The 288358-nt window shown below is 40.7% G+C and overlaps 3 protein-coding genes across 8 annotated transcripts; all 3 read left to right on the top strand.

The window, feature by feature from the left end:
- The first annotated feature begins 13146 nt into the window (after positions 1 to 13146).
- LOC117720009 (glycerol kinase-like) lies at positions 13147 to 15005 on the top strand. Its single transcript, XM_034518483.2, has one exon. It carries the CDS (start codon positions 13182 to 13184, stop codon positions 14829 to 14831), a length of 1650 nt encoding a protein of 549 aa, XP_034374374.1. The 5' UTR covers positions 13147 to 13181; the 3' UTR covers positions 14832 to 15005.
- A 67059-nt stretch (positions 15006 to 82064) lies between these two features.
- Sncaip (synuclein alpha interacting protein) lies at positions 82065 to 222100 on the top strand. Of its 6 annotated transcripts, none has more exons than XM_076912654.1 (12): positions 82065 to 82256; positions 150079 to 150181; positions 163641 to 163713; positions 182049 to 182920; positions 184726 to 184905; positions 192116 to 192229; positions 201398 to 201523; positions 204807 to 204976; positions 211843 to 211935; positions 212460 to 213519; positions 214686 to 214756; positions 221453 to 222100. In XM_076912654.1, the coding sequence occupies exons 2-12, from the start codon at positions 150125 to 150127 to the stop codon at positions 221535 to 221537; spliced, it is 2901 nt and encodes a 966-aa protein (XP_076768769.1). In that variant the 5' UTR covers positions 82065 to 82256; positions 150079 to 150124; the 3' UTR covers positions 221538 to 222100. The 6 variants fall into 6 exon arrangements, with proteins under 6 accessions (XP_076768769.1, XP_076768768.1, XP_034373977.1 ...); XM_076912653.1 differs by lacking the exon at positions 82065 to 82256 and adding an exon at positions 82392 to 82442; XM_034518086.2 differs by lacking the exon at positions 82065 to 82256 and adding an exon at positions 82524 to 82762 and having other exon boundaries at positions 182052 to 182920.
- On the top strand, positions 137385 to 138486 carry LOC117719785 (uncharacterized). Its single transcript, XM_034518089.2, has one exon. It carries the CDS (start codon positions 137481 to 137483, stop codon positions 138450 to 138452), a length of 972 nt encoding a protein of 323 aa, XP_034373980.1. The 5' UTR covers positions 137385 to 137480; the 3' UTR covers positions 138453 to 138486.
- Positions 222101 to 288358: the final 66258 nt, after the last annotated feature.

Genomic DNA, 288358 nt, shown 5'->3' with positions numbered 1-288358 from the left:
AGTGAACATTAGTTTACCATTTCCCATTAAAACTTCCTTCTATGGCAAGGCAGAGGGATTGGGCCAAGGTGTTCTGCTCTGTGGAAGTAGGATAGAGAATAAGGGGTGAGCAAAGAGACCCAGCGGAGGGCATGGAGGTCCTTACCTAGGCTCAGGCTACTTTGTATCAGTGGCTTTATTTCTAAACTCTAGTGTAAAGCATGGTAGAGGATTAAGGGGAGCTTTCCAGGCCTCCCTTAAATCCGGCTGTGGGCATACTATGTGAAGAAGCATTGCCTAATTAGAGGTCACAGGCCAGTCCTACATTTCAGTGGAGTAAAATGTCTTGCTTTCTCTCAGGAGTATGATGACTGACTTGCTTGCTCTATCAATCTCCACCTTCAATCTGTATAGTCGCATACGTTTCCTTTTAATGATTTTACTTTTTATATTAAATTCTTAACTCACATGAGCTTTTGATTATCACACAGTAGAAATATAACTTTAATACCCAGTGAAGTTTACAATTATGATTTCAAATATCCTCTTCTCAAATGGCTCCGTCTGGAATGTTCTACTCTCTTCTAATCTATATCTTTGCATCCGTAGCATCACATTAAATACCCACTCATAGCCTTAAGATGTATTCTGATGCTTTGTTCTATTTTAAATGCTTTTTTTTTGAGTATTCGTCATCATTTCTTCTTCCAGGCAAAATTTTGTGTCAAACTTGTCAGATAGTATAGACAGTTCTGCTGGGATATCGGCATCTGTTGACTCCAGCCACGACTCTAGGAATTTCCAGCTTTTCCACAAGGGGAACCCCTTCCCCTTGGGGACACGGCATGGGATTTGTGTTTAAAATCATACGTTTTCAATCCTAACCTCTCTCTATTCAACCATGCTTTAGCCGTATTGTTCAGTACATAAGTAGGAGTCTGAAGATGATAAAAAATTCACATTCAGATAATTTCTGAATATTAAGAGCCTATGTTGAATGTTACTGAAATACTTATTTTTTCAGATGCTTTAGGAAATTCTTGCAAAGTTTCATCTTAGACCACAAATGTAGTCTTATCACTGTCCCCTTCGTATGAGCACAAGGTACAAGGGCATATGAAATTAATAGTGAACATCATTGGAAATCAATATGTAGTTAGCATGTACCTCATTTCTAAAAAAATAAAATAAAAGGAAACTAACACACTCAACAATATCTGTCTGTAAAAATAAAGATAGTCCTTTAAAAATGTTTTAGTCAGTTCACTTATTCACTGTCCAAGACTAATCATATCATATGATTAATAATACATCATTGCCTTAAAATTGTATCCTGGGAAGTGTTTTCACTTAGGTTTAATGAAAAACACTTGGCAGCCACTAAGCATCGTAGAGAAGTGGTTAGCTATTATCCTTGTTTATGAAGTAGGGTGAGTTGAAAGAGTCATGGATGCTGAAGGCTATACTCTTTTGTTTCTTTTCCGTCGGTGTTTTTCCATCCAAATTGAAACTGAATCATTGACAAACGTCAGCAAGCTAAAGTTAGCTGAAAAAAGAAGCCAGAGGCAAACATTTGGACCCAGAGAGACGGTTCAGCAGATAGCCTGATGAAAGCATGGAGCCCAGCAGGTGGCAATAGAGGTTCTTCTCTTCCCTCCATGTCCAGACTTCTCAGCTCTTCAGCTACTTAACCCATCATTAAGGAAAACATAATTTGAATTTTTTGTGGTCCCCTGGTTCTCATGGAAATAAGGATGAGAAGAGTCAGCACTGGATAGGAAGAATTCAATACATAAAATATAAGCCTGGGAATAATTCACCCTCCCAAGTCACTGAGCACACCTTCGAATAGGCAATTCGGGTGGGTATTTTGCTACCTGTACAGGCTAGCCATTGAAAAAACTATTTTGGTTGGGAGAGAGCAGTAAACTTTAATTGGAAGTACCTTTCAGCTTACTGGTTAGGTTCAGCTTATTACTTCAAAGGGAGCTCATGGAGATGTTTGAGCTACTAGTGATTATTACTTAAAAAAGAAAAATTCCCAAGTGTTTTTATTCAAAGGAGAGGGAGGGAGGGCTAAGATGCTGCCTGGGGAAGAGATATGGAGGAAGGAAGTTCTCTGGTAGGACAGAGTGGTATTTCTGGGCCATTCAAAGGAAAGGAAGAGATTATCCTGCAGGATGTCTTTCTTGATTTGGCCTGAGAAGAAGCAGGCATTTCTCCCAGCTAGGGGTTTTAGTTTTCATTTTATTTTATTTTTTAAATACAGTGAGTGTAAACAAAGTACACTTAGACATATAAAGCCTGAGATTAAAAGGGGAAAAAATAATCCCTAGCCTTATCTATAATTATATGTAGTGTCTTTAAGAAATGATTCGTTCTTTCTGGGGCTCAGTTTTCTGGATCCATAAAGTCGATTGGTGGCAGCACTTAACCTCACAAGATAATCGGTGTAAAGTGCTCAGAACAGTATGCTTGCAAAGAAATACTCAACTAATATTGAGTGTTATTGGAAAAACCATTGGTGTTTCTGTTCATTCATTCATTCATTCATTCATTATCATATATTCCCCAGGATTCCTAACAGTTCATTTAGGTCCATGTGCCTGACATTGCCATGAACACAACAGAGACTGAAATGGGAACTGAACCAGTATTTGCTAAACATCTTCCCACATCTGGGTATGAAGAGGGTGAGAGAAACATGTATAAAAGTCACTGAAATTGTAGAGCTCTTCCTACACCACAACACAGCACAAGTATGAAGGAAAATGTGGGCTTTGACTCTTTCTTTGAGTTTCTTTGAGTATTGCTGCTAGATAGTGACCAACAATATGAACAGCAGGACAACTTCTAGCTCTTGTAATTACAATGCTTTCAGCGTACATCCTTTGTCTTGCCATTGAAACGTCAGTGCCAAGAACAAGTGTTGGCACAGAATAAATGCTTAAGCACATTTCCTGAGAGTTCTGTTCGTGCACAGCCCTCTCCATACATTGCAGAGTATACTAGAAAGTCAAGACAAGATCTTTGCCCTCAAGGCAAAACAAAAAGACAATTACTCCAGTCTCTTCTCTCATCCACTCTGTAAAATATGCAAATCAATGCCATTAAGGCTTCAACGAAGAAATATTATATTTAATTGCTAATTTATGAAACAGAATGTATGCATATTCAGATACAGAGTGCTTCCTGAGGTCTGCACAAACTGAGAGAGGGAGAAAGGATATCTCAAGAGATTTAAATAAAAAGAGAGAGACCCAGGGCAGTGGTTAGTTAGATAGAGAGGCTAGTGAAATGGCTATGACAGAACTTAAATTAATTTTTATTATATTCCTCCCCTTCCTTACTTCCCTTCATTCCTTCCCTCTCCCTCTTTCTCTCTTCCTCTCTTTCTCATTTCTCTTTCTGTCTGTCTGTCTGTCTGCTTGTCTTTCCTTCTGTGTGAGCCAGTGTGGCTTCTATGTAGAGTCAGAGGACAGCTTGCATGAGTTGGTTCAGTTCTGGCTCTCCCATGTGATTCCCATGTATCATTCAGGTCATTGTGCTTGAGAGCAGATGATTTACCCATTGAACCATCTCGATAACTCCGTAATAAAAAAATTTTAAGCATGCAGATATGAATGCTTATGAGTGTCAGCACACACAGTCATGTGTACACACACATACACATGCACACACAAATACAGCTCTCATCCTAAAGAGAATAAAATTATTCATCATATTCTCTCTTCCTGTTGTGGTTGCCATCCGAGTTAAGAAGCCATGACGCCCATGGCCATGGACATCAAAGGGGCTACAAGGTGACTATACTGGCTGGTTTTCTGTATCAACTTGACACAGGCTGGAGTTGTCACAAAGAAAGAAGCCTCCCTTGAGGAAATGACTCAATGAGATCTAGCTATAAGGCATTTTCTCAACTAGTGATCAAGGCTGGAAGGACCCAGCCCATTGTGGGTGGTGCCATCCTTGGGAAGTGTTGAGGCTTCGTGCTCTATGCCATACAAGTGGCACATCATGGAGATGCTCAAAGTGTCCAATGTAGAAACATTTTCTTGATGTTTTATAGTTTAACAGAACCAAGTCATAAATCAAGGCAAGTGTAAGTAAATTGGAGGGTACATAAGAGAGGTAGCTACAGAGAGATGGCAGAAAGCCAGTGGGACTGCTAAATCACTAGATTCCTGTCACTTATTTTTTTTTTTTAGTCAGTTAGTCACAGGATGTTAGTTCTGACACACAGATGGACAGGGATTGGCTGTTCTAAGATCTAAAATTAGCCCAAGATGAGATAATTCTCTTCTAGCCTTAACATTCCAACCTCTGTATAGTCCAGAAGTTCTAATCAGTCAGTCTGTCTGGTGGCAGTTTCTTCTCAGGAGTTTTCCTTCACTGGCCCTGTTGTAGTTGAAATGTGAAATCTCCCCTGTGATTCATGTGTTTGATCACTTAGTCCCAACTGTTGGTACCATTATGGAAGCTAGGTTCTGAGAGGGTGTCTTGCTAGAAGAAGTGGGTCTTGAGGTTTTGTAGCTTGCCTCTACTTCCTGCCTTCTCACTCCTTCCTTCCTTGAAATGTGGCCAGAAATACAGTAAGACCAAGAAAAAAAAAACCTCCTACATATCTACAGAGCACATCACTGCAGTTCCACAGTCTATGCCCCAGCATTTCTGCCTGGAATGTGTTTAGTATTTAAAAGTCCACTGAGGATTTTAAAGTGCCATGAGCTAAAGGGGGTGAAATTTCTTCCTTGGCTGTACTAAAAGTGGGATCATTTGCTGGGAGGTGAATTTGGTAGGAAAACAGTTAAGAGTGAACTCCTGGGACCATGAAGAAAAATCTCAGTATTTTGCAACCCTTTTCAAAAATAGCACTGAGACTCTGAAAGAAGGAGCCTTGGAAGGAAAGAATCATCTCATGACAAGCAGAAAACAACAATTCATTCTTACCAGTCAGATCCTAGCATTCAAGAACAGTATTGGCCCCAGAATTGAATAGGAGCTGACAATCATGTTCCATTGGGAGTAGGAAAAACAGTGAGAGATGGGTAGAGAAAGAAGTAGTAAAAAGAAGAGGAGGAAGAGGAGGTATAAACAAAAGCCAAGACAGTCAAGTATGTCAAATAGATCTGAGAATTGTGGTGAAGATAAGTCACTGGATATTATTATTATTATTATTATTATTATTATTATTATTATTATAACAACTTACTTGTTATTATTATAACAACTTACACACCATGCATGAATTTTCCTCTAAACTTGTAATGAGACCTTTCTTCTTCCTAACATTCTTTTGATTTCTTATGTGTTGTCACAATGGTGTTTCTAATGACCTGACAAGGAAAGAAACAGTGTATCACCTATTCCATACCAATTGCTTTGATGATGGTGCTAATTTGAAAAAAAATCACCTGCAAATCTAATGAATACTTTTATTCAATCTTGTCAGAGGATGAGGTTAGTTGGAATAATTCTAGGAGTACTGGTTTACAATGTAAATTAAAGCTCAGGGTCGGGGGAATGAATCTTCCAAAATGTTCTTATAACAGGGCTATTAGTTCAAGTGAGCTTGGCACAGCTTATCAGTGACCAGGCTAGTGGTCTTATAATGTATAGCTGTGACAGATCTTATAATTTATAGAGATGGAATCTTACTTAGCCAAAAGAAATAAAAGAGGGGACATCCTAAGGCGAGATGTAGGTAGGCAATGGGTGCTTTTAACACTACTGAGCCCTCCGAGACAGGGATCATCTAACTTAAGAGCAGAACCAACAAGCATCCTTTAAGATCTCTAACATGTGTCAAGCACTGAAAAAAGGCACACTAGAAGATTTAGGAAAAATTAGAGCTCGTAAACTCAGAAACATGGGGGAAAGGCAGAAGAAACAAAGTGGTGAAGGAAGACTAAAATTTGTAATTGGGAAAACAACAGCTAAAGGAGGATTCTGTGTCTATTGTGAGAAGTAGCCAAGTTCCTAGAGTCATCAGCCCCATCAGGTGATTTTGTAATGTTTTGTAGCAAAAGCACATGAGACACTGAAGGGTAGCTAGAAGAATCAATCTGCCCTAGATGCAGACTGTTGGATGTATAGTGCATATCTATCTCTAAAACTGGAGGACTTTGCATAGGTTCATTTAAATCCTCCAGCCATTTCTACATCTGCACAATGAGATTAGTAATGCCACTTCAAAGAACAGTTGTTGACAATTAATGAAATAACTCATGCAAAGTATGGCACACAGTCAGTGTCATTCTAAAAAAAAAAACATGGAGTATATATTCATATATAGCACAATGAAGGGAATATCATGGAGGAGCATGGGAGGGCAAGCACTGTAGAACTTAAAGGGACACTTGTCCCTGAAATATAGTCTTTGCACAAGAAACACCTCTTAGTTCCCCATAGGTTGCAGATGGGAAAGCGCCCAGCAGAAGCAGCTGGGATTCATTCTCTCTGGACTCCCTCATCCCACAGCAGACATTCAGATCAGCAAGCAGTTTTGTTCCTCTAGGGTTTACAGTTCATAGAATATCATATTGGCTGATAGACTGCAGCTACCTTCTAATGAAACTTACACAATTATCTTAATTTTTGCTTAGTAAGAATTCGCTGGACATGCCAAGTCTGAATAGTTTCTGATGGATGAAACAGTTTATTATTCCCTTAAAAGCTTTATAGCATTCCTTGAAAAAAGACCTTTAAACTTATTTGTCTATGTGCAGGAGTTCCTGCTGCATGGAAAGAGTCTCCAGTCTAAACAATGAAAGCAACTTAGGATTTATATTTTTAAAAATACCAGACCATAATCTTCCTCTATGACTGACGCTCTCTTTATTCCAAATGCTAAAACTACTGTTTGTTTTTAGTATAGAGAAAAATGCAAGAACAATGTGAGCCCCACTCATAATCCATGTCAGCATTGCAGGGCCCATGCATGAGTGACAAAGAAAGGTTTTTCCTTGCCCTTTCCCTTACAATTTATTGCATGTCTGACTTCTTGATTTTGAGTCTTCTCTGAACTATGAAAATAACTAAACAGCTGCGTATTAAGCAGAGTCAAGTATCCTTTGAAAGGGTTATTTGGCTTTGACATGATCTAACTGACAGTAAATGAAAGTAAGGAGAAATAATTTAACTTGCTCCAAATGACAGTGAGAGATCACATGTATCTATATATCTACTCATCTATTTCTGTTTTCGGCATCGACCCTTAGATGCCATCAGACATGCCAATGGCCACTGGTAGAAGAGGTATTGGCCTCTGCCTTCTTCTTTCTTAACTGATTGTTTTGCTCTAGGTCTTCAAATTTTTATCCCATCCTCCTATCAGTCTCATAAGTGAGCCATGGGAAACACTGAAGGATATTTTTGGTATTATTTTTATGTGCATGACCAATTAACATAATAAAGCCCCTAGACATGACATTGAGATAATTCTCCATGTGTCTCATGTTTCTGTATGTCTTACAGATAACAGACCTACTGCCCCATTTTTCCAGATCATTTTTAAGGATGATTGTATGGTGAGTAGCCTTAGAACATATGGTAGCTCCCTCATGAGCAGAGATCAGGGAGGTACTGTTATTGTGAAAGATCAAGGTTCCCTGAGCTCACTATTTCTATTCTACAAGGATCCACCATGGCTTTGGGAGCATCGTGGCCCTCCTTCAACTGATCTGGAAGCCTGGGGCTCTACTACCAGCACAGAAATATTTTTCTTACTAATGTGTGCAGTAAGCTCTTCACCTCTAATTGGGAACCTATATCTTCTTTCAGTAGTCATAACATTGTCACATTCAATGGACTTGCATGTAGGCTAACATTGTAGACTTTCCCCACCTCTGGGTGTACAATTCCAAACTGAAAATGATCCCAAAATACCTTCTGGTGTTCAAAATCCATGGCAACAATCTTCACACATCGACCAAGACCAAGGCAATGCTTTACAAAACCACAAAGGGTCTCTCTCTCTCTCTCTCTCTCTCTCTCTCTCTCTCTCTCTCTCTTCAGAAACAATCTTGATACTAGTATACAAAAATAGCTGCATTTAATTGTGCTCCCTTAAATCCTTATTCTGGAGCCCTCTTAAGATGTGCCAAAAAAGCATTCAACACTTAAACCACTTTCTGAATGTTATCATGTACCAAGGATTAAATCGCTATAAATGACTAAGGCTATTCGTGTTTAGCAAGAACATGAAATGTGTTTGTGCTCCCGTTGTAAAGACCAGCTACCCAACCTGGCTCATTCATTTATCCAGATAAGCTTATGTGTTAACATTAAAAAAATATTTTTCACAGACATGAATAAAACAGGTGAGTTTCTTGATTTTAGGTAACTTACCTACTAAATTAGGCCAGGAAAATATTAAAAATTATTATATAAAATATTTCACAAGTTATGAATACTAGAAAGCTACAAAGAAAATAAATGCTCAGAAATACTATAGAAACATGATATTATATAGGATAGGTAATTTTGGTTTTTGTCTCAAATATCAAAAGTTTTGTAGATTAACAGGACTACAAACCATTTTTTTCCACATGTTTGTGTGTGTACCTATATGTGAGTATCACGCAAACGAAGAGGAAATAAAGGCTAAATCGGTGGAGTGGTGACATATGCCTGTAATTCCTGCACTGGGGAGTTGGACTCTGGAGGCTATGGGGATTAAGGCCGTCCTTGATTACATAGGCAGGTTGAGACCTGACCAGCCTAGGAATATATGAGACCTTGACTCAAAAAAAAAAGGTGCAAAAGAAAGAAAAAAGTAGTAAAATATATGTTCTTCATAAATTTACCCAACTAAAATAACACTTCCCTTGAGTAAAGTGGGTCTGGAGAAGGATTCTTTCTCCAGAGAGAGAAAACATTGTTCCATTGACAGTCTGGGAGAAGAACGATTTGTTGGTTACTACATGGGAATTAGAAGCTGGAGAATCTGAAAACAAAAGAGACAAGCTTCGTGTCCCAAAGCAGCAAAGTACATTTAAACACAGAAGATTCTTTCACTTTTCCCAGCAATGTTTGGACCATACTCAGATGACTGAAGCCTGTAATGACAAGCATTTAACATAATAATTATAAGACAAGCCCATACAAATGTGAATTGTTTTGAAAAACTAAAACAGAGGTTGATTATAACTTAGTAAATTTTTAAAAGTCAGAAAAGAAGGAACCTATCAAGTTTCCTAGGTAATTCAATTTCATATGAATATGTAGACACTACTTTAGCAGAAAACTCACTAAATAGACTGGATTGCCTTATGTTCTGGAACTACTCAGAATTTTCTAGTAACCATATCTGTCTGTCTTTCCCCTTTCTGCATGCTTATGAAGAAGTATAAGTTCGTACCCTTGGTTTTCTAAGTAATTAATTTATTTGTATTTGGAATCTTCTAAATTATGCCTGTACATTGCCAAAATCTTTACGTTGGCAAAGCTTTGCCATAAAATTTGAATATAAAAAGCAATCTCTGAGTATGGATAAAGAAAAGATGAGATAGAGGGATTTGACAAAGTCTTTTTAGAAGCTATTATTATGTGCATGTGGATTAAAGGAACCTAATCTAGTTGAAATTTTTCTTTGAAGGTGGTGCCAAAAAGGAATTTATTTTTCTTTGTAGTAATGCTATGACTTAAAATAACTTACCTAGTAATTAGTTACTTCATGGGAAAGAAAAGTCTCACTAGTGTTTGTGTTACTAGAGACGAAGGCAAAGAAGCCAAAATGTGGTAGACCAGTTCTCTTCATCCGTCAGCAATGGAAGATGTTTATCTGCTTCTCCTTGATCACTCCGTGTGTATCTGGATGAGGCCAAGGCTTTCTGCCAAGTGTGCAGAGCTGAGTCTTGCTAGCCAGAAAACCACATCACTTGCAGCTATTGCTCCTGGCTTGATGACCCTCACTCTGTAGCTCATTTTGAACAGTGATGGGGCAGTATACTTTTCTGGCTGCTAAAAGTAAATACAATGCACCTAGGTTTAAGATTCCTGCTTTTCTGTCAGAGCCCAGTGAGGTGAATACATTTTTTTCTAACTCTCTGTCTCTACCTTTCTTCAATATTTTAATTTTATAAAACCTTCAATCCCATCAAGGTCAAATGAGAGGTTAAGGGGCTACACGATGTTTTGAACCACTTCTGTATCCTTGAAAGAGATGACAGCATAGGCACAAAATTCTAAAAAAACAAAACAAAACAAAAAAACCCAAAACTACTTCTCTATCTTTAAAACAGAAGGCACCATGGGCCTGGTGCTTGAAAGGCCTTTTCATGTAAGAAGTAAGCTTTTATTATTATTATCAGCATTTGGAAATATCCACAGTTATTTATTCAGTTTTTTTTTTTCACACCCAACACTGGCTGCTTCTACTATGTAACAACAAAATCTTGGTGTTTTCTGTAGGATTATTGAAGACTGCTGTGTTTTCCTCCCTCAGTAACCTCTTGCAAAATAAAGTAAGCAACTGTCTCATATTGTATTAATGAAGGAGCTTCTTCTGCTGTGTCCAAGTCAGGCTCCTGTCACCTAATAGCACATTAAGAAGGCTTTCTTACCTACTTCTAAAAGAATGGGTCAAAGGCATACTGCCTTGAAAACGTTGTATAGAGTAAGCTGTTTCCACTTAGGTGAACGTAAGGCAAATATCTTCATCTTTAGAGAGTTAACCTAGATAGACTTAAATTTCTCCATTGACAAAATGAAATGTTATGGACCAACTGTTCATGTTTTGTGGCTGTGCACATTTTAACTGAGTGGAGTACAGCAATTCCTGATGCTCTATTGCTATAAAAAGTCTTTTACTCTGAGTACTGATTTTTTTTTTTAATTTATGTCAGATTCAAGTTGGGGGCTTTAAAAAATAAAGGTAATTGTTTCTTGAGCTTTAATTCTACTGTGAAGTAGTTTATTTCCTTCTTGGTGGTAGATAAGTGAATAAAAATATATTTGGCAGTTATACTGCCTGGTTTTGTGTATCAACTTGACACAAGCTGGAGTTATCACAGAGAAAGGAGCCTCTGTTGAAGAAATGCCTCCATGAGATCCAGCTGTAAGGCATTTTCTCAATTAGTGACAAGGGGGGAGGGCCCACTGTGGGTGGTACCATCCCTGGGCTTGTAGTCCTGGGTTCTATAAGAAAGCAAGCTGAGCAAGCCAGGGGAAGGAGCAAGTCAGTAAGCAGCACCCCATCCATGGCCTCTGCATCAGCTCCTGCCTCTAGGTTCCTGTCCTTGTGAGTTCCTATCCTGACTTTTTTTTTTGGTGATGAACAACAATGTGGAAGTATAAGCTAAATAAACCCTTTCCTCCCCAACTTGCTTCTTGGTCACAATGTTTTGTACAGCAGTAGAAACCCTGACTAAGACAGCAGTGTAAGTGTAAAACCCAATATGCAGTTGTGAACTTTATCTCCTCAGCCTAGATATGCTATACCTGGTAAACAGTTTTTGAATCGATAAGATACTCAGTTACTTCTCTCAGAATGATTATTCTGGAAACATGAAAAAAATAGGATAATAGTCTCTGTACTAAAACAAATATTCTGGTGCTTTGGTTATTTTTAATGTTGGAGCATCAAATGTTGAAGTCATAAAGTGCTAGGTTGCTAGGAAAAGACAGCTCTGGCAACCTATGAGATGTGTCAAATTGTTGGGGATTGCCAAACCCCACCTTCTCCTGTTGTTGCCTAACTATACCAGTCAGGACAAATTGGGTTATAACTGTATAAACAGTCCCTAAATCTCAATGGCTTAACATAGCAAAGTTTATTTACTACATATGCTGGGATAGACTGTGGTTTTGCTCCACAGTGTTTTCTCTGATCCCAGAGTGACAGAGCAGCCCCTGTCTCCAACATTATTAGTTCCTTCAGGAGAGGTGCAGAGGAGGCATTGTGAACAGGCTCTTCTGTGTTTGCCTGTGAGAGTCATACAACTGTGCCTGAATTGATGGGTTATATGTCTGATTCTGTCATGGGGAAAGATGCCCAATAATTGAGAGAGTATGCCCCATGGTGCTCTAGAAATAAATAGTGATGATCTTAAACTTTAGAAAACAAGCTGAAACATGTTCATGCCAAATATAAAACATGCTAAAAGATTACTTGGTACCTACCATCTTGCCAACTCTGCTCGACATTGAGAATATGGCTGTACAAGGAAAACACACTCTACAAACTCTTGGGGCTCCCATTGAAGGAATGAAAGGCAAAGGAGATAAATACATTTCCTTGAAGAAAAGCAAAACAGATTAAAGAATAAGTGTGGTGGGAATGTTGGGACTTTAATTCAGACACAGTGGGCAGAGAGGTGTCTTGGGAGATGTTTGAGCACAGAATTATAAAGGGAGTGGAGACCATTCCTAGTGATAGTGTGTGTGTGTGTGTGTGTGTGTGTGTGTGTGTGTGTGTGTGTGTGTAGGAAGAGGAGGAGGAGGAGAAGAAGAAGAACAGGCTTTGAGACAGAAAAGCAACTGCTGATGTCTTAAAGCAAGAACACAATTGGTCTGAAGTAAAGATAGGACATCTGGTCTAGAAGGAAAGGAAGCAGAAGATGTAACTAAGAATCTCATTAGTCAGACCACTTCAGACCATCAAAAAAAAAAGTATTGAATTTTTCTGTAACAATGAGAGGTATTTGAACAAGGAACTATATGATCATATTTTCATTTTCAGGAAATCTTGCCATCCTAAGTTTGAATACAGACAGATTTAGAACAGAAGACTGGAGGATCGTCGGCCAGGAGGACACTGTGACAGGTCATTGAAGAGAAAGGTACTGGTAATTTGTACCAAATGATGGCAGTAAATTGGGCAAGCAATAGTCATTTAGACAGAGAATTGGTTAGATTTACTGGTGAGTTGTGTGCAAGTCTTAAGAGAACAAACAATGTGCTAGGATGTTGGTAGAGCAACTGGGCGATTTAAAACAAAGTGTTTACTGAGCATAGAACACAGGACCACTGAGGGAGTGACTTGGGTTAACTTTTGGACAAGGAAGTTTAAGATATCTGCTTTATATCCAAAGTTGGGTTTATGCATCTGGAGACCGACCGGGAGAGACCCTGGGTGATGACATAGTGGCCAGGAAGTCGGAGGTTCAGCCAATCACCTATGGTCTCGTGCCTGCCCCTCCTCCGCCCACTGTCGTCACCAAGGAAACCAGACGCGATAACCCGCCACCAAAGCTGGATTCATGGCAGACGCTCCGAAAGCGGTTTTGGGGCCGTTGGTAGGGGCAGTGGACCAAGGTACCAGCTCAACACGTTTTTTGGTTTTCAACCCCCAAACAGCTGAATTACTTTGTCATCATCAAGTAGAAATAGCACAGGAGTTTCCAAGAGAAGGATGGGTAGAGCAAGACCCAAAGATAATCCTGCAGTCTGTGTACGAGTGTATAGAGAAAACATGTGAGAAACTTGGACAGCAGAGCATTGATATTTCCAACATAAAAGCTATCGGTGTCACCAACCAGCGGGAAACTACTATAGTCTGGGACAAGTTCACTGGAGAGCCTCTCTACAACGCTGTGGTGTGGCTTGACCTAAGGACCCAGTCTACTGTGGAGAATCTCAACAAAAGTATTTCAGTAAGCAATAACTTTGTCAAGAACAAGACAGGCCTTCCAATCAGCACTTACTTTAGTGCAGTGAAACTTCACTGGCTCATTGAAAATGTGAGAAGCGTGCAAAAGGCTATTGAAGATGGCAGAGCTTTTTTTGGGACAGTTGACTCGTGGCTTATCTGGTGTATGACTGGAGGTGTCAACGGAGGTGTCCACTGTACAGATGTAAGTAATGCAAGCAGGACCATGCTTTTCAACATTCACTCTTTGCAGTGGGATGAAGAGCTCTGTGAGTTTTTTGGAATTCCAATGACCATCCTTCCCAGAATCAGGAGTTCTTCTGAGATCTATGGCCTAATGAAAAGTGGGGCGTTGGAAGGTGTGCCAATATCTGGGTGTCTGGGAGACCAGTCTGCTGCTTTGGTGGGACAACTGTGCCTCCAGGACGGACAAGCTAAAAGCACATACGGAACAGGCTGTTTCCTACTATGTAACACAGGCCAGAAGTGTGTAAATTCTGAACACGGCCTTCTGACAACAGTGGCTTACAAACTTGGCAGAGAGGAACCTGTCTATTATGCACTGGAAGGTTCCGTGGCCATAGCCGGCGCTGTTGTTAGCTGGTTAAAAAACAATCTTCAAATTATTAAGTCTTCATCGGAAATTGAAAAACTTGCTGAGGTAGCCGGCACTTCTTATGGCTGTTACTTCGTCCCAGCCTTTTCAGGTTTATATGCACCTTACTGGGACCCCAGTGCAAGAGGGATCATCTGTGGGCTCACTCAGTTCACCAATAAATTCCACATTGCATTTGCTGCATTAGAAGCTGTTTGCTTCCAAACCCGAGAGATTTTAGATGCCATGAACAGTGATTGTGGAATCCCGCTGAAACATTTGCAGGTAGATGGAGGCATGACCGCAAACAAAATTCTTATGCAACTGCAAGCGGACATTCTTTGCATTCCGGTGGTGAAACCTTTCATGCCAGAAACAACTGCCCTGGGGGTAGCCATGGCAGCGGGAGCAGCAGAAGGAATTAGCGTGTGGAGTCTGGAGCCTAAAGATTTATCAGTTGTCCAGATGGAGAAGTTCGAACCCAAGATCAATGTGCAGGAAAGTGAAGGTCGTTACGCCATATGGAAGAAAGCCGTGATGAAGTCAATGGGTTGGGTTTTGACTCAGTCTCCTGATACTCGCGACCCTAGTATTTTCAGCAGCCTGACGCTGGGCTTTTATGTAGTGAGTAGTATGATGATATTAATTGGAGCAAGGTACATGTAAGGTGCCCCTTAAATCATGCCTCCTTGTGGATTCCCCAGTCGAGAGCTCGTTGCCTAATGAAAGAATCCAGCAGTTATTTCAGTGTAATGCCAATATTTGGACTCTGAAATTGTTTATGTGCCCCTTGTTGCATGTATCTCCAAGAAGACCTGAGATGTGAAATAAAAAAAAAAAGCAGCAGCAATATTGGTCTCTCTCTCTCTCTCTCTCTCTCTCTCTCTCTCTCTAAATATTAACCATTTTCACTGAGGATGACCACGTGTGGGGCAGAATCCCTCCAGAGTACTAACAACCTTCCCATTTCTTATTTTTATTTTGTTCCTTGTGATCTTTGATGAAACGAGATACTGGTGGGTCAGGGTTTGTACCTCTACATAACACATGTCTGAGGATGGGTCTTACTCCCATACTACAATGATTAACTCTTTGTTTATAACAGAGCCTCAACAGGCATTCTCTATGAGGCCATATATGATCATATATTCTATTCAGCTTTTGTGACCTACTGAGCTTCTAATCCTAACTTTTGAGTCCTCCCTTTCTTTCCTGAGATGTGTGTTTTCCTCCTTTCACTAACATATTATCTAGCTCACTTACTACTTCTTACTTTTATTAAATATATTAAGCGTGCCTTGTAAATCATCCTTCGTGCTTTTGCATTTTCGAGTGAACTGATTCCCTTATTGTTGCTCTCTGTCTTGCCTTTAGGAGTTTTTCAAAGTTTATTTGACCAAATTTTAGCTGGAAGGTGTGACACTATGGTTTCTGATTGTAGAATTTGTTAGGAGTTTATATTCCTAACAACCTGCCCATTTCTTATTATTTCTTATTATCTGAATAGTCTATTATCGAGAGTGAGTCATATGTTTGAGAAAATACTCTTTTTTGCAGATGCGTGCCCCCATTTTCAGGCATTTTATTAGATCCCCACATGTATGCCAATTTTCTAACCACTTGCACTTCTGAGAGTGTTGTAATAAAAATCTCCTACACTTTCATCCTTTTCTACCCCTGACTACACCTTTCAAAGTGTCAGCAGAGCACCTCTCCTCACTTTGCATAACCAGCTCAGAGACCTAGAGGGAGAGAGCCAGAAAGATGAGACCCAAAGATCCTGAATTCACTGTCTCTGGCATCATGAGTTTGCTCCTGTAGATAAATCCAGATTGTCAGACTTGGCTAGACTCTCTGGAGCTAAGTACCTGTAATTAATAAGCAAAGCAGGCTCTTTATGATGTAATTTTTAAGAATCTCTTAATCTGATGAAAGAAATTGTATAGTCCCTAGGGAAAGTCTTTGACTATACTCTGGGCATTTATTTTCTTTCATAAGATACAATTTTGAAAGCAATTAAATGAGCAAATGACTTTGACAATTGTACTTCCCTTTTATGTTATATATATATATATATATATATATATATATATACACACACACACACAAATTTGTAAAGCCATTGAAAATGCCTCAGCTTCAGAGACATTTTCCCAAAGCAAATTAAAATTAAAGTGTATTATAGTTCTCGGGATATTCTCACATGCACCAAATAATTTTATAATGGCAATAATCAAATACAAAAGTAAATGACTGTCAGCACCATTCTGATAGATGCTACCAATTGCCAAGGATTAGAAGTGACACATTCAAAGTTTCACAACTCATCTGTGACTAAGCCAGTGTTGAAATACGAATCTTAGGACAGCAACTTTCAATGTTTTCACAATTTAGATTCTCTTTCCCCGACCCAGAGAGTTGGTGTCTATGGGTAAATTCTTTCTGGGTTCCAGCTCATGCATAAAATGAACTTTTGGAAATGAAGACTTTCTCAAAAGTAGTTACTAAATAAACCTTTGTTGATTTATTTCTAACATGCTCCATTCTTCCTGCTGTCCCATGTGTAGCAAGAGGCTCTCCTGCAGTATCTTCTGGCTCTCCTGACTTCTAAGACCTGGTAAGTCTGTCCCAACAGAAACCTGAGAGCTGAACACAGCTCCCTCCATCTTCTCCTTACTGTTTTCCTACAGGATAGCCATACATCTTCACTGAGGCTTGTGGTTCCTTATCCAGGTCTCTCAGTTCCAGGAACAATGTTCATTCCTTCCCTCTCAAGCTGAGAGCGCTGTGAAACACTATGCACTCTCCATTTTGTTTGCCAACATCCTGCTCACACCTTTGTGAATATTCTCTAATTAATGCACACACTACCTGGTTTGGAGGTGCTATCTGTCTGTTGCAAGGACCCTGATTGATAAAGGAAACAAAGCATTCTTAGATTGTACAACTCAAGTTTTAAAAGATGGGATAAGAGTAAGTGTCCTAGCCAAGCCAAAACTATTCATACACAGGCATCTGATTAATGCTGTTTTGGAAGGCATTGGTTCCTTTAATATATTTTTCATTGGGGATTAAACATTTTCTGGATCCAAATTATAATCAGATCCAAAAGAGCTCTAATAGTGAGTGTGCTTGTGTGTGTGTGTGCATGTATTTAATAAAGTGTAACAATAACAGAAAAAATAAAAATTAAGAAAGCAATTCTTTGTTTCCAAAACTGAAAGACCAACATACTAATGCAGCCTGTTCCTGTGAAAACCTCTCTGTCCCACCACCTGAGGAAGGCTTTGGCAGAATTAGACTCCTCTGATCTGCAGTCTTTGGCTAATTGGGGTCTAGTTTGGGGTACTGTGGAGGCTCACTGTCCAGAATTCAGTATAGGACAGTGGAATGATGGTTATGTTAGAGAAGGGATTTTAAACAACTCATTTCCAGAAGTTTCTGTGCATAGTTGACTGTCTGTACATCCCCCTTCACACACACACACACACACACACACACACGCCCCCTTGGAGAGAGGGAGGAGAGAGAGAGGTGGGAGACAAAAGGCAAACTTTCAGAGAAAATGTGTGACTCTAATAATTCATTTTTGGCACTTGGAAAGTAAATGAGATATGAAAGTTATTCTCCTTCTTAGCCAGAACAGGGCAATATGCTGACATCCTTGGTGTTTTCTGCCAGTTGATCACCATTCAGGTGGGATGGAAAGATACTCCATCTCCCTTCTCCTCCTTCATTTTCTTGCATGGGCTAAGCTTTAATACAATGTAAAGGAATTAGGTATCACTCAAAAAATAAGAAAGGAACAAAGTTACATAATTGCTTGATAAATATTGGTAGATTTCCGCTGTTGAAATGCTCCATCAACTACCGGTGGTTTTCCTGCTGCTTATATAAGAATTAGACTGGCCACATCTGTTCTTTCTTCTGCATTTAATGAAAGGAGAATTTAAAAAAAAAAGACTTAAAGTACTAATGGCTGAAGTCACTAAAGAGCATGAGGCAGAGCAGAAAGTGGTTCCTGTATTTTAATATTTTCCAGGTTTTAAAAAATCTGCATGCCTTTATCTCGGACAATGATGGCTTGCTTGACATATCCACACATGGATACATGCTTTGCTCTTATTGGTGACCAGACTTTCTCACTTTTCTTCTGCTGGTTCATTCCGTCTCCCCTTTCCTTTCTACTCCTCTGTTTTCATGGCATGTGTGTACTTTCATGTCTGTGTGAACAATCTAGGCTCCACACATGAGAGAAAACAGACAGCAGTTGCCTCTCAATCTGCCTTGTTTTGCTTGCAGGATGATCTCCAGCCCCATCCATTTTCCTGCAAGCCACACAGTTGTGTTCTTCTTTGTGGCTGAATAAATAAATCTCTTTGTGCAACTATCTTACATTTTCCTTACCTTTTCCTCTGATGGTGTCTATGTAGGTTGATTCTGTTACTTGACTCCTGTGACTAAGGCAACAATAAATGTGAATGGCAGGCATCTCAGTGGCATGCTGACTTATACTCCTTTGTGTTTACCAGAGGTAGCACAGCTACATCATTTCATAAAACTATTTTTTTTAAGTTTTTTTGAGAACTTCAATGCATTCTCACTGTTGTCATTCAAGATCAAGACATACAGTAAGTAGTCTTGTCAAATTGTCAACTTTAAGCTTTGTGTCTTTGGACAATTACTGTGGGCAGCAGAGAAGTCTCGAGTGAATGTGTGTGATGAACATGGGTAGGGACTTGACAAGGACCCCTCTCTCACATCCATGGGAAAATGACAAAGGATCTCCGACCCCAGAGTCCCTTCCTCCAGGTGAGCTTCAGAAAGATACCTAAGCCAACATTCCTCTTGAGTCCGAATGCTGATAGTAAAAAGTATGGCCATCATAGCTAGCATCCTCTCTGGATGTTTATGGCCTGAAGACAGCTTCCCTACAGAGGCTTCTCCTACCAGGTTAAGCTAAGCCTGTCTTCTTGACCCATTTTGAGATTATAAACCTCACTTCCTTGTTTATCTGTGATATAGTAACCCTACTGCTCGTTCAGCTGCGAGCAATAACTCCAATTCCCTATTCAAATCTGAATAACAAACAACACACTGAGTCTCCTGTGAGCTGAGACTTTTCTGTCAGCAAGCCCAGTCCTTCTGATGCCAGCTTTTCTGTCCCTATGTCTATCTGTCTAATTCTTCATTTCCTAGCCATACCCTCTCTGTCCCAGTCATGCAAGTGCCCGAGGGAGCTCAAGGACCCCGCGATCATTGTGGATTGCTAGTCCCTTGGTTATATTCTGAAGGATGTAATAGGTATTTACTCATATCACCAATTTAAGAGGTGTAGTTATGCTACAGAATATCAAAACAGTTTGTGGATCCTTTATACCTGGTCTAAAATACAGGAAATGAAAGTAAGCTCTAAGAAACTAAAATTTGAAGTGTTTTGTGAGAAAATAAACCCAGTATCCCTTCATTTCTCAAAGATAACAGAAATAACAGGGAGTGGGGGAGTCTTTTGAGACAGAGTCTGTACAAACTTGGCTGTCCTGGAACTTTCTCTGTAGACCAGGCTGGCTTCAAACTCAGAGATCTATCTACTTCTGCCACCCAAATGCTGGGATTAAAGGCGTATGCCCCCATCATCTGCCTAGAAGTAACAATATTTTAAATCCAAATTTCCATTAAGCAGTGCAGGTGGAAAAGATAGCCAATTAGAAGCTTCTAACACACACTCTCAAGGCATAATAAATAACAATTGCCTTTGAACCAAAGCAAATAAAGAAAAGCACTGAAAGAAAGTGTAGCTCCTGAAACCCAGGAAGGCCTTGTCTCTTCCTTCCCTCCCCTGAGAGAAGATCAGCTCTGAAGCAGGAGGGATCTGACAGTGAAAGGTAATAAAAAGATTCTAGCAATCTCCAAGACCCTTGTGATCATCAAAAGCTCAAAGCCTGGCTGAGGGTGCTCTCTAGAGTCCACAAACTACATTCTCCCTAGAGAAGATGCCAACCCTGTGTTCTGCATCCTCAAAGCCCCACAGCCTGTGTTATAACATCTTGGAACCAGGGCATTCCTTCATATACCCCAGTGGACCGTGTCCATTGGCAGAGCTGCTTCTACACCCTGGTTCTTAACACCAAACTGAAATGATGACACATGCTTAGGATCCTAGACTCTTAAAGTACAAAAGGTGGTACCTGCCTGCTATGAACATCCTACTCCCTGGAGGTTCCAAGCCTCGAGTACATCTGAGCAGTTGTATGTCCAACTCCAAAGCTGCTGTGTCTCCACTCCATCAGCAATGCTCTGGAATGACCCACACAGTCCAGCATCCAATACTTCATTTCCTAGAAATCAGCTCAACTGAGCTGTGTTGAGCATTCAGTGATTGCCTTGTCTGTTGGGAACTGCACTGGCTGGCCATTTGCTGTTCAGAATGCCAAGATACCCTCTCTCAGACCCTGCCATGCCATTCCTCATCCCCCAAAGTCCACATCAGCATCTTGGTATTCCATATTCTTTCCTACTGAGAAATTTCATCTTAATGAGCCCAAGTTCCTGCCATGTACCTCCATTTTAGGGTTCACAGGCACCGTTCAGTAATGTACCATCTCTCTAGGCTTACACTGTTGCTGGACCCTATTGTTTCTAGGTCCCGAAGTTGCAATGTGCTCTTCCCTCCAGGGTCCCAGCTTCTGGAGCATGGAGAGCCATGTTCAAGCTGTTCCCTGACCCCGAAAATCAGAACCACAGTCACATACCAGCCCCATCGGTTTATGCTAGTGGGATGTACCACAGAACAATGGGTCCCAGCTTAGTGATAGAATACATCTACTCATACTTCAAAAACTGATCCTAGGCCTCAAGCCTCACATGGCACTGTAGTTTCCTAAGACTCTAAGCGCAGAAGCCTTGTTTCATTTCGATTAAGATCCATGCCCTTGACTTCCATGCAACTATGGCTCCCCGTGGGCCTTATCAGAACTATCACTTAAGACTCCCCAGTGAAAGAAACAAAGTCACAGCAGATTCCTAAAGCCTTTGATCCAGTCATCTATGCAAATATGGTCTATACCTGGAACTCCTAATAGCCTAGAGCACAGAAGAACCAGGGAGGTGCCATCACTAATGCTGATCACAGCCGAATCAGCTGTGTGAAACCAATGTGACCGCACAGAAATACAGCCACTGCACCCTGCTCAACTGAAGTGTAAGTGGGAGGGTCCCCTCTACAACAGCCAATTAATAGTTTGGAAGAGGTAACTGAACTACTCAATTCACAAGCATCAAGACAGAGACAAAAGAAACGTGAACAAGGCAGAGGTCCTGAAGCTACCAAAGGAACACAGAACCTTCCCGGTAACTAACCCCAAGGCATGCAATTCACGAGCTGCCTGAAAACACTCAAAGTATTGTCTTGAAGAAATCCAATAAGATACAAGAAAAATAAAAATTGTCAGGGCTCTAAAATTAGGAAAATATTGATCGTCAGTAGAAATTAAGTAAAAGCATAGTTACGAGGACCGGAAAGAAATAATAAAGTTCATGAATCCATCAGTGAATGAAAAAAAAAAATACATAAAATTCCACCAAAGTCTAGGAAAACAGGATGCATAATTTGTGAATTTGAAGACACACCTTTTGATATGATTAAATCAAATGAAAAAAGAATGTAAAGTATGTGAAGACAGCCTTGAAATAATTTCTTAAACATTCTCAAGACTTAGGAGAGACATGGGCACAATTCCTTAAAGCCTTCAAGTCACCAAGTAGATTCTGTTTTAAAAGATCCTCTTTGAGACATGTTGCAATAAATTCTCCAAGTTCATGGTGCCTTATGCCTGTAAGTATAACTTACAGAAGCAGGTGGATTGCCATACGCTAGAGACTAGCACGGCGTATATCATGGGTTCCAAGCCATCCTGAGCTACTCTATAAGAACCTGACATTAAAACTAAAACAAAACAAAATGAACAAAGATTCAAATAAATGCTATTTAAAAAGTCTAACACCAAGGATTTTAAAAGCACCACTTGAAAATAACACTCAAAGCTCGACTTGCAGATTTCTTAGCAGAAATCTTGAAGATGGGAAGAGATTCTTCTCTTTCTATCCAAAATGCTGGAAAAAAAAAGGCTACCAATTATAAATTGCTATATCCTGCCAAGCAGCCTTTCAGAAATGGAAGAGGAATACAGGCTTTCATTGCTTTTCCCCCACAAAAGTTAAAAGAAATCATGACCACTACACATGTCTTATAGCAGATGCTTAGGGAGTTTTAAAGGGTGGTACCCATTGTCATGAAAATATATACTATTATCGTAAGTATGATGAGGAGAGTTAAGAACATAGTGAAATCCAGAATACCCTAAATGTAGTTATTACTTACTGCTTACATGTACCCATCAACAACACTTGTATGGAGAAGGCTTATGTACTGTAAGCAGTGATTAGAGCCAAGGCTCTTGAGAAGTGTTTGAATCATGAGAGCTCTGTCTTTAACAATTTACTAATCTATTAATGGATTTGAAGATCCGAGCAGATGGCTAGCATGTGCTGCAACTGTGGAAGGTGAGGCCCAATGGAAGGGAGTGAGTTGCCCTTGAACAGGTGTGTATATGGATCCTGGCAAGATTTTTCTGCTCTCTTGGGTCTTTGCTGTTGTGAGGTGAACGGTCTAACCACCATGGTGTTCAGCCTCACCTAAGGGCCATAGCAACAAATCTAACTTATTTGGCTAAAATAAGGCAAATTACTTATCAAAGAGGTGAAAAATGACCGAAACTGTAAGGCTAGCATAGAAATCACATATATCTCTAATACGAAGGTAATAAGTCAAACAGTCAAAAACAACTAAAGCTATATTGATTTGTTAAGAAATATTCAAAACAAATATGTAAGACTGTGTCATCACAAACACAAATTATGTTGGGCTGATACAACTCTAGAGGTTTTTGTGTGTAACAGAAGCAGACTTCTTGTCAGCCTAAAATGATACATTGTGAGTTGCAAGCCACAAAACAAAATGTACAACCGATGTACCAACGACAGAGAAGGAAAGGAAAACAGTGCTGTGGGCCGCCATCAAGTCATACAGGCACATAAACGAAGCCAGAAGAATAGAAGCAAGCTATAAAGCAAGCACTAAACAGCCAAGGTAGTGGTAAGTTTCTTCTGTCCATCCATGATCATGACCATCTGTACTAAATTCTAAGGTTAAGGTATAAAGAGTAATTTAATGAATTAAAAAGATCAAATGGAGACCCAGTTGTAACCTACAAAGCATCCACTTATGACTTACAGACACGAGTATGACGAAAGGGAAGGGATGGAAAGATGTCCATGAAGATGGTATCAGAGAACAGGATGGCTGTGCCTGTATCTTATGAGATGGCCTTAAGTTAAAAAAATCAAATAAGATTATGGTTAAGGGGCTGGAGAGAAGTCTCATGCAGTGCTCTGTCAGGGGACTTGAGTTCAGTTCCCAGCACCTAGGCCAGAAGGCGTACAAGTACCTGTAACTCCAGTTCACAGGGGATCTGATTCCTTGTTTAGCTTCCACAGGTATGCACATGTGTTATACACACACACACACACACACACACACACACACACACACACTAATGGGTCAAAAATGTTAGTATTTAATGAAACTGCAAATTCATAATATATAGATAGCCAAATTTGAGGAGTAAAATTCATAGTTGGTATTAACAAATGTGTAAGTAGAGATGTAGAGTGAGACAATACAAAGTAGGTGACTTAAAAACCTAATACCTGCCACTTTTATTTTTCAATTCAGTTTAAGTCCCAATCACAGCCTCTCCTCCCCGGCCCACCCCTACAAACCTCTCCTCCCATTGTCCCCCTCCCCCTTTTCTCAGAAAAAAGAAACCCTCCTTGAATACTACTCCACCCTGGGGCATCAGTTCCACCTGGTCTAGGCAAATGCTATCTCACTGAGCCCCAACCAGGCCTCCAAGTAGTGTGTGGGGGGTGGGGGGGGATCTAAGGGCAGGGAACAGAGACTGAGAGAGCCCCTGTTCTCCTTGTTTGGGAAAGTGCATGAACATCGAGCTGCACATTTGCTACAGATGTGTAGGAGAACTGGGTCCAGCTCCCACATGTTTCCTACTTGGTGGCCCAGGCTCTGTGAGCCCCCATTGTCCCAGATTAGTTGACTCTGTGAGTCTTCCTGTGGTGCCCTTGACCACTCACTTGCTCACTTCTATCCCCGACTCCTCAGGCTCTGCCTGATGTTTGTTTGACTTGTGGGTCTCCGCATCTGCCTCCATCTGCTGCTGGCTGAAGCCTCTCAGGAGACAGTTATGCTAGGCTCCTGTCTGCAAGCATAGCAGCGTGTCATTCATACTGTCACGCTTCTCACATGGAATGGGTCTCAAGTTGGAGCCGTCTTTGTTTGAATGTTCCCTCAGTCTCTGCTCCATCTTTATCTCTGTGCATCTTTCAGGCAGGACGAATTTTAGGTTGATGGTTTTATGAATAGGTTCTCTGGAAATCCTGCCTGGCTATAGGAGGTAGCCTTTTCAGTCTCTATATCCCTCTCTGGTAGGAATCTAAGCTAGGGTCACCTTCATAGACTCCCTGTATCCAAGGCCTCTAGCTAGTTACCAGAGATTCCTCCCAATTTTCATTCTCACTCCCAGGCCTCTTTCACACCCACTACCCCAACCCCTGCTTTCCCTACACCTGATCACCATCCCTGTTCTGCTCCTCACCTCTTTTCCTACACAATTCCCTGTCTTCTTGCACATCAGATGACTGTTTATTTTTCCCTTCTGAGTAAGATTCACACATTCTTCCTCGAGACTTCCTAATCACTCAGTTTACTTAGGGTCTGTGGGTTGTGGCATGGTTGTCCTGCACTTTCTGGCTAATTGTCCGCTTATAAGTGAGTGCATATCACAAAGCAAGCCTTCACAAATTCACAAGGATTGAAATCATACTTAGGATTATCTCACACCAGGATGATATAAAACTACAAGCTAATAACATTAGGAATCTTGGAAAATCCTCAGATATGCTTAATCTTAATTGAGAGACACTTAAGAGAAGCAGTAGCACCAGACAATTAGGGAAGCCTCTTTCCAGATGTGCCTGTTTCTAGACAGAATTTGCTAAGGAAGAGAGACTTGCCCAGAATGTGACAGTGTGGGGATCCTGGTAGAATAAGAGGGAAAAGGAGCAAAACCAGGGTTCAGCCAGCCACACCCTTCTCCTCACAGCGAATTCAAAACTGAGAGCTAAAATAAATCTTCTCTCCTTTAAAGCTGTTTTGCCAAGTATTTGTTGTTCTGTTAAGATATGGAATAATTAATAAATGGAGTAATTATATTCACACCCCTGTATAATCAATGAATCAAAGGAAAATATCAACACATCATGTGACAACCTGCAATGGAGTACATACTAAAACCTAAGCACACAACAAAACCAGCTCCAAGACATAGGTTCCAGCAAGAAATGCCTGTATTAAAGAAGCAGTCAAAATAATTCCTCTTAACAGTTTGCCTCCACGAACTAGAAAATAGAGCAAAAATAAACCCAAGACTGCCAGAAAAAAAGAAAAAGAAGAATCAAACGAGAAATTAAATGGAGGGTAGAAGCATAAAAAGACAGCAATAGTGAGGGATTCGCTAAGTGAATGGAAACAACAAGCCTTGGCTACTCTACAAAAACCAAGGACACAGACACAAAAATGCAAGTGAAGAAATTACAAAATAATCTCAAATAAAAGGATCAAGGAAAATTACTATAAATGATTACATGCTGACATTAGATAACAGAAGGAAATAGTTGCTTTAAAGATGTCTGATTCAACAAGAAACAAAAACATGAACAGATCCTAACATACAAAGATTAAAGAGTAATTAAAAAAAAAAAAAAACCCAGCTCATCAAAGAAAAGTCTAGAAGTAGATCACAATTCACCTGAACTCTACCAACCACGAGGATAAATATCAATCTTTCTTAAAGTCTTTATTAAAAATAAAGTTAGGAGAATATTTCCAAATGCACTCTATAGCACTTTGATGTCTAAACTGGACGAAGACTCAACAAAATGTAAAGCTACTGGCTAATGTGTGTGGCCAGTGTTAATGGACAATTAAAAACATTCCCACATTTAATGAAGTGACATTGTTTTTTGTCCAAACCTCATGACCAAGTGATATATATCTCTAACATGCAAGGCTGGTTTTCTATACACACATCAATGTAGAAAAAAACACACTCACAGACTGAAGGGCAAAACTTAGAATAACATAGACTATGTTAGAATAATATAGAATAATATCAGTTGGTGTAGAGAAAGCACTTTTCACAATTCAATGTCTTTTTTTTTTAAAGAACTCTTTATTAGTTTATGTAATTGAGGCACAAAAGGACATTTCCTCAACATGATAAAGACACTTATGAAAACCTCATAGCTCACATCAAGAAATAAAAATCTTTATTAAATTAAATTAAATTTAAAAGAGATTAAATTCCTCTATACAGATATCATCATCTTTGATGAACAGAACTCCAAATGCTCTGCCAGAAACCAATGGTAGCAGCAGCTTTTACATCTGATGAATGAATTCGAGATTTCAGGATATGAATCAACATTCAATACTTGATAGCATGTCTACTCACCAACAATGACCAAGCTGAACAACTGCATTTAAAACAACATTAAAATAAATTGCTTATGGATCGACATAATCAAGAATGTGAAATATAAGTTAACACTGAAAAATATAAAATATTGAAGATATGGAAAAAAATAGTCATCCCATGCTCATGGATTGAAAAAATGCAGACTGTTAAAGTGCTAATGACCCCATGTGCATGCACATGCACATATGTAAACACACACATATATGTTTTATGCTACATATTATATATTTTATCTATAGTATGTACATTATATAATATATGCTAGAATCAATCAAAATACTAAATACCAAAGAAATTCTGAGTATCACAGAAACAGAAAAAAAAAATCCTGAAATTTTCATGGAACCAGAAAAGACTGTGACTAGCAAAAGCTATTCTAAAAGTGTCTTAGTCAGGGTTTGTATTCCTGCACAAAACATCATGACCAAGAAGCAAGTTGGGGAGAAAAGCATTTATTTAGCTTATACTTCCACATTTCTGTTCATCACCAAAGGAAGTCAGGACTGGAACTCAAGCAGATCAGGAAACAGAGGCCCTGGAGAGATGTTACTTACCTGCTTGCTTCCCCAGCTTACTCAGCTTGCTTTCTTATAGAACCCAAGATTACCAGCCCAGGGATGGCACCACCCACAATGGGCTGGGCCCTCCCACCCTTGATCACTAATTGAGAAAATGCCCTACAGCTGGATCTCATGGAGGCATTTTCTCAACAGAGGTTCCTTTCTCTGTGATAACTCCAGCTTATGTCAAGTAGACACACAAAACCAGCCAGTTCAAAAGAGAAAAGTTGGTGGTATCACATGCACACACTGCATTAAAACTATACCATAAAATGGTGGCAATCAAAACCACTGGGTACCTGCATAAAGGCAAATGTAGAAGCCAGTAGAATAGAACAGTGTTCCAAAATAAGTTCAAATCTATTGCAGCAACTCTATTTGGAAAGGACACAATAAGAAAAAGTTAATTTTTTTTTCAATAAAGAGCACTGAGAAAATTAGATATCGACATGAAAACTAATGAAATAGAATCTTTATATACAGACTCAAAAGTGGATTAAAGACCTAAATATAAGATCAGAAACTATAAAACTCTTGAAGAGAACACTGAGGGAAAGCCTTCTAAACATTGGCCTTGGCAATGATATGTTTGCCTATAACACCAAAAATATACTGGCTATAAAAGCAAACATAAAATTAATGGAACTGACTCCAACTATAAAATGTCAGCAAAGTAAGTGATCAACAAGATTAAATTGCAGCCTCAGGCTGAGAAAAATATTTGTAATCCACATATTTAATAAGCACTCAATATCAAAAAGATATAAGAACTCACATGACTTACAAAGAATTACCCAGCGAAAAATGAGCAAAGTAGAGATCCTCTTCAATGAAAGAATAACAATTGCCAACAGGCATTGAAATTTACTTATCATTAATCCTTAGGCAAATGCAAAATGAAATTACTGGGAGTTACCACATGACAACAAATACAGTAGCCATTTCCCTCAAATCAAACAGAAATGCTGTCCAGGAAGCAGAGTAAAGAGAGTCTAAGTCCAGTGGGGATAGAAATGCAGACTGGTACACCCATTATAGGGAAAAGGATGAAGGTTTCTTAAGAAATTAAAGCTATGTGCTTTCTTTTGGTCATCCACCCCCAGGAAATATAAACATCATTTTGTTAAGCTCTCTGCAGTTCCCAGGGATCCACATCTGCCAAGATCTAGAAACTGAGCTTTCTCTTCCCTCTCCCTCCTCCCCTTCCCCTTCTTTCTCCCCTTCCCCCTCCCCCTCTCCCTTCCTTTTCCCCTCTCACCCCTCCCCCTCTCTGTTTGTGTGTGTGTACATGCGCTTGCATGCAATTATTATTAACAATAAAGAAAAACAGGGCCTTCCCATTTGTCATAACATGAGCTCGAGTGGAGGACATTACGCTAAGTAAAATAAAACAGACGCACAAAGACAAATGTCTTTCTGGAGACTTCCAAGATGGTATGGGATCTGTCTCATAAATATAGGGACACCAAAATGGCAATGGGCAAGAGACTTATATTACATCCCTTGTAAGATGGGATTTTGATGGACTGTGACAGCAGTCATATGGCTTTGCTGTGGATGTTAAAACATACAACTGAGGCTAAACTGTCCGCTCAGAAGGAATGTGAGTGTGTGTATGCATAAGAGAGGAATTTCAGTGGGGAAGGGAACATGTGGATGCTATCTTCTGCATTAACTTCACTTTGGCAGGAAAAGCAGAAACACGGGAGGATGAAACGGGGGTATTGGCTTGCCATTTTTAGAGCTGGCACAATGCAAGGGAAAGAGTCCAAGTTACATGTGTGCTAAAGATCCATTTCTAAGATTGAAGGAGAAGAGTCGGGCAATGAAGAGGCAAAGGGTGAAGTACAGTAACACTGGCTATCTCTCCAGCTCCACCTTTGATGCAGAGAAAGGAAAAATCAATGATTCAGCATGTGGATGGCAGCCTTAATGATAGCCTAGTAAAGAAAACTATGATAATTAGGGGCTACTCTGCATCAGGACCATTCAAATTGAGGAAGATTTTAAAGGGAGTGAAATATCTTCTCACAGCTTGCTTCATGCAGCAGAGGAACTCGGGGAGGGATAGGGTCAGTCTGCATGCCATAGAAGGAAAAGCTGAGAAATATAACTACCTATCCTGCCTTGAGACAGAGGCTGCAATCATCTGCAGCAACATTGTGACAGAAAGAGGTCCCTTATAAAGGCCTGTATGGATGCTTGAATATCACTGGCTGAGGTCCCCATAAATATCAAGGACTGGAAGACAAAACAGAGAGAAAATGGGCCTTGCTGAGAGAAATGGACACAAGAGAGGTGGCACTTTATGCTCACTGAGTCAGACAGGATCGTGTGAAAGCTAATTCACACTGTTTTGGGGGCACTGGTGGCTTTTCTGGGCCCCATGGTGGAATATGGTCATTATGAGGTAGGCAGATTGGAATGAGTTAGACTGGTGTGTGAATGCTAAAGGAGTCAAAGGTGAATAGCAAAGAGAAAAAGCAGGAAAGGGGTCTGTCCCCGTCACTTGAGGACAAATGTGCCAAAGTTTATGTGACTCAAGTTCCTAGGAAAAACTTAATGGAAAGCCAAATGGCTACCTCCTTCAGGTCATCTGCACTCCTGTAAGTAACCCCATATCTTACCTACATAAGCTCTTTGGTTCTGGTCTGTCATCAACAGGGGAATATACAGTTGTTCAAGTTAGCACAGGAAAAAACCGTGCAACTGAATCAAATATGTGAATGAACAGAAGCTCTCCTTTCTTTCTGATGGGAATACAAAACAGAACAGACACTTTTCCCATTTTTAAAACAAAAGCAAGGATTTCTCCTCCATCCAACACAGAAATCCTGCTCAATAGTGTTCACCCAGGTGAGCAGGATGTGTTTCCACACAAAATCTTGCATGATTTCTGCCTCAGTTCCTATTTCCAGGCTCTTACCATGTGTTCCTGCCCTACCTTCCTTCAGTGATGAACTGTGATGTGGAGGTGCAAACTGAAGCAAGCCCTTTCGTCTCCCAGCTGCTTTTATTTTTATTCAGGGTGCTTTAACACAGCCACAAAAACCCTTGTCAACAGTATGGTTTGTAGGCGATAGCAAAGTGCTGTGGACTCTGTTCTCTGAGAGCCCTGGGCAGATGACTCAGTAGGTAAATGCTTACCTCTCAAGCTTGAGGAACTGAATCTAGAAGGAAAAAAAACCCAACCAACCAAACAAGCAAGCAAACAAACAGGCACAGCACACAGATCTATAATCCCAGCATTGAGAAAGCAGAGACACGAGGATTCCCTAGGGAAATAGTTCCTTTAAAAACTTCGGTTCTCACTTATGCAAAATGGTGCCTTATTTTCCTTGAGGGTCTATGTGAACTTAAGCATTAGACAGCCTGACCTTAGTTTTCAACATTGATAATATCTGAAGGCCTTTTTGGTGGATGAATACTGAATTCACTTTGCGTTACAAATATCTTAAGTGATTTTTACATTTTTAAGCTTCGCATGCCCTCTGTAACTCCAGGCCCGCTGCCAGATGAACTTGGCTATCCTAAGCTAAGTGGAATTTGAAAAGCAGGGTTATGAGCAAGACATTGGTTGATTCAAGAGAAGGAGAGTGACAGGGGAGTTGAAGTGAGGAGAGAGAGAGGGGAGGGGGAGACAGAAAGACAGACAGATTCTTTCATACTTCCACCTTGTCTATCACATTTTTTCCTGCACACACCCTCTCTGCTTCCGTTGCTCTCTTTCCACAGTTGCTCTTCAGACGCCATTGTTTTGAATGCCCTTCCTTCAGCTTGCCCTGAGAACAAGCATTGCTTTAAGGGGCTCTGGCAGGCAATTCCAAAGTATTAATTAACTCTGATTTCATTTTTTTTAACATAGTAAAACTCTCACACTAACCTTGAGTCTCTGCCCCTTGGCAAATGTGACCTATCTGCCATGATGCTGTCTCCCTCCATCTCTCGTTGATGTCCTGACTACATGCTCAGGTCTCCTCGTGCTTGGGATTCTGTGTAATTGGAGCCTCACACTGCACTCAGCTTCTACAACTATCTGCCCTTTGACTTTGGCTCTTGATGAGGGTTACTGGATATGTATTTTTGCTATCCACACTTGTTAGAATAGAATTTCGCCTACTCTTCTGAACATTCCAGATGCTTGTAAAGAAAACAGTGTGGTATCAATAACAGATATTTCTCAAAACAACAACAAAAAAGCTGGTTTGATTACTTATCTCATTTCTGTAACAAATGGACCCAATGAAAGTAAACCAGGGAAGGAGATTAAAGATTCACTTGGCTTTAAATTTGAGGAGATAGACTCAATCACCACTAAGAGGCCCAATAGTAGGAGTATGGGGTGTCTGAACACATTTAATCCAAACGGAGACAGACTGAAGCTGATGCTAAGCTTGCTCTCCCCTGTTTCAGTTCTCTGTTCCGCCAAGGATACCAGGTCCTGGGTTGGTGTTGGTCACAGGTCCTCAATTAATCTGCTCTGAGAATGTCTTCATAAATATCCCATACATTATTTTCCCCAGTGCCTTAGAGATTTCTCTAAATCCAGTCCAGAAAAAAATTAGCAACCCAAATTAGCCAGCACTGTTGATGAAGAATAATACAACAACCTACAATTAATTACATTCGGCAGATTTGCTGAGCTCTGGCAATCAAAAGTTCTCCTTTATAAATGCATACACACAGTAAACAGTATTTTATTGTGAAATACTGTGTGTTTGGTGTTGAACACTGGCTTGACTCTTAGTACTCACAGCGGCCTGTTATATAGACCTAGCCACTATCTTCTTACCAGTTTAGATTGCTTCTGGTGGAGGCAGTCTTGAAACTGAGCTTCCCTCTTCCTGGCTGACTCTAGTTTTGTCAAGTTGACAGACACTAACCAGCACAGCACAGTATCCTCCTATGGCTTACCAGCGGGCTTCCCACTTTCTTCTCTTGGTTTCTAACAGTTTAGTGACACATTAGTTTCTTGTGAGAATACTGGGGAGCCTGCAGTCACTTTAGACTTGATGCCTATAGCATTTTACACACACACACACACACACACACACACACACACACACACACAGAGAGAGAGAGAGAGAGAGAGAGAGAGAGAGAGATACACACACAGATACACACACTCACACTGAATGACAGACAGAGAGAGACAGAGAAAGAAAGACAGAAACAGAGAGAGAGAGACAAAGACAGGGAGGAGAGAAAGAAAGAGGGGAGGGTACACATGTGATTTTTTTTTTTTTAATTCCTAAGGTAAAAACAATGTTTTAAGCTTACTGGTTTCCACACATGAAGCTTTAGGTAAGGAAGAAAAGAAAAGAAAAGAAAAAAGCAATCAAATAAGTTTTGAACAAGCACTTACTCTAGCGTATCTGGCAACCATAAACTTGGAAGTAAGGAAGAACTTCCATGTTAACAATGGCCGATCTCCAAAGAACAGTAAGAGACTTATATTAAAAAAAAAAAAAAAAAACAACAACAACAACAAAAAGGCAAACCACAGTCTTCTGCCACAGGAGTGAAGACGGCTGGAGTCACAGAGGACGCCGATAATGAGAGCGGGTTATGCCTCTGAGTGCTGCCTGTAAAATCCAATTTAATTAAGCAAAGGTTCAATTATGAAAACAAACACGACTTTCACATCTATCTTTAATTTTATGGATGAAAAGTAAAGCCTTGGAAATATGAAAGAACCAAATAAAGTCATCAAATAATCATAACTTCAACTGGGTTTCTGGTCCTGGTGTGTGGAGCAATAGAGGAGCATAGTGCCATTTGGCAGGCAAGAGATAAATACAAGCAGGCTGTGCGTCCTTGGTTTTTTGCCTTAAGTGGCAAAATGCAGATGAGAAAAAGACTCAAAGAGCTCTAGTTGATAAACAGAGATGCAATTGTTTTTCTTATTTATTGGCTTTGCGAGGACATCTTGCTTAGCACAAGGTGCTGTGTTGAAAAACAGAAAGGCCATTACGACCCTCAAGTGGAGACAGTTGAGGGTGGGAGCCGTGCAGAATATACTAATGCCCTCCAGAAAAGAAAGTATCTTGTTTAGAAGCATGTGCATGGACGAGTTTAACTAAATAAGGAAAACAGATCTACAGTGACTGCTAGACCGTCTGCCAGGACGCCAATAACAGGCTGAACCTAAGCAAAAGAATCTTGGCCAAAGCCCTAAAACACAGTAAATGCTTAAAATCAAATTGATTAGCATTAGTATCGATATATTTTAAGCTTCTTTTTTTCTGGATGAAGGATTGTGGAGGCAAAAAGAATTTTAGGAGAAATGCCACAACGACTGAGGTTGTGTGTGTGTGTGGGGGGGGGGGGTGCTTTTTAAACTGATCCAGAGAAACTCAGTGGGAGGTCTATATCATACTTTTTACATCTTGAAATATATCCAAAATTGTGTTGGTCTTTCCCCCGCTAAGCTGGTAGTGTTATGCGGTTTTGTTTGTCTGTACAAGCTAAATGGGCATAAGCGCAAACCAAAACGCTGACGCTGACGACAAACCCCTCGTCTGTCTCCAGTACATCTTTAAACTAATTTCTTTTCCTTTCCATCATCATTAAGGAAGATTATTTAAACAGAGGCATAGTATACTTGGTGAATATCCTACCCTGGGACTAAAATTAGCAACTAAACCCTCGAATTTAAGCCTTTCCAGGTTTGAGATCTGATCGTATTAACCTTTCTACCAGGTTTCCTGCTCTGCTGAATCTGATCGTCCCAGGAGATGGCTTGGGAAGGAGAGCCTGTGCTGCGGGGGGAGGAAGTGGTTAGGAAGGAAGACGCACACGTTTGGCAGAGTGTCTGAGCATGCAGTGGCTCTACTCAAAGCTGGAGCGTACAGAGCCTTGTTATCACATCGAAAGGTGTAATTTCTGAGTAGCAAAAGGCTTATCTGTGCAGAAGAACACAATAACCTTGCAGCAAGTTCACGTCCATAGGAAAAACACGCCAACTTAGCATTTGGAGGAGCACGGTTTGTGTTTGGCATTTATGTATGGGGTAGAGGGAGAATGGAATCTGGCCTTTGATTTTTATTAAAAGACCCATCTCTCCTTTGCCAGGTCCTGTCAGAAAGATAAATGAAAGCCATTGTACTATACTCTACCACGTATACCCTCTAACGCGCATCCCCCGGGACTTTACCATCCGTGGAATATAAAACACGAGTCGGGTGTATCTGCAGAAAGAGGACTTTTACTCTTTATCACACACGTGGGAAAACTCGGAAGGGCAGAAGGGCTGAGCTGAGGAAGGGGCTTGGCTTAAATACAGTCTAGAGTGACGTATTCACTTCTGATTGGTTGTTTGCTCACCACCCAACATTCAGTGACTATGGCACGCCTCTCTGTCTAGCAACTACGCAGATCAATGTAGCGCCAACTTGGGGTGGCAGATTATATTGCGGCTCCTAACATTATACATTTAAGTATTTAGGAGCTATAGCTTAACTTTAATTCCTGGTTGATTGGTATAGATGTTTTGAGTCAAAAATCTCCCTCTGTAGTCTAGGTTGAACTAAAACCTACTGAGCAACCCAAGCCAGCCTTGAACTCACGGCCATCATCCTGCCTCAGCCAAGTAAGTGCCATAATTGTAGCCATGGACCACTGTGTTTGACTTCTGTAAGTCAGTCTGTGTGTTTGAGTGTTCATGTTGGTGCACATATGTTCATGTGTATATGCACATGTATGTGTATATGCCTGCAGAGTCTGGAAGACAACCTCAAGTACGGTTGCCTAGGAGGTAGTCACCATTTTTTCTTTAAACAAGTCTTGATGGACCTGGGACTCACTGAATGGACCCTGGCTGATGAGCCATCCCCAAGGATCCACCTATCTGGGTCCCTCCAGCACTGAGATAACAAGCATGGACCACCATACTGGGCTTTAAGACAATGAAAACAAACAAACATAAAACATGAGTTCTAGAATTGAGTTCAGGCTCTCATACTTGTGTAAGCAAACACTTGACATATTCAGCGGTCTCCACAGCTCACTAAACAATGTTGTTTCATAACAATATTTCTCTGTATAGCCCTAGCTGTCCTGGAATTTGCTCTGTAGACGAGGCTGGCCTAGAATTCAGAAATCTCTGCCTGCCTCTGCCTCCCAAGTGCTGGAGTTGAAGGCATGTACCAATATGCCTGGTTCATAAATTAGTTTTTTTAAAAATAAATTTTACTTAAGTGAAGTTGAAGGTGTTTAAATTTTGAAAACAATGAATGTCATTAAATAAATTTGTAAAGTAAAACCTTTTTACATTTCTACCATTAAGTTTCAGGTTTATTGTCAATAGAAAGAGTTAGTAACATATTCCATGTTTATTCCATTTATAATTACATACGTCATGTAATTAAAAAATATTTCAGTGTATGTTACAACTATTATAGGGAACTATCTCTGGAGACACCATTTGAAACACAAAGTAGGAAGGAAAGGAAAGGAAAGGAAAGGAAAGGAAAGGAAAGGAAAGGAAAGGAAAGAAAAAGAACAGAAAAGGCTTTGGGTACTGCAGGAAATTTTCTATTTGATGTACAAGATCCTGGTGCCCTTCTGCTATAGGAAAAGGAGGATTTATCAAAATTTACATTTTTGTCCTTTCTATCGCCTGTGCTACTTTTACTTGTAACATTGATATGATCTAGAATCACCTGGACAAATAATCTCAATAAGGAACTTTGTGGTTCCAGTCGGGCTGTGTGTAGGAGGTGTCTTGATTGACTTCATTGATGTGGAAAGACCTAGCCTAAATGTGAGCAGTTCCAGTCCTTGGTATTAGAGAGGTCTGGCTGAGCACCCCGTATGCCTTCATTGGTTTCTCTGGGCTTCTGATTACAGGTATAATGTGACAAGCTCTTTTGAGTTTCTGCTGCTTTGGACTTCCAATGACAGTCTGTAGGCTGGAACTGTGAGGTACAGTGGACCCTTTTTCCTTTTTTTGCTTTTCATTGGGCTTTTCATCACAGTATCAAAAATGAAAGTAGTCCATCAGCCCAGCAGCTCTTTCTCACTTCATAAGAACATTTCCTTCTGAGACCAACAGGAGCACAGCCAATAAACCCTCACCACACCGAAGTGCAGTCATTTTGTTTTGAGGACAGAGGACAAGAAACACAAATAAGGAACACAATGGCTTAGTCACTGCTGGGGCAGCATGATACATCACATGCATATCCGCAGTAGACTCTCTGGCACTGTGTATTCCTCAATAAATCTAACGTCTTGCTATTTGTGATATTCATGACCCATCACTAAAGCATGTATCCTGTAGGGATGGACTGCTGTTGGCGTTAGTCCAACCCAAGGGTGGTACTCACATAGGACGTGCAATGCTGCAAGGGAAATAGACACATGAAGATGAATTGCAGAAGGAAGCAAAATGAAAGGGTGTCATTGTAGATGCACAACAATAATCATGGCCTCCTAGAGCCTCCCTCACTGGGCTTTGTAAAAGTTTTTACATTTTTCTCTCAAAACAAAAAATACCTGAGTTGCAAAATACAGACTAGAGGTGATATCAAGTAACTTACCATGTATGAACATCAGCGGCAACATTTTTGTCATTTTTTAAATTAAAATATAATTACATCATTTCTTCCCCACCCCTTCTTTCACCCCCCCTCCCGACCCTCACTCACTGAAATCCATGGCCTCTTTTAGTTTAATTATTATTGTTTCATACATATATGTGTGTGTGAATATAGAAACATAGTTTACTGAGTCTATTTAGTGTTGCTTGTCCATATTTGATTTCTGGGCTTGGTATTGCATAAACAACTGGGGGTTGGGGGAAGATTAATTCTCCCCCTCTCTGTATCCTTTAGTTGTCCTTAGTTCTTTATCTAGGGTGGGGCCCTGTGAGATTTGCCCCTTCTACATTAGCGTGCCCACTGGCATTGGCATTTTCTAGGTCTTGTTTAGGCAGCCATGTTACTGAGGTATCATCAGTATAGCTTCCCTGCCATTTTTAGGAGACACAATCTCACAACAGCCTTTCTGGTCCTCTGGCATTTACAATTCTTCTGACCCGGGAACACAATATTTCTGGAACCTTGGGTGTGGGGGTTTTATTATCCATGTTTCATTTGGAGCTGGTTACCTCCTGATGGCTCGTTCTCTGATTTTCAGCACTTGAGCCTTTCTATGAGGGTGGAGATTGAAACATTCTAGACTGCAGGGAAGCTCTTCAAGAAAGGAGATAAACAACTAAAAATAACTCCAGGAAGTCCCTGAAACCAACCAAATTTGCTTGGACCCTCAGTCCCAAAGTAAGCAATAAAACACTGAGAGTTTCTCAAACAAGCTAAGCTGCAATGATTCTCAGAGGTACCAAGATGCAGAGAAGACGCTCTGAAGACAAAAATGCCAGCAAACGATCAAAAGAACACTCTCTAACCTGATGAGCTGTCTGCAGGTTATGCAATGTAATTTTCAAGCTATACAGTGTGTGTTAGATTCCCAGCTTTTGTGACATGTCACCTATGTTGTGGTGGCCTTTGGAAAGGCCTTTCTGTTTCTGAGTTATTTCTGCTCCTCTAACTAACCCCCTCATTCCTCTGCCTAACCGCAGTAAAATTCATTGGTTTACCAAATTGGTAGCAATTTCTTTCCTGATGAGTGGAACTGAAGTCCAATCAGGCAAGTGTTGGTTACTACCAAGATAGGACTGCTACTATTGCATCTTTAGGAATCATGTCATGTTAATTCTTGTAGTGACTCATGCTTATCATAGGTGACTGTAGGTTGCTTCCCTGCCTTGGCAGATTGCACAGCACCTTCTGGTATTATGAAATCTGGCCTTTGGGCGTGAGGTTTTAAACATAAATCTGATAAATATAGTGAGGTGCCAAATATTGTAGGTTTTTAAAAGTGTTCACAGATGACATTGTGATTTTATTATCCTGATGCTTTTGTCAGGCTTAGAATTTAAATAGGTCACTTTCTCTCTCTCTCTCTCTCTCTCTCTCTCTCTCTCTCTCTCTCTCTCTCTTTCTGTGTGTGTGTGTGTGTGTGTATGTATGTATTTTAAAACAACAAAACTGTCTAAAATGTATATGGACACATCAACATACAAGAGGAGCCCAGATAATATTGTAGAAGAATAAAGTTGGAAAATTGATGTGCGTGGATATCAAGATACACCATAAATCTGCAGTTACTAAACAACTTGGCGTTTAAAGAACAGCAAAAGAAATAAAAAATAAATAAAAACAAAAAACATTGAAGAGGAATTGAAACCAAGCCCATATCCACCTGGACATTGATTTATAACAAAAATGGCACTGCTTAGAGCTGGAGAAAGAGCACCCATTTTCAATCATGATAATGGCCTAAAGTGAGTAGAAATTAATTTTCATCTCATATCAAATTCAAACATCAAGCCTAGGTGTGTTGTATATCTAAATATTAATACTTCTGGATGATAGAATGAGAATGTATCTGGAGGAGTAAATATGTATATACTTTTTAAACAGAACATAAACATACTAACCAGAAACAAAATATGGATACATTGAATTGCATAAAATCAAGTTCTACTTATCAAAATATATAATGAAACATTGGCTAGAATGTAGCATATGTGTGCAGTATGTGTGTCTTTCAAGGATTCATATTCTGAATATGTAAATGTCCTTTACAAATCAGAGAGGAAAAAATAGGTAACACAGAAGAAAAATGAGCAAAATACTTGAGCAAGAACTTCATCAAAGATAGAATATCTAAATGGAGGATCAACATGAAACTAGACTAAGACTTTTTAGTAGTTAGAGCAGTGCAGGTCAAACCACAATGAGCTGCAATAACATACCCACTATAGTGGATTTAATTTCATTTGCTCACTACTAGGTGTTGGGATGGGTATAAGACTCTCAGACTTGGGTGAAATATTAAAATAATTCAGCCATTTTGGAATAGTTAAGTGTTGTGCATATTAAATATAAAAATGTTTATCCTGTAAATTATTGAATGATTCCTAGATATATAGCCCAGAGAAATGCATATTTACACATATTGTGTATTGAAACACAGGAACAAGTGTGTTCCTTAGCAGCATAGTCCCAAATTAGAAACATTATTCATTAACAGTAAGAATAATAATTATATTACAATTTATTTATAAAATGAAATCCGTTGCTGTTTCTCAGCAATAAAATAAAATAAAATAAATGAGCCACATGGAACACCACAGTAATAAATGAAACAAGAAAGTCAGGCACCCCAAAGCAAATATCATTCCACAGAATCTTTTAAAAAAGTATAAAAACTAGTATATTGTACATACACTAGGACTGTAAATGGCTTTGATGCAGAACTTTGATGGATGTTCTCTCTGGAGCCTTTGCAAATGTCCCACTTCTGAACCCAATGTATTAACAAAATGCCATTTGTCAGATATCTATTGAGATATACAGTCTTGCCTTATGTAATTTTGTAAACATTATCTGTTACTTAAAATTTTTAAGCAAACACTGGTGGAATAGGCAATCGAAGAGAAAGAGCCAAGAAACTCTTTTTGTGGAGGTGACACTTGAAATGAGAACTAGAGAATAAGAGCCAACAGGGCAGGAGGCAAGTGGGGACTTAATGCTTTCTGCAAAACTGAATACATTCCCTCATTTTCATGCTGAAAGGGAGTGGTTTTTAATTAATTTCATACTGAACTTGTCAGATGCCAAGGAACAGGACTTTATGACACAAAGCTGATGTGCCTTCATGGACTATAGGACTATAGAAAATTCAGAAGTATGAGATGCCATGTGATGCCGTAGACATGCCTCTGGTACCCATTGTTCTGCTTCTTCTGCATGCTTGACTTTTTTAATAGTGCACACAAGAGATCTTGTAGTATTTTCCTTCCTGTGTCTCATTTATTTTTTTTCAGTGCAATCCAGGAAAAGGTGCACAACCTCCAACTCAATGTGTTCCAGAGTCACCCACATCACATCAAATGGCAGAATCTCTTTCTCTTTAAGGTTTAATTTTATTCCAGCATGCATGTATTTTCTTATCCTGTCATCTGCTGGTGGACACTTACATTGTTTCCATATCTTGGCTCTTGTGAATAATACTGAAATATAAATTTGCTCTGCCGGGCAGTGATTTCATGGTATTTAGATATATAAGCAGAGGAAGAACACCTGAATTCTATACTAGTTTTGTTTTGAACTCTTGAGGTTCTAGCAGGTGAGAGCAGCTACTCATAGCCCCTTGACTGAAGACTGGTCCTTCTGTATCAGGAAGTTTGTCCATTCCAACCATAGCCATTGCCTCATGAGGGACACAGGTGCAGCCAGATCACCATCACATCCATGGTTAACTCTTATGAGAACACCCCATCTGTTTGCCACAATGGCTGAGCCATTTTGTTTCCACAGATACTATCCCAGGGCTCTCTTTTCTTCCCCTTATCATCATTTATCTTGTCTTTTTGACAGCTTCAAGGTGGGCTCCCATGTGGGTCAGGTTTGTGTCTTTCTCATGAGTTGGAGGTTGTGCGCCTTTTCCTGGATCTGCTAAGCTATTTTTATGCCTCACTTGGCAAATATTTACTCAGATTCCTCACTCATTTAAATATTATTTTCAGAAGACAATTTTGCCATTGAGTTGTGAGAGTCCCTTGCCGATTTTGGAGATTAACTCCTGAGTCCACGTTTGCTTCTGGTCTGTACACTGCCTTTTCATTTTATTGAGCACTGCCTTCGCTATGAAGGAAATTTTATTAGCTTGACATTGTTTTTGTTGTTTGCATTTTGGATGTGAGCACCAACCACTTGTCTATAGAACCTATGTTAACTGTTTCTTGGTTCTACTTAGTGTTGTGTGTTCAGGTCTCTGTCTCAGGCTTTCATTCCACTTGGAGCTGAGTCTTGTGCACTCTGTGAGCTGAAGACATGGTCTCACTCTTCCATTTGGAATCCTGATTTTCCCAACAGCAATGTGCCAAGAGACCATCTGAAGTGGAAACTTAAGAGTTCTTTGGAAAGTCTGTTGTGTTAGATGGTGTTTTGTTGGAGGAAACACAGGAAAGAATGTTTTATTGAAGTAGACGTAGGTGAAAAGATATTCTGTTAAAGTAAACGCATGAAAAGACATGTGATAAAGGATATTTTGTTAATGACACACACGTATTACATAGTTGAGCTCTATTTGTCAGAACCCCATAGAGAGAAACACACCAAAAAGCTTCTGGTGGTGTGCTATGGCTTTTTGTTGCTTTTATGGACTTGGAAAGATTGGGAAAGTTGTGTTAGCTGAGACAGACTCGCATTGAGTTTTATTAAGACTCATGTAGTGAGACAAGACTGTGGAGGACATTGTGATATTTAGAGGGAATATAAATAGGACTTGACAGAGAGTGAAGAAGGTTTAGTTTGACTTGTTTATACAGTTAAAAGCTTGTTGGTCTCGTGTCTTTGTTAATCTTTGCTTTGTTGAGAGAGACATAGTTGAGAACTTTTTCTGGCATTTCTGTTGGCCCTGATCTCTCTTGTTGACTCATGTCAAGGTAGAAGCATGTCTGTCTCTGTAAGGTAGTGTCATCATTATTGATTTATATTTATTGTCTCTACCCTATCAAACTAGAATCTTGGTATATCTGTAAAGTGTTGTGAGTAGATCAAGTTGTCATTGTTGATCTGTGAACTGAACTGTTGAGTTTTTGACACTATAGATGGGATTTGTTCTTAAAAATCATTTCTAAACAGGTCCACTTCCCTCATAATCTTTCTTTTCCACTACCTTTGGTGGCTAGTGGGATAAAAGGGAGTTTAAAGTGTTTAAAAACCCATCATTAAAAATAGGCTTTAAAAAAATTAAAGTTACAACCATCCTTTTCGTATTATGTCTTTTTGGTACCTCTTGTCAAAAATTAGCTGACTTTATAGGTTTCAGTTTATTTCTGGACTCTCTATTTGACTTCACTGGGAGTCTTGTTATTTTCACTTGGAAAATAATAAAACATTATAGAGTTCTGGAACCTCTAGGCTTGAAACAGAATAGCTGAAAAATTTTAAACTATTAAAATAGATTCATTGTATTTTGCCTTACAGCTAAGAAAATGGAGTGAAAATTTAAAAAGCATCAGTAACTTTTAAGTTCTTCAAGAATCAAGGAACAAAATACAACTACTTGCTACTAATAAGTGAAGGCTAATTAAATCATATTTTTATAGTCTTTTCTGTATGCAAGCAGAAATTTAAGTAGAAATCATATGACATTCTAGAACTCATATCCATAATTCAATGATAATAAAGTATTATTTAAAATATACTATAATCACACCACTTGCAATTATTGAGTTCCCAATATGAACACATGAAATTATCTCTAAAAATTAACACATTCCAATTTGTAAAACAAAGAAAAGATAAAAGAAGGAGATGATGTCTATATTTAATCTATCTGTAGATAGTATGCAATTGTGGGGAGAAATAGTCCAGCAGTACACAGGATTTTAAAAAAATGAAAATTATCTAATCTTCACTATATCACACTGCTTGACTACAGCCATCACATGGCAGAGGAATGGTCTAAGTGTTAAGAAGAAATTAAGCAGGAAAGAAAATCTGGTTATAACTGGTTGCAAAATGCCTGGTGATTTTAATTGAATGGTGTGTGTGTGTGTGTGTGTGTGTGTGTGTGTGTGTGTGTAAACCTGTTTATAAGGTCACATGGGTAGAGAGCTGTGAAAGAACAGAGTAGACAAGACAAGCAACAGTGTGAGGTTTAGAAAGAAAGAACATAATCAATGAAGGTATTATTAGCAGATTTACAAATTCCTATGACTTCATCTGGAAAATTAAGTTTTGTAGATATTTATTCCTTAAAAACTATCATGGGGCTAGAGAGATGGGTCAGTGGTTAAGAGCATTGGCTGCTCTTACAGAAGACCTGGCTTTGATTCCCAGCTCCCACATAGCAGCTCGCAGCAGTTTATAACTCTGGTTTTAGGGGATCCTACGCCCTCTTCTGGCCATCATGCACACTAGGCATGCACATGATATACAGATACATGCAGATAAATTACTCATACATAAAATAAATCTTTTAAAAAAGATAGTTAGTGATGTTACCTTGGAGTCTATAAGGAAGTAAACCAAGAAAAAGCAGCAGGTATATTTTCATTGATAAAATACTTACCCCTTATCATATTAGTCAGCAGATACTGTATTATGCTAAAAGACTTTCTCTTGGAAAAATAGGAATGAAACACCTTGGGAAAGAAATTTGATATCATACAATGCACTAATAACAGCCTTCATTGTTTTCAATAAGTTTATATGCAACCCCAACATCATACAGAGACTAATAAATACATGACACAAACTTTATGAGCAGGTTGAACAAAAGTAAGTTAAGCTTTATGACACCATAAATAAAACTAAGGAACTATTTGGACACTTCTTTCCCCCAAATTTCCCAGTAGGCCTACATCTTAAAAGTAGATATTAGAAAGCTACAGTTCCTATATGTCATCTAGAAAGCACGAGGCTAATTGTGTTTATCATGCTCAACACAAAAGGAAGAAAGCCACCATTCTGTCCTGTGACTACACACTATTGTTATTTGCTAAGTAATAAATAAGAAGTTTAAAAATTGATCAGTCAATTTAAAAAGAAAAACATAAGGTTGTAAACAAGGTTGAAGGGCATCTTCAGGTCACAACAGTGAGAATCTTAAGCCAGGGGCAGGAGGGGGGTTGGAAACCTGATGTGAGCATCCGACAGGAACTGGAAGCCCATTGTGAAAAAACCAAATGGGAAAGCTGGGCATTTTTCTAGCCTAATTGGAATGTGACTGTCTTAGAGCTCAACTGTCCTTCTGACTATCCTAGAATGCAATCTTCCTTCTAACTATTCTAGAGCTCAATCCTCCTTCTGACTAGCCTAGAGCTCAATCCTCCTTCTGACTAGCCTAGAGCTCAATCCTCCTTCTGACTAGCCTAGAGCTCAATCCTCCTTCTGACTAGCCTAGAGCTCAATCCTCCTTCTGACTAGCCTAGAGCTCAATCCTCCTTCTGACTAGCCTAGAGCTCAATCCTCCTTCTGACTAGCCTAGAGCTCAATCCTCCTTCTGACTAGCCTAGAGCTCAATCCTTCTGACTAGCCTAGAGCACAATCCTCCTTCTATCTAGAGCACAGTCCTCCTAACTGTGTAGTAGTTTCTAAACACTACAGCAGAGGAATCCCACTGTGCAATTCTTTTCTACTCAGGGAAAACAGTGAGAGTAAGGAAATTCATCCTGCTTCTCAGCTGATTTTGCCCATAGTGGTAATGAACTTACATATGTATATGGCTCTCCACCTGGACAAATTAGACAAATTTCAAGAGTCAGGTCCCTGACTCTCTGGGGATCCTTTGGAGCAGATACTTTGGGATGGATGCCTCTTGGTTTATTTACCAAAAGTCAGTGTTGATAGGTTTCCTTGTCTCCCTGTCTGTACCACAATCCTGACCCTTGGCCCAAGCTGACTGTAATTTATACATATGCCTTTGAAGAGGTATTATGGTAGAGAAACAAACACCTTACAGATAGTAAAAATCTGGCTGACATATCCCATTTGGACCAGAATTTAAAAGGTTTTTTGCTCTTTGGAGCTTTTTACTTTTAAGGTATTTCTTTGATTTATGCTCAAAGAGAGTAGTGTTGTCTGAAAAATAAGAGAAGAAAATCCATTTGCCTTCCTAACAACTGTTCTAGTTGGGTTTCTGTTGCTGGAATAAAACACTGAGCAAAAACAGGGCAGAAAGATTTTATTTTCATCTCTCAGGTCATAGTTCACCACTAAGGGAAGACAAGGCAGGAACTCAAGTCAAGAACCTGGACTGAGCAACTGAGGCAGAACCACTGAAGAATTGTGCTTATGGGCTCATTCTCTCTGGTTTGCTCAGCTACTTATTTTATACAGTCCAGGTCCACTTTCCAGACGAGCATTTCCCACAGTTGGGCAAGCACTCTTGCATCAATCTGTAATCACGAGATGCTCCACAAATGTGCCCATAGGCCATTTTCAAGGAGGCTATTCCTCAACTGAGGTTCTGTCTTCCCAGGTGACTCTAGTTTGTGTCAGGTTGACAAAACTAACCAGCACAGCAGTGAACACTGTTCCTTCAAACTCTAGCCTGGAAATTCTTTGGGATTGTTCCATTTACAAACTACGGCCTAAAATGAAGAACTTTAGAAGAAGACCACAATATATGACTGGGCTTAGGCTCCTACTCAGAGATTTCACAGAAGCCATCAAGAGGTGATTGTTAGCATTTTGTCTATGCTCTGCCCCACAGTTGCCTGGCAACAGCCAGGTGTGCCTGACTCACTATAAAAGGGGCTGCTTGCCCCCTCCACTCTCTCTTGCTCACTCTTGCCTTGCTCCTGCTCTGTCCTCTTGCCCCTTACTCCTCTCTCTCCATTCCCCTCCCCCTCCCTCTTCATGTACTCATGGTCTGCCACTACTTCTCCTCTCCTCTCCTCTCCTCTCCTCTCCTCTCCTCTCCTCTCCTCTCCTCTCCTCTCCTCTCCTCTCCTCTCTGTTCCTCCTCCTCCTCTGCCGCCACCTCCTCCTCCTCCACTTCTTCTTCTTCTTCTTCTTCTTCTTCTTCTTCTTCTTCTTCTTCTTCTTCTTCTTCTTCTCTCTCTCTCTCTCTCTCTCTCTCTCTCTCTTTCTCTCTCTCTCCCCCATTCTCTGTCTCTACTCTCTCAACTCCCCTCCCCATGCCCCGAATAAACTCTATTCTATACTATACCATCCTGTGGCTGGTCCTTCACCAGGGGAAAGGGGGATGTTTCAGCATGGGCCCACCGAGGCACTCCCTTTCCCCCATACCTTACCACACATCCACCAAAGCATATCCCCGCTCTCTTTATCTTTTTATAAACCCAACAGTAACAACTGACTACACTTACTACTACCAGAGCTTCTCTACAGAAATCAAATAGTTAAAAGTAAATCAGAGCAAGGCATGCAAGTGTATCACCCGCCCCCCTCTGTTATACTTGGAAAGAGTCACAGTCAGATTATGGGGAGAAGCCCCCTGGAGCTGTGCTGTGGCTCTTTCTTCTTGGAGGGAATGTAAACATGACCTCACACGCAGTCCCAATCATGGAATGTACTTGTTTTCCCCAACAGCAACATCAACAGTCTGGCAGTAAATGGAATACTGGATTCTGTACCCACAGTTACTCCCTTTCAGCATTCTAACGGCCGGATACTTATCTTATGAATTGGCCTATGATAAAAGTAAGGGTTAAAATAGTGCTTGACTGTTATTCTGGACAAAGTTTCCAAATGAAAGAAAATTCTGTCATTCTATTTGATCGAGACCCTACTGAATCTTGTCAGCTGTCTCCTGATCCATACTTCACCGTACACTAATGGCATGCTAATGGCGTTTGGATAGGTGATAGGGCCAAACCAATGTCTATATTGCTTTTTCCAGGTTTCCTTATAGGATCAAAGAACCATCATTGGTATTCAATGGAGACCATGACAGTGAAAACAACTAGACACCTATTACTTAAATATGTGTGGCTTGCTAATTACAAGAAGGAGGGAGCTATTTTGTCATATTCATCCCTTTATAGGAGGCTCGGGGGTGCTTTGTCTAGAGTAATTTTCAAGTCAATTCTTCCCTTTGTGTCCAAGGATTCTGCTTTTTTTTTTTACTTGAAAATAACAAGTAAAGTATCATAGAAATATATGATACATAGAAATAACAAGTATGTATCATAGAAATATATCTGAATTTGCCTAACCCTTTTATTACACCAATAAAAACCCGCTACTCAATACAATCCTCAATGCTAAAAAGTATATATATGATTAGTCAGATTTATTTTTTCTGTGACAAGATAACCTGAGAAAGACAACTCTAGTGGTCACCGATAAGCCTACATATTTAAACATTTGGTCTCCAGTTGGTGGCACTATTGGGGAAGCTTAGAAAATAGGGCCTTGTTGGAAGAAGTGTGTCACTGGTGGCTGTTTTGGGAGTTTAAATACTCAGAACACTTCAAGTTCCCACTCTCTGTTTTATACTTAGGATAAAGATGCACACTCAGTACATCCTGATCCCTCATTCCCGAAGGACTCTCATCTCTCTGGAACCATAAGCCCAAATAAATCAACTCTTCTATAAGTAGCCTTGGTTATGGTTTTATCATTGAAACAGAAAAATTGTCTAATGCAATAATTTAAAATAGGAAGGCTTTATGTTGAGTCTTGATTTAGTGGGTTTCAGCCCAAGGTCAGAGAGGTCTATGGCTTTGGTGTTAAGAATATGTGATAAAGGAGGCTACTTAGGATAGTCAGGGAGGATAGTCAGGTGGGAGGGAGAGGGAGAGAGAGAGGGAGAGGGGGAGGAAGAGGGAGAGGGGGAGGGAAGGGGAGGGAGAGGGGGACAGGGAGGGAGAGGGGGAGGGGGAGGGAGAGGGGGAGGGGGAAGGGAGAGGGGGAGAGGGGGAGAGGGGGAGAGGGGGAGAGGGGGAGAGGGGGAGGGGGAGGGGGAGGGGGAGGGGGAGGGGGAGGAGAGGGGGAGAGGGGGAGAGGGGGAGAGGGGGAGAGGGGGAGAGGGGGAGAGGGGGAGAGGGAGAGGGAGAGGGAGAGAGAGAGAGAGAGAGAGAGAGAGAGAGAGAGAGAGAGAGAGAGAGAGAGAGGAGGAGAAACAGAAATATAAATGCCCTTCCAGGATTAGCATTCTTTAATTAAGCGATATCTTCAGATAGTCCATTCAGCTTTGTATGAGTTTGTGACACATTAATTTAGAGCTCCCATGACCTTGTAACCACTCAAGACCTCACCTCTGAATACCACTGCATGGAGGATGAAGGTTTAAGAATCTTCAAGAAATATGCCCTAGCCCAGTGAATTCACCAAAGTGAATATCACTGAAGTAGAGAAAGCAGCTGGATATCCTTGGACATAGCTTCATTCCTGGTTTTCCACACCAAAGACTTAGAAAACAAAACAAACAAACAAAAAAACCCACACCGATTTTTTATGTGAAGGAATGGACTGAGTTTCTATGTTTCAAGCATATTTGCATAGACTGTTTTTAAGGTGGTCCAATGACATAGTGTCAGTCGCAAGGTCCCTTGCTATGCTATGCAGTATTGCTGACTTTTAAGTACTCACACTCTAAAACAATGTAGGGAAAATTGTTTTTCTAAAATAGACCTTGGGAAAAACAGCTTTGAGTTTCCAGCAAAAGTGAGATTTTTCATATCTGATTCTCACCCCCACTTCCTGTTCCTCACCACTGTCTGTACCACTCACCCCCACTTCCTGTCCCTCACCACTGTCTGTCCCTCGCTAGCATTCTCCTTTTGTCATAACTGATGAGCCTGTGCTGCCTTATCCCTTCAACCCAAAGGCCATCACTTACACTACAACATAGATTCTCAGTCTTTTAGCAAATAATGACACAGACTCACTGAAGTGAAGTTTCTGGTTTCATTGGAAACTCGGTTATGCCATATGATGCTTTACTGGGGCAGACAGGTAAAAGGACATGTGATGTTTGAAAGGGGTACAAGTTAACCCAACAGACAGTACACAGTGCTCTCACATAGGTTTGCCTTGCTTTCTTCACTGATCATCACTTGTGATGACTTCATAGGGAGAAACTCACCAAAGAACTTTCTGGTGGTGTTCCTGGTGGTTTCTTGCTGCTCTCACAGACTCAGGCGACTGTCAGAGCCTTGTGGTTTCTTCTGGGTGGAACTGCTATTGCTGATTCATGAATTTTGGGAGGGAGTGGATGGAACTACTGCTGCTGATTCATGAGTGGTGATTGCCACATGAGCTGAACTGCTTATATCCTGACAACGAAGTCTACAATCACCGTCAAAGAACTATTTCTAAACAGGTCCACTCTAGCCCACCACTACAGCAACACAGGGAAGAACTGCACTCTCATTTTCCTTAAAACAAACAAACAAACAAACAAGTTTTTCATCATTTTTCTCCCTAACCTAGTAGTCACTGATCTATTCATAGTGTTCATAGAGTTTCATCTTAAGTTTCATCTTAGCATCTAACAGTATACACCCTTTCAGATGCCTTTCTCTAGCTTAGTAGTATGAGATTTTAAGGTTCCTGTATGCATTAGAATCTACAGAGATCCATAGCTCCACTGCTCATTTCTCTTTGCTGGTGAGTATTTCACCATTTGGCCATATCACGGTTTACTCATTCACCAACTCTTGCTTTTAAGTTTTGGCAGTAGTAAGTGGAGCTGCTGTAAATATCTGGATCCAGCATTTTGTGAGAACACAAGTTTCTAACCCATTTGGATAAACACCAAAGGTCATGCTCGGTAGATTGTAAGAGGAGTGTACGTTTACTTTTGCAGGGAAATGAAAGAAGGAAGACATGCTGCCAAACATACTCTAAAATGAGGATTCCATTTTGCATTCCCACTTGCAATGAAGGAAAATTCCTTTGCTTGCTATCCTTGCCAACATTTGATGTTGTCAGTGCTTTGTGTTTTAGCACTTCTAATAGCTGCGAGCTAGCATCTTGTTGTTTTGACCTATACTTTGACTTATGGAGTGATATGTCTCACCATGTGGTTATTCAGTATCTGTATATTTTCTTTGTGAGTTATCTGTCCCTGCATCTGACCATTTTAGAAATCAGATGAGTTTTTATCTTATTATTAGTTTAAATAAATCTTTAAATATCTTAGATAACGGTGCTTGATAGCATTATTTTTTTTTCTCTTAAGCAAAAGCCTTAATGTCTTTCTTAGGATTTTTAATTTTATTTCATTTGTGAAGCAGTTTTGCTGCCAGTTCTGAACTGTGTCATGAAAGTGTATGGGTTATTCTGATTTTAACTTAGTTTTTAAAAGACGACCTGAAAATGCTGAGTATTCTGGTATTATTTAAACCACCTTGATGAAACTATCCATTTGGCATCACTTACTATGAAGCACTTTCTAGGAGCTCGAGAGTAGAAAAGCTGGAAACTTACCTTCTGCCAACAAGACTACTTAAGAAGGCAAGAATAAAACAAAGTAGTGTGTTCATGGTGAGCAGAATCTAGCTTCACATCAATGAGAAGATTCCGAAAGGGAGAAGTGACCTCTTAGGAGGGTGGGGTTTGAAAATGTACACCAGAGTTGGACAGATTTTTAAGTGGCTAGAAGGAGGGAGATTCTGAGATTCTAGACTGTGATGTGTAATTTAAGAATAAAAGAGGAAGAGCCCGAAGACAAAACATGGAGGAAGACTTATACTTGTAGAAGTTGAGGAAGAAGAGAAATCAAAATAAAAACGGACAGGGTATCTTCAGAGACTTGCTCCATGCACGCTAACATCTGGAGTTACCTTGAAAACTGGGCTAGAACTGCTCCTTGACTGCTTGTGCAATGCAGCAGACCCAGACAGTGAGTCCACATTCCCAATCCAATATTTAGTCTTTGGGACTAATTGTTAACACAGATGCATTGTCTAAAGTCTGAGGGTTTGTATAACTTTCAAAGTTATAATATTTTAAAGTTGCTATCTCTTTTCAGTAAATAAGATACAAATTAATAGATGAACTTTAAACCCACCTTAAACGTAATCTACTTTAAAGTGAACCAACAAACATCATTAACTGTTTAGATCATAAGGGGCAAGAAAGTAGAACTGTAAATTGAACTAATAAACTTCTAAAGATTTGTTGAATATTTTACTTCCAATATTGTTCTTTACCTCCTTAAAATCATATATATATATATATATATATATATATATATATTAAATGAAGGTCTTCTTTTCTCTCTACATTTTTTTTCTGCCATGGTTCTGCTACAAATCCGAGCTCTTTTTTGGCAGCACAATTCTCTTCAGGGAGCAATCTTTCTCTGACTCAAGCATTTCTGCCTTTCCTCTTCTCTTGTGTATGACCTCTACCCAAATTCTCCAACTGTTTTTAGTTGAAAGTTCCCTTCTTTCCTGTGTGGGTAATTCATTTCTCTTCAGTTTGCTCTCAGCTCAAAGGGTCTCTGTCCCTCCTTAGAAGAAAGCCTCCTTATAAAATGTTTTAGCTCTCAACATATTTAAGCATAGTGATTTAGATATGTGTTTCAATTTTTTTTTGTTCTGAGTTGTAACATTCTTGGTTGGAAATGAATACTTAAACATATCCAGAATTACTCAATGTGGAAGTTTAAATAAGATTTCAATTTATTGTGTGTCAATGAGGTAATTCTTATTTGGTATCAAACTTTTGTTGGCATCACATACAGCTAAAAACAAAACATCGTTAACCCACACAAGTGTTATTCAGGATTTAAAATAGTTTAGATTGTGTTGATGAATTATCATGCCAATTCATAAATAAATGTCCCTTAAGAGGCAAATATAAATGTTGAAACATGAATCTTTAACACAATAGAGCCAAAGGAAAGAAATAATAAAGATAAAAGGATTAAACAAGGAAGTCAGAATCATGAAAACAACAGAAGAGAATCAATGGAACAAAAAGCTAGCGCCCAGAAAATAAAAAAATCAATAAATTGATAAATCTCAAGTAAGACAAGAAAAGAAAAAGCAGCATTTTTTAATATCAAGTCTAAAAGAGAGGTCATCACCATGCAGCCTGTAGAGACAGGATATCAGAGATATAGGGCAAGACTATTACACAGTATTAAAACATTTTTTAATGCTCATGAACTTGACAACTCGGAGCAAATGGGCTTGAAAATCAACCTTCCCAGACTGAGCCAAGATGAATTAGAGCAATGAAATAGCACTGTGAACACAGAATTGAATTAATAATTTGAAAACTTGAGAGAGAGAGAGAGAGAGAGAGAGAGAGAGAGAGAGAGAGAGAGAGAGAGGAAGGAAGGAAGGAAGGAAGGAAGGAAGGAAGGAAGGAAGGAAGAAGGAAACATCTAGGCACAAATGGCTTTATTAGAGAATACAACAAACATTTAAAAGATAAAACCCATTGTACGCAGCCTCAACATGAAAACAGAGAGAAAAGCAGGCTTCCAGTCCCGGTGTCTATTTGTAGTGCTAACACAAGAATAGATAGGATTATACAGAGATAACAAAACACCACCGAACTGCAGGCTAGTATCGCTCATGAACTTAGGTAGAAAAAAACAATAAAAGCAATATTAACAAATCAAATCCAGTAACAAACAAAATAAGTATAAACTCCTATAGTTTGGATTTGAAATAACTTCCAAAGGTCCCTTTTAAAGGCTTGGTGCCTGATTGCTGGCATGTCTCATAAGGGAGAGAATCTGTAGAAGACAGAAATCATAAGGAAGCTAGGTCATGATAATTTCCCTGTCTCAGGTTCAAAGCCAATGTAGTCAAACCAACATGGGCTCAAGCCTCTGAAATCACAAGCTGAAATCTTTCTTTCTTTAAGCTGATTTATTTCTGGTATTTTGTCATAATAATGACTATCAGATTGACATGTATAATATAACCATGTTATACTTATTATAAGTTTGTAAAAATCAGTTTAACACAGAAAAATCAATATAATCCATCACATACCTGGGCTAAAGAAAAAAGTTATCATATAAATAAATACAGAAAAACAATTGACAAGACTGAATATCCAGTCACAGTAGAAAGCCTTGGTGTATTACTTTTCTCATTGCTGAGGTCAAATACCTGCCAAGAAGTGAGGTAAGGGGAAACGTTTATCTTGGCTTACAGTCCAAGGGGATCCAGACCATCTATGGTAGGTAACACATGGCAACAGGATATGAGGCAGCTGGTCATATTGTTTCCACAGTCAGAGAGCAGACAAAAATGAATACTGGTGTTTGTCTGGTTTCTCCTTTTAATTCTGGCTAGAAATGCCATAAGGTGTGTTTCCATGGCGATTCTAGGTCCAGACTGGTTATGAAAATTAGCCATTACAGTTAGTAAGCTACAGACCACTTCTAGTCAACATCATGTTTAATGGTAAAATAACCAAAAGTCCAGTTGTTATCACTTTTGGACAGGACAGCATCCAAAATACAGCCGCTGCAGTAAAATGATGAAAGAAATAAGAAAATTAAATGCATACATTTTAGAATGCAACAAACAAAATGATTCCGACCACAGATCACATCTTTGTGTACATAGAAAATCCTAAGGAATCTATAGGAAATACACCTAAAGCTACGTACTCCTAAAGGGAAGTTCTGGGTTGCTGAAGAAAGCAAGAGCAACATGAAGACACCCATCTAGTCTACATGCAAAAAGGATTATACAGAAACCAAAATTAAAATCTCATTACTACTATCAGTTTTTCTAAATAAAATAAAATAGGCATAAACTTCATGGAGTTGTGCACAGTAGACACATGCCGAGAGCTACAAGATGCTGGTGGGAGAAACAAAAGACAGAAGCAAGCAGAAAAGACTACATTTATTATTTGGAAGGCCAATATAAAATAAAAACCCCCATATTCCTGTACAAACTTAGTTCCATCTCATGAAAATTCCAGCAAGATTTTTCTTTTCATCTTATTTAATTTTGTTTTTCTTTATTTTTAATAAGAAGAAACAAGACAAACATATCCTGTCATCTACAGGCGAAAGCATTTGTCATTAACATAGCTAAAGCAATCTCCAAAAAGTAATGATGTACAAAGAATTACTCTATCCAATATTCAGGCCTATGTGCAGATAAAGTCTAACCAAGACAGAATGAAACTGAACAGTAGGACTAAAGGGTCAATGGAACAGCACAGAAAAAGCATCAATAAACACATAAAATATGCACAAATAGTAGTTGACAGAGACACAAATCAATTCAATGAAAGAAATCTAGCTTTTTAACTTCTAGAGTGGGAGAATGATGGGCTTAAAGTAAACTTTAAACTGTTAGATCCGAGACAGAAATTAACTCAAAATGGGTCAGAGACTTATAGCAAATACATAAAGCTAAAACTTTTAGGGAAAAAACTGACAAAGTTTTGAGATTTTAAATCAGGCAAAGTTCTCAGACTTGACCCTAAAGTAAAAATTTATTTTAAAAAAGAGAAAATTAACAAATAGGTCTTCGTCAGAGTTGGAAATCGTGTCTCATAAAAGGTCTCTTGAAGAGGATTTGTAATATGATGCAGTTTACAAAAAAAAAAAAAAAAATCAAACTATCTTCTGGTGAAGGACCAGTGTGTAGAATATATTAAGAATATTCAAGACTCAATGCTAAATAAATAATACAAGTAGAAAAAAGTCTTTAAGAGGGTTGTTTTATTGTTAATGTTTTGTTGTTTGTTTTTGCAGAGCTAAGATTAAATCTTAGTATGTGCTCACACGTACTATACCACAAGCCACACCCCAAATTTTTACCAGAAGCTTAAAGTCAACAAAATAAGCCTGTGAAAAGATAGATCTAGTCACTTGTTAGGTAGAAATTATAGCTATAGTAAGATAGCACTACATGCCTATTTAAATGACTAAAATTAAAAAAAAAAAAAAATTAGCAACACTGCCAAACATTGGCACGAATACAGAAAAACAAAATCTGAATCACTCAGACATTGGTGATGGGAATGCAAACATGGAAACACCACACTATAGGAAAGAATTTAGTATTTTCTTAGAAAATTAAGCATGCAACCACCATATGACACAGTAATTGCATGCTTCAGCAATCCCAGAGAAATGAAAATTTAGTGTACAAAGAAACCAATAACATGTTTTATTCATAGTAGCCTGAAAACTGAAAACAACTGCATGTTCTTTAGCAGGTGGATGGTAAAATAAACAGGTCCATTCATATCATAGCATACTTCCTAGCAAGCAAAAGGACACTGAGGCAATTTGAATGGATCTCTGGGTATCACACTGAACAAAAAAAAGTCAACCTTAAAAGGTTGTGTGTCATATTACTTAATATACATGGCATTCTTAAAATGTTGAAATTATAGAAGCAGAGACTATATTAGGTTGTCAGTGCAATGTGGTTGATGTAGATGTATTTTTAAAAACTCGGCAAATAATGAGGCCTATAAATCAGCAGTATAGGGTTTGTCTAGCATGAGTAAGATTTGATGCCTAGCATTATAATATCCAAATAAAAAGGGGGATGTATCTTTGTGATGATGACTCCATCCACTCTTATATCTTGCCTGTAACAATATCAACATACAGTTATAACTATTATACCATAGTTTTGAAGCTATTGCCATTTAAGGAAATCAGGTAAAGGGTGCTGTGTTTAATCTCATTTCTCAACTAGATTAGATTGAGAAACATCTAGAAGATTAGTACAGCATAGCTGTGGGTGTGTCTGTAGGGCATTTCCAGGGAGGATTATTAAAAGCCCACTCTCAGTGCGGGTAGCAACATCACACACACACACACACACACACACACACACACACACACACACAAAGGAAGATGGCCATAACTCTCAGACAGTCTTCCTCTTTCCCTTCTATCAAGAAAGCTGCTTTACTCTCCCATAACCTCCCACCATGATGGATAGAAACCTCTAAAACTAAAATCTATCCTCTTGTTTAGTTGTCTTGCTAAAGTAGTGATAGCAACATAAGCTAACACAACAGACATGTACAGTTTCTATATGATTTCTTAAAAGAGCGTGCAAGTCTCTATCTGAAATTAAAAAGTTTAATTTTAAAATCAATCCTTTTATTTTCTTTTTCTGTTTTCTAGCTGATTAAGATTTTCTGGAGATAAAAGACAAAGAAGTCAATTTGTCTTGGAAAAAGGTAATAGAGAAAGTTTCATCTATTTTATGAAATACTGAGTAATGCTTGTACATTAATGATCTATATTATACTTAAATAGCTATTGATATTCACATATGAAGTGCTGAAAACCAGACAGAAGATATCGTATCCTCAGATATTATAGAAAATAGAGCAGGGTATGGGAAACCAAAAAACATTGGTATGAACACATCTCTGGCTTTCCATGCAAAAGATTAATGAAGCATTACTTCTGTCTTAATCCTCCAAATTATGGATGTATGCCATGTTTCTTCTGTTATCTCGGCTCACACTTGTTAATGAGTTTTATTCTCTGGAGATAACACTATTAACCAGTGCATGTGAATCGTTAATTGGATTAATTCTATGATGCAAAGAAAAAATATTGTTCCTGTGCAAAGAAATGAATTGTAAGTGTACAGCTTAGAACTGAAATTGATGATGAGTCTCTGAGGGAGTGGTGCTGGGTCTTTGAGAAAAACTGGGATGAAACAAGGAATAATATCAGCCTTTAGATAAAGTGTAAGTTAGAGAGATGAACAAAACAAGAGCATGAAAGTAAGGTTTGAGAGTCATTCTAGGAGAGAAGAATTACTTAAGGTCCTTTGGTATGGTGGCTTGAATGTAAAAGTGTCCCCGCATGGGCTCATATATTTGGTCCCCAGTTGGTAGCAGTTTGGGAAAACCATGGAACTCTGAGGATGTATGGAGAAAAACCATTACTAAGGTTGAGCTTTGAGAACATATGACCTCATCCCATTTCCAATGTGCTCCCTTGGCTTCCTGAGTGGTGAAATGTGACACAGCAGTTTCTTGCTCTGGCTGCCTACTGCCATTTTTTCCTTGACATTATGAACCCTGGAACCATAAGTCAAAATAAACTCTTCTTCGAGTTGTTTTGCTCATGATGATTCTCACAACAGCATTAGAGTAACAACACACTGGGAGAGAGTAAGGAGGGGGAAAGGAACTGGTCCTAAAGAAATGATCCCAAGGTCAGCTGACCTAACACAATTAGACTTAGAGGCATTATATGTCTTTGCAGTTTTGCATTAAGCTAATGTTAAAAAAAATTTCAAAGGATATTGATGGATAAGGGGACTCTGGATAAACAATGGACCAAGTTATCAGGCAATGAGGCAGTTCTCTCTTCTGCCCTTCTCCACTTTGGGTTTGTTTCCTGGAAATGACTTGTCTCAGGAATGGAACACAGAGAGGGGAGCACTTAGCTCTTGGGAAAAGCTGAAAATGGATTAAGACAGAAGTGGGTGTGGCTGAAGTGTGAGAGACATCACTGTAGTCAGAGGATCTGTGACCTCTCAAGGATCCTTTATCCTCGTTATCACCATGTGTGCACCCTGATTCCATAGATGCTATGTTGTGTGTACATGCTGACTTTTTTTGTTTAATTATTTAATGAGTCTTTATTGAAGACATAATAAGTTTATAGAGCGGAAAGGTAAATCCAGTTCTGTTCTCAAACAGACTTCAAAGTAGTACAGAACAAAAGCCATCATGCATAAAGAGCTGTAAAGCCTAAGGTACATGGATTCGAGAAAAGAGCAATCAGCTGTCAGAACAAGTGTCTATCTGACCCAGAAAAGAAGAGGAAAGCTTCATGGAGAAAACAGTAGTAGAGTCGGCCAGGCTTAAACAGACTGTGACAGTGAAGGGCTGGGACAGAACACCTGTTCTGGCTCTCTGAAATTACAAGAATGTTCTACTTGTCAGTTTTGTTTGTTTGTTTATTTGTTTGTTTTGTGTGTGTGTGTGTGTGTGTGTGTGTGTGTGTGAATCTGACACAAACTGGAATCATCTAGAGAAAAGGAATCACAATTGAAAAAATACCTCCATCAGATTGGCCTAAAGAAAAGCCTGTAGACTGTAGAGCATTTCTTGATAAATGATTGATGTGGGCTGGCTCGGACCATTATGGGTGGTGTAAGACAGAGACCCTAGGTATAAGACAGTGATGAGGAGCAAGCCAGTAAGTAGCACTCTTGTATCTGCTTCTGTTGTGCCTCCAGCTTCCTGCTTGGGTTCATGCTCTGACTTCACTTGATGATGGCTTGTAGTAGGGAAAAGGAAGCCAAATAAACCCTTTCCTCCCCAAATTGGTTTTGGTCACCATTTTATCACAGCAATAGAAAACAGACTAGGACAGCTATCTAAGCCTACTGATGCCCATCACGCTCACTTTCACTTCACAGGGTTAGGTCATGGCTATTTCCCAACGAAGGCTCATTAACCATCAGTAAAAGTATTAATGCCTAGTTCCATTTTAGCACCTAAAGTGAACTTTATAGAGATTAAAGAAATGCATACAGTATCTAAGGGGTCTTAGTCAATATTTGTGTTCTTTTCATTAACAATGGAGATGCAGTAAGAGAAAACTTACAAAGGGGTAGCAACCTGGAAATCACCAAAGAATGACGTCTCTGGGACTTCTCTGTAGAGAGCGCAATTGGAGTAAGAGGGTAATCTGGAATTCTGAGGTGGTGGCTTAGGGAAAAGGAAAAGAAAACAAAAAAGGAAAAGAAAACAAAGAAAAAAGAACAAAAGAAAACCCAAGGTTCTTCATTGTAGCCCAGTGTCAGGTAGGGGCTGTCTTTCTACCATATCCCTGGATAGTGTCTAAATGTCAAATAAAGTGTTATCTCACAAATGTGAACTTTCTGTTTCCCTGCTCCTCCAGAATCTCGACTTGAAACCACAAGGATCAATTTTTTAAAAACAATTTCAAGATAAACTGATTATACAAATGGAAAAATTCTAGCTATTATTCAAAGCACTTCAGAGGAGTCAACGGTAAACATAAGCACTTAAATTATTTCTCAGCTCAAGTCTCTCCAGGCACCACCAGCAGGAAGCTGAAGGGAATTCATATCTGACAAATCCTCACAGGTAATTGGCTGGTGTGTGTGTGTGTGTGTGTGTGTGTGTGTGTGTGTGTGTGTGTTGGACACTAGAGGACAGAATGAGTTAATAAAGGAATATATACGATATACAATATACGAACTGTTGAAAAACTAATCTTAAATTTTCTTGGGACACTACAGTCACTTCTATTAACTGCATAATGGTTTTTATATTCATGAAAAATAGCCAGATTAAAATTAATGAGTCCTACCATTGTAGCGTTCATGCTATTAGGCTTTTGAATGTTGTTAAAGGCTAATAGATATCAGTTAGTTCTTGAAACTGCAGGTTAGATTTTGAAATTTTCTTAAACATTCAAATCATTGCCCTTTATCATGCCCACCTCCAGTAGTATTAATTAATAACCTAATTAAACTACTGTACATAATAATTTAAATGTAAACATACAGAGCTGCCATATCCAACCTTACTCAGCCTAGTCTCTGATTCCTAAGAGACAGTTTGAATTTATATAACACACTTATTCTCAAACATTTAAAAACAGGGGTGGGGGGGGCAAGGTGGGTCCATCGATGCACACTATGATCCCAGTATTGGGAAAGTAATGGGTGGAGAACCAGCTGTTCTGGACCACGCTGGACTACACAGAGTTCTAGGTCAGTCTGGGCTACAGGACATCTGCCTGTAAAAGGCAAAAGAGAAAAGGGAAGAAGAGATAGATTCAGATCAACAAAAAGTGATTTTATCTTAGCCTGACATGCTGTATTTCAACCACACACACAGAGGAGTCTTAAGAGTCATTTGTTTACACACACACACACACACACACTGTGGTCCATACACTGATGTAGTCATGTTCAACACCACATACCGTCACAACCATCCTTCTTGTGAAGGTCCAGTTCTCTCACCTGCATAAACTAGCCTGTGGTATACATCACCCCATGAGATCAGAATTTTTCTCCTTGAATAAGACTAAATGTGGAAACATGGGACTCTTGTGTTTCTCTGCATAGCTGGAGTTATAATTATTTCAACACATGAGAATTTCAATGCTTGAATATTGTTGAGTAAAGCATAAAGCACTAATTTCAAATTATGAATTGTTCACATTGGAGAAATCACTCAGGCCTGGGGTCTTGACATTTGTTCCCAGAGATCAATGTGCTAACTCTTTTCCTGGGTAATTAGGTTTTCTCATACAATCTATACTTCCCCTGATGTCCACATAGGATTGAAAGAAGTTTCTTTTTTAAAAAAATCACAGAGTTACACAGGATACTAAAGAATTAAAGGAAACCGGTTGTTCTGAAAGTACCTTTGTCTTTTATAAGTGTTAACAGATTGGAACTGCAAGTTTGTAGTTTTTGGCAAGCGTGTTTATTTTGTCCTGACAGAAATATTTGGCTTGGCAAAATGTGTTTTGGTCAGGTAGACCCATGACCCAGGCTATATATCACTGGGGCAACGACAGGACTGCTCAGAAAGTCTAAGAGAACATGATCTGACTAAACATGCAGTAAGGAGTCGTCTTTAAATGAGCCAGTGACCAAGTGCAGATGACAACTGCAAATGCTGTGTAGACCTGAAATGGCAGAGTGGGTCAGACCTGCTCTTGCCTGAACAGCACATTGCGGGCACAACCACCTTAAAGAGTGAGGAGAAGTCTCTGTGGGTCTACGCTGACCATCCTCACTCCTCATCTGCCGTGCTTGCTCAGTGGCTTCTTCTTTTGTTGTTAAATAAAATAGTACAGTGCAGTATATCCAGCTACGTGGCAGTTGTGAGAGGGTGGGGGAGGGAAGATGCTGAGGATAGAGTCTTACTCCTCTTATAGATGAATACCGATGCCCCTCTGTGGGTTGTTGCCCCAGTCAGTGTAAACTCTGAAATCCTCAAGTTGTTCCTTCAGTCTGCCTATCATAACTCACTTACACTGAGACTGTCTACATACTTAAAGACAAAACGAAATAACACACACACACACACCCCTTCCTATTGTATGAATGAACTGGGAGCCAGGCCAAATGGGACATATTAGGAAGCCCCACCAAAAATGCACTCCCTCATGACGCTCCAGGATTGGTGTGTGTGTGTGTGTGTGTGTGTGTGTGTGTGTGTGTGTGTGTGTGTGTTTATGTGTGCATTCCTTGCTGGGATATAAATATCCAACATCAAGTAGGAGAGTGACTTACACACCCTGTTCAGTGTGAACATAAAGCTGGTCATCATCTGGACTGCCACACTGCCATGAACATTAGTAGAATCTAATGTGACAGCCTCTGAAACATTTTCATAATTTCTTGATGCTGTATATGTTTCCTTGTGCTTAAAACGTGCTTGGCCCTTCAGTTACATACTGGCACCATTAGAGATAAACTCCTGACATAACTGTCCAGATGTCTTGGCTTATAAAATCCCCTCAGCAGGTGTGTTGCCTTTTTCAAAGGCGCTGGTTTTTCACCAGTCTAGTGTTTTATCTAATGTCATGGCAGATTTGTGTTTTCCAGTTTATGGCTCTCTATTCCACACTGATGGCTCTAGTTATTAAAACACTACAGAATAAGAATTCTATGCCATCCCCCCCCCCCCGAGACTTGAGGCTCTTTGTGTGTTTAAGGGGTATGAGGGGAGGTGGCGATCTGATGAGCAAATGAAAGATGAGTTCCAGAGATAGCCTGCAAGCTGCATGCAAATCTAGGTGACATTTCAGTCCTCAGTTGGGCCTATGGGGAGGAAGAGGGACGCTGCAGGCCTCACTGCTTATTGTCTCGCCAGGAAAACATTCCCACGCTGAAATGCCTGCCTTTTCGGTGTCACGTGATTCTTGCAGCTGATATCATCCTTCTGCAACTTGGCTCCTTTACATGCAAAATATTTTTTAAATCTGATACCCACTAGTTTTACCTTAATTCCATTCTCAAAGATAAAATTAACAAAAGACTTGTTTCCTTTATCAGGACAGGGAGGGGCTCCCTACAGGGCTAAAGGAATCCAAATGTTTAATCTCCGCGTGATACCGAGTTCATTGCCTTAATTGTTAGACAATTTTTCTTTCTGATTAGTCTGTGTTTCCAGAGTCTAGGCAGATTTATATGTGAGAAACAGGGATGAAAGTGTGCCTAAAACATCATACTAGAAAGAAAAGCAATCCTTGTCTAAAGCTAAAACACTGATTTATTCTCCTAATTTCTCGGTTGTTTACAATGGAGCTGTTCAACAGCGCACCCATATTTGAATTAGGTTAGAACAGTGTTCATGGCCTACACTGTGCTATTGGACAGAAGGAGCGAGTCTAGCTTTTCCTGCTGAAATTAAAGAAGGGGAGGAGCAAATTCCCAAGCTGAGATTTATTAGTGACTGCCAGGGCCACCGTTTATTGATTTACCTATGCCCAGGGAGTCTGAATCTCTTTCATCCTGGGTAGGTTTGTCTGTGTGTAGCCTGTATGAGAACAACAGTTCTGATCCATTTCGATGCACACCTAGAACATGTGTGTTGTGGAGAAATATATGAAATGCAGGCTTAGGGTTACCTTTAAGAAGCCAGATTTCTGGAGCTGATCTTCTTACTAGCTAAATAAATCACATCAGACTCCATGGCCTTCTTCTAATTTTCTGATTTCTTTTCTGCTTGTCTCTTTCCCAGAATACCTTTGCCTACCCGGGCCTACTCTTTGCACGCTGCCCAACTCACTAGACAGCACTCAAGTCCGGTCACTTCACAACACTAGGGATATATCCTGCTTTCTGTGTGCAGAGAGCACTTTCTAACACATCCAAAGATAAGCAGTGTCTCCGGAATCAGGTAACATGGCAGCTCAAAACCAAACATGTGAACAACAACAACAAAATAACCTTTTTTCACTTGCCAAAATTCCTACCAGTTGAAGTGTGGCGTGTGTGCTGGAATTCTACAGAAGGCACCGCACTGACACGTAGTAAATACATTGCAGAGTGGAGAACTCTCTTTAGGCCTGGGTGACAAGACGGAAGAAGCTCCACTTACATAGCTCCAATCTCAAAACATTAGGGAATTAAATATATATATATATATATATATACACATATATATACATATATATAAATATACATACATATATATAAATATATATATATATATGAAATAAATATATATATATATATCAAGTCATTCTACCTCCTTTTTAATCCTTAGCTTCAAAATGACGAAGGGGTGGGTATTTATATCGCCTTTACACAAGGTTGAAAGAGAAAGGAGAGCAGATAAGCTAAGACCCTATGGATGATTTGAGGCCATGGCAAAACCCCTTGCTGAAACCCTGGAAGCCCTGGGGTCACCCCCTCTGTGCTGCTTCACAATATAGATTCGTCCTCTGAGACTGAGAACAAGGGGAAAGTTTGGCTCTCAGCCGGTTGTGTAGAAACTCATTGCTCTTATCTGTCCGGTGTCAGGCAATTGTTTACTCTATTGATTTGAAAATCTCCTTCCCACCCAAGGTCCTGCTTATATTGCCAATTAGCTTGTTCCTAATGTTCCGCCACCAACATTAAGATCCCTGATTAGGGGATTTATAACCACAATCTCGTCTTTCTTAAGATGTGAAGTCTCCCAGTGTGTGTCAGTCCTCTTGAAAGTGATTAGTAAACACATCTTCAGTGCTTAGAAAATAAGTCCATTTACCCTTTCTGGCCGATTCAGGAGAAGTAACACAATCAAAGTTGTCAATTATCCTTTTAACCCTCTGAATCACCACTCTGTTGGGTATAAAAGCCACCAATATTGTGCCTATAAATTTTGTTTATGTGGTACTAAAGCTAAGTAAATTGAATGTTTATTTTTGGAAAAATTAGAGAGCACTGTGCTTTGATGGACTCAAACATGTCCAGAAGAGTTAAACAGCCAGGAAAATCTACTCCTGGACACTAGTTAGCTATTCCTAATCGCCATAGAAAGCTGAGCAATCTGAAACTGAAGGCTTGGCCAGAGAACCAATTACCCACTGAACTTAAGGAAATATTGTCATTTCTTTTCTTGCACTCTGAAAATAATTTTACTTATATTTAGGAAATGACAGTATACCATGATTTTTTTTTTTTTAATGAGGACCATAGACTGATTTCTTCTGCCTATTCTCATTCTCTTAATTGGAAATTACACCAAGTGCTATAAGTTTGAGTGGCCACTTCAAATAGATGTCCGAGGAACCACGCTGGTAGATACTGTTAGAGAGGGTTACAAACAGTAGCTTGAAATGGAGAATGTGAAAGCATCTAAAAACAGGTGCTTACGAGGGACGACAACAGAAGCATCATCAGGAAGTCATCTGGAGCAGTGCTCGCTTTCTTCTTAGTCCCATCTTGACCCAGCACGTGTCTCCTCTGAACTGTCTGGTTGAACTGCGCATGAGCTTCTTGGGAAGCCGCAGTCACATTTTGTCTCGATTGCAGGCAAGGGCTGACCATCTGTGGAGGAAGGGAGATAAAGTGTGGGGGAACTAACTGAAATCTGCACATTTCAGGCAAGGTCTTTCACTCTTTGGTTCCTGAGCATGACATCGAGGGGCCGCCTCCAGCTAGAGCCTGTTTCCTGGCAGAGCTCTTTCTGCCTGCTGTGGGAAGGAGGGGGGAGCCTTGCTGCACCAGGAGGATTGTTGATCTGCACAGTCAGGATAGCGCATGAAGTTTCCTGTCAGAATGGCAGAGAGCCAGAACTAAGTCAGTGAGGCAGGGAGTGGCTTCTAATGTGCTTTGAGAGGTTTTTAAAAACACCCCTGTCACCAAGTACTTCCCGGAGAAGGTGCTTGAAAATTTCACTTTTATTTTTTATTTTTTTTTCCCTGCCATAAAGGAAGTCTGAAGCAGACTCGGGAGCTTCTGGCCATGGGGTTTGCTCAAGGAATGCATCGCTGGCGACCATCACTTGCACAGACTAAGCAAGTGCCACAGCCTACTAGAAGGCTGAGGGGTGGGACAAAAGATAAGTATGTTTTAGTGGCAAATACTGTATGCCCGAGAAATGGTATTTATAGCGGGTCTAACACTAGAGAAAAAGAGTGTGGTCCTAGGCAGCTCAGCCCAAAGTCAGAAAAACAATGGGTTTGTTTTCTTGGTGGAAAAAGAAGTGAGTGACTGTTTCGAGAAGTGGAGGGTAGCTCAGGCACAATCTCACAGGCAATGCCTGGCCTTTAGTTAGACGTGGACCCACTTTGCTATAATCAACTACGCTATAATCACGGTAGACAAAGAAACCAGTCGTCACAGAAGTCAGGATAACATGGCTTGCAGGCTCTCTCCTGAGTTTCCTTTTGGAACAGGAATCTGTCTTAAGTCTTCCTTGTCAACAGAGTCGGGGCTTGCTGTTTTAATTGACTAGTACGTTATCCAGCCAATTCTCTGCCTCACCTGGAGACTTCTTTACAAAATCACCTCGTGTTATTTCCATGTTGTCAATCGGACCTAAGAGGGCAATAACACTGAAACGAAAGTGGGTCTTGCTGTCACTCTGTGGTCACAGGCAAGCCACCTCACAGGCAAGCCAGATCTCTGTACACACAAAGGGACAAGCAAGCACTGCCACCAGTCAACACATCTGATCCTCCGGCTGGTGGACATAAAAATGCCAAAGTAACGAAAACTCAGCCTGATGATAAGACACCATGGGGCGGGATGGTTTTCACAAGTTTTCTTGCCCAAGGAAGGTAGAGGAAAATATTACAGGTAATTGGGTCAGGCTTCAGCAACCTTAAGTGTTATATTCCGCCATTAGTACAGTCTATGGGCTTAATGATGATCCCAAAACAAGCGTGAAAGAACTGAACATAGATTGGATTCTAGAAGTTCCCCCTGGAAAGGGATCCCCGAAGAACGTAAAATAAATGATTCCTGTCTACTGGGCTGATTAAAGAACAGCGATTGTATTGTCAGTCTGCCAGGACTCAAATGCACCAACAGAATTCAGAGTCGGAGATGTTTGTAAGCCTCTTGATCCAGACAAATGGACACCAGACATCTGCCTGAAGGTGAAAGACTGTTTTACTAACTGCCTCATTGGATAACTGACAGCAGCTGACAAGGAAAACAACGCAGATGTAGGGTAAGAGGTCAATTCTCCACCAAGACCCGTCTTGCCCTGAGCATGACTTAAGTGTTACACACCAGAAAGAGGCAAGGCAACTGAGCATGTGCAGATGTGAGAGTAAACCCGCTCGCCTGGAGTCAGTCTCCACGATGATGCTTCTCTCGCATCACAGTCTAAATCAGGCCTCAAAGGCCCAGTGCATGCAAGGATGTGTGCAACACCAAGTTCTCATTAGTTTATCGTTTGTGACCAGGAAACCATTGCACAGGCATAACAAGCATCATAATTCCCTTAAAAGGAAGAGCATAAAGAATATAGTGTAAGGGCCGACGTGACTGAGTTCCCGCCCTCTGCATGTATATCTCTGGTCTAATAGCAAAAGTCAAAGGAAAATAAAAAAACTAGAGGCAAACTAAATTCCTCAACACATCAAAATATTAATTAGCTACTAAATAAAAGGAGCCAGATCTATAAGTACTTATGTGAAAATATACTTAAACACCCTAAAGTGTTTAAAAAATTAAGCTGAGAACATCTAGACTTTGATCCCCATTTTCTGTTATTAAAAAATGCATTGTATATGTGAGTAATAAAATTTAAAAGAGTGGATAAGAATGACCGTGGGGAATAAGATTTCAACAGTAAGGTTTGTTTGGTTATTTAAATTTTACCAAATATACTTCTTTACTATTTAAATTTTATGTGAATATGAATTTATTAATTTCAAAAATAGACATCCTAGGAAGATGACTTAGTGATTACAAGTACTTAACCTTACTGTTTCTCTTTCAGAAGACCCAAGTGCAGCTCCCAGCACCCACACGTTGGCTCACAACCATCCATAACTCCAAGTTCAGGGCATCCAATGCCTTCCTTCAAGTTATTGTGGACATCGTGCGTGCACATGGTGTACATACATACACGTGGGCACTCACATAGACAGATAAAATGTTTTAATTAAATAAGTATTTTTAAATAGACTTTTATTTAAAAAAAAAAAAAGAAATCATGAAACAACAACAATAATGGAAGAAAATTGGAAAAGCCAATGGGAAGAGCTGAGAAACACAGCTCCAGCCTGCACTTTCAAGCACAGACCATATGCACTGTGAGGAGTGGGGATCTTATTGCTTCTGTTTGGTTTGAAGTATTTGCTCCATTGTTCATTTGTTTCATGATACATGGGTCTTGCTGACTAAGAAATTGCTTTATAGAACAGACTGGCCTTGAACTGACAGCAGTTATTCTGCCTCTGCCTCCTAAATGCTGGGATTACAGGCTTACACCGCCATGCTCAGTCTAGGCTTAATTTTATTGCAGCTGCCCAGCACAATACTAGCGGATAAATTAAAATGGCAGAACATGCCAACAGGATTGTATGTTTAAAGTCAGTTAAGATACATGGCAAGTCCAAGGCCACTTCTGGCTACCTTACAAGTCGTAGCCATCTCAGAAAAATTCTGTTTGTGATCAGGGTATAATTTCTACATTAATAGAAAGCAAGAAACAACAATACATTTCTTCTTTTCTTATTTTTGTTCTCCACTTCCTCCTCATCTTCTTTCATCTTCCCTTCCTCCTCTTCCTCCTCCTCCTCCTCCTCCTCCTCCTCCTCCTCCTCCTCCTCCTCCTCCTCCTCCTCCTCCTCCTCTTCTTCTTCTTCTTCTTCTTCTTCTTCTTCTTCTCCTCCTCCTCCTCCTTCTCCTTCTCCTCCTCCTCTCCCTCCCCCTCCCCCTCCTCCTCCTCCTCCTCCTCCTCCTCCTCTTCCTCCTCTTCCTCCTCCTCCTCCGCCCCTCCCAGAGACCTTGTATATTTGAGAATGGAATATAGTAGTGTACTATAGGACACATTAACTTAGAACACTGTGGAGTTCAGGCTGACCTCAAGTTTGTTGTGGCCTTCCCTCCAGAGTGCTGGAATTGCAAGCCTGCAGCATGGTGCCTGGTTTCTTTCCCTTTTGTTACACAGTTTTTCCTTGCAATCAAAATCATGTATTAGTCATGAGTCTTGATTACAAGAGGCAGAAACCCAACTCAAAGACTGACTTATGCCAGAAAGGGAAGCCGGATGGAAACTGTGATCTGGAAGTAAGAAAACCAAGGCCTGAAGTTTTTTTTGTTTTTTTTTTTTTTTTCCATCAGGATTGTCTCTCTCTTTCCACTTCTCAGCACTGTTTTTCTCTCTCTATTGATTTGATTCTAAACAAGTCTGTCCCATCAAGGTTGCAAAGATGGAAACCACAGCTGCCTTGTTTTTTCATCCTGTTATGAACTCACAAACCTAAGAGAGTAGGAAATAATGTCCTTCTTTCCCAGAATTCCTCCATCCCCATGAAATCATGATGGTCAGGAGGATGAGACTCTGATTGGTCAGTCTTGCTTATGTGTCTATCTTTGTGGTAAAAGAAGCACTTCAAGTAGTCAAGAATAGAATGGGAGAGAAGGGAAAACCTGGATGAGAGACGCAGCTGTACCAAAGGAAAGTAGCTGGACACAGGACATGGGATTCCACTGTCTTGTTCTGCATTCAAAGACAGACTTCTAAATTTGTTAAGGTTTTCCTGCCCTGCATTTTAACAATTTCTTTCCAGATTTCTCCATGGGTTGTGAGCCCCAGCTGCTTGTGTCTTTCTTCTACTGAGTATAGAGTTATGAACAAAAGCACGCTCTTTCCTCCGGTTTGTCCAATTGGCCTGTCGCTTATTTCATAGTGATTTATCGCTCAAAAGGAAATTCAGAGGAAATGGAAATTTTTGACTTTTAAAATACCATATTTGATCACGAGGAAAGAAAATACACCATCTCAGATAGAGTTTTTTAAACTCTTGAGCCGGTGAGTTATTTCATAAAAATAACTTATGTTTCGTTTCCTGAGCCAGCAGTCCTTGGAAAAAGCAGGTGTTCCGGATACTCGAGATGATGAACAGCTTTATAACTAACTCAAGGAAGAGCAGAGGACACTCGGCTCCTCTGCCAAGTGTTAGAGCCAAAGAGAAACTTTCCAAACCAGGCTTTTCTGTAACCATCCCAAAACAGGGGAAGCCAGTGGATTAGTCAAACAGTAAGCTCTCGGACTGATCACTTTGAAACATGACGTGTTCCTTTGCTAAGAGCAAGTATTTACTCAGATCTTTTCAAGGAAAAAGATGTTCCTTCAGCCAGCTGTTGAGGATGTAATGGTTTTTCTGCATCCAGTTCTCATCAAGTCCCATTAACCTATTTTGTAGCCTACCAGAGAGAGGCTCTTGTTGGGAAGCCTGAGCATTGTATACAGAGTGCTTTAACTAATGACTGCAGCAGAATCTCTCTCTCTCTCTCTCTCTCTCTCTCTCTCTCTCTCTCTCTCTCTCTCTCTCTCCCCTTTGGAGGCAGAAGGAGAAAAAGAGAGAGACTGGTTACAGTTGTAGAATATGTATTCACGCCTGTGCTTCAACCTGAGAAAGCACAATACATCCGCAGGTCAATATGTATTCTGGAATGATCAGTCACTGGGTACCAGGAAGAAACAATGTTTCCTTTTGCTCTGTTTTTAAGACTCCCAGTTCCCCTGCTGAAGCAGTCACAGAATACATCGGTAATTTCCTGATGACATTTATTGATGTGTTTTCTACCAAACATCATTTTTTTCCCCAAGACTGGGTAGCAGTCACATCCATCCATTACTTTCCGTGGAAACTTGTAACGGACTAACACTCGTTTTCCCCTGTGACAACGCTGCTATCCATTTTGACAGGGTGGTTTGGGATGGATGTTTAGGGAGAGATGACTTTACACATTCCCTGCTGTCCAGTAGAAACACAGGGAAAATAAAGTATATGATTTTAGTAGCTTTGGTGAAAAACTAATAATAGGTGAAATTAGCTTGAATGTTTTATTTAACCATATACATATGTACATATATGTGTGTGTGTGTGTGTGTGTGTGTGTGTGTGTGTGTGTGTGCAACTAGTAATGATATTTTCTACATTTTTCCCATACCAAGATTTTGGATTCCAGTATGTATATGATGTTTGTAGTACATCTCAGTGTAGACTTTCAAGTACTCCAAAACTATGTAGGCAGGAGGTATGGTAGAGAACATGTTGTCATACTAAAAAAAAATTTCTGCTTCAGACTTGCACTGTTTTTATATAATACTGTACATGTCTGAGTAGTTCTGGATGCTGTGAACATAGAATTGATTTTTTTTTTTAAATTATGTTCTTTCCAGTTTGTAATATAACTCCAAATTCTTTCTTTCTAGTCTGTGTAGTGGTTAATAGCCATTTCCAAAGCATGTCAGATTTTAGAAGGTGAGCAATCTAGTAAAAAAAAAAATACTTTAAATTTGTGGGTCATAATTCTAATTTTAGATAATATTGTTTCAAACCCTACCTGATTATTGATGATGCTCAAAGACATCGTCTTGCCTTTCATAATTTTAGGCTACCCATTTTGCTCCTAGAGCTGTGTTCTAGTCTCAATACTGTCAAGTATAATGGCACTCACTTACAACATTGTTTGATTTTCACGACAAGGAGGGGACCTTGGGAGTTCACCCTGTCTATAGACTTTCTATGGACACCTTGTCAACAGACTTTCTATAGAAACCATGTCTGTAGAAATTCTATAGACACCCTGTGTCTAGACTTTCTATAGACACCCTGTGTCTAGACTTTCTATAGACACCCTGTGTCTAGACTTTCTGTAGACACCCTGTGTCTAGACTTTCTGTAGACACCCTGTGTCTAGACTTTCTGTAGACACCCTGTGTCTAGACTTTCTGTAGACACCCTGTGTCTAGACTTTCTGTAGACACCCTGTGTCTAGACTTTCTGTAGACACCCTGTGTCTAGACTTTCTGTAGACACCCTGTGTCTAGACTTTCTGTAGACACCCTGTGTCTAGACTTTCTGTAGACACCCTGTGTCTAGACTTTCTGTAGACACCCTGTGTCTAGACTTTCTGTAGACACCCTGTGTCTAGACTTTCTGTAGACACCCTGTGTCTAGACTTTCTGTAGACACCCTGTCTCTAGACTTTCTGTAGACACCCTGTCTCTAGACTTTCTGTAGACACCCTGTCTCTAGACTTTCTATAGACACCCTGTCTGTAGACATTCTATAGACATAGCCTGGATTGTCCACTCAGAACTTCTTCATGTCCTTCACTCTGCCACATTTCCACGCGTGTTTACCAGCTCTACAGTTAGCAGTGGTAAGGATACTGGCTGTGGCTTGTGGACATATGTATGCTAATCCAAGACCCCCCTAAATCACTTGGCTATCTGAGAGCAACTCTGAGCACTGATTTGTATTATGAGTGGGTAGCAGGTAGATGCTCAGTAATTCCAGCTGCTTTCTCCGAGCAGACTGAGCTTCTTTCCACGTTCACTCCCACTGTTCCCTTCTCATCCTTAACAACCTGACCATGCAGACCCTCTCTTCCCCCATCCATCAGTTATCTTCTTCCTGCCTTTACAGTGCTGGGACCACTTGAATATACTTGTCTATTAACTCTGCTTGAGCAGTCTGCTCTGTTTTATTTTATTCACCTTCCCAGTTCCTAAATAATGAGCACATACTGAGTAATACTGAGTACCCCGCACATTGCAGGAGTCCAGAAATATTTGCTGAGTAAATGCGTAACAAAGTATTTTATATTTTCCCATGGACCATGTTTTTCCATTTATATCACATTAATGGAAAACATATCGAAATCATATTACATTCTATTCTACCCTTGGGTGAAAAATGCTGATGATGCTTCTCTCATTAAAGATGCTTCATTTTTGAAAACTCTTCCTTTTCATCTGTTCCTGAACGCCTAGTCAACGTTGGAACTCTGGGTAGAATGCTAAACACCATTTACAAGCTAAAGTTAAATATCAAACGAAAAGATCTAAATGTTCTAAAGTCTTGAACTGCCAGAGAACCAACATCAATATTTAAACACAAACAAAAAAGGTTTTCTAAACAACATTGCATATAATCTAAATGGCTGCAGTAAATGGATTGTGAGTGGCTTTGTACACACCGCAGATTAATCCAAGGTATAACCTCATGAGGTGACATACTGTAATCCTGTTTTGTAATCACTACATCCAAGAGGCTGAGGCAGGAGGATCAGAAGTTTGAAGCCAAGCTAGGCTATATAGTGAGATCCTGACTCAAAATAATCAACCAACCATGTACAATCCAAGGTGAACTATAATATATTTTAAGAATAATTTGGGATCTAGAGAGATGCTCAGCCAAGCGTATTGCTCTTGCAGAAGACCTGGTCCAGTTGTCAGCACCCACAGTGGGTGATTTACAACAAACTGTAACTACAGTCCCTGCAAGGACACTGGACACCCATTTCTAGACTAGTAGGGACCTGTAAACCCACCACACACACACACAGAGAGAGAGAGAGAGAGAGAGAGAGAGAGAGAGAGAGAGAGAGAGAGAGAGAGTTAAAAATAATAATAAATTTTTTAAAAGAGAGAAAAATTCTGCTTCTATTTAATGATGCCACAATACAGAGAATAGAGGTTTGCAGCCTGCCAGGCTCCCTGAGCTGGCATCCACATTGGCAGTAGATTCACCCAGAAGGCTTTATGGTCATTTACTAAACAAACATTTTAAATTATCCTAATATGTACATTTTCTTCAATAATTACAGAATATTATGCTATTTAAATCTCCTGCGATTTTGTAGTAAGGCCTATGAGTATCCTATTTTGTAGTCTAGGAGACTAAGGCCTGGTCACATTAAATGTTCTTGAAGACAGTGAAAAACCAAGTCTCAACTCAGAAAGCGTGGCATGTAAGTCAGTGAGTTTGACTTCTAAGTTATAGTGTTAGCCTGAACTTTGAATTTTATGACATATACTTCTTTCTTTATTCCCACAACCTACCTTTAAAAAAATCCTTCATCATCTATAAGGAGAACTTTTTTCTTTGAAAATCTGCTGTCACTTCTTTTCATCCAGCTTAATATGTATTTAGCATTCCCTAGCTGTCTTCTAGAGAAGACCATCTGTCCTCAGGCCAGGAACGTGTATACTGAAAGCTTTACATGTGGTCAAGAAAGTAAAACACAGAACAGCAATACCTAAAAGACCAAATGCTTTACTTCACTTTAGAAGCAGTCTTTCTTTCTCCAGAACTGTTTGGAGATTGGATTTCTTCTGCTTTGGAGCAGTGAGGATGAACATGACACATTCCGTGCACTGGTGCTTGTCTGCTGCTGCTTAGAAGTGAGCAGTTCCAATGCCTTTGCGTGGCTCACTCAAGGGGGAAATTGCTTCTATTAACCCACAAAAGCTGCTTAAAGATAGAGACAAGACCAAAGTCGGTTACAGTTTTAATCCCCTTAAGATCTAAATCGCCCCCTTTTCATTTCATTGCCACCTGCGTCATCTGTAAGCCTACTGATGATGTTGAAACACACCTACTTAGCCTGAAGGTATTATGGGAGAGGAGGGCAAATTACTCATAAAGAAAGCAGAATCCTATGGAGTTGGATATATATTATGATACTATTTGATATATATTATACTATTATTATGTAATATTGTATATTGTATAATATTACAATATTATTACAGGCTAACATCACAACTGGGGGCAGGGGAAACCCTCTGAGGTTGCTGATTGCACCATGTGCAGCTGAGTATGTAGTTATCAGCTACTTGTCAGTCTGTAGCCACTGTCTGCTTGACAGTGTCATGGCTGACTTGTCTTCCTTTTCACAGGGATTAACCGTATTCAGATGACCTGCATTCCTGAAAAAAAAAAAAAAAGAATGTGTGTGACTGTGTGTATGTGTGTGTGTGTATGTGTGCAATTAATTTCAAGTTTTAAAACCTCCCTTTAGAGACTTATCTATTTAGGCACATGTGCAAAATCTGTAGTGTCAAACACCTGCCCCAGAGTGTCCCATTTTCACAAATGACTTCCCAGCCCCAAGTTTTCTGTCTTTAGTGATTTTTCCCTCCCCTTTATTCCAGCTAATGCAAATGGAAATCCACAGTTCACAGTCAGGGTAAGCTTGCCCCCAAATAAAGCTTGCATTTACACACACTGGCCTGTAATCATCAGCCTCAAAGAAAACACCTGGGTGCTGCCTCTAAAAATATATCTACCCCACTTTTCCTCCCTCCCTTCCTCTTACACACTCCTCCTGTCATCTCATCTCTCTTATTTCCTCCTACTTTTTTCCCTCTGCCCATTCTTCTTTTAGTCTCTCTGTCATCCATTTAAGCAGTCCTTAGTCTGTGAAGTCTGCATTGATGAAATCTTCCACCCTAGACCTGCATCTTGAAAAACATTTATCCTGTTGGTATTTACTATTAATTATGTTGTAATACAAATGTTGCCTTAGAAGAGGGTCAGCAGCCATTTAGCAAGTGGAGAGCAGTTAAATCTGAATATTGTGATATAGGAGGGCTATTTGTTTTACCAATAGAAAAAAAACAAAGAAAATATTGAATAAAGCTGCATAATTTGAAGAATTTTTAAAATTCATGTTATATTTCTGTAGAATGTGAGGAATTTCCTTCATAGCCAAAATAATTACTTGTAAAACTTGCTTAGGACTAACAATTTTATAGAAAGAGGATATCAGTTCCTATTGGTGACTAAAATAGAAAAGGACTCAATCTTCTCAAAGGGGGATGGCAAAAATCAGCCACATAGGATTGCTTTTATTCATATTTTTGCAATAAGAAGGTCCAAAACCTGAATATCAGCATCTCTGTTTGTTAACTTGAGATTTACATACAGAAAAGACTAGTTACATTTGGGATAATTCTGCAAGCAGCAGATGCTTAGACTTGTTTAGCTGACTAGGAGAAGTTTATCTCTATCTTGAAAGATCTAGAGCGGCAAATCTTTTAAGTATTAGCTAATCATTCATGGGACCGAAATGGGAAGTGGGAAAATCTGTCCAAACTGGTTATAACATTCTGGCCCAAAAGGAAAAAGTCTGTTTTCATCCTTTTTCACAGGTAAATAAAAGAGTTATCTACGACAATAGTAGGAGTCATGAGAGAAGAGTGGCTGAGGTTCCCAGATAAGTCACGTGGGCAAAGGTGGCCCCAAAACATGTGGGAGATTGGGAATTCCAAACCACTGATATTTCTAGGACAAGGCTGCAGTAGCTACCCTGAGAAGTCTTTTAAAAAAGAAAAGGAAAGAAGAGAAAAGAAAAGAAAAGGAAAGGAAAGAAGGAAAGAAAGATAGATAGATAGATGCAACCTGGTAAAGACAACCAATGTCAGTGCAACCATAGGAAACAAGAGAGATGCCAATGAGGCCTCATGTATCTCCAAAATACTACAAATTCTCGTCAGTCTCTTGTGGATATTCTCTTTGCCTCAAGCAGCCTCTAAACTGTCTGATTCAATTGTGCACAGTCTAATTGCCTCTATTTAAGAATATTACTTAAAGAAAAAAGAAAAAACCCCCATCACCACGCGGTTGTACAAAGCGGGGTAATATGAGTGACTGCAGATTAACAATCTGTAAAACTTCTACACCAAATCTTTTATTAAGGATTCTTTTTTTAAAATGGAGCTAAACTCTCAGATTTGGGCTCCATCTTCTTCACTGTGGTGGTTACTGCTAAGTGTCAACTTGACATGATGCAAACTCAGTTGTAGGCAATCCTATAAGAGTGCCTAAAAAACCTGCAAAGATTTAAGTTGATTGGGTTAACTGAGGTGGGGAGACACGACTGAAAGCACATGACACCATTTTGTGGACTTAGGTTCCTAAATGTATAAAAAGGAAGAAGCTAACAGAGAGGCTCCCGTCATCCCTGTTGGCTTTCTGATTGGGGATACAGGGTGACCAGCTCCTTGGAGAGCTTGCTGCCTTGACTCACTTCTAAATCATGTGCCATAAGAAGCCTTCCTTCTTGAGTTGAGTTTGTCAGGGTATTTTATCACAGCAGCAGGAAAAGAAATGAAGAAAACTGAACAGAGAGAACTCGGGGGGCATTGCTGTCATAACTTGACCGTGTGGTTCTTGCTTAAGTGTTTGGAACTGGTTTGTAGGAGGAATGTGGAAGAGTTGGGAGCTGTGGCCTTGAAAAACCTTTGAATGCTGCCAAGAGGAACCTAATGAGTCATTCTGATGGTAACCTGGAAGATGCGATGGGGTGGGATATTCCGATAATAGAAGCCTAGCTTGCGAGGTGAAGAACTGGGAGATGTGGCTATCAATGAAGTCCTCCACGGACCGTGAGCATGTGTTGTTGACATAAACACAACCATGTCACAGACCCTGATTCTTCAGACAGGGAAATGGCAAAGCCTTCCCCAGGTGAGACTCAGAGGGAGTGTAAAGCCTTCTTCTGGTCTAAGTAGGAGTGTTACAGCTGACCAGAGTATGTAGAAACTACGGACCACAGCTTCCTCCTCCCTATTTACAGCCTGAGAGTGATCCCCCGAAGAAGCCTCTCACTGACACTAGCTGACCCCCCCTTTCTGTGCTACACATAATAAGCACGCTGAGTTTCCAGGTTATGTGGTAGATTCCCTCCATCAGAACAAGCCCGGCCTTCCCTGCCCTACCCCAGCGTTTCTGTACATGTGATCGTTACTCCTTAAGCATCAGGTCATTTCATCATCCCCGAGTTACCGAAGTCGGTTTCCCAGGCCCAAGCTATGTGGGATACAGGAGGGAGGAGGGCCATTTTTGTGATATTTTGGCCAGGAATCTGGTCTCATTCTGCTATATCCTGATAACTTGAGTGAAGTTGAATTTAAATGTAATAGACTAATTTGTCTGGCAGAGGAGATTGCTGAGAAAGCATCTGTAAGAGTTAAAGAGAGAAACATTCTGTGCTACGCTTGAACAATAGGAAAACTGCCCCCCAAACAAATGTCAGCCCATTAGAGGCTCCATCCTGCAACAATCCAAATTCACTTGAGGAAAGAAAGCCTAAACCGAAGGGGTTTCCTGCTTCGCAAAGACAACTGCCCAGGGAAGTATTTCCCCAGGGTCAGCGCAGCTGTGGTCCAATGAGGCCAAGTCACATCTGGTAGCAGAATTTGGCAGCGCTGTCTACATGATAGTGCTTTTGCAGGCATAAATGATTCAAGATTGACAGGGTAATAGAGTTCTACTCCAGACTTTTAGAGAGCAGTTAAAGCCAGACAATGTGCATCCGGGTTGGAGTCCCTTTCAAAGATGCCCTGGGAGCCTATTGTGCGAAACTGGAAGGAAGTCTAAATTTGCAGTGCAGATCCTAGGATATTAGAGATTCCTGGACCATGGGCAGCTCTGAGGATAGCTGCTATCATGTAATGGAACTTGCCTAAGGGAGGGGCTATATGTGTTACTGCAGAGATTACAGGACGGGTTGGCTGAGCTGTTGGACAATTTCATCCTGAGTCCCAAATGCCAGACATGGAGCAGTCAGACTTGGTATTTACTCTGATAGATATTGTTCTTCTTTTGGTTCTACAATTCCTTACTGCGGTCCAGTCCTTCTCTTATTTATGTATTCTGTTTATTCTGTGACATTGTGTATTGAAAACATGTAGCTTGATTTTTATTTTATGGCTCACAATTAAGATATTTGCCTTGAATCTCAGATAAAACACAGGCCTTGAGCTCTTTGTTTGAACTGTTAGGCTAGGGGATATTTGAAATTGGATTGAGTATGTTCTTGCGTTATGAGATGGACATGGGACTTTGAAGAAAAGGAGTGGAAGGCTATGACTTAAAGTAATGCATCTGGTTGTCAAGTTGGCAAGGCACAGTTGTGTGGTGGTTACAGTTAACTGTCAACTTTGTAAGACTGGGAATTAGCAAAGAGAAGTCTCCAGACAGTGTAAGGGACTATTTAGCCTGTGAAGCATGTGGTTGATCAAGTTATTGAGGTGGGAAGACTCAACTACAAGTGGGCAGCACCTTTCCCTGGGCTTGGGCCTTGGACTGTAAATGGTAATGGGGGTGGTGGGATAAGAGAGGGTCAGCATTTGCCGTGAAAGGAAAGGAACCTGATTTCAGATCCCCCAAGCACCCACATATAAAGCCAGGCATCACCACATGTGTCTGTAGACACCATGTTGAAGGACAGAGATAGATCCTGGAGCTTTCTGGCCACCAGCCTAAAAACAAACCAACCAAACAAAAGAAACAAAGAAAAAAAAAAAAAACAGTGACCTTTAATTTCAGACAGAGGGTCCTGTCTCATAAAATAACAGTAGTGAGAAAAAAAAAAACTTCTATATACTCTTCTGGCCTTTGTATAGAAATGCATGGCCACAGAGAGAGGGAATGAGGAGTGGGATAGGGAGAGCTGAGAACATTATCACTTTCTGCTTCCTGATTCTGGATGGTATGCCCTGCTGTCTCATTTCCTTTTCCTTGAGTTCCCTGTTTTGACGGACTGTACCCTTGAATTGTGAGCCAGTATTAACTCTATCTCCATTAAGTTGCTTGCATCAGGATATTTTATCATAGCAACAGGAAAAGAAACTAAGATGCTCAGAATTTTGTTCAAGGTGCTAAGATGAAGCACACAGCTGAAACTTGAAAGTAAGAAATGCTGAATGAAATCAACCTTGATAAATGAATAAAAAAAGAAAAGAGAGGGAGAAATAAAGAAAAGAAAGAGAGGGGAGAAGTGAGTCCATCGTGGAGACAAGATGATGAATCTCTTTGAGGCTTGGCTCAGGCACACAAAGCATGTGATATATAGAAGTAAGAGTAAGAGCTGGACAACCATGCCACGTGACTTGATTCCAGCACTTGGGAGGCAAAGGCAGGCAGATTTCTGAGTTTGAAGCCAGTCCCACCTACAGACTGAGTTCCAGGACAGCCAGGGCTATACAGAGAAGCCCTGTCTTAAAACAAACCAAAACAAAAAAGAATACGGGATAAAGGAAGTATGAAGAAAAACGAGCATGTCCTATAGCTTGGCACAAAACAATGCAATACCATTTCTGTCTGCAGTTATCCCTTTCTCTGAGAAAACAAAACGAACAAACAAAAACTAAGCAAAATTGGCCAAATCACCTTTTCCTCTAGCTTCTCCTCTAGTGGCTTTTGGTTCAGTAGCTACTTTAGAAGTTAACATGACTACAGAATATATCTGTAAAGTTCTTCCTCGTGGTTTACATTGACAGGATATGCAGTGTGCTCATAACTCCTCGCAGTGTTTGAATCAAATTTTTTGGGTGCACTGGAAGATTGTGCTCCTTTATCTTCCTGTCATTTTGTAGAGCTTCGTACCTAGTGGTATTCAGTGAGTTGTGAGCCGAAGCAGCTGGAATTAGGCCTTTCATCTCTAGTGTGCGATGCTAGAGATTTCTTTCCCCTGTTTGAGTAACCAACCTCAACCGTGAAACAGACTTGCCACTGATCTGAAATTGCAGTATACTGAGAATGAGAAATACACTCTTATTAGTCTATGGACATTTAGGGTGGTGATTTGTATGACTGTTCATTACCATATCACTACCTGACCTATCTATTGATAAAAACACTTTGGCATAAGATCATCAGATTCCCGATGTAAATAATTTGGGACCAAACATACTGAAAGCCAAGCAAATGGAGCAAACTTGGATCCAGAAGTTTAAAAGTAGCCCAATGCAACCAAACTATGTTTCTCAAGCAGAAATCAGAGAGGACTTCTAATATGTCTCTCTTTAATGAGACACACACACACACACTCAAAAGCCTTTACTACAAAGCTGAATATTTTATAAATAAAACATGCACTTAAAAATAGAAAACCCTTTTCTGTCTGATCATTAGCTGTATTGTGGTACTTTGATCTGATCCTCATAGACCAATAAAGATATATCATGGAAATCGGGCCAAAAGATAGAGGAGGCAGATGTTTAATTGTAATAATTGAATGAGCAGTTACATGGCAGCTCTTTGGCAGATGATCTACAGTGAAACACACTTCTTCATTAGTTATTTTCAGTAGCTAACTCTGAGTATAAGAATGTGCTCTGTGCTGAGGATCCAAATGTGAATAATGGGAGCTTGCTGTCATTGCGACAGGAACTGACAGTTGAATGGTAGGAATAAGAAACAACAATATACGATCACTAAGTGAAGCCCAGCAGATGCTATGATGGGTTATGTTAGGTAGGGGCTATGGTAAGAGGGATAAAACGGTCTGTTGACTGTGGCTTGCTGAGACACTCTTTCTGCACTACACAGAGCAGATGGTCTTCTTAGGAACTGGAATACCAGAGGCTGGATGTTAGTAATGTGCAATTAGAAAGACTAGGCATCCAGTGGTTAGTTTAGCTAAAAAGAAGTCAACTTGATGCTGAGGAAGCTAGCATTCTTGCCATCCAATCTAAAATCTAACAGCTGTTTGAACTGAACTACTTCATTACTGCCTCACTTTGGTGTATCAATTTGTGGTCTGGATTTGGCAAGGATTTGCATAGGAGAAGCAAACCAGCAAACAGTCCAAACAAAAGCAAACACAGTCTATGTGGGAAAGTGTATACAAGCCTAGATTTAAATCACAGCGTAAAAATAATCACATGGAAACAATGGTAAGTATGTAATCAAAAACATGTTGGGAATAGAAGAAAAAAGTAACAAAAGAACTATAAAAAAATAGTACGGGAAATAAGTGAGGAAACATCACAAAGATTTCTGCCTTACGCTGCGGCATGCTGGTTGCTGTGGTCAGGAAAACTTCTTCACCCCAAGGCAATCCATTTTCTCTACATACGACAAAATCCCGTCTCCTCTTATTGAATCATGTAAACGCTGGGATCAGTACAAGAACTGCAGGATGTTCAGGGCAACTAGAAAGGATATCTACTTCTCACTGTTTATTGATTTCAATAAATTCAAATCTGAATTTTTCCAAAAAAGGGATTCAAGGAAGTCAGGAGGGCAGGAATCGGCATTTCTATTCTTGTCTAGCACCACGTCAGAGAAAACACCAATTCCATCCATATCTACTGGATCGAAGCAAGATGTGCTTTTCTCCGAGTTTACACCAGGAAAAAAAAAAAGAAGTTTTATTCTAACCAGATGTGAGAAAATTAAAACCAATATTCTAAAGTATTTTTAGTGGTGTATGATGTCATCTGATTTCATATTTTCTACCAGGGGATAATACGTATTTTTAAATTGTGAAGCCAGCCACTTTCCATGCATGTACTTAAGACATGATAAGTTACAATAAACAAGTGACAGAGTGGTATGATACACGCTTGACTGTTTGGTCAAAACCTGGGGAAGAAGTTTGGTCTGAGTAGGGAGTAGGATTGAAGCATATGAAGCTGTCTTCTGCTGACATTCAAGGCTGTCACTTCTCGTGGTGACCTTTGGGTCTTCGAGGTAGGATTCCAGTTGTGTGCAGGACAAGGATTGCTCTGATTATCTTTAGTCCTAAAACCGACTTCTGTATCTCATAAGAACGACTTACAGCTTCACTCTAATTAACTGGGGTAGCTTAGCTTTTAAATATCCAGGTCCTTCTTTCTTCCTGGCAGTGTATTTTCTGTAACATGCTGGCACACATCCCATTTGCCAACACCCAGGTAGCCCTGAGATTTCCTGGATCTGAATCATTGCCACCATTCAGAACTGGCTGAAAGGGGGGCAAGATGACCCTAATTTGACCAGCACTCAGTCCTTCCTTCATGCTTTCCTTTGGACAACCCCAAGCAAGCAGCCATGTCCTGGAACAAGAATGTAGCCCACAATGGCTTTCCTTTGACACTCTCCAAATCTTGTCCCACTCCTGGGACAGAGATTTGTCCAAAGTCATTTAAAGCTGTCCAAGGGGGCAACAGAGAGCCAATGCTCCTGTTCTTTCTGGATTTTGTTTCGGAAATAAGAAAAAGGCGGACACCCACCGCTGCAGGCATCACCATAAGGGATGCTAGAAGTTAAGTTACTATTATCACATGGTCCTGGGTACACTGCTGAATTAACCAACTGTCATCTCAGACCCAAATCTCTAGCGCCACCCACCCAGAAGCACAAAACATTCTGGGTAAAAAATCCCCCAGCCCTGCCCCTTTACTCCTTGGCTAAGTCTTCCAGGGTGGGCGAGACTTGGAGAGGGGAAGGTTGGGGGTTGAAGACGCGGTGCCAAGGCACAGCACTCTTCGCCAAAACGCTTCTCAGACACAACAGTTTTCCCAGGACCGTGTCCACCTTCTTTTTCTCCGAGAGTATCATTTCCCGGTTTTATGCTGGAACCTTGGAATGGTTTGGGGACCAATGAGGTGGCAGCGGTTGATTCACGGATCGCGGTGAGGGGAGATTTCATTTCCAAGGAGGAAAGAGAGAGCAGGGGGCGGAGGGGGGCGGGAGGAGGAGAGGCAGCAAAGCCAGAGGAGAGGCGGGGGAGAAAGTGGGAAGAGGGGGCCAAAAGTGGGAGGGGAGGAGGAGAGAGAGCCTGCGGGGAAGAGCCAAGGCGGCGGAGGTGAACGCGCGAGGTAAGCAGAAGCAGCAGGTTCGCTGGCCGGGGACACCAGGGAAGACGACTACTGCCGAGGGGCGTGGGCTGGGCTGAGGCACAAGGGGACGGTCACTGTCGGTCCTGCCCGGTGGTCGCGTCCCTGAGCTCAGCGTCCCGCCGCCCCGGGTGTCCCCGCCCGCGCGCGTCCGTTGGGGGGCCCGGGGTGCGGCGCCGGCCGCCCGGCCGCATTGTGACGTAGCGGGGCCGCGGCAGCGCCTCCGCCGCCCGCCAGGTCTCTTGCGCCCGCCGCTCTCGCCGTCTGTCCGTCCATCCCTCCCGCCGTCCTCCCGCGCTCCGGTGAGTCCAGGTCCCCCGCGGGCGCTGTAAGGAGGAGAGGGACACTGGCGGGCAAGGCTGAGCCCGTGCAACTTTGCACCGGGCGACACCCTGCGGGTTCCCGGGACCCCGGGGGCCCCCTTTGTGCCTCGGGTCCCTTCTGCTCGGGGCCGCGCGGTGCCGCTGCAGAGAGCCACAAGAGGAGATCGCTGTGGTAACCCAGGCAATTTCACCCCGGGGGACCCAAGTCGCTCCCGCCTCGCAGTCTTAGGCTCTGGTGCAGGGGATTGTTCTTTTCATTGGCCCTTGCTCTGGCTTTACGTTTGCTGCTACCTCGGATAGTCCCGGAGGCTGGGATGGGCTAAGCCGAGGCTCCTAGGAGCTCTCAGGGAGGGGCGAAGGCATGGTGATAGCTGTACTAGTAACCAGAACAATAACAAACGTGAAGGGGATGCCGGGTGGTGTCGCTACCCGAGGGGAGCCCCTGGTCCATCATCCCCGCGGCGCCTAGGCTGTCCCGTCCAGCCTCGGCTCCTCCTCCCGGAGCTGTCCGGTGTCCCGGGATTGTCCGGTGTCCTAGGAAAGGCTTCTTTCCCGACCATCTCAGTGGCGGTGACTTTCGTCTGCAGGTGGTAAGTGGAGATGAAGCCAACGTTGGCTATTGTCAAATGCCACGTTTTGTTTATTTCATTTTTTTTTTTTTTTTTACGAAAAGAAAAGGGGGGGGGGGTATTCTGAGCCAGTTCTGGCAGCCATACAGTTTCCACAGGAAATACTAGCATTCTTTGAGGAACACGCTACTGCTTGCAGCAAAGAAAGTCTTCAGGAGACAAAAAGGCAACTGCATTGTTGCTCATTTCCAACTAGCCGCTAGGAGGGTGGAAACGTGTTGTTTTTTCCTGCGGGAACATGGCTTTCCTTGGGAAAGTTAATTAAGGAAGCATTGCTGTCTGTGCCCCTTTTTTTCACTTGCTGGAGGTGGGGCGACACTCCTTGTGATTGTTACTGACAAGTGTCCATCAAATAGCCCCTAGGAAGAAAGAACCACGGCAACACAGTCTCGCCACACACCACGTGCTGTGGAGCCCTGCCAGGGTACAGTTTGCAAAATGAAATAAGGACTATCTGGGGAGGTTTATGGGGATTGCATTTGCGCAGACGTCAGTTCTCCAAGGTGTCAACTCTAAACACGTTATGGTCAGGCAACAGTTCAGCGCTGAATCTGCAAGCAGGCAAAAAACCTATTTCTCATTATGAAGCAGACATCTCAGTTGGGAATAAGTTCAAATCTGTATTTCATTTGTACATATTGAAAAATTCAAAAGTCAAGAGAGCAAGTTGTAGAAAGGCCCATATGCTAATGTGTACACACCTGGGAAGCAGAGTCTATTGGCTGATTCTGATGTGACTTGTTATTAAATTACTTCCTGCATAGCAAAATGCAGAGAGACACTTTTAAACTGTCCTTACAACTAATAGAAGAATGCGTGACATTTGGGGACTGATCACAGAAGTCTCTTTCTAAGGGAGTATTAGGAGAGTATTGCCCATAATTGAATATCATGAGTTTCCAGGTCTAGAATCAGAAAGCAAATGACAGTGCTTCTCTTAAGGGTCATAGAACATCAGTAATGTTAGTAATGTGGTTAAAAGAAAGGTTTATAAAGAGGCTTTATTATTTTGAACATAACCTTTATTGTCCCTAAGCGGTTCATGAAGAGAGTTTACAAGATAGTACATCTGAAACGGTATTCCATTCATTAATTCGATATGTTCTGTTTGTCCGTGTCTGAAAGGAAGTGACTAAAGTCCATGGATTTCTGTGTGCCATGTCATAGCTTTGCTGAGTCCAGGCAGCTGTTCAGTGCAGGTGTACAGTGGAAACAGAATAGAAGCCAAAAACATTGTGAGCACTGTTGTTTTGGAAAGACTTGGAGGGACTTCACTGTGCCTAGGAGGAGGGAAACCCACAAAAACATCTAAAACATACAAGTGCTCTTTGATATCATCAGAGAAAGCCTGGAGCCATGTTTCTTGCCAGATTTAACTTGTTTCTTGTGAAAAAAAAAAAAAAAGAAAGAAAAGAAAAGAAATCTCCCAAGTAGCAGGTGCATCATTAGAAGCAACACAAGGGACTTTCTCTTTTAAATGCAAAATCTAATTGAAGAGCCACAAGAGAATCCGTGACATTCTTAGAGAAAGAGCCTAGTTTTTGGCAATCTTTCAGGTTACAGATGCAAATCCCATAGGAGAAATGTGTGTCTTTGGAGACAAATAATACGTGATGAAAATCAAATAGTTGCTTCTGTGAAACAGAAACCTTTATAATACTTGTTTACTTTCGCTCTTTGACTTATATGCAAATTCACTTGCAGAGTAAAATTTCCTGAAATGAATACATAATTCTGTCTCTTAGCTATACACTATACATTAATTTCCAGTTAGTTAGATAATAGACTTTATACTTTATGGTTGGCAACTTGATTCTTTTATTAAACCTTTAAAATTAATGGTCAAAACTGAACCTAGTGACAGGTGGGAGTGGGCAGGAGGATGACTACAAGGTCAAAGGTCACCTGGTATCCTTAGTGATTTTCAAGCCAGCTTGCCTCAAGGGAAAAAAATTGAATCAAAACTAAAATCAATGACCAAAAGAGTAATTACTCATTGATGCCTGGGTCCTTCAAAAGTCTAACTTGACTCTTAAATAGTTATTGTATATTTGTGAATATGGGGAATATAAAAGTACAGATTTTGAGGGCCCAAGAGATGGCTTAGGGGTTAAGAGCACCCTGAGTTCTGTTCTCAGGACCTTTGTCAGAGGCTCACAACTTCTCTAACTCCAGAGACTGAATATTCAGTGCCCTCTTCTGGCTTCAGAGCTTGCACACGAGTGGAATCCACTCACTGAGATGCGTGCACATAAAGAAAACAAAACAAATCACACACACACACACACACAACACAACACAACAGACACACAACATAATCTCTTCACAAGGGGATTAAAAGCAGAGAATAGGAGACCTAAAATTTTAAATAATGTTGCAGACCATGCAGGAAACAAGACATGTCAGTATCGAGTTCCCTGGAAAACCAAATAATAACCATGAAAGAATTTGGAGAAAGTTAAACATACCTGTTTGGTTCTCTTATCAGTTACCGATGACTGGTTATTAAGTCATTCCGTAATGCAGTTGCTTAAAACGACTAAAGCTCATGGTTTTGTTGGTCAGCAGTTTGGACTGTGTTCTGTTAATCTAATGAAGGTTCCCGTAGGTGACATCATCAGTCAGCTGGGAGGATGACCTTGGATCTTGGATAGCCTTGACTACTTGTCTTGCTGTTGTCAGGCTGTTATCCAAGTGCACAGGTGGACGGGGACAGGAACCTCTCTTTCTTTAGCAGGCTAGCCTGGGTCTTTTCACTCAGTACCTAACCTATATATTCAAAGAGCAATGGGAGGAGGGGCAAATGAGCGCTCGCCACAGCAGAAACAGGTGCTGAGTACCTGTTCACATCATGCTGGCTGTTCTCCCACCAACTTACCAAATTCTAAGGCCACCCCAGATTTGAGGGGCTTAGAAAGGCAATAACTGAGATGAGAGGGAACTGCAGAAAAATTAATTTAAAAAAAAATAATAAATCCATGAGACCTTGCGTACACTTGATTGTAGAGGGAACATCCTGCTGAGGTCTAACTCAGGAAATCCAGAAATGTAGAGCTTAGGTGCTTACAGAGCCCTCGGCATATAAAATGAGAAGTGTCCACTGCTTCTTTGGCCCAGGAGACTCCAGATTTAGGATTATGTGACTGATAATAGAGGTAGAGAAAGCAGAGAGTCAAGATCACCCTGCGATTTAAAGGAGCTTAAGTGACTGACAGAGGATTATGTGCTTAGGAGACATGGAGAAATCACTAAGTGATTTATTGGGGGTGGGGGTGGGGGGAGAAAAAAAACTCAGTCCCAGAAAGCCTTATTATAGGTGGCAGAGTGAAGGCAAAAGTATGCTATAAGCTACAGAGCATGCCAAGTATTAGCTATTGCTTAGGTTTGTATCTCACTGACTACTGTGCATAGACAAGTTGCTTTGGGAAAAAAAAAAAAATAGCACCAGAAAACCAACCATGATATCCCTGGTTACCTTAAGAGGTTAAATGGAAGTTAGAAGGACCTTGTTCAGGAGGGAACAATAATTCTAGGTTTGTGGGGCCTTAGAGCACTGTTCCTTATTTAGGTCGGGCCTAGCAGGCCACTTTGGCCTAGGAAGGGTGGCATGCACGTTCCTGAGCTAGAAGCATTGCTTATCAGCCTGCCCAAGGGGGCATGCAGTAGGGTGGGCATCCTCAAGAGCACCCACAGTTGCACTGGAGGTAGACAAGGGTGGTACAATCAACAGCTGCCCACTGCTGAGGAATACTTGAAAATTGAATTGGACAGTGAGGCAACAAGTGAGGCACATTTAGGTGAACTGTAGGTGCACTAACAAAGCTAGATCCATGGTGTAGTCTGGTCTCCTTGTGGAAAGCAGAGAGAGAAAAGGTGGGCCGGCAGAGTGCCTCACTGAGATCCCTTCACAAATGTTAGCTAGAGGACATTTTGCTAGGAGAGAGTGGAATTCTAAACACGTTCTGTTCTGACTTTCTCCTGAAGAGTTATTCAAATTGCTGCATCGCCGGGCTCATTTATAGATAGCCAGGTACCATCAGGTGCAGCTGTTGGTCCAGACGGAACACCTGGCCTCAGTGCATCCACGCAATCATTCTGAGCATCACATACAGATGTGCTTTGTGAACGAGCCCTGGATGGTCCAGCTTAAACCTGAGCATACAGTTTTATAGTTTTTCTTTTTATTGCCCAAGCCTAAGAACCCTGAAGATACTCAATAAATGTTAATTGAATGAATGAACGTGCCATTATCTGGTGCAGTAACATTTTCTAAAACAGTCTGGTCTGGCTTTTCATTATTCAGGGTAGAGTTGGCTGTAAAATTCCTAAGTGTCTCTTGTGGACTTAAATGTTTCAGGGCACTCCTGTCATAGTAATGTAGGTTTTCTTGTTTGGTTTTTTTTTTTTTTTCTTCTAGTCTATCACTTATTAAAAAAAAAAAACTTTTCCTTTTGTGAAATAGAAATTGTTAGGGATCATGCTTTGTTGAAAGGGACAGAAACCAAGTCACAGTTTGCACCTACTCAGGTAAGAAGGAACAGATAGGGTAGTAGAGACATTTGAAAAATCTCTTTCTGAGTCCCTGTCCCTTTCATGATGCTAAAACTGGCTTAAAAAGAAAATATCAGAAAGAGGAGAGAGAGGGGGTACTGTCAATGTACACAGAGAAGGCATCTGTCTCATCTGACTTTTCTGAAAACTGTCTGCTCACTGCATACTGAGCCCCCAAACCTTGGCACTAGGTCTGACTTCTTCACTATCTTCTCCACCTTCTAGTCAGCCACAGATGCCTCCTACCTCAGCTTTGACTCTTTCCCTCTTCTTTGTTTGAGATCATCAATGTTTCATTTCACAAGTCATCCAGAGAAGGTGCCTCAAGTCTCCAGTTCTAGTCAAACCTCTCCGCAGCCAGCTGTTCTCTTTCTAAAGCGGTCAAATCATGGAGTTCTGTTTAGAACCGTCGTGACCTTGTCATTGTCCTGGGAACAAGTCCTAGGTGCCAACCATGAGTCCCAAAGCCGTGTGGTGTGGGCTTTGCCTTCTTCTGATGGAGTGAGAGAAGAAAAAGAAGGATGTGTTGATGCTGGGTCACCTGTATATTTTTAAGGAACTTGTTGGCGTGGCTTTCTCTCATCTTCATGCTTTCATGAGAGCTGTTGGTTGCCTCAGTGGGATACTATTGCATCCTTCCTGATCTCACAAGAGCCCTTTGATGACTACCCTCTCTTCTCTGTTCCCTGCATCTCACTTCACCTTGTGATATGGCCTTCAGGATACAGGACAGTCCCCTGCTCTAGACAGATGGCTGAAGACTAAGACTGCACTATCTACTTCTCATGGTAGCTTAACTTAATGCTGTTCACACTGTGTATGTCCGGAATCTTTCATCTTTGGAGAATTTTTTTAGAAAGGATTTTTTTTCTCTTAGTTTTTTTTTTTTTTTTCTTTTTCTGGTTTCCTTTAACTTGAGTCTCATATTTGTAGCTCAGAATATTGGACATAGAGAGAGATTTCTTTTGAAGTTATGTTCAGATAGTTTATCAAGGTTTTTTTTTTTTTTTTTTTGATTGCCTTTTAATTAGTCTCCAATGACCACATCAAGATAGAGTTTGAAAAAGAAACAAACCAAACTTTCTGGGCTGACATCTATGGCTTGGGGAATCAGAAGAACCATTTCTGATACCATGAAGGACGACAGTTAATGGCTACGTTTGTGAGCCCCAAGGTGCTCTGTTCTAGGTGCTTCCTAGATGCCTTATGATTGCATTGTTTGTTCAACTCTCACAGCAGGCCTATGAATGAAGTCTTTTGTTTCATGTGAGGAGACAAAGACTGAGAGTTATAGTGTCTTGTTTCCCAGCGAATGTCTCTCAAGGGATGGCCAAGCTGCAGGAGAATTAACCTGTGTGGCTGACCAATAAAAACAAGCTTAGACTTGGGACTCCCATTTCATCACATGTGATGTTTTCAGTGCTGTTGTAAGGTTAAATGACGGCTCTGGAGAGGAAAACAGGGTGCTAGAGAGATGGCCACTGGTTAGGAGAGCTAACTGCTTTTGCAGGGGACCCTAGATCCGTTCTCAGCATCCACTTTGGCTGGCTCCCAACCAACTTTAACTCCAGCTGCAGGCATTCAATGCCTCCTTCTGGCCTCCACAGGCAACTGCTGTTACATATGCATATACCACACATTCCCATAGGGACGAATAAAAAGAAATCTTTTTAAAGGGGAAATTGGAGCTGGGGTGTGCAGGCAGAGGAGTTAATCTCAGTCTCCTCTTTGCAGATGAGAAGGCAAGAGTGACCAAATGAACTCACCACAGATGGAGTGAAGATAAGTTACCTAGTTGCTCTGCCCCCTAGTAGAGAATTGCTCTGTTTAAGCCCGGAGCTGCTCTTAATTTGCTTGAGATGTTATTTTCTTGGATCTTCTTCTCTGGCTCCCTCTGCTGCAAATGACTGCAGCAGACAAATTACTCAGAAAGCAGTAACATTTCCAGTCTCTCCGTGTCTTTTCTTCAAGCCATGGTTACTTCTCTTGTTGCTGACCTGTTCCTCTCCAGAACCTTTCTAGAATTTTCCTTTAAGGGTACACACAGAAAGGTAAAACTCTATAAATGAGCAAGCAGGTGTTTTCACATTTTCTCACAGGCCTACCATAAGTAAAAGCAAACGTGGAACACTGATGTTGATACTATGTCTCCCTTCACTCAGTGCGTCTAAAGCCTTAGCATTTCCATGTGTTCCAAATCATTGAACAGATACCTTACATTCTTCTTGTTTTTGCACACTAAGTCACTGAAATTTGATGTGCATTTTATACTTAACCACATTTCCAATGCTCACCAGCTACTTGTGGCTAGTGACTCCAAAGCAGAATACAGGTTTGGACTCTAGATTCCCCTAGTTGACTCCTAGTTGATTCAGTCAACACTTAGCTCAAACCTCAGCTCTTGCCTGGACTGGAGGTTTCTGTGGCTTTGTATGCCCCCCAAACCGGGTCAGAGGGTAAGGAATGAAACTTTGCCGTTCTTCTTTATCCTGCCATAGTATGTAATGGGCATTCAGATAAGCTGGCAAATATTAGTGAATGGAGGACTTTGTGTAACACTAAGTTTGATATATGGAGGCTTGCCTTTTCAGACTTAGCATACTACATTCAAAACTTCTAGTTTCTACCTCCCAGCTCTGTCCAGGGAGTCACAGAGCCCTATTTGGGTCAGACTGAGTGACTGGGGGCCTCCATAGTCAGAAACTGATGGGTGGCACTACTGTGTATGGAGCCTACACATGTGTTGCTTGTCTTTTGATTTCAGTCTCTAATGTCAAGTAATACTATGTTAAACCATAATACCCATCCTAGGATAAGAAAACAAACAAGAAAGCAGACCAAACACAAAAGAGTCATCCACTAGATATACCTCTTACTGAGATTACCAAAAGGGCCCGTTGACGTACAGAACATTGGTGCACATGGAGAAAGCAAGCTGTAGCGAGCTGCTGGAATCATCATGAGCTTGCTCTGATTCCCTGGTACTTTCAATTCAACTCCCCTACCCCGGAGAAAATGGGAGATTTACATCCTGAGTACAATTGCCTTTGCATGGGCAACAGTGTTTTAATTTCTGCGAGTGCTTCTCAATGGCTAAGAGCATGTTTTTTCACATGTCTACTTTATCTTCAATGATAAATGTCACTTCAAATAATCCATTCAACCATGTCTAAAAGATTGCTACTCTCAAAAAACCATACTAATCACGTACATAAAGAGAGAGAGAGAGAGAGAGAGAGAGAGAGAGAGAGAGAAGCTTGAAAACAAGAGAAGATACCAGTGCTCATCTAAGTAATATAAACACTAGAAAAACAGGATGAAGACTATGATTAGCTGAAGCCCATTTACAGAGTGCTCGAGGGGAAAGAGAGAGGGCTCAGCCGTTAAAAGTACATACTTCCCTTGCAGAGGACCCCAGTTCAGCTCCCAGCACCTATATCCAACCACTTCCTACCTCCTGGCATTTCATTTCCAGGGAATCTGACACCCTCTGCTGGCCTCTAGAGAAACCTTCACTCAACTGACTGGCATACACATAACCTATACTCACAGACACGCACTTGCGCATGCACATACACACACACATACACACACACAAAATCTTCAATAATAATTTTAAAATACCTTGAAAGACAGCAGGATAGCTTGGTGGATAAAGGTGTCTCCTGCCAAGCCTCATGTCTATCCTCACTACCCACATGGTTAAAGGAGAGAAGTGACTCCTGTAAGTTATCGTCTGTCCTCTATACAGGGTGCTGTTGCACATGAGACAGCATGTACACACACACACACACACACACACACATGAACACAGGAATAAATGGAGAGTAAAAAAGTATGCTGAAATCAATTAGAATTAGGCTTAACCTCAGTTTGACCAACATTTGCCAGTTTCACCCTGGAGAGCCCCTTGACCTGCTTGAAACTGTGCCTGATCCATACAGGAAAAGTAGATCCTGCTGTTCCATGCTGTATATCAGGAGGATTAATGAAGTCAGACAACATTTTGAGCAATTTCACAAGGAAAGCTATATCTAGGGCAACTGGGGCATGAAGTAATATGCCAACATTTAATTTTGCAAAGTAAATTTCCAAAAGCTAGAAAAATCATCACATATACCATATGGTAAATAAACACTATCCATGTTTAAGTTATCTGACAGCGGTGTCAGTAAGGCACGAACAGTTCAAGACAGACAAAGCTTTCATCCATCGGCTCTAACTTGGGGCTTTCATCCCAAGTCTCTTAAAAAAGAATTCATGTTTCTCTGCAGCTCGCATACAGTTCTGCAAACACCACAGCTCTGGGTTGCTGTGCTGGTGTAATTGAAAACCTATAAAAAGGCTGAGAGCTACTTTTGAATTGGCTCAGTGAACTTGGACTGGATTTGTCAAAGTGGCGAAAGGTTTAAAGGAATTTTCATAAATGAGGTCTCCAAGCTGTGTGTGTTAACCATAGAATTCCAATGCACTCCAAAGCACATGAACTCAGCACAGCGCCTCGGAGAAGGGCGGTCATAGCAAGATGGAAATAAATGATTCATTTTCGCTCCCGGAGTTGTGCTGAGGCAAGCACACTTAGTGGCTGATCCTCATACTTTACCAGCCTGCTGTGTGCTAAAACTACAATTGAGAAGTCTAATCTTTAATTGAATCGAGTACCTACAGATTAACATGATAAAATTCTTGGGTACCGGATGTCGTGCAGTGTTTACCAGTGTTGCTAAGAAATAGAGCAGAGATCTCTGAAAGTTCCAGATTGATTTGCTGAGGAGGGGGGAGTTCTGCTTCTCCCTGGTGAAGGATTCTTTACTACCCGTCACTTCCACAGTGTCTGTGAGCACATTTCATGCTCAGGAGCCCTGTGTTTTCAAAGCTTTCATTGCGATGGTTGTATGGGTGTGTGTGCACAAGTACACCGTCAGTCAATGGCTATTTGAAAAAAGCGTCCCCAATCCCCAAACCAGCATGAAATAAACATCAAGAAGGATTGGGATTTTAGCGAAATAAAGTTATTCTATTTGTTAGACTTATCGAGAAAATAGAAAGTTTCTTGAAATTTAACTATCACCAGACTTTGCATTCTGGCCTCAGTGGAAAATTGTCAAATCATTTTTTTTTTTTTTTAAATTTGATCCAGGTTGACGATTTTCCAAAATCATTAAAACGTGCATGTAGGAAGCCCATTCTATTCTGCTTTTCTTTTTTTTCCTCCCCCATTTGGCAAGCCTCACTGCATGCTGCATTGTGTAATAGTTTTGTTTTGTTTTGTTTTGTTTTAATGCAAAGCTGACATTTGCACAGCATGAGGAGGAGAAGCTATGCCATTTCACTTGCCTTGTCCCAGAGAACAAGAGATTGCTATGTGCAATTTCAGTTGGGACCAGGCATTTTTTTTTTTTTTTTAAAGTGTCCTCCCCAAGCTCAAAAATAAGAAAAGAGGAAAAAAAAAAAAACCCACAGGGACAAATTCTCATTTGATCTATTTGAGGCAGGCTGTTGTACTCAGGGTCTGGTATTTCAAAGCAGGGACCTTCTTAAGAGAAGGCAAACCAGCAAAACACTTGACTGGCTGTCTCATGGATCAGAGTTGAGAGAACTTGGGCTCATTACCAGATTCTATCTTATATCCAATCTCAGAACAAGCTGGATAGAATTAGGAAGGGACTGCCACTGATTGCCAGGGGCCAGGATCATGACTATGTAAGCAAATGTCCTTAGCTATCTTTAGCAGTTATTAGAACACACTCTTACCCACCTTTGGGATAATTGCTGGCGTGCTACAGTAGAAAGCCGGTTGTTAATTTTGGTAAGAGTTGATTTCTCAGCCTGTAAAACTATCTAGCCCAATGTTGAAGGGTATCACATGGTCGGTGTACTCTAGCTGGAGAACCGAATCTTTCAACATGTCTTGAAAAGTGAATGTGTTTATAATCCAAGACCTGAGGCTAACTCCAATGCAATTAGCCAAAGTTAGGGGTTTTAATTTACAAAAGAAAATCACGTATTTATACCCAGAGCATCTGAATAAAAGTCCTATGAAATAAGTAGGCAAAAAAAAAAAAAAATGCTGTTACTGGCAGATGTTTGGCAGACAGTTTTAAAGGTAAATGAAATCATAAGAGGTTAAATCTGGCTTTTCTAAAACTTTTGATGCTGGGAAAGAATTTGGAGCTTTGACAATAATGAGATAGAAAAATAAGATAATAAAAGTAGTCATATAAATTACAAACTTGTTGAGAGTGCTAACTCCTCTCATCTCTATTATCTGCCCAAAGGACTATGAACCCCATTGGATAATAATGTTAGACAGGATGGTAGACATCACGCTGGTTCTAAGCATGGTATTGAAGAACAGAGCAAGGGCTGGGTTATCTAGCTTCTGATAAAGCCATGTAGTTTGGGATGGTTTATGAAACTTTTCAACATTTTGATACAGTTTTATCCTTTCTCAAGTTCACAAGTGTTTATTAATTACTCCACATGTGAGCTTTAGTGGTAGCTTTTAAACAGAAATAGTGGTATCAGATCCATCCACTGTGTGCTGAAGCATATGTTGGATGCTTTATAGAATGAACTGATGGGTTCTTTGGATCTCTTGCTTCTGGTTGGGTTTCCACTAATCAGAAAGATCAGCTGAATGTTAGCAAAGAAGTGCAGAGAAAAACCAAGTTTTTTCAATGAACTTCTTATTGCCAAGCATCTCCCTGTTGGCCATAGATGGTGGCTGCAGATCTCTCTAGGGCTACTGTCTGAGTTGTGGCACCTGTCCCCTTCTCCAGACACTTAAAGCTGGGAATTGCTCCTTGAAGTCTTAGGAGCTCAGAGTTCTACACTATCACGTGGCCTTCATGTTATAAACGATCGTCAAATTGCTTTTGTGTCTATGATCTGTTTGATTGACAGAGTGAAAACCTGACTCAAAAGTCACTATAAGAGTGACATAATTTTGGTAGGTTCAGTACAATAATTGCTCTTTAGTGTGCATCCAACAAAGTCTTCCATAATGAAAATTCCTTCATTGGATGGTTTGGTTCTTGTATGAACATTGTGGAAGATACTTACATAAGCTAAAATTTAAGCTGGAGAAATGGCCTAGCGGTTAAGAGCACTGACTGCTCTTCCAGAGGTCCTGAGTTCAATTCCCAGCAACCACATGGTGACTCACAACCATCTGTAATGGGATTTAATTCTCTCTTCTGGTGTGTCTGAAGACAGCTACAGTGTACTCATATAAATAAAATGAATACATCTTTTTAAAATTGATAGATATGTAATATAGTCTTACAAATGTCACATTCATATTACACTTCTGAGGAAAATGTAGAGTGTAAAGCTGCTTTATTGACATTCCGGCATTATCACCATTGAACCACCAATGAGAAACACCGAAAACTGAAGCCACAGCTATTTCTTCTAGGCTCTTCTGCTCAGCTACACTGCCAACCCAGCTTCTTATTATTAAATAATGAACTGGGCATGCAAATTATTATCCAATTGTTAAGATCCTTCAAAGTTTAAAAGTAAAAGAATTATTATTTTGCAAATGAAGTGAAAAAAGAGAGCAGTTAGGGCCAAGGTCATTCAGTGCTCCCTCGGCAGAACTGAACAGTGAAGAGGTTTCATCTTGTTTCTTAGTACAGGTTATACAGTCATGACATTTCTGGAAGAGAAAGCTATGATTGCCAAGTATTTATTAAATTAAAACAAAATCCACATGGGATAATTGAGAGTGTCTAAAGTAATAATCTCCAGTTGTGACTTCTAAATAGCAAAAGCATTGAATCACGAACACTTCAGCCTCTTCGGGTTAATTATATAAGGTCTGGGATTAAAAGCACTTCACTTTCTATCTTCTTGGTAGTTCCAAAGTACGTGACATCAGGGTGGGATCTCTCCTCAGCTCATGCTGAGTAGAAGACCAGCATTGAGATGCTTGGTACATCTTTGGCCTCCCCTCTTAAAGGGCTTGCTCTTAAGCCCTATAAAGTAAATTGTGTTGTGAATGTATCCTTCAGTGTCTTGGGGGAAAATATCCATATATCCTCCCCTCTAATGATGTAGGCTGGGGAAGGGAATATCAGAAATGTTTCTTTTTTGTTTTTGTATTTTACAATTAAGTAGAGTTAAGTTGAAAGGGTTTTTTTTTTTTTTTTTATGTCAACGCAAAGAAATATTTATATATCATCCCTCCTGAGGAAGGAGCTGAACAGACAAAAGCAAATAGCCCATTGCCAGATGACCTAGTGCTTCAAGAATGCAGTATTGCCATTTGTTACTCTGGGGTTCCTTTTCTCTCTCTCTCTCTCTCTCTCTCTCTCTCTCTCTCTCTCTCTCTCTCTCTCATCTCTCCCTTCCTTCCTTTCTTTCCCCACTAGTATTTTCTTTAAGGTCTTTTCCAGGTAGGATTCCTTCTTGCTATTTTTTTTAAGAATATGTTTTTATATGTTGAAAATTATATAAATATTAGCTTTCTCAAGTATGTATTAATTATCTTTGAACTATCCATAATCTTCAGATCTGGTAATCAAATGCACGTCCTATATTTGATAGGCAGCTGCTCTGTTAAGTTGTACTTCCAGGCCAAGTTATCCTGCCCTGAGATGTTGTACCATAATTCTCTAAAGCAGTGGTTCTCAACTTTTCTAATGCTGAGACCCTTTAATACAGTTCCTCATGTTGTGGTGACCCCCAACCATAAAATTATTTTCGTTGCTACTTCATAACTGTCATTTTGCTACTTTTGTGAATCATCATGCAAATACTTTTGGAGATAGAGGCTTGCTGAAGGTGTCATGACCTACAGGTTGAGAACAACTGTCCTAATGTCTCCTTGTCCATCCTTGTTCTTTGTCACTGCCTTTCGCTGTTTCAGTTTCTTCTTTTATTTTATTTTTTCCCTTGAATGAAATAATCACATTTTCATTAAGAAGGGAGTATGTTCTTAGTAATTACTATAAATAATGACTGTTTTCAATTCAGTTTGTACTGATTCAAGTGGCAGAAGTCTAAGAACACAATGAAATCCTTAGTGGATTGTACTGAAAACATTGCATTATTCCTAAGAACCTTCCCTGACTGTTTTCCAAACAGTAGTCAGGGACTGTTAGTGGTGCCATTGATGTTATTTACATAGGGAGGTCTCATCATTCCATGTACTCATTCTATGAATACATGGTTTAGTCCCTTTTTGGGTATAAAGTTTTTCTCTTCTAGGAATTTTCTAGCCAATGAAGGAAGGTGTCTATCAATAGTAAGGACAGGGTCTCAGGGCTCTAGTAAGAAGAAGTGAACAAGGGACCTTCTCTACAATACAACGGGCATGATGAGATTACCACAGGCTTCCCAGAAAACATGACATTTCATTTAGAGGTAAAGGCTGAATGAGTGATCACTGGGCAGGAAATTTCAAGAAGAGCATTAGAGTTTGACAGAACCTGGAAATCATATTTTGATGTCATTTTGCGCTAAAACATATGGTGAGGGAGTGGCTGCCATTAAGGTTCAAAGGATGACTGGAGCCAGGTCTTGATCCATTTTCCACTGAAGAGGAAGGGGGTCTGTGTACCACATTCACTAAATGATACTGATATATAATCCGGTGTAGACTGTGCCATTCATTCTTGTCACCTTTGCTCCTGATGTCTACACTCTTATCTCTAATCCTGGGCTAGCAATCCTCTTTGTCTTCTCGTCATCTGAACTTCTGTGTTCTCTTTAAAAAGTTGGGCAGGGGAGGGGGGAGAGATGTGTCTCACAAACCTTATACTCTCAAAGAAAATCTCCTTTCTTTCAAGATCTTGGCTTTGTTCCAATTTCCTAGCTAGTGAATAGTTCCAGCTTTCAAGGAAATTGTCTGTAATGGTTCCTGGTCTCCAACCATCCCCCATCTCCTAGCATGCAGAGACTCAAAAGGTCTTGCTTTTTATATTCTTTGTTACTCTCAATATTTTTCTTTCTTCTGTCCCCATTTATCTTGTCTTTATTAATGTTGCCATCACCTTCTCCTCTGATTGTTGTAGCAACTTTCTTTCTCTTTGTCTTTTTTTTTTAATTGAAAAAAAGTTTTTTGTAGAATATATCCTCTTCACAATTACCCACTCTCCAAACTCTCCCAAGATCCTTTCAACCTCCCCACACATAAACTCCATTTTCCTTCTTTCTCTCTCTCTTTAGAAAACAAACAGGCAAACAAAAACATGCTTTAAAAAAAAGAGAGAAACTCACACACCAAAATAAAACAAAATTTAAAAAACCCACTAAATTGGCTATCATAAGACCGAGAAGACAAAAACTGCCCAAACAAAGCAATATGAGATAAAAGTCTGCAGAAATACCGTTGAGTTTGCTTTGTTTCGTCTTGACCATCACTGCTAGGCGTGGGACTGTTTTTTACTTGGGCTTAATATTGTAGCAACTTAGTTGTATACTTTCTGCTCTGTCCCTGTATCATTCCTAAAAGTGATTTCTCCAAAGATTTTTGCTGGGAAATGTGTGCTGGGTCTTCATTAGGCTTGGGTTAAGAATCAAAATCCTTAGAACAGCACATAAATCCATATGATTTTGGTCCCATCCACATGTTTGGCTTCATGGAATCCATGGCCTACCATTCTTTACTCAACACTGTGATTGCTATGATTGCTGAATGACTTCAGGGTCCCAGACATTCCCAGAGACTGTTGGTCTCCTGGGTGTTTTTCTCCTCTTGTTCATTCTCAGTCTTCTTGCCCTGTCAACTCATTTCCTCTGCCCTCTGCCCTCACCTCTCTATCTGTGTAGTAGAAGATTATTTACTTTTGTCCACAGACACCTCAGTGCCAGACATCGTGTTTCAATCACATCTGCTGTACTCCTGCTTTGTCTGGCATGTAGCTATGGCACAAGCGATAGCATTTCCTCGGGGATCAATGCAGACCAGGTGGTGCGCTAATTTATTTACATACATTTTCTCTTTTAAGGAGTTAAAACAAGATGGCAGTACGCTCTTGGATGTGATATGGCAAAAGAAAAATTGAAGGTTGGGCATTGAGAGTTTTCTGACGGTGAACTCTCAGAATAGTATGTTAGTAAAACAAGTTAATTTTTAGGCCTATCGTGGTGTAAAGGTAATAGAGCAAACAAAACACTTATTATAGTGTTTCCCAGTGATGTTGGGTCGCAGGTACATGAGTGGCTGGGATGCCTAGAGAACTCAGCACGGGTTCCTTAGAAGTCACCAAGGAACTTTATTCATCGTACAAAGTCAGTAAAAATTCAAGAAAGCAAGCTTGTTAGAATCAGAAAACCAACCAACTGATAACAAAGACAGAAGTGGAATATGTGACCAGAGCCTAAAAGGGAAAGAGTAGGTATATCATGAGACAGAGAGACACCACATAGCTTTTAAGCATAAATTGGTAAAATTATAAAGATACATGAAAATTATTAAATTAGAATATATGACCAGAACCTAAAAGGAAAAGAGATACATGAAAATTATTAAATTAGACTCAATGTTTTTAAGCATAAGTGCTATGTATTATTTTTTTATTATTCTTTGAGATTATACTATAATATTATTTTTACCTCCTTGTCCCTCTAAACCCAGGAATATGCTACTTGCTTTATTTTCAAAGTCATGGCCTCCTTTCTGTTAATTGCTCTCACAAATATATACATATATGTATATGCACATATATTTTAAAGTACATAGTATTTAATTCATGCACACCCTGCTCAGTGTATATAATGTTATTCATATTTATGTTTACAGGGCTGACCATTTGGTACTGGGAAGCCATTTGCTGTGCTCTTCCCTGGGGAAGACTATTTTTCCCACTGTCAGCATTCAATTTCAAGCAAAATAATTCTAAACGTAAAGGCTCATTGTTAGGAAAGAATAATGGTTGACTATATGGAAACTTGAACATGAGTACCTGTGTTAATTTGTACAAGCTGCTATAACAAAATACAGAAAGCTGGGTAGCTTATAAATAGCTGAAACTTATTCTTATACTCCCAGAGAAAGGCCGAGAAGCCCCACGTTATGGACCACCAGATTCAGTATCTAGTGTGGAGCCACATTCTGGTCTGTAGATGTCATATCCTCAGTGAGTCCTCACATGATACAAGAGCTTCAGGGAGCTCTCCAGATCCTCTGTGGAGAGAAATCACTCCTATCCCAATCACCTTTCAAGAACGCTTACCTGCTAATATGGTCCTGATGGTGATTAGACTTTAACAGGACACAAAGTTCAGACTATAACATTGTCTAACAATCAGAGAATTCATGATCTGTAACATTAACCCACTGAGACTCAACTTTAAAAAAAAAAAAAAAAAAACTGTTTCACTTTTTTAGATTAAACAGACATGGAGCCGGGCGGTGGTGGCGCACGCCTTTAATCCCAGCACTTGGGAGGCAGAGGCAGGTGGATTTCTGAGTTCGAGGCCAGCCTGGTCTACAGAGTGAGTTCCAGGACAGCCAGGGCTACACAGAGAAACCCTGTCTTGGAAAAAACAAAAACAAAAACAAAAAAAACAAAAAAAAAAAACAAAAAAAAAAAACTAAACTAAACTAAACAGACATGGAACCTCCTCCCAACACAGCATCCCTTCTCAAAACATTCACCTTCTCCATCATAACACTTATCCCAAATTCAGATTCTAAGTTATAGTGTATATCTATTGTATTTCTTCATTAGCAGAATTCATTTTCCAATGCTGTCTTCATGAATCTTTGCATTGTCTTTGACCCACAGCAGAAATTCAGCAAACGTGTTGAATGAGTAAGTGTGTAGACATGTTTTATTTTCTCTCCTGTTGTTGGGATAAAATACTCTGACAAAAACAACTTCAGTGAGAAGGGTTTTTTTAGGTATATCATGATGGGGAAGCCACAGTGGCAGGAACTTGAAGCAGCTAGCTACTCTGCAGCGTTGGTCAGAGGAAAGTAGTAGGTATATTGGGTGCTGACGCTCAACTCCCTGTGTTTATGCAGTCCGGGAGCCTCAGACCGGGGATCAGTCCTGTCTGCACTTCATATGTGTCTTTCCACACCAATTAATGTAGTCAAAGTAATCCTCCTCAGACAAGTTCAGAGGCCATCTCACAGCTAATTCTAGATTCTGACACTGACCAGCACAAATAGCATCCTACAGAGACTGCACTGCCATCTCAATGTGTTTCTGTAGACATTGATTGCTGAATGTTAAAATGCAGAACTTGTTCACAAAAATCCAAAATAGAAACTACAAAGCTATATATCCGTTGGAAAAAAAATCCTCCAATTTGGAGACAAATATTTACCATCTTGGTGTGTTTTCTGAGTTTGTTTACTTGATATCATAGCTATTTATAATCTGGATATATGATTTTGTATTCTTTATGGCTTTTAGTAGATATTCAAAAATCAGCCTGGTTTTATACTCTAAAAAAAAAATATTTTTATCCTGACTTCTAGTTTAAAATAGAGTAAATGCCTTTTAAAAGAACAAAAATAACGAAACACAGAGAAGAATATTCACATCTGAAGCAAGTCATTGGCAGCAACCCCAGAGCACAAACCTTACAATTCATGCCAACTCTATAATGTGTAGATACAGGTGAAAGAGGATGTAAGAAGCTACACTTATCTCATCTCCTTGGACCTTGAGCAAGATACTGGTTTCCCTCGAATTAAGTGCATTGCCATAAAGCCATCTCCGGTGCTTCCTGGTGGATGTGTTAAGACTTAGGTCTGTAGCAAGACTCTGGGACAGGTTAGGACTGACACTGCGAGCAACCACTTGTCATACCACTTGAAGGTGAGCAAGATGGAAGCAGAGAGGAACCACTCTGTGCTCACTTTGTTTTCTTTCCTTAATCTTCTGGCTGAGGGAGCCTGCCGAAAGTGAACCAGGGAAAGGAGGGGGCAGGCAAAAATTGCCTTTAAGAGCAAGCAGAGGGAGAAGCTGGGGCCAGAGAATCAAAGGCTTTCTGGAAAAGCGAGTCAGGCTGTTAGGGAAATGCCTTCCTTATTTCTGCCTCAACACATGGAGACACTCAGTAGTGCTGGGTGAACTGAAAGGGGTACCTACTTTCTCCCTAATCTCTTTGTTAGGTAGACACGGCCACTGTGGAGAAAATAACCCATTAAGATTAGAAATAAGAATGAAATAGCTGAGCTTGGATAAACTTTGTGTAGTTCACAGACTGAGGTTAGCACCAAGATAGGTGCCATAAATCAAGGATTGAGCAACACAGCACAAAAGGGCACGTGTTTCTGTAATTGTGAAATGAGCTTCACAGCAAATGGTGAAGCTGCGCTTTTCAAATTGCTGAAGTGTCACCGTTTATTTATGAGCCAAGATAAAACTCATTTCTAGATAAATGACTAAATTGAAATACTATAATGTATACCATTCAAGTGCTGTTATGGTTAAAAAATGTGACCATAAAAATGTCACATTATTACAGAACCTATTTGTTGGTTGGGCATTTTCTGACTTCTATCTCACAGTTTATTGACTCCCACTAGGGTTTTACTGCTTGCCTTGCATAGCCTATGCACAGTAGCTGTTTTGAAAGTGGGAGACTGCCCTTTCTATCTGACACAGCCTTGAAAAACTCAGAAACTTAAACCAGAACCTGTATTCTTGCTGACTTTGGATGAGGTAGCCACAAAAGTATTTGTTGGCAACCATCATACATCATTCATAGAAAAATCATTGTGCCCTTAACACGCATGAGTTCGTAGTTAATTGGAAACTATATAATTTCTCCCAGTTTGTCTTCCATTGCCTGTAAGTGCTTAAGCTATCATGGTGAATCTGCTCAACTGAAAAGAGTAAATTCTTTTTCCCTAATCTTTTTGGTGGAGCGATACAGCCAGTAGGGCTGTTATGGCAAATGGAGCAAAATGCAGCCCATATAATCAACAGAGAACAGGCATCCCATGTCACAGCAAAGCAGTCCTGTTTAGTGTGTCTTGAAGGTCACAGGTTGTAGTCCACTACAAGGTTACTAACACTTTGGACTTTGATGTGATTAGGCCACATTGAACAATGTTTGGAGATCCAAAGACTGCAAGTCATTTAAACACTGTAGAAATGAAATACACACTGTAGTAGACCTGAAGGAAGTAAAAGGCTTAAGCAGAGGGAAGATGGGTCATGACTTTGTGGAACAAGCCTGGAGACCCAAGTTCAAAACTCAGAACACACATAAAAGTAGAAGGAGAAAACTGACTACACAAAGTTGTCCTCTGGCTTCCTGTATACATGCTGCATGCTGTATCAGGACTCTCTGCTCTTCCCCTGCCCTCCATCATATGAACACATACACGAGAAAAATACCAATTTATTTTTCTTAAAGAGTAAATAAGTACAGTACGGAAGACTGTGCTCAGGGAGAGGAGAGTAGTGAATCCGGCAGATAGTCAAGTAGCATCCTGGAGACAAATCAGGGCAAGCTTAAGCATTCCAGTGGGGTCCTAAAAAGAAGCAGCTAAGTCAAACTGAAAACGGAGTGAGCAATGAATAGTAGCTAGCCCTTACCTAGTTCCAGACCAAGGGCACTCTTCTACAGCACTTTGTATAAATTAACCAATATGCTCTTCACGAATGCTCAGTAAATTGTAAGATGTTTGGCATATCTTCAGAGAAGAGGAAGAGGGAGGAGGAGGAGGGAGAAAGAGAAGTAGACAAGGATGAAGTCAGGATGAGAGTGATGTGCCTAAATTACATGTCTGCTGAAGCTCAGCTGAGCCTTGAGTCCTGGTACATGTTCCCAGAGGTTCCACTTCTTCATTACCTCTGTCGGATATGCTTTACAATAACAGAAGACATTTTTTAAGACTTTATCTCTTTATTATGTAAAAAAGATGAGTTGGCACCTAGGTCCTTCATCAGAGTTTCTACCTGGTTAACTTAAGATTCCCAGCAGAGAGGTGCTGAGAAAGAGAAGACAGTGCACAGGTTTGGGAGAGTGGACATGAGGTGCTGACATTGTGCAAGGGAAAAATACTAGATGGGTTAGAGAAAGGATTTAAATAGCAAAGCTTAATTTGAGAAATGTAGATTCATATTAGAATGATAACTTCATCCATTTCTGTTCATCTTGAAACTTTGCATAGTCCTACTTAAAATATACATATGGAGAAGCTGTTGGATTTGATATGTACCCTAATTTGTGGATTATTCCTTCAATCTTGCTCCCTGAGGCAAAAGTGGCAGTGATCCTGTAGGTGTGGGCTTAGTTTCTTGGAGAATTCTGAAAGAAACAGATGCTCATGACCCAAAGCATAAAGCCACTGCCCATGGCTACTTGGACTGTCAGAATTACAGCACAGTTTGCATAACCAGTCAGTTTTGCAAATCACAAGAATTAAAATGATCCTTTGCCTAGATTAAACTAGGTTTTTTTTTCTTTTTTTCTTTTTTTCTTCTTCCTGTATTCACCAAAAGTACTCCTTTGTGGTTTTAGAGCAAGCAGATACTTCTTCACTGAAGGGAAGCAGAAGGTACTCAAGTTGGGATGGTGCAGGCAGCTTGGCCTCATGTGTCTGGGCCATCATTCATGCATATCAGGTTCTCTGGAAACAGACCTTCAGTGGGAAGTGCATTAAATAGTGCTCCCAAGTCTACACCTCTGGACTGGAGGAAGGGGCAAGAGAAGGCAAGCTTCTCTTGTTAAGTCCCACCTAAGGCTTCAGCAAGTTCATGGAGACACTAAAGGCTAGGGAGTCCTTCAGCACTGAACCAGGTTACAGTGAAGGGACCTGGCCTCTACAACCTATGCCACCTCATCGCTAGCAGGATCATGATAAAAGATGACTCACTAACCAAGGGTCAATTCCTACAGAAAGTTGACAGCCTTGGACATTGGGCACAATCCTTCCCAGGAGCCAGGGGAAGTAAAATTTGAACAGCATACAATGGTGTCCTGTGTCATAATGATAACCTTTATAGTCTATAGTTGGCATTTATTTCCTAGTTACTGTTTCATAGAACCCATCTTTCATGAAGAAAGTGAATTTAAGAGAAAATTATTTTAATAAAACTTTTGCTGTAGAGAAAAGAATATATATATATATATATATATATATATATATATATATATATATATATATTCTTCCTTGTAGCTTCCTTGCAAGGAAAGTGTGCTCAGCTCATCCCCATTCAACTGATAAGTAGAATTAGAACATTCAAGAGACTGATGAGATCAGTCATTTAGCCGGGCGGTGGTGGCGCACGCCTTTAATCCCAGCACTTGAGAGGCAGAGGCAGGTGGATCTCTGAGTTCAAGGCCAGCCTGGTCTACAGAGTGAGTTCCAGGACAGCCAGGGCTACACAGAGAAACCCTGTCTCAAAAAACCAAAGAGAGAGAGAGAGAGAGAGAGAGAGAGAGAGAGAGAGAGAGAGAGATCAGTCATTTAATAGTATAATCATGATATCAGGCCAACTCTACCCAAATCAAAGCTCTTTTCTCAGTCATATTCTATGCTGTTAGTTCTAGACCTTGAAACACAGCCATAAGCCTTCTGCTTTGATACATAACTTTTTGCCTCTGTTTTAACAGTGCTTTCTTAGCCAGAAGTTTGTCATCACAGCTCTCAGACATTTGATATTTAAACTAAGCATGAATCTTTGATCCTTGCCACAAACTTCTATTGAAAAAAAAGGGGAAGTACTTTATCTTTACTCTAGCAGGACTTCGTGCTGACAGTGACCTGGCATCTTATGAAAACAGGCTATTCTGAATGCCTGGTGTGGTGGTACATGAAGGATGCTGAGTTCTGTGCCAATGAGGGCTACTTAGGGAGATGAGGTCTGAAAAAAAGGCAAAGGAGAGAAAGAGAAAGGATGGGGAAAAAAAAGGAACAGGAACTGAGCTACTGTGCACTGGCTTCTGCCCTGTCCTCCTGCAGTGCATCTAATAGATGATTAGCAGCTAATGGAACTGAAGATGCGTAATGTAGAAGTTGGAAGTCCATGTGCACCTACAGACACTTGTTGAACAAACTTGTTGTGCTGATTAGTTTCTCATCAACTTAACACAAGGTAGAATCATGGAAAGGAACTTCAGCAAGTCTGTGGGATATTACTTTTAATAATTAATGTGAGGGGGCAAAGCCCACTATGGGCGGTACCAACCCTAGGCAGTTGATCTTGGGTGGTACAAGAAAATAAACTGAACAAGCAATGGAGAGGAAACCAATAAGCAGCACTCCTCCATAGCCTCTGCTTCAGTTCCTACTAGGCTTGACTTCCTTGCTCAGATTTCCCTTTGAAGTAGACTCTAAGCAGACTATAAGCTTAAAACTAAAATAAACTCTTTTATTCCCAAATTACTGGTAGCTGGAGTTTTATCATAACACTAGAAACAAATTAGAACATATGAACATATATGCACATATACATACAAGTACAGAAACAAGCCAATCATTACATGATCCTAATTATTGTTCTTTAATGTATGATGATGGCATTCTGGAACCAGTAAAAAGAAATACTTTAGATATGTGACTTAAATAAATTTTGAAGTGAATTTAAACCTCCTTTCAATCTAAATAACTTCCTGCAGCATATCATTTCATTAGAATGCCCGAGTAATGTATCTTTTTTTCCCTTCTTCTTCTGAAACTACGGTTGACTGATTCCCCACAGTTGAATCATGTTACAAATGATAACAACACTTTCATTGCTCCGTGACAGTTGGCTTCCTCTGATTTGTTTTTGACGCCACAATTAAAGTAGACAAGGTTCTGTTGTTCCTTTGTTTATTTTAGTAGAGTGTGCTGGAGTCAGGTAACCCAAGAGACAGACATTTGTCAGATATTCACATACATCACCCTCCATAGTTAACAAAAGGAGTAAGGAGAGTGGTCATGCTTTCAGCCTTGATATTAAAGGAAAGGGCAACGCATAATCTCAATCTGAAGACTTTTTACCTCTCTTTTAGCAGCTGTTACTTTATTCATGCCTTTGGTTCAATTCAATCATAATTTAATGGAGGATTTGCAGAGCAGTTGGAAAAGGAAGCTATTTCTGTGTGATTGATGCAGTGTTCCATATAAATCTTATAACCCTGCATTATAAATCATGTGGGAATTTAGTATGAAAAACAGATGACTCTACAGTTGCTTTTTGAAACACAGGAGAAGGCAGTTAGGTATCTACAGATAACACTGGTGCCAGTACATCATGAACATGTAGTTGTGTGTGTGTGTGTGTGTGTGTGTGTGTGTGTGTGTTCATTAACAATCCTAAGTCAGACAACTTAAAAATACACACTCACAGCTTATCAGCAACTCAAAGGTCTCTAAATTGGGTTATCACTTCTGATACTGAAAAAACTGGTCATTTATTTTATTGTTCTGGGTATAAAAATGGTCATACAATATTATTGCCTTCATATGTTATGTTAAGCATGACAATTTATAAAGAATTATACATAATAACAAATTTAAGACTGCCTTTGGGTTCTGTCTGAAACCAGGAGCTTAGCACTCATGTGAACCCTCAAGAATTCATACATGTACCCTGAGTTATGGACTTGCAGGTTTGCAATCTCCATGATATCTAAAAAAAAAAAAAAAGCTTTGTCTGTTGACTAGAATGTTAGAAGCAAAGCTCCTTTCAAAAACACTCTGAACATGACAATTTATTGCAGAATTCATACCCACCTTTGCTTATAGGACAAGCATTACAAAGCTAGATGTATACAGAGGCCAGGAGAGGATGTATACCAGGAAGGGATGTACACCATGAGGGGGTGTATACCAGGAGAGGGTATATACCAGGAGGGGATATATTCCAGGAGGGGGACTTGAATATTCCACTTAGGACAGATTGATGAAACAAAGGATGTCAGGTGGTGGCAAGTTGAGCTTGTGATAGCTTTGGAATTTAATGCCAACTTCGCCATATCTTCAAGTTTAAGACACACAGAGAGAGAAAGGTTTTGACAAAATCCCCTGATAGAACACTGGCTAGGCAGGCAAAGTCACTTCCTTATCCTTATGTGAGACAATATTACCCAGATATCTCACAGCTCCACCTTCTATCTAAGTCAGTATGAGACTGGATGGAGCCTTGGCTGTCTTGTGTTTTACATACATGGGACATTTCAAGTAAGAAACTTATAGTTTTAACAGACTATTCAAAACAGAATCTGAAGCCCCTCTGATAGGCTGCCTTCAAGTGTGAGAAGTGAAGCGACTGTCCACTTTTAAAGCAGTGTTGTACACACTGTTCAGCCAGAACTTAGCAACCAGTTGGAATCTTGTTTTGTTTGGCATATTGGCTTTTATCACTGATTGGCTCAAAATTGATTTTTTTTCCCTTCCCATTTATGTCTCAGTATGAGATTTCCTGTCTTGACTCAACCTCTGTGGTCAACTTTTATCTGATCATTTGTCTGTCTGATAGCCTCACGGTGTTTTTATAACATTTTAAACAGAAACGTAAGTGCTGTTTGTGAAAGGCAAGCTGTTCTGCTGTGAAGGGTCTCTTGTGACTTCTCAAGTTGTTTTCACATTCAGTTGATACCAAGCTTCTAGAACAGAAGTCTGGGAATTAACCATAAATGAGACCACCGAACTCAGGCTTCCTTCCTGGCCAAGCCTGTCTTCTGGGCCCGAGCAAAACGACAAATGAGAATGGAAAATAATTGATGGGTAGAGCCAAACAAGGGTTAATTTTATTAATTTCAGACTCAACTTGGCTCAAAGACAATATAATAATCTATAAAAAATGGAATGAAGAATGGTTACCATTTCTTTTCACTATTTAAGAGCAAAATGTGTTATGCTAATCAGGAGCCCGTAACTTGGCCTTACAAGCAGTTCAGAGGGGAAAAAAAAAGAAAGAAAAGACACCGTGTGAAACCTGCTTAGAGTTGGAAACTGTAAAGAGATTCTTTCTCGCTGTTGCTCATGAGGTATTTTTTTCCATGTGTTGAATTTCATTTGGGTTGTTCAGGAGAGAACATGGGAATTTTGTTCTGCTTCTGGAACCTGGGATGGAGGAGGAGGGGTCAAGAGGCAGTCCAACCAGTTTGGAAAGAAAGAAGCCAAATGCAAATGACTCTGCAGTATGGTGGTTTTCTGGCTGTGTCTGGGAGCACACAAGGCTGCCATGGTTTCTGCCCACTTATAGTAACTTACCTAGCGCAAGTTATTACGTGGTAGATGGGAATGGGGAAAGATGCAAGTGAGTGACAAGAGAGATCTCTCTCTCTCCCCTCACCAGTTCCTCTCTTTCACCAACAACAATACTAGGAACCACTAGGTCAGAGACCATTGAGAACCCTTGACACCTCAAAGTAAACAAATGCTTTGCTTTTCCATGCAGCTATGAAAGTCACTTAGAAAGGTCAAGCGGACCTCAGTTTGAGCAAACATTGTTCGTATTGACAGTTACTCTGTCCTCCTCAGCTAAACAATTATTTCATTGACCCGCCTTTGTTAAAAAAGAAAACATGTGAACATTTCTTTTGAATTAGTCGAAGGAAGCACATGGCTTTACAGAGATTTCCACGGGAGATTTAAAGAGAAATTTACTACCTCCTCACCTGTGTCTAGACAAATTTATTAGGCACTTGCTGATGGCAAGTAGTACCTGTTTATGAAGCTGATTTCTAGACACGGGAACTTTCATAAATTACCTCAAGTGCTTTAGAATTTAAGCTTAAACAGGGATTAGACATTCATAAATTGAATCAAGTGGTCATGGACTAACAGGGAAGAAAAATGTCTTTTAATGCGCCTCTGGCATTTTCCACTTCCTCACCTTCAGCCTGAGGAACATGCTCCACTCTCAAGAAGGACATATTTAAAGTCAAACCCTCCAGTGCCAGAAACTTCTCCTTTACATCTTGGCTAACCAGGGAGGTTAATCAGCACCTTGTCTCTCTTACAAACGACAGGGCACATTTCTAAAGTGTTGAAAGAGAAGTATACAGAGGTTGTCGGTTGAGCAGTGTCAATTCCCTGGCCTCAGAAACACTTAAAACGTAAGTTGTTTTCAGCTGTCAGAGCCAAGCATGGTGGTCAGTTGGATGAACTACCTACTCGAGTCATTAGTGTTTTTTAGCCACTAAATAAAACTCAGAACTGCCTCCTTTGAAGTATAAAACATCCACATTATTCATGGGCAATATTCATTCTCAATTTTACAATTTAATATTACTTTTACCAAATGCAAAAAAAAGAAAAAAGAAAAAAGAAAATGGCTCCCAGTTTGGGTAAGTCTGTCAGCTATTTTACTGCATTAAAAAGAAAAAAAATCCATTTAAAGAGTCAGGTTTAAGCCTCTGGAAATTAACTCAAGCCTAGGTTCCAAATGCACTCCGCCTATGTTGACACTAAACTAGGAGTGAGGACCCTACTCCCTTGGCTCTTACTTGAAAATCAGTGAGATTGTTCATGCTTCTGATCACGTCTTAAAACTGTGGCCCCATCTGGTATCTCTTCCAAGTGGCAGTAAAAGCTTTCAATTGTCAGCTTCAGGTGGAAATGACTTTCACTTTAGACACTTTCCAGCCGGTGAGATCTAGCTCTGGGAGAATATTCTTGGGGGGGGGGGGGGGGTAGTGGGTGCTTCCAGAAATTAATTTAAAAAACAAAACAGCCTGATTTTACCTTCCTCCAGAATGTCTCACCTCTTACAAATCTTCTTCATTATGTCATAGAATCAGAAGGAAAGGGATAAAAAACAACTTAGATGCAGCTTCTGTAGGAAAGTTAAGTAAATGGGCTTTTTGTCTTCAAGCCTTTCCTCTCCAGGAGAGTAGAACTCACATTCGTGGGGGCAGAGTTGCTGGGACGCTGTGGCTTTAGCTACTTATCAGCTGGGCATTCTCACAGTGACCAGGCTGTCAACTACCAGTCATCATTAATAATGGTCCCATGGTCACAGAGTGCTGGTGACTCCTCTTCTTGTCCTCTTTGCCTTGGTGTCTTGGCACTACTCTCTTGCCTGGGTACTTAGAATCAAAAATCATTCTGAGCAATGGAAAAGAGGAACCAGCAACTGTTCCATGTATCTTCTTGGAAACCATAGATCCCATTCCACAGGTCCCCGGGGAGTGTGACCAAGCATGACAATTACAGGTTTCCAGGAGCCTCCTACAAGCAGGGATTATTAGGTCATCTCTTCCTCTGTCATTCAAGTCATTGGTTATGGGTTATGGCACTGAAATTTTACAGGATCATTTAAATCTGCATGCTTCTATTCACACCTGCTGGTAGCTGTCAGTCATGACTGAGTCCTGGTGGACCTAGTAAAGTACAAATCTTTCCAGATGATGTTTCATTTAATGCACATGGAAGTCCTGGGATTTGACTTTAATGACCGTTATCCCTAAGTTACAGGTGAAGAAATGTCTCTAGTGACAGCTTAAGGACCTTGTCTTTGATTGCACAGGTGAGTTGTAGGGAGAAGACCCTACTGTAATTCCAGTCCTTGTCTATAACACGCCTTGGAGTCCCCTCATTGTGGATAAGGCGTTCCACAGCACTAGTGTCTTGTTCCTGTCGTTTGTTTTTGTAGCAACTTTGATGAGCAGGTGCTGCTCTTTTCAGTAGTGGAATGTTTAAGCCACACTGTTCCCATCTTCACGATGGATTGTAAGGGCTATCTGTGAGTGCGTACGAACTGCCATCTCCACGCTTGCCTTAAGTAAGAAACAAAATAGAACGTCTTTTTTTTTTTTTTTTTTTTTTTTTTGCTTCCCTTCTTCTTGAACATATGATTGCACTTGCATTGGAAGAGATGGTAGGACAGATGGCATCTTAAAATAGTTTTAGCAAACATGTTCAGTGAGTTAAAATCATAGAAGTCCTCATGCCAAGAAGATTTTCCAGGGACACGATGAAAACGACATCTTCACATTGAGACTTAGGTACTTAGCTCTCAAACTAAACCGATAGCTATTTCGCTGTTAGCCTTCCCTCTCCCGGTTTCTTTATGGGCAAATTGTTTCTGAAACTGAACTTCTTATGTTCCCCATTAGCCTCGCTGTTTCTCCTCCTAAAGACCATATCTGAAATCTCTTATTCAACTGGCAACCCATCATTTTTAGTTAGAACAGAGTTTTTAAGATCCAATAATTTGGAGACTGTTCAAATCAGCACAAACTGAATACTCGATATTCAAGACAATGGCAGTGTGTCTTTTTTTTTTTTTTAAATAGGGAAGTGTTTTTAAACTGAAGTAATATGCAGTTGTAGTTATATCTTGCTTTAATGGATCACTAAGCACGTTTCACAAATAAATCATCAGAGCCCTGTCCAGATGCTCAACAGATGATGGTGTTTTGCTTATGTTTTCTCTTAGGTATAGAGGCTTTAGGAATGGCTATTCATTTTCTAATCTTGGAGGCAGCATTCAGCATTGGTCTTATTGAGTCAGAATACACTTGAGAGGGCTTTCCCTGAGTGTTTTTTATTTAGCAATGTCTGGCTTCCGGCTAAAAATGAGTAGTGACTTTTTCTCTGGACCAACAATCAAAAGGGTTCCAGTGTCCCTTACAGGCAAAATCATCCAGTTTAAGAACCCTGTTCTCTAGGTTTTAACAAGATGAGAAAGCCCAACTAGATGAAAATATCAGCTCTGCTGCTAGCCACCTAAAGTGGACGTTTCTTTATTATTTTCTCCCAGATGCTTCAGCTCACCTCTCATTTTTCCAGTTTTTTTTCACAACACTCTGTACAAAATTGTGACTAGCCTTGCATTTCCCATTTAACTCTATCTGTCTACTGTCTTATTCAGAGTTTCTATTCCTGCACAAAACATCATGATCAAGAAACAAGTTGGGGAGTAAAGGGTTTATTTAGCTCACACTTCCTCCACATTGCTGTTCATCACCAAAGGAAATCAGGGCAGGAATTCACACAGGGCAGGAACTTGAAGGCAGGAGCTGATGCAGAGGCCATGGAGCGGGGTGCTGCTTACTGGGTTGCCTCCCCTGGCTTGCTCAGCTTGCTTTCTCCTAGAACCCAGGACAACCGGCCCAGGGATGGCACCACCCATCCTTAACCACTAAATGAGAAAATGCCTTACAGCTGGATCTCATGGAGGCATTTCCTTTCATAGAGGTTCCTTTCTCTGTGATAACTCCAGCTTGTGTCAAGTTGACACACGAAACTAGCCAATACACATATTCAGCCCCAATCTGTGCGTGAAATTATATATTTAAATTTATATACCTCCTTTTTCTACCAATTTCAAGAAAGAAGGATGCTTTTATACTATTCAGAGCTTTAACCCTAGAGCATAGACCAATGCCTGGCATGCAATCTGCAAGCTAGGAGTAATTGTTGACTAAATGAGTCAATTATTTACAGACACTTGCTGTGAAAAAGCAAAGAGTGAGAATATTAAAGATCACAAATGTAGCTGTGGATAAATTGTTGAGAGAATTCTAAGTGAAGAAGCAGAGCTGCCAGTATGGTCATTCTACCTAATGCTTTTATAATTAATTATTCTGTAATTGAGATTTAGTTTTCTCCTCATTTTATGTGATTAGTTTTCCTACAACCTATTTTTCATGTCAAGTATACAATGGCTTGGGAGGACAGAGAGCACTGAGCTGTCAGGAAGGGAGGAAAGCCCAGATGTTGGATGCAGGGAAAAAAACATAGGAGAATCCCAGCCTTTCTTATGCACTCAGCCATTGCAGGATCATCAAAGAACAGAAGGCAATCATTAGATGCTTGCACTGGTATCGACAATCAAGTGTACTGTTCCTCTGAGTGCTGTTTTGAGTATTAGAACCAACAATTGAGGGTTTTTAATTGCAAGCAACAATCTATCCATTCAGAGCTTAAAGATTTTTTTCTATATTTTTGTTGTCTTATTTTGTATTTATATTTCTTCAGCTCGTCAAATTGCTCAAAAATATTTAAACGCCTTCTTATTTCATCTTTTCATTGAAATAATTGTCTTTCATAGGAAATCTGCCATTCACCATTAAAATGGAAACAGAAATCCTTGGCTTGTCAGGCCTGGAAATTTGGCTGAAAATGCCATATACTTAGTAAACAATATACATTCCATCCAATGTATTTGGGTCTTGAGGATTTATGGACATATGGGTTGACAAGATAATGAATGATGCCTCCTCAACCTATGTAACTGAACACCACTGGGATTTATTTATATGACAAGAAGGCCAACATGGTTATGATTAGATGCCAGAATTCACAGGTATTATAGATGAAAAGACTATATAATTCTCCACTTCAAAAAAAGGTCAATTATCAATTTAGAATTACTAGTTGATTATAATATACTTATGTTTTTAAATTATGTCTATCTAACCCTTAAAGAAACTGGTGTTTACAAAATCTTTCAAAAAATTTACTGGTGTTTACTTATCTTTCAAAATGAAGGAAGAGAGGAGAAAGAAAAGAGGTCTAATATTCTGACTTTCAAACATAAAGTCGATATCATTAGAACACTAAACTTTTCTTTTGTGTTTGGCTGCTTTTTCTTCCCCAGCTGCTTCTGGGATATAAGTAAAGCCTGGGGAGTTGGGGCAGTGTAGCGGCAGGAGTAGCAGCAGAACTGGCACTTGCTTGTTGTGGATTAGTTACAAAAGTAGAACCACAGCATGTCTTTTTGCTCTTCTTACTCTCTATGGCTTAGAATGGAATTCACTCCTCCTACACCCCCCTCCCCCCCAGTTCGAGAGTGCACCAGTGGAAGATATTTTCCTGAAACTCAGCTTCTATCTTCATATAGTACAATGCTGTCATATTCCCTCCTAAATTCTAAAATTATTCAACACTCACAAGTCAAGATACCTTTGTATGTTTTTATGATAGGATTGGATGAGTGGAGACAGAAGAGAGAGGAGAAAGTAGGCAAAGAGTAGAAGGCTGCTATCACCCCACATTCTGGTGATGGCATAGCAGCCTGTTCCCTCAGTAGATGTGTTAAGCTTTCATTGAGTATAAAGCATCATAGCAAGTGCCATGATGATGAGGCTGGACATGGTCTGGTCCTGCATTCAGGAGAGCATGCTCTCTGATAGCTATCTTCCTAAAGATGGTCCATTGGAGCCATCTTTAGCCACATCGTCCTGGAAGATTAAGATTGCCACAGATATCATGTTTCTGTGACTTTCGCACACAACACAGAACGCTTGCTTGCAATGATTTGGCTAGTAATGTTTTCATTGTTCTTCCAACCTCTCAGGGATCCAACTCAAAGATGAATTTCCTCTATCCCATAATTTTCTATATGTGGTTTAAAATTTTCCAAGTATATTACCATCATTAAATGAGGTTTAAAGTGTGGTACAAATGTCAGAGATGAGGGAATAGAGTTTGTCTCAAATAGCTGATGATGTTTCCACAGTCAAAAAGAAAACTACCCCTGTTCCTCACTAGTGGCAGTTTGATCAGTAAATTAAATTAGTTCCTGTCTATTGCATAGCGTAGATTCATTGATTAGGGATTTAGAGATGTAAAATTAAAGATGATCTAGACAGCCAAATCAGTAGATAGTTGCTGCATGTCTTTCCTCTAATCATTGAGTAATGGGATTCTCACATTCATTTGTAATGACATATTGGAATTCTGGTAGCTGGAAAGGATGATTGAAATGATCCATTTGCATGTCTTTTAACATTTTCCACTTACAGCAGCATAAAGCCAAGAAGTCAATTTTTAAAACCTTTTAGTAGCCACATAAAAGTAATAATTTTGACTACTGAGATATTTGAACTGTTAGGTTATGAGACACTAATAATATGAATGTAATTACGGATGTAATAGAAACGGTTGTCACTGGATTGTGTAAGGCTCCTTTCAGTCACATTAACTATATTACCAAATAATTAAAACAGAGTTTGAGGCAAGTTTTGCAAGAATGATTCCCAGATGTGAGTTAATTTTGGTCATTACATTAGAGATAACCCAATGCTTTTGTGAGCTGAGGCAAATCATGTACTTTGGTGGACCTTTCCAGAAGTCAATGTTATTTGCCTTTCTTCATTTTACCCACAGACTATTTGAAAGATGGACTATGAATTCTTTGTCATCTGTAATATGTTACAGCTTTTTGGACAGTCTGTGTGAGAAATGCGATTCAAAGCTTGCTGGGCTAAAGTGGCCCTCGTAACATCGTTACCACAAAGAACATCTGCCTACCAGCTCTCTCCAGCTCTGCTTTCTTTGACTGTTTTGGGGAGTGCTTTAGAGAGTGATATTTTTCCCTCTCTTGACAGGCTTCTGTGCTTGAGGCCAGAGTGGAAAGATAATGAACAATAGTGTGTGTGTGTGTGTGTGTGTGTGTGTGTGTGTGTGTGTGTCTGTGTGGTGTCTGTCACATGCTAATATGTCAAGCATACTGATGCAGGAATGTGGGTTTTCTGACTCTCCAGTTAATTAGAAAGTTGTAGCACTTCCACATAGGTGTTCAGATGATTTTCTTTGTTTCATTTCTAATTAAATTCTGATTTCCAGAAATTTTTTTACATCTTGAGTGAAATAATGCATGGTACAGGGAAACAGCAAGCAGCTCATTCCGATAGTTCTGCTCATCTTATTTATAGAACACCCTAAAACAAATAAATACCTTATGCTTTTCACCTAAAATAGAACTGGAAGCATTTGAAGGAAGGGAAAGTTGGATCTGAGTAGCGTTCCTCCTGACACATGCTCTGTTATTTTTACTTTGAAATCAGAAGTAGAAGTACTTTGTATTCCCAGTTTCTTCTCAGCCTTTGAAGGGTAAACATTCTCATGCATTAAGTAAGTAGATCAAGGTAAAGGTGTTTGATTGTTGCTTTTCCAATCAGTTGTGGGATTTAATGTTTTAAAATGTGCTATAAACATATTTAAATTTTATTAAAATTACTGGGTGCTTTTATCTTTCACTCAAAGTATTTTAACAATTGAGACACAACTTCAAAGTTAACTTCCCTATATTTTTTGTTACTTAAAAAGAGAACCATAAAAACACTATTTATTAAATATATACCTTGATAGCTGATATGATGTCTTTGCTCACTCCAGGAAAAAACAATATACTTGTTAGTACCATTGTGTGGAACGTTATGGTCTAGGCCTTAGGGCTTAGCAGTTGCTGTTGTTTATTACCTAGTTTTTAGTTTTTCTGTTTTTGTTTTGTTTTGTGTTTGTTTTTTGTTGTTTTTGATTTTTGACAAGATCTCATTATGTAGCTCTACCTGGCCTAGAAGTCACTAGGTAGGTCTCGAACTCAAGAGATCCAACTGCCTCTGCCTCCCTAGGGCTGAGATAAAAGGTGTGATGTTCCTGAATAACTGATGTGGAAATAGGCTTCCTACTCTTATCAGCCGCACCCCACAGTTCACTCACAGAGCTAAGTCATTAGGAGCAAAAATGTTCAATCATAGTAGTGCCTCCACCTCCCTCTCTCCCATACTAGTGATCACATGTGGAGTCTCAAGAAAACACTATTCCAATGAAGTATAGCTCTAGCCTTCTTTTAACTTTTATTTTGAAATAAGGACTCACTATGTTACTCAGGCTGACTTTGAACTTGAGATGCCCCTACCTTCCAAAAAAAAAAAAAAAAAAAAAAAAAACTGAGATGAATAGGCTTGAGCCATCAGGTCTTACTTTAAAATAGTGGTACTTAGGATAGCAAGATGGCTCAGCAGGTAAAGGCTTGCCTCCAAAAGTCACAACTTGAGTGCAATCCCCAGGTCCCACCCGGCGGAGGAATAGACCTGACTCCTGAAACTGCTTTTGCTTCCATGTGTGTGCCCTTATTCATTACCTATCTGCAATAAGTAAGTAGAAGAAATAGGAAAAAAGCAGTGATATTCTAAAACCTCACCAGTTTAGGGATATTGTACAATAGTTGCAGCAATGCAATGCCCCAGAAGGCAATGCCAAACACAGAACCCATGTCAGCCTAGAACAAATTTATTACAAGAGCTTTTAATTCAGAGAAGAAAAAAAAAAAACCTGTCATCAAATATGAATCCCCCAGTCAATGGGAAGTCAGCTGAGATGGACTAATTGAACAAGTGAAGAGGGGAGGACAGGTATGGACCAGGTCATAAGGAAATGTTTCATAAAAGAATTATTTCAGATTGAAAGGATTAGGTAGGAAAGCTTCTAAAGAAACAGATGATGGTGTGTGTGTGTGTGTGTGTGTGTGTGTGTGTGTAAAATGGTAGCTCTAGTTAAGGTTGGCCTATGTTATTTTGTCCTGGAAAAAGCAACACTTGATTCAGCTCTTGACTCCAGTTCTGCACTTAGAAGTATTAGCTTTGTTTTTCATGATAAAACACTCAACAAACTTAATACCCCATTGCAACCTTTCTTGGTGTTGTAGCTCAGAGCTTGACCCTTCCCTTTCTGTTACTAATTATTCTCCAGTAATAATTGGCGCCATTACTCTGACTCTCATTATTAATTATGAATAGGATATACCTCACTTGGCCCCTACATTTTAAACCTCCAGCATTTTTATTTATTCCTTTATACAAAAGTTTCTGTAGTACTATAATTCTAGATTCTGGACAGACATTAATATCTGAAAGGTCTTTAAAGGCACTGGCATTCAGGACTCTGTCTCAAAATAGCTTGTCAGTCCTCTGCAAAAGAATTTAAAAGAAACCATCTTTCAGTGTCTTCCCAGTACATTAATGGGTACCACAGACGGTACATCTACTGGTGCTAAAACTGCTGACCTTTGACTTTGCAACAAATGCACAGTTTAATATGCTGAACATTCATGATTTTTTTTTTACATATATTAGCTTTAAAACATAGCATACTGTACCTTCATTGGCAAGGAAAAGAACTTTCTTGAGTGCAATAACACATTTCTAATATTCATTTTGTAACAGTGTGTGTGTATGCATGTTGCATGATTGTTTTGCCACGTTTCTTATTATTGATAACTGAGAAAGTCTGATATATCATCTCTCTGATCTTCAGCTCAGGCTCTGACCCATAGCTTGTTGCTGACCATCTTCACTTGCAAGGGAGAATTACTGGAGGATTTTTGTGCTTGTGTGTGGAACGAAACCCAAAGGTCATACAGAGTGTGTGTGGTGACATCATGAGAGAGGTCATTCTCAATCTCCTGTATGCTGCTTCTCAGAAAAGCCTTACAAAAAGTAGAGTGTTAGATGGGGAGATGAAGTGAACATAGATTACAGGGGTGCCTCTGAGAGTTGTCTTTAGAAGGATGTCACAGAAACCAGGGCACCAAAGACTAGGCAGTTGCTAAGAAGATACCAAGGCTAGGCTAGACAGAGTGCTGTTAACGTTGTTTAATTGTGAAGACCATTGTTAAGAAATATTAGATTAGTCTAGAACATCAAATTTTACTGACTGTATACCTCCAATGCTTTTCTTCTCAGCCTGTATCCACATGTGCATCCTTGTGTTACCTTCTCCTGGCTCCTTTTACACTCTCTAAAATCTGTTTTGTAATTTCGTCTCTCCTCATTCTGCATCATCTCTCTCCCTTTCATTAGTTGTACTTACTTGATTGTAGAGCAAAATTAAGGCTAAGAATGAATTAAAAACATGTTTTTTTCCTTCTGTAGTGGTTGAATACTTAATGTAGCCAGTGAGCAGCTTTTCTTTGTTTTGCTTTTAATGTCATGAAGACCCAGACTGGCCGCAACAAAGGGCAGTAATCAGCAACATGCAACATCTTCCGTCTGTCTGGTTCCAGCTGTAAACTGGGATTGTTTGTGCTGACCTCATGGGGAAAGGCTGGGTGCATAGCAAATCTGGCCAACTCTAACCTAAGCCAAGTGAGTTTGTATACAGTGTGGCAGCTGTACACCAGCACACCAGATGATAGCCTTGCTCAGAAGGACACAGTCCTGGACAATGGTGACCTCATGTCTTTTAAAACAGCAGGGTGCTTTGATCTCAATCTCTCTCTCTCTCTCTCTCTCTCTCTCTCTCTCTCTCTCTCTCTCTGTCTCTCTCTCTCTCATACACACACACACACACACACACACACACACACACACACACACACCCTCTTATTGCTTTCTTAGCTTTTCATCTCTTAGTTGTTGGAAAAGCAATACATCTGGTGGGCCAAGTGTAGTTTTCTCAGTCTTGGACATTTGATGTTTTCAAATGCTGTTTTCTCACACATTAAATTGCTCAGCATGGCATTTTTCAGTGTAAGTCAGTTATCTTTCTGTCTTTGCACCTTTTAGCAAAATTTCAGCCAGCGCCTCCCAGAATATCAGTTCCCAGTATTATCCACTCTGTATTGTCATCCAAGGAGATCACATCACTATGGCAAAATAAAATACTCTCCACAGTGGCCCTTCAAAAGCACCACCAATTCTCGAAACTATATTCTTATCCAGCTTCCTATAAGAAGTGCCGTAGATTTCAGCAGCTTCGTGTATATGGTCGCAGTTTCTATTGGAGTCTCATTAACAGATTTTAAGTTCATTTCTTTGGCTAAGTTTTCTACTCTGGATACTGTGGTTTCTGCATCTTGTGCTGAAGGACAAATAGCAAATGTAAGATTCCTGAATTAGGAATCCTCAATAGAAATCATTTTTGAAATAGTTGTATTTAAAAATGGGAAGATAGCCGGGCGGTGGTGGCGCACGCCTTTAATGCCAACACTTGGGAGGCAGAGGCAGGCGGATTTCTGAGTTCGAGGCCAGCCTGGTCTACAGAGTGAGTTCTAGGACAGCCAGGGCTACACAGAGAAACCCTGTCTCAGAAAAAAAAAAAAAAAAAAAAAAAAAAAGGAAGATAGATCTTTACTACAAAGATGTTTGTAGGGATTTTTTGTTTTTGTTGTTGTTGTTCACTGGTTTCAATTTTAGATTTTTCTTCTCTACTTTGAACCTAATTTAAAAGAATTATTATTTTTAACCCTTGTCATTACAACTCAAGAAAATGAATCATGACTTGTATGGGACATGACACAATGTGAGAAGACAGCTTTTGGCTCTTTTCAATTTTTCATTCAACAAAAACTCAATTTTTTTTTTATTTTCATGAAGATGGTGCTGGAGTGCTTGAAACTACCTTGTTTTACATATAAAGTTTTGATTACTTAGAGTTGATACACCATACCTCTAACCAAATGCTTCATTTGAACCAGAAACTCTTGGGAACTTTGGCTAGAATGTTCTGGAATGACTGGCTTTCAATTACCATCCTAAAGAGATAGAGTGCTGCCTTTATAGAAGATCTCACTGTACACATAAACAATCAGGCTCTTGCTCAGGTCTTTGCCTGTGCTCTAATTATTAGTGTGACTGATTCCATGGCATGGCCTTGGATGTTTCCAGAAGGTGTTTTTTTTTTTTTTTTCTTATTTAGTGATCTAGGAATTCATATCAGCAGGATTTTGGAGGTAAGAGTAGCCAACGGTGCACACAAGAGTATAAATGGGTCTCTAAATATTATGTTGAGGAGAGAGAATCAGAGGCACAGAGTACATCCTTCCTGATCCTGCTCAGTAAAGTATATAAGGCAAACCCTCCTATATGTGATTCTGGATGTGGTCACCTTCAAGACATGCAGGAGAGGGGAGATAGTGGATGATGAAGGGGATGGCTTTAATTTGTAACGTTCATTAAACTATCCAGTTATACTTTTCAACAAAACACTTAACATAATAGTTATAATTGGGAAGGAAGAGAGATGGCTGCTTTGGTAAAGCAGGACGTGTGAGGGGCCATCGAGAAGGATGCCATGGAGGCATGCCAGGAGCCATGGAGAAAGGAGGTGCGCCATCATAAGAGTCATACGTCCGTGGCAAGCACCACATTTCAGAGCTCAGTAAAGCGGTACTTCTTGGAGGCTGTGATCAGCAGAATATTTCACAGCCGCTTGTTGACCATGCTTCCTAGGATGTGAAACACGGATGCCCATGCTCTGGATGTGGCACAAGGTGTGGAGATGCACTGGGAAGCAGACTAATCCAGCCAGACTGCGAATGCAGAGTCTAGACTTCAGGTTTTCAAACTGATCCTTTTACATGACCTGTCTGTTACATTTCTTAATTCACATGATTCTTATTTCAGAAAACGACTCCTTATTTCACTTCCGTTAAGGCACAGACTTTTTCAAGTCTTTTTTACTTGTCTCATATTTCAGTGGATTCGGGGAAGGGTGTTCTGGGAATTGAGCATCCTCTGAGATGCTTTATGAGAGACCCTGGCCTTGCAGAAAGCTTGTGTAAGAGCACAAGGAAATTCTTGGCAAGGCTTCTCTGGGCTGGGGGCTACAGTGCCATCATTTCTGGGTGGGTAGGCTCATTCATTGTGCTTGGCCGCCAGGCTTGTCATTTGATAGGGCTCTCATCTGCATGTCAATGAGGCTTGAAGCCCTAGGAAAGAATTAACTGGCCCAAGATGTTTATGAAACTTTTCAACAAATGCAATTGAAGGGAGAGTTGCCCTGACTGAGCTGATTGTCTTGGAGCAGATTTTCAGTGAAGTAATCACACTAATATTAAGTGATTTGAGTTATATGATATTTTCAATGATCAGCCTAGTAGGAGTTTAAACATGAGAAAAAAAAACAAAACAAAACAAAAAACACTGACTAATCAAAAACAGTAAATGAAACAACCCTTTTAAAATACATCAAGTGGCCTTTTATTTATTTTTATGCTTTTTATTTGCATTAAAACACAGTGCAAATTCAAGCTTCCTGCCTATAGGAACCCTGGTTTTGATTGCATTTTTAACCAACAATATTAATCTCCAGTTGTATTTCTTTTCCTTGAGGAGTAATTAAAGAAAACATGTTTGTTTTTCTAGGCATCATTCCTAAATCTGCAAGTGCCAAGACATAAATTCTGGCTTTATGTTCCAAAAGAATGTTTAGGCTTTGAGATCATACAGCCTTTAAGTAGAAAGCGGTTCATGTGTGAGAGGGTGTGTGTGTGTTCTTTGTTCAAGAGCTTAGCTTCATTTTACAGGCATGTCTAGAGAGGTAAAGTAAATTCCATGCAAAAACTTCCCTTTCTTGTCCATGGGTTACATAAACAAAGATTTAAGAACCAGAATTTAAATTTAAAACATTGCTTCAAGGACCTAAACAAAGGGGTAAAGTCACTCAAAAAAAAAAAAAAAAAAAAGTATGTTTGTGTGTGTGTGTGTGTGTATGTGTGTAAGTATCTTTTATATTTACAGTGACGTGCCCATTCAAGAAAAAAAAAAAAAAAAAAACTTAATATACCCTCATTTATAAGCTCTCCTAGACTAAAATATAATCATATATGATCCTTTGCTTTTTTTCTTTCTGAGAGATGCTGAAGCAACTTTCTCAATATTGATACACAGTGAGACACCAGCTTATGATGCTGTTACATTATAAACTCAGTACATGAGGCAAAGTATTATGTCTAGTCAAAATGACCCTTGAAAGCCTATTAAATTACCCATAAAATCCACCTTAATATAAACTCAAAGCTGCCAAGTTTTCCTGTAGAGTTGGAAAATCACTATCTTCAGTATCAGATGAGGTACTTCTATATTGTAGTGAGAAATATGTTTCTTTAAATGCTAGGAAAGTCCCCAGCATGGGAACAACCCCATACCATGATATAAATAGGAATCAAACAGGGAGCTAAACAGTTGTCTTGCTGTTTGTCTCCCAGGTTCATTACCAGACTCTGAGGGGGATGATAAATAGAGCTGTATTATGTCACTAGCCTTTCTCCTTCCTCTACATGGCTATTTCAAGCTAAATGCATACACGTATTTAGCTATTGAACGTGTGAAGCCCTAGGGGGATTGGGGGGGGGCTTTTCTGCCAATGAAGATGTCAGAAAATACTTTGTTGAATCCGGGGTTTTAAAACAAGGAAAAACACTTACAACGAGAAAGGTAAGTCAGCTGCCCCCCATGTCTCCTATTGCTGCATGCATGTAGTTATGGTGTAGCATAGCACTTTTAAGGCTAATGCCACTGGTGTATGTTTAGATATGTGTAGAGGGCATTCAACACTCTCCTGAAGTGTACCTTGGTGGCTATAGAGTGTGGCAAGAATGGCTGGCTTTCCTTTGTGAGGTGGTTTGAATGATATGCCCCGCCCTGCTGTCAGTCCAGGTATTTGAATACTTGGTGCTCAGTTGGTGGCTTTGGGGGTTGTGTAGGAGGGGTGGCCTTCCAGGAAGAAGTATATCACTCTCTCTGCCTCCTATGTGGTTATGAGATGTGAGCCCCCAGTTCTCAGCTTCCAACTTCTGTCACCATGTCTACCATCCTGCCTGCTGCCACTCCTTTCTGCACTGATACTGATGGTCTCTCATCTCTCTGAAACCCACAACCCCAAAAGAAACCCTTCCTTCTATAAGTTGCCTGGGAAGTGGTGCTTTAGCACAGTGATAGCAGAGTAACTACAATATTTTGTAAAGGGCCATCAACACAGTTGTATGCTTATTGTTAAAGCAGTTCTTTTTGATCACACTCAGGAAAGAGGGACAGTTGGTATTTTACACACACACACACACACACACACACACACACACACACACAGAGGCATACTTTCTAAAGGCTTTTTCCTGGTTTGAATGTTTCCAGGACTTTGGGCACTTTTTCTTTCCTCCACTCTTAGATCAGTATCTTTCTAATCACCTCGGGATGATGGTGTTGGCATGAGGGTAAGCCCTTCAGCTGTCCTTGGGGTTCCCCTCAGCTATGTTCTTTTCTTCCTCACAAACAAATATATGTATGTCATGTGTCACCGAAGCTTGTTGGCTTGCTCACTGCAGAGAGCCCAGTGGCCACATCCAACACGCTCAGATGATGCTGTACAATGGGAAATCAGGTATAGAAGCATGGACACCTCATAGTTTGCAGGAGCTCTTAGCCATATCTCATTAGTGTCTGCCTTCAGTCTTTCTAGGTCATTAAGTAGGCTATATTCAGGATTGGAGAAATTAAAATGTTCTACTCAGTATGCAATGTATAATCCTTGCACAGAATCTCTTCCAATGCCAGCTTTCACATAGCTTACTTGAAGCCTCGTTCTGGGGAACAGAATCTTCCAGACAAACTCAGCATCACATGCAGGAGAGAGGTACATTTTTCTCTAAGTCCCTGTTTAGCCTGATATATCATTTTTCTTCCTTTATCTTTGTAATATATATATATATATATATATATATATATATATATATATATATTTGCTGACATTCACTAAGGAATACATAATGCTTATTCCTGCGAGTTATTAGTGCCATTTTTCTGCATTCTCCTTGAGGGTTAAAACAAACTTTTAAAATGACTTTATTAATTCTTTAAGAATTTCACACAGTGTATTTTGATCATATCTCCTGCTTTCTCCCAAATCCACCCCAAGTCCCCAGCTCAGCTCAGCCTTGTAAGCACACATTTTAAAAGTGCCATTAACAGTGCATGAGTTCTTGGCACCCCAACCACGGTGGACTGCTGGGATCTGCTGCTGTGTAGGGATTGTTGCTGCTTGTTGATTGAAAGCAGCATTTGCCCTCTGGCATGCTCCAGAACTAACACCCTTGAACTTTTGAACTCAGAGAAACCTCTGACTATATGTTAGAAGAAAGAAGTAATCTAAAGCCAAGCATTTGTGTCTTTCAAGAAACAAATCACATAGATTTAAAAAAAAAAAAGTTTTATTTTTAGCTTTTTAATGGTTTCTTAGAATTTAATGTTTGAAAATATTTGAAATAATTATAACTTCATGTGAGGTTTTAAAAGAACAATTCTTCCTATAAAATTGTTTCAATAAAAAAATTAATGAAGGTGGATACCAAAGTTATTTTCAAATAATAGTTTCAAGGATAATAATTTGCAATTTGGTTTTAAGAAAGAGAACTCAGTTAAGCCTCAAATAATCCATTTAATCTTTCTGTGAAGTCTAGACGCTAGAAATTTATTAGATCGGAACTATCAAAATAACGTTAAGGCATTTAAATTACTGAGCAGGTTTCTTATCCAATATTATATTTCCACAAGCAACAGGAGATTTTTAGACCTTGAATAAAATAAGTGTAATGTGAAGTTTCATTATTCCTCTCTCTACAAACCTTAATGAATTGGTGAACACTCTCACTTATTCAGAAATTATGAGAGAAATATAATAGTCATCAATAACTTGTATTAATTTTCTTAAAAGGTAAAATGTAATTGGCCTATAAAAGCTCGCTGATGGGGCTAGGGAGATAGCTCATTCAGAAAAGTGCTTTCTGTGCAAGCATTAGGACCTGAGTTTGATCCCCACTACCTACATAAGAAGATGGGTGTGGCTGTGGTCTATAACTAAAGCTTTTGGGGAGATGGAGACAGATGGCTAGCTCATTGGCTGGCTAGCCTATACAAATGGATACACTCTGAGTTCAGTGAGGCCCCGTCACAACAAAATAAGGTGGAGAGCATTTGAGAAAGCTATCTGAGTCCTCCACATACATGCACACACACATGAGCACACTCACAAACACACATACACACACACAAAGCTCAATGATAATCAGCCTAAGGATTTTCAGACTTTGAAGAGAAGATTTTATTCCTGAATGTGTATTGCTAGCCACAAATCCTAACACCTTCAGCTTCTCAAGAAAAGAGTCCAGTGCAGGAGAATTTCTTTTGTTCTGGACAAGTGAGAGCCCCAAGAATCTGCTGGTTTTTTAAAACAGCCTTTTAGGGTTGATATCTATACTGGGTACAGGGTTTTTGACACACACATAGGAAAACATTGTTCCACGGAGTACCCAAAACCACTCTCTACCACTGGGCTTGCATTTTTAGGGGAGAACTGCACTTGTGTCATTGAGACCCAAATGTTTAGTGACATTTGGGAAACATCCCCAAACAAGCAGATCTGTAAGAATGCTTATGTGTGCTTTGGATGCCCTCAGCAATCCCAACTGAGAAGAGTACCAGCTGACACGCTGTACTTTCTGGCTCTGGAACAACAAGTGGCTAGAGTTGTGTTAGCAACTGAGCTGAAAAATGGCTGGTTCTCACCAGCTCCAGCATCCAGGACTACATGGATTATCCTAATAGGCTCTTTCCTCATGGGGATTGTAATTCTTTCTCCACCAGTTATTGTTCTGAGAATTAATAAATGTTGAACTGAGCCTCCATTTTTACATGTTTAAACTGGGCATACTTGGACCTAAAAATGCAGAACTGTGAGGTTTAGAAGCCAGACGGGTAAACCACTTGCCATGTGGTAGTTCTCTCTCTCTCTCTTTTTTTTTTTTTTCCTTCTGGACATTCATTAGGTGAAAGCAGTACTTAGAAATAAAGATAATGTTTACGGGGGTATGGTAAATTAGCACTTGAGTTTTATTTTGTAATGTTTATAAATATACTCAAGAAGAGGTATAATTATATGTACCACAGTTTTGTATTATCTATGGATAATCAAGAGAGTAATATAGAAGAAGATCACATAAAAAAATAAAGCCAATGTAACATAGAGCTGAACTTTTAGAAATAATAGTAAAAATAAATGTGTAAATAAACAAATAGGCCAAGTACCTAACTGGAATTGTCTTGAAATTCCAAAATTTTTTTTTCAGTTACAAAAATAAGTCTTCATAGTCTGTACTTAATAAAATTTATGTCTAATCTTTGGAATAGACTTGATGACAGTTCACTATACATCCACATTCTGTAACATCCTGTATCAGGCTTGATAGTACAGTACATATATGGCAGAGTCACCTTTGCCTATGAAACATTTAAGTTCTTGATCTGCATCACCTTGACCACTCTTTGTTCTTTGATAGTCAGATCGTTCGCCCATGAAGCCTTATCCCCCTTATCTTCATTTTCATATGTCTATCAATCTTTAGGTATTTTGGAAATGGCCTGCTGTGATTCTCAGTCACCCAGAATCATGGTCTCTGACTTTGTGAGTCTCAAATCTTTGGCAAGCTTTGCATTTTCACTTCCAACCTTCTCAGATTTTATTTGTTTTGTACTAAAGAATGGTTTGAATTCTCCTGCATCAGTGAGATTCCAAAGATGTTGATTTATTGCAGCTGAAAGGGCCTCCTTTCCTCATCACTGCAGGCCTGAATGCATTATTTGCTTGTCTAACCTTGGTGGAGATTAAAATCAAATAAGAATACAAATAAAAGTAATGGATACAGAGAGATGCAGTTGCCATGGTTCTCAGACTTCTTAATGCAGTTCATATTGCAGTGACACCAAACCAAAAAGTACTTTTCGTTGCTACTTCATACCTGTAATTGTGCTACTATTATGAAATGCAATGTAAATGTCTGTGTTTTCTGGTGGTCTTAGGTGATCCTTGTGAGGGTCGTAACCCACAAGTTGAGAACCACTGGGCTATTTATTATAAGCAGGGATGGAGAATAAAATGCCAATTCATGAATGTTTTTATGTCATGATGCCTTTTGTGTCCTATTGTGACCTTGACACAGTGGAAACTGGATAACTAAGATTCCCTGTGTAGAATAATTGTCACCCCTTCATGCAGAACTGTATCATGTCCTAAAGGTCCCCAGTGTGATTCTTTTTCAGCCTGTTTGTCCCTCCTGTTCCCGAGGCTTTCCAGCATAGCTCTTTCATCAGCATCATTTGATCCTCTCCTTCTACCTCATTAGTTTCTAGTGACAGCAGAGAGAGGTAGGGGAGAGAGAACATTTACGCTTGTATTAGCAAAATCAAAGTTAGTCATGTAGAAAACTGGCTAAATAAGTGTAATTAAAGAAAAAAAATGAATGCAAAAACCTCAGCTAGTAATAATGGCCATTAAGATGGTTTTGTTAATGTTGTACTCTTGAGGGCTGGACTTATTTAAGAATGAAAAGGAGAGGATTGTATGTGAGTATTATGAAATCCCGCTGAAAGTCATGATTTCTTAATTATCACTGATCTGAGTGGTTGGGTCACTTTATGTATATAATTCAGGTGGGCAAGAGAATAGTAATAACAGTAGGCACTTGTTCCCGCCAGTAGTGTGAGTCTCTTAGTCTTCATGATATCCTCCAGGTCTCCTCACAGGACTCTTGGAGTTCCTGTTTTCTATTAATCTAGTGATGCCCTGTCTCGTAAATGCTGGGGAAGGATGGGTGATGGAGTAGAAATCGGACAAGAATAGGAGATAAATATGGGTGCTGTTGTCCACTGATGTACAAAGAAACTAAAACCACAAAGGTTCTCAGTGTGGCTCAGCTCACAGGGTGCACTAGAGATTTAAGAATCTTGAGCACTTTTTGATGATGGTAACTGAATGGAAGAAATAAAGACGACAATCCACGTTTCCACTCAGTGAAACTTGGAGCTCTCATGAGGAATGGCAGCACCAGCTGGACCAGCATTGCAGAGGATTAGAAGGGGAAATTTAAGGCTTATCTGGTGAAATGGAATTCTTCAAGTCAGGAAACTCAAAGGAATGTAAAACAGTTACCAAGTTCAGAATCAGATTAAGTCAGGGGAGAGAGCGAGCTCGGAAATATCTACATTTCACTAGATAACAAGGGTGGAATGAGCCATAAACTCAGTTGGGGTTTGATGGAATGAACCAGATTGTCCAATGAGCCTGAAGTGCACGTGAGCCACACCCAGTGGCCTTGACAGTGCCCCTTTCATAATGATATAATGATAATGAATGCACATTAATGGGTTGAATATCGAAGCAGCGTGTGCTTCAGCTTGCTTTGCCTTAGGAAACAGAGTTCTGTAAGGTGTCTATAATTATTCCACTCTAAACATACCTAATCCTGTCGCTGGAGACTGGCAAGGGTTTGAGCCCCTGACAGAAGATGAAGCTAAGAAGGAAAAGCATCTAAGTCTAAAACATTAAACTGTGTCACCAAATAGTAGAGCCGCTCTTATTTCTCTCGCTGACTTGGTGGCACCCAATGCCAATCATTCAGGTAGTCTCATCTGCATATTGTCTTGCCACTCCCACCAGCTGCCATTTCTCCATGGGAGAGGACTTGGATTGAAGATGGCAGAGATTTTTTTTCCTAAGGCCCAGTATGAGTGAGTACAGCTACCTGTTCTAAACTTGATGGGAGAGTTAAGTCCTGAAGAAAAAATGGTGTTGAACCTGAATCATACATACATACATGTTTAAAATGAGGATCTAATAAGATTTGGATATCTCGGAAAAAAATTAATATAAATATATATTACCTACTAATATATAATAATATATGATACAATACATAATATATAATATATACAATGTATAATATTGTATTTTTATATAATAAATAATATATTCTGTTATATGTTATGCTATGTTACGTTATATTGAGTTATTGCCAAGGTAGTAAAATAGCTTAGAGATTGGAGGCACTTATGCACAGAACTGACTTCCTAAATTCAATCCCTGCATTCCACAAGGTGACTGGGTAGAATGGTTACTGAGAGTAATCCTCTGACCACCCCCCCACACACACACAAATAAATTAAATTAATTTTAAATTAATACAATAATTTATAATTCCTCTTGCCTTCCTCTTAGTTTCATTTGGTTTGTTTACAATTTTCGAGTGTCCACAGTTTGTTTTATAGTTCTATAGGATACAGTCTGTCATGGCAAGGAAGGACTGTGACACAAGTGGGGGGACAACTAGTCACATTGTTTCAAAGTCCAGGAACAGAGAGACATACATAATTCATATTCAGCATGGTTCCTTTCTTATTGAGTTTATGACCTTAGCCCGTGGAACGGTGCTGTCCGCATTAAGATGGGCGTTTCTATCTCTGTGAACTCAATCTAGAAAATGCACGCTAGACATGCTCAGAGGTTTGTCTCCTAGGTGATTTTTAGCTCCTGTCAAACTGACATTCAATATTAATCATCACAGTCACCAGAAGCACTCGGGCAGATGAAGTCTGTTTAAGCGGAGCTGGGGAGATTTTGCAATTGCTTGTCAAGCTGCTGAGGTTATGCTCAAAGACAATACTTGGAATTCTAGGCTTTAACAAAGAGCCCAAGAACCTTCCTATCATAAACAGAAAGTCCTTCTGTTACTTTGAAAGTGATCTTTAAGGGGTAACACTGGCAAAAAAAAAAAAAAAAAAAAAAAAAAAAAGACAATTAGCAGTGACCAAGGACTCTCCACCATTTATACTAGGTATTGAGTCTGGTTTGACTTCAGGGATCATCTCATACCTTTTTCATATGTAAACATGCAATATGAGAATATATTCACACATGAATGTGAGTTGTATATGTGATATGTAAACATATGCACACACTTATGTCTGTTCATGTTCTAATGACTCTGAGAAAGTCCCATTAGACATCTAAGAGACAACACAGACCAAACTGAGCAAATCTTTTAGTCCATGCAGTTTACCCCAGATCTCCCAGATCAAGATTCTGAGGGTAATCCTTTAACAGACTGCCAGTCTGATACACTAGGTTAGAAAGGTTCAGGTATATACAACTACTCTCCCCACTTTGCTTTCTAGTTCACCAGGCTTTGCAATCTCAGAAGTCTGAAGCCCCCAACTACATTCTCCAACCTCCTACCTAGTACAAAATGTCCACTGAAGAAGATGAGCTCCTGACATCACCCGCTTCTGTGGGATACTTCTCCCCTCTCAGCCTCTTGTGTTCTGATGAGTCTGACCCAGAGTGTACCTACAAAGCTCTCCTGTCTGGGATGCTTTCTTTCCACTTCCGGGGTCCTCACACTTAGTGATGTCATAGTCTACTTCTCAAATTCCCTCATCTTCCCCTGCTTCCATGTTTCTGTCCCCATTATTGAATCCACTATATCCAGAAATCGGCAATTTCTATTTCTGCTCAAAGCCCTGCTGGCCCACTGCTCTTTGGAGTCACACAAGTCTGACAGGCTTCTTGACTCAGTCCTGAACCAAGTGGAACTGATCAGGTCACTTGGCCTTATTGAATCTAATGCCTCGTGGGGTTATTGTAAGGGTTTGGGTAGATGATATATGTGAGGAGTCCATATCCTTGCCAGGCTTAATAAATCTGAGCTGCCTTCTCCCACCAGAGTGGCCTGAAGCTCTTATCCACATTTCCCAGCACTTAGCACAGTAATATAATTAGTGACATTAGTGTATCTAAAAGGCAATTACCATTTAATTGCTCTGGCCCCATCCAGACTGAAGTTGCTCTCCATTCACTTCTAATTTGGGGTTAAGGCAGTTTAGTCCCTACTCTGGCTGGTCACACATTCACAGCCTTCCAGAGAATTGAAAAAAACTTGAGGCAGCCACTGGCTGTTACAAGGTAAAGGATTCTGAATCAGTTTGGGGCGGCATCTTTCTTTAGTGAATGAGCCTGGAAAAGTAGCCCAGCCCTGCTCAGGAGCATCCTCCCCCTTTGTGTGCTCCATTCCGACTTCCACCAAAATAAATAAGCATCTTCATGAAGATTCAGATTTAGAATCAAGCTTCAGGTGTGACACCTTAGAAGGTTTTTATTTATATCACATACTCAAGTTAAAGGAGTAAATGCCCTTCCCTCGGCCTGGGAAGTTGATCTTAGCACTACTGTGAGGTCATAATGCCCAGATGAAGGCAGTGTAGTGTGTTTTCTCTTCTCCCATTCCAGTATTACATAAGAACAGCAGTCTCTAGTTAAGACCCCAGAGGTTTCTTTGAAACTTCCAGGGGAAATCTTTAGAACTTCACATGTGCTTTTGAGGAAACCTAGACTGCCTTAAGCCACAAGAAAAGCATTTACATCTGAACCACTTTCCATGTGATTGTGAGTTGAAGTAAAAAAAAAAAAAAAATCTAAATAACTTTTAGCAGATTGAGATTTGGAACCTAGCCTGGGCCATATAAATCCCCCTTTGGTTCCCTTTCTGTTAAATCCGATGCCAAAATAAATGGAAGCCATAGAGAACCTTTGAACTCATGTTCTCATGTGACCTCAGTGAAGTTGGATTGGCAGAATCAGCATTTGGTTTTCAAAAGAAAAAATTTTTTTTTCATTCCTCCTTTATAGTAACCACAGTTACCTTCCTTGGTAGAGTATATAATATTGCTTCCTGGACCCTTTGTGCTCCGGGATATGCTACCAAGGAAACCCACTGGTGTGGTCCTTGAAGATCACTGGGTGGCATCCAGGTTTCTCAGCACCTTGCATCACAACTCAGTCACCTTTGTGTCACCCTCTTCGTTTTCCCTATCATAAACAGTCAAAGCAAGTGGCCTGGAGTTTAATGACACCTCCTGCCAATTAGAGCAAGTTGACACAGTTTTGCTAGGCTTTGAATTCCTTTTCTGTGACTGGGGATTAAAACCAGTACCTCCCACATAGATCTCTCTCTTCTCTAAATTCTTTTTATTTAACAACTTACATTTATATGTGGTGTGTGTGTGTGTGTGTGTGTGTGTGTGTGTGTGTGTGTGTTCCATATTACCTCTTCTCTCTCCATATCACATAAACAATAGTTTCTAGTTAAGAAGAACCCCAAGGTTCTTTAAAACTTCCAGTGGAGGTCTTCTGTGGTCAGCACATAGAAGTCAAAGGACATCTTGCTGGGGTTGATTTTCTCCTTCCACTGTGTGGGTCCTGGGATCAAACTCAGGTCATTGAGGTTAGTAACAAGTACCTGTACCCCCACTGACCCATCTTACCTGCCCCCACCAAATATTTTGCTTTTGTAAAAGTAGTTGCAGAGGTTGGAAGAATTTGGGGAACGTTGGAATAAGAACATTGGGGTAATTCTTATGAAGGCTTACAAGTCAAGAAGACAAGGAACTAATCAGAGACACAAAAGAGGATTCTATTGGAAATTGAAATACAGGTCGTCCTTGCCACACTATTTAAAGACTTTAGCTACATCCTATCCCTGCCCGAGAGCTTTACTGAAGGCCAACCTTAAGAGTTGTTAACTAGGATGTTTGATGGAAAACTCTGAATGGTAAAACATTCAGACTGTAACGTGGGATCATTCTCTTTGGGCAGGGAAAGGAAGAAAGCATGCTTGTGAAAACAAATGCCCCTACCTTCTGAAACAGTTAGTATGGAACGAAAAAAAAAATGAATTCATGTGCTACTTGGCAAGACTAATGTGAATTTTCTGGTATCTCAAACTCATCAAGGCCACTCTCTTTTTTAAAAACTATTTAATATGATCTTTGGTAATTTCATACGTATCTTGATTATATTCTCTCTCCCTCCCGCAGCTGTTCCTAGATCCATTCCCTTCCTTTCCTGTCAAACTCTGTGTCCCATTTTTCCCACTTATGCCCATCTTTGCTACCCCAAATATTCTTAGAGGTGAGGCTTCCACTGGGCTATGTTTGGTTTATCTGTGTATGCATATGACACTGTGGGAGCTCATGAATGTTGGATATAGCCTTTTTATTTTTAATTTTATGTAAGGCATCCTTAACTGGTATATGCATGGGTTTTTTAATGAGGTTCAAAAGTATGAACATTCATGCTTACTAATGTTGAAAGAGAAGGGAAAATATTAATTGCCATTCAAAAACCTGCATGACTCGTATAAATCAGACACTTCCCCAAAGAAGTAAATTTATAGGTGTTGTCTGTTGGATAGAACAATTGTAAATCAACAAGGGGACGTAGTTTGTAGTCAAAAGAAAATCCATATTTGCCGGTGTGTGTGTGGAGAAGCTGTGTAAACCAATCATGCAAAGCTGTGTTCTCAGTGCTGGACCAAAATAACTCAGAACACAACTAAAATGTGTACTTCTCAGATTTTGAGGTTCCAGACCATGGCCAAAGATTCTTCCCCTAATATGCCCATTCAGCTATGAACCCATCAATGGCTCATCCCTTGACGATTTCTCTGAATGTGTGTGTGTGTATAAGTGTGGATACATGTGCACGCGCGCGCGCGCGCGCGTGCACACACACACACACAAATGTGTGTGTACACATGTAGAAGCCAGAGCCCAACATCAAGAATCATTCTTGAGGAGCCATCTACCTTGTTTTTTACATAGAGTCTCTCACTAGGGCCAGAAGCTTGCTGGTTTGGCGAGCCTGGGTGGACAGCAAGTTCCAGGGAACCAGTGATGGTATTGTGAGCATGCACCACCATGTCAGGCCTTTTCTGTAAGATCAAACTCTGTGAGGCAAAAACATTACCAACTGAGCCATCTTCCAAGTCTCTCCCAGTTACCTCTTCTTATCACCAGCATTTAGGGACGAAGCCTTCGACAAGATGAGCCATTGGGCCAGAGGTGGGGCCATTTCATATTCAGACTGTAGCATTAGATTCTCATCTCATCAGTTGCTAGCTCTGAGCAATTTGCTCTTTGGCCTTCTGTTTCCTCGGTACTAAAATGAGAATGATATTAAGGTTTAAATCATATTAAGTTTGCAAAGCAAGACAAGATAACTTGTTTAAGTTGATCGTAAGTAATTTATTGTTCATAATAATGCATAAGCATTATGGCTTTATGGCTGTTGCTACTAATATAGCTACAATCATTAGAGAGAGAAGAAAATGCCTGTGCCTGAAGCTGATTGGTGTTTCGAAGGAAAGAAAATTGACTGCAAACACTAACTTCTCTATTTATCGTAGCAGTTTATTAAGAAAATGAGAAGTTAATCTTTCCCATTCCAATGGATTGTGGGGCCCAGATTTTCTATCCACTTATAGTGTCAAAAATTTCTCGTCATGTGTACATTAGGAGTTTCTTATACCCTTGAGGAAAGCCTGGGAGATGTCAAATACTTACTTTATCATTATGTAGATAAGCTTTCAGCTAATTTCAGCTAATTTCAGCTAATTTCCTACCTCTTATCTGTCATTTCTGGCTTGGCCAAAGCTAAACAGAGAAAGAAAGAAAGAGAGAGAGAGAGAGACAGAGACAGAGACAGACACAGAGACAGAGACAGAGACAGACAGAGACAGACAGAGACAGAAACACAGAGATAGCATGTTTCCTTGAAAAAAACCCTTGGTTTGTGATACATTATAGTTTGATATTATTAAAAATCATTCATTTATTATTATATATAATAAATGATAAGTTAAGGATATATATTATATACATATATAATATATACATATATAATATATAATATATAGTTATATTAACTGTATATAAATATATAATATTATATATAATAACATGAGGGATTATATAAGAACACAGTGTTTTGCTGTCTCTACAATTTGTGTACCTTTGTAAATCAGGAGCACATCCCTGTTCTGATGACCTCATGGGATACAAGGAAAGATGGGAGAAAACACTGGTAAAGAAAGCAGGGAAGGAAAATGGAAAGAAATCAGGGAGAAACAACTGGGGGGAGAAGGGAGACAAATAAACATGGGATCTATGCTCACAACCAGGGGTTCAATGATTATAATTGTATAATATATTATTCATTATATACATATATAGCCATCCTAGCTAACTGTAAGCTCTTAACAAGAAACCACGGAACTTGGAGTTAGGAAGAAATGAACGCAAGTGCTCATGCCTGCACCAGCCAGCTTTAGTGTACCACTTGATCAGGCAGTAGCACATGTTTTGACAGTTCAAGGTAGGATGATTGATGACAGACCCCACAAGCAATTTCAGTACAGGTAAAGTACAGCTGTACACTCCAGCATGACAGTTTTGCTCAAGGAGGGATCTAGTCACATCTGCCTCAGTTTGTGCAATTACCCTATTGTGCACTCGCAAGGACAAAACAGCTAACAGCATTTCTCAGATCTCATCCCCTCTACCAAATGATGCATGACTGTAGTTCATCCCCAGAATGAATCATTATGACATACTTGACAAACAAGTATTCATCCAACATGTGCAGTGATGGCAGATGGATATTTGTGTGCCATGTTCTCACCCTTGATCTGTGCTCTCCCATCACCTTTAGGAGAGAAGTCATTGCACCCCTTGTGCTCTAGAAGTGAGATTCGCTAAGCACTGCCGAACCGTTAACAGTTTGAGCAACTTGGTTAAGACCAGAAATCCCATGTTTGGCTTCCCTTCTCCCTCAGTTGGATCTTCCAATTTCTTTCCATTTTCCTTTCCTGCTTTCTCTACCAACATTTTCTTCTATCTTTCCATGTATTCCTGCTTTGCAAAGGTGCATAAATGGTAGAGAAGTCAAAACTGATATGTTCCTCTATAATCTCTCGTGCCTTATTGGTCCCATTCTTAATTTGCCACTTGTTTATTTTGAAATCTCTCTTTAGATTTTCTTTTCATGAATGAAGTGTGATGAATTTGACCTTTGGCTACCCTTCCTTCCCTGTCATCAATTTATTCTCCCCTTTATGGTCATTGGACATTGATCATACCTATATAGGAATTATATATTTAGGTATGACAACACTATAAATACATTTCTGAGAATTCTTAATTACATGGTAATAGCTGCACCTTTTTGGTCACTGTTAAAAGTCCCCGAAGAGGATGAAACACAATTCTCTTGGGAAGCAGCTTTGTTTTCAACAGCTGGTTACTGAAGCAGGCAGAAATCTCTTACACAGTATACTGGAACAGTGACAGCGTACCAGGGCAAGATTTCGGCAACCTAGTTGGGGTAGAAAACCCTCAGCTGGTGTCAGTAACAACTTCTATCAGTTTGAAAGCCCAATGACTGGAGTCACACAGAAGATTTCTGCAGGCACATTTCAGCATCTACCATGAAGCCGTCTGCAGACGTGCTTGAGATAATTGCCTGCGCTGTTCTCATCCTCGTGAGTTTCGTAGGAAACATAAGTTTATTTTACTCCACAAGTAAGTGCATCACCGGGGGCCTGCAGACATCTTTTCTCCTCATTATCAGCCTGGTGTTTGTCCACCTTATTAAAAACCTGGTGGTGAATATCCTCAAGATTGTTTACTCTTCCGGTGTCTTGCTGGACTCCGTTGGCTGCAAAGCTCTGCACTTCACTGCAGCCCTGACAACTTCCCTGACCATCTGGTTCATGTTACACTTCGCCTTGTTCTACCACCATAAGCTTTACCGAATTGTCTACCCCTTGAGTGGAGCTGCAAACCTGAGCCAACAGAAGTACTCCTTGAAGGGGATCTGTGCACTCTGGGTGGCTGGTGTGGCAGTGTATATCCCAGTGTTGATATATACTAGAAAACCGGAGCACATCAGTTCTGGAAATGATACGGGCTCCCTGTCTACTAAAACAATTTACATGGATTGCTTAACTGGCTTTGCAAATGAGCAGGTAGAGTTTTACTATGGGAAAATATTTTTAGTTTTGATTGATATCCTTCCTCTAGCCATCCTAGTGTTTGTCTGTTTCTGGATGGCTCTCCTCCTTCTAGAGAAGAAGAAGATGACATATGGCGACATCTGGATAGGAGACGATGACTCAGAAACCGAGGTCCTCCGAGGGGCCAAGTTCAGTATCTTGTTAATGTTGCTCATCACGCCCCTTTGGGTTGCTCACTTTATCTTAGTCTATTTTTTGAAGGACTTGGCAGCCTGTGTCTTTATTCCAGCTGTTCTCACAGCCCTCTCCTCTGGCTTCTCTGCTCTCAGTCCTTTCCTGCTTATGTTGGTTAATTACAAAATGAAGCTGGTGTCCTTCTGTAAAGCCCAAAAGGAAAAATCCACACCACAGCCCGCAGATGTCATTCTGTCTCCATATGCTTAATGGCTGAGTGAATGGGCTGAAGTGAAGCTCAGGAAAGCTGGCCCTGTCACTGGAGGGCATAGCTGCAGCTTTCAAAGCCCTCAACAAATTTCCAAAAAGATGGCTAGAAAGCTGATTCCTCTAGGAACTGATCTCTTAGAAAGACTTTACAAGTAGATAAAGAATATTATGCTGTTATAAACTGAAGAAAACAGCCATTAAAACGTTTATTATTTAGGACAGTGGTTCTCAAACTTACTAATGCTACAACCCTTTAATATAGTTCCCCATGTTTTGGTGCCCCCCAACCATATTATTTCGTCATTACTTTATAATTGTTTTTGTTACTGTTATGAACCATAATGTAAATATATGAAATGTAAGTTATCTGATAGGTGACCCCTGTCCAGATTTCAACCCAAAGGTGGAAACTACTGGTTTAGAATAATACTGTATGGGTGTGTCTAGTTTCTTTTTTAATGTAGAATTTCTAAAGAAGGTCAGTGATCATCAGCCTGTAAATGAGCTCAGCGTGGGTACCATGTTAAGTATTTACTCTGTGCAATATGTTGTATTTTAAAAAAGCAATGTTGTTGAAACCGAGGTCAACAATTCCTAGGTGAATTCCTCTAGGTGCTCCTGAGGAAGCTGCATTTCTATCCTGTGTTTTTCATGAAAGGTCTCCAGATATACTGGAAGTGCATTAGATAGGTGTTCAGTGTCTAGTGTTTACAGGTTTAATTATACGATGTCATAGAAGCTGGGAGCAGATTCGATTCATTATCCCTAACATAAGTCTTTAGTAAAATACAGCTAGATAAAAAGTATTGAATTAAAGTGTTGATATCTGCTTAGTCATATTCTCAAGTGTGTATGATAGACAAATATTCGATTGTCTTTGGCACGTAACCCACTCTCCTTGCTTGATCACATAAACATAAAACTGCATTTTGGTTTTCCTTCAGAAAAGAAAGGACATTGAGTTTATAGATAATATACGTCTTCTTTTGATCATTAAATGGATGTATTCACAAAAGACAAGGAAAACATAAGAATCCACACAATTATTTGCTTTTGAGATTTGGATTCAATTTTAAAAGCACATTATAATTCTAATTAAAATTAGATGAGCAGGTTTTTATTTTGCTTTTTATTTTTTACCTTTGTAGTCATTGTAGCTGCTTAAACTCTTAGAGTCCAGTAAATAATTATCTTAAATGTCTATGCATAAATTTGTGTACAAAGCAGTACATTTAAATCTAATTTTTAATAGTTCTTTTTAAAAACTGTCTTTGTAGTAGCAGTATACCTAGGGATTTTTCTGCAGTTCTAGTGAGTAGTTCTCTTGAAATTGGGATTCTTGCTCTAAAAAGACTGTCACAATTATAAATCTGGATATCATTTACAGAAGACTCTTGGAATATCTTAGTTGCTAGGCAGTGCTGTAGAGAAAGTAAATTTTAAAGAAACCAAAGCCACAATTCTGTAAGGACTGTGCACCATTGTGTGTCCCTTGTTTGACACGGAGAATGTTTTAAAAGTCAGACTTAAGAGCTTCTGAGACTTCCGGGTGGTCTTCATGGGAAATGCTTAGTTGAGTCCACCGAGGCAGTTTAATCAGAGGGCACCAGGCACGTATCCTGGATAATGAAGTTAACATCTGGAGAGATGGAGGATGTGGGGAAGAGGTCGCCATCTTTTAATTAAATGCACATGTAGCCAAAGCTAGGAATAGCCATTGATCTTAAGTAGTGGTTCTTAAATGTGGTTCTGGGACCAGAAGAAACAGTATGACCCAGGAACTTGTTAGAAATGTAGATTCTGGGACTTCACTCCAGATCTGTTAAATCAGAAAGTTTGGGTTGAATACAGCAATGTTTTAACGAACCTTCTGGGTGACTTTCAAGCATGGAGCAGCTTGAGAACCACTGGTCTATGGCTGCTCCAAAGTTTAATCCTCACAAATGGTCGGAATAAAGCCAAGATAACTGACTCAAGATGTCTTCTTCAGTGCTTCTCGTGTGTGTTGCTGCCATGTCTGCCTCCCTCGAAAACAGCAATCAGGTTTGCCATCTGTGTTCCATACATTGTCAACAATAATTGCCAAACAATTAAATCCATTGTAGAAATTAAGTCATTTTTTGCTAAACTGAGAATAAAGCATGAAACTTCAGGTGTGCAAACAATTTCAAACTTGGATTTGAATGGTTTCTCACAGTTTCTCAGAATCAAGTTTCCAGATCATTCCACAGTTCTGTCCAGAAACCAGAACAAAACATGACTGGCTTAGGCCCAGCTCAACTTCCCAGAGCTAGCAATGCTGCTGCTGCTGCTGCTGCTGCTGCTGCTGCTGCTGCTGCTGCTGCTGCTTCTCTTCTTCTTCCTCCTCCTCTTCTTCCTCCTTCCTTCTCTCCTCCCCCTCCTCCTCTTCCTCCTCTCCCTCCTTCTCTTCCTCCTCCTCCTCTTCTTCTTCCTCCTTTCTTTTTCTTCTCCTTCTTCTTCCCCTTCCCGGGTATTTTCATCTAGATTTGGCCTCATTTGATAATGGTTATGTCCTTGTGGAGTTAAGTTTCCTCTACAATGGAAAATCTTGTTTCCTGAATGGCCTATGTAGTCCACTCTTTAAAATAATTTTCATCTTAAAACTCTTGTTCGCTCCTTGTCCTGTCAAATTCTTGCTGGGATCTAGACTTCATAGATGAGGATAAGAGAGAACTGACAGTCAGACACTGTCAAGGCTGTATGTTTAGTGGCTCAGGACTGTTGGGAGAACTTTGGAGGTATTTCCTGACTTCATCTCTGACCGCACAGCATCTTTCTCTGACTAAATACAGGATTCTCAACTTATCTCTCTTATGGCTCCTACCAGACTTCTGGCTGACCAGTTTCTTGCTAGGATCACTTTGGTCACACAAAGTACCCTGCTCTATTCTAGGTCATTCAGTGTGTCATTAGACACCAAGTCTTTTCTCAGCCTCAACTTTCAGAGGCTCTTTCTTGGAGGCTAAGACATACTCAGGAAGTCAAATATTTCTTATGTGTACTGGTTATTAGATTTTTGAAAGAGACAAGGATGTTGTGCATGTTTGTTTTTCTTGCTTGAGGTATCTCTTAGTTCTGCTGTAGAAGAGAAGAATTGCCCAACCACAAGCTCTCTTCCTCCCTTATTTTGTCTTACTTCATCCTAACCTATATCTTCACAAAAAGTGACCCCAGGAACTAAACATGTTTTTTCTTTTGCTGTGAGTCTGTGTGATTTTTGTTGTTGTTGTTGTTGGTGGTGGTGGTGGTTTTTATTTGTTTTTTGTTTTTTTTTAACCTTCTTTGGTGCAGCTACTGTGAACATGGAATCTTTCCATCTTCAAAAGGTATTTTAAATATAATAGTCATCTTACATCCCATGTGCAGACACAATACAGATCCAAAAGAATTTATCTACCCTAAAGTTAAAACTAGTCTTTCCCCATCACTAATGATTTAGTGTAAGTTAGCTGATTCTTAGTATTTTGTTTCAAAAACCACAAATTAATAGCCAGATCATAGGCAACAATTTTAAACTGTTAAGTCAAGAGTTAAAACTGTTGAAAGAAAGAAAGAAAGAAAGAAAGAAAGAAAGAAAGAAAGAAAGAGAGAGAGAAAGAAAGACCATTATCTACAGAGATTTATAAGAGAAATCCTGATCTCTAGCAAGAGTTCTACTACTACAGTGCTATCTTAATTACCTTTTCAATAAGATATAATATAAAATATTCAGACATTGTAAAACCAATAGATCTTAGTTGTGTGATAAAATAGTAATTCATTGGCAATCAGAAACAATTATTTTCAAGTCAGCACATTAGCAAATGCACCAGTGGCTTCAGTGTGACACTTTATAGCACTTAATGGTAGGTCTAACTTGGAGTTTTATTCTGTAGGTTAAATACATTCATAATAAGATTCTCAATGTCATTAGTAAAACACATATTTTTGTGGGCCATGAATTTTGTAAGTTCACCCATTGTGAAAAAAAAATGATTGTCATAAATCTAACATTTTCTTAAAGATGAAGCTGAACTACTAAACCAACAAAATGATGGTGGGATATGATGTCTCACATACTAGTAGTGGGTATAAGGTGTTCAACAGACTTCTGTCCTTCTTGATGGCAGTAATGATCACATCTGGCTTTCTACTTAGGATCCATGGGAAAGGAAAGATGACTAACTCACTAGGTGTTACGGTTCTTGAACACTCACAGCAATAAAATCCAGGGATGGAACTATGTTATGGGATTCTAATCAAGACAGCTCAAAGCATAGCCATGTTTCAGGGCAGCCCAGGACAGTTGAGAACCTGAACCTTTTGGCAGGAAGTGATTTGTGTTGACTGCCCTTCTTTTGACTTTGTGATACCAAACCTTGGCCATGATGTTCCTGAGTTTTGCCATCTTTAAAATTGGAAGGGCATAAATACAGCTCAGAATTCACAATGTTTCCTTTGCTCACAGAACTATCAAAAATAAAGTCACATTAAACATATGGAAGGTGATTTGGGAGCAGAAAGTGGTTGAAGCAGAGGCAGGGTTACTTTCAGGTCTACATTTTAGCAAGAACTTGATGAGGGTGTGGAGGGTGCAGCATGATGCTTGGCTTAAAATTTACACTTTTGACTGTGTGCCTATGAGGCATTATGTAACTGTTCCAAACCTCTCGTTCTTTATCTCCATAGTGGAAATTTTAAAGATGTTTGGAGTTCTAACAAAGTGTTAGAGAATATATGTAAAAAAATCATCCAACCCTATAGGCTCCGGAGAAGGTTTGAAGGTAAGAAAGCTTATTGCACAAGTGTGAGAGAACCTCAATTTGGATTTCCAGTACCCATTAAAGGATTAGTGTGGTGATGCAAGCCTGTAAACCCAGTGCCATCGACAGTGGAGACAGGAGGATCTCTGGGGCTTACTGTCTACCAGCCTAGCTATCAGCTCAGTGAGAGACTTTGTCTCAGAAGACTAGAGAGTGAGAGAGCAGAACCCCTGATGTCTTCTAGCCTCTGTATGCATGCACAAGTGCACAACATGCACTCATACATATGTACACACACGTACACCCCCACACAAGTACCAAACACGCCACATTCACACACATTCACACTCACACATACATGTACCATAGTCACACATTCACACACATACATGTACCACACACACCACACTCTCATACATTCACACACATACTACACACACATATGTAGCACACACATACACACACATCACATATCACACACACACACACACACACACACACACACACACACACACACACACACCCTAGCCCAGTCCTAGACCTCCCTGCAGTTTTCTTCCCATCTTGTTTTGAGCACAGCCTACAGAACCCTCTCCCGGGCAGCACCCTTAGTCTGTTATACGGATGTCTTTTGTTTGCTATCAAAATACTCAACTGTAGTTTTCCAAACATGCCAGAAAACTTGATGTCCTAAGAACACACTGGGCTTGGAAATCCTCCCATAGTCACTCCTGTCTATCACCCAGGTCTCTTTCTCACCCTTCAAGTGTCTTGCTGAAAGGAAAACTACAGAGGTCAGTGTGAGATTCACCCTCTCTTGGAAATTCCCCTTCTCAATTCTCATTTGCAGGCCTTTGTGCCCATTCTATGACTTTCACAAGACTCCTTCATTTTTGCCTAACTCTCATCAGCACCAGACAGACCTTTCCATCCCCAGGATCCAGACTCCAGTACATGTACATTCATTTACCACAGTGAGCACCACAGTAGACTGAGATGCCTTGCTTTCTGGCTTGCTTTCTCTTGAACTGTGTGTTTCATCTTCATGTGGAGCATGTGGTCCTATCCAGCATGTACGTTCAGACTGTTTCATAAGAGAAGAACTGGGGAGACCCCAGGTCTGTGCTCTCCTTCTGTTCCTCAGATGTGCTTCCTGGCACTCCTTGCACTGTCTCTTTCTGGTAGAAATGTGTTGCCTCTATCATTTATCTGCTTCAAGAGTAGGCATTTAGCAACTGCCATGCTTCTGGCCACTGTTGAATCAAAGAATGAAAAAGAAACTGAATCTAACATTTGGAATCGGTTGCTTTTTTGCCAGCCAAGCCACAGAGCCAACTGGGGACATTTCTACCCAAGCCTTCCAGGTCTTCATTTGTAATATTTATTTAGTTCTTATATTGAACAATGTAAACACAGTGTCTGTATGCAGGCTTGCAACTTGAAAATGTATCTGAGTATAAATTTGGCAGGAGCTCGGGGAATGGAGGGAGTGGTGATCTTTTTCCCACGTGTTAGTGGATTACAGGGTGAAGAAGTGAGTCTCCATGCAAATCAACCGAAGTTACCTCACTGCTCAGCGTATTCTGCTCATATATGTTGACAGGCCCAGCTTATTTTTAATTACCCGGCCTCATAATATATGTGTGTAAAAGTAGGAATGGAGACTTTGACAGGAGAGAAGAAATGTGTGTAATTCCAGCCCTCAGAATGACTCCACACAAACTCTTTCTAAATGGAGTGAGGCAATACATTTTCAAAAGAATTTTGGTAGAGCAATTTATGTGATGTGTGAGTGTAGTCACAAATCAATGTGCCTTTTATGAGCCAAGCACACTAGAATGTGTGTATTACCACGAGTGCAGTTCCTCAAAGAGATTCTGTTGGCCACTCGGAGGTTTTTCCACCCATACTGCCATTACCTGCCAGCTTTTTGCAAGTCTTCATTTGGAATGACTTTTTCAGAGTCTGTCTGCAAGTCGTACATACACACACACACACACACACCTCCACAAATCATAAAACAAGGATAGAGTACTGTTCTAATGACCTGCCTACTTTTTATCATCACATTTGACTCCTTGATACTTCCACTTTTCTCCTAGCTTATGGGAGTAGTGGAGCCATCACTGAGGTGACCTCATGGGAAATGACCACTGACAGATCCTCTAGCACTGGAGAGATTTTCTCAGCTAAGGGTACTCTGAGAGGCAGCAGGCTCCCACAGACCTCCTCAGAGTGGGCTTCTCATTTCACTCCGCACTTCCAAAGCCAAGCCTCAGTTTGAAGGTTGAGTAAAGTTGTCTTCCAATCCCTTGGGCTCATCCAAAGAAGAGGACCAGGATGTCCCCAGCAGCTTCTAGGGAGCATGCAAGCCTTGACTACCTGGCTATATCTCCCATATCTGAATATTTTCCTTCTTGTTGTAACAATTTTTGTCCTCAAGTGGAAGAGCTAAACTATTCAAATTTATTTTCTTTCTTTTTTTACCCTGCCCAACTTGCATCTTCTCTCCTAAACTTCAGAAAGACGAGTCTTTTCATACATGCAGCAGACATGCCTGCATGGAAAACAATATAGTGACCAGAGATTAAAAGCTCAGTGGGGTCTGAACTGGGACTGTTTCAGTCACTTGACAACACTCCACTAAAGGATCGAGATATACAGAGATATTCACTGTGGGCAAGAGGGCTTCAATACAAGCAAATGCCTCTAGGAAACCGAAAGTGATCAAATGACAGTAACTTTCAAGGGTTGGGGATGATGATGTCTGGTGCTATTAAAAAAAAAAAAAAAAAAAAAAAAAAAAAAAAAAAAAAAGGAGGGGGGAAGGGATGAAGCCCTGAGATCCTAAAGCAGCACTCAGTAGTTCTCAACCTTCCTGATGCTGTGACCCTCATTTTGTGCTGAGCCCCCCCCAACCATAAAATTATTTTCATTGCTACTTCATAACTTCAATTTTGTAACTGTTGTGACTCATAAATAATTTTGGAGACAGAAGTTTGCCAAGGGGGTTGCGACTCACAGGTTGAGAATTACTGGGGCCTAAGGAGTCCACATGTGAGTCACAGTAACTGAAATTGCATACAAAGGTTTAAAGCTGACCTGCGCTTTCTGGAGACCTGAAAGCCTGATCTTGGCAGACTGGGTAGGGGTAACTCACTTGAAGCTAAGCTGCCACTATAGACCAGAGAGAGGAAGGCTTTGGAATCTTTTACTGTGCTTGCATTTGGTGTGGCTTACTGTCTTCCTCCCCCTTTGCCCAGACCATGTAAACCCACACCAGTCAGAAGAAAGCAAGACCCTTCCATCCTCCAGTTGTAAAGGGGAGGAAACATAATCTGTACCTCGTAACTTTTTATTATGTTTGCAAAGGTTTTTCTTTCTCTAATACTGGAGACTGTGAAACACAAATGGTGACTTGCCAGTCGCTTGTTTATTAAATTAAAAAATGTGTTGCTGGTGTGGCATGCCTTTCAAAACGTTCAGAGTACAACACACTCAGTCTTAGAAGACGAATGAAGTCAACAGTCTTGGCAGGAGCCACCAACTCAAAAAATACCTGAAGGTAGTAGTGATACATACTGTTTAAAACCCCATTCCATTCTGCAATATGTCATCTAAGGTCCAAATTTAAATATACTACATGCCAGGCCTGAGCAGAGAAGCCTAGGAGGGGTCTGCTGAACTGGAGTATACAACTTAGTAGGCCCCATGAGCATCTGCCATTCCACCATGGCTACTGGGAATTTGGACCCATGTAGCCAAGGCAAGACTTTAAATATTATTAAAGCAAAAGCAAAAATAAATAATTTCATGGGAAGTCACCCAAGGTCTACAAGTTGGCAATTCATTTGTTACTGAATTTGTTTTGCTTTTTTTTTTTTTCTTTTTTTTGTAAGACTCTCACATTTTTATTTTTATTTTTATTTTTTTAAAGAAATCAAACAAATCCCACCTGTGGAACAGACTTGCCCTTGGCTCATGGATCTCCAGTGTGTACCCCATGTAGTTGGACTTTCTGTTAGGGAATATATGTCGTCAGTTGGGAAAGGGGGCTCTGGGTTCCAAGCTGGGTGAATGGAAGGGGGCTATGGGATAGAACAGAAGCATCAGCCAGACTCCAGCTTACCTTTTCTTGTGTCATCCTTTGAAGCAGCTGCCTAGACAGAGCACCATCCCCAACCCCCAACATCTCAAAGGGGGGATGCTGATACCAGTGGAAAGGCACATGGGAAAGGAGAGAGAACCAATAGTGCCCACAGGGACAACTAAAAAGACCACTTTTCAGTGACCAGGGCTGATAAACTGTGGGGATTTCCACACATTAGCGGTGATGATGTAAATATACTTGGAGCGACCCCTTGAGAGAGAGAAGTTGTGAAGCCACAGAAAAGGAACTGGGTTACAGACAAAATGAGCCTTCTTAAGGGAGCTGGCTCTCTCTAAGAAGCAACGGAATGTTCCAGATGCAGAGCTGTACTCTCTTCTGGCCTGCAGAGTTTAGAAAATCGTACCTCCACCCTCTAAGGACAAATATAAAAGTTGTATTTTTGCTTTGATGTGACAATTCATATCATCCACCAGTTTCATTCTGCTGGCTTGGCTACATTTACATGAACATTGCCCTTTCTTCTGTCAGAACACCAAGATGGACTCAGTAACTACATGCTAATTGAGTTGCCTAAGGCATATTCATCTGCGATTTGTGTTTGGTCTTGTATTTCTGTGAACTTAAAGATCTCTAGTTCCCAGCTCTAGTGTAGTCTCTCTTCATTGTTTCTTTATATGTCTGTGTTCTCTATGCTGGTACCTTACTGTCCTGTTCTGGACCATCTTGCTATAAAATGGTATAATTATGATAAGCATAAAAACAATCTTATCTCAAATCTCTCAATTTTTTTCTCCTTTGCTGGCCACAGGCCTGGATAATTTTGCGTCATTTTAATTACAGTGGTTATGATCCATCCAAGAAAGGCTTAGGGTGTGACTGGCTGGTGTTACCTGGTCATGACATACTGTCATCAATGTGTCTTTCTTTCACTGAAGCCATAGAAATGGCCTGAGGATCCACAGTTCATCGTAGGGGTGCAGACCAAGGGGGAAGAATGTAAGCTAGAAGGAAGGCTGTCAGCTGATGAGCTGAAATCCACGGTCTGGGTTGTCTCAGCACCCGTGAGTGCAGGGAAGGGAAAGTCACAAGGATGTATGTTTTCCTCTGAAACATTCATTCTGTGATGGTTACAGGGAAAGTAATGTGCTTTGACATCAAAGCACTTTGTCTCCTGACTATTTCTTAGATTTTTATCAATAACAAGATGTCTGGTTTTAAATTTTATTTTTATAGATGCCAATTTTTTTTCTTTAAAGCTGTAATTTCAGAAGAGCTGTATCCCAATATCACAAATAGATCATTTCATTTGAGTTTGAAACAACACCCTTACCTGTCCCTGGGTGATTCTGTATTGTAATTAAGACTTCAGGTGACACATGCAGGTGGAAAGAGAAGAGGAAACATGGGAGGATAAATTAGATCATAGGTTTGAGGTATGATCATCATCTGCAGCATAGATGACTTAAAAGGGGGGATGGATCAAAATATTTAAAATGGATGTGCTTAGAATAAGACTTCCCTTTTAAGAAAATAAGCCAGCTAGCCAGGAATGATTGCATATGCTCTTAACCTTAAGAAGCAGAGGCAGGAGAATCATTGTAAGATAGAGACTAACTTGGTCTCCATTGTTCCAGGCCAGTGATTGCTATACAATGTGACGCTTTCTCAGTAGTATAAACTTAAAAGACTGCTTAGACTCTTGATCTTGAATGAAGAAGCTCATTGTCATCTGTCTAGATGCACTTTCAACGTCTGGTCATTTTTTGCGTTCGGCAAGGGACCTTCCTGACAGAATCAAAAGAGCCAGGCACAAACCGTTTATGATTCTCACATGCGAATGCATAAGACAATTTGTAATAGGAGAGACATGCTGCAGAAAACAATCCTTTTTCAGTATCTGAGAGCTGACAGAGGATAACGGCTCTCCAGGGCACCACCAGGAGATCTCCATTTCTGTTCCTGCCGTGTGTAGGTACCTCTGTCACTGCCGATGGTGATGATAAGTGATGGGAAAGGAAGTGGCAAGTGATGTATATTGCCCTGACAGACTTAAAGAATTGCCACAGGCAACCCCAAGGCAAATGCTGACTGAGGACCTTCCAATGACTGCATCAGGTCACTCTGCACTCTCAGACAATGCTGCTTAAGGCAGAGGGCATCGTGATGACTCAATTCAAATCTAGACTTACAGCCCCACCTCCTTCCTTGTCTCCCTCACCTCCCTTGTTGAATTCTAGATTCTAAAATAGCCACTACTTTTGATTAGTTGGTATCTGTCCTGAACCGGCCTGATTACTATGGCGATGTAATATTCATTGCTCTGTACACAGCAACCAAAGATATACCCACAGAAAATACCTGAGGAGTTTCCCTAACAGTTGCAGGAGATTGTCTTTCCATAAAGTTCAAATGTTCACCCAGGGTACAGTGGGAGCAGGCTATGAGCTTTGTTGAAAAGTAACATTGATCATGGGGGGAACTTTGACCCCAGTTACTGCCCAGGAGAAGATAAGTGCAAATCAAGTACAGCAAAGGATTATGGGTGCTCCCTGGGGAGTGGTGCTGTGGACCAAAGGAGCTGTGCTCAAGGCTTTCTGCAAAGCCTGGCTTTGGAGGGGAGGAAATGTGCCTCCGGCAATGCTATTACCCAATTGCCTATTCTGGTTTTATTTGTTCAAGTAGAGATAATACTTTTAGTTATAAATAGCTAACCTTTAGCCCTCTTTTTTTTTTCTGCTTCTGCCTTACCCAGGAAATTATAAATATTCGACCTTACTCAAAATGTACAAAGAAGAATAATGGAAGCCCCTGAATACCTTGATTTGGATGAAATTGACTTTAGTGATGACATTTCTGTAAGTATCACTACTTACAAGCGAAATTTTCACAGTGTTCTACCTTCACCCTTGCACGCTACTTTCTTTGCATCGTCTGTATTTCCACACCTCTTCCAATTACATTTATGAACTGAAAATAAGCTCTGTAATAGACACGGGGTGATTTGGGTTGGGGGCTCTCTGAGTTTAAAAGAAGATAGTACCTAATTGTGTATGATCTTTGGGGAAAGGAGTGCCAGGTACTCAGCCTTGCATAGCATTCTATTCCTAATCCCAAGGTTGTTTTAAAATTAGTGATGAGTCTCTTTGTAAAGCTTGAGCACCTGTTCACAATTTAACCTACGGACGCCCATTCCTGGTTTCCTTACATGACTGTATCACAACGGGCATTCTATCACGTTCACAAGAACAGACATGGAAACCAGCTTGACATTTGATAAAAAATAAAGGAAGGGTGCCAGAGGGATGGCTGAGCGTCTAAGAACAAGTACTGCTCTTCCAGACAACCTGGTTCAGTACCCAGCAGCCATATGAGGTGGCTCACAGCCGTGTGTAACTCCAGCCCCAGGGCAGCTGGTGTCTTCTGACCTCCATGGACACTGCACTCATTTGCAGTGAGTATGTGCACACGTGCACACACACACACACACACACACACACACACACACACACACACAAAACAAAAATAAATATTAAAGTAAAGGGAAATTTCCCAATCATTGAAAGCATCAAAACTAAATCAAAATATTGCCCACTTGGGAATATTGGCATTTGATGAAGTCCTAAGCAGCTGACCTCTGAGGTCCTTTCATTCTGTAATGCTCTCAGCTGATGAGTAGTCCCTCAGATCCCTCCAACACTCATGCCTGGCCTCTTCTTCATTCATTGAAGCTTTTGTGCTGAGCAAACTGTCTACATACGACTTGCCTAGTGCTGCATCTGATTCCTTCCAGCCATGGAATCAGTTGTCACTCAGCAGCACGTCCGCACTGTCACCCCAGGAGCTCACAGCTTCGGACCTCATTTTCTTTGATATCTCAGAGCCTGGAACTTTGGGCCACCACTGGATGTTGCTCCAAAACAGTGGGCTTACTTTGACATGAATCTGGCTGAAGGTTTATTCCTGTGCTGTACTCCATTCACACTGTGCATAACAGGAATACTGTGTATGACAGTTAGATTGCAGGGATAGACATGCTAAATCACCTCTTTCATACAACTTTGGTTTTGAACTAGAAAAATATGACTTCAGTATTCAGCCTACTTTAGCTTCTAGGTAAATTTTATTGCTCATTATTCAGACTAATGTGAAGTAAGAATCCTCTTTTCCATGGTGGATGTGTGTGTGTGCCTGTGTGCGTGTGTGCAAGTGTGTGTGTGTGTCTGTGTACATGTGTGTTTATGTGTATTTGTGTGTATGTGTGTCTGTGCATGTGTATGTTCGTGTGTAGTGTATGTGTGGTATATGTGTGTGTTTGTGTATGTATGTGTGTGTATCTGTGTGTTTGTGTGTGTCAGTCACTGTGCTTGACTTAAGAAAGTGTTCAGAATGTGATTCTTCTGTAACTATCACTCTCATTTGTGATATTTAATATCACAAATATTTGGATTTGGATTTGAATGAAAGCCAAAAAATGTGAGAGATAGTATAAAATTTGTTGGAAAGTTGGAAGAGAGAAAGAAAAATTGCATTATCATTAAAAGTTGTTTAGTAGTTCTTGAGGTTTGATGTCAAAGTTGTAGTTTGAGAGTTGATTTTTTTGTGTTTTCATTTTTGGTTTTGTTTCAAGCAGTTTGTTCATTATTTTGTATATTTGCCATGATATGGACAGAACCAACTGAATCACATATTCTAGGCATGTGTTCTACAGTTTAATTATATCCCCTTGGTTTTGTTAGACAACATCATTTTTTAATTATTTTACTTATTTACATCCCAAGTGTTGCCCCCTCCTGGTCCCCCTCCCAGAGTTCTTCACCCCTTCCCCTACTCCTTTGCCTCTGAGAGGATGTCCCTCCCTGTATCCCACTTTTATGGGGTATCAAGTCTCTACAGGATTAGGCACATCCTCTCCTACAAGGCTCCTCTGCTAGATGTGTGCAGTGGGCCTTGGACCAGCCCTTGTATGCTTTTTGGTTGGTGGCTTAGTCTCTGGGAGGTCCCCAGTGTCCAGGTTAGTTGACACTGTTGGTTTTCCTATAGGGTTGCCATCCCATTTAGGTCCTTCAATCTTTCCCCTAGCTCTTCTATAGGGGTCCCTGTCAGCTATAAGTATCTGTGTTTGTCTCAATCAGCTGCTGGAAGAACCTGTCATAGGACAGCCATGCTAGGCTCCTAGACAGAGTGTCATTATGTAGCTCAGGCTGGCCTTGAGTTTATGATCTCCTGCCTCAAACTCTGAGGCAGGCGTTACACAACTGTCCAGGTTGTATTTTAAGAAAACAGTCTTTGAAGGCAATCAGCGTAGGCTTCTAGCTTCTTCTGCCCTTCATTGGCTGGATGATTTGAAGCATATAAATTTCTTTCCTGAGATGCTCATCTAACTTTTAAAATTGTTTTAATGTTTGGGTGAAATGATAATATATGTGAAACACTTAGCTTGGCACACAGTAAGTTACTCTTTAAAATAGTAGCCTTTGTTATTGTTTCAATGAATAATACAATAATATTTATCTGACCAATAGTGGAGAAAGAACTCAAGGGAAAAGACCAGGCATGGTGTCAAGATTTTCTTTTAAGTACAACAGAGCAGTTGTATTTACAGAAGAATCAGCTGGCAGCAGCCCATAATTTTGATGAATTAGGAAGCTCTACTTGAAAGATAAAATGTATTAAGCAATAACTGAAGCTGTTTAGCAAATTGGGTTACAGGATTATACAAGAGTTGAGCCTTTCTAACTTGTCCACTCTGAACCATAAATTCAGATTTCCATCAGTAAGAATGTACCTTTACCAAAGGTTTCCCTTTGAAGTGGACTCTAATGTTGGCTCTTCAGCCTAATTAAAACTTAAACCAGGTGTGAATTGTGTAGCACTGATGAAACAATAATAGTAACACTTATTGCTTCCCATGAGGCAGGCAACATCTTCTTCATCACACTTTTCTATGGAGTCTGTACCATAGCCATCTTTTGACAGATGAGGACACTAAAGCATTGAGATCCTATCTCTAAGTTAGTCAGAAACACAGTTTCCAGAGTGCTCAGTTTTCACTGTAGCACTTTCCTGCTTCCTCCCAGATGAGTATAGTTTATTGCAGTGATTCAAGCCAACAGCAATTTTTCTGCCCCTCTTTCCCACCTGTGAGCATTTGGTGATGCTGAGTTTTTATGGTCTTACTAGGAAGATGCTACTGGCTCTGGTGGGTGCAGACCAGGGATGTACAACGTACAAGACAGCCTCCTACACAGAGGATTATGTTGATAGTAGAGTAGGTGAGAAATCCAAGTCTGTTCTGATCCCACTTGAAACTGAAGAAGCTCTACTTAGCAAACCCTCCAGCCTAATAGATTATTTTATCATAATTCAGTATGAATCCAGTTTAATACCCTAACCACGACAGAGTGTCACTGTTCGTTAATGATTTTATGTAGAAAAATTAAAGACAAACTCATAAATCTTGAAGCAAGTGTTCTCGCCCTGTTTAGGTAAACGAGAAACATTGGCTGTCAAGGCTACTAAAGTTAGGCTAACTGAAAAGGATTCACATCTGTACTCAGAAAAGAAGGCATTGCCCAAGTGCAACTCACTAACACAATGAGAAATGAGGTTTCCCATGAGTGTGCTTTTAGTATTTGGATTGAACAGACCCCTGTCTCTGCCTAGCCTTTTGCTTCTTTCCTGATGAAGAGGCAGGAGGAAGTGGAGAGTCCAGGCAGCACTTGGAGAAGATGTTTATAAAACTCATGCTGGGGTTTAAAACTCCCCTCCTTACCCTCCAACTATAGCCCAGTTACGTAGTTTGGGCTTTTTGTTTCATGGTTTTCCCCTCTGGTCATGAAACTGGTTCTTGTTTTAATTAAAACACAAGCTGTATATTTGTATAGAAAAACAACTAGAACTTGCTGTCTCTATCTAATGAGACAAAACACAGAAGGCAACCGACTTATTTTGAAGTTCCCCAGACATGAAAATAATGGGCTTCCTCTATAAAAATGCAAAGCTTAAACTGTACATCCCTGTAACCCTGCCATATGAGAGGACAACTGTAACCCTGTGAGGGAGGGCTCACACAGAGGCTCAAACCTTTCTCTCACTGCAAACCGGTTTACAGAACCCTTTATTGGTGTGAGAAACCAGGCCCCCTATCATCAAAACAAAAACAAAACCCTCCAGGACTTCGAACTATCGTATACTTATCTTATTAAGGAAAGCCAATTTTTAGTTCTCGAAAATAGTATTTACCCAGGCCTGAATAACTACAGCAGAAGCTAAACCACAGATAGGTAAAGCATCACGTGCAGCCACTGTCTGTCAGATGCAGGCTCTGTCACACACAGAACTAAAGACTTTGAAGTCAAGCCTATTTTGCTCAAGCCTCACATCTCTGTGAGATGCTGGTCTTGCTTTCATCCTGTTTCACTGATGACAGACGTGAGATTTCTGGGGGGGTACTGTGACTTTCACAAGGAAACCTGTTGGGTGGGAGTATCTTGTGGAGCAGTAGACTGTAGACCAGTCACCTCACGGGCCATCATCTCCATTTGGTACTAAAGGGCTCGTAATTGCTTCTGGGCAGTGAGTCACTTGGTTCCCAGTATAAAGAAATATAATCAACTAAAATGGAGGCAAGCAAGACCCTAATATTTATTATACCTAAAGTTTCCTTAGAAGGTGAGCAAGACCTTCATATGTGGACTCGTTCCTATAAGTCCTGCCCTTCCTAGAAATCAACCTGTTCGTTTCTATGTTTAAGCCTTTTCTTGGTCAGTATGATGTGGCTTCAGCAGAAATCAGAATACTACTATGTTTTGTTTTTTTGTTTGTTTGTTTGTTTGTTTGTTTTTTGCAGTGTTTTATTTGCCGTGTCCTACATTTAAGTCCAAATTGTCTCTTACTCCTCTTCTTTAGCTCCATGGTATTAAGAACACATTCCTGATTTTAGCACCAAATGCCCTCTATCTCGGTTGTTTTCTAAGGACCTCCCAAGAAATTGAATAGCAATTGTCCGATCCAGAAGCCATGGAATCCAGAAGTTATATGTAGTGGGCCTCAAGACTTGAATCATGCTCCCCTTCCCTATCTTAGACCAAACACCCACAGGAAAGAAGCTTAAGCAGAGATTGGTTCCCAAGAAGAGAGAGCACCCACACTTTTAATTTAAGTTTAGATTTTAATTTTAATTTAAAGAGCAGCTAATGTTTAATTTGCCTCCTCTTATTCTGAACTTGGCCCTAAGAGTCCTTGTCTTGCCAGATTGCCATAGTATTTATTAGACTGGCTACGCGGCTTATTTATACAAACTTCTTGCTCATAGATAACTATTTTGCCAATCTAGTCAGCAAGTGTTTATTAAACATCAACAGTGTTCCAGGCACAGTTCTAGGTTTGAAAAAAATAATATAAACTTGGTACTCTCAGAGAGTTTATAAGAGCAAATAAGCTGTTATGTTTCATAGACTGTAACATATGTACTGTACTGGTGAAAGGTCAGTTTAACTTCATGTGAAGTCACATCGAGATACCAGTCACTGTGCTTGGCTGTCTCTCTATTGGTGACGATTGACTCGTGACTCACCATCGATGCTAGACAGCACTGATGTTGGACAAGGTCCACAACTGGCCAGCTACCCGACTACAAGATAAATGTGTATTTGAACTGCTTGATCATTTGCAATTTTTCAATATTTATTATTATGTAGGCTTAACTTTTTAGTGGTTTTTTGAGACTCTAAATGTAATCATGGTACTTAGCATGTGTTGAACACTTACTGGACACCAGACAGGATTCCGATGCTTTACACTCTTAGCTCAGGATCTTCACATTCCCACTCCATTTGGGCATTGAAATTACTCAGTTTTACCAATGGGATTAAAGAACTGAGATTACCACGAAAATGTTGAAGTCTGGACATAAAGTGGACAGTTTGCCTCCAGAAGTCACATGTGTAGCCATCTCTTTGAAGGTGACTTCTACTGGGCCCGGTGGTCATCCTTAGACAGGTCACTGAGGGCTCTTGACAGCCATGCTCTCTCCTCACAGTAGGAGGAGGCCCTTCGTCATTCTTATCAAACTCGCTTTCCCAATGTGGACCTTCAAATGTTGCCCAACCACATATTGTATCAATTACATAAAATATTATAGTACAGCCATTTCTAGTCTACTCTTAATACTGATCAAAAAGAGCTGTTGAGTTTTTCCATACCAGCCACAGACACTATCTAGCATTAAAGGCTTACAAGAATTTTGTTACTTGTTTCAAATCTTGACAAATATAATCAAAACAAGAAACCATTGCAAAAAGTCATATATATGCATGTGAGAAGAGAATTGATTACAGTAATTCTTGTTAATTAATGAAATGTAATTAGAGGGGCAGTTATAGGAAGATGTGGACAGTCTGCCATGACTCTAGGGAGGGATAGTGGCAAAACCCAAGATATAGGTTAAGTCTCCTGAGGAAATGTAGTGTTGAAAGAGCAGACTGTCCCACAGAAATGACGGATCCTAAGTGAGGATTGGAAAAGTAAAGCGTCTACAAAAGAAACTGAACTCTCTCTCTCTCTCTCTCTCTCTCTCTCTCTCTCTCTCTCTCTCTCTCTCTCCTTTTCTTTCTGTACATGCACTGTTCCTCTCTCTCCCTCCTCCCCATGGTGACTTCCCTGGCTTTCTTCTTTGGGGCCAGTGAACTCACCCACCCAAGAGCAGCTTCCCAATAAGCCTGCATTTAGTATAATCTAAAAAAAGAAAGAAAGAAAGAAAGAAAGAAAGAAAGAAAGAAAGAAAGAAAGAAAGAAAGAAAGAAGAAAGGAGTTTTCAGAAATAAAGGGGAGAAAAGAAGAAAAGCCACAAGATCAGGAATTTAGGAATTAAAACAAAACCAAAAAAAATGTTCACTGTAAAGTTCAGTATCCACAGAGTTTCCCGCCTATCACTGTAAGTACCACTCCATGAAGCCACAACAGTAAACGAACAGATAAAGAAAGAGAGGTGAGAACAAAATCGAGTCTTTCTGAGGAGGAGGCTGATGAGCCCAAGAGCAGAAAAGCTGGTGGCCATCGAGGGAGGCAGAGCATCCTGATATGAGGGGAGGCTTATTCACTTTGTAGGGTCTGAAGAGAGAGTCTGTGTGGGAAGAGGGGAACAGGGGAGCTGGCAGGGCAAGAGCCCTGAGAAATGGGAGCAGAGGGTAGTGATACAGGAATAGACATCTGTGTCATATCTTCAGAACTCTGTGGAGTCAAGCCATGCTTCTCCATTGGTAGGCAGGCCTTTGGAGAAGACAACATTTTAGAAAAAAAAAATAGTGTTAAGCTCAGAAAATCTCTCTTTAGCTATGTGGCTACTTTGGCAGGCAGCTTTGCTTATGTAGAAGGCTCTGGTTCTGCCACGTGGCTGCCTGAAGTACCTGCCTGAATTCTGGGATGCTCTGAGAAGCCATGGATCTTGTGAGAGTTTACATGGACAGCTCATTTCCCTTCCCCCTCTCTGGAAACGTAATAGAACCTCAGTTATTTAAAAATCTCTAGCTTGAAAATGTGCTTGGGATGGTCTTTCGTTTTCTGTGGCTCATTACCACCTGAGTAATGTCTACGTGCTCACCTAACTGGCTCCGGTTTGCAGGACTAAAAAGGCCAACCTTTTTCAGTCCTGAACATTATCTATGGTGGTCAGAGATTCCCATAGAGCAAGGTAGAAGTCATAGTCTGTCGTTATGGACCCCATGCATGTTCAAAGTGTTCTACATGGCAAATGGATAAAACTGACTGCTGTGACCTGGCACATGTAGGGTTGTCTGTCAAACAACTGCAGTGTGAGAAGCAAAGGTTCAGTGTCCACCCTCATCTACAGACTCTGTTGAGCAAGGAAGAAATTAAGAGAAGTCCCGTAAGGTAGGTAGGTAGGCTGATGCATAGTCCTTTGGATTTCCAGTCCCAGCTCATTCCTGCACCTCTCCTGTAGTCCTGAATTTAGAGTCCTGAGAGTAACGGAAGATGAGGAAGGAAATTCTCACAGAAAACATGCTAGAAAGAAGAGACAAGCATTTTAGGGGAATTTATCAGTTTTCAAAATAACTCCAACTTAGTTATCTCATGTAGGTACCTGTGTTCTATCGATAAGGAAACCAAGTTCAGGAGATATGAAATAATTTATTTTTCCAGAACCATAGAGATAATAACTGTTGAAGCCATGCAGTAATTCTGATCTTCTCGCTCCAACTCTTTGTCCTTTACACAAAAGGACAACTGCCAGCGGTCATGTTAATAGTGTGAGAATGTTGTTCTTTTGAATGTGTTGTGATTGCTAGATTTATAATTATAGATTTTCCTAAGATTACTTTAATATAAATACTAACTGCTGTTATCATGACTACTAAGTCATGAGCTATTCGGAGGAATTCATTTAATACAGTTCAATAAGTGCCAACTATCTTAGGTAACTAAAATATCTTCTACCACTAAAAGAAGTAATGAAAGCATTTACATAAATACAGAGACAGGATGCCATGTGTATAATTAAGATGAACCTTCATGAATTCTGATAATATGTTAAATCATCTGGATGCCTTGTTAAAGGCCAATGAGTCGGCCCAGCATAAATGTGCCAGATTCAGTAGCTTTAGAGAGGTTCCCAAGAATCTATTGTCCAAGGAATTCCTGGAAGGCATGATGCTACTGGTCCAGAGAACATGTTTTGAATGCTGACAGTCATTCTGTCTGGGAGAGTCAGATGGGATATTATGGAGATGATGCCCAGGCAAGGCTGAAAGAATGAAAGAGTTTTCCTATTGAAATGGGAGGGAGAAATGGCATTCTGGGTAGACAGAGTATCATGCATAAGGACACAGGAAAGCCAATAAATGGGAACTATAAAAAATGTAATGTTGTGAATGTAATGAAGTGAATGCAAGTAAAAGGTGAGGCTAATCTTATGCCATACTAAGGCCATGGTCTGTCCTGTATACATCCTGCACAGCCACTGAAGAGTTTGAAACAGAGACATGCTCAAGTAAATTTTGAACTAAAGAAAACTGAAAAATTCTAATGCCAGTATGAATGCTCAGAAGAAATTCCTACTAACTACCTAAACTTTAAAGCTTTTTAACTTTTGAACATTACCGGATCCTGCCCAGGATGTGTACATGTTAATATTTCAGGCAGTTAATCCCCCTTATCTGCCATGTGTAAAGGTAGTGTAAAATCAAAGGTAATGTCCTTTCACTGTTTTGCATGTGGGAACTGCTAGTTCAACAGAAAACAGAGCCAAGGTAAAGACACAGCAGACGTTCCCTGAGGACAGAAAAGAGAAACATTAATAAGGGCTGACCTGGGACTTTCTGGGGAAGGCAGAATATATGCCGAGTTTATGGGACAGCAGTGTTGCATAGAATAAAGCATTGCAGACAAGAAGGACCCCAGGATTAAAGGAACAGAGGAATAGACTTTGTTCTACAGGGGCATTGAAGCAGTTGGGGAAATTGGTTAGCCTTACCAGGAATTCTTCAAACATGAAGGAGGAGTAAAGATTTAATAGAAGGAGCTGTTTCTCCAGCCAATAACTTCAAGAAGGATTCAAGAAAGGGAGATGTTAGGAGAAATAGTAAAAGGAAAGCAAAGGCCTCTCAGATAATTGAAAGCCCTCTCTCCTTTGCATCACCCAAGGACAGATAGCAACAGTATCAGGAGAACAGGCTACACATCTGGGTTGGAGGCTAAGCAGATGGAGGACGAATTGGTCTTGGTTTGTTCAGTCCAAAGTGGCAGGAGTTACTATTAGTAACTGCCCTATGAATGAGTTAGGTTAGCCATCTGACAGTTCCTTATAGACGGCCATCTGTCCTGTGAATTGGGACATCGGTCTGGGAAGCGTTCCATTCCAGCTCCCAGATGGTAGCACAATGCACTCTTGTAAGAGAGACATACTGGGTCATGGGCTCATTCTCAAATGTGCAAGAATGAAAATGCAAGTTGCTTTTGTAAATCACACGAAATCCTGTGCATCTCCTCCAACCACAACGAAGCCATCTCTAAATCACTCTATTGCTTTAAGTCTTCCCTTGCAGTGTTGTTTTGTACAGAAATAAGTCCTCAAATTACTCTCTTACTGTGTCTTTATAAAAAGTGAAAGATTTGTTGAACGCACAGACAATGTCACGGCTGAATAGGACATTCCATGCATTCTGAGAATTCCCCCAAACTATATAATTTTCTAGCTGACACTAATTTTTTTTCTTAGTTTTTTGTGTTTTTTATTTCTAGTCCCAGGAGTAGCTCATCACTCTGTCTTCAGGACCATTATTTCTTAGTGGTTGTGATGTGAAGAATTCAAATGTGCGCACGCGCGCACACACACACACACACACACACACACGCACATAAACAGACAAATACACACACATACATACACCCCCTGACACACAAACACATACACACACACATACACAAAAACACATACACACACACTCACATAAACACACAAACACACACGCATACATACACCCCCTGACACACAAACACACACACACACATACACACAAACACATACACACACTCACATAAACACAAAAACACACACGCATACATACATACATACATACACCACACACACAGAGTCCTTTTTCATGATGGGCAAAGCCACAGCTTGTATGTTACCCTCCTTGACTCTGTTTTCTTTTTGTTTCCTTGTTTTGGTTTTGATTGGTTTGTTTGGGGTGTTGTTGTTGTTGTTGCTGCTGCTGCTCCTATTTGCTTTTAAGGCAGGATCTCAGTGTGTCATACCCTGGCTGGTGTAGAACTTGCTATAGAGAGAGATTAGCCTGGCTGTGAACTTGGCTATTGCCTGCCTCTGCCAGTCAAGTGCTAGGATTACAGGCGTGCGACCTCATGCCTCGATTCTGCCATGATACTCTCTCTACACTCCAGCCAAGCAGCCTAAGCAAACTGAAGCTCACTTTCCACTTTGCAGCCAAAGAGGGAGAACTGGAACTGCGGTTGATAACGCTGAGATGTGAGTGAGTGAGTGAGTGAGTGAGTGAGTGAGTGAGTGTGGCTTTTAGGTGACAGTCGGGATACATGTGCCTGGGATGCAGACAGCAGTTCACCTGTTTTAATGGAGTGTATATCTTTTAAGCCCAATGAGAAACCCTTGCTGAATGTATTGTTGCCCATATTTAAATATAATCAATCAAATTTCTCTTTTCTAAAATGTCATCTTGGGGGGAAAGCCAAAAAGGGAGGAAAAGGGGTGAGAAAAAGAGAGAGAGGGAGAGGGAGAAAGAGAGGGGGAGAGAAGGGATGAAGGAGAGGTAGATAGAGGAGGAGACGGAGATGGAGAGAGAGACCTGGGTTGGAGGGGAGGCTGGAAAACAGGAAAGACGGTAAGACTTTGCCAAAGGGTGTTTCATGGGGTACAGCAACCTAAACAACGGCCTAATTTTAGTTGAATTATAGACTGTGTAATTATATAACCTGCACCAGCTGGTTTCAAAAAGCTACCAGATTCCTTTGAGAGCTCATGCTTGGTCAGGAATCTAAGGTACCTTGTTACTACCAAGATGACCAAGATGAAGCTTCTCTATCTAAATTATCCCTGACCCCCCTACACACACACACACACACACACACACACACACACACACACACACACACACACACACATACACAGAGAGAGACAAACACACACGTGCATATGCATTGCATAAGCATAATGTCGTAGGAAGGAAAACTGTCTGGAGGTTCAGTCCTGGTGGAAGAGCCCTCCCCTCCTCCATCTGTGTGTAGCGTATTTGCTGAAGCACCTGTAGTCTCTGAGGAATGGCGGCATAAACAGGACGTTATTGCATCAGACAGGTGAGAATAATTCCTCTAATTAGTCTTCTGAGATTTCATTTTTCATTTAGAAATACTGGAAATTTAATTTGTTTGTGATAGGCAGTTGGCAAACTGACAATGGCGGCAAGCGCCTATTCCCTCTGTCTTGCTTTGCTGATGTCCTGCGGGAGCCCGGGAGGTCTATCTATCAACAGCGCACCAACTAAAGTCCCTTTGCATTGAAAAATGCGTTCTAATTATACAGCTCTCGCTTGTGATGCTAGAATAATCCTAATGGCTTTCCCTTGGTCATTTTTCTTTTAGATTAAAGTATTTTTTTTTGTCAGTCGCCTCAGATTTTGCAGTAGAGAAGTAATTCATGGTATGTGCCCATTGTTCCTAGAAACACAGCAAAATATTTTTGAGTTAATTGTATTTTATGGATTAAAATGTGAGTGTGACTGAAGACTGACTTAAGCTTTGATGAAAGGCTTCATCCTATTCTCTCCTATTCTATTCTACTCAGTCTCTTTGTTTTGTTTGAAAACATCCCTCTCTCGAGATGGACTGATAGGTACAAAATGGAGACCCCATAAATCATGGCTATTGATTTACATTTGTTTTAGTTCTTCTGATTTTTGTGCCTCCAGTGTCATAATTTTTTATCTTAATAGCCAGCCTGGGACTGATACAGGGACAGAGACTAAAAGGTGGTGTCTTTCCATCCACACTAATCTGTCTCTGGAAGAGAAGAGCTTTCAAACAGACCTGTGCGCCTCTCGCTTTTTATGACATAACCTCAGTATGTTTGCCTCGGAGACTATAGGCACAGTAAAATCTGCAGCACACAGTAACTGTTGGACCCTAAAACAAAAAGATGTGTTTAGTTTGTGTGAGGATATGCATTGCATGAGAGAACCTAGTAGCTGCAGAGACCAAAAGAGGGCATTGGATTCCCTGGAACTGTGGTCCACCATGAAAGTGCTGGCAACTGAACCAGCCTCCTCTGCAAGAGGAGTAAGTGCCCTTAACCACTGACCCATCTCTCCAGCCCCAGCTTTGGATTTTTATGCAATGTGGTCCACACCAGCACAAGCATGTCCCTGGATGTTGAGGAAGCCAAAAGTTTCTCCTCCGGGTTTTCCTCTCTTGTAGCTAACTCTGAGGATTGAGGAAACCAATAGTATCTTCTGGAAATGTTCAAAATGTTCTGACATCTTTCAGTTAGAAATGACGGGAGACAGAATCTGTTGGATGTGTCTGACTCTGTCCATCAATAAGAGCTGCCAGGCTTCCTTCTCATGTGTGTCTGCTGAGGTGCTTGCAGGCCGATCTTTGGGTGCCGTCAGATTACAATGAGTTCTGCTTCCTGTATTTTTTATCTTCTACTCAAGTCTCATTGCTTTGTTCTGGTTTTTTTTTTTTTTTTTTTTTTTTCTTGATGATTGGAATGATTGCCTTTATTTTAAATGTCTTATACCCTCTTTCCTCTCTGTTCCTATTCAGTATTCAGTCACATCTCTCAAGACCATCCCAGCACTGTGCAGAAGATGTGACTCACAAAACGAAGACCGATCAGGTAGGTCAGACCATTCACTCCTCTGGTCTCCCAGGGTTGAGAGACCCCTGAAAGGCAGCTTCCTTGGCTTTGGTTGCTCTCGAATTCTGCTTTCTCCTGATGATTTCTCTGTTCCCACTACCTCCTTGCCACCTTCAAGAAGCAGACTTTAAAAGGTCATCTGCAGGACCAGGAGGTCCTAACACGGACCTGGCTATGTACAAATCAACGCAGATCCTCCCGACATCTTCAAAGCATAGTATCCACAGTGGTTTGCTGAAAACTCAAGAAAGCAAGTGGTGGCAAAACATAATGATGCAGGCGCCAACGAAAAAATGCTGGATGCATTGACTACCCATATGGTAACAGCCAATGTGAGAGATGGTGCTGTGCCAACGTCTGAAACCCTATCAGGATGCGACATGCTAGGATCTGCAATAAGGCATACTATAACAGTTAAGATGAAAGCAAGGCACTGGAGTTTAATAGTGTAAACTAAACAGAGAATTATGGCAGAGAGATGAAAACCAGCTGCCTGCCTTTTTCTCTTTGCCCCATCCACAGACTGAAAAAAGTACATTTAGGGTTGTTTTTCTCCCTGTAAATCAAATTAAATCTCACTGCTTTTTTTTTTCCTCTCTGTGATGAACAAAACATGAAAATAGAAAGTATATTGATGGGAGTGATACTAAACTATGAAATGGTGTTCATTAGTTTGTTCTACATAATTACTCAAAGGCGTCACCATTAACCTTGCCAAACTGAACCTCTCTTAATAGGAACACCAGGGCTTGAGAAACATGTTTGGCAGGAGACTTAAGATAATCCTTAAATTGTGGACATGATGTTTAAAAATAAATAGAAGTATCTTTCCAATACAGCTACTAGAATACTGAATTTCCAACTGAAAGGACTTGGAACTTTCTCCACTGGACCATTTGTCTTGCTTTGATGTTTTGCTTAGAAGAGACAGCAAACAATAATGCATTTACGAGTTTGTTTATTTCTATGAGTGTGTGTGAGTGTGTGTGTGTGTGTGTGTGTGTGGATGGATATGATCAAAGTGTATTCTGTAAATATATAAAATTTTCAAAGAATGAACTAAGATTTTTTTTAAAAAGACACGCATTTGTGTTGAGTCAGATAGGGGATTTTGGCTCTAATGCCTCTAAGGATTTATCTCCTTAAAGCAACAATTTTGTTCAAAATATGAAAAAAAAAAATGATTGTGCTTAGAGGCACCAGCTACTCACTTCAAAAATGAAGGGACCAGCCTCAGAGTCCAAAGACTTAGGTTCCAGTTCTAGAATTCAGCCATGTATTAACTACATGACCTTGACCTGTAAGTAGTCTTCAGTAAATGAAGGAGAAACTGCTACGAATCATGGCAGGCTATCTTTAGGGTCAAATCCTGTACTTTATCAGTAGGCACTTTGCAGATGGAAGACATTTCTTTCATTCTTTAATTGGAGATGTGGAGTAAGAGACAAGCAAGAGCAAACGCTTCATTGGTGCTGAATTAAGTGCTGCTGATATGTTAGGTAATAGTTATGCCGAAGATGGGCAAGCCTAAGGACAGAATAATCAAATAACTTGCTCAGAATCGCATGGAACTTAAGCAGTGGAACTGGAAATCCCACCCCAGGAAGTCAGGCTGTAGATTTATCTTCTTTTGCATGACCTCTTAGGTAGCTGGACCAAGAAGCAACAGTATAACTTTAATGTTTTCAAAATGCTTCAAATCCTCATGTTCACCTATTAAATGGTAACTTTCTTTTCTCTATTAAATAGCTAGTCTTACCAAGTTAATGAAACAGAGGATTTTATCCTAGGTGTGCTCCATTCCATCCTTGAGTCTTTGACTTGTAGCACTTTCCTCCTGTGGTAGAAGAAGCACCCAACATGGCCTTCTGGACTCTACCAAGAGCAAAGACCGGACCAGTGATCCAGGCAGTCAACAATAACTAGATTTGATAGGAAGTAAAAGAAAAGAGATCTAGACCTTTTGATGGAATCATCACACACACACACACACACTCACATACACACACATTCACACACATGGACACACGCACACACACGCACACACACACACACATACACAGGCACACACACATACATACACAATGTGAAGGATCACTAGGAGGCTTGGAATCCAAATTCTAATAGACAAAGAATGATTCTAACAAAAGGACAAGTTCACAGGTGCACGGCATAACTATAACTCTAGGCTTATCACAGATAACTATAGGCTTATCTGTGGACTTACAGTCCATGGGAAAGTTTCCAGACACAGCTTGTAAAAGAATGGAGACTTTCTCAATCTTTCCCCAATAGCCACATGTGGAACTAACCCTTCCACTCAGTCTTTCCTTTGTCAACCACAAAGGAGTTTCTGTGTAAATACTATCGAATATCTACCTTTTCAAACAGGTAGCAGAAGAAATTACCATGGCCACTGAGAAAAATCTACATCATCTTGAATGGAAATTTCCACTGGGAAAGTCTTCCTAAAGCCTCTGCCATTTGAAACACACTCCATATTTCTCTTAACATTAGTTGAGTTTACTAGGCGTTTTCTGTCTGGGGAAGATTGTCAGATGTTCACATCTATCTCTGAGCTCAGAAGTCCTTCAAGCAAACATTCCCTTTGGTCCTTGCATTTATTCAGTCAACCATGCATGTTGGGTGTTCCTTGATTCAAGCATGGAGAACGTGGCAAACAGACAAACAAACAAACACAAAACAACACAGAAGTTCCTGTGTTCGAGAAGCTTACATCTGGATAGGGTGAGAGTCAGGGGATCAGAGGACACATAGACATACAAGTAGGCAAGAACATCACAGAACAATAAGACAACGGGGAATGATGTAATAGTCCCTCAACCTGTGGGTTAAGACCACTTTGGGGTCTAAACACCCTTTCACAGGGGTCACATAACAGATATCCTGTATATCAGATATTTACACTACGATTCATAACAGCAGGAAAATTACTGTTATGAGGTAGCAACAAAATAGTTTATGGTTGGGGGTCACCACAACCTGAGTGAATTCAAGGGCTGCAGCATTAGGAAGGTTGAGAACTGCTCTGGTGGGTGAACTTGTGGGGCTTGGGTTTAGGAGCCCAGGGAATATGTTAGTTACTTTCCTTATTGCTGAGACAAAATACTTGACAACTTCAGGTGGTAGGGTATTTTGGTTCTAGGTTTGAGTGCACAGTCCGCCATGACATGGAAATGGGGCAGCCGATCGAGTGATGTCCGCCAACAGGAAGTAGGGAGAGATGACTGTGGGCGCGCAGCCTTGCTTCTCATTTTCATTCATTCCAGGACCTCGGCCCCGGGGCATGGTGCCATCCACAGTTACCATGAGTCTTCCGACCTTAATTAACCTAACATGGAAACTCCCTCCCAGATGTGCCAGAGACTGGTTCCCAGATTACCCTAAATCACATCAACTTGGCAACTGAGACAGAATCTTAGAGGGACCCAGCCGTGTGAAAGCCAGCAAGAAGGGCTGAAACGAAGGAATGAGCAAAGCCCACTCCTTGATCCAAGCTTAGCAATTATGATGAAGCAAGAAGGGAAGAAAATCAGTGTGGCTGCTAAATGGTGATCAAACTAAGAAACAGCGGGAGAGGAGGACGGGAGGTGGTGAGGCCAGACTCTAGGGAGCACTGTTTACAGTATAACAGGAGTCCAGATTTTGTAAAATCCTCTCACAAACGGGCCCATCATGTACTCAAATGGCCTGGGACCAGAAGTGCTTCAGAGTGTGGAGCTTTCTATATTTTAGCTGTTGTTTTAGTTCTTGTTTTTCAGCCAGCCTGAAGCACTCCCGGCTGTTTTTAAGTGTTCTGATGTGAATATTGGTAGCCCTGGATACAGCCTTTAAAGCACTCAACAGACACATAGCCCAAAGCTCATCTCCCTCCATCCCTGCACCTGGGCCAGCTTGCAGAGTGTGCTGCAAGCCGGGCAACTGCCACAGTGCTGTCAGAGGCTTCTGAGCTGAGTTCTAACACCTTCTTCCAGATCCCCACTACCTGTGAGTCCGCGCCCAGAATGTTCTTCTCTTAGTCAAAGGACTCAAGTCTTACGGGACTCTTGTTTTTCTCCTAACAGGAGTAATATATTAAGTGGTTATTCGTTCGTTGCACTACACAATGGCAAGGCTTCAAATTTTGTGAGAAAGGAGAGTTTAAAAAGAAGAAAGTGTGAAGAGGATAAGCAGGAGGTAGGAAGGAGACAAATTCATGAGGAGTGGGAAGCTCGAACATATTCTACCTGTGGTGGGCTGGAGCCATGCGGGTGCTACTAAGGCTTCTGAGTTATTCCTTAGAGATTCCTAGTTCCAGGCATTGTACCAAATCTTCTGTAGACAATTATCGTCTCCACAAAATAATTCTGAGGAAGAACCATTATGATGTCCAGTCTATTGATGAGGAGAGAGACTTGTAATTAATAATTTGCCCAAAATCCTTGAGTCAACAAGTGACTCTGAAACCAGCTCCCTGTCTCTGGAGCCCCCGTGAATCTTGAGTCACCTGAGGCATAATTTAGTCCAAGAAACCTTAGCTGTCTAGTAGTGTAAGGCAAGGGTTAGCACCAAGGGAAGTTGTGTGTGAAGTGTCCACATCTAATAAGGGAAGTAATTTGTGGAATGTTTGCATGCATTTCCTGTCCAATATCTGTGACTCCAAGGCAGTGAGTGTTAGCTTTACAGTTGTCTTCAAATGAGCATAGAAATGCATAATGACAACATATGGTATTCAAATAAATTATCCAATTTCATTGACTTGGAGGGTTTTTTTTTTTAAGTTAATTAGATATCCAAATACACATTTGTTTCAAATCTATGCTGCTATAAATGTCCTGTGATAAATGTATCTGTTCACTTTCCTTGTGCAGGAAGGCAAATAAATACTAATTCAGCTTTGCATCTGAGAACTTAAATGCACTCACGTTAGAAACCTCGGTTGTGCAATAGTGATAAAAATGCATCCAATAGCTCTGAAAATAGATTCTGAAAGACTTCCAGTGCTCAGATAATATGAATTGTCACTTGTGTGACACTAAATAAAAGAAATCCCTCTTTCCAAAACTTGGTTTCTTGTAAAAGTCATTTGTATGTATTTAAAAGCATTGCAAATTTGCTATATTTTTAGACCCCGTTTCTGCAGAGTTTTGTGACAAATCCCAAAGCTATAAAAACAAACACTTACATGGTGTTTGAAGATTTTCAAGTTTAGCCATCACCTAAAATAATAAATTGGCATCAAATGGACCCTGCAGACATTGCTATGACGTAGCTAATGCTGCTAAATATAGAAACCTCCTGCTTTCAGTTTATATTAAGGTTTAATGCTACAAGCATGAAAGTGAAAGTTAGCTTGGCAGTTTTAATTTTAAAAAGCCTGCAGATTAATCCATTTCTCATGATGTCACATAAAATAGACTCCAAAGAATAGAGGGATGAATCTTCTAAGCTCTCAATCAAAAAAAAAAAAAAATCACGTTGAGGGCTGGAATGATGGCTCAATGGTTAAATCAAGGACTTCTCTTTGCAAAGGGTCTGAGTTCAGTGTGCAGCAGCCACCAGTCAGAGTGGCCCATGACTCCAGCTCCAAAGGACGTAATGCCCTCTTTTGGCCTCTGTGGGCAACTATATTCGTATGCGCACACACAGGCACCCAGGCCTATATATACATCATTTTAAAAATCAAAATAAGTCTTTAAAAAGTGGGAAATGAACACTTTCATATGATATAGCTCAAAATATTTTCTAAAATCTCAGCTTATTTAACCACGGTAAAGCTTTATAAGCAAGTAAGTGTTCTTCACCTCAAATAATTGTCTTAGCCAGGCATGGTTATGATTCCAGGACTCAGGAGGCTGAGGTAGGAGGATCATGACTTTGAGTCACCCTGGGATTCACAGTGAGACCCTTTAAATAAAAAAGTATACAATTTTTAAATAATAGTATAATTATAAACTAAATATTTATAATCAAAATATAAAATTATAAATGTGATATGACCTGTCTTTTTAAAACATATGAAAATTAAATAAAACTATAACTAACCTTGCCATTAAGACAATTGTATTTTTCAAGATTTTTTTTCTCAGACTCTTTTTGTGATTGTATTATAAGAACAATTTCACCTGATGCTTTTTTTTTTTTTTTTTTTTTTGGTTGCTGCACTATGAATGCATTCCAACATTGTGAGTGGACCACAGAATGTTCCTGTAAAAGTGGAGCTGCCCCCACTGTCCAAATCACTTGGTTTATTTTTATTGGAGTCTAAGGACCTCCTAGCCACCAAACTGGTCATTAGACGAAGTTCTTGGTAGAAATGAATGCAGGGAAGTAAGCATCAAGGAAGGACAGAAAAGCAGAAGGACAAAGAAAATCACTGGGCAGGCAGGGAGGGACAGGAACTAAAGCACAGACAGGACAAGCTGTTCACATGCAGAAAACTTCTTAAAAGAGTGTAGCCCTGCAGAGACTTTCTTCTCGGGAGGCACAACCCCCAGCACACCTTCCTAACCCAGTGCAAAACTGTGTATGTTGGGAGATGTTCTCTCTATGCCTCAGCACATTTCTAGCATCCTTCACTTCTTCTACTCTGTGGTCCAGTGTTAGATGCTGTCTGTCTTCCCATCTCAATCTGTGTCTGCATATTTTCTATGTTCTGCTTCTCCTGTAAAAGCGGGTAGGGATGGGAATGGAAATATAACTCAGTTGGTAAAGTGCTTGCCTAGCATGCATGAAGTTCTGGGCTCTATCCTTGCAAAATAAACCGGGCATGGTAGTACAAGCTTGTTATGCTAGCTAGTACTTGGGAAGTGGAGATTCAAGCAAGCTTGGGATATGTGAAGCTCTGAGTCTTCCCTCCCTGAGACAGAGGGAGGAGGAGAGAGACTCAGTCATCTAAGAAGTATTCAGGTAATAGAATTCTAGAATCCCATAGTTAAAGGACCACTCATGGCGTCTACTCAGCTTGACTCTCTCCTCTCAGTGTGGTACAGGACCAACACAAGTACTTGGATCATCATCTAGTGTTGAGTCTGTGTAGACTCTCAAGCCTCACCCCGGACCCAGGTTCTGAACCTACAGTTTACAAACTTGGTGTCCCAGGCTGTGTATACATGCATTCAAGTTTAAGAAACGTTTACCTAAGTCACCCATTGTTCTTAATTGGACACAACGGTCTCCCCAAAAATCCATTATCTGCCATTTATGTCCTTCCCTTGGTTATGAGCTATACAATGGGAATGTTTTCTGTGGCCATGGAAGACCTAGAGTAAATTGCTACTGGACCAGCTAGCTTCCCTGATGCCTCTCCTCCAGCCTTTGGCTTTCTTCTCACATCAGTCATTCAAATGTACCAGGCTCCTTTACAGGGTGTCTCCTTTCACCAACAAAGGAACCTTAGGTCCCTATACCTGACCTCCCTAGACCATTAATATCCAGCAGAACTATAAAGTGAGCCACATACATAGCCTAATTTTTTTCTATGGACTACATACCACTAAACAGATGGGTTAATGTCATAATGTTCTGTTTAACTCAATATCTTAAAACTATTATCATTTAGACATGTGCCACCAACTACTTACAAAGTGCTTCATTACCAAAGATTTCCAGGTGAGACAGTGAAGGTCTGAATTATACCGGCACCTCCCACAACAAACCAGACTATGTCTTGGCTCCCTGTTCTTTTTCTCCTCTTGAAATTTTTGAGGATTCTTTTTCTTCTCCTTGTGTGCAAATGTGGGGATAGCACACAGCAGTGCTGAGGAGTGAAAGCAGGGCCTTCCACATGCTAGGCTCTTGCTCTACCACTGTTTTTTTTGTTTGTTTGTTTGTTTTGTTTTGTTTTGTTTTGTTTTATCTCCAGCTCTCCTTTCCCTTAATATTTTGAGTAAAACTCTATGCTATGCAAGCTGACCTTGAACTCATTCTGCTGTCTCAACAGTCCTTGAAATCAACCTGCTTTAAGAGTTATGCGAAAACTACACCTCTAATTCTCTTCTTCCATTCGCCTTGAGCAACTCTAGTATACGTTGCCTCCCTAGAGAGCATCATTGCTTCCTTCCATGAAATCTGCTGACACTTTGATAATCTCATCACTCTTAGCCTCATGGAAGTCTTTGAACCTATCGGTCACTGCAACCTCCCTCCTGGTTTCCTTCCTAACACACTGACAGCCCCTGATTCTACTTTACAAATCCTTTACTTAACTGCAAACGGTCAAGTGTGACTAAATGTTCAGTAGAGCCACCCTCTCTGTTCTTTCTGTCTTCCAGTCTTCTTTCCTATCCTTGTTTTCATATCCCCTCTGCCTGCTACTCTTAATTTCCAGATGCCTTTTTAACAACTCACTTGGTATCTATATTAGATGTCTCATAGAATTTCAAAAGGAATTCTTGATGTACAACATGTTTCTCAGGGGAAAACAAACACACACACACACACACACACACACACACACACACAGAGAGAGAGAGAGAGAGAGAGAGAGAGAGAGAGAGAGAGAGAGAGAGAGAGAGAGAGAGCTCTAGGTATGCACCTCGTTAAATAACCCCTGGCTTATCAGACAACTCACTATGTTGCTGAGGGTAGAGTTTTCTTTCTCAGTTATTCCCCACTTCATTCCATCAGTAAGTCCTGGGTCCTCTATGTCCAAAGAATATCTTTGTGCTCCAAGCAGTGTCCAACTGGGCTACATTCAATAGGTGATAGCTACAAATTCAGGTCTACACAAAATCATAAACTTAAGACATGGGAGAGGGATGTAACTTTTAAAAAACTATTACGTACAGATGGAATCTCAGGAGAGGCCATTAGGTTATGAGGATGGAGACCTCCTGAATGGGATTAGTGCCCTTCTGAAAGGGTCCAGCCTATTGACCCTAAATGGCCTTCCTTGTTTTCATCTCCAGCCGTTCTCTGGGGCTCTTTCTGCTTCAGCGATGAAACATACAGAATCTGCCTGATCCTCTGCTGCTTTAGGTCTCTGCCAACTTGCTGTCTTCTATCCGGATCGTCACAAATTACCTGTTCTCTCTTATTTCCCCATTCTCAGATATTTGGCTTTTTCTACTCTGCTTTGGTTTTAAATATTACCTCCTAGATGGGTTTTCTCAGCTGTTCTATGCCCTCCTGCCCTGGCTTATTTTCATAAAAAGCACTTGCCTTTTGTTATATTTTTATTTGCCTCTACTCTGAAATTATTATTGTCTAGAGAAGGCTGTATCTATTCCATTCTCCCCTGCAGGGAGAATAAAGGAATTCTGTGCACGGAAGACATTTAGCAAATGCTTACTTAATAATGGGTCTGGAAAGCACATCTTAGCACTCTGTCACCGACTACCTGTCACATGCCTGAACACCCTTTGTCATGTCCTTGCATCTCTTGATCATATTCAAAAAAGATCAACAGCTTTAGTCAGGAATGGATTAGCAGCTGGATACATAGATTCTCGGTGGTAAGATAAATCTAAATTTATGTTTAGCACTCCCAATAATTAACAAGGTAGAGAGTCTGCTCATCTGTCTTTAGAAGAGTTGTTAAAAACCATTTCCCTAACTCTGTTCCCAAACTGTAGTTTGATACTAGAGGGACTCTCAAATGTAGGAAGAGCTCATGTTGGGGTTTTAGTTAAAGGGACTCTGAAGTGACTCCAAACATGTTTTGCCATCGGTTGCTGGGATTCTATGACTTACATGTAACCCAAATAGAAAGACGGTGAATTGTCTGTTTAGGGAGTAGTTTAGGTTTTGATGAAATGGCCCTCTGATGCTACGGAAAGTTAGAGTCAAGCAGCTTTCTTCCCAACTGAGAAATCAGAATGCTACATTATTTTCCACATAATACTTAAAAATCCCTGAGTTCCCATTTATTTTCAAGTGAGAATGCATAGGAATTGCCCATCCATCTTCATGACCTGTTATGAAAAGATCTCTGATGAAATCATGCATTCGCCTGTGCTCAGAAATACACAAAGTCTGAGATGAATGTATTGGCAGTTTTGAAGTGTTCAAGGCAGAGGAAAATCCCAATGAGGAGAGCATTTTGTGGAGTCCAGAAAGCAACACTTTCATCTTCTTTCACTTGTTATAATAATGTCTGTGAAGTACATACTAACATAGCTAGTTTTTAAATGAGGACGGACACACACACACACACACACACACACACACACACTCCTCTACCTACCTTACTTACCCCATTGCCTGCTCGCTCTGCCCTTGTCTCTCTTACCCAGTAGCCATGACTCTCTGTTTTGTCTTTGCTGTAGACTAGCACTGTAAAACATCGCCACCTTCAGTTTAAAGAGCTTAGTGTGTGCATACGTAGAAAGCATGTTCAGCTTATGCCCACGCTGCCTTTTTTAAGTGTCTCAGCTTGATGAGTCTTTTCATTGGTCTTTTGCTGTGTCTCTCTGTACAATTCCACGGAGTGAAAGAAAGCGGGGGTGGAGAAAAAGAGAGAGAAAGAGAAGGAACCTAGTAAATGTGCCTGGAAGGAGCACAAAACTTAATCCACTAGCAAGGTTTTATACTAATGCCATGATGCATACTTTTGGCATGACTGACTCTGAAAAGTGTGTGTTTTCTTCAGGCCTACCAATTATCGTTCTGTGGAAACTGTACTTTTGAAGGCTAAAGATTTAAACTTGTCCAAATATTGAGTCTGTCTTCATGATAGACTATGCCTCTTTGGTAAAGATGTGTCTCTTCTATCCTGGCTTACGGGACGTGAGTGATTCAGTGAGTTTTCTCAGAACAAAGAAACATGGAGGGATAGTCTGCTGAGTTATCTGAGTGATCTGCATTGCCATGGACAGAGCTAGGTGTAATAAAACACGACCCTGACATGTTCAATAACAGCTGCTTGATATCAGTAGCCTTTTAAAGACAGGTGGTTGAAAACCCAAATCAATGACATTTTCCTCACAGCATGTGAACATCCTAATGGCACAGATCCATGAGTGCAGTATTTATAGAAATGACATCATACGTACTTCCCCTTCAACCTCAGGATACCCTCAGTCAAGGGTCCGTGATGTCAGTGAAAAAGATGAGCCAGCAGCCCCATTGAACATTCCAGAAACATGTGTTCCTTTTATACACATCCTTCTTTCCAGCATAATGTCCTGACACAATTCTCTGAGGTCAGAGTTCACTCAGCCATCCCTTGGATCAGGTTTCAGGCTAACCCATAGGGCAGCACAGATCATCCCAGGAAGTACTTCCCACCCGGGTTCATACCCTTCTTCCTATGGTCGAGAGGTAATGGGAGCCAACTATCATCACTTCTTAGAGATCCTGAGGTGCTTGTATGCCATGAGTCCACTGCAGATGTCACTTGACCAGTGGTAAGGAAACTCATGACTCTAGCATTAACAATCCCAGTTGTTTATAATTTCGCTCCCAATAAGGTGAAAGCAAAAGGACTTTCACACATGACTGTTTGTTATGGGTGGAGCTAGAAATGTACTTGCCTAGGATGTGCCAAGCCCAGAGTTTGATCCCTAGTGCCAAATAAACTCAACATTTTGGGGTCTTGTCATTTCAGCATTCAAAAATTGAAGGCAGGGGGATCAGAAGCACAGGGTTATCCTTGGCTACATAGCAAGTGCAAGGACATCCCACACTACATGAGACCCTGTATTTAAAAAACAAAGATTAAAATAAAGAGAATAGAATGCTGGAGAATATATAGGGTGTATCACTAAAGCAGCCTACAGTAAGGCTGCTATGGGCATGTAGTTTGCTATTTATACTTAAAGGAATTAAGATAAATTTGACCAGATTGCTTCTCATGAAAAATAGAATCCATTTAACTTGTCATAATTCTTTCTTTCTCTTCTCACTGTCACATGCTTATTTTCTACTATGGACACAGGTCTCCATATTTAGAAGTAAAATAAATGGGCATTTTAGGAGCCAACATTGATGTTTATTCTTAAAAGTTGGGTCTACCATGGCAACAGCAAACGCTCCATTATCTTCTTAAAGAAAACAATTTATCAAGCCTAGGAGCCCGAGAATTATGTGTCAGCAATCATCTCAGCCTCATAATTATAAATTTAGGAGGATCTGGTAAAATGCATGGATCCAAAAGAATTATAGTGTTTCATTGTGGGTCATAATAAAGAACCCTGTTATTTGTACACATTTCTACATCATCAGAAATATTTAGAGTGGATCAGATCTTAGCAATGATATTGTCTAACCTTGTTATTTTCCAGATGAGGAAATTCAAGTAATGAACATTTTTTTTTTTTGTGAGTGGGGAAAGTTCTAGACAGGGTTTCTCTGTGTAGCCCTGGATGTCCTGGAACTCACTCTGTAGGCCAGACTAGCTTTAAACCCACAGATCCACCAGCTTCTGCCTACTGAGTGCTGGAATTAAAGATGCCACCACCACCACCCAAGAAGAACTTCTTAAGAGAGTGCATTAAAGTACATCACTATGCAGCATACCTTCTAGTTGTCTGAGTCACTTCAATAACTATCTTTCAAACTCTCACCTCAGTTTAAAAAAATATGGACTCATTATAACAAAACTTATTTCTTGAATTTTGCATTTTTTGGCTCAATGTATTCCTTCCTTCCCCCTTTTCTTCACTCTCTCGTGGAAATATTAAGTCACCAAACCCCATTGTCTTTGAGGAGCTTTGCTAGACCGTGAAGCAAAAGGAGCTTCTTGGGGAATCTGTCCTTGAAGCACCCTCAGGACAAAGTGAGATGTCAGACATCCTGCTGCTGTGGTCAAGAGTTACCTGGGAACTAACAAGCAAAGAGCAGCTATTCCCTGGGAGAATAGGAAGAAGCAGCTCAATGGGACAACACTGGATATCTCCTGTGTGATAGGCATGAGTCTCAGGCAGGGATAGCAGCAAAGACTTTATAAGGAAGGGCAGAATAAGCCCAAAGGCAAGAGCAATGGTAGATAGCCATGTATACAGAGTTTATTTAGCAGTAGAGGAGAGAGGGAGAAGGCAGGGGTGTGGAAATCATGAGTGCTACAAAAAGAAGGTAAGTTATAAAGTGAATTAAAAAATAAACTATTGCATGTCACACTGAAGATTTTGCTATGAACAAAGAAGCCAGTGTCCACAAACCTTGTAACTTAAGTGACATTTACATCATGTGTATATTCAAAAATCCTCCTGTTAATTGTTTATAAAAGCCACTGACCCTGAAGTCTGCAGTCAGTTTATTGAGAGATATTAAGGGAGGAGAGAGAAGAAGGCTGAACATTGAATAGTTCTCTTACACTGTGAGTGAGGTGTGTTTATCACAAGTCTTGGGGTGTGTCTGATACAGTGGGGTATCCATCCCATACACAGAGCAATATCATTTTAGGAAGCATGGGACACCTAAGGCTTGGTAACTAATTTGACGAATTCAACCTTACCCAAGGAGGACTTAAATGGGCTAAAAAGAGAGACCAATGAGAGAAAAGAAACTAGTTACTGGTGGTTGTGGAAAAAGATTCCAGTGTAGGCCAGGGAGGGTACACAAAAGAAAGGGCCCAGATTTAAAAGGAATTTAAGATAAAGCCACAAGATGGGATCAGAGGGATGTGGGGTAGAGGTCAAGGGAACAAATGATTGACAATATCCTGGGGGTGAATGACTTGAGAGGCTATATAAATGACCCTGTTGGTTGTTTAAGCCAGGATTAAGGGAATTGGGGGGAAGGGGTTGAGGAAGGAGAGAAGGGGAACCAGACAGAAGTGTAGCAAGTCAGAGCTTGCCCTGGATTAGGATGCAAAGACAACCAGGGAACCTTGCCTATTCTAAATCGATGCTAATTCTTGTTGGGAAAATGTCTGGCTTTTGATGGTTATGGGGTAGCTGAAATTTTCTTACTGGTGCTCCCAGCATCTCAAACGCCAGCTAGATTATGGGAAATTGTTCTGTCTATAAATTACCAGCATAAACATTCACCTCACTGGTGATGGTTTAAGAAAATTTGTGATTCCATCAGGTAGACAAATTGAAGGCATGCTAGGCATCTTTACTGCCCTGAGGTGTTAAAAGTGAGCACATTTAAGAGCTAAACATCATTAAAAACCTACTTAGGTAAGCAATTTGCTGGGAGTTTTGAAAGACAGAGAGATACATTCAACACAGATATTGTTCTCATAGAACTTGTAAAGACTGAGATAAAAATTTCCAGGGATTTAAATTATGTTCATGTATCAAGTATTTGTGCATAATTTTTAGAGAAGAAATCTAGCTTCAAAAGTGTTTCAAGTGGCCATTGCTACTAAGAAATTTGTTCTCACGGATGACAAGAATGTTATGATGATACGGGAGCAAAGCGACAATGAAGTAAATTTGTTGGTACTCTTAAAGAACTGAAAGAGAAAATCTTGCCTGCCATTAATAATCTTTTTTGTATACTGTGTATTTACTCAGCATAGGAGAGATAAATGGCTGTTTGTTTTTTGTTTGTTGCATTTTTGCTCATCCAAATATGTGACATAGCAGCAAGGCTGAGCGTTCTCATGAAACTCATTAGTTCCGTTTTCATAAGCAATTTTCTTTTCTCCTTGGCAGTCAAGCCTAGCAGGTACAGACTTCACCCTCAGCCTACAAAACAGCCATAGGCTTGAATGAGGGAAAAGACAACATGCCCAAATGTTGACACTCCTTCTTCAGTTTCTAGACCTTTCTGGGGAAAGAAGTGTTTTCATAAAACACAGACAGAATTCATTTACATAGAGTATTCTTAATGGCTCCTGTCAGAATAAAACAGCTGAGAAACATATGGTACCCATTTCCCTGTATCACTTGGGAAAAAAGTTCACATGTAAATAAAGCCAACATAAAAGAGTGGCCCTTTGAACCCATGACCTTATATAATACATAAATACATCAGTAAGGCACACTTGGTGTATTGACCCACTAAGTCATATGGCTTTAAATATTTTAATGCATTATGAGATTCATAGTTTTTAGAAGCTCCAAAGAAATCCAGGTTTTTGACAAAATATCATCAGATATCATTCCAAATAATAAGCATGTGTCTCATAATGTCTATGAATAAGTTTCCCCACAATATTTATAGATGTGGAGGAAGTTAGTGAATAAAATCAAATGCTTGTTTATAGCTCACAAGCTCTATGATTTCTGTGTCCCTGTTGCTTTATGTGAATCAAGCACTCTGTGTTCCTAAGGCAGAGAAAATGGCTTGGCAGAAATTTCTGGCAAATTATCTTCCCATAGTTTAATACTTTAAAAAAGAAAGGAACATATTAAAGATAGAAAATTTTTACTTTTACAGGGAACCGATTGGAATTATTATTCATTGTCCTTACATATCGACATTTCATAAACGACTAATGAATCTAGCTTTTTCTGGAAATAATCCCTTCTGTGAGTTTATTAGCAGAACTTATTTCCCTCCCATGAAATAAAGTTGCAAATGCCTCAGAAGGATTCCTTTTACGCATGTTAAAAGATTGATGGATTGTGCAAAGCGAGATTCAAGTTCACATACTTGTGTCAGTTAATTGTGTGTTCCAGGCCAAATATTGAGTGTGGCTCGGAACTCTAGCCACAAAAGGTGAGGGTAAGGGAATCGGGAGTCTGAGGCCATCTAGATACCTTCCTTCCCTTTCTGGGTAGCCCTTGCTATATGTGTTGCTCTTTGGAATGAAACCATTCCTCCTCCCATAGCTTTTAGTGTTCTCTTCGAGAGCCAGAAGAGCCTCGGGGGCATGCTGTGTAGTACAGACCTTTTGAAGCCAGGCTAAGTTGTCCATTTGGAGAACAGAACTCATGATTTTATGATAGACAGGGTCAAGGCACTCACTTATCTCTTTGCTTTATTTGATAACTTCTCTGGATGCTTTTAGAACACATCTCAGCGTAAGCAATGGCTAGTAGCACCAATTTAGGTAACTCTATTAAGGAGCCTTTTAGTTGTAAGAATTAGTCATTACCAAAGCCTACTGTAAAAGTTACAGACCTGAGCACACCTACTGCCTCAGGGCCTCTCAGTCTTTGCCTGTGCCAACAGCAAAGACATGTAGGTTTACTTACTCTGGATTAAACCTCCCCAACTGTGCCTGTTTGAGGGACAGAGAGTAGCTGGAAGGAAGCCTTACCTGTCTGATGTAAGATGATATAAAATAAAGGCAGAAGAATAGAAACCTGTAAAGTAGCCTCCGGGAGTGCTGGGTCATCTGCCTTCTAGGAGAGGAGTGTCTCGGAGAGGATGCAGCCCTGCTGTGAACAAGAGCACTGCAGTCTCATCAGCCCACCTGACATGTGCTACCAAGCAGCTTGCTTGTATTGAGGCTCACTAAAAGGGGTGGTGGTTGTTATCTTATCACCAAATATCTCCGGCTGCCTCATTCTTCATCTCAACCAGACAGTTGAATGTAGGTCAGTGTGCCATCTTTATTTTATCTGTACCAAAAAAAAAAAAAAAAAAAAAAAAAAAAAAAAAAAAAAAACTGTTTTAAGTATTAGTCTGGCTTTCCTTTCTGCCCTTCATTATTTCTCCTTGCTCGGTCTTTTCCTACCCTTCCCAAAATGGAGGGTAGTGTTACTCTAAAGAGTACCCTAGAGACCCACCACCGCCATGCTACATGGGCAGGCTATGGACACCTAGAGGCCTGCTTGCTGCCCCTCCACACAGCACAAACAGAGGCCTGCCAGTCTAGTGGCCCACCTGTAGCAGGAGCCACTACAATATGCAAGTATACGGTGGACAGATGGGAGAGAAAGACAAATGAAATGGTTTGAGCATTATGACAAGAGACAGAACTGGAGACTCTAGGGTGGAAAGGTAGCCTGTTGTGTAGCCAGCCCCACCACCCAAGGCCATGGTGAAGGCTCAGCCTATGCTGCCACTGAGAAAAGTGTCTATGTCCCTTAGCCATGCAGAGGCAGAGGGTGGTGTTGATAACTGTGGCTCATATTACCACTAAAGACCATGGGGAAGTCCCTGGTTGGGGCAGCCGCCAGGGACCACACAGATGTCCAGGAGCTGTGCAGAAATAGCCTCAGTCATCACTGGCTGCAGTGCTCTGGAGAGCTGGCCCCACCCCTCACCATTGGCAGCAGGCCCTGCATCTCTCCAGCTTCAGTACCCAGGAGAGTGGGCGGGGTACCTCACCAAGGGAACGCAACAACAGAGCTGGCCTTGATGGCCAACATCTACATCATCTGTGAACTGTTGGAGCCTGTGAAAGGGCCAGAGCTTTTGATCCGAAACTTCAGGATCTCTGTGACACAGGATAACCAGGAGGAGTCTCTGTGAAGATCCAATATTGATAGTGTCACAGAAGCCATAGACATCAAACCAAACCAATGACTCATTGCAGTGAACATTTGCAAGTGAAGATGTGTGGACAGGGGGGTATACTGTAGAACACTGACCCAGTACAGCTTCTACTGGAGATGTTTTCATGCTTTGTTGTTTTGTTAATTTTTCACTTGTGGTTTTTTTTTTTTTTTTAATTTTCTCTGGGGGGTTGTTTCAAGGGTAGAGGTCAGAGGGGATGGGGAGATGAGTGGGACTGATGTGTATGATGAGAAATTCACAAAAAAAAAATAAAAAGTATTTTTAAAAAAAAAAAGCAAAAGAGAATGCTCTTTTGCCAAATGGAAATGCATTTTGTGGTTGTATCATGATCTGAAAAGCACCATAAGATGACCCTGTATGATTGACTAGGATATTTATTACAGGATGCATGGACTCAACCATGGTCTGTCTCCCATGGACAGATCAGCACCTGACCACCTGATGATTTTCTTCTCCTACCATTACCATCTAGAAAGTCACATAGCAGGACAGAATTTGAGTTTGAAGATAAGCTATGTTCTTCCCACAGATGTCTCAAATATTAGAGATGTGTGTACAAGCGAGTACACGCTTATACATGTACATGAGTGTACACATATCACTTGTCCACTGGCTTAGTTCGGAAGCCCCTTCCTGTTTTGTTTTTTATTTTCTTTCTTTATTTTGTTTTGTTTTGTTTCTTTGTTTTTTTAGGGTAGTGGCAAACATATAAACAGTACCAGAAATGCCCAGTAATAAAATATCTGTCAGGGTTTATTTATTTTAATTTTCTGCCTTTATGACTATTGCTACTTTAATTAATTGGGAGTCAGTATATCATAGCTTTTTTTTTTTTTTTTTTTTTATCATTCTCCGCCTTGCAGTGGTAAGTATAGTTTCATCCTCTGGGGATTACCCCCTTGCACAGGAACCCACTGTGAGCATCACTTAAGTGAGCTGAGCGTGTCTACCTACATGGCCAAACTGTGTTCAGATTCCAATTAAATAGTATCTTCTTTTTTTTTTTAAAGCAGTTTCTAGCTCTAGCTGGAATTGTGGTGTCTCAACTCTCATTACAAACCCACAAAAGCCCACTGGAATCGCTGATGTATACAGTAAGTTCCGCCCAGTGAAGCGAGTTTCTCCACTGAAACATCAGCCAGAGACTCTGGAGAACAATGAAAATGACGACCAAAAGAATAATACAGTGGAATACCAGAAAGGAGGGGAGACTGACCAGGGCCCCCAGCCTGAGGAGCTCAGCCCTGAAGATGGAGTTGGGGGGTTGCCAGGCAAAGGCTCAGAGCCCAGCCAGGCACTGGGGGAGCTGGAGCACTATGACCTTGACATGGATGAGATTCTGGATGTGCCTTACATTAAATCCAGCCAACAGCTGGCCCCCCTCACCAAGGTGACTTCAGAGAAAAGGATTCTGGGTTTATGCACAACCATCAATGGCTTCTCTGCCAAAACCTGCCCTATCGCAAGCACTGAGAACTCCACACCCAACATGACTCCATTTTGTGTTCTTTCTCCTGTGAAAAGCCCTCACTTACGGAAAGCACCAACTGTCCTCCGGGACCAGCACAAGCTCTCTACAGAAGAATCCGAGAGCTCGCCTGCTCTGGGTAAATGTGGCCCTGTTTATGAATCAGAAAACCACAGTAAAGACTTCTTAAACAAGGTCTTTAGTGATCCCCATAGTCGGAAAATTGAGAAGTCTGGGCCAGACTGCAAGCTCAGATCCTTCCACCTGCAGTCCTCAACAGCAGGGGCCAAACCAGAGGAGCAGATCAACGGCATGAACTGGACCAATGCCCAAGGCACAGAAGAGAGGACTGAGTACCTGAAGAAAGTAAGAAGCATACTGAACATTGTGAATGAAGGACAGATATCACTCTTGGTGAGTAGTGTCTGTCCGTCTGTCTGTCTGATCTATAGACTCCATCTTATAATAGGATGAAGTGGGGTTTTTTTTTTCACATCTTCTTGTAAAGTTTCTTTAATTAGTTCTTTGAGACTTTCCCATAATGTGTTCTGACCATATCGCTCCCTTTGTTTTGTATCTTGCTAAATCTTTACCTGTGGCTTTAGTTGAGAGATGTGTGTTTTAAACTCTAAGGTTAGGAGGTTAAAATGGGACATGAATGGCCACAGCAGACTGTTAGTGCAATTTAACATCATTGTCTGAATTCAGCTTGGAAAAAAAAGACATTGAAACTAAAAGGAAAACAAAACAAAGGACCCAGCACTGACTTCCAGTTGAATCAAAATGCCTTTTTCCCCCTTCTGTTTTTCAAATGGTTCCCGTATTCTCCCTCCGGTTCTGTGAGGATGTCAGATTTTAGCTGATGGCAGACCTGCCAGATCTGTGAACAGAGAGGTCTCTGTTTCCCCCTGATCATTATTCAGAAGAGTTGGAGTGAGGGGTTTGGAAAGCATTTGCAGATACAGCTTCCCCTCGAGGTTGATTGTTCTCTGACCCACGAGGGGGGTTTTTACTTTGTTCCAGGGCTGCGTCTAGGGAACATGAAGAATTGTCTCCAAAGATTCCAGACACAGAGTTACTCGGTATAAGAAATGTCTATTGAAAAGCTCAGCTGAAAGAGCATTCCATCTGTTGCACTTTCCAGCTTCCAGACACTGATCAAATAGTAGCAAGCCTGGGCTCTCAAAGTCTCATTCAGGAAAAATCACTGTTTCATGGCATTGTGAGTCTCCATACTGCTCAGTGTACACAGATGAACTAGGATATGTGTGTCCTGTGATTACAAACAGGACACTATGGCTGAACAATTTTGCCAAATGAAGCCATAACTATTTTTCTTTTGAAAATATCTTCTCTGTTTTTGCTGGCTGCTTCCTCTAATTCTCTTTGGTTCAATCCTTTCCTTTGTCCCATATCTTAAGAAGACCCACATGCTAACACTGCTCAGCTGACCACTCAGCTCAGTTTACAGAAAGTATTCTACCAAACTTCATACTCAGAGGACTGAGTTTTAGGAGAGACAGGAAATATATATGTATAGAACCAAGTTTCCTCCAGATACCCCAGATACCCTGGGAGTCACTGGTGTGGAGAGGGTCCTGTGAAAGTACTAGTGACCACAACCATAAGGTACCATGCAAAAGTGAGCCAGCCTGGCAAGTCAAACACTCAAAACGAGTACTGCATTCATTCAACAAACCTATAACAGTCAATAAAACATAGCCCCATCCCTCCCACACTTAGCAGGGTGGTGACAGAGAAAGAGAAGTTATTGCTTATCATCAATTTCACCTCGGGTACCAACAAACAAACAAACAAACAAAAAACACAACTGGAAACCTTTACAGCTCATTGGTCCTAGCTCTGTGATCCTCTCTCATGCTGTCCCTTGAGAACGAATGTTCTAAAGCAGGGGTTCTCAACCTTCCTAATGCTGTGACCCTTTAATATAGTTCCTCCTTATTTTTGCTGCTACCTCATAACTGGAATTTTGCTACTCTTATGAAACGTAATGTAAATAATTTTAGAGATAAAGGTTTGCCCAGAGGGGTGGCAACCCACAGGTTGGGAACCACCGTCCTAACACATATTATAAACAGGACAAAATAGCAGGGGACTCTAACTAGATCATGAACTGTCCCTTCCCTGTGCCCAGAGGAGACCCTCCGTACTGTCTTGTTCTGACTTATTGATTGAAGCTTCTCTCACTCTCTGTACAGCCACACCTAGCTGCAGACAATCTGGACAAAATTCACGACGAGAACGGAAACAATCTGTTACACGTTGCTGCATCCAAGGGCCATGCAGAATGTCTGCAGCACCTCACGTCACTGATGGGTGAAGACTGTCTGAATGAGCGGAACACAGAGCAGCTGACTCCAGCAGGCCTGGCCATCAAGGTGACCGATTGGGGGCTGAGCTGCCCTAGCCTTTGTCTTTTGATTTGATCTCCTTTTTCTTTTCTTTTCTTTTCTTTTTTTTTCTTTTCTTCTTCTTTTTTTAAAGATATCTTGTGAGCTAAGCTATTGGAAGGGGGAGAGGAGAACGTGAGGTATTAAATAAACAGCAAATGAATGTGCTATATATAAAAAGTTAATCATTTCAATCACTACCACTCTGAGGTTCTGATGACATTCCAGTTTGTTATCCAACAAACATAAACTCCAAACCGTCCACAAAAGAGAGAAGACAATGACTGCCTGCAGAATTTTTTCATTATACATAGTGATTGCATTTTGGATTCGTACCCCACCTGGCTCTCTCAGAGACTGTGTCAATTTTTCCTCACATGGGAATAAGGAGCAAGGAGAATCAGATAAAGGTGTGCAATTAAAGGGAGGCTAGCACTTGGAAGTTTCTCTTAATAATGTGGGCTTTTAATGGATCAAATCTGAGTTTAAATGTCAACATCAAAAAACTGAGGATTTTACTTTAGCTTTCCAAGATAGCACATTATGCTATCTGTCATACACAAGCACGTACAAATTAATGACAACTGGGATGGAGTTAAAACCTGGACCATAAAACACACATACATACACATTCCCACACACGAACCTTTACTGCAGTAAGAGCATCTGAGATATAACTCATCATGAAAAGGTTAGCTATTAAACTAAAATGACTGTTAGGATCTTTGTCAGATAAGTGTAGAATTCAGTTGTATTTATTAAGAAGCCAGAAGTGAAGTTCGAAGAAATCTAATGCATCTTGTAATTCTTCATACAGATTGCTTTACATAGTAGTTACATCGTCTAAAAGCCAAATAGCATCATTTTTATAAATAGCATTGCATAGGTATTGAGTAGGGGAACTGTCTGGCTAAATAAACCCACTTGTGAATTCACTAAAGAACACATTACAGTTTAAAAAAAAAAGTATCTATCCTAACCCTAATATACCTTATATGCAAAGTTTATTATTATTATTTTTAGCTGTAATCCATTTACTTAGTCAGAAAAGCTTTATATATCAAAAAAAAAATGTTGTTTTATTTAACTTTGCTCCATGGTAAAGTGTGACTCCAAATTTGCATGGTAAATATTTGTTACAAAGAAACCTAGGATACCAGGGATGTCCTTTTCCTTGGTTGTAAATGGTCCCATATCAGATCAGAACTGAGTTTACTGCAACCAAAGTAAAAGAAGAGAAACTGAATCTAAAGAAAAAACTCATCTCAGTAGAGTTGAGTTCTGTGTACCAACGCCAACAGGTACTATGTTATTAGGTACTGGAGGTAAAAATTTGAATAAGACATAGTCCCTATTCCTAAAGAGATGATACACCTGGTGAGTAAGACAGGTACCTTGGTTACTGGTGATAAGAGTGTCAGATGACAAAGTCAGTATCTAGTCCTGTGATGTAGTCCAGTGAATGATATGGGTAGCAGGTTGTCATTCATAGGCATATATGTCAGATAGCTTTATAATGACAGATATCCTCATAGTGACAGATATCCTTATAATACCAGTGAATGTTGGCCCCTGCCATATTTATAGACTGTCTTACGGGTTTATTAAATGTAGTTCTCATTAGTTTTCCTAACTGATGGTGAATGACACAACATTCCCTCATTATGTAACTGGATGAAAGCATATCTTCTCTTAATTGACATACCCTAGTCGGTTGTTTTGCTAGATTAAAAGTTTTAGACCATGAAAGTTCATAAGCAACAGAGTTGCCATTAATTCAACCCTCGTTGTGAGCAGCTAACATGAGGTGTTGGCTTATCGGGAAACTTGAGCAGCACAGCTGTCACCAAGGAGTCATGACACAAGCTTACATGGCACTTTGAGTTTTAATTTGATGAAAAAAAGAAAACACATCTAAAACCCACAAGGCCAAAAAACTCTTCTAGATTTGGGGTCTTGGGCTTCTGAAAGATGGAGGATGTATTCTGTATTCTTCTGCTCCATCCTTCCATCTGTATTGGCATAAACAGTAAGCACAAGTATTTCATGAAAGCGTCTCTCCCTTCCCAATGTGACTTGATACCTGCAGTTCATTCAGTGTCCTTTGGTCAACACAGAGATGAAACTGAGATCCTAAGACACCACCAGTCTTCTGTTTTAGGGCCTTGTTTTCAACACATGAAGCAACTGGTATTTCACCCCCATTAAACAGTTCTAAGGGGGAGCTGGAGAGGTGGCAAAGTAGTTATGAGCACTTGCTGCTCTTGCAGAGGACCTGGGTTCAGTTCCCATCGCCCACTTAGTGGCTCATAACTCACTGTAACTTGGGCTCCAGGGGAGCTATCTCTAGCTTCAGGATGCATGTGCACATATAAGCACACATACACAATTAAGTAAATCTTTAAAAATAAAACAGCACCAAGCATGCTGTCTGTTATTAATGACAAACATACTTGGTACAAGTGGTCCAGGTTTCTTGCATAGCATGTCTCAGAAGTTATCCAGAGACAAGATAGGATCAAAAGATCATTCTAAAGGAGGCTTTAAAGTCCTAACAGTGCTTACAAACACCACTTTCTCATTCTCAGACTCCTTAAAAAGATCACAGTTATGTCTATTCCATTACCTTACAGACCTTACTGTGTGTTTTCCAAGGGACTCAGGAGTGGCTGCTTTGGGTGTTTGTGCCCTTTGAAAATAGCTAAACAAAGTCATTAGGAAAAAAGAGTTCTAAAGGGTCTGCTTTCTAGTGCAGTCTGTTCTCTAAAATAGAATTGGCACAAGAAATTATTTTAGGACCTGAGTAAACATGGAATCAAATCGTTTGTTTGTTTGTTTGTTTTTTGTTTGTTTGTTTTGACTTTTCATTTGGTCATTCTGATTAAGCCTAAAGGCAATGTGGTCTGGTGATAACATGATGTCACACACACCCTTACATATATAGAGTTAACGTTCAAATAACTCCAAGCCCAAACTTGGGCAGACAAAAGAATCAGAATCCTGTCGGAATTTAATAATGATTTTTTTTTTTGTATTCTTGTTACTTGCATTTAAGGCAAGTCATTTTGGTTTCAAACACGGGAAAGAGAAATAATATTTCTTTCTATTCTTTGGATAGTATTTTATTTGTTTAAATGCTACCCACTTAAATTCAATAAATTGTAGAGGATTGAAATACAAGCTTACATACACACTTTACCCATAAAAAAAAAAAAAAAAAAAAAAACACAATTAGAAACTAACAACAGAACAAAAAACTGGGATATTTACAAGTTCGTAAAATTAACCCATCCTAAACCAGTCAGCAGACAAAACTGAGAATGATTAGGGTGTATGGGAATGAAAATACAGCATACAGCTGCCTTTACAGGAAGCATCTATATCTCTGCTTACAGGTAGGCAGGGAAGATGGCGGGTCAAGGAGGCAGGAGGGGGGACGGGGCGGGGCAGGGTGGGGCAGGGCAAATGGGCAGGGCAAGGAGGAAAGTTTCAGTCAGACACTTTAGGAACTAGAGAGAAGTAAGACAAACGTAGTCAAGAGCAAGCAAAAGAAAGGAAATAACAGGATATAAAGTAGGGAAATGGAGACTAAAACAACAGTAAAGAAAACTAACAAAGCTAGATGAGGCTTTATGAAAAGGTAGGAAAAAAACCTTAAATTTAGTTAGAAAGAGAGAAAGGGGAGGGGAAGCATCTCTGTTTACTAGAACTAGAGGCATGGCCTCTTGTTTCTGTGTTCTGCCTGCGTGTATAGTAACTTGTGCAAACTGTCTTGCTTCTTGTTTGATCAAGATGGCTCCCATTTCTTTTTTCATTCAGAAAGAATGAAGTGAATGATTTAATGGGATGACAGCCTGGGCACAGTTACTGAACCCTGGAGCCTGGAGAGAGAGTAGTCACAAGAACCTGACACAAAGTGCCGAGCTGAAAGGCAAGGCTCACTTTGACTCATGACCAGTGGAGAGCGCGGGCTAGCCACAGCTCAAGAGCCAAGAACAGAAGAGACCTCAGACTACCACTGTTTTTCTGGTCTCTGGCTGCTAATGTGTGTTACCCAAACCCAGACAGAAGCCAGGATGTCAGACAGACACCCCAAAAAGACCAGCCCCCCAGGGCAGCAAGGAGCACATTACCTGGTCATACCAATAAAGGAGCGTGCCATGTAATGGTGAAGACACATGCTGAGATGTGTTTTTCCACAATTTTGTCCTTGTACAAACACCACAAAGAATGTTTACATAAACATGATATAGGCCTGCAGTGTGGTGTTAACGCAGTTAGTAGATGGTGAACATGAAACGCATGTGGGCACGGCTGGCATAACACAGCCTCCTGCTTTACGGTAAACTCTTTGTCATAAGCAGGATTGCAGGCTAAAAGAATGAAAAGCAGCCTAGTACAGTAAACACATAAACCAGTAGCACAGATGTTTGCTGTCGAGTGTAATTATGATTTTTACGAGACCTTCATACTACACAGTCATGTAGCATATCCCTGTAGCTCCAAGGACAGAGTAACATGTTTGTCAGTGCGTGAAAGTGTGCCTGTGTGTGTGTGTGTTTGTATGTGTGAGTGTGTGTGCGAGAGAGTCGGTGTATGTGTGTGAGATAGATCAGTGTGTTTGTAAGTGTATATGAAATATGTATGTGAATGTGAGCATGTGTGAGAGAGTCAGTGTGTGTGTGTGAGTGTGTATGTGTGAGTGTGTGTATGAGAGAAAGAGCCAGTGTGTGTGTAAATGTGTGAAAGAGTCAGTGTGTGTGTGCATGTTATCTGAATGTGTGTGGGTCAATGTGTGTAAGGGTGTGTGCATGTATGTGTAAATTGTGAGTTGGTGTGTGCATATGTGTGTGAGTCAGTTTGTGTATGCATGTTATTTGAGTGTGTGAGTGTGTATGTACGTGTGTGTGTGTGTGTGTGTGTGTGTGTGTATGTGTGTAGTTGGGAATTCCTGACTTGGAATCCTGTTATTTAAATAGACGATGAAGGAAGGAATTGCCTCTCCTGTCTTTCTCTTACCTTTACATCTTGACAGGTTAAGATTCTAAACTAAAGAGAAAATAATTGTTAGATGCTTCTCATTTGTAGTCTCTCCCTGGCTCCATAAACACTGACCCTTCCTATGCTCACACCCCACTGTATGCAAGCGAGACAGGCAATTAGTGGCCTCACTTGTCTCACAGAGTCTCTAGGAAAATCCAAGAGAGGGTAGAGTGTGGTGAATGTTGGGTTCATCAAGCCTCTACTGCATCTCATTTTACCTTGGCTAGGAAGGTACTGTTGCTGCTGTCTGCATGTGAGACAGTTGCAAACCCTGAAGCTAAAGTAACTGTGACTAAGTTGTGGACCGAGACTCATCTAGTCTGTGTGAGTGCTGATCAGATTGTGACACTCAGTATTCTGTGATAGTTACAGACAGTACCGTATACATGAACTGCAGTGTAACTATTTCCATGCCTTGTTGCTGTTCTGAAAGGCTTGCAGTGCTGAGAACAAGATGCCAGTGAGGACTATAGATGATAGAGAATTTAAACTCCAAAAGCATGAGAGTCATGTGACTTCATAAAGAGGGTGCCCTCTTCTGGTGTGTCTGAAGACAACTACAGTGTACTCATATACATAAAATAAACACATAAATAAATCTTAAAAAAACAAATAATGAATGGTTCTTCTGTAACAACATTTTTACCTTGCAAACTTTTGATTGTTCGACTAATTAAAATACGTGCCCTGGTTACTTAATGGAAATTGTTATTTCAAATAAAAATGTGTAAATTTTGCATGAAAAATATGATAGTGTTTTATTTGAAAACGAGTTGCTCTGCCTAATAAACTATAAGTGATTGGGGCTCGAGAGATGTCTCAGAGATTAAGAGCAGTGGCTGCTCTTCCAGAGGACCAGGGTTTGATTTCCAACACCCAGAGGACAGCTCACAGCTGTCTATAACTGGAACTCCAGGTTTAGGGGATCCAATACCCTCTTGTGGCCTCCTGGAACACCAGGCTTGCATGTAGTTTGCGGACATACATACAGATGAAACCCTAATACACATAAAAATAAATCAATCTTTAAATAAATTTAATTTTAGATGATAGTAACTGATCACTAGTAATACTGTGTGTTGTCCTGAATATGGAAAAATGGAATGTTCTGATGTTTTTGGTAATATGAAGGAATTTACGACCTTGGAAACCAGTTTGGAAGCTTTTCATAAGGTCAAATATATACCTACAACAATCTTGGAAATTCTAATTCCAGAGCTGGGCATAGTGGCACATGCCTTTAATCCCAGCATGTGGAATGTAGGAGGATGTCTGTGAGTTTGAGACCATCTTGGACAGGCAGAACTAAATAGAGAGACCTTGTCTCAACCAAAAGGAAGAAAGAAAGAAAGAGAGAGAGACAGAGAGAGAGAGAGAGAGAGAGAGAGAGAGAGGAAGGAAGGAAGGAAGGAAGGAAGGAAGGAAGGAAGGAAGGAAGGAAGAAAAGTTTAATTCCAGGTATCCATCCTAGAGAAATAAAAACATTTCCAAAAAGACATAATTATATTTTAATTTCAAAAATTAAAAAAATATATTTGCAGCACCTTAGATAACTCTGAGTATTGTGGTAAGTGAAAACAAATACGAAAAGGCTCAGAGTATCTGAGCTTATTTTGCTCAGGGCCAAAAGGAGGATGAAAGCCATGGGGTGCTAGAAACTGTTGGAAATGTTGCAGTGTTGTTAATTTGATTGGGGTTAGAGTAGTGTGTGTGTGTGTGTGTGTGTGTGTGTGTGTGTGTGTGTGTGCATATATATTCAAAAATAATCAACTTTATACTGACAAATATATTTTACAGTATGTAAGTTATGCCTCGATAGAGTGATTTCATTCATTCATTGTTTACAGCCTAGGGATCAAACTCAAGGCCTTGCATGTACTAGGTAGGTACTCGACCACAAAGCTCAACAGAATGATTTTCAATAAAACTGATTATAATCATATAGATGAATGCAAGTAAAAATTCCCGCACTGATTCAGAGCTAAACCACAAAGCAGGACTGTAACAGGTCTTATCTTTATATTTCAGGTAAATACAAGCCAGACACCAAAGCCAACATTCATATATCTTCCCATGGTAAAAAGTACAACCCTTGTGATACTTGCTAAACTTTGGTAATCTTGAATTTCTTTCTTCTTGTCTTCTTAAAATCTAGAATGGTCAGCTGGAGTGCGTGCGCTGGATGGTAAGCGAGACAGAAGCCATTGCAGAACTGAGCTGTTCCAAGGACTTCCCAAGCCTCATTCATTACGCAGGCTGCTATGGGCAGGTATGGAATTTCTATGTATCTTCGCTTACATGTCTACTTAGTTTTTATTATTAGGTCATCAAAATCAAAACATAACATCATAAATAAGTTCATAGATTTTTATGAACATTGATGTTTACTGTAATATTTTATAATGAAGACATGTTTAAAACAACCTAGAGATCTCAAGGCATAAATAGTGAAGGTAATTATATTCATACAGTAGAATTTTATGGGAAAGTATTAATTACACAGTGCCAATAAAAATATATAATGTAAAACTTTTGATGTAATTTGGTACCAACTTTAAATTTTGTAGGAAAAGAAACGGAAAGTAAGATAAGAAAAAAAAAATACAGCCCAACTTAGTTCCAGTCATCTTTATGAAGAATGGAACTATAATCGCCTTTCTAAAGGTTTTTTTTTTAATTTGGCATTTTTCTATTTTTTTATAATGAATATTTTTAACATTGATCACAAAGAAAAATCGTAATGATTTGTTGAGCACAAAACCAAACCCCAAGTCTTTTTAATAAGGCATCGATCAAAGACGCCTCATCAGGACAAGGAGCAGCAGGCAGATTAAGTGCAAGACTCTCAGAACTAATCTCTGCATGGGTGCCTGTGAGATGCCCCATGAGTAAAAGCACTGACTTCAGTAAAAGCCTACTTCAATCCCCAGAGCCCGAGTGTAGAAAGGAAAGGGCTGACTCCAGAGAGTTGTCTTCCATCCCACAAGGGCATACACGTATACATACAGACTGATAAACTAAAAAAAAATGAGTTTCTACATTAGAAAACTCTTGCCATAATGTGCTGATGTACACAGAGCTCAGTCCTAGATTGTCTCCACCTCCCATTGAGGGCGATAGTTATAAATTATCTTTTAAAAATACTGAAATGACAAAATGTCAATCTCAAACTTTAAAAAAACAACAACAACAACAAGGAAATCAGTATAGTATTAAAATAGATCTAATCAAATTGTGGCAAAGCAAATTGCTTCTCATGTATCTAACCAGACCCTCTTTGGCTTCAGAGATGTTCCCAGTGGCAGTAAATGCTGTGTGGCCGATAAGAAACCATGCTCTTTGTTTGAGCATGGCAATCCCATTTCTTAAAAGGCCAAAAAAATGTTGCCATAGGTTTTCTTCCCCTTTTGTACTATTGTTTGCTTTTTGAGATAAGATAGCCTAGACTATCCTGGAACTTATTACAGGCAGGTCTCAATGATCTTCCCACCTCTGCTTTCTGAGGTTAGAAGTGTGTACCATCATGCCCGAGTTGGTCTTTCTATAGTAGTAACCATACTAGCTGAAAGTTTGTTCTGTTCCAGAGCATCATCAATTAATATAACACATAAATGAATAAAGGTAGATAGAGCGTATGTATATAGACACACACACACATACACACATATGCATATACACGCCCTTTGTGAGTCAGACACACATATAGATGTTTCCTGCGTGTGACCTGCTTCAGGCCACTGGATTTTATGTAAATTATCTGACTCTCAAAGCAATCCTATAAGAGCTTATTTATTCCAATGGATAAAGAAACTGAAAGTGGAAAGTTAAATAAATGGTTTATACATTGTCTAATATCTATTAAGAATAAAAACTAGATTTCCAGTCCTGTGTCTTCAGAACCAGAGTTGCTTTGTCTGTATCTGCACTGATGGGTATTGAATGCCATTGGTAGAGCAGAAGATGACTTTCTATAATTTTATTTAACATGTGATAGCTGGAGTACCTCACACAGACCATTGAAGTAAGAAGCTGTCCAAATGCATGAAATTTAAAAAAAAAAAAAGATCAGGAAGAACATTGAAATTTTCAATAATTCACTGTCTTTAAAATATCAGAATTACACAATTGTTTGCACTGTCTCACCCACTGTTATAAAAACAGCCAATAACAATTATTAGACAAATAGCAAGAATATGTTACTGTTGTACTTTTACTAGAAATTTCAAAATTTCTCCAGTATCTGACTACAGCTAACCTTCATAAGTCATTTTTGGTATTGAGAAAATGTATTAAAGAGTGTGATCAATGGCTTTAAGTCTCTGATTTCATTTGCTCATTCAAAGCCTAATTGGATCTTTCGGGTATTTGTAGAAAGACTGCATAGCTGGGCCCAGGAAGGGAGAGAAGAAAAGCTCACAGGCACGTTCTGAGGCTCTGGGCAAATGACTGGGCATTCAGCGTTCCTCAGGGAATTGTCAGTTAGATGCCAGTTTCTTTATTCAAGTCTCACAGCATGTTTCTCAGAATTCTTAGCTGTGGAATAGAACAAAAGGACATGCCCCTTGTGGAAGGACTGCAGGAGCTGCTGCTTACTGAGCTAAAATCCGAGGGAAAGGTGGAATCTAATCTGGTGACCTATCTCAGCCATTAGCTTCACGCTGGGATTCATCCTGAGGTGGTTCTGGGATAAGATGCATTTGTATGACATAAAATGCAGATTTGAGGGAAGCCATCCAGTGGTACCCTTCAAAGAACAGACTACCCCCAACCCCGTGGAAAATATAGAGGCACATTTGATCTGCCAATTCTGTCCAGTGACATCCTCCATCCGCCACTGCCATTTATGTAACAGCTAGCCTGCAGAGCAGCTGAACTTGGAACCGTTACAAGGCTAATATTTCCACAAGGAAGATTGCTATTGAACAGTTTTCTAATGGATTCAGTACATGCAAGCCTTTCTCTGCCGGGCAGGCACTAGAGTGTGTTCTGATTTTGTTTCTTTGGTAAATACCTTTGGAAAGGATAGGACCAACGAAAGAAAACCGCTCTCTGCTTCCTCTGTGCTTGCTCTCTGCCCTCCTATAGATCTGTAAAGAACAGGCTCTGGTTGACTCCCAATTTGTGTCCTTTTTCTTGTAAAAGTTACCTTTAAAGATTCCAATATCACAGGGTGGCCAGCAGTTTTAGTGGACTCCTGGAGTGATAGATTGTTAGGTGATAGGAATTGATTTTCCTCATCTTGACACTTGAAGTCTCCGAGGGTGCAATTATTTCACTGTCTGACTATCCCTAGCAGAACTAGCTACAGGGGACCATGAAGATGAAAGCCTGGGGGGACTGGAGGAGCAAGTCAGGGGTGTCCTTGCATAGGCCTGCTCTCCCTCCCCAGTAGGGAAGCTGCTGGCAGAACAACAAAGGAGACAGATCTGTGTTCCTTCGAAGCCATCCTCTGTGCATAGCTTAAGCATTTAATTCAAACATGAAGATTCAGGTCACTGTGCCCAGACTCTTGAAGCAGATATCCTGCCTGCAGCTGCTGTGGGACACGTCAGCCTGTCCTGCCTTGGTACATGGTCTAAGGGGCTGTGTGACACGCAACATCAAATCTGTGACTCCTTTTGGTTTCTGAGTCTTTCGTGGGCCCTGTAGTCAAAATGTTCTACAGAAGCAGCTTACCTGCATCACGCTGCACAGCTGTGCATTGTGCCTAGCCTTCATTTTAAACATTGGTCCGGAGAAAGTTTGGTGTATTTTAGAGTCTCCTTTTGAATGGAGAAAAGGCTCACAGAATCTTGTAAATGATCGCAGGCAGCAAAAGGCCTGCTGAGAAGGAGGGTGTATCCACATGCTGCGGCGCTGTTCTGGGATTCACTTTAATTAGGGAAATATTCCCTCCTAGACTTTATTATTTCATTGGTCATTGTTTCACGGTCAACGGGGCAGACGTAAACAAGCAATCTGAAAGATCTGTTGTTGGCGATGAAGGAAAAGTAGAGAAAACTATTCGTGTTTCATTTTTGTGCTGTTTTGCTTTTGGTTTTTTGTAAGTCTTGCTGTGTAGCATAGGCTAATGGAGACTTGGGATCCTCCCAATTTAGTTCCCCCCAAACCTGGGATTGCGATTGGCAGAAAATCCTTTGATTAGCATGAGCATAAACCTCCAAGCAGTAATGATGGGAAGATATTACTAACCCAGAGCTCCACAGCCTGCAGGCTGACAGTTAACCAGAGTTCATCTGAGCCTAAAGTCACTATAGGATCATGCCAGCTAGAATCAGGGAAATGAGCAATTGTGGGAATCTGTGCTCAAAAGATGGAAAACAGAGTCACAAAGATTATTGAGCCTACTTCCAGGTGTCTGGGGTTTAATCCTACGGAGTCCTCGATTTGCATGCAAGTACATAGAAAGAATAAAAGCAAGGAATTCAAATCAAGACAAGAGAAGAGAAAATAGAGGGTCTCCTGTGCCTTTGTGTCTTTATCTATAAGACAGGACGAGGGTACTTTCCTCATAGGGAACCTGAGGACTTAATGAGGAAAAGCACACTGCCCAGTCAGGTGTACTCATTCAATAAATGTTGGCTGCTATGGCAACTGGACATATTCCAATTGGTTGATTTTATTACTATCAGTGTAGTTTATTTACTTATTTTATTTTAAGTAAAGTATAAGACAAACTTACCAAGGAATTAGTTTAGCCTTGACATGTTTAATCAATTCCTACATGCGTCTTTCCTCCCATACATCTTGGTCCCTGTATCCTACTTTACTTTTCAATAAATGATTAATTATTATTATTATTGTAAAATTATTAATGACTTTTTTTTTACATTTTCATGTCTAGATAGATTGGTTGAATCTCTAAAGTGACACTGTATTTTGTCTGATAATCTATTGTTTCAAACAAAGCTGACCCCTTCTGCTTGCACCACAAACTATAGAGATTTTATTGATACCAGTAATAAAACTGTGACATACATTTCAATTAAACTTTTATTAGACTTTGTTCAGCACATCTTATAAATTGCATGTATTAATTGCCTCTTTAAAGGGCTTGCATTGCCTTTGGGAACACTTAAAATGCAATGTTAAAACAGGTTATCCAAAGACCAGAAAATCCTCACAAGAGGAAATCAGTATATGAGAGAAGTTCTTGGTCCATAGATGTAAGTTGAATGCATACATAGATATGTCGATGGCTGGATGTGTAGGTAGGTTGATGGATCAATGGACAGATTTCATATTAAAAAATTATTCTTCAAAACAGAAATAATACAGACAAGCTTCTTTATCTATGTGACTGCTTTGAATGTTCTCTGAAAGCAATACTTACCAAAAATGAAGATCTGATATTGCATTCTTCTACCATGTTCTCCTGCAAGGAAGGAGGAAAAACAACACAGACAGATAGATAGACAGACACATGGTGAGAGGGGGGACAGAAGGAGGGGAGGGGGAAATGGGGAGAGGAAAAGAGAAAATTGGCTAGGAGGGGTTGTAGACATCATTAAATATGTATCTAGTCCATATATGCATCAATGAAGGCTTTCGTAGTTGGATAAATGGCCATTATCTCTCCTGCTTATGTTTTGATGCATTTGTCAAATAAGTCACCATTTTATGCTAGGACTCTGCATCTTTATGTGCCCCAGAATCAGACCCCAATTTCTCAGATAATGGGTGTTAAAGATTTTATGTGAAAACCAGGATAACTAGCCATCTTCACATCTATTTTGAAATTCATTCACATAATCAGAAGACCACTTATATTATCCCTTTGAGTAGTACCCATCCAGATGGTATGACAAACAAGTTTTTATTGCTTTACAAAATAGAGTATAAAGGTCAATTGCCTTATATTAATATTGTATATATTTTTAGTTTTATAAGCTTTTAACAATTAGATTTTATATGGTGCCTTTTTCAAATATATATTTTGTTGTTGTTTGTTTTCTCATTCCTCCCCCTTAAGCCAACTTACCCCAGTATCTTCCATCCTACTCTCATATCACATGTGACCCTTTGACCTTTTGTCCCCCTCTCCTTTCCTTTGTACTTCTTGTTCTATTCTCATGGTCTTTTATCTAATTTCCTATGAAAGAACTGTACTATAAAAAACAAAAAGCAGAATTTGAGGTACCCGGCAAAACACTGATCTGAGTCAGTAAAAATGCTTCTGCCTTGTCTTAGTTAGAGTTTCCATTGTTGTGAAGAGACAACGTGACCAGGACAACACTTAATTGGGGCTGTCTTACAAGTTCAGAAGTTCAGTCCATTATCGTCAAGGCAGGAAGCATGGCAGTATTCAGGCAGATATGGTGCTGGAGTAGGAATTGAGAGTTCTACATCTTCTAAAGGCCAATAGGAGAAGACTTGCTTCCAGGCAGCTAGGAGGAGGGTCTTAAAGCGCACATCCGCAAAAACACACTTCCTCCAAGAAGGCCACACCTACTCCAACAAGGCCACACCTTCCAATAGTGCCACTCCCTGAGCCAAGCATATTCAAACCACCACATGCCTGTGTGAGTCTTAGGTAAGGTCTCCAACAGCCACTACAAGAAAAGATAAGTGGCTATTGTTTAGCTGGTACTGGCTCAGAACACTCAGGAGGCAGGGCAACTTTCTTTCCTCACACAGCCCTTGCCTGTCTTATTCTACCTGACCCTTTGCCAAGGGCCCTACATTTTTCTCTGCATTACCACATCTAGGATAATTCCTAGACTCAAAAAAAAAAAGTCATATTCTATGGCAGACAATCCCATTACTAAAAGTCAAAACACTATAATTTTGGTGTTTGTGCAGGAAGAATGGGCTACACTAGAACATTCAATTGAATCTGAAAAGTAGAAAAAATTGCATGACAAGACATTTTATTAATAGGACATTTCAAAATACCTTCAACTCTTTTGAGCTTTACTTGCTAAAGGAAGCCAGTAGAAATCAGACAATATTTCTCACTCTCCTGGATAGTTTTATGTCAACTTGACACAAGCTTAAAGTCATCTGGGAAGAAGAAATCTCAACTGAGAAAATACCTCAGTAGTATCTGGCTGTAGGGCATTTTCTTAATTAGGGATTGATGGGGGAGGACCCAGCCCAATGTGGATGGTGCCATCCCTGGGCTGATGGTCCTAAGTTCTACAAGAAAGCATGCTGAGCAAATCATGGGAAGCAAGACAGTAACCAGCACCTCTCCATGGCCTCAGCATCAGTCTCTGCTCTGATTTCCTTGGTGATGGACTATGATGTAGAAGAATCCCCAACTTGCTTTTGGTCATGGTGTTTTGTCTCAGCAATAGTAACTCTGACTAAGACACTTCTGGTTTTCTAATTTATAAAACACGGTTCAGTTGGATGATTTCCTATAAGCTCTTCCAATATTCAGTTTTAAGAGTCCATGGTTTATCATCCTGGAACAAACCAAGTCACCCCAAGCTTGAAAATGACCTACTGAAGAGGTCTTGTTCTGTGTTTGGTGAGACTGTCTTTTTCATCTGTCAGTAGCATCTTTAATCTTGATGTGCTTGGACTCATTGAGATTTTGTTTTTGTTGTTGCTTTTGAGCCTTCATTTTTGTTTTGTTTATGGAGAAAGGGTCTCTCAGTGTACCCTGGCTGTCATGGAACTTGCTATGTAGACTAGGCTGGCCATGAAGCCATATAGATCCACGTGCCTCTGCCTCCCAAGCTCCAATCCACTGACAATTTTTAAATGATACCCAGGGAAGCAAAGACAAGGGTGTCAGATCTCCTGGAGGTAGAGTTCCAGGCAAATGAGGGTGCTAGCAACTGAACTTGGGTCTCAAAAAGCAGTGGTCACCCTGAGCTACCTCCCTAGTCCCCTTGTTGACATTTTTTAAAGTGCTAAGATTGCATAACACAATAATCTGTTTCTAAGTAAAAGAAATCTAGTATTTTACCCCTAGTTAACTAGGAAAGTAAAACAGCCATTCTATTGCCTCAAGGACATGAAAACATTCCCCATTCTGGTCCCAACATCAGCTCCAATTTCTGTGAGCTGGCCTTTGAAGAAGAGAGTTAAATCTATCAGGATTTTCTTCTCCAATTTCTAAATCTCAACTTGAGTCTCTAGGTTCAGCCTCACCTCATTTTTGAGGGGACCCTTGACTCTCTACCAAGCTCACTTACACCTGCAGCTAGTATTCCCCCTTGATCTCCTGGGTAAATTCTTGCTCAGATGTAAGAATCACTTCCACCTTTCTCAACTTGTCCCCAGCTTGCTTGCTTGGACAGAGTGTGGCACAAACATTTTGTCTGTCCTCTGTGTCTCATATATCTTAGTGAACAGTGCCCTGTTCACCAGCAGAGAGAAAACATTGAAAGGAGTCGGCTGTTTGGATCCAACATTCCTTTAGCAGATTAGCTGGCATGTTCAAAAGATGAAGGCAAATTTAATCCAAAAAAAAAAAAAGTATAAGAAGTTCATGACCAGTCAGAACAAATAACCAGAGGAGGGGGGGGGGGGGGGGCAAAAATCCTTTGAAAGGTTAAGGAGGAAAAAATTCAAGGCTATTTCAAACACATGATCATCTTTTTAAATGTCACCTTCCACCCACTCAGCTTCACGCTGTTGTTTTTACCATTCCCATTCCTTTAAACTTTATATTTAATTCCTCTATTTTAAAACAGTGAAACCCCATCTCCTCACTTTCTCCAAAAGCCATGGCTTAAAAATACCACAAGTCATTCGGTGGGTGACCCACAAACAGATTATGATGAAATATCCTGGCTGCTTGCTCTAGGGCTCTGCTTTTGAAAGATTTGGTCTCTGGGCCTTTGGTCCCTTCCATTCAGTGTGACGAAAAAGAAATCATAGTACTTTTAAAACACTACCTGCCTTTGGTCAGAAACAAAGACAAGAAGTTCCTGCTTTGTCTCAGCAAGGTTATCTTGTACTCAACAGCTTAGTGTGTTGATTCATGTCCAGTGATTCAGGATGTTCAAGATCAGGAGTCATGGATTTGTAATGTAAATTTAAGAGTAAATGGAGTTGTCTCTAGTCTAAAACCTTGTGATAATCAGCTTGAAGCATACAAGCAGCTTAACAGAATTGAAAGTATTGCCTTAAGAGACTTGAATCAAAAGACCTGGATTTGCATTCCAACTTCAGATCTGTCTAGGTATGTGAGTGTGAGGACAGAGACTTTCTGTGAATGTTTTCCCCTTTGGTATCATAAGTAGCAAGACCATTTCCAAAGTGACTACCCACTTTCAAAATCCTCTATGTGATCCTCTTTCTCATTTAAGTTAGACCTATAACTTTTCAATACACACTAAATGGGAATCTTCTTTTAATATAATAAGTAATATTTGATGCTACATACTGCTCATGAGTTAAAAATGCTCTTTCCTTCTGTCTTTATATTCAACTTCTCTGCACAATAGTCCACTCATTCCAAGTACTCTTATGTTTATAGGAAAAGATTCTTCTGTGGCTTCTTCAGTTCATGCAAGAACAAGGCATCTCATTGGATGAAGTGGACCAGGAAGGCAATAGCGCTGTTCATGTCGCCTCACAACATGGCTACCTTGGATGCATACAGGTACATACCCTGCTGTTTCAAAGTCAGGAAGGGGTATCTTGAGAAACAAAACAGGGAGATGGGAAGAAGATAGGAGAGAAGGAAGGAAGGAACCATAGTGGGAAGGGGGGGATTTTGTTCTTTAGGAAAACACTAAATCAGCTTTTGTGTTATAGACTAGGGGTGGCATGCTAGACAATAGTTTCCTTTCTCTGTGGTAAAACTGAACTTCACAAATGCACTCAAAAGGCCCAAAGTTAGAAAAGTTAGGCAATTGGTCCGCTGGGCCTTCATCAGGCCAGGCAGAGCCTTGATTGGCCTTGGTTTCCCAGAAGAGCCTCAAATTGCCTCAGACTTCTAGCCCAACACGTCTTCCAAACAGTCTCATGTTCTCCGTGCACAATGATAGCTAGAGATTATTAAGCAGAGCCACAGGGGAAGGGAGAGAATTGTGGCCACTGACCCAAGTCACAAGGTGAGCACTGAGTGGGCATAGAGTCTCTACAGGAAGAGAAGACTGCATCTGAGACAAAACAATGGGCAACGAGAGCAAGCTGTTCAGAAAATCACGAGAATCTATGCCAAAACCATGATATGACAGTGAAGAAATTAATAAAAGCAAAAAAGCCGAGAATCCCAGGAAGCTCTCTAGAGGACATGCATTCACACAGCTGCTGTTGGGAGAGCTAACCTAAGAGGGGATATTCAGAATACCTGGATGTCCTCACATCCGGGTTGGCAATTACTCATCTCCTAATTTAAGTTACCAACTTGGAAAGGAGTGACAAGAAGTAGGAAAGTGTAGAATGGAGAGAAAGTCAAAATTCTTACCAATATATGCAAAATTATTCAAAAGAATGGTGGTGCTTTTCTGTGGAAGAAAGACATGAATGAAGATTTTTTAAAAATGCATCTTTTCATTTGATGAAACAGTGGTTAAGAATCCTGAAATCAACATTTCATAAGCTAATAAGTGGCTGAAGCCCAAAAAAACCCAGGTCATATTACTATTTCTATTTAAATGTTAGATATTTTCTTTTTAATATGTGAAGAGAAGTGGTCAGTCCTTCCTGAGTATCCATCATCCCACTTCACACGGATGATGTTTTTGGCACTAGGTGCCATGGAAACTTGAATAACTCAGATGGGATCTATACACCGTGTGTGAGATTAAAAAATAATAATGATGAGAGACTAGAGCAAGTCAGAGGCCTTATGGGTAGAAAGGGGACCAAGACTGCAAGGATCAGAGTCAAGGGCAGGAATAACAGTGCATGTTTATCCTGAGTCTCTTGGAGCTCCTTACTGACAGGGTCGCTGTGGCACCCTGAGAAGGGGCCAGAGGGGGAGGAAGTGGCTTTATGGAAAGTTGGCCTTTTGTGGTGGGCAATCATTAAAAGGAGAATGAAACTCTTTGATGATCTCTGAGTCTAGCAGCTTATAATAGTAAACACAACTGTTTGGGGGGTTGGAAATCATCACTACCAAAATAAGCTGTGTTTTCAGTATCATTGTGTCATCAAAGAATATGTCAGGATTAGCAAGTTATTAATAGTCATGTGACAGCCTCCTTGCAAACTCTAAGGATATCACAGTCTTATCATGAAAACATCGTCATGTTTTTAAGCCATTGCTTTCAGCCATGCCCTGTGAAATATTCCTCTTCTCTGTTCACAATACTTTGGCCGAATGCCATAACTTCTCCACTTGCTTTTGGCTGTGAAATTTTACTTCAGAACAGCTTTAAACCTCAATATTAGGTCTGATTCAAACAGTGTTATTCTTCTCCACACTCAGAGCATAGATGAGAGAGTCACATGAGGCTTGACTAGCTTTTAACACACCTTGTGGGATCCTACCCTCCCCCATTCCAACTGCATTGTCCAAAACAAAGAGAAGGCATTAGGAAAGAAATCCAAATGTCCTCTTACTCAGCTGGGAAAGGCTATGGCTTCCTTGGACGTCATTGCTTCACGGCCTCTCCATCTGGCTCTGCTCAGTATCGTGTTCTATGGCAACCTCCAGGTATTTCAGGGCTCCTCCTGTGTATCTCCATTAGTATTTGACAGGAGAGATCTGGCTCCTGCTTTACCTCCTTTACCCCATACAGTTCCTTCCATCTATGATGCATCCACTGCCCACTATTCTAGAGAGCCGCCTCCCTTGGGAAAGAGTCAAGTTCACACTAAGCTCTCTGCTATGGAGTCTACTCAAGCTGTATCTTTGCCATGGCCCCAGTAAGCTGCTTCTCAGCCTCCCCATGCCACTATGGCAGTGGTTCTCAACCTTCCAAAAGCTGTGACTCTTTAATGTGGTTCCTCATGTTGTGATGACCCTCGACCATAAAATTATTTTCCTTGCTACTTCATAACTAATTTTCTACTGAATTGTAATGTAAAATCTGTTTTCCAAGGGTCTTAGGCAACTCTGTGAAAGGGTTGTTTGACCCTCATAGAGTCTCTACTGGGTCACCCACAGGTAGAGAACCCCTGCCCTGTGCCATCTCTTTCTTTCCAGTTATTTTATTCTCCATCATGTAGGCCTAGCAAGACCTAAGCAAATGTCATTCCCAAACCAGTTACCCAAAAGAATCAGAACAGACAGAATTCCACTCTCCAGACCCTACAGGTACCTCTGGCTTTAAGAATGTTTTCTTTTGGACCCCCAACTATCAAAATGGCAAAATACCACAAACATTGTACTGTTTATCTCATAAAAGAAAGGGTTTGGTGAATCTGCCCCTCTAGGCTACAGGTAGGGAAGAAAGGAGTAATATCAGTTTGGTCCTATCTTTGTTGGCTCTGAAGGGAGGAGCCTCTAACATCAGCTAGGAAGATCACTAGCAACACTTTGCTCTGAATTGGCATTTCCTACCCAGTAACATGGTTTCTGATAATTGGCTTTGGAATAATAAAATCTCTTTCCAGCATTCTGTTAAATTTTAAAAATTTAAAAAAAAAAAAAAAAAAAAAGTTTGGAAGGAAGTCCTGGGTCTAGAGAGATGGTTCAACCTTTTAGAGTACTTGCTGTTCTTTCAAAGGTTTCAAGTACAGTTTCCAGCACCTACACTAGGCAATTCACAACCAACAACAAACAACTCCAGCTCTAGGGATCTGATGCCTTCTTCTGGACTCTGTATGCATGCGCGCGAGAACACACAAACACACACACACACTCACACACGCACACACACGCACACACTCGCGCACACACACACTCGCACACACACACTCTCACACACACAAATCTGTTTAATAAAAAAGAAAGTCCCGATACAATCACATGTTTTTGTATTTTCTGGCAGACCCTGGTGGAATATGGAGCAAATGTCACGATGCAGAACCACGCTGGGGAAAAGCCGTCCCAGAGTGCTGAGCGGCACGGGCACACCCTATGCTCCCGCTACCTCGTGGTGGTAGAGACATGCATGTCACTGGCCTCACAAGTGGTAAAGTTGACCAAGCAGCTGAAGGAGTAAGTGGTCACTTGAGTCCTGCATTCTGACTTGGATTTCTTGTGCTTAGATCTCAGCCAAGGGCTCTAAAGAGCTTCCTTCATTCTTGTTATAAAGGGAGTGTGGGGGCTCTCATCTTTTCTTCCTCCATCCGAAGTGCTCACAGCCTGTGTTCACACTGAACATAACATCTCTAAAGAGGCAAAATGGTATTAAACCATTTTAAACTGGCAGAGCAAGTTTGCCAGCAGGGAATTAGTCTTTGTAGAGAGGAAGTGTCTGTCTGCATTCGTGCACTTCAGGAACGTGTAGTGTGGCTTGGGCAGCCCGCGGGCATCATCTCTGGCCTTTCACTCTTAATGTAGGAAATCAGAAATAGTGTAAGAAAGGAGAGGACTAGAGAGAACCCCCATTTCCATTTTCTCAACATGGGAAATTACAGGTACGAGTCTTAATACCCAGCAGCAGCAAATATATTGGAAAAAAAATGAAGCCGTGATTTAATTAGCTTTCAGAATGGAAGTGTAACTTTTTAAAGTCAGGTCTTTCCTTGACTGATTACTAAACTGGTCTACATTGCCCAAAGGATGTCAGGGGAGCATTCAGGAAGATGACCACAAAATAAAAACTTGACAAAGATAGGAAAGGCTATAAGTGCATTCTAGAAACTAAGGAGTTAGCCTAAAGAACCAACTTCAACCATTAGAAATCTTACAGAACAAATAGCAACTGCCATAACTGAAGGTTTCATGAAGTTGGAATCAGGATTCCAACAAGTTGACATTAATTAGTAGGAGAAAAACTTTTAAGCATTAAACTAAATTTTAGAAAAAAAATATAAAACGTGATCTTAAAGATTCACATACATTTAATAGTGATATTTATTGTGTACTGTGGAATAATATAGTACAATACAATATTAGTATATTAGTATAATGGGTGATAAATATATTCTAGTTTTTAAAAATTATTTTTTATTTTATGCGCATGAATATTTTACCTGCATATTTGTTTGTATACTATGTGTGTGTGCCTGTGACCCACATGGGCCAGAAGATGATGTCACCAGAACTCAGGGGACTAGTGTTACAGACAGTTGTAAGCCACCTTGTGGGTGATGGGAATCACTGCTCTGAAAGAGTTGCCAAAGCCTATAGCCATCTCACCATCCTTACAGGCCTCTACCAGACTTTAGTGAGGGGGAAAATATGTATCCTATATACATACATCTTACTTGGTGTTGGGGCAGGATAAATAACAGACCTTAATTGTTTGCAGACATGTTACATGAGTCATGTAACACTGTGACGTGGCCTTGGACTCTGTGTCTTCCTTAAGCTCAGATAGCCCCCTTCTCTCTCTACATGTTGTCTCTTGTCGCAGAGATACATGCCTCTCTGTCCTCGTGTTCCTAGTCTCTAAAGTAATCTGATGAGTTTAAATTATTCTTAGAAAATAAAAAATGTAAACCTAAAATATAAAGGATTACCTACAAGAATCCAGTGCCCGGTTAAGTAAAACACTATGACGGGTGAGCTGGGCAGACGTCACGATCACATTGTAGCTGACCGTAGTTGAAGAAAGACTGTGCATTAATTAATAACCTAGTGACTCACTAAGTTATTTTCCACAGTGAACAGACTCTTACATAAGTCTCTATGTTCTTACATAGCTTCCTGAAAATAAATTCTGGATAGGGAATAGTTAGAATAGAATAGAATAGAATAGAATAGAATAGAATAGAATAGAATAGAAGGCATGTATTTTAAAATATAAATAAAGAGGCTGGGACTAAAACTCAGTGGTAGAGAAGTTGCTGCACATGCAGAGACCCTGGGTTCAACCATAAAATCTTGGAGATGTAGGCAGATGTTACCCAATGCCTTTCCAAAAAGGTCACAACATCATCCACTCCCTCCAGTGATGAATGGAGGAACTTTAAAATCATCCAATAGAATATTTTTTTTCCTGAAGTTTCACACTCAGAAAAAATGGACTTCTTTAAATCTCAGCTTTTATACCCAACTCTGGTTCCTTTTCATAAGTTGCTGTTTTGTTAATGAACTTTGCAAAATCAAGTTCCTGACCACTCTCTCTGTTAGTTATTCTGGGATAAGCAATCCCTATGCCCTGACAGACAACAGCCATTCAATTGTCTTGAAATCCAAGTGCTATGGACAAACATTGTTAGCCCAGTGATAAGATAAAATATGTAAAGGGCTCTGGTGGACACTGATTGTTCATGTATTATGTACTTCAGGGAAGTGGGAAAACCCAGAAGTGTATATGGAGAAATTCCAGATACAGCCTCAGAGTTATGCGTCTTTTAGGCTGTGTGACATTAGTAACAGACAGGGGCAGTTGGGAAATAATTTACAAGGCAGAAAAACACCTGACCTTGCCCATCTTGAGCTCTGGGGCCAGATAGCCCTGAATGCTGTCACCGCTGCTTCTGCTCATCCTTCCTTCTCCTTCTCCTCCTCCTCCTTCTCCTTCTCCTCCTCCTCCTCCTCCTCTTTCTTCTCCTCCTCCTCCTCTTTCTTCTCCTTCTCCTCCTCCTTCTCTTCCTCCTCCTCCTCTTTCTCCTCCTCCTCCTTCTCCTCCTCCTTCTCCTCCTTCTCCTCCTTCTCCTCCTTCTCCTCCTCCTCTTCCTCCTCCTCTTCCTCTTCCTCCTCTTCTCCCCTCTCTTCCTCCTCCTCCTTCTTTTCAAATATTGTCACCAACTGGTTATATCCACTGCTATTGTCCAGAAATGGCAAACCTCAGCTCTTCTGAAGTCCCCTCTTAGCAAGCCTAGGTACTTGGAACTGAATTCTGCCTCCACCAAGAAGATGCTAAGCCCTAATATTTCAGTGTATCCTTATTTGGAAATCAGATAGTCACAGGAGATATTGAGTCCACGTAGGGCCATGAGGGTGAAGTCCTAATCCAATGTCAAGTATCCCTATAAAAAATGGAGACAGCCATATACACCAAAAGAACATCATGTAAACATGAAGGCAGTGTTCATCCGGGGATATCAACAAACCATGAAACCAGCATTTGCCAGTAAAAAGTAGATCCTAGGGGACAGGGGCAGAATAGACACCAACATGTCCTCAGAAGGAACCAACATGACTAACTTTAATCTCACACGACTTAGGCCTCCCAAAGTGTGGGGTGATACATTGCTTTTGTCTGCGGATGAAGAGAGGGTTTAGTAGTTAATAGCACATGCGGCTTTGGCAAAAGATCATTCCCAACACCTACATCATGTGGTTCACAACCATCTGGAACACTAGTGTCAAAGGGATCTGACACCCTCTTTTGACCTTTGAGGTTGCAAGGCACATATGCAAGCACTCACATATATGCATAGAATAAAAATTTAAAAATTATTTTAAATATTTCCTGTCCTTTAAACCACCAAGTTTGTGATACTCTTACAGCCATCCTGGCACAGTGACATGGTATGAAAATAAAGTTTTCTCTCTCTGTTTAAGGCTGATAGGGTCTTTCTGGAAGCTTCTTTCAAATCTAAAGAATAAGGGTGTTCTCCATTGTTCTGGTAATTCTGGTCAATAGTCAACACAGTTGATATCAAATGGGATTTTTTAAAATTTTGTCATAATGACTGAAAGACACCTAGTAAAATGTGTGTGTGTGTGTGTGTGTGTGTGTGTGTGTATGTGTGTATAATTTTCCTGTACCTACCTTATCGCCCACCCTCCCACCCCAAACCCCTGCTATATTTTTCTCCAGAACTTGGGCATGGCTTTAGAGTGTGCACCTTCAATCAGCCCACTAGCTTGCTCAAGTTCCCAGAGTAGTCTCTCTTTCTAAATAATGTCTGTGTTTCTGTTTGTTTTTTATAATTTTTTATTTTATTTTGTTTTCTGTGTATGAGTGTTTTGTCTGTACATGTCTGTGCAGCATGTCTGTGCCTGGTGCCTGAAGAAAAGGCCATTGGATCCCCTGTAACTGTAGTTATACATAGTTATGAGGCACTACGTAAGTGTTATGATTCAAACCTGGGTCCTCTGAGAGAGCAGTTAATGCTCTTAACTATAGAGCCATCTCTCCAGCGCTCTTAAAATCACACACACACACACACATATACACACACGCGCGCGCACACGCGACATGCATCCCAACTAGCAAAGTAGAATGTATTCAGGGGTTTTAGTCTTAAGTCAGCGTCAGCAAATAGGAAAGAGGTCAAAGCCCTCTAACCAACTATCTTTGTAAGAAGTTTGGTTGGGACACAGCCACACATATTCATCTGTGTGTTGTCCAAGGTTAAAGCCATGCTACAAGGACAGTTCTGAAAGCGTGGTGACTCCTGAGCCTAAAATATGGGCTATCTGATTTGTTAAGAATTTGCTAGGTCCTGCTTTTAGAAAACCTTGTGGTTTTGGTTTTTTTATGCTGTTGCTTAAGATTTATCTTGATTTTTAATTTATGTATATGTGTGTGGGCCTGAGAATATATCTGTACTATGTGTGTACAGGTCACCATGGAGACCAGAAGAGGCATTGGGTCTCCTGGAGCTGGTATTACAAGTTGTTCTAAGTATCCCAGGGTGGGTGCTAGGAATCAGCAAATGCACTTAGTCTCAGAGTCCCATGACTAAGACATGACTTAAGCCCCATGACTAAGTTTGAATCAGTGAGTTTGGCAGTATAGGTGAAATGAAATAAAGTTACAGACTTGGCTAGGTTTGGAGGATGAATTGTTAGAAAGAATGCTGACCACTTCTAAGAAATACAAAGATACTGCAAGTTGCAGAAGACTATCAGGACCTGACTACATAAAAATATACAGACATAGTTGTTGCATATATGCAGCAATACCATGCAAGAATGGGAGGCTTCCTCTAGTCCATACCTAAAATAAGGTAGCAATTGTAATACTTACAACTTCTTCATTTAGTTTGATGCCCCAGCCCATGAGAGCTCTTACCATTTTTATGCTAACCATATTAGTTTCCTGTTGCTTATAACAAACTATCACAAAATTACTGATTTAACAGAAGACATGTTTGCTTCATAGTTTTGTAGGTTAGGGGGTCAGTGGGCATGTTGCAATGCTAAGATCTAGATGTTTACAAGGCACTTTCCTAGAAAATGGGCTTTAGGGTGAGTGTGCTTTAAGCTCCTTCAGATTGCTGCAGAATCAGCTTCTTGCATTTGGATGACTAGGTTTCTGCTATCCTTCTGGCTGCTAGACGGGTTAGCCCAGCTGAATCCTGTAGCCCATAATCTGCTTTCTCTGGGTATGACGTCGGCAGCAGGGTCAAGTCCTTCCTATTTTTCTAACCTCTTTCTCACTGTGAAAGGCTTATATGTGTAGGGTAAAAGCTTCATATTACATCAGCTGTATCAATATCACTTCATTTTTGCTATTAACATGGCATATTTATGCCTCCTGAGAATTTGGACATGGATAGACACTCTTGGTGAACTGTATCAATACTACATACTGTATTCGGTAAATACTTCTCATTTCGGCGAAATAAGAGTTAATTTGCTTTAATCTCAGAATTTGGAAGGCTGAGGCAGAAGGTACTCTATGAGTTCATGGCCAGGCCAGTATAAATAGTAAGCCCTAGGCCACACAAGGCTACAGAGTAAGACCTTGTCTCAAAAACTAAATATGTGAATAAAACAGAGTCAAGTTGATTAACTAATACCAATTTCTATAATAATTAATATACATTTTCTAAATGATTTTTCTTTCTGTAGCTGTGACTTTCAACCTTTTTTTTTTAATCTTTAAAGCACATTCTGTGACACATACTGTTATGTCCCGAGGAAACAGACTGTTAACTCTGCATTATTTTTCCTTTTCATAAGAGAGTACAAAACTCTTTGTTACCCAAAGTACAAGTAGTTATTTTGTGTTGTGTTTATTTATATTTTTATGATTAGTAAGCTGTTTGTAACTGTTGTAAACACTTTTTAAAATTTCTAAGCAAAGTGCCCCATTGCCTTTAATCCCAGCACTAAGGAGGCAGACATAAGCCGAAGTCAGTGGGCTAGCCTGGTCTACACAGTGAGTTCCAAGCCATCCAGGGCTACACAGAGAGAGAGAGACCCTGTCTCAAAAACAAAGAAATACAATAGTTTAGAAACCATTAGTTACATTTTGAAATACATCCTTCTAGATCTTTGTTCTGGTGATGGAGGGGAGAGAGAAATTTCCTAGAATAGTAGCTGGTTTAGCGACTTGCACCCATAATCCTGGTATTATTAGGCAGAGACAAGGAAGTCCCCTAAAGATTTCTGGCCAGCCACTCTAGCTGAACCATGAGCCCCCAGTTCAATGAGAAACCTTTCTCAAAAAAAAAACTAAGATGCAGAGCAATGAGGAAGACATGTAACAGCAATTCCTGGTCTCCATGTGCACATTCATACACATATACACAACCACACACACAAATTAGAATGTATTATGTGTAGTATTTATAGCACTCTTTTTTCATGTAAGACTAGTATAATATACTATATTATATATAATATAATATAATATAATATAATATTATATATAATATATATATTATATAAAGTATAATATACACACACAAATACCAGCAATTCTTTGTATGTCCATAGGTATTAAAATAATGTTGCTTTAATAGTTGTCATTGTAAAAATGATTGAAATTCCTTCACTCTTATTAATGGGGTATTAACTTCACGGTTGTCACAAGTGTGAACAATAACTATCCTTTTCAATACTTTTGATTACCTCCTTGGGAAACTCTCTGAACCATGAGGATGAAGACTAAACCCTTTTTAAGGCTTCTGAATAGATTGCCATTTGCTGAGTTTTCATGAAGATTCTTCTCCCTCTAGTTCTCCAGTGGCCATGCAACAGACATTGTGTTCCTTGGTTGTTTCCTACAGGCAGACAGTGGAGCGTGTCACACTGCAGAGTCAACTCCAACAACTTCTAGAAGCCCAGAAGTCAGAGGGCAAGTCCCTCCCTTCTTCACCCAGGTAGTCCCAGTCATTCTGGTATTTGAATTGTTGGGTATTTGATGAAATCTTTAAATAGTCCTCTAGTATTCTGCTTATTCCGTTTAACGTTTTTCAAGAAAATTACAACAGAAAATACTTTACTCCTACATAAAGATATCAATGAAACATCTGTGTCTGGGATCACAGGACCTGAGGTAGTTTCCAGCTTTTCTATGTCTTTGTGTCACATGTACTGACCCATGAAATGAGAATAAGGATACATAGGGTGATTAGATTGTTAGAAACAGAAGTAAGGAAATTCATACAGAAGTGGTGCATACACAATAAAACAGACCAATTCTGTAGCCATGAAGTTTAGGACACATTATGCTCTGGCTACAGCTGACAGAATGGAGTCTTCATTAATTGTTCTGAAGAAAACATTAAGTAATTCTAATCTTGTTTTCCATGAATCTCTAATCATATCAAAGGGCATGCAAGGTCTTATGGATGCATTTAGTACAGTAGGAAACCATCTTACATTTTCTTCATCTTCTTTCCAGTTCACCTTCCTCGCCAGCTTCTAGAAAGTCCCAGTGGAAAATTCTAGATACAGATGACGAGTCTACAGGCAAAAGCAAACTGGGAGCCCAGGAGGGAATACAAGTCCTTGGAAGCGTGTCAGTCTCCAGCAGGACTAGGACCAAAGGAAAAGATGAAGACTCTGATAAAATCCTACGTCAGTTATTGGGGAAAGAAATATCAGAGAATGTCTGCACCCAGGAAAAGCTGTCATTAGAATTCCAGGATGCTCAGGTATCCTCTAGGAATTTGAAAAAAATCCCTCTAGAGAAGAGGGAACTGAAGCTAGCCAGACTGAGGCAGCTGATGCAGAGATCGTTGAGTGAATCTGACACGGACTCAAACAACTCTGAAGACCCCAAAAATACTCCTGTGAAAAGAGCAGACAGGCCGAGACCACAGCCCATTGTGGAAAGTGTGGAGAATGTGGACAGCGCAGAAAGCTTACACCTGATGATAAAGAAACACTCTCTGGCATCAGGACGCAGGTTTCCTTTTGGTATAAAGGCCTCCAAATCTATGGATGGACACAGCCCATCTCCCACCTCAGAAAGCAGTGAACCAGACTTGGACTCCCACTGCCCAAGCCTGGGGATGACTCCTCCAACCCAGCCTTCCACAGAAGCCACTCAGTCGAGTCCTGACAGTGCCACTGCTCAGAAAGTTGCCACAAGCCCCAAGAGTGCCCTCAAGTCTCCATCATCCAAGCGCCGAACATCCCAAAACTCAAAGCTTAGAGTGACCTTTGAAGAGCCTGTCGTGCAAATGGAGCAAACTAGCCTTGAACTAAATGGAGAAAAAGACAAAGATAAGGGCAGGGCCCCTCAGAGGACTAGTGAATCAGGAGAACAAATGAAAAGGCCTTTTGGAACCTTCCGATCCATTATGGAGAGTTTAAGTGGGAATCAGAACAACAATAATAACTACCAGCCAGCCAGCCAGCTGAAGACCTGCACACTACCTTTGACATCACTTGGAAGGAAGACAGCAGATGCCAAGGGGAATCCTGTGAACCCTGCCAGCAAAGGAAAGAACAAGGCAGTGAGTGCTTGGAGACTATGCTTGTATTACTTTTAATTGATTATGTTATTGTTAAAACTTGGGTTACTGACTTGTGCCACCTTAAGGGGAGGTCACTCCAAGATTCAGAAATTCATATATTTTTAATGAAACATGGCAGCTTAAAATAAATGCCCTTACTTCCTTTGGAGAATGCAGAGAGAGGGTAAAGAAACCACAGATTAGGTCTGATCCCAGTTTCTTGTGCTTTGGGCATTTGGAGTTGTAAGCTAAGAGGCATTTATACAAGATGAAACCACTCATCAGCATTCAATCGGTCCTTTGTTGGCACTGATTCTGCCTCAGGAAGAGTTTGTTCTCCTTGTGGACTGGGTACTCAAGCCCACTTTAAAAGCACATAAACAGAAACCTCATTTCTTCTAAGCTACTCAACTCAAATAACCTTTGAAATGAATATCCCCCAGAGACTGCCACATAGCCTGTTAGCACACACATCTCTAAGTGTTGATTAGATACTGGAGAGACTGACGGGCTTGCCAGTGGACAGGAGAAGGCAGAATGCATTGTGAAGTCATTTATAACAGCATTTCTTGGAAACCAGTCTCTAAGAATAAGAGATAGGAACATCATTTTAGGCAGTGATTCCTGCATGCTCTGTGCTTGTCATGCCATCAAAAACAGTGTAGCAGCCAAAGTGCAAATCTCTCTGTGGAAGGAATGCCTTGGATCATTCACTATTCCGTTTACTAAACTACCCAGTAGAGTGTCGGAAGCTTACCGGTTATTCTTTGTTGGGTTCCTATTACAACAGAGTCTTAAGAACTATTTGTATTTCTTGCTGTGATACTAAGTCAAGTTTTACGTAATATCTCTTCAACAGCCTCATCACCAATTTTTAAATTATCTACCATCTCCCTTATTATAAACGACTTTACCATGTATTTGTTTTATCTAGAAAGCAGCATACTCTGGCTAAGACACCAGACTCTTTGCTTTAAAATTTGAAATCTATTTTTTTCCCAAATGACTTAATAGAGTCTCCTGATGAGCAATAACACTAAAATCATCTCCACCTTTCCCATACACCTTTTCTCTAACATCTCCTGCATGCCTTGGATTAACCGGGACCTGTGCATGTGATAAACTTGTTGCATGTTGTCAGATAATTCTTAATTGCACTTCTCTAGGCGATGTACAGCAGCTGTATCCAACTTCCTTCTAACGCGCTGCTTGAGGAGCATCTACGTGACTACGCACGGTATGTGGCGTAGAACGCACTGTGCGACAACTGCCATGCCTTTGCTTAGAGTTGCATGAGCTTTGAAATGATGCGGCTGCAATGTTTTTAAGCAGGGGACATAGGATATAGCACCAAGGGAGAAGAATCTTACAACCCTTCTCCCAAAAAGACATGGCTTCAGGTGGCAGCTAGGTCCTAGGAAGGTAGCTGGTACTCCATTGGAGGCACTTTATCCTCGTATCAGTTGGGAGAGTCTATCTACCCTTTTCACAAACTCACTATGTTCCTCCGTTTACTTTGGCCTTCAGTTTGCATTTTAAGGGAGCTTAGCGCCAAGTATAGAAGTTAGGTTCAGCCATGGGTAGAAGGGGTTAGCTGCCCTTCCAAAATCAGAACTTCAAGTGTGAGCTGGGTTTTGCTTCAGCACTACTGACAAACTGAAGGTGCCTTTTGTCATCATTCAGCTGATCACAAGAGTGCCTCTCAGAAGCATGCCTCTGCGATGGGACACTTTTCCACTTAGCACTGTGAACCACTTCCGGCCCAGAAGCCATTCTTGATGAAAGCCAGTCGTTAAAATAAGAGTCTTTCTCAAACAAAATGTTCACAAGTCCAAATGTGTACGTGATCAAGAAAGAGGACCCTGTCACTAGTGAGAGACTAGGACTATTCCTTGAGCAAAACTTTTCTGAGATGCAGCATCTATTTCCTGTCCTGGCAGGAAGTAGGGGGAGCTACAGGAAATGTTAATGTGGTCAGTTTCTCTTGACTGGTTTGTTTGAGAAGCGTTAAACCTCTAAGCCCATTTTAAAAGCAAACTGTTGGTTTTAAAACATTTCAGAAATTTAAAAACCATGACGTGGTACTCAGCATTCCTCCAGTATCCTCCAAAGAATTTGTGTCCAAACATACAAATTTTAGTTCAAAATACAAAATCTCCAGAAAATCTTTCTCTTTTTGCCCTTCCCTAGATCGGATCTACTTGTGTCTGTGTCCAGTCTGGGTGGAAAACAAAGCTTAGTCATGTTAGCGGGATATCATCAAGGGTCTCATTAATTCGGTGCATTGAAGGAAGAACGCCTTAGATTCTTAATACTCACTAGTAAGCAGCTGATAACAGGTGGTCTAAATGTAGTCAGGACTGCTTCCAGCCATCCTGTGACAGAGGCTCCTGTTCAGTGCTGTTCAATGTCAGTGTTAAAGATGGGAAAGTGACATGGGAAAACCTTGTCCTTCCCAACACTGATACTATCCAGCTTCTGCTCATCTCAGCCTAGTTCCCTATTCTCGCACCCTTTCCTGTGCCTGTCTTAGGTTGGATGTGTCTTCTTGGTGCCTGGAAACTTATGCTTTTGTGCCTGAGACAAGGAAGCACAAAGACTTGGCAAACTCCCTGGAAGCAGAAAGGAAAATGTCTTCCAGACTCCTAGAGCAACTGGAAACAAGATAATTAATGTCACAGCAGATCCTTCCTGCCAGAAATGTTTCACCCTGCCTTTTTACAAGGAAAGGAACAAAGCTGAGCATTTCAGTTGAGTAGGATTACAAAGATTCAGAGCACAAAATGAGGTTAGAGGGTTACTCACTTGTCTGAGACAACTGTAACACTTACCCACTGCATTTAGGGAACAGTCCTTCTAAAGACTCAGTTATTAAGCTAACAGATTCACTGGCCTTGTGGAGTGACAAGGTTTGAATTCAATGCTAAATTAGAATCCAATGCTTAGTTAGAAAATTCAAACAATACATATAGTCACAATACTGAGTGAACATCCATACCTCAACCTCATCTCACTACCCCATATCCTAATATATACTTTATTACAGTTTTAGTTTGGCATGGGCTTCCATTTAAAATAGGAAGTCTTGTTTGTTTGTTTGTTGTTTCTTTTTCACATTGGAAAGAATACATTTTTATTCTCTCTGCATCGTTTGCACACAGACAGCACAAGCCTGGTCCACTCCACAGACAAATCAAGGATGCCTCTCTGCCTGAAATAAAGGTTCCACAGAAGAACTAAGGCTACAATTAGATGTTTAAATGAACAAGACAGAACTAACTCTGGTGCCTGCAGCATTTACATATGTGAGCTGAGTGCAGAGGTTCACCTATCAGTGGTGACTTCAGATCTTGACCAAAGAACTTGATAGTACATCAAGTGGCTTCCTGAAATAGTGGAGGGATGCTTAGACTTTGAGTGGAGATGTTGACAGCTCCCTGCTACTGACTCCCCTTGTCAACAGATGTGAATGTGGTATCAGCTCCAGGACTTTGGAATCACAACCTAGTTTCTAAGAATTTTTTTAACGTTTTTCTTGAATAAAGACAGGTAGGACCAGTGAATGCAGCATTTTAAAGAACATCACTCAGGTTTTTAACCAGGCTTCTGATGGCTACTTAATTTTCTGAATTGATCACAGGGTGATAGCAAAGAGTATTGGATTTCTTTTCAGTGGCCTTTAAAGTTAGATCCAACCTTATTGCTTTGACCAGCTTTCTCAAGAAGATGATAACTCCAAAAGATAACTTGTTTTATAGGAAACAGATTCATCTTTTCTTTTTTCTTCCAAGAGGATAAGTTGACTGAGTTTTTATAACACCAAAGGAATGTGTACTATCACTGGTCTTAAAATACCAATGAAGCATCTATTTGCCAATTTGGGACTGCCTAGGGTAGCTTGTTCCAAAATATGGCTAGCTCCAACAGCACCCTCTCTAAGCTTGTGACACTCTTTCTTGAAAGCTTAGACCCCAATCCTAGCACCAACATAATAGGACTCCTTCAAAAGACATAAAGCAAACAAAACCTAGAATGCTTTTTATTACCTATGAATTAGCCACATTAAGAATTATACATACAAAGCCAAGAACTAATGTCAAATATTTTACATAGATTTCAAGGTATCCAATGCTACTTCAAAGAGAATGATATTTTTGGCATAGGGCTGGGAATGATGTCACTATTTATCCCAATGGTTTGTTGCTGCTTATAGACAGGAGAAAGGAGAACTCTTCCTTAGAAACTAAAACTACATCAGCAGGACACATTTTTAGCGTGCTCAGCCCAATTTAATGATAGTCAGAAATCTTAAGACAAGCAGCTCATTTTTCCCTCTCTACTCTGTTTTCCTCACTCTGAAGGTACAGTTGTGAAGCAAAGGAAGATAATGTCTTGTGGTGTCATAGCCATACCATAAGTCTGCCATTACTAAGAGCATCTTTGGATATCATAAGAATAGAGCCTACCCAACCCTCTCTAAAGGCTGGATTTTAGAGATATATAGGTTGATTGAAATCAGCACAGATAGAACCTTGTCTGAGCCACACCCCTGGGTGGCCACACCTTTCTTTTCCATATCTTCATCAAGAAAGCATATACTTGGGGGAACTGAAGAAATCGTTTAACCCGTAAAGTACTTGCTGTGCAGACATGAAGACTTGAACCCAGAACACACATTAAAAATGTTAGTCATAGTGGTTTGGGCTTGTACTCCCTGTGCTGAGCCAGCAGAAACGAGGTGACCCATGGTGTCCATAGCCAATTATCAGTGAACAACCAAACATCACTGAACTCCAAAGCCACAAGAGATCCAAGCTCAGAAAAGGAGTTAGATAATTCCTGAGGGACAGCATTTGATCATATCCTTTGTCCTCCACATACATGTGTACATGTGTGTATGTATACCTGTATACACACATAATTGTACTTACATAAACATGTGCACTCCCCCCACACATAAACAACACATTTTCCCCAAAGGAAGGCATAGTTTCTGAACTCGGGCCGGTCACAGTGAACAGATTTAAAGGAGGATAGGAATAAAAACTATTACCAGAGCTTCATGAGACCAATTAGCCGTGAGAGCACCTGTGTACACTTAGTGTCTAGCACTGTGCCTGGCTTATGGAAGAGGCTTCATAAATACTTGGAAAGAAAAAGAGCCTAACCGAGGAAAAGGAGGAAGAAACAGGGAAAGAAAGCAAAAGAAAACCTTGTCTGTATTATCCCGGGGTCTGGGGGAAGCGGTTATGTTCTATCAGTACATTTGAGTATCACATCTCCCTTCTTCAGTAAGTGTCAATTTGAGTAATACTCATTTAATTTTGAAACAGAATTCCATCTTTTAGTAGATAAATCATATAGCTAAGCTACAAGTCAAATTCTAAGAGAGCACATTTAGTGGCCTCTTCCTTTGGTTAGCAGGGTGATCGTGTGGCAGGCTAGGAGCCGTGGCATACTGATCCTGTCTGTTGCTGTGGGATTGCCACGTGCTGTGGAAATACAGAGTGTGTGCCTAGATGATTCAGCACACTGGATTACTTGAAAACCAGTTATTTAAACATAATGCTTTCCCCCTTTTTAATTTTGGTCACTCAGAATGTGGTTTCATATCCAAGAGTGAAGTCGAGGCACAACAATTATCTGAATAATTTGAGCCAGAATTACCCACTTTTGTTCTCTTGAATTCTGGCAGTTGAAGGTTGAGTAATTGAAGGATTCAGGGAAGGCTGATTTATTATCATATTAAATGTCTCAAATTAACAGTTTACTTGGTTTGGACTTGGCTTTCTGTAATCAAACTAGGGCTTTTTTTTTTTTTTTTCCTGCAGAAATGGGGCTCTTCTGAGGATGATAAAACCAACATTCCATCCTACCAAAGTAAAAATGTCTTTCAGAAAGTGTGAATTATGGTATCTTTAACCTAGAATGAAACCTTTTATTTTATTTATTTTAATTTAATTTCCATCAAGACTATATGAACACATATGAGTAATAATAGCAAAACAAAAGCTGGCTCTTCATCAGTCAGGAATATATGGGAGAAGGGCTGAGGGGGCCCCACTCTTTACTACTGAGCTATTTGCTGCTGATAGATTGAAGAGGAAGAATCTCTGCCTTCAGATGGGTACCCATTAGTGGTTACAACAGGCTTCAGTGGATCGCTCCAAGCCAACAGTCCTGGCCAACACTCACACCACTGGTCCTGGCTAAACTAAATGGATCAGAAAACAAAACCAAAGGTCATGAATTTCAGAAGGGAACTGACAAGGAAGTAGAGATGTGGGCATACTTATAGAAAGGGGAGAGGAAGAGAAGAGAGAAGAGAGAGAGAGAGAGAGAGAGAGAGAGAGAGAGAGAGAGAGAGAATAGTCAGAATATATTACATACATATATGAAATTGCCAAAGAACAAAATTAATCAATAAAAAAGTCTGCCATCTCCTGCACCACCCCATCCATTCACTATTCATATTTTTCTGAGTCTACCATGCCCTTTTCTGTCATATTTTCTTCAGTATTCTATATTTCTAAATACCGTGTTTATAGAAATTGTCAGTTTCAGATATTATCCCTATCAACTACTGGCACACCACTACAGATGATAAAAATATGAGCGCACTTAAAATAGCCCAGCAAATATTCCAGACGCTTTATACATCTTTGCTCTCTTAATCTTCGCGATGATATATATGGCAGATCCTATTATTATCCATATTTTGCACATTGGAAAAAGACATAGATGATTATGCATCTTGCCCAAGATTAGACAGTAATGATGGTTATAAACTGTGGAGCCAGCATTTGAATTTGATCAGTCTGGCTCAAGAGTTCTTATTAACAGTAAGTTCATTTTTAGCCTCTCTCTCCCTCCACCCTTCTCTCTCTCTCTCTTTTCTCTGAGTGTTGGCTATTGAACACAGAACTTTATGCATTCTAGCCAAACACTCTACCACTGAACTACATCCCCAGACGATTTCTTCTTATAAAGCCACAAGGACTCAGTCAGTGGGATTCCAAGATCTCCAAGTTCCATAGTTTCTTGAAGTTTATATACATACGCCCTTGGGGGACACACTCCAACCATGTCCAAGCCATAGCAGTAAGCAAGCATGGTTTTGAGGTCAGAAAGCCACACTGGGGCTTTTCCTGCATCCAAATTTGAGAACCACTATCAGAAAAGCTTTTGAGTGTATTTTAGGTGCCAACAGTTAGAACTTAGTAGTACACAGGCTTGCCCACTAACAAAGGCAAGCTCCTCTTCAGAAGCTTTTAAATGGTATGCATCCAACAGCCCATGAAAAAGAATATGCATCTTATCCAAAGGAAAGTCCACTTATAAAAGAACATCTGTTCCTTTGTCCTCTTTTTCCTCAGACCTAGCAGACAGTGAGTATTGAGGGAAAACAGCTCTCATGTTTCTGAGTTTTCTGGTTTCTGTACCTTCACCTATTTGTAGTCTTTCAACATGTCACTCAGCAATCATGCCTAAAAGCATTCTCTCAGGGTTCCAAGCTCCTGTAGTTTTCAAAGTGTCACCAATAATTCCCTGTAAGAAAATTATTTAAAACAAAACCAAAACAAAAACCTCTTGCTTTCATTTAATCAACAATGTGATACATCCTATCTTGTTTGTCCCTGATAAAAATCCCCTTGACTACAGAGTGCCTGGATTCCAATCAGTGTGGTTAAGAAATTGCTCCTGGAGTCAAATTCAAATGTGTTCAGTAAGTGTACGTTTTTACATGATGCCTGCTTTCGTTACGTTGCAACAGTGGTTTAGATGAAAAGCAAATAATTTGCCTCCTGGAATGAAATGCTCCTTGGTATGGTTTGGGGATGATTCCCATTTTTGGTGAACTCTTTCTCAGCTTCGTCTGGTAACTTGACCGTAGTTTCGTCTCATTTTGGCCTGTGGTTTCTCTTCTGCTTAGGCATAATGACATCAAAAGAGACACGAAGAAAACCTACGACATGAAGCACATCGCTGAGCCAGAGCCTAAGGAACTCTTCTTATAAATTACTCTTAGCATGGGTCTCACACATGTCCTCCGGCCATCATTGGAAGTTAATGGACTGTCCGCTGTGGCAATCAGACCATGACAACAACACCTCACCAGCTGAGCAGAATATCCGGATGCCTTAAGTTTATAATATGAGACTTGTTATAAGATACATTTTAGACCATATCTGTATATAGAACTTATTTGTTTTTTTTTTTAATATACTTTTTGAAAACATGATCGGGCCATGTATGCATTGAAACATTGGACACTTGGTTGATTCAACCTTCTCAAAGCACATCCACCAGCACCTGACACGGCTAGTGTTTTGTGAATTGCATGAGAATTTGATCGATTTAATGTTGATAGAGACTCACTTTCTCCATAACAGGGGCAGCTGCGGCTCAGCTCAGTGAGGCTAGGTCACTGGTTTGATTTTCTGTCCAGAGTGTTTTTTCTGTCATTTCTACTTTTTTAATAAAGAAAATTAAACATTTTTAACAGCGAATTCTGGGCATGGGGCATCTGCTTTCTAATAAACCTGTGATGTGCTGACTTCTAAAAGGCTTTGGAAGTACTGTGATGGCGGATACTTGATATTAAGAACAGACTGGGCTGTTGAGCTGGTTTCCCATGGGGAGGGGACAAATAAAACATTCTAGACCTCATTAATCCCAGGAAGATTAGACAAGTATGCAAAGCAAATGGTCCTTCTGCCTTCTCAAAACTCAGCGTTGACATGGGAAAACACAAATGACCACTAAAGGTTTAGTCATTTCTTGGGTCACGTTTTTCTACCTTCGATATATCATGAGGCTTGTCTAATCCCTGTGGGAGACAGTATGGAGCTTAAGTCTTATTGTTGACACAGCTCTTTTAATCTGTGTAAGCAATAACTTACTAGAACGTTCATCTTTTTGTGAAAAAAAAAAATACATTTCTGATGAAACTACAAGCATTTTATTTTCAAAGTGTCGACGTGGCCTATGAGAGGTTGGCAGGTTGTTTGTTAAGAACAAAATGTCTTCTTACCACAGGAGTGAGTACAGATAATACTATAGTGACTCCTCAAATGTTCCTGTATCTAATGAGGGCCGCTGTGTGTCCTGGTGCACATAGCATGCCAAATGTCTGAATCTGAAAGCTTGCTTGCAAGTGGGAATCAGCTTGGTTTAATGAGCTGTAGAAGGGATTAATATTTGAGGGTCCTTTATGAGCTAGCCACTACATGGTGATATCACTATTCCCATTTTATAGGTGAGAAATTAACTTTGGGGACATTTAAGTTCTGTGCACAAAATTTATGCCACTAGGAGATACCAGAGGGAAGCATTGATAAAAGCTGCTCATGATCCTCACCACTGTCCTCGATTCCTGGGACAAAGCTATAGACAGACAGCTCTTTGGTCTTGAACAAGCAACACTGACTTCTTGAGAAACCAGGAAAATGATATGATATGATAACCTATATGCACAGCTCTAAAGAAGGTTCCTTCCTGCTTACTATGCAACACATTTAAAGTTTTGGCGTGTTCAGTGTGTCATCACTGTGAATGGCTGGTACTATATACAGCCTGGTGCCATTTTTCATGCTGCCCTGAATAATGAGATGCCCTGTGTCTGGTTTGGGGACTTCACCACTTCTGCCTCATTTGTCTACTTCCACACTGTTGTATACTGTTGCTCAAGATTCTAACAGGGAACACAAGCAGGTGCATATGAAACGTGCCCTTCCAGTTTTCTGCCTGCTCCAGAGGCCATAGAAGAAAGTAACACATGGTTCTTGGCCCAAAATGTGGCCTGCAAGGACCAAAGTCCAGAAAATGTTCCCTCTGTCTATGGAAATCCCAGTTTCCTTGTGAAACTGTTTTTAAATGAAAAGTGAGGAGTCTAAGCACTTTGCAGATTTTTAAAACATGAAAATAATTAAACATAGCAAAGGAGGGCTGGAGAGACGTCTCAGCAGTTAAGAATACTAAGCTTCTCAAGACTGAGGGAATGGCCAACCAACAACTGGCCCAACTTGAAACCTATCCCAGGGGCAAGCACCAATCCCTGACACTATTAATGATATTCTGTTATGCTTACAGACAGGAGCATGTTGTCCTCTGAGAGGCTCCAGCAGCTGACTCAGACAGACGCAGACTCCCACAGCCAAACAGTGAATGGGGCTTAGGGATGCTTATGGAAGAAGAGGAAGAAGGATTGCAGGCCCTGGAGGACATAGGAACTCCAACAGAGTCAATAAGAAGACCAACAGCATCAACTAACCTGGACCCTTGGGGCTCTCAGAGTCTGAACCACCAACAAAAGAAAATATATAGGCTAGACCTAGGCCTCTGCATACATGTAGTAGATGCACAGCTTGGTCTTCATGTGTGTCCCAAACAACTGGATCGAGGACTATCCCAAAAGCTGTTGCCTATACGAGGGACATGTTCTTCTAGCTGGGCTGCCTTGTCTTATCTGAGTGGGAAAGGAAGTACCTAACCTTGCAGAGACTTAAAGTTCCAGAATGGGGGAATACCCAGGGGCCCCCACCTGCTCAGAGGAGAAGAGGTGGGGAGAGGAGAGGAGAAAAAGATTGTGGGAGAGGGTGACCAGGAGAGCAGGATGTAAAGTGAATAAAAAATTTAATTTAATTTAATTTAATTTAATTTAATTTAATTTAAGAAGAAAAAGAATACTGGCTGCTCTTAGAACAAGAGTTCAGTTCCCAGTGGCTCATAACCATCTATAACTGCAGCCCAAGGGATCTCTCAGTCCAAGGAGTCTTCTGACCTGTGCAGGCACCAGGCATGCACGTGGTACACAGACGTACATACAGGCAAAACAGAGCAAAGAAAGGAGTTTGAGTGAATGAATTTTGACTCAGAGTACTCTGCAATCCAAATGTGCAGAGGTCACATTTAGATCCCACAGCCGTGAATATGGAAGATCAATGTGAGTAGAAGAGGAAGGTTGAGCAGATTCCTAAAAGCTAGCCTGAAGCTCACACATTCCCTAATTACTGTGGCATTGCTGGTCACTAAAAACAATGGTCCTAAAATCATACAGGGGCATGTCTTTACTGCCCAAGTTCCTTAGGAAGTGATAAACTGGAGGTGCTTGAAACTAGTATTTTTTTCTTGCCATGAACAACAATTTTGTGCAATATATAAAAAATGAAAACCAACATACAAAAATTCAAAACAAAAAAAAACATTTTTTTCTCTAGGAATTGAGACACATTTGCATGTTAAAGAAAGGAGTGTGCTGCCTTTTAGTAAGCAAACCTTTGGGGCTTCTGTCCTGAGTTCCCCTTCCCATTGGGCTAGTAAAATGAGCAAAGCTCTATCAGCATGCCTAATGGTATGCAGCAGAGTAGGAAACTTGGCTCCACAGTAAAAAAAACAATCACAACATCTGTCAGCATCTTGTAAAGACTGGCTGGTTTTATGTCTCCAAAGGGACCTGTATCACCAAAGTTCAAGACATCAAATTAAGAATGTTTCTGAGAAACAATAATGGGACACTAAGCTCTCACCACACTCAACAGATTGAGTTCCTGTTGCTTATTTGTGCTAAACAGTGTCAAGACCTCACTCCTAAGGAGACTGTTCTAGGTGTTGGAAGTGGGAATGAAGCTATCTAGGCTATCTTCAAGTAAGTGTGTGTGTGTGTGTGTGTGTGTGTGTGTGTGTGTGTGTGTGTGTGTGTGTGTGTGTTAATGAGATGGAACGGAACTCAGAGACATGTATAGGTAAGAGCTCTACCACTAAGATACACCCCCACCCCAGGGTTTAAAGGATTCCTTTCTCTCAGTGTAAAAACTCAAGCTGGGCATAGTGACACACGTCTATAATCCCTCAGAACTGCTCTGATACAATGGGTTAAATGCTTATTTTTTCCACATCTTCCTGTGGGTTTCTGTTATGCTGATAAGGCCAAGTGAGAATAAGGAATTCATTGCAGCCGACTGTGCTGTTTCCTCATGAAATGGACTGTATCCTGTCATTGCCCAGGACTCTCCTCTGCAGATGGGTTTGCTTTTATGACACCCGTACACCCCTACCCTCGTTAACTAGTGCATAGTTTTGTGTGGCTTGACAAGGAATTGATTCTTGTCTTCCATAAATATATATTAATCTTAACAGAAATGTCTGCATCGACTTATAGATCTTGGCTAATGGATACTGATGATTACTTTCGGTATCATAAATCCATTGTTCTTTTCTTCTCATTTTGTTCTTCTGGCTCTTCCTTACCAACACCCCCCCCCCTTTCTTTCCCTTTCTCTCATTCTCTAACTTTTTATTCTTTTTGTCCTCCCTCCCAGCTCTATGATCATCTCTCTCTGTTGTTTGTTTCATTCTTCTCTGTTCTCTGTTTACAAGACCTGGAAACTTTACATTTTATTCTTTTCTTGATACTAAGGTAAAAACACCCTGATGAAAGCAATTTAAGGAAGAGAGCATCTCTTTTGCTCGCAGCCTGAAGGGTTCATCAAAGCAGGGAAATCAAGACAGTAGGAGCCTGAAGAAGTTTGTTATATTGTTTCCACAATCAGGAAGCAAACAGCAGTGAATGTTAGTGTTCAGCCAACTTCATTTACGCAGCCCAGGATTATAGCCCAGGGAATTATGCCACCAACAGTAGACAAATCTTCCCATACTAATTAACCAAAATAAGATAATCTCTCATAGACATGACCAGAAGATTCTTTATATCCCAGGTGATTCTTTATTCCATCAAGGCAACAAATGTGATTAATCACAATAACCTAACCCTTGTCAATTTGACATTTAAGCACGTCACTTTAAATTATAATCTTTGTTCCCAAAGTCTTATGGCAATCTCCGACCAAACTTCAAAAGCTCCTATAGTATTTAGCAGTTCTCACAGTGTCAAGGTCCAAAGTGCTTGTCTCATCTGAGAATAAAAGGAATTTCTAAACCATGAGCTAAAAAATAAAAATAAAAAAGTTGTTTTTAGTATGATAGAGCAATAAATGACATAAAATAAATGACATAAAATGACAGAGCAATTGTTCCCACTTTAAAATGGAAGAATCATGGCATAGAAAAGACTGATTAGACTAAATCAAGAACAAAATCCAGTGGGGAAAACATCAAATCCTACAGCTTTGTATCTGGCATCTAGGGCTTCCGATGTAGTTTTGAAATTACAACAGGACTTAGTATTTAGTAGCTCAGGTTCTCCACTTCTGCGCCTAGAGTGAATATCATCCTTCTTTTGTGCTAGTTCCATTTTGTGCATGTGGCTTTCCTCGGTGTATTTCCATGGTCCTAGCATCAATACTATTCTGAGGTCTTCATTGTAACTTAGACTTTACCTTCAGAGCTTAAAAACAATGACCACTCAGGACCTCTTTACAAGAAATCTGACCAAGACACACTTTTCCTGGCCTGAGCTGCTTTCTGAAACTATGGAGCAGTACTCCTTGACCCCCTCAATCCTGTCCCCTTTTATATCTGTAAAAACAATACCATGGGAATGACACTGTCAAGTTCTGCTACCAATCAAGATGGAGCCTGACTCCCATAGACAACAGCTCTATCAGCTTCTGTGTGCTGACCCTAGATAAACACTTCCATAAGCCAGATGACAACCAGGATCAACCATTACACTATATTTGAAGGGGCCAGCAAAGGAATTCTAGGAAATTATAGCAGATATGTAAAGATTTTTTGGTGAAAAATAAGATGTTCTCTTGTCAAAAGTGTCAGACAAGCAATTCTACATGATTATGAATTCAGTGCAGTGAATATGTGCTCAAATAAAACAGAACCAGAAGTTAGCATTAGTCTGAAATCATGGAAGTAAGATCAGACTTCTAGCTTCTCTTAAAACATGTAGTTCAAACTGGCCAATAAGAGAGGGACATGAAGTTCAAAGCAAGAGGTTTTGGGAAATTTTGTTGAAGAAACAGCTTACCTGGTACTCATATTTTGCCTCTTGTATGAATTCTTCTTCCTCTCCAGGCACAGTATCACCTCTTTAGCTATGAGGACAAATGTTCACAAGAAGAAGGAGGAAGAGGAGGAGGAGGAAGAGGAGGAGGAAGAGGAGGAGGAAGAAGAAGAAGAGGAGGAGGAGAAGGAGGAGGAGGAGGAGGAGGAGGAGGAGGAGGAGGAGGAGGAGGAGGAGGAGGAGGAGGAGGAGGAGGAGGAGAAAGAGAAGAGAGACAGAGAGTAGGAGGGCATCCAAATAATTGAATTCAGAATACAAGCTCTGAATATTACCCTATGAGATTCATTGAAGAGATTCGCTTCATTAAGTAAATATTGGTACTCTTAGTTTGGGTTTTACTGCTGTGAAGAGACACCAAGACCAAGGCAAGTCTTATAAGGACAACATTTAATTGGAACTAGCTTACATGTTCAGAGGTTTAGTCCATTATCATCAAGGTGAGGGTATGGCAGCATCCAGGCTAGCATGATATAGGAGGAGTGGAAAGGTCTGCATCTTCATTTGAAGGCTGCTAGGAGAAGACTGGCTCCCATATGGTTAGGAGGAGCATCTCATTGACCATGCCCACAGTGACACACTTTCTACAACAAGGCCACACCTACACCAACAAGGCCACACCTCCTAATAGTGCCATTCCCTGGGCCAAGCATATTCAAACCACCACACTGGTGTTTGGTCTCTGGTAGGACAAACCAAATACAAATTCTAACTGATGCATTCAGTTAACAGAATGGAGTACACATCACATCACTAGACTAAAGCAACATTTTATTTTTCTGTCTATCAGGTCGCTGAATCGCCACTTGTGTTCCAGAATCGGTCAGCTTTGCTAGCTCATTTGGAAAATAGTACAAGTTGAATACCATACTGTGATCCTGTGCTATAAAGAGATATTTCCCAGCTGCCTGCAGGCAGTACTGCTGTCCTTCAGGGGTCACTCTTGGCTGAGGAGGCTTCCCTTGTTGAAAAGCATGTACCTCCTTAGAAACCTCACAAGTGCTCAGTGGATAAGTACCCAGGCCCAGCTCTTCACCCAGCTCCAGAAATCTCTCAGAGGCCATCTCAACTCCAGAGGAAACCATGGATTTGGCCATTTTCCCCGACCAATTCCTACCCCTTCTGTAGAAAATGATCTCAATCAAGAACTATCTGAAACAAATATTCCACAACTAATCTTGAGGTTGTCTAGTTACTAGGCTATTCAATCTGTGATAGCATGTCAGCATATCCTAGACTTGTACAAAAGAACCTTGTCCAACTATGTGTGATGCTTAATCCGAATGGTATACTAAATGGTTTTAAGAACACATTTCATATCCCCCAGAGTTGTTTTCCCTTAAGACATGTTATAATCAGTTCCAATACATGGAATTTAGATTGTTCTACCATCATGAATGCTCAGAGCCAAAATATGCATGCTAAGGCATGACTTATGACAAAGTTTTTAAAAATTCAATCAAAATTATATTTTATTTGACTATAATTTCATTTGTTTGCTAATGATGCCAAATTGATACTTAATATGGTAGCCTATAGTCATGATTATTGGAATACACCATTCCTAGCATCCTTCCACAAGCTATGATCCCAGATGCAATCCATCAACCTCATTTCATTGCTGATGGTTGAATTATATCCTGTGTCTCCAAACAAATATCACTCCTACACTGTGGCATTTATCAAAAATCAATGTAGGAAATAGCCATGTAGAAAAAAGTTTCCATATATTTTTATAAAAGTTCTTGAAACCATCATATGTTTTTAAAAGCCAATAGCTCCATAAGGGGCCATAAAAATAAATTCCTCTTAGAGTTAGTACTAGAGGGGAAATCTGCCTCCATAGAAAACCTAGCCTGGTGCTTTTTATTAGCTAATAAGAACCTTATATGACTTGTGTTTTCCTTTTCCTTTTGCCTGCCAGAAAAAGGTTAAAAGTGAAGTTTGCACTCAATCTAAGCAGCAATCCTCAGCCTAGGTTTTTCTAGAATGCCCATCTTGCCAGTCCCATTGCCTTCCTTTGTTCTTAGTCTCTCATCCTTTCTTGATGGTTGAGATATATCTATGAATGCTCCTATAAGCAGCCTCAAACCTTCTGAATTGGGTGTGCAAATAAAAATCTCCTGTCATTTTTGTTCTACCTGACCTACCCAACCCTGGTCCTTTTATTTCTGAAAATGAAACCTATATTTTGTTCAAGTCAATGCTGGTTCAAGATCTAAGACAATTGCTAGTGTGACTGGAGGAATAATATAAGGGGTAGGGATGTGGGTGGGGAGGTGGGTAGTGATGGAGGAGGTCACTGTTGTTGAAAAGAGGGGAGAAATCACCTTGGATTTGGTTGAGACGGGCACATGACTGTTTGTTTTGATGGAGTTGTTGTTGTTGTTGTTGTTGTTGTTGTTGTTGTTGTTGTTGTTCTGAGACAGAGTTTCTCTTTATAGCTTTGGTTGTCCTGGAATTTGCTGTGTAGACCAGGCTGACCTCAAACTCAGAGATTCATCTGACTCTGACTCTCAAGTGCTAGGATTAAAAGCAGAAGCCACCAGGTAGTGGTGGCACACGCCTTTAATCCCAGCACTTGGGAGGCAGAGGCAGGAGGATTTCTGAGTTTGAGGCCAGTCTGGTCTACAGAGTGAGTTCCAGGACAGCCAGGGCTACACAAAGAAACCTTGTCTCGAAAAACAAAAATAAATATATAAATAAATAAAAGCAGAAGCCACCACACCTGGCTCCAGGCACATATCTTTTAAGGTAAGCATTTAATAGAGGCAGAAAGTGTATAAAGGTGTGTGGGACTCCTGTAGCCTCATGTACGTGCTATGATCAAGGAGAAACGCAGTTACACACACGGTATTAACTGTGCACAGCACACCATTACCAATATATTATCAAAACTCATATAAACTTCAAAACTTTCAATCAGCCCTTTCTTTATCATGCTTTTCCCACCCACAGACAGGTAGCAGATACACAGAAAAAACTTAATTGTATAATTCACTTATCTCCTTGCTGTGACTCAAAGATAGGGCCAGTATCTGAAATTCTGAGCATTTTCATTGTGATGTATGCACAGGGCATTGCTCCTCCAATGGCTTTGATTTTCCCCCTATGGAGGAAAGACTCTGCCATGAGCACAATCTTCACTTGTATCTTTCTTCCAAAGACTCAGTGGCTGAGGACAATTGAGCTATTAGAGCTTGGCCAAGTCTTCCCACCAAGTGTCTCTTCTACAGGACAGTGGGGGAGGTAGGATTCCGTGCACTCGCTGCTGGTAGCTGTGCTGCACGCTGAGGTTCTGTCTCCCCAGTGGTCCTTCCTCCTCTCTTGCATTGCTGAGAGTTTCTGCCCACTTCCTGTCTTCCTTTGACTCCCTCACATCTCCTGGGAAATCTCTTACATATCTCTGGTGTCTGGCTGCTTCTCAGATGAGCCAAGCTGATACCCTGGCTCCTATGACCTTCTTGCTCTCTCACATCCTATCATCAGGACCAGCCTACCCTGGAGTTATGCATTTGGCTTAGGTTTCGCTCTTCTCTCTGTTTTCTTTCCTACTCTGTTAGGTGGACAGGGCCTATCAAGGCTGATGATTATATTTCTGCACATGGAGGGAGGTCAGGGCGCAGGCTTCATAGCAAAAGTTAACTTGTAGCAACTACATATGAACCCTGTAACTTATACAAAAAGATTTTATTTTCTTTCCCAATTTGAGTTACGTTCAATTCCTTAATGCCCCATATTCCAGATTAAGCACCAGATCTTAATTTAGTAGGAAAGTGAGAGACTTAGCTGAAGCAGAAGAGGTGGTACGTGACATCTTACAAGATGGGTAAGGTATGTTACCTGAATCCAAAAAGTAAATTCTCAGTAAGAAGCAGAAGAGAATTAAATGCATTCTCAGCTCACACTTCTTCCATTCTCTCTCCTCAAATTTCTTCTTCACATAACAAATCTCTGCATTTATGCTAATTTAGTCCAAAGAACACATAAGCAAATTATTAACTTTTCATCTCCTGTTGCTGGTAACATTTACTATTAACATTTATCTTTGTTGGAAGAAATGCATTTTTTTTTAAATAATCATACTTAAATTGGCTATAAAACTATTATAAGTAGGGCTGGAAAGCTGGCCCAGCAGTTAAGGGCAATCATTGCTCTTGCAGAAGACCCAAGTAGGGTTTTCAACACCCATGTCAGACAGCTTACAGTTGCTTGTAAGTTCAGCTCCAGATCCAATGTTCTCTCCCAGCCTCCAGGGACAACTGCGTTCATATGCATATACCCATGTATGCACACACATAATTAAAAACAAATTTAAATATTTTTTAAAAATACGATAGGCAATGAATGGCAGGTACAGAAAGTGAATGTTAAAATTAGTCTCAGTAGGTTCCAACCATTATGCTATTGATAACCGCTGTCTTTACCAGCCCGTGTACAGGATATTTTTCTGTCTGTAGCAATTTCTAAAACCTGTAGAGGAAACCATTTGTATGCATCTCTCATGGCTAGAGTCCCAGAATCATGGATACGAAATACTGTGTTTGTCTGAGCCTGTACACACATCTAGGAGCAAGAATGACATGGATTTGCATTTCCAACAATGGCCAGATTGTGGGAAATGCCCCACCTGAACGCCATCATCCTTGAGCTTAGGTGGGACCAGACAACAGGAAGCCCATCTTTCCGCCTCGTGTGTAACAGCAGCCCTCCAGGTGAATGCCCAATCACGGTTCTTTCCCAGACTTAAAACCTGCCACCAGCAGGAAAGATCGCACCTCTAATTTTCAGATTATTTGCTGGCATTTATTTTGGCCCAATGGACATTTTAAAAATAGTTACTTTATTTAACATTGTTGAGCCTCCTTCCAGAGCCATTTAAAAGTCTGGGCTTCCTCTCCCAAACTTCTTTTGTTTTCCAGACATACCAGAGCTCTAAGGAGCACATGGCCTACACTATACAAAAATGTTCAGTAACGAGGTTCCTTGATTGGCTACCCAATTAAGTAAATCTCCTTGCCTGGAGGAAACAAAGTTAAAATAACACTGAGGTCTGTCTGCAAGCCCACAAAAAAAGAAAGAAAGAAAGAAAGAAGGAAAGAGAAAAGAAAAGAAAAGAAAAGAAAAGAAAAGAAAAGAAAAGAAAAGAAAAGAAAAGAAACTTAAACCAGGGCTGAGAATGCTGGTGTGCAATGAGACTTGCAGAATAGCTGTCAGATGAAGGTTCACAAACATATTAGCACTTTCCCAAACGACCATGCAAACCAACACAATCCCTACATGTTGCATTTGGGACTGATGATGGCTTTGAAGTCAACCCTGTTAAACAATAAAGGTAAAAATGAACCTGTTCCATCTAGTCTGCTTGCTCTCTGTCCTTATTAAAAAGCCAAGAAAGGCCTCTCTTCTGCTTTTCAGTAATAAACACATGTGTATACTGGGCAGAGGCTTGGAGATCAGCAGCCTCCCAATACCCTTCTGCAGCCAGCACTTGCATATGCTTCCAGGCAGAACTCACGATCTTTGTCTAAAGAAACTGCCAGAAAAGTTTCTCTCTCTTCTCTCTCCTTTCTCCTCCCTCTACCCTGTTCTCTCTCCTTCCCGTCTCTGTCTCTATCTTCCCTCTCCTCTTCCTCCTCCTCCTTCTTCTTTCTTCTTCTTCTTCTTCTTCTTCTTCTTCTTCTTCTTCTTCTTCTTCTTCTTCTTCTTCTTCTTCTTCTCCTCCTCCTCCTCCTCCTCCTCCTCCTCCTCCTCCTCCTCCTCCTCCTCTTCTTCTTCTTCTTCTTCTTCTTCTTCTTCTTCTTCTTCTTCTTCTTCCTCTCTCTCTCTCTCTCTCTCTCTCTCTCTCTCTCTCTCCCTCAACTCTTTTGGGTTGTTGCAACCATGAATTCCATCGCAGCTCTTTCTCCTGGCCTCATCATTTCCATGGGCCTGCATTCCCAGAAATGTTCCTATGTAGACTGACTCACTTGGCCATGGCAAGTCTTCAATCAAAATGTAGAAGGGTTCAGGGGGAGTCAATTCTAGAAGCCGAAAATAATAAAAAGAAGTATTGAATAGCTCTATAAGTGTAAGAATTGGCACTCTGTCTTTTAACCATAAAAAGAACTAAAGTATATTTCCCTCATAAAGCCATGTTTTCTTGATATATATGTGGTTCAGTGATGTGAAAACCACTTTAAAGCTAATAAATGGCTAATATTCCCTTTGACCCATGAAGTAGGTAATCATGAAGGACAAACTTTTGGGGGTTATGCATCCTTCTTTGGGTGTATTTATAATGATTCAATGTTTTAAGGCATCTCCTTGAGGCAGTCAACTGTTATTGAGAAATTCATATCTATCATTATTGCTGTCCACCACTATAGACAGATATTGTTGAGTGACTTTTGTACTGCACATCTAAAATCTAGTTTAGGTTTCCATCTCCTCCCTCTATCCCCCACAGAGACCTAGCTTGTGGGATCTACCTGGTTTCTTGCCATGTTAGTGCTTGATATATAATATGGCTTATTAACAAAGCTCACCATACTTTCTAGGCAAGTGTTTATGGGGGAAAAAACCTTTAGATTTATACAAGAGTTGAGACATGTGACTCATATAAACTGTAATAAGAGTATTGTTGCTTAAACCTGGGTTTGCTTTGAAGCCTCATTGTTCTATTCTTGGGAAAAACATTAAGCAAAATGCCCTGAAGGATAGGAGAAATCGCATTGAGCAATAAAACGTCAACAAACTAGGGGATTTGGAGATCACACACTTTCATCTAAACATGCCCTTCTCGCCTTTCACTTGGCAAGAGTTTAGTTTTTGAAAAGTAATAAACTCTAGCACTCTGGTTGACCTGGGATATGTTTAAGAAATCAAATCCTAGAGCCAGAAGCAGTCTGACCTTTTACATGGATGCCCCACCTTAGAAAAACCATAGGATGTGAAATGTAAACAAAAGGAAGACAGAAACATGTGTCCCAATTGTCCAGACCTCGGATTTTTGTGATGACGGTGCATACCAAACACCAAAACCCCAGGACAGGAGGAACAACTTTAAGTCTGTTTAAACAGGTGTCCAGTACTGGCTATCTCAGAAAGAACAAGTACATATAATCTTGGTGCACAACCAAGATGGCCATGCTCAAGTTTCTCTGTCTTGAGTCCTCTGGGACCTTCATAAACCTAGGACAGACAGTGTTTAGTCTCATATGATGTTTGTAGTCAAGAAGAGCTTTCCATAGCCAAGAAAATTCTCAAGCAACTCACGTCCTTTACATCTGTTACTTAAGAGTAATAAAAGATATCCAAATTAAAAACCCATAGCAAGTATGCAGCTGAACCACTTCATCTTCCACACCTGACTCTCATTCCCCACCAATGGGAGCAGGCATTTCAAGTCAGACTTCCCATAACTTCTCTCAGCCCATGGTTGGTTCTCTGTTCTTTTATCAGCCTGGTTTTCTTTATGATGTAGATGGATCCCATGTCTTTCCTAGAAAGAAAAGATCTCTGTTTAAAGCACAGAATTACAGACATAGAAATTTAATCCAGTAATTAGAGAATTCTTCTTTAGCTGGGAAGAAGGGAAAATAGATGGTAAACATTCTGTATTAATGGCTTGATCTCAACATGTATATTTAACAGTCAAGGCAGACTATTATCAAAAGCGGGGTTGGACAGATGGTGCAGAGGTTAATAGCACTTGTTTCTTTTGCAGAAGACCTGGGCTCAGTTCTCAGGACCTACATGCTGGCTCACAAACACCTGTAACTCTAATTTTGAGAGTACATTGTTCTATTCTGACCTCAGTGGGCACTAGGCATGGTGCACATACATACCTGCAAAATGTTCATTCTCATAAAAGAAATAAATCTAAAAAATTTTTTTAACTAGTGAAGGTTAGGTTGGGATATAGGACAATGTTAGAGTGCTTGTCTAACATACACCAAATTTACCTCAAAACTAAGACATGAAAAATATCCAGGAATATGTGGATGATGCTATTATTATGGTCTTGGGATAATAAAAGTTTAACTGGAGACATATTTATAAAAACACACCACAATATCTTAAGCAGCTCAGTTCCCTTTTGGAGCAATGAATCTAGTGGGTTGCCTAGTGGAAGCTATAATTTTCAAGAAAAGGAAAGGAAAGGAGACATAACAGAAGGTCATTCCACAACCCTCGGGTGTTATCATGCCTATCTGTAGAAACCATTGTCCCCAGGTTTGGGATGACAAGCTAGGAGCTGAAATGTATTCACAGGTATTAGTCATCTAATGAGTCCTAGCTTCCAGTGTCAGTGTGGTGAATTCAGTGTCCCAAAGAGTCCAAGTGTATTTTCATCCAGAGTCACGGGGTGAATAGAAACCTGGCAGAATGGCAAGAGTATGACTTGTCTGAACACAAGGAATCACCCATCTCTGTCACTATCACCACATAGGAATGCCAACCCAAGGTTGCCAGACCTTGTTTGCCATAACAGCATAAAAAAAAGCCATATGTAATAACCTCCCAATTCTTTCTGCCCATGGTTTAATATTTGGGCTACATATGAAGGCCAGGTACCCATGCCTATGAGTTTATGCAGTTCACAGGCCAAGCAGCTTAGTGTGTGTGAGGGAGGGGAAACATTATCAAGAAATTGAGGACAAATGTTTGGACTCCTATCAGATTCAGTGTGCACATTTAGTAGAATATACTGCAAAAATCCATCCACCAACAAACAAGAATGATCGCAAGGAAATAAAATGGAAATTTTGCCAAGTCAATGAATTTAGTCAACCATGAAAAATATCTAGCCTCAGGCCAGTAAGTCAGAATAAGATGGAAAAGTCCCTTGAGTGGAGACACCTTTACCCAATCATTACTCTTTATAGACATTACATTTTAAAAAATCATGATTATAGCAAATCAATATATAAGAATATGTATTGTGGCGTTTGTACCCAAAACATTAGAAATCACTAAGTTATGCAGCAGTCAGAACGAGGTTTGCGTCCATTGTGTACAGTCCGCACAAGTGGCGTGCAAAGATGCTGTGCTAACAATGATGCTGCCAGAAGTCATTTCGTGGCTAACTGGTCAAAATGAAAGAAGTGGGCTACAAGTATGTATCTCTCCTTTTTCTTACATATTTATATTTTTATGGTTATATCTTTGGATAAAAGGTAAAAAAAAATAAAGGAAACCAGAAAACAATTTGAAGTGAATGATAAGATAAAGAAATACACCCAAGCTGGCGTAATAACGGGGCTGTGGGCTGCTAGTTACTGCCTTTGCTGGGAAAGAAGAAAAGCTAACACACTACAGGCTTTCCTGTGAGGATGCTGTGCCTCAGAGAAGAACCAACCCCAAACAGGTAGAAGAATCAAGGACACTGTTGAGGCACGCAGTGGAACTACCTTAGCAACCTGAAACGGCCTTGGGCTACACACACACACACACACACACACACACACACACACACATCTCTTAGTAATCCACTCGTCAGCCTCAGACCTTAGCTGCACACACTTCACACACTCACCTGACTCTGAACAATGCACGCAGTAACCTCAAACCCCAATCTGCACTGAGCTGCTTAAACACCCTCCTCCAACATTGGATAAGTTTCTCTACCCCGATGACAATCAAACTTGGACAATTGCCACTCAGACACATCCCCAATATAACTGGGAAGGAGGATAAATCCTGTCTAGACTGGTTTTAGGTCCCTGCCCAATAAGCAAACTGTGTCCTCCAAATGAAGATTTAGGGAGAAACCCCTATTTACCATCTGTCTTAGTTTGCTTTATATCACTGTGGTAAACAACCATGACCAAAGTCAACTTGAGGAACAAAGAGTTTATTTTTAGCTCACAGTTTATAGTTCATCATGAAAGGATGTCATGGCAGGAACCTGGAGGCAGAAATGGCAGCAGGGATTGTGGAGGAACACAGCTTACTGCTTTGATCACCCTGCCTTGTTCAGCCAGCTTTCATATACAACCCAGGACCATGCCTAGCAGTGGTATCACCTGCACCAATCATTAATTAGTTAAATGCCTTACACACTTGCCTATACGAGTAATATGGCAGAGACATTTTCTCAATTAAAGTTCCCCTTCCCAGATAGCTCTGGCTTATGTCAAGTAGGAAAAAAATTACCCAAGACATTGTCTCCTGCTTACGTATTGGAAGTGCACATGATTAAAATCAAAATGCATTGTGGGAAGGGAAGTAGTGAGAAAGTTACATAATTTAAAAGCCTGTCAGTCAAAACAGAGAACCGCCCATACTGTGTCCCTTAACAAAAAAACTTTTTCTCTTAAACCCCATAAAAAAGCATATGACTATAATCTGCCATCCTTAACCCAAAAGCTATCCCCATTAACAACCTCTCACAAAGGAAAAATTAGTGTTATCCAATGTAGTCTCACTGGAGATACAACCCACACTCAAGGACAGGCCCTATGTCCTGTAGTAAATGGCCAACACAAAACAAACTCGGTGTATTGGGGATGGTTTTTGTTTGGGTTGGGTTGGGTTGGGTTTTGTTTGTTTGGTTGGTTTGTTAAGGTTTTGTGTTTATTTGTTTGTTTTGTTTTTGGTTTGATTCATAATGCTTTTTCTGGGCATTTTTTTAACCTTACAGCCTGCTTATATATTATGGTTTCTGATGTTATGTTGTTACGCATTTTCTATAGGTGCATGTCTCTGCTGTGTATGTGTTCCTGCTTTTCGTTGTTGTTGGGGAGGGAGGTTGGCTTGATTTTTGTTTTTTTCTGTGTGTTTGTTTTATTCTATTCTTGTTTGTTTTGTAAAGAGAGAGACGAACAAGGATTGGAGTTGGCTGGGTAGGGAGGTGGGGACAATCTGGGGGGAGATGAGGAAGGAGAACTCATCAACAGAATATGTTGTATTAAAAATCTATTTTAAATTTTTAAAAATGGAAGAGAGGAGGAGGCATTGGAGGAGAAGGAGAAAGAAGAAGGAGGAGGAGGAGGAGAAGGAAGAGGAGGAGGAAGAAGAAGAGGAAGAGGAGAAGGAGGAAGAGGAGGAGAAGGAGAAAGAAGAAGGAGAAGGAGGAGGAGAAGGAAGAGGAGGAGGAGGAAGAAGAGGAAGAGGAGAAGGAGGAAGAGGAGGAGAAGGAGAAAGGAGAAGGAGGAGGAGAAGGAAGAGGAGGAGGAGGAGGAAGAAGAGGAGGAGGAGGAAGAAGAGGAGGAGAAGGAGAAAGAGGAGGAGAAAGGAAGGGAGGAAGAAAGGAAGGAAAGAAGGAAGGAAGGAAGGAAGGAAGGAAGGAAGGAAGGAAGGAAGGAAGGAAAAAAGGAAGCTGCAATTACTTGAAGCCCTTGAGTGCCTTACTTATGCAGCCTGCCATTACCTATCACTCTTCACAGCCTTTCTGACCTGTTCTAGTGCTTTGATTTGAACAAAATCACCCAGAAATTTTTGCAAATCTGTGTGGGACTTTATTTCAATTCCTTGACAAAGAAATGAAGACCCAGACCCTGACCCCAGTAACATAATAAAAATAAGAGCTGAAGTCAATGAAAAACAAAGCAGACAGTACAGAAAACACAATAAAAAAGCAAAGCTAGCTGTTTGAGATTTAGAAAAGTGGTAAAATCTAAACCAAACTAGATTAAAAGAGAAGGAAGAGGAGGAGGAGGAGGAGGAGGAGGAGGAGGAGGAGGAGGAGGAGGAGGAGGAGGAGGAGAGCTAGGGATGTGGTCCAGTTGATAGTTCCGGCCCTGCATATGTAAGACTCTGAGTTGAATCCTCAGCATTAAAAAACAAACACAAGATCAGAAAAAGACCTAAAATATCAATGTCAAAGACAAAATATCAATGTCAAAGACAAAATAATCATTCCATTAAGAAGACAACAAAAATATAGTAACCAATTCTAAGAGGACAACATCTGAAAGAAAGGGACAAATCCTTTGAAAATTGTAAATGATAAATAATATCAAGAACTGACCAATGGCAAAAATAAAACATTTCTGCATGGCAAAGGACACGAGAGTGAAATGACAGCTTGTGAGTGAGCGGAAACATTTGCCAGCCCTACATCTTGCAGGGATTATAGCTAGAATATAAACAAAGAACTAAAACATTAAACATCAGTTACATGGCCCCTTTCTGCTCTCCTGGCTTTGGCCCATATTTCTCCCACCTAGATATGTACATTTCACAGTTAGAAGCTAGGATCTGCATTTGAGCAAGAATATACAGTTTTCATCTTTCTAAGCCTGGGTTATCTCACTTAAAATAACATTTTCCCAGTTCCATCAGTTTCCCTACGAATAATTTCATTTTCCTTTCCAGCTGAAAAAAAATTGCATTGTGGGTATGTACCATGTATCATTATCCATTTCTGTTGATGGATGTCTATGCTGACTTCATTCTCTTGCTGCTGAGAAAAGAACAGAAGTGTTTTACCCTAGCCAGCATGGCTATAATTAAAGGGATGTTGGCAAGAGCCAGGCACATTGACCAAGAAACATTGATATGCTGCTGGCAGAATTGTTGCTATTCGATGATCCCTAAGGAATTTAAGTCAGTATACAACAGTGATACCTCCACATCCATGTTTATTGATATGCAACTCACAGTGGCCAAGATACAGAACCAGCTCACATACATCAGCAGAAGGACGGACGAGGAAGATGTGGTGCACAACACACTCATGTACATGCATGCACACACGGTGGAGTTCGAGTCGGCCATAAAGAACAAATTTGTGACATTTGGTCATGTCATCTGCAGAATGAAACTGGAGATTATTGTGCTAAGCAAAATTATCCTGACTCAGAAAGATAAAGGCCACGTTTCCTCTCATTACAGGATCTAGATTTAAATATATGTGTTGGAGGGAAGGGGGCTTTTAGGTGAGTGAGATGGACTCAAGGAGTGGGCGAGCAAGCGGGGATTACGGAGAGAGTGAGTGTGAGCAAAGTATTTACATGACCTAGGTCATGTTAGCTGTCAACTTAACAGAACCTAAATTCAGCTGGGAAGAGTTGAGAAACCTCAGTTAAAGAATTAAGTCAGATTGGCCTGTAGGTGTCTCTGTAGGGGCATTGTCTTGATTGCTATTTGATGTAAGAAACCCCACCCACTAGGGGCTTTTTATAATCTTCCTTTGGGTTAACCCTCTGACTTTTAAGGTTTCCATTCCTGTGAAAAGACACCATGACCAAGGTAACTCTTATTAGAGGACAACATTTTATTGGGGCTGGCTTACAGGTTCAGAGGTTCAATTCATTATCATCAAGGCATCAAGCATGGCAGCTTCCAGGCAGGCATGGTGCTGGAGAAGGAACTGAGAGTTCTACATCTTGTTCCAAAGGCAGTCAGGAGAACACTGACTCTCATACAGCTAGGAGGAGGGTCTCAAAGCCCACTCCCACAGTGACACACTCCTCCTATAACACTACACCTACTCCAATAAGGCCACACCTTCTAATAGTGCCACTCCCTGGGCCAAGGATAGTCAAACCACCACACCTTCCAATCCATCCTTGGTTTTCTGAGCCTATCCCTGCTTAAACCTTCTCACTCCAGTGTTCTCCTTCACTACTTTTGTTTTTAATCTAGCTACTGTCCCTACTACGTTAAGGTGTTCCTACTACTTTAAGGTGTCCCCACAAAAGACTCCTTTCTAGTGTCCTGTCTTCTATGTGTGCTCCAAGTTAAATACACACAACAAAAGATTTGTGCTGAGATCTACATATGGCGGTCAACATATAGCATTTGACTCTCTGGGACACATTTGTCTCTTTCAATATAATTTTTTCCAGTTCTATCCATCTAATCTGCATATTTCATGATTTCCTTTGTCTTCACATCTGAGTTATTACTACAGATGAACCGATAGGACAAGGTTATTGTGTGTATGTATCACATTGTCCTATCAGTTCATCTGTTGATGGACATCTATGTTGACTTTAAGTTCTGGGTCTTATAAATAGAGCAGCAATAGGCTGAGGTGAGACAGAATCTTAAACTAGTCTAATTTGAGTCTCCCTGGTTCCTAAAGTTGTTCTGCACATTTTAAAATTGTTTCCTGAGTTTTTATTTCTTTCTTTGAATTTTTTTCTTCCACAGATCATTTTTAAATTGGGTCTTTCGTTTGACTTAATGTTTAATTCTTGAGTTCTAGATACTGATTATCTGTCTTATGAAAAGCTGCCAAAGACTTTTTTCCATTCCGCGTGCTGCCTCCTCTCACAAACAGTTCCTTTTGCATTACATAAGCTTTAAGGCTCTCACCCATGGATTGGTGGACTTCTTTTCTGTGTTATGAGAACCTTATTCAAAGAGTTCTTACATCTACCTGTAGGTGATAGCATACTTCCAACTTTTTCCTCTAACAATTTTGGGGTATAAAGTGTTATGCCTAGGTCCTTGATCCACTTACCCTAAAATGGTATCTATCTTTGTCGGTTGAGGTATGTTTCTTGGAAGCAATGCAAATAAATAGAACCCATTTTCTAATCCAATCTGCCAGACTGTATCTTTGTGTGGAATTGAAACCACTGACGTTTTAGATTTCTGCTGAAGGATGTGTGTTGGCTCCTGTCATCTTGCCGATTTTCTAATGTTTTCTTCGGCCTCGTAGGATTAATTGTCCTGGTATTGTTTATTTATTCTAGTGACATATTGTTTATCCTTCTCTTCAGATCTAAGTATCCCTCCAGGATCCTCTTTAAATCTGGTCTAGTGGTCATAACTGTCTTTAGTCTATTTATATCATGGAAAGATTTTATTTCTTCTTCAAAGTTTTCGTAGATAGTTTTGCTTCATATAGTAGTTTTGGATAGCAGTTGTGGATAAGTTCTAAGTAAAACCTGGAATGAATCTTTGGGTCTAAAAGTTTCTGTTGAATAAGCAGACAATATTCTGATGCATCTTCCTCTATTAGTGACTTGACCCATCTCTACTGTAGCTTCTGATCACTTTCTTTACTCTGTGTTTTTAGTGTTGTTTTAGCATAATGGGTCATAGACTTTGAATTTGATGTTCTGTAGGATTCTTGTACCAATCTGGAGATATTTTTCTATAGATTTTGGGATCTTTATTCTATAATTTTATTGAACATATTTTCTATGCCTTTGGTGTATTCTTCTTCTTCTTCTTCTTCTTCTTCTTCTTCTTCTTCTTCTTCTTCTTCTTCTTCTTCTTCTTCTTCTTCTTCTTCGCAATAATTCAAAGATTTAGTCTTTTCATGGTGTCCCAGAGCTCTCTCATGGCCCATTTGTTTATTTTTTAAAGATGTGTCATGACCTTTAGTGAACGAGAAAGAATGTTAACATGTAAAGGATGTCTAGAAAAGGCATGAAGTTAATACCCTGTGTGATGACAAAAGACTCACTGCCTTTCCTGAGATAAACATTTGTAGCAAAAATATTCATAATTCTTTAGGTTGTGCTGAAAGTTCCAGTCAACACAGTATATCAGGACAAAGCAATCAAAAAGATGCAAGATTGGGGGTGGGAAAACCATAGTAAAATTGTCTTCACTCACAGATTGCTATAGCAAATCCTATGAAATTCACAAATAAACTAGAATTAATAGTCACCTTTTCAAGTCCTCAGGAAGATTGATTTTAAAAAGGAATTAACTCTCTATAAACTAGCAATGAATAGCTAGAAATGATATTCTAAAATATTTTTTGTTATATCTCAAAACAAACAATTTAAAAGCAAATTTAACAAAAATATGTATAATATTTATTCATCAAAAACAACAAGACATTGTTGGGAAAAGCTGAGGGAGGCACAAGCAACAAACGTTAATGTGGTAGAGACATGGCCAATGGAACACACTCCAGAAATAGACCCAATTATATATGGCTAATTGCTATTTTTAACAACATTCCCAAGTAAATCATTGGGGAAAGGGTTTTTTGATGGTGTTTTTTTTTTCCTAGTGGGAAGCACTAGAACAATTTGATGTCTGAATGAATATCATTATTTCTTTTGTGTCAATTTAGCTGAGCCTCTGTTTCCAGATGTTTAGTCAAACATTCTAGGTGGTGTTTTGTGATATGAGATTGAAATTATATCAGTGAACTTAAGTAAAGCAAATTGCCTTCCACGATGGAAGGGGCTCTCACCCAATCCATTGAGGGCCCAAATATAACAGATACACCTCCAATAAACAAAGAGAAATTCTGTGCTTTTGTTATTATATTGCTCCCGACCTTATTGCTACTCTTCCTAGAATTTCTGGCCTACTAGCTTACCTCAGCAAATTTTGGACTCACCATACCACCAATTGTCTCATTCTATAAACCAATAAACCATTATCTTTAAAAGACTCACTATCACTCTCTCTCTTTCTCTTCCCTGTACTACACACACACACACACACACACACACACACACACTGTTGGCTCTAGTTCTCTGGACAACCCAACCACAGAGGGTAAAAGAACATGAAGAAAAATAATTGTGACTAGATATAAGCAAAATTTTGTTTTAGACAGGAACCATAATGTAAAGATTACAATAAAAGACAAAATGTATAATTTTAAGCAACACTGTTTTTTAAAAAAAATTGGTCTTTAAGAGTCTCACTAAGCCATACGGTGGTAGCACACGCCTTTAATCCCAGCACTTGGGAGGCAGAGGCAGGCGGATTTCTGAGTTTGAAGCCAGCCTGGTCTACAGAGTGAGTTCCAGGAGGGCTACACAGAGAAACCCTGTCTCGAAAAACCAAAAAAAAAAAAAAAAAAAAAAAAAAAAGAAAGAAAAGAAAGAAAGAAAAAAAAGAGAGTCATCACTAAAAAACTGAAAGTCAAATTCTAGATTTATAAAATGCCTTCCTCACAAAATACCCACAGTATGTATTTCTAGCAATGAATTTACATTGGCAATCCAAGAAGTAAAATTACAAAACAAACTTTTCCTCCAAAATTATATGCAAAATACTTGAACCAGTACTTTGCAAATGAAGATATGCCTATGGTGAACATATTCTCGAAAAAATGCTCACTGTCATCATTTATTAGGAGAAAAGACAGAAGAAAATAAAATGAGTCATTTGTATCTAGTCACCAGAACAAACACTTGAAAAGGAACCAAGCACTTCACTTATATGCAGCATGGTTGTGGGATATAAAACAATGTGACCTCTTTAGAAAACTTATCATTTTTATGTTGAATATATACCTACCATATGCACCAAAACTTCTACGAAGGACTAATTAATTCAAGAGACATGAAAACACATATCCACAGAACATACAAAAATGTTTATAGCTGCTGTATTCTTAGTGTCACTAAACTGGAACCAGTCTACATAGCCATTAATAACTACATGGTTAATTGAAAATTTTCATGCTCACATGGTGAAACAAGACCAAAAAAAAAAAAACCCAAACCACTGATATATGCAATATAGAATAATTTGAAAACCATTACTCTGAGCAAACAGGGCCTGACACAAAAGCATATATACTGTGTGAGTCCTTTGTGTAGATTTCAAGAACAGATAAGACTGCACTGCTTTTAAAATGGGAAGGGAGAGGTTACCTAGTATGTGGAAAGGATTGATAGCAGATTGATCACAAAGTAAGATGCAGGAATTTGTAAATTAACTGGAAATACTCTGTATTATGGAGTAGGTTCTTTATTACACAGATGTAAATCCTAGATGATCAATGATGATGATGAAGATGATAGATAGATGATAGATAGATAGATAGATGATAGATAAATAGTAGATAAATAGATAGATAGATAGATAGATAGATAGATAGATAGATAGATAGATTCATCAAACTACACCAAAATGCATTTTCTTGCATGTGCATAGATCTCTTGCCTGATGAAATAATGAGCAGCTGAAAACTCTTATACAGCCTTTCTTGCTTCTTGCACACTAAGGACCAGCCCACCGTCACTCAGCTCTTGACCACTGTCCTAAAAGTGTACTTACGGGCACAGATCTTAGGTTTGCCTGTGCATCAGGACTACCTAAGATGTATACTGAAAACACAGATCCCTGGGTGCTGTCCCTGGGAATTCTGACCTGAATTCTGCAACCCCAGGCAGCACAGGGACCTGTGTTCCTTGCTCCCTCACACTTGGGCTGTGTCAGATCCGAAGTAACTGCTGCAAGGAAGCCTGTGTGCTGAAGCTCCACGCCCCCTAGTGTCTGAGACTGCCGTTGGCCTCTAACCCCACTTCTTGAAGAGCAACCGTTTTTCTCGATTAAGCAGCTCAAAAGACAAATGACATCACTCCTATCATTTAGTCGCAAAATTGTGATGGCTCTGAGACAAACCAACAGAAAACCCATGCTTTGTCTTGGGCCCTGTCCTTTTAGTAATCCTGGACCTCTAGCAGGAGAGATGACGTTTGCACAGGCAACCCTCCAGCTCTCTGTCAGTGCTTGGCAGAGGAGTGGGCTCTCTGAGTTACCCCCAGAGACCTGGGATTGAGGATGAAATCCCCTAATGGAAAATTAAGGAGAGACTCTGCTCTGGTTCTGGGTCATGATGACTAAGGAATTCTTACTATTTAACTATTTTGTTAAATCACAGCATGCATTTTCTGTAGTCTGCACCGCAAGACCACAAAAAATCACAGTGGTTAGGAAATCCCTTTGTCTGAAAGCCACCGGTTGCTACTTGGTCTGATTAGAAAATCGTCAACAATTGTCCCTCCAAAACCATGGCTTCGGGATGTACACGAGGCTCTCGTCACGTAGAGAGCCATGATTGCTCACATGTGACTTCCACAAAAGCAAGGCTTTAGTTAGCAGCCCCTCGCTTACAAAGGGGACTTCATATACACGGGAGACTTCCGTCCTGTCTACAGTTGGAAGGTCCTAGAAGACCAGGTACGACATTAGACCTCTTTTCGAAACTGCAAATCCTGCTCGGGCCTTATTCACCCTTTAACGTGTGTTTTAATCAATCGCAGCAGTTGAAAACTCATGGGACCCATCATTAACTCAGCAAAGAAATGGGGCAAGTCTCTGTGTGCATGGGTAGAGCAAGGAGGGAATGGAGAGGGTTTAGAAGGCAGATGACAGCTGGAGAAAACTCAATAGCTGGAGAACAATAAGTGGGGTGAAATGCGAACTCAGAACTGGGCGGTTTGGAACGCAGAGCGCAGGACCAGGACCGACCTTCTCTGAGGCTTTACTGGGACTCTGGCAATGGCTGCTAATACTCCCACACACCCAGTTACTCTGGAAGACAGAGTATACATATGCCAAGCTTTGGTGCAGTTCCTGCTAGTGAAACGTTCTGTTTCTGTACGTCTTCCCAACTCTCTTTAGCAAAAGGAACAAGCAATGTCAGACTTGTTACTTCCCTAAACATTGCCTCTTGTCAAAATGATAATAACAGTATTTTCCTAGCCTAAGAGCTCAGAAGAATACCAAGGGGTGTTTTTCTTGTTTAACCATGTTAATGACATTTCTAGGACTCTTCACATTTCAAAGTTTTAGAACTAGAAATGGCATCAGAAAGAGTGTAGTCCAGACTCTTAATTTCACATATTAAGCTGTGTATGCAAAATATATATGATTAAGCCCAGACTACATACCAGAAATCAGAAGGAACTAGAGACAGGCCCTTGAGAGCCAAGCTTCCTTTTTCTCCACCTTGGGGCTGGTGGCTGTGAATTTATACTAATGCCGGCTTGCTTGAACGGTCTCTGTAGCTTCTTGCTGTATAAGTTACAGTTCTTTATAGCATCTCTAAACATGCTCTTTTTTTTTTTTTTAACTCAAAACATACAATAGTAAAACTAAAAAAGTGTAAAAACATAAAAACTCCCCTCCCCCAAAGTGAATTTACGCTCTAAATAGAGTAATGGACACAAATACACAAATAAGTACTACAACATCCAAGAGTGATTTAAATAAAAAAGTAAACAGAAAGCCCCAGTAGCATCACAAAGACCGGCAACTGACTCAGATGGAGAGACTAGAAAAGACTTCAAAAGGAAGACAAGGAGACAAGATAATGAAGGGAGAGAAAGAAGGAGGTGGAATTCTTGAGGCGGTATTCCAGCCAAAGCCCGAAGCATGGAAATCTTTAAGAAAGAGCATGAATGCCTCTGGAATTCATTTTGAGAGAGAGTGAGGCAGAATCATAGCAGGGGCAATCCAGGAATGAGCCAGCAAGGCATAGCACGTAGTGACACAAAGGCCATGAAGGCAATGGATGGACAAGCCAACCCCCAAATCAGAGAGAGGACTCATCCCAGCCTTCCACATAGGACACCTCTGATGGTACTGAATAGGTCTCTGTTTCTGAAGTCATAGTGTATCCACATCCACAGAGACCCAGTTGTTATGCATTATAAATCAGGCCACAGAATAACAGCAGGATGCATGAAAGAGAAACAACCCCCAAAGACGCATGGCTGGCTAAAGAAGCTCTGAAAGGAAAGTGGCACATGGGGAGATTTACCTGGGATGGGTAAGCCATGGAAGACACCATAGGATCTGAATGCAATTATCTCTATCCAACACTTAACTACTGCTTTCTACTAATTGTCCACTCAAGGCTATATTTCACATCTGCACAGAGAAGCTTCTGGACATTCAGTTGATGGTTGGTGCTCACTGTCAACTGGAAGGACTCTGGAATCACCTAGGAGATACCTCTCAATACACCTGTAAGTGATTATTTGGATTAGGTTAGCCTCTGGGTGTGCTTGGGGAGAATTATGTTAATTAGATCAATTGAGATGAGAAGATCCGCTGTAAAAGGCAGCACCATTCCCTAGGCTTAAGTCTAGGACTTCACCAAAAGGGGAAGAAGCTAGTTGAGCACTAACATTCCTCCCTGTCTTCCTGTTGGTGAATACAACTTGATGAACCTCTTCAAGCTTCTGCTGGCTTGACTTCCCTGCTATGACAATTGTACCCTTGAACTATGAGCTGACACAAACCTTAAGCTGCTTTCAGCAGGATGCTTTGTTACCTCAGCAGGAAAAGTTACTAAGACGTTCGTTCGGTCACTCAAGGTCAAGCTCCATACAGTGAGTAGTTAGAGACAAGAGGAAGATGGATACCACTGACCCCTACAGAGCCAGTGGCCTGATTTGCCATTCAGGAATATGGCGTAATATATAGGGGATAAATTTGATGGGGCCTGATTCCTTTGTTGCTATCAAGAACACAGTGCACAGACCACACTGCTAACGTATAAATAGACCACTCTTTTGACAAAATAGATAATTCAAGGAGAATTTTAGAAATAATTGCACCCCAAACACTGATCATTCAATACAAATGTTCAAACCAGTGGGCAGCCAGTGACAATTACAGAGGAAGACCAAAGGGAACAGCATATTTACTGAAAACAATTCTTCAGTCAATTATTTCACTATCTGCAGATACTCTACTATGCATCTCTATAAATAGTCCAGAAAAGGAAAATTTATAGACAACTACAAAGATGTCAAAAAATAAATTAAAAAGGCTTTATATTTAACATCTACTTTGGTCTTAATTTTGAGCACTAAGAAAGAAGTATGCAACTTTCATTAATATAAAAAGATCAGGAGCTGGAAAGATGGCTCAGAGGTTAAGAGCTTGAGTTCAATTCCCAGCAACCACATGGTGGCTCATAACCATCTCTAACGAGATCTGGTGCCCTCTTCTGGTGTGCAGGCATACACGCAGCCAGAACGCTGTATACATAGTAAATAAATAGAATCTTTTAAAAAATGTTTTCAATACCTACTCATCAAAAAAAAAAAAAAAAAAAAAAAAAAAACACTGACTAAACAAATATACCAAAGAGGAAAAAACAAGTCATTCACCTTTTCCAAGGCTCACAGCCTGGGTCCAGGCCTTCTGGGTGCCATTTCCACATATGAGCTGAATCTAGACTGTCCTGCCTTAAACAGAAATAAAGAACTGATCAGGTCTGATCAGGTGACCACAAGACCATATTTGGGCATCAACAGTGCTGGCCAACAGGTAAAAGAAAGACACCGAGTTGGATTTGTTTGTTCCCTTATGAGAAACTGTGTGCTTAGGGATTAGAAATTGAATGTTCAAGAACTCAGATACAACCCATAAGTCCAAAACAGATACCATTAGGAACAATACGTGGACTTACAACCTGCCTGTCTGGAGCAATCAAAGAACATCTAACTCCACGCTGAGGGCCCTGGCCAGGCTGAGTGGGGAGGACGGGGAGTGCCTCTTTCCACTCTCCCTGCTGAAGGCAGCTGGGTTTCTTCCTCTGCTTGCCTTGGAGAACACACATCTCACAAGCACGCCTTATGCTCCCACATTCTAAAAATACACTAGGTAAGACAAGAAGCACTGACTCTTGTTTCCTGCACTATCCTCAGAGTTTAAGGAGCTGAGAAAAAAAATTCTAGTAATTCAAGAGGTTGTGTTTTATGGGACGTTGTCTCATGAGTGTCTGTCTCTTAGGAGTTCTTAAATATTGGCTGGATTGAGGTCTCTGCTTCTACTCAACTAGACATTGCACATGCTCCTCCGTGTTTACCTCACAGAGTTTCCTCTGACTCGCCCAAGCCTGGAAGAGCCTCTGAATTTTTGAGGAGTCATCTTTCCTTCTCGTGTTTTTAGTGAACATTTACACTCTTGTAGAATCCTCCGTCCCACTTCCCTTTCTCCTGAAATACGTTGACCACTTTGTCTACATGAGCACTGTTCTAATTAGTTTCTAATTGAATTTAACATCCGTTCATTTTCTAATCGAATCACCGCAGCTCTTTTGCATATCCTCTCCTATCTGCTTTACTCTTGGATCTCGGGCACTTAACATTTATTCCCCCCAGGAAGTAAAGCATTTACCTAGTCTTTTATAAAACTGAAGTGTACACTTTTATTCTGCACGAGGCTCATTCCAATGAGATGGAGAAGTTCTCCCTTCCATGCTTTCTCTGCTATTTTTTTTCCCTCTGAAATGTCCTGAGTGGCAGATCCTAACCAAAAGGAGACCTAGAGGAAGAAAGACAGGGAGACAGGAGGGAGGGACAGGATGGGGAGGAACATAGAAGGGAAAAGTGGTGTGTCACTTTATACTCTTTTTAAAAATATTTATTTAATGTGCATGAGTGTTTTGCCCACACATATATATGTGTACGATGTTAGTGCATGCTGCTTGGAAGTCAAAAGAAGGGCTCAGATCTCCTGGAACTAGAGTCACAGATGGTTATAAGCCACTATGTGAATTCGAGGACACCTCCCCCTGATCCTATGCAAGAACAGCAGAAGCTCTTGACCATTCATTCAGTCATATCTGGAGCACCGCTTCATACTTCTGATGAACTTCAAAACGTTCCCCATCTTTATGTGCTCCTTCCTGTTTTCCATTCCTATAAACCAGAAAGAGAACACTAATTGCTTGACGAACACACTTCAACGTGATATTTTTCAGGATGAGAACCAGGTAGATCTGGTAGATAGGCACTAATAACAGTTCTTTAAACCCTGATCGGCAGCTCTGAAAGGCCTTAAATTTTGGTCTTTCCAAAGTTACATCTCCTTAAGAAATGATCCTTCCTCTCAGCCCATTGGGAACTTTCCTGCTGTGTCAGTTTGGAGTCACTAAGTCCTGACTCAGGAAGTCTGTAGAATTAAAATCTGGGCCTTGGAAACCATGAGTGATCTACCTACTCATAAGAAAGAAGGCCAGATTTCAAACCTCAGAGCCACAGTGTGAGGGCAGAGCCTCTCCCTGCCCCTGTGGCATCTGACTCCATTCTTCAGGAATGGGAAGGACGGTAGGTTTCCCAGACAGAGGCCCCAGGCTATGCCTTAGGTGATCGCTAAACTCCGACAAGACAGGCTACAGAGCCAAAGAGCTTCCTGCTGGTTCTGCCATCTTTCTCCAGCCATTCTGTCACCAGAACCCTGAAGTGACAAAAGTAAAGAACGGTAATAATACCTCAATGCTGGAGGAATGGCACAGCAGGAGCTAACCAACATTACTTTTCTGCAGTTTTTATAACAACCGAAGAAAACATTGATCTCTCTCTCTCTCTCTCTCTCTCTCTCTCTCTCTCTCTGTGTGTGTGTGTGTGTGTGTGTGTGTGTGTGTGTGTGCACATGTTCATGTCAGCATGTGCCCATATATATGCCTATGTGTGGAGGACAGAAACCAATGTCAAGTGTCTTCCCACCTTATGCTTTAAGGCAGACTCTCTCACTGAACCTGGAGATAGATCATGTGTTTGTTACGCAGGCTGACCAGTGAGTCTAAGAATCCATCTGTCTCCACTTCTACAGTGACTAGGTTAGCAGATGAACACCACAGTGCCTGACTTTGAGGTGTGGGCCAGGGCTCAAACTCAGGTCTTTATGCTTATATATCAGGCACTTTACAGCTACATAGAAAATATTTTATGTGGAAATAAAATAGGGCAGAAACAGAGTAGTTGGAAGGAGACTCTAAGTCTGAGGGCTTGACTTGTATGTAGTTCAGTGGGAGAGTGGCTGTCTAGCATTCACTTGAAGCCCAGCACCACTGACTGACTGACTGACTGAATGAATGAATGAATGAATGACAGGTGCTTTGCTGTCGAGGGGGCATTTAGTTAGTTCACAAGGTTCCTGATGGTACAGCTAGAGGGAACACTGCTGGCACCTAGTGGGTAGATTAGGGATGCCCTTAAAGACCTTGCAATACTCTAAATAGCAAATGCCGTCCATACTAGAGCCCAAACCAGGCTTCCCAATGCTAAGGCCGACTCTGTGCACCCAGTCTTCATTTGCGATGTATGGAGAAACAGAAGAGACTTTGGAGGAGTGGCTGGGAGCAAAAGAGCTGAAAACAACCGCCTGGCTAGAGGTGGAGAGTTCCACAGTTTGTAATGGGAATGGGTGAGCCAAAACATAGCTGTCGTTTCTATTAACATCCTCTTTGCTGACCATGTAGAAACCCAGCACAGCCAAGGATGCAGAGAGTTCAGCCAATGAATGTAGACAAAAGCAGGCTTTCTGGACCAGGAGTCTCTTGCTCTGGCTGACATCGTCTGCCTTCCTGGAGACAGAGAGGGGACCCAGGCAGCCACCCAGCCTGCTTATCTCAACAGCATTTCTGTTGGCTGGGAATGCCTGCCAGTGTTTGCTCCCTCACTGCCCAGCCTCTGGCTGTCAGCACCTGGAGCTAGGCCAGCAGGGCTGGGTGGGGAGGCTGGTACCAGACACCCAGGCCTGTTCTCTGTCCTCCCTTTACTAATAAATGGCTTTCCTGGCGCGGCTGCCACATGGATTGGTGTCGGCATAGGCTCCTTGTCGGCTAGACAGACATTTTTCTACGCCTGATTGGAGCATATAAAACAAAAACTTTGGGGGGGTTGTAGTTTTGTGAGATGCACCCTCACACATTTTCTCCATCATTAAGCAGTCATAAATCAATCTGCCAAGCAGTCGGTTAACCCCTCTGTGAAATTCTTTACAATCCCTTCCAGAGCTGGACTAAGCTGGGAGAATCAAACAGAGGATTTTTGGGCCCTGATGCCTTCCTCATCTTGCTTTCCCTGCTCTGTGGTTTAAGATATAATCTGTTTGCACACACACACACATGCATACACACATACACACATGCATACACACATACACACATGCATGCACACATACACAAATATACATTACAAACACACTTGTACATACTTATATGCATACACATATACACACATATACACATGCATACACATACACACATACACATTGTAAACACACATGTACATACATATGCACATACCACATACTCACACACAAATACACACATATACTCATATACACACATACACACATGCATACACATACATACACATATACACACATATACACAGATACATAAATATATGCACATGCACACATATATACACATATACACATACACACATGCATATACATATATACACATACACATGTAAACATATATGTTACATACATATAAACATATACACACACTCACACACATTCACACACACATACAAACACACATACACATACATTTGCACTCACACACACATACACATGCATACACACATACACATGTAACACATATGTACATACATATACACATATACTCACATACACACGCATATATACACACACACACACTAGACAGTGGGTGCTTTTATATGGCCTCCCACATCTCTGTTCTCCCCTCTCCATGCTGCTTCTACTTCTGTTTGTCACTTGTCACTTAGGGGCGCCAGGGTGGGATTTGGGGATGGCAGGGCATCACAAGTAATTTATTTGATGCTCTTGTCTGTGAGCTTGCAGAGGCCGACACCTAGCAGAAGGCCACAGAGACAAGTGGACCAGCATCTGAGCACGTTAGTGAAACAAATAAATGGCTGTGCTCTGCGTGTGGACGTCCTTTCTATCACTTCTCTCATAATGCCAGCATGTTTAGGTTCCTGTCCTCACTATTAAACAGCAAGCTTCTTCCAGGCAGGGACCATGTCTGCCCCTTCACATGGCCAGTTCCTAGTACACTATATGTACTAAGCCAAGTGTAAAGAATCTAAAACAATCCATGCGCCCAGGTTTAAAGCTGATGCTGTATTTTATGTCTAATGTCAAAACAAAACCTCAGAGATTACGCAAGGAGGCGCACTCATCAAGTCACGGAGCTGTAAAATAAACAGTGCGTTTTGATGTGTATAAATCCAGTGTCTACCGTAATCCTCAAAAACCCAATCCTGGATGCCACAATCCCAAATGTTGAATCCACAAACATTAAAGCCTAAATTCCTGAAAGAGTAAAAATCCCTAATTTTGAAATCATGAAAGCCCAAAGCTATAAAAATGAAACTTTTATTGAGTGGTGTGGGAGGGTGTGTAGGATGTCTGAAAGCTGAGTGTGGGAAGCAGTTAGCTCATTTAGGTTAGTCAGGTGCTTGGTTTAGTTATACCACATTAGCTAGAGCAGATAACTAGAACCCAGGTAGAATACTATTTTGGATGAGTCTGTGAAAGGATTTCCAGGGGATGTGAATGTGGGCTTCTGGTGGACTGAGAGAACGAGCCACCCTGAGACAGTCAACGCCATCCAATCAGCAGACACCTAAAAAAACCAAATATGCATGAAAAGAAAGTTGGCTCCAACAGCTGGGACCCAATTCTGCTGCTGTGGACATCAGAACAGGACCTAGCCTAGAGCTCCTGGGTGCTCCAGCTCTGGCCTCAGACTGGTCTGCACGGCTGTGTCCCTAGACTGCCGCTGGACTTGGACCTTTAGTGGTTGGACTTGGGCTGAGCTGATCTACAGAGACCTCACCTCTCAGGCAACTGACTAGTCAATAGTAAAACCATATCAGTTTTGGATCTATTTGGTCAAAAACATAGAATCTCTGTAACAGTATTTTAGATGACTACAGCTAAAAAGTTGGGGGACAAATTGGTTGTCTCACAGGGGACTGGAAATCCGGACCCTGAGGATCAGATGCCTCTTCTGGTCTCCATGGGCACCTGTGCTCATTTGCATGCACACAGTGTGTGTACATGCACACACACACACAAACACACACTCACACACACACAAATAATTCTTTTAGAAACTGAGTGTAAATAATTATGAAATGTAAAGATATGGGTTTCTAAATTGAGATTCTTGATACATTTTATTATTAATAGTTCTGCTCATAGTATATACATTCAACTGTTATTACATCTTACATTATTACATTATTACCTCTTTTGTTGTGACTTGTACTATGTTCTATGTGAAAAGTGTATATATGCCTGTGTATATATGTGTGTGAGAGAGAAAGTTTGTTACGCAGGTAAATGAGTCTTTTAAAGGAGTAAAATAAATGTTCTTTTCAGGGATTTTTAAATTTATAATTATTTTTTAGAATTATGATATTTCAAGACCTCTACATTTAGGATTTTGGTATTTGTACTTTTTGGAAATATGTTTCATATCCACATAAATTCACCTAAAATTTTTAAATATAAAAAGGGCACAAAACACAGGTCACAGGAAATAAATACCCTTTCTCTAAAAGTGTAATTGTGCCTACTATAAAAATGTAAAGAAACATTCCTCCAAACGTTACACAAAAATGCATATGTTAGTATAGAAACATTGCCATGTTTTTCATCAAAAGAAACACTTCAGCTGACAAGATAGGCCAGTGGGTAAAAGCACTTGCCACACAAGTCTGATGACCCAAATTCCAGTTTTAGGACCCACCATGGAGAGAGAAAAATGAACCTGAAAGTTGTCCTCTGACTTCTGTGTGAATGCAATGAAATGTATACCCCTGCACTCACATCATACACATACATACATACATACATACAGACAGACACACACACATGAACATACACATACATACACAGATACACATACAAAAACATATGCACTTACATGCATATGTACACACATAGACACAAATGAACATATACACATGCACATACATAGACACAAACATACATGTATGTTCAGAGATTAAAATGTTCTTTAAGCAAGACATCACTATTAGGTTTTTGAAGTGATGGTGTTTGTTAGAATGCCTGAGGGATTTGTTTACCCTTCTCATAACATATTACATCATTAAATAACATTCATAAAGAGCCAGGAATAGCTTTTTAGGGACATATAGACTTAATATGGCCATGTATTAGCAAATATATCTATAATTTAAAACATTTCATCATTTCCAAAATTCATCAGCTTTTCAATAGTTTTTTAAAAAGTAATAAAAGAGCCCAGAGATCACACTCTTAATGCAATGCTGGATTGTAATGCCGCAGCCCTCTTTGCAGTCTTCTGTCACTAAAATCATGTCGATCATCCATGTCTAAATTTTCTTAGAATGTTCTGTTTATATCTCTTAAGAACAGAATGACCAGCCTATGACAGAATCTGTTTTGTTTTGGTGTGTGTGTGTGTGTGTGTGTGTGTGTGTGTGTGTGCGTTTTGTTTTGTTTGAGGTTTTCAATAAGAGTAATTTCCTGCACCGTAGTGTGTTTTGAGATTCTTGAACAGATCACAAAGGTCTAGCAGTACCTGATCCATGTTGCTATGTGTCTCTAGAACAGTAGTTTTGAACCTGTAGGTCGCCACCCAATAGAGAGGGTTGAACAAAATGCTGTATATCACATATTTATATTAGGATTCATAACAGTAGCAAAATTACAGTTATGAAATAGCAATGAAAATGATTTTATGGTTGGGGGTCACTACAACACAAGGAACTGTATTAAAGAAAGGGTTTCCACATGAGGAAGATTGAATAGACTGGTCTAGAACAATAATGGCTGCTTTGTGTAGAAGGAGCTTTTGTCATCTAATTGGTCAGCGTCTTCACACATCTGTACTGCCACTGTTGCCTTTGACTTGGTCCATTGACTTGCAAGGAACAGCTAGGTGATCCTGGTCCAGATCTTCTGTCGGGACTGAGTGGACCTGGGTGCTGAGGACTTCCTGGTCAGTGCCGTACACATGCACCTGTCCTACATTGACCAATGTCACAAAGGCAGGGGTAAAGTTCACGAGCTCTAAACATGTGTCTGTGAAGGTTCAGATGGCCATAGGGTGGCCTAGAAGACAGCAGCAGGTGCTCTTCAAGAAAAGCAATGGCTATTGTGTTAACAATAGGCTGGTATATGGAAGCTGCCAGTGGTGACGTCTGACAGAATATATATGGCAATTTCCTTCTATGAAAAGATCATAACCATGTGGACTGTAGATTCCATTGCTGTGAGTACAGGACTTCAATAGCTGCAGTATCTCATGAGAGCTAGGACAGGGGCTCTGGCTTCAGAGCCTTCACAGGAACTTATGGTTAATAACTACCCACATCCTGTACAATACTGGCCTTCAATATATGCATGGTTTCATCAATGAACAAGCTATCACTTTGTGGGCTGTTGAAATACTTTAGTAGCTCACCTTCTATGGCAAATGAACATGTCTTAACCATATAGAGAATCCTGTTCTAGACTAGGTTGGCAGACCATCTTCTGTAAATATAGACTGATCTGAGCAATAAGTGTGGAAACTACAGGTGGAGTCAGGCAACTGGAAGCTTGACCCCTGCCTTAACCCCTGTGGGATTTACCAGGGATCTATGGGAGTACCATGAAGGAGAGGCGTGTTAAAATTCACCCTCTAATAGCATTTCAAAATGTACCTGTGCAATGGGAGAAGTGCTGTAGGGCCTGGCCTGATTCAGCCCCACACCAGGAGAAATGGGTGACTATAATGTTCTCGGATGGATATTGAGGCTAGAAGACTTGAGAGGACGTGTCCTCTCTGAAGATTATGCAGTGCTGACAGCTCCTTCCACACTTGTACTTACACCCACACAAGACTCTAATAGGAATTATCCTCAACAACCATGGAGACTCTTCTGTTGCTGTAAACACTGTTTTATGGGCCTTGTTGCTCATTACCATACGGTCCGCCTTCTAAGTGTGCTCTGCAAACATCTAACGCTTCCCCACCAACAGCACTTCTGATTAGTAAGAAAATCCATAGCAGATGTGAAATTCGTGGGATCCTGACTATAAAATGTTAATTGATTTTGAAAGTTTGATGTCTCTGCAAAACAGTTTGCAGGGAAATTGTAGGTGACGTCTTCATCAACAGAGCCCCTCAGTTTTATTTCTTTTCCTTTATTCCATTTTGAATCAGTTTGGGTTTCTGTTGGTTTGTGTTGTTTTGTTTTGTTTTTCTCTTTTACCATTTTGGGGTTTTCCTTGGACAAGAGATAACTGGAGTGTTTCTGAACCTTTAGATTTCATGGGTAAAATCGTGACATGCGTGGAACTTAAAAAGGACTAACATGCTTGAAAAAGCTGGTTGACTGGCCCATCTGAGTCAGGAATTAACAGGATCCCTTTTCATTCTGCGCAGAGCACGGGACAAGACAAAGTCTCTGATTTTTTAATCAGAGCCAGTCATAAGGGCCTGGGTCCCCTTTTAAAGTTTCCCCTTAGCTCACATTCCAAAGTGCCCTTGTGGCTGCTCATGAAACCTCATGCAGATACCTAAATGCACAAAACTGCCCCCAAAATAGTGGAAGCATTCTGTCTCTGGAATGGATGGGCTTCTCTCTTCAGGGACAAGCAGTTCTGCAACTAGGGTCCACCTGAGCTGGACTGCGGGACCTAGTGATAGAGTCAATTTCAGACAACCACAGAACAAGAATGCCACACACAAGGTCTGGTTCTGGAATGCATGGTGGCCCACCATGCCTTGTGGAGGTAAGCTATCAGGGGGCAAAAGTGTTGCAGACCCCTATCTGTGTTTTCTGCTGCAGCATCCTCCCCACCCCCCACGCCTCTGTCACTGCAGAGGTTGCTTCTGGCCTTGCATTCTTTACATAGCTTCATCTCAGCCTCTGAGTTTAAGAAAGGGTCCTCATTCCAGGAGTAGGATAACCCCGCCAAAGCAAAATCTCCCAATTAGTTGAATAGCTCTTTTCTTTTTTTTTTTCACTAGAATCATTTTTGTTTTAATATAACCATCAGCTTTTGAAATCTGAATGCATTTCTTCATCCTTAGATTTAAAAAAAATAGTAATATTACTGAGTATGGTCCAGTGTTTCCTAAGCTCTTCGGAATTCCTGGTGTAGATTATATTTTCCATTGCTTTTAATTGCACTGTTTGACATTTAAGCTTTCAACAGCTCTGTGATGCAAGATCATCACCATTTTCTAAGTGCAATGGGAATCTAGGTCATTGGAGAGTTAAGCGTCATGCCTGGTCATGCAGTAAGTGGCATACTCAACACCAGGAAATCTGTCTCAAGCTGGAAAAGGGCACATGGTCCTGCAAGGTTTGCTGGCCGTGCTTGTGTCTGATTGATAATTGCTGTCTCTAGACTCCCTGCCTCTCAGGGAGCTCGCCTTCTCCATGTTCTCTTTTCTCCTTGGTCCCTAAAAGAAAGCTTGCTCGCTTTAATGTCTCCCAAAACCACCCTCAACTCTGCCCACTTTCCCTGGAAGTGCATCTCTGAGAATGTTGGATCACTGATATATGGTATATTATTCCCAGTGGGTTCCTTGACCTGAGGCAATAGAATCCAACCCCATGGTTTTCTTCTAAAGTCCCGTACCACAGACTAGAGGTAGGCTCTTCCTGCGGCCCTCCCTTCCTTCCCAAGAGTTCCTCTATATTTGCTCAAGAGGACTGAGGACTATTTTCCTGTAAGGCTTCTCTTGCTGTTGACTACTGATTGGGTCTGTGTGTATGCTTGTGATATGGCTCTTGTTTCAGATGGGTAAAGAATGGAAGAGGATTTCAAAGGGAAATGGGACAGGTTCACAATTCAAAAGAATATCACAATTCTGCAGGATTGCTCTGGATGTTTTCATAGATTCTTGCCCATCATCCATCCAACAATTGCCAACACATTCTCTGCTTTTTTTTTTTTTTTTTTTTTTTTTTTTTTTTTTTTTTTGCATTTAGAGCCAAGCAGCCACAGTCCAGAGCAGTGGTTCTCAACCTGTGGGTCACGACCCTCTTTGGGAGTCACATATGATGTATCCTGCCTATCCAATATTAACATTAGGATTCATAGCAGTAGCAAAATTACAGTTATGAAGTAGTAGCAGAAACAATTTTAGGGTGGGGCAGAGGGTTGCCACAACATGACAAACTGTATTAAAGGGTCGCAGCATTAGGAAGGTTGAGAAGCACTGGTCTAGAGCCATGGACTGTTAACGGCACTATATTATGACTTACATGCGAGTCCTCAAATGGAAAGGGGGGACATAGATCAATGGAGGCTTCAGGTTCTCAGAGAAACAAGGATGGACCATGACAAGAATGGTCACCAGAGGGAGACAGAGCCTGAGACATTGCAGGCTGTTACTGCTCACCAGGACCCTTGGCGTTGGTGTGGCTTACAGTGTTACAGCTTCTCCTTCTTGTCCCTGGTCCTTTCTCTCCTCTCCCTCCCCTTCTCATTCCCTTGCCTGTTTCCAAGGCTTGTGGGAGGAATGGCATTGCTGGAATGTGCCACTCAATGAGAAAAGTTTCTAAACAAGTTGGCTGGGGCTCGGTTGCAAAGCTTTTATTTAGCATGTAGAAGACCTTGTGCTCAATCTCAGGACCTGGAGAGAAAAGGAAAACAAAAAGAATTGTGAGGTGAATCTCCCTTGTCAACAGCCTCACATCCAAAGTCTGGAGAAATGCAGTTTTCTAAGCCCAAAAGCAACGACAGACAGAGTGTGCATAGCTCCCATATCAGAGCCTTCAGTTCCTACAGAAACACGAAAGTAACAGTGTACATACATACGTACATATGCACACGTATATATGTACATGTGTGTATGTCTGTGTGTGTGTGTCCTCTGAAGCATATGTAATCAATTCATTTGATTTCAGCCTCAGAATTTTACATTGAAATTTTAAGCACTGAAATATTCTGTATAATAAATACATAAAGCTAGTTTCATAACTCAGATTTTTTAAAAAGAACTCATTATTTAATATCTGGATGTTAAACTTCCTTAAGGCTTCTAATTATAACATTTGCTACACAGTGGAAAGGGAAAATATTTTTAAACCATAAAATGAAAATCAAAATTTGTTGTCGAGTCATACATATAGGAGATACTTAGGCTGAGGGCACTGAATTCCTAGAGAGAGAGAGCTTGATTTTATTCATGGAGACATTTCCTGTGATGCATGGAACTCACTAACAATGACAGACTTGTGCTCACACAGAACCTATCCTGAGAAGGAAAGCCCAGTGCCTGCCTAGCCCACCCAACATGAGCAAGCCTCTGAGGCAGGTACCAGTCCAAGTTCAAAATAAAGGGCATCGTAGTCACTTCCAGCTGAACTCACACCCTCGTGCCTTTCTACTCCCACACTCAGCCTAGTCAGAGGTCAGCTAGTTCAAAAGTAGGCAAAGCCTATTCAACACAAGCTATGAAGGGAAAGGCTCAAGAGTCTTCCCCAGGACAGAGGACAGAAAGATCATCAGCCTTCTAGATGGCATAGGTAAGAACAAGAAAGATGTTGACATCTTAAAGCATCCTCGATGTTAGTATCTCTGCTCATTTCCAACTTACCCTCTCTGCCCCCACACACAAACATCTGCTCCCCCACCCCGCTGTTCCATCTGCCTCACTTTGTCTCCATAGAAAGTCCCTTCTCCAGCACACCTCTATTCGTTCTTTGAACTCAAGGTAGCCAATATGTTCTGATTCCAGCTTTCTCCAGCTAAGACTCTAGCCCAGTTTGGATCAAGTACAACTTCAGATCTCAACAACAGCAGCCAGAAGACAATAATCAAGTCCTCAACTACCCTTAACCAGCTGCCAGACCCCATCTGAGGGACAGGCCGCCTGCCTAGGTGAGCTTCTCCTTGGTAGATGCAGCTGGCAGTTGACAGGCTGCTGTGTACTCAGTTCCCCTAGTCTTGTCAATCTTGATAGACCAGGATTAAGCCACTGAGAAAATGGATTCAGTAACTTGAGTTGTGACTAATGGAAGGACCCCTATTTAAAACGGTGCAACAGTGACTTCAGAATTCTTCCTGTCGCGCCCCACTCGACCAGCAAGGAAGATGCGAACAGCTGGATCCTTCTCAACAGCCTTTATTGCAGAAGCACTCTTTTAGTTTTCAGGAGGAGACCTCGAATGCCCAGGGCGAGCTGCTTATATACCCTCAGCCCGAGGGGCGGAGGGGGAGAAGCATGTGGAGATGCGCAATTGGTCAGAATTGCAGTGCCTCATTAGCATACCCCACCCGGGAGGGGGCGATTGGTCAGGATCGTGGTACCCCATTAGCATACCCTGCTCGATTGTGGTACCTCATTAGCATACCCCGTTTGGGAGGGGTTGGCGCCAAACTGAGTTGACGAATGCGCAGTGCACTATTTACTAGTAGCTGATACCAGAGGCCAAGGCCGGCACCATCTTGACCGGCCGAGTCGGGTTGGCAGCCTACATCTTCCCTCTGAATAGTTGATTTGGTTAGTGCTGGTTTTGCAATGTAAACACCCAGGTGCATAAGAGCCCAGCTAACAGCAGTTCTGAAGCATGCTTGCTTCAAATGCATTTGGTGATCAAGTTATCTTTGAATGTATTTTATTTCCACAGCATTCAGAATAAGGGGCTATAAAATTGCAGCTTAAGCATGTGTGTGTTGCTTCTGCTCAAGAGAATTCTCAAGTGAGAAAGGAACAGTTGGAAAATATCTGAAGATGAAAGTAGAGGTGCTGCTGGAACCAAAAATAGGGGGCTTCAGAAGGCTTCAGGGATACAGTGGAATCCAAGTTGACAGTTCTCAGCTAACATGAAAGGGGTCTGTGGTTTTACCTCTTCAGTGTAGCAATACCAGAGATACAAAGATCTTCAAAGAATAATGATACATAGGAGTTCTTAAGAATTGTCACCCAATTTGATGACCTAAATATAGCCAATGATCACAAGTAAAAACTCAAGGAATAAGAGCCATTGTTTTCACTCTGTAGAACCATGGGCCTGAACTTTTACCAGTGGTGCATTATCTGTGGCCACAGTTGTATATAGAGAGTGTTTTAAAATGGCTCATTTTCAATCCCTCACTACCAAACTGAAGGGTAGAATACACAAGGTTAAACAACACAGAGAGGAAACTTATCCTCATCAAAGATGGCGAGCCACAACTTACATGAAGTCACATCGCATTGTTTACATTGTTTTAATGTAATGTACCCGGGGGGGGGGGGTGGGGGAACACATGCCATCTACACTGTGAAAGTCAGAGAACTCCATCCTTTCCTTCCCGCCTTTATGTGGGCTCCAGGGATCGAACTCAGGTTGTTGGGCTTCTGAAGAAGGCACCTGTGCCAACTGAGCCACCTCCGTGATGATACTGTTATTGTATCACACAATCTTCCAGTCTTTTGAGACATTTTATCTCAAGTTTCATTGAGGAAAGGGTTCTCTCTCTAAACATTTTCATAACCCTAACTTGGTCATCACACAGTCCGTTGTCCAAGCTATACTATTATTCCCACTTAGCAGATAAAAAAGTCGAAGCCCAGAGAGATTAAGTTACATGCACAAGTTCAAAAGCCAGCGAGTGGGCAGTTTAATAAAAAGTAGAATTAGGATATGTTGATGACACCTTTTGAAGTCTCTCCTACCAAGACCGTCCTCTTTAATGTTGCATTACAAAGTCTAAGGTCCTTTTCTGTTTGTCTGTTTGATTCTTAACACGCCATGAAGTTGGCCCTTGGTGAACCAATCTCCAGTTCACAGAACCTGGGATGGAATCCTGGCAGTGAAGTGTCAGCTGTAAGAGCTACAAACAAGAAGACCTCCAACTGGGTCTCCTCAGGCCACATGGTTCAATTTCTTGTGGTTCATATGCAGTTTTAATATGATATTCTGGACATCAATTTCCTAAAACAGTAAGGTCTCAGTTAGCCCGAAAATGCCGTGTTGTAAATAAATGTAGCTTTAGTTGATCATTAAACACACACTGGTCTCCAGAGCTGATTCCTGTCGAGGTGAAGGTAATACACAGCCAAGCTAAGTGTGCTAACTTGCTTGCTTGTCACTGTGGCAAAATTCCTGTGAGAGATGCAGGTTGAGGGAGAAAGGATTTATTTGGGCTCGCTGTTCCAAGGGAATTCCCAAATATTATGGTGAAAAAGCATGGTAGTACAATGGCTCTGTCCATGTCACCAAGAAAATGAGGCAGCTGGTCACGCCACGGCCACCAACAAGGAAGAAAAATAGGTGTAAGAGAAGGGACTAGGGCATAATAAGCAACTGATGACGTCCAAGCTACAGCACCCAGCTAGGCCCAGCCTTCCAACATCCTGAGACAAAGCATTCAACCGCGTGAGCCTTTAGGGAACATGGTCTATTCGAGACATAATCCTCAGTTCTGCCATTAAACAACATAGAAGAGCACGTGCCCATTGTGGTAAACACACTAGGAGGGCGATGGAGCCTTCTTAAAGAAGAAATTCTCGGTCTGTGTTACACAGTGTGTGGTACATACATCCCACTCTAGGCTCTGAGATAGAAACAGATATATATTTATTACACGCCCTGGTTTTCCAGACTGATTTTATGACTCCGAAAGCAAGTTTTAAGGACTTCCCAGGCAGCATATCTACTCCCAGTCTAGTCTTGTTTACTCCCTGACAATTCTGTTAAGCATTAGGGAACGCTCACTAATAGCCAAGTAAGTAGAATTTGCATTTCTCCACTTCTCCTCTGGTGGGAAGTGCTCACTGTTACGCCAGTGCCCCTGACTCTTACTTTATTTATGTGTTTATCCAAGACCCTCTTGACTCTATAAACACAGCGATTTGCTTTGCTGCCTCCCTTGGTGTTTCAGATGATAGTTTTTGGTTTGCCTCCAGCTGTGTATCAGTAGGCAAGTGTCTGGGTGGGAGTAAAGCATCCCCTGTAGTCCTGCATAATTACTTAGGTCTACAATCTTAAAGAACAGAACGTGTATAACTCCTCTGTACCTGGTGGAGTCTTTCAGATAAAGATGAGGGATGATTTCTCAGGCCTGGTTCGGCCTCTGATCCATTTTTTAGGCCTGATACAGGGCTTATCGTCCTACTGAAATGACTTTTTAGGAGACTAAACACCAATACCCTGACAGAAAGCATTTCATCTAACCTATGGGAAGTGCTCCTTAGGGGGCCTTCCAATTTTGTCAGACCCTTGAAGTAGAGGCATGAACACAAGCTGGTAATGATGTGCCTACCACCGGTGACTGGAAGCTTCTGGAGGCTGGGCTGAGTGCTACATCCCACATCATCTGGACCACAGCAGATACCCATAAGTGCCAGTGTGCATAGAGTGGGAAACAGGCTTCAAATGTTAGTGTATTTCATGTGATTATTGTGTTAAATGTTGTTAGCGTATTTCAGAGCAGTGTAGAATGGTGGGGAAAAAAAACTCCAAAGACATTGTTTTATTGCTCCAGCTCAAAACGTTTTGAGGGCTGTAGCTGTAGCTCAGTCAGCAGAGTGCTAGCTTACCATGCACGGAGTCCTCAGCAACACACAAACGGCCCACAATGGTGCATGAGTGAACCTCAGTACCCTGGCAACGGAAGCAAGATCAGTTCATCCTCATCTTTAGAGAAAGTTCGAGGCCAACCTGGGCTACATGTGACCTCATTTCTACTAAAACAACAATGATAAACGGTTTTCAGTGTTTTCTTGTTTTCCAATGCCCATGCTACAGGAACATGGATCTTTGGGGAGGAGGGGATAAGGCCGTTAAAGAAGAGCTGAAATAAAAACACATCATCTCTGTCTGCCTATGAGTTCTCCACCACTAGGTCATAAATTATCCCCAAAGCAATTTGAAAAAAATATTGGGCTGGTAAGATGGTTCAGCAGGTGGCAGGGTCTGCCACCAAGCCTGGCAACTTGTGCTCAACCCACGTGGTAGAAGGAGAGAACTAACTCCTGCCAGGTGATCTACCCTCATGTGTGTGCTGTGGCATGCACCAGCCCCCGAAAAACAATAGAATGTAAAAGGAAGGAACAAATATTATCACAGGTTGAGGAAATCAGAAGTCTAGATTCAACTCGGCATCCTCCTGAAGAGGGTTCTGCCTCTAATACCCGAGGGTCCTACTGCCCGATCCCTGTTAAATCGATATGCAGGCTTGCGTTTGCCAGAAGGCTTTCTCAGAATTTGTTTCTCAGATTTGAAAATAACGTGCTGGTATTTGTGTCCGGGAGAAACGACACCATCACGAGCTGGAGTTCTTTTCCTGGAGAAGGCAAACACAGCTTTCATACTGACTACACGGGCAAACAATCTGGGTAAATGTTCACAAAGGCTAATTGGAGATCGAATACACACACACACACACACCTCAATGTACAGAAATAAAACCTCCTTGACAGTAATGCCATCCTGTTGTTAGGAAATCCTTTAGAAATAACAAAAACTAGAGGTGGAAAGACAGCTGGGTGGTTAAGACCACTGGCATCCTTACTAGAGATCCAGGTTTAATTCCCAGCATTCACACAACAGCTCACATCTGTTACTCCAGTCCCAGGTGATCTAGCACCTTCTTCCGGCCTCTGAGGGCACCAAGGACACGGGTTACACAGACATACATAAAGGCAAAATGCCCATCTACATTAGATAAATAAAAATTTAAAATAACAGAACCAGATAGTTAACAATAATATCAACAACACTGAGCATCACTGACAGAAAAACCTGTTCGGTAGTGAGGGCTGGCATTTAATTTTCTTCTCCAAGCCAAACGTCCAAAATATCTGCTCTCAGAAAGCTGGGAAAGCCCTCCGAGCTGAGGACCAGTCTAATGGTGTTCACAAAGGGGGACGATCCTCAAGACTGTGCTGAGTACTCAATGCCTGCCAAGTGTGCCGGGTGCCAACATGGGACAATGAGAGGGAGCCAAGGAAAAAGAAAGACTCCTTGTCGTCCCCCCGCCCCCGCTGGTTGACTCCAGAGCTTCCCACATGCAGACCGCAATCTGCCTCCTGACATGCTTCTCACACAACAGTCGCCGCTACTGCCCTGTCCCAAACCACAAGCCAGTGCCTTCTTCAGAGCCTGGCACTCACTCTTCTCTTGTACTTTACTCTCGTGTCTTCCCAAATGCTTTCTCACAGCGATGGTGACAGACAGACAGACAGACAGACAGACAATTCTCCTCTGTCAAAGGCAGTACCACCATCAATGCCTATCTTTCCTCTGCCTTGATTTCCTTCATAACCCGAGCCTCCAGATTTATTACATGATAGATTTATTATATGATAGAAGTTTATTCTCAGCCTTTCCCGACTTGAATTGGCTTGCCGGGAGCCCTAAGTCTGTGTGCTTACTTCTGATGAGGCTTTGAATCACGGGCAGCCCCTGGCCCTTACTAGCCCTTTAACGTATGCCAAATGCAGTAGGAAGTTAAGGGGCCACCTTGCCAGACACAAAGCCCAGCAATCTCGTTACATTGTTGCCTGTGAGTAGCGTAGGTGCTGGGGATGGAAATCTTCTTACTCTTATTTCAGACTTGAGAAATGCAAAGAAAGTAACAAATGACCCCAGATTGTCTGGTAGGCAAGTGACTGATGCGGTGCTCTAGCCCAGGGCAGTCGTATTCTGTGCACTTAACCGACTGACTTCTCCAAATGAAATGATTATACAAAACAGTCGGTCTGGAGGGAGGGAGTAGCTGAAACTCCTGTCCAATTGCATACATCACTAGGACTTTGCCACCCAGTCCCTACTGTGAAAATGTCATCTAAGTAAGATAGAAAAGCACCTCCAGGCTGCTATTGACAGATTCTGTCAGTACTGTGATTGAGTTCCTCGCCTCCCTGGAACACAATCCTCTCTCCTTTGCAGAAAGTAGGCTATCAGGGGAAAGTTTGGGTGAAATTTTTCAAATTTGAAAATAAAGGGCTGTTTTCTAACTGCAGGAGAACTGAAGGGAAAGACGTTTAAAATAATATGTTTGCATCTCCTGCCTGGAGACGCTGGAATGGCTCAGCATCCTCAGGGGACAATGACTGATGCAAGAGATAGACACACCTCAGCATCCTCAGGGGCCAGTAAATGACACAGTGTATAAGATGTCCAGCAAAAAGCTCCTCATTCCAAATACCTGCCAGTGCCAACTCTCTAGACATTTGTAGAACTTGTGGTAATCCTACTAATATGGCCCCATGAAATTTAGCTACAAGCACTGTCTCCCTAAACCCTTAGTGGGAGCAGCAATATGGTAACCCGCATGTTTCTTTTCAGATAAACCCGTATTCACTTAAAATCTTAGTAACAAGAAGAGTCTGGCAGTTCATCCCTGTTAGCCTGGCACATAGAAGGTCAAAGAAGGAAAGGCAGGGACTCAAGGCAGGACTGAGGACTCAATGATACCCCGCCTCAAATAGATAGGTGTGTGTGTGTGTGTGTGTGTGTGTGTGTGTGTGTGTGTGTGTGTGTGTGTGTAGCTCAATATATAGTGATCAAAGCATCTTATCTGATGTCTGGAGCTAGATTCCCAAAACTCTGGATTTTTTTCTTTCCTGAGAACTTATTTCTAAACATTTTTCTAGAAGCTACTTTTGACCCATGAACACATTTAAACCAGTAAACAAATGCTGTGAACTTTTCTACCCTGTATCTGCAGTTTCTGTGTCCTGGAAGGGAAACAGAGAAGAGGGGAAAGAATTATTTTTAAAACTACCATCAATGTAGTATTCAATTATTTTTTGTTGTGTGTATGGTGTGTGTGTGTGTGTGTGTGTGTGTGTGTGTGTGTGTGTGTGTGTGAACATGGGAAATGTGACATGTGAGTGAAGGTCATAGAATAATTTTTGGAACTCTGTTGGGTTTTTTTTTTTTTCTATCGTGGGTGTCTGGGGTTACAGTTCAGGTGCTCCAGCTTGCCCAGAAAGCACTTCTAACCATGAAGCCAATGAACACCCACAATGTACCATTTAAGTGATGCTAAGAAATTCTTTTGGACAGCTGTGCTTCAAGCAGGAGGACTTGAACTGGGGCTTTGGACACTGTAATTTCATCTTCAACACATCAGAGGAGTCAGAAGCTTTGCCAGGCAGCTTGGTATATGCACAAGCACAACCTCGGTTGGACTTAGATGCCGCATTGAATGTTCAGATTGGTTCTCCTTGGTCAGTTCAAAAATGTCAAGGCAATAGGAACTCCAACATGAAAATATCTCTATGTGTGGACCATGCTCCTGGCACTGTTATTGGCCAGCACACAGGTCACCAAGCAAGTGATTCTGAACGACGTAGGACAGGGTTTGGGTGGGGAAAAGGACGAACATGCTGGAATCCTAGGGGCAGGGTTCAAGAGAATCAGAAAACAAAACAAAACAAATAAATAAAATGGTAACATTTGGGTTTAACCCCACTAGACAGAGTCACAAGTCTCCAAATTCTTAGAATGTCTTTCTAATAAGATATAAGTAAAAGTCTTAAAATATAAATAAAACTGACGAAAGTGCTCCTTTAACAAAAGGGGTACTGCGTAGGATGGATGAGGCTGTGTACAGTGAATTATTGGACGGCCCGTTCACTTCTCAAAAGAGCCAGTAGGGGGCGCTTGTGACACGCACATGTGATCATTCACGGCCGGCCAGCCTGTCTGTTTCCCAGGGAGAGAATTGATAGCAAAAGGCAAGGTCTCTAACTCTCCGGGACAGGAGATCTGGTTTAAGCCTTGCTCTGTCCCTTAGCAGTAAGATTAGGATCTATCATACTAAGAGACGCACCACTATTTTAGAAATAAGTTTCCATCTGCCAGCATGTCTTGAGTCCAAATTCTGCTTTTACAGTACATTTAAGACCTGTGTGGTTCAGAGAAATTTACATAATCTCTTTAGACCTTACATTTTTAAATTTTTATTTTTATTTTTTACTTATTCACTTTACATCCCACTCACTGTCCCCTCACTCTCACAATCCTTCTCTCTTCTCCCCTCCCCATCTCCCCTCTGCCAATGGGGACTCCCCTGGGTATGCCCCTACCCTGGCCCTTGCAGTCTCTGCTAGGCTAGTAGATCTTACTTTTATTTTCTCCTTTTGTTCTGGTTTGTTTGTTTGTTTGTTTGTTTGACAGGATTTCTCCGTGTAGCCCTGGTTTCCTGGAACTGGCTGAATGCTAGGATTAAAGACACGTGCCACCACTGCCTATCTTAGACCTCGGTTTTCTTATTTCTACATTAGAGACAATAAATGACCATGGGGAAATTCTGAGAACCAGTAAATATATTTTAAGTCAGTAAATAAATATATTTTAAGTTTGCAAAAGCCTCTGACACAAACGTGGACCAGTAAATTCAGCCAGAGTTCATTGGTTGATTCATCTAGTCTTCCTAAAAGTTCTGCTGGGGGTTTAGTACATTTTATGACACTAAATTAGTGGGGAAACTCAGGCTTAGGTTCAGAATTTACTCTGCTAAAAAGAAATACGACTAGAGTTTAAGTCCAGCTTTCTCTGCCACATCTCGCTCCGCCACCGTAAACATTCTTAAAGGTACGGGGCTGGACTGATGGTGAAGGTTAAGAATATGGGATGCTTTTCCAGAGTTTGGCTGCCAGCACTCATCTCCAGGAGCTCTCAGTGAGTGCGGTCTCCAGCTCCACTGCCTCTTCCAGCCTCCACCGGCGTGAGACACGCCAACACATAGAGACAGACATAAAAATAAAGTAAAATCAAAAAGATAAAACACGCTGTGGAACACGGCCATAGAAATACTCCCGTAGGAAGAGGAGATGGACTGGCCTTCACCAGGTTTGAAACCTGTGTCTCTGGCAAGATCAGAGCAAGCTGTAAAGGGCCCCAGCCTCGGCTTGGATGCCCTTGGTTCAGATGAGCTGCTGGGAAACTTCTCTTTGCAGCTTTCTCCTTCTGAGAAGTGCTCCCATTCCCCTCTCCTTTAGAATTATATTAAAACGAACTTTCTACAAAGACACAAGATCCCATCTTAGACCTAGGGTTCTGAAAGAGCAATGATACATCAGGGCTTGTAAGTAAAGTCTGGCAAAAGACATTCCAGAAATGTTTGCTCTACCAGCGCTTCTCTGCACGTCGTTTCTACCAGACACGCCCAGATAGCTGGGCTCTAGAATGCCTCCCTTCCCACTTGCCCCTGCCTTCTTAATGCGGCCTATGGCCAATCCCTTATTTTCAACTCTCCCTGCGCTCCTGCCTTGTCTGTAATCCTTGATTGGCAGCCCAGGAAATGGAATCCTGGAACAGTGGTGCCCCGTTGAAATAGGAGACTGAAATAGGAATTTGGGCTCAACATTGTCCCACTGTCAGTTCACCCTCGGTTTCATTGTTTGGCACAACTTCAGAGGCGGGCTCTGCTCTGCGTCTTTCTTTGGAGAGTCCTGGGCTGCATTTTGCTTTAACTTCCCTAGTTGGCATGCGCTCCCACACCAGCATCCTCTGCTTTCTCCTGAGAACCTGAGGTAACTTTCTTTACATCTCCTTGATCTTGGGTTCTTAAGAAAATTTGCATTCAGAATGCAAAGACTGGCCCTGCATAGACTTGCAGTAGCCTGTATTTTTCCCTGTATGGCCACCTCTACCATCTCTGTGAAGGGAATCGATGAGGTTGGAAATGGACTTCTGAGTATCAGTATCGTATAGCTTGGGTTTTGCCTTGGCAGTAACGCTGACAGGATGGTGAGCTGAAGACTAGTACCAGCTAGCCCACTGTTCCCATAATGACTCAAGCATGTCAGTCTCTACCTAATCTACCTCAAGTTACTCCTGCTTTCCTGACAAAACACTGTCAGTGTTCCATGCCTTCTGTGTTTCATGTTTTCTGCGTCTTTCTTTTCTTCTAGAAGTTCCTTTGGTAAAAGTCCATTCCTGGCCCAACCTTCTTGCCTTTTACTTCGTGTAGTGTTGTCTCAGTTAACATCTACACAGGATGATTCCAAATTCAGCGCTCCCAACCTCAAATGCTAACTTGGAGCTCCAGCTTTCTCTGTCGTGTCCTATTGGCTGGGCTTTCAACTTTGTATATCTGATGTCTGATGCTCCTATTGGCTGGGCTTTCAACTTTGTTTGCGTATCTGATGTCTGATATTCCTATTGGCTGGGCTTTCAGCTAGACTATGAGCTAGACCTCCATGGGACCTCTCCTCATGAGTCAGTTTGGACTGCCTCACAATAAAGCTGTCTGAAAGCCAGCATCCCAGGACAGCAGGGCCCAATACGGAGAGCTTTATCTGACTTGAAGGACACAGAAACAATTCCCTTATAATCTCTTGGTCATGACAAAGACAAAGACCTACCCAGGCTCAAGGCAGAAGAACCCAGAGCCCCCTTAGCTCTCCATAGCAAAAAAGTGCCAAAGTCAAGTGGAAGAAAGAGCATATGGGATACGAGATGATATTGGAGCCATCTCTGGAAATTGTGATCTGAATGTTCAAACCCAAATCATCGTTATTCATGTCCCCCGAGTCTTCCCTTTTCTTAATCTTTACCTTCGTGGACGATGTCACTTCTTTACAGGCGTCGTCATCATTATAGATCATACCGTTATCCCTGGCTGCTTGAGAGCCAACACAGAACCTTGCCCTATACTACCACACATGATCACCACCAAGCACTCTCCATGTCTTACCCAATTATGCCTACTTAGTCTTCTGAGTACATTTGGCACTTGCCTTTGATCTGTCCTTAATCCCCATAGCCTCAGATCATGTCCCTCCCTCCAGATTCCCCAGCCACATCCTGGACTCTGCAGCTGCTCCAGGGCCCTTCTGCTTCTCTCCGCCCACCACCTTCTCTACCTCTTCAAAGCTCAGCTGAGCAGTTCACTGTCCTGAGAAGCTTTCTCCACTCCCTCCCACCACAATCTACCCATAAGCAGGTGGGTCCTCCTGGTCCCTTACTTTCTCTTCTATCTATCTGGTTATCCATCGTCTTGCTTTGTCTTCAGTAACTTCTAATTATGATCAAGTGGTGGAAATTGCATCACACAGAAGTTGGAAGCTGGAAGGAAGCTCAGCTATCACTCGATCTGACTGGATTAACCCATTCTTCTTCAGAGGGACCATTTTAAGGTCTCTGTCATTATTTCCTTAGTGCCCGTCATGTGGCAATTGCAATATGTTATCAATTGAATAAATGTCCACACTTCTGTAGTAGAATTTGGATGCTGCGTGTCAGTAGTATGGATGTCAGCTTGATCTGAACAGACAGCTGGAAGTAGGCCACTGGAGGAAATGTTCTGTGCGCCCCATGAAGACGCAGGTTTCCAACAACAGTACAAGAGACCACCAGTCTTCCTCTTAAATGGCTTTCTGGTTCCCTCACCAATTTCTCCCAAGACCATTATTGCTGACTCATGTGTTTTCATTTTTAGTTCCTCTGACTTTGTTTTATTTTATCTCTTCTTTCTAAAGTGAGAGAAAAAAAAAAATCCAGGAAGTCTTTCAAAAAAAAAAACTCCAAACCAAATATGATTCTATTTTCTCTCTTCTCAAGAGTATTGAATTTCTTCTTGTGGTGCTGACCACAGTGCTTTTCATGGATCAGAAAAACCAGAGCACATCTTCTGGGTGAATATACACATTTTCATCTTTTATGAATTAACCATCCATGTGTCTGCAGGAAATAAAGGGGGGAGACCATTTTATATGCTTTTAAATTTTACTCCGACCTTTTTAATCTGAAAGCTTCTTGACAAAGGCAAGGTGGTGAAATAGAAAAGTCATGTCTTGCTTCCCAGAATGGATAAGAGATTAAATGCTAAAAATATCAAGGGGAAGGTAGTCACAGGGAAGCCAGGTTTTAACTCTTCTCTATTTCTGCAGCAAAGAAAGCCTCCAAGATTGCTGCTGGGACCACCAACGTTTACCAGGCCTGTCTGTGTTGCCATGGAGACACACAGCATTTTAGAGAGAAGAACCCAGGACACTGCTTAGGTTTCACTCTTCAGTAGAATGAAGGAGGAAGCGCTATGCTTTTCTCCAATGAGCTTCATCTACATTTTATACATAATGTAATATATAGGGAAAAATCCTTATTCTTCAAATAAATGAAAAGACAAGAGGTCTTAAATCCTTATATTATAATAATAAGATGCATAAGGAAATGACAAGAGTGACAATTAATTGCAGTAGAATAAAAAAAATCTTCACTGTGGTGGGGATGGAGACTGGTTGGGAGAGTATTAGCCTACTGTGCAGGAAGCCTGGGGTTTGAATCCTAGAACCACATAAACTGAGCAGAGCACAGGCTAGTAATCCTAGACCTTGGGAGATGGACACAGGAGGATCAGAAATTCAGGGTCATCCTCAGCAACATAGCAAGTTCAAGCCTGGGCTACATAAGCTTCATTGGAGGAGGAAGAGGAGGAGGAGGAGGAGGAGGAAGAGGAGGAGGAGGAGGAAGAGGAGGAGGAGGAAGAGGATGAAGAGGAGGGGAGGAAGAGGAGGAGGAGGAGGAGGAGGAAGAGGAGGAGGAAGAGGAGGAGGAAGAGGAGGAGGAGTGAAAGGAGGAGGAGTGAGAGGAGAGAGAGAGGGGGAGGGGGAGGGAGATGGGGAAGGAAATGGGGGGGGGGAAGAAAGGAAAGAAAAGGAAAGGAAGTCGTCATAAGCTTGCCACGTGGAGATATTGCCATGCCCATCAATCGTTCTCTCCTCCTCTAGTCCATTGTGAGTACGCGTGTGCTCGTGAATATAAACACGGACTCAAATACAAGTGTTAACTAGATGAGTTCATACTTTACACATTGTGTTGTATACATCTGAGTTGTAATTGGGTTTTTTTCAAACACTTTTTATTGAGATGCTGAGGACGTAGCTCGCTGATAAAGCCGTTACCTAACACACACAGACCTTGGCCAGTCCCCCAAATCTCATGCACACCCACATATTCACACACATGATTTTTAATTTGCACATAATAATTATATGTATGTATAGAGTATATATAGAAAATATTTCATTATTTATCTGAAATTCAGATTTTATAGAGAATTTTGTGCTTTTGATCAGCTGATTCTTTGTGCTCATGGAAATTTTCTAAGCAAGTAGCTCTTAAGATAATAACAGAACTGGGGCTGGAGAGATGGCTCAGCAGTTAAGAGCACTGGCTGCTCTTCCAGAGGACCCAGGTTCAATTCTCAATACCCACTCAGAACTGTCTGTAATTAGTTTCAGGGGATTCAACACCCTCACATAGACAAACAGGCAAAAACACCAATACACATAGAATTTAAAAAAAAAAATTTAAAAAGATAATTAAAACTAGCCACCTCCCCCCCCCCAGTAATTTTATTGTTTCCACAGACACTTTACTGCAAGAGATGGTGATTTCTTTCTTAAATTTTCCTACTTGTTTATTTAGGTTCTTTAAGGGTCTCATTCTCTACCCCTGGCTAGCATGGAATCATGTAGCCCAGGCTAGCCTTGAAGTCATGCCAATCTTCCTATTTCTGCCTCCTAGGCACTGAGATTACAGGTTTGTGCCGCCACAAACATCTAGGAGCCAGGCTTTTAATCTGAAGAATCTGAAAGTGTCCTAGCCTACATGGCTCCTCAGTTGGCAATCTGTCAGGCAACATACCACCTCTGTCACAGGTAGGTACCGAGGATGTAAGGGTGCATAGGATTCAGTGGGAATCTCTTTGGAATTCTCCAAGGACATACCCTGTACGCTTCCTCCCATGGCTGAGGAAGCCATGGATCGTATCCCTATCCTTAGTCACTGCAGCTTTGAGCATAGACTCTTCCTATGAGTTCTTCGTCCTGAATCCTCAGCCCTAAGTATGGTTTTAAACCCACTGATTGTGCAGCCATTAATATTGAGATGTTATTAGTGTATATTAGTCAATATTAGCGTTTCAGAAGTGAGTGCAGCCATGAGTGCTTCTCCGTCTACCTCCTCCAAAGAGACCCTCCATGGTCCTCCAGGCTCCTCTGTGCGATGATGGCTTAGTTTCTTTCTCTGTTGCTGTGATAAAATACTCTGACCAGACAACTTAGAGGAGGAAGAGTTCAGTTTGGCCCATAGTCCCAGGTCACTGCATATATGCAGGGAAGTCAAGAGAACGAGAAGTTAAAGTATCAAGTCATGTGTACTGGCTGGTTTTCTGTGTCCACCTGACACAGGCTGGAGTTACCACAGAGAAAGGAGCCTCGATTTCAGAAATGCCTCCATGAGATCCAGCTGTAAGGCATTTTCTCAACTAGTGATCAAGGGTGGGAGTGTCCATTGTGGGTGGTGCCATCCCGGAGCTGGTAGTCTTGGATTCTATAAGAAAGCAAGCTGAGCAAGCCAGGGGAAGCAAGCCGGTAAGTAACATCCCTCCACGTCCTCTGTATCAGCTCCTGCTTCCTGACCTGCTTGAGTTCCAGTCCTGACTTCTTTTGGTGATGAACAGCAATGTGGAAGTGTAAGATGAATGAACTTTTTCCTTCCCAATTTGCTTCTTAGTCATGATGTTTGTGCTGGAATAGAAACTTTCCCTGACTAAGACATCATATCTTTAGACAAGAGCAGAGAGAAAACTAATAAATCCACACAGGCTCACTCTTCACTCATCTCTCTTCTCTCTGACCCAGTCCGGGACCCAAACTCAAGGACTGGCACCACTTACTTTCAGGATGGGCTTTCCCATATCAATTAACATAATCAAGACAGTCCTACACAGACACACATACAAGCCAGCATTGTTTGAATACTCCCTCACTGAACTCACTTCCCAAGTAATGTTAGAGTTGCCAATTAAAAGTGACCATCGCAGATCCTGTAGTTCTTTGGTCCATATAAGGTACCAGCATCCATGCTCGAATTTGCTACCAAAGCTGATGCAACAAATCACCCAAATTTTCTGGCTTGAAGCAGCACATATTCATTGTTATTCTGGAGGTCAAAATCTCAAAATGAGTTTCACTGGCCTCAGATCAAAGAGGTTGCACTCCTTCTAGAAGCTAAGGAGCATGGTGTATCCATTATTTTCCACCCCCATTACCTGAATTTCTACAAGGGCCATTTTCCACATCTTCAAATCCAGCATCGTAGTTATCTCTCGATTTCTCTCTTACTCTGGCATTTGTGATTCTCTCAGAAAGAGTTTTGCAGCTGCAGCTGCCAAACGGCACAGAACGGCATTCCCATCTCAGTCACGTTTGCCACGACCCCTTTGCAGTATGGGTGACAAGTTCGCAGTTTGGAAGATAGAGACAAGGAGGTTTGGGGATTATTGCAAAGCTTGGTTTGTTCTGGCTTAAAATCCATCTCAGAGTTTAAGTACTGTGGTAACAGGGCACTGAGGAGCCTGGGCAGGAAGACTGGGAACACCAGGCCAGCCTGAGATGAATAGCAAATCCCTGCCTCAAACAATAAAATTATAATTAGAAAAACAATTAGAAGAACTATTATGGTTTGTTTGGGACTTATGTTTAAAATCCCTTAGTCTTTTTTTGAAAATTGGCTACCACAGGGTCACCATGAAGGTCGTCTGAGACAATTCATAAAGTCATTGAGAATAGTATCTGCAGTATAGAGACTGCTCCATTGACGTAAAGTTTTTTGCTGTTATTATTACTATGGCCTGCCACTTGTAAATGTTGTTAGGTAAGGTTCAAATGTCTTCCTAGAAGAGGGGAAGAAATCAAATGTTTAACAGGTTATAGCTCTAAGAAGCCATAAGAGGCTTCGGAAACGGAAAGATGACAAAAACGAAGTGCATTTATTCCGTTGAAAATCTGACCTTGGGTATTTGTCCTTATCCAGCTTGTGACTTGACACTGAAGAAGGGAAGGAGGTTAGGGACAGAGAATCCCCTCCTTTGGCCCTCCCTGCATTCCCAGATGAGGAAGGTAGGAGCCTATTCCCCGCGGGGCAACTCCCAAAGGGCTTCTTCAGTTGCCCACTCCTTCGAACACGTTGCCCGTTCACCGTCTGGGCGGCATGACTCAGGATAATGATGGAAAAGTAAATACAGCATTCTGGTAATTACTCCTGAATTCTACCCTTTCACAAAATCTAATAAAATTGGACTTAAAATGTCTATCTTCATAATGCAGCTGTGATATGTTTGTTCTGGAAGTACTTTTTTTGTCTGTCTTGAATTTTTAAAAAGGTGCATTTCACTGGAAAACAGTAAATTTTTTATTTTAAGTGGAATAGAAAAAAAATTGATTTTTTTTCCTAAGGCCTAATTGCAAACATGTCAAATAACATGTCACATTTAAAGGCTGTCGTGGGAGCCAAACAGCGTAATTGTATACGGACAGTGCTATCTCATTCCACCGTGATTTACTAGGAATCTTGACTGTTGCTTGTTTTTATTTAGATCTTTGATAATCCCTTTCTTTGTTTTCTGGTAATCTACAGCTGAAGACAGTCGCTTCTTTTGCCTCAGAAGGTCATTTTGGTCAATCAGATAATTGGATGCTCCTGAAACTAAAATGGAAAAAGTAGCGAGTGAAGAAAATCCCGGCAGGTTGGAGCTTCACAAGCAAGACCTCTCTGCTCACTCGCTCATTCGCTCAGGGAGAGCACGATGCCAAGGCTCCACTGGCTTCGGCGTAGAACCACTAGAAACATTTTGACCAAGTTCTAATTTTAGTTTTTGTTTTCTCCACAAAGACCCCTTTCACTCTCAATATTTCTTAACATATTAACACATGTCAAGGTACTAATTTAGCAAATGAAGACTGGGTTGGAGCAGGTTCAACACAATTTATTCTCAGTGAGAATTAAGAGCCAAGCTTCCGCAGGGTCCATTAACTGAATCTTTAAATGTTAGAACCTGTTAGTGTGAACGTGTCACAGTGTTTATGGGCCTCAGTGCCCACATGTTGCATGACACTTTGGGCTTGTAAAATCTAAGTCCCCTCTGCCACAGTCGGGGTGCTCAGAACTACAAATCCACCAATGGCTGTGGTCAGAAACTTTTCCCATCAGGCCATTCGCACCTCCTTGTTTTTCTTTTTCTTTTCCTCCAGTTCCAGGCTGACAGGCACGCATAAGCATGGGGAGAGCCATAGTAGCTACTGTCAAAAGCAACCACTGCTCTGGGGAACACCCTGGTAAGAAAATCCCGTCAGGTCATCCACTAGGGCATTACAACACTAGTGTGAGCTTTGTCTTCCTGAGGAATAGTGCTTTCAATTTTTGACAGGGTCTCACTGTGTAGCCCTGACTTGCCCTCAACTGGCTATTATAGACCAGGATGGACTCTAACTCAGACATCTACCTGCCTCTGCCTCCTCAGTACTGAGATCACACGTGTGTGCCACCATGCCCCACAAATGGTGGACTTTCTTTCTGAAAGCTGTCCTGTGGTCATCGGTTGTGATTTCATGATAGATTCATAATCTGAGAACTAACTACCTTCTAGGGTGTGTAGACTTGCTGTTATCTGTGACAACTAACAAGGCTGCCTTTGTGTGTGTGTGTGTGTGGGTGTGTGTGTGTGGGTGTGTGTGTGTGGGTGTGTGTGTGGGTGTGTGTGTGTGCATTCATGTATGCATTTATTTATTTATTTATTTATTTTGGAGAAAGAACAATCAGAGCCATACATCAAACAGCCTGGATGTGTGGTTGCAGTAGTCTTTGCAAAGCACATTCTCTGGGAAATACAGCTAGAGCTTTGTTTTATGCCAACAGTAGATCTCTCAATAATCTCAATGTTATCAATGATGCAAACTAGACAAAAAAAAAAAAAAAAAAAAAAAAAAAAAGCAGGCTGTTAAGAGCTATAACGTGTGGGAAAGTGGGTGTAGGCACCAAATTAGGTAGATTCATGTCTACCTTCCAAAAATATTTAACCAGACATGTAAACGTGTATCCATTTGTCAACTTTGTCACTTAATTCCATTCATTTGTATTAAATGTATACGTACCTATTGTAGTCTAGTCACGTGCTTTGTCTCGTACGCCAGCCCCAGAGTGCATTCCCTCTCTGCCTCGTCACTCCTCTGCTTTTTATTCAGTGCAGCAAGGGTTAAAAAGAGTTAGTGATGCAATCTTAGTGCAAGAGTTGGCTACATTTTTATGAACTTTTCTCCTGTCTTTCATAACTATTTTGCCCACGGCATTCTCAGGAGAGATTGTTCCTAACAATGGGATGGGGGTTGCACCAAGGCAGCAAGACCCTAAATGTTCTCTTCCACAAAACATTTCTCGGGACCTTTGGTGGAGTAGCTTTGAGAACTGTGACAATATCTCTTACCAGAAAGAAAGTGTGCTTGCTTACTGCTCGCTATAAAGGAGAATTCTTAAGATTAGATGTGAGGTGGCTAAGCGGATGGCTGCAGTGTGAATGAATTCCCAACACAATGAAAGTCCCACTGCATCATTACCTAATTTCCCTGAAAACATAAAGAGCCAATTCTATCACCTGAGCTAGTCCAAGCACAGAAGACAGAAAATACCTCCCACCATCCATCTGGGCCCACCATACTGTCCTCATGAAGATGAAAGAGAGGAGAGCTGATGTAAACGTGCAGACGCTTCCACTGACCTGAGAAATAAATACAGCCCTTAATTTTTGATTCAGTATTCTTCTGGCTTTTATCAGGATCTGTGGAATATTAAGAAGCTAATTTATTCAAGCAAATCTCAGGTTCAGGAGCCCCAAGTCAACAGACAGCTCAACTTATATCTCTGAAAATACATAAATGTGTTGGGACAAATCCTATTAACTGCATGTGTTAGGCATCCCATGAACTTAAGACAGATCATAGGGAAAGAGGACTTGTCTATTCTCACTAAGTTGGAGCCATACAAATAAGCTAGGATGCCAGGCACAATGCAAACACTGGGCAATACTCACCTCACTGTAATAAAATAAAAAACTTAAAGCTGGTTGCATTGTATAAATAAAGGCTGGCTGCATTGTATAAATAAAGGCCATGCTGAAAGTAATAGCAACCATATAATTGAGCCTAAAATAAAATTCAGCAAACATAAAAGAAAACTAGACATGCTCTTCTGTGCTTTGATTAGCCCTCAGATGATAGTTAGCTCTTTGTGTTTTCAGAAAAATTAGACAATGAATGGAATACGTGGTGGTTTGAATGAAAATGGCCCCCATGGGCCCAAAGGGAATGGCATTATTAGGAGGTGTGGCCTTGTTGGGGGAGGTGTGACTTTGTTGGAGGGGGTGTGGCCTTGTTGGGGGAGGTGTGACTTTGTTGGAGGGGGTGTGGCCTTGTTGGAGGAGGTGTAGCCTTGTTGGAGGGGGTGTGGCCTTGCTGGAGGAGGTGTGACCTTGTTGGAAGAGGTGTGGCCTTGTTGGAGGAGGTGTGGCCTTGCTGGAGGAGGTGTGGCCTTGTTGGTGGAGGTGTGGTCTTGTTGGAAGAGGTGTGGCCTTGTTGGAGGAGTTGTGTCACTTTCTCTTCCTGCTGCCAACAGGTCCTGATGTAGAATTTTCAGCTACCTCTCCAGTACTGTGTCTGTCTTCGAGCTACCATGACTATTATAGACTAGCCCTCTGAAGTGTAAGCCAGTCCCAATTAAATGTTGTCCTTTGAAAAGTTATGTGATCATAGTGTCTCTTCACTACAATAAAACCATAACTAAGACACAATGGGACTTTTAGGAGTGTTGGGAACTCATTCATGCTACAGCTATCCACTTAGCCATGTCTCCATGTGAGCTCTAATGAGTACACATACAAAGTCTTTCAGGAGTCTACACCCAGGGATTGACTTTCTATATTCCTTAACATAAAATCACCACTTTTCTATTAGATAAAACCAAATTAAGCCCAGAGCAGAAAGAGAACAGATCTTTTTTTTTTCCTGGTAACTTTCAGGTTTTATGTGCATGAGGTGTTCTTCCCACAAGGTTTTTATGGTTTCTGGATATCATCAACACGGCACTGCACATCATAAAGTTACATGCCTTTGATCTAATTCTAAATAACATCAAAAATATTAATTTGTATGCATCCATTGCACGTGTTACATGCACATATGACAGAGAATGGAGACTGTCTCTGGCAGTACAAGGAAGGAAATTAAACCCATCCATGGCCTCTGCCACAGCACAATAGCCATCATGGCTTTTGGGTATTTAGACTGTGATCCAATTTTTCTATTATTAAAAAGAGAAAGTGGCTAGGTATGATAACAAAGACCCATATCTTGAGAGGCTGAGACAGAAGGATTGCAAGTTTGAGGACAGCCTGCACTACACAATAAATTCAAGCCCAGCATGGATTACAAAGCAAAATCCTATCTCAAACATACATGTAAATATGGGGATTATATGCTAAAATAATATTCAGATGGCACTATAAATCTCAACAAGGTGGGAGAACAGAACATGTCCACGCTCACGGAAACTCTGGGGAGGGGAGTGGCTTTCTTTCAAACGGTGATTTGGGGACCCAAGAGCTACCCTTTTGTATTCTGTTTTCCCCATCATTAAACTTGGCTTCCTGGACAACCAGGACACAAAGTGTGGCTAGATGGCTCCCAGTGAGATGGGCAATGGTACACATCACGCATCACTCTGCCTCACATTCCTGTGAGAGAACCTAATCAGATGGCCACCGCAGGCCGAGTCCTGGGAAGAAGAAAATGGGTGGCGATGATTAGCTTCCAGTGTTGGCCATAGATTTACATACTCGCTACTGGAAAAGCTTCTATTCATGGTTACTGCTTTAAATTTGAAGAACTGACAGAAGTTTTATTATTTTACAAGTGTCTTATAGAACTCACACTTCTCTTTTCTCACCTTAGGATGAAGAGATAATACAGAATATGGTAATATTTTCACCAGAAATATGGTTTTGTTTGTAATTCTTTTTTAAAAATCCCATGGATTAATTAAGGATTTCTTCTTCTTTTTTTCCAAAAGATAACACTATCAATAACAAACTTGATTCCTTTAGATAAATGTGTGCATATGTGCACATACATGTATATGTATGTAGCAGGGTAGTTAAATATAAAGTGCAAATACATTTCAGCAGTATATTCCTATATCGACACCACAAAAGATTACTTATAAAAATGTATATATTGAAGAATTGTGTTACCTTTTAGAACCATCAAAATCTAAATCTATCTGGGGTACCTTAAATATCTAGGTTCTGCATTTTGTTGTCTTATTTAAAAATCACCCCTATACTCCTTTCTATTCCCTCTTCAATAACATTCATAATCAAGAAAAAGTAACTATCAAACCACAAGAATCGTAATGAGGCTTAGTGATTCTCTACCATCCGAGTTATAAGTCACATTCCTGCTTAATATAACTTGGATGGTTGGTAACTGTGTGCCTCAGCCCCTGTCTCTTCTGAGCCATTTCCACTATTATTGCACATTTGTGGTATATTTAAGCATGATATGCTGAAATTTTCTACTTTCTGAAAAATTATATTCTGCCATTTCTTTGAAGGAATCCATGCTTTCTAAAAGGTTTCCAAATAATTTGCTACATTTGTTTTGTTTTCTTTTGTTGTTTTGTTGTGCTTTGCTCTGCTTTGCTTCTCCAAGGTCCCAAGCACATCTTTCTCTTCCTTTCTCTGCTTCCTGTTTAACAGGATGGTTAACACTAGAGAATAATCCTGAAATAGAAAACATGGCTGAGAGGCTGAAAACAAATGACATATCGATTCAGGCTGGAGAATATTTTGATGTTTCGGTTTTGTTACAGTTCAGTTGGTTTAGAAAATACGTAGGTTTGGATTTAGTTCAGACTGGTTCACTGGGTGTTTTTGTCTTTAATGGATTTGATTTATTGTTCCGTAAAAAGTTTAATATCGGGTTTAGGTCGGAGAGGACACATTCCCCAAATAGTTGTTTGTTTCCAATTTTGGTTTGTGGGTCATTACAAGGTCTCAGTGTTGTAGTTGTTTGCAGAACCACAGCGTGGAGTTGGTGCTTCATTGCGGAGCCTTCCTCCCGGAAGTCAAGGTCACTCTCAGCAGAATGGTGAGCATGCCCAGTAGATCGGACTCCACTGTACCTCCTCTGGATGAGGTTCGGAGTTATCAGTATGTTGCTAAGGTTTGCGCTGGTTTCAAATGATGGCAGGTCCTTCTTTGCATTATTCTATATACAAGAGTTGTCTGTTCCTCAAAATTGGAAGCTTTCTAGTCTAAACTTCAATTTTACCTTAACAGCCTCTAACACAAAAACATACGCAAGTTGGTTTTGTCTTTTGGTGTAGTTAACTATGCCTTTCAGTAGGGTTTTCTTTTTAATATTATTACCAACATCACAAAACACTATGAGAAAACCACTACCCTGACTGTGTCTGTCTTTCATTATTCCTTAAATGGCTCAGTGTGGCAAATGATTATCAAGATGCTGGCTCCAGAGGTACTCTTCGATATCTCCACCTGGCTGTGTTTTGTGCAAAACTACACTTTAAAATACTGGTGCAGGCTGTTATTGAGTGTAATTATTAAAGTGAAGGAAGAAAGCAAAACCCACTCACTAGAAAAACTCTTTAAAGGCTGGATAAATAGTAAGGAGTGTGTTTAATGCAACTAATTTATAGATAAATGTGGTGCCAGAACAAAATACATTAACAAGGTAAGGCTTTGGGGTTTCTAGGTAGATAATATATTGCTTTCATTAAAAAGCAATCTGCATGGACGATATCCACCACCACTGCAAACTCTGCAGCTGTCACCTTTATCAGGGGAACAAGAGCAAGCCACTACATTTTAATCACTGGAGTTTGTCAGGAACGAAAAACAGCCAGCATCCCACAAATCAGCAGACATGTATCCTGATAAGGGAAGTGCACAGCAAAGGACAGCTACATACCACATGACATCACCTATTCTGGGATGATCAAAGCTCTGTAAATGTGGAAGATAAATCTACCGAACTGGGCTTTAGGATAAAACAGTTGTCTTTGAACAAAGCAGATGCGTACTTAGCACAAATCACCCTCCACTTAGTACCTGTGTAGATCTGAGTTCCTTTGGGACGTAGAGAGGAGGCGGCGGCAGCAGCAAGGGCAGTGGTAATGACGAGTGTGAAGCATCTTCCCATTGCCGTGCCTCTAGGAACTTGTTTCAGGCTATGTTCTGCTTTGATCAAATTGAGAAGCCATCAGGAAGATGCTGGAAAAGGTGTCTGTGAGAGGAAGACAGCCGAGCGAAAGCCAAGCCCTGTACACAACTGAGGCATGCGCAGACTTGCTTGTTCCTAAGGAGACCGAGATTAGCCGGTCTTAGCCCAGCTGTTGCTTTTCTGCGTAGACCTCAATGTCCAAGGTCACTTGAAACAGTCTTTGTGCCTTCAATACATAAACTTACTTAAAAAAAAATGCAGACAAATAAACACTATATACAGATACACTATGTATGGAGAAATGCTGCAATTTTTAAGGACTGCTATGTCAGAATGAAAAAGAAGATTATTCAGTGCAATGTCAACTGGGCCACACGGAAATAGTGGCACAACAGTAAGGGAGCATTAAATCACCAACGGGGTAGAGAAGCTGAGATGTGGGCACAGAAACCAGAGAGTGACAAGAGCTAGCAAAGGAGACCCCTCGCAGAAGAAGATAGCACACCAAACTCCAGTTTCCAAAGCCAAGAAGACTGACAACTGAGAAGATGGTGAGGCTATTGTCAAAGCCCTGGATGAGTTGATAATCTCTGGCTTAAGTCATACATGTTGAAATTAGCTGCCCAGACACTATTTAGAACAACTTTTCATGCTTGTTCTAGTAGTAAGGTAAATTGTATGTTAATTATACAATTTGCTAACCATTTCTTCTAAATTGAGAGGGATTTCAATCAAAGGTAAACATTTTATAGTGTGTATAATTCAGCAGTATTTGGTGGGTTTGCAATGTTGTGCAGTGATTAACACTCCATTTAATTACAAAACATTTTTATTTTTACAGTATTTATTTACTTTCATGTATGAATGTATGTGCACTACGCAATGTGTGTAGAGGTCAGAGGACAATTTGTGGGCTTTGGTTCTCTCCTCGTAACCAGTGAATCACAGGGATGGAACTTGGGTCATCAGACCTGGCAACAAGCACTTTTACCATTTCTTCAGCCATAATTCCAAGACATTTTCATCATTTCCAAATTAAACACTGTAAGTATTAAATAAACATCCCCTCCTCGTTTTCCTACCACTCCATGTCCAAAGCTTCTGGCAATTGCTAGCTGTTTCCTATATCACTGGATTTACCTATTCTGGACATTTCTTATGTCCAGAGACCATATATACACAATACTTTATATGGATTTTTTTATCACTTAACATAACATGTTTTGGGTTCATATGTGTCATAGCCTGCATCTGAATTTCATTCTTTTTCATGGCTGGATAGTATTTCTCAGTTGGGTATATCATACTTTGTGTATTCATTCTTCCATTAATAGAGAGTTAGGATTGGGAATTTGGGTGTTTTGTTTTCCTCCCTTGACTATTGTGAATTCCACAGACTTGAGAGAGAGGAAAGATTTAGTCTACTGTCATTTTGGAGTCTGAATTTAGGGTTGATCTTTCCAAGCACAGACATAAGCAGGACCAGATGAATGACCACAGAACAGCATCAGGTGCATAGAAACAAAAGCACACTGAGGCAAAGGCTCTGAGCTTCAATGACAAATCCCTAAAGCTATTTTCTAATCAGGATAGGCGAATCTTTTAGAAATGGCTGTAATAAGACAAGTTCCTGATCTGGATGTGAGACCCTTGAAATGATTAAGTTATGCTGTCGGAGACTGGAGGATAGTGACACCACGTTAATGTAGACAGAAAGCTCTTGGGGGAAGATGTCCCCCAAGACCATGGTTCATGTCCTGATTCGCTTTCTGATGCCATGATAAATACCATGACCAAATGCAACATGGGGGCGGGGGGGAGCTTACAGCTTACAGTCCACCACTGAGGACAGACAGAGCAGAAACTTGAAGAAGAAACCATGGAGAAATACTGCCTAATGGCTTGACCTCAGGCTCACATTCAGCTACCTCCCTTATGTAGTCCATTGTCCATCTGCCCAGGAATGGCACATCTTCCAGAGGAGACTGACTCCCTCAGACGACTGTGGGCTGTGTCAAGTTGTGTGCTAAAGCTGGCTAGGAGACATAGAAGGCAGAGATTCATGACATCAAGCATTTCCTGGTGATAGTGAGGAAGAATGCTATGGAACCATTCCAATCACAAAATTCTGCAAAGAAGTATATTAAGTTCTATTCATATAACACATGTGTTCAATGATAAACTCCTTCTCAGCAATGGTCATATCTGTTGGTCCTTCATCTCAGAGCAGCATTGCATGACACCTGGCTCCCTGTAACAGCTTCCTAAAACCTCTTTGAGACTCAGAGTAGTGATTAAGCAGCATTCATCTCAAGGTATTGTATCATAAAATGAGCACTGGCTTCAATATCTTAAATTCATTGCGTGGCATTATCTATGTTTCTACAGTCTGGCCATTACGGGATCTCTAAAAGGATATGGGGAAGGTTGGAACATTTTTGCAAGGTAGGAGCTTTAAAGATGAAAATTAATTCAGCATGTAGGCTCAGTATCCAATAGCCAATGCTGCCTGATAACACAGAGCATATTTATAATGAGAGTTTCCTGTAATTAAAGAAAAACTAACTGTAAAGGAATAGAAGGAACAGATATTTCATTCCTGCTGCCTTTGGATCGATCAGAGAGAGTATTACAAAACCAAAGACTTAGCTATTTATTTTCAGATAAAAATAATCAAAGCAGACCTTGCACTGCACAAGAGGAAAAGATGTTAGCTTCATAGACTGTATAACTGTGAAATCTCTGATGCATTCCTTCAGGTGGAAAGAGTACACTAGCTTACCAGCTGATAAATACTGACAGAGAGGGAAGAAAACAGAACCATCTCAAGTCAACCTTTGAAAACACTAACTGCTTTTCTTGAAAAGTAAAATAATCACCTTGGCTAAAAATAATAAATATTTCTTAAGAAAAGGTGTATGAATTAAATATTAAAATATGAAGATAACTTCTACTTTTTATTTTATAAAACTCCCCAGTACCATTTTGGAAATTAGGATATGCATTACCTGAAAAATACATCTTTGGTATTTTAAGATCACTGCACCATCCCATTGCAGGTATTCAAACAAGAAGACTTCGATCGTCCCCACTCTTGGCCTCAGAAAACCTTCATCTTCCTCAGAGACACCGCTCCCAATGGGCACTCACTTCCTAGTTCCTCCTCCACCTGAAATCATTTTCCGCCTCTACCCGGCAATACCCTTCTTCTAGCTATGAAACTGACTTCTCTAACTGTCTCTAAGATTCTCACTAAGTCTTCTTATGAGTTGTTTACTTCACTAGCATAATGTCTTCAGGGTTGATTCATATGACCGCATTCGTCAACATTTCCTACCTTTATATGAATAATACTCCATTGTGTGTAGGCCTTTTTCCTGCCAGTTAACATGTGGGTGACTTGTTCTTTTCAGTTGTTGTGTATTAAGAAATATTTACTCAAGCCCCAGGCCCCA

This window comes from Arvicanthis niloticus, chromosome 14, assembly GCF_011762505.2.
Source record: "Arvicanthis niloticus isolate mArvNil1 chromosome 14, mArvNil1.pat.X, whole genome shotgun sequence".
NCBI lineage: Eukaryota > Metazoa > Chordata > Mammalia > Rodentia > Muridae > Arvicanthis > Arvicanthis niloticus.
Note: the sequence above shows the minus strand (reverse complement) of the source record. Positions and strands in the feature narration are given on the sequence as shown.

What these genes read in the sequence shown, in the direction of transcription:
- LOC117720009 (XM_034518483.2), top strand. Translation starts at nt 13,182, where the DNA reads ATGGCAGACGCTCCGAAAGCGGTTTTGGGGCCGTTGGTAGGGGCAGTG.
- LOC117719785 (XM_034518089.2), top strand. Translation starts at nt 137,481, where the DNA reads ATGAAGCCGTCTGCAGACGTGCTTGAGATAATTGCCTGCGCTGTTCTC.
- Sncaip (XM_076912654.1), top strand. Translation starts at nt 150,125, where the DNA reads ATGGAAGCCCCTGAATACCTTGATTTGGATGAAATTGACTTTAGTGAT. An exon ending in ACGCAGGCTGCTATGGGCAG is followed by an intron (nt 192,230 to 201,397) that starts GTATGGAATTTC and finishes TTATGTTTATAG; the next exon opens with GAAAAGATTCTTCTGTGGCT. An exon ending in TCCCTCCCTTCTTCACCCAG is followed by an intron (nt 211,936 to 212,459) that starts GTAGTCCCAGTC and finishes TCTTCTTTCCAG; the next exon opens with TTCACCTTCCTCGCCAGCTT.